Raw genomic sequence first — 242264 nt, 5'->3', positions numbered from 1 at the left:
AGAGGGGCCAATGGGGCCTATGCACCTAGAGGGATGGGGGTGCAGGACCCCTCCCTGCAGAAGAGGAAACTGACATTTTGAACATATGACCTTCTCTCCCCCAGCTAGTAAAGTCATAGAATATCAGGGTTGGAAGGGACCTCAGGATGTTATCTAGTCCAACCCCCTGCTCAAAGCAGGGCCAGTCCCCAATTTTTGCCCCAGATCCCTAAATGGCCCCCTCAAGGATTGAACTCACAACCCTGGGTTTAGCAGGCCAATGCTCAAACCACTGAGCAGCTGATTCCATCCTTTCTCCCTGCACCACAGGGGAGCTCCTTGGAGCTGAGTGCATATCCTCTTTCTATTTTCTAATTCAAACAAAATAATAAGGGAGGAGGGAGAAAGACATGAGCCCAGGGAAAGGACATATGGATAGTAGCTCCCTGTATGATGCCACTCCTGAATGAGAGAAATTGCAAGTCATTTTTCTTTCATTTTTATTGATTTTTAGCACTGTTTATCAAAAGTGTGAAATATTCACAAATACTGTTTTACACTATTGTACACAGAGGGATTAACATATTTAGGTGTACAACAGAAATATCAGTGAGTCTGGTGTGGTTGCATTAGTGAAGACAAGAGATTTATACAAAGTAACCCAAAATAAGAGCAGATAAAATCCTATCCCTGCACACCTTTGCGTGTTCTGTACATGGCCCAGATATACTATTTTAGGAACGTTGTAGTAGTTTGAAAAAGATTAGTGGGACATCATCTTTCTCCTAGCATCTGTGAAAGGAGGCACCTGGTTCTACAGGAGTGCATGTATATAGCAGAAAGGAGGAAAAAATATTATTCCCTTTCTAATAAACTTCTAGACCTAAAATGTCACGTTTTTAAAAGCCAGCATCTGTTGGCAGGAATAGAAGCTTTTACTAGGTTCCACTGGGAATAAGCATTCTCTCTTTCCTAATGGTGTAGAGTTCCTGTCATCGCCCTGCAGGATACTGGAATAGAGTGGAACTTAAACCTAAGACAGTTTTAGATCTGGAGAAGTTACTACTTGCTCAGGCCTGACTATTACTCATCTTTGGCCTCTGGCCTTTCAGAGGCATAGGGATGTATTACTTAAGAGTCAAGATGAAATGAGGTATACACATCTTTAGAAGAATAGTTAAATACCATCAATTGCAAAAGTTGAGTATAACCCACTCTATATTCCCCACTGATTAGAGCCATACAATGACCATGAAAGCTCCACCATACAATCTGGCTACTTAAATGGCTTTCTGTTCATATCCACTAACACATCACTGATCTCTCTACTTTCTCTAAGGCATGTGTGAACACAGGACTGACACTACAATATTGCTGAATAAAATATTTAACTAACTGCAAGGTAAGAATAACTCCAAGGTGTTTAACATCTTGCTACGTGCTTAGTTTGAGATCTCAGGGCACTGTTACATTCAACAGTACAATCCACGCTCTATGACTAGAACGGATATTGGAAGAGCTTTTAATGTATACAGGATATCCAGAATGCCTCCCCCCACAAATAGTTGCAAAACTGAGCCCTCTATTTTAAAGTGTTACTTACAGTGAGTAGTACTTATTCATGTGAGCAGTCCTATAAAAAAAAGTCTACTCATGTAAGTGCTATTCAACATTAGAAGGACTGCAGAATCAGATTCTTTATCAAGAATACTGTACCTGAGAGCAGAACCACTAAGGGACAATGCAAACACCACTTCCATACAATAATATTTAAAGTTACTGGTGTATGTTTATTTTCTAGTGCTTTCTGTAAAGCAATTAGATATTTTAGTAAAGCAACTTTCAATCATAATTCAATATGAAAAATGATGGGTATATTACGGATCTGAGGTGCCGATTTATACAAGGGGCATTAAAGGATGTCTGTTCTTTTTACTAAAGTACCAAGTGACTTCTAAGCAGCCAAGCATTACACTTTTATGTTAGTCGATTACTGTACAGTAAGTAACATATGGGTTAAGATACTAATAAATGACAACTGATTTTGGGTGCCCATCTACACACATCTGAAAGGGGCCTGAGTTTCAGAAAGTGCTCAGCACCTATCCTCTGACAATTAGGTCCTGTGCACCTGTGACCCCCAAGAACTGAGGCAAACCAAAATCACTGGTCACTTTTGAAAAATCTTAGCTGGATTTTTAAAAACGGATTAGATGCTATGAGAGTATATTATTGTGCCTAGGGGTACATCCAGAAATAGTACAAGACACATGGCACATATTTTCAAGAGCAGACCTTAGGAAAACCCCCCACAAGAATTATACTAAGAAGTTATCAAAACTGGTTTTTAAGCAAAAAGGTTTCCTTGGCTGTTGGTAGAAAAAAAAAAATCCCCGCAACATAAAAGTGTAGCATGAGGACTGCATCTGAATTATAGCTATAATCTCACTTAGGTGGACAAAACATGCATACCTTTGCCAGTCATATTCATTAAGGGCATTTTTAAAACCTATGACAAACCTCAATTCAAAATGGGGGAAAAAAATCAAGATGAAAATTAAGCCAACCTTTGAAAATGTTACACTGCACATACTTCTAAAATGAGGAAAAGGAGCCCATAGAAACCAGAAGATTATTTAATCCCCACAGTCAAAGGGTCTTTCACTAGATTCACAGATACATCAATTAAAAAAGTAGCAGAGGTGGCAAAGCTGAAAGGGAATTGCAACTGGCAGCAAACGTGGAGTGGGCTGTGGAATGGCACATGTTCACAAAGAACACTGCTGTTCAATTGCCTCTCTTCAAAGACATTCTGCAGGTGTAATATGCAGCCGTGCAAATGGCTTTCCTGAGCAGGAACGGACCCAGCTCTGCCACTCTCAGATGTAATTTGCCTGACACTATTCATGGCAAAAGACTCCCAAATGAACAAAACCCAGCACACACACTTCGCTAATTTTTTTTGTGAAATAAAGTTCTCAGATTGGTAGCCTCCGAAAACAGAAAGGACCTTTTGGCATTCTCCCACTTGCTGCTTGTCACCAGGCCTATTTTAACAGATTAGGCTCAAACAGGAGGATTAAAAAACAGAGCAGCATTATGCAGTGATGCAGGTCTGAGAAAAAAAAAAAAAAAAAAAAAAAGGACAAGGACAATAGGAGAGGGAGCAGCACCCAGGGGTCAGAGCAGATAACCAGGAGCCCAGAGTTCTAGTATCTGCTCTGCCACTAACTCAGTGTATGACTTTGCCAAGTCATTTCAATTTGGTGCTTCTTCATCTGCAAAATGGGGATACCGCTTATCTGCCTCACAGTGGCATTAACAAGCCTTCATTTGTCAACACGTGGCACAAGCTTTGAGATTCTCAGACATTAAAGTACAGAGTATCACAGAAGCGAGCAATGTCAAATAGATCCCTTCAGTCTTCTCCAGTTGTGTTTTAACCTTCAACCTATTTAATGGCTTTCAGTCCTTGTGTTCATTTCTCTAACAGTCAAGCAAAGCAGTAACTGTTGGTTTTCATTCAGTTCAGAAGTACCTGTGCTCTTCTCTTATAATTTCAGTGCTTATTACTGCTTGGGAAGCAAATGCATTTTCTACATTACCGTTGCTTGCAAAACAAACGGGCAGTTTGGCCTCATAGGGACAGTCTGGCTCTAGTTCCTTTGCTGTTATATTTGTTTAGGATTTATTCCCCTATACCTAGTTCAAGTCACAAATATTTGCACATTTGTTGAATCTCTTGATTTCTGTGCTGGCTTTGGAAATACGAACCAGGTTAATCCTACATCCAACTGACATGTCGAATTCTGCTCTTCCAGGTTCAGCCTTACTCTGCATTTGAGGACACCAAATACATTTTCCAACCATTTTTGAAAGTGTAAATATAATAAAGGCCAAAGACAAAACAATTAAAATTGGTTCTCCCCTTTGGAAAAAGCATTTTAATTATTTTTAAAAGATTTCTGTACAAAAAACTGCAGCAGTGATTGATATTTGCCCTTCCACAGCTTGACAGAGACTTTTTGTTCATTGGCAGTTCCCACAGGATCTCTTACAAACACTATCTTTTTGGCCAGCTGTGCCTGGAGCCCCTGCAAAAACAGTTACAGAAAGAATTTAAAATAGCTTTGGTTCGAAGTTCACTCGCGATTTAAAGCCTATGAAATGTTTGCAAGGCTGTATTGAGATGGTGGTGAAACAACCTCTCGCGCTATCCCCAACTCAACAGAGAATCAAAGTAATGTTGCTCTTCTGCAGCTACAGGGGATTTATGGGCCACAATGCTGCCCCCCTCTGTCCACCTCTCCCAGAAGAGTTATGCCTGGGAACTGCAAACTAAGTATCTTGGGAATTAGCCTCTACGGAATTCTCACGTGAGCCGACACCATTGCTTTCCTTTCTAACTTGCTGGTTAGACGTGTGCTCCCTCCATACAGCCTGACCTTTGGTCCAGGGCTGCATCTCCTATAAGACTACCACTGTGAGCTCAGGATTTCAGACCCTCTACTATGGTTGTCTTTATTCACATTAATCTTGGACTAGATTTCTCCGATGCTGATGTCAATGGACACCTGTAGGTGTTGTGCAGCTCTCATGCTAAGCGTGTCCAGATACTGCTGTGTGGACTAGTATAATAGTGGCTTTGCCTATGACTCCAGGGCACTTGAGTGGGGAACACTCCATCACTTTGCAGAGAACCGTTCAACTACATACCGATCACTTTTCCCAGCCAGGTAGGACATGCTTTTATTTCCAGCTGGGTGTTGAAGTTTGTTGGCTCCGGAGAATTTCTATATGAAAGGAAAAATGACCCAACAAAATATATTTCACGTGATACTTCTACTTGTCTCCAACCCTGTCTTGTCCACCATACCTTCAAGGAACACTTTCTGCTCATTTAAGTTGTGAGTTTTGGAGTACAACATATTCTCTCATTCACCTGAAATGAGTATTCCTGACTAGGAGCTTCTGCTTGACATTTCTGTCTACAGATTCCATTGAGATTAAATTTCTACAATTCAAGAGGTTAGTAGAGAGGGATCCTGAACAGAACCCATCCCCTTTTCTTCTCTCTGATTCATCCCCACCACTGTGCTTCACTTTATTCTGCATCTCATCTCTCTCTGTGGAACGAGTCTGGACTGGCATTGAAGTAGCTGCACAGGAAGCTGCATTTCCCAGTGTCACATGTAAACTGATTACCTGTTAAACTCTACACATAGTTTTAATGATCTGAAAGAGAAGCTTGTGGGTACCATCTGCACATCAGTCAGAGTGGCAGGAGGAGGATGCACATTGGAAGAGGGCTTGTAACAAGCCTTATGGATTAGTGATTGAAAGTCTCATCTCAGCATCAAGTGGCTATTAGGGGAGGTTTGGCATGTCTAGGGCCACCTCATATCACCTTTATTTCTGTTCCTCATTTCCGAGTGTTCCCTTACCTTGCCTGTGTGGGCCTGCTTGGCTGGATCAAACTGGGATGACTGCTTGGATTTGCCGTTTCCTGAGACAGACACGGAGTGGAGAATAATTGCTATTAGAAAGGTTCTTTTAAATGAACAGTAAATTCACACCAATAGTAAGTGCTCTTTGGCTGTAATGAAATATACAGCGCTGTCTTTCCCTCACTATGAAACAGAGTGTACTGCTGAGGAGAGAATAAGCTTTTAAATGGATCCTCATTACACCTGATTCAAGTCTCTCCTATTTTCTACTGCTGCAGGGTTTAATGAAATACATTACTCTATTGTGCAGGAAAAGGAGCCACTGCCTTTGGTATTTCCAAGAACATTTCAACTGGTTTTCTAATTATATGGATGGATGGTGAGCAATCCACTTCACCAGGCTGATTCCTTTAAATCGTTCCCAATTCTTCCATTAGTACAGGGCAAAGACATTACTGTTTGGACATCAGAGCTCTACGAACCCACACAGCCTTTCCATGGCTCAGCCAGGCAATAGTCTCCACAGCCTGCAGCCTCGTAGGTGGGGAGTCCAGTTCTTACCAGCAAACACTTTGAAGTTAGACTTGCTGTAATCAAAGGGGGTGAACTGCTTTGGCATTTCCTGCTCCTCTGGCTGCTGGGAGGCTTTTGGCCGTTTCTTCTCTTGTTTTGGTGTCTCTGTTCCTGGTTCACTGGTGATTCTCTCCCTCTTCTTGCTGGCCTTTTCCTGCTGTAAAAGCAACACACCCCAGGAAGGAAATGCAATAACCTCTCTGCCTGGTCACACTGGGTTCAGATGGCAGCTGCCATGGATACCATAATGGGGATTGAGGGAAACGTTGTTTGTGTTCTGGGATCCAAAGTCTAAGCTGCCTTGCTCCCATAGCAGAGACTTCTCAGATTAGAAATCTGACAATCACAAGAATAGAGGCCTGAAGCTGTTGTTGCTCTATGTACACATTTCAGGGGGAACCGAGAAAGAGGAAGACAGCGATAAGGCAATGGCAAGTATTCTCTAGGATAGAGGAGAGTTGAAACTGGAGTAGGGCGAGGCCCAGCACAGATTCATTGAGGTCTGAAACAAGGCCTGTTGCTGTGTATAAGGTCAGAAGCACAGGAAAGATTCAATCCATAGATTCAGAGGGCCTGAGAGATGTTAAGTGCCCTGGATTGAGGGCAGAGAGTTTATATTTGTGAAGGCTAAAGGGGTAGCTTTAGAGATACTTGTTTTGTCCTACTCTGAAACCTGTTTTGTCCTTCACATTCAAACATTTTTACATACCACAGCTTGCTGACGGACTGAGACAATATTTTCTGCTGTTGCTTTGCACTCCTTCTGCACCTGTTCGCGAGCGGCTGTGAAAAGAACAAAACAGCGCATGAGATTCATCCAAGAGACATGCAAAATCGCTCTCAAGAAAGAATGAGGAGCTTGCTTTGCAATGGCAATCCTCTTACCCCAGATGCCACATATAGACAATCTTCATGACGTGAACCTCATTCATCAGAAAACTCTTGACCTAAAAAGGGGTCATGTCCCCCAGACTATGATAGTACAGGACCATACCATATCTAGATTATGGGGAAGCCATCTGGCCGATTCCTCAGTAGTCTGTTGGGTGGTGGGGAATGGTTTATTTCAACTCTCACTCCACCCTAGCTCTAGCCACCTCTTCCTGAAACACTCCCACCTGCTGAATAATTGAGGGCATCAATCAGCAAACTAAGGCATCTCGCAGGGCTGACTCCCTAGAAAAGGGTTTTGGGTAACCCCAAGACGACCGACTAATCACTGTTCTGACAAAGCCTTATTCCTCAGGTAGAGAAGGTGCTTAACAAAAATGTAAAGAGTTAAGGGTTTTTTGGTAATAGCTGTGCAGATTAATGTGCCAGCCTTTAAAAACTGGATACCTGCATTCTTTGTGGCAGGGGTTACAGAGGAAGTGAATTTAGAGGATTCAGCCTGGAATACACACAATTAAGCACTATTTGCAGTCTCTGGTCAGTGAATGGCTAATACACAAACAAAAGGGATACTGCATGTTCGCACAGAAACACACTGGGAGAGCTCTGTGTGTGGAAGTTTCAAAGCACTAGTCTACAGTGGGCCTTGTTCTACTGACTATATTAGTCCCTCAGTTTCAAACAGCAGTATGTTTTAGCTCATTACAAATATACAAGGATTAGACAGAGGAAAGTGGTGGCCTGCCATGCTGAAAGGAGACTTTCTAGTTAAAAACTATGGGTTATGATGATGGTAGTTTTAATGGAAGTACTCTGAACTACCAAGCAATCAGATCTGCATCTGATTTCCAGTCCTGATCTTTTGCTCCCTGTAAAGGTAAGGAGTCCTATGGGTGTACTGCTGGTAAGGAAGGAAGGGAGAGGTAGACCTCACGTCATTCACTGCAAACCACCCAAAGTCAGCTAAAATTGGTTTGACCGGCTCTGAAAGGACTCTTGCTCAGAGTGTCTTGATTGAAAAGGCTGTAGTTAAGATGCAGGGCCTGGATAGTGGTGTTACAGGGAAAGGGACATTCAGGGGTTTGGAAGATCCACCTTCCTCCCCCAGCCCTCTCCTCAGTCTCAGTCCAAAAAAAGTGGGTGTTACCTCTCTGCTGTACTGCTTTCTTTTTGGCTTCTTCTTTTGCCTCCTTCTGCAGCTGTGCCTGACTCACCAACTTCCACCGATTGCTGATCTACATCAAAAGAAAATCAGCCAGGATCACTCACTCTGAAGTCAGACAGAATGGGGGAGGAGTTTACAGACCTGCACCAGCATTCATTTTGGAGTACAGAACACCAAATTTGACTACACTGGAGATGACTTTTTTATTTTGTAGAGAGTCTTGAGCCACATGAATTAGCACCAAAAGATCCAGGCCAGGTATGGTGTCTCCTTTTAATTCAATGTTTTGCAATGTGGGAGATATGAGTGGGCATTTCCCTTGTTCTTTGGAGGAGAGGAATGCTATAGAAGTCTGAAAATGTCTCCCCTTTTCTGAGATGAAAGGGAAGCAAAACGGAAAAAAATAAATCCAAGTAATCTCATGCCCTCAGAAACTTCCAAAAGAAACCCGGAATTCATTTGTTGTCACCTGGTTCTTTCACAAGGAGCTGAGCAGTTTTCAGAAAATTTGGCCAGTAGACACTCACTTCATAAATTTTTGATGATGGGTCAAACTTTGCTGATTGTGAGATGTGGGCAGGGTTCTGTTCTGAAGGCAGATACTAGAAAAAGGAAAAGAAAAATGTCTTTAAAACACAGCATGCTACAGGGTGCAGACAGCATAAATTACAGTGGAAGTCACAGACAGCTGAGATGCACACTTAATAGGTGCTAACTGAAAAAAAGGTCAAATTTAACATCAATTCTACAGAAAGTTAATGGTTCAAAAGAACGTCAGCTCACCCCTGTCCAAAATTACAAAACTTGAGGCCAATAGAAATATTTCTATTAAAAGTAAATCCAATGGAAACACTTTTTGATAACATTATCCTCCAGTTTGCAAGTCCAAACACACTGATAAAATACATTTTAGGACATGGCAAACCAGAAATGAAATAGATTCAAATCAAGAGCGAACCAACTTGTTTATTTTCATCTTCAAGCTGAGAGATGTAAAATACAGTCAAAGATGAAAAACTAGATTTAAAAAATGGTTTTAATTAAAGGTATCTAACAAAAGTTAAGAATTTTAAAAAATCATGATTTTTTTAACCTGTTGAAGTGCCTCCCTAACATCCATTTCTGTACAAGTTTCAAAACCAAATCCCATGGTTTTCCTTGCAAAATACATCTAGCATATAACCCTGTGATTCCAGTAAATGAGCAGTAGCTGTCATGCTAGGCTCTACTAACCCTGCCTTGTGAAAATTCCTGCTCTTATGGGACCCACTATATTGCTCAGTTTACCAGCTGTCATTACAAAATATATACAGTGCCCTTTACCATTCTGAACGGATTTTCAAAGGACTCCATTATGCGTTGAGCCTTCTGCTGTGCTACTGTTAAGTTCTTCTCATTCCCTTCATCCACATCAGGCTCCTTAAGGAATGCAGAAAAACCATTAGCATATAAAATACATAAGTTACATACAGACTGTATATAGACAATAGGTCCAGCATTGTTTGAAACACATGATGTGTGACCTGAGGCTTTTAAGGGCTAGTAGAGTTAGTAAAAGCCAAAAGACATTTACGACATCCCCTAGTGCCAAAGCTGATACATCATCAACTAGGCTTTGTTTACTTGTGTGTGTGGGGGTGGGGAGGAGAGAGAGGAGAGAGATGGAGGGAAGTGAGATAGGGAACTGAGGCAGTACTGAATTTTACTTCTCTACTTGACAAGCCCAGAAAGTTCTGTTCTGTAATAGTACCCATTTCACACCTGCTGCTTGTTTTAGTAGTAGGTGAATTTTCAGTTGTATTTCTGGGCTCCTCGGGTTATCATCATATCATTTCCTAATTCACCTAAAGGCCCAGTATGGGCAGTGACTCTGGGACTGTAAGAAGAGCTAATGCACTTGCCAGCTTCCTACTTGCTGAACACCTGACAGGGAGCACAGCAGTATCTCCATGAATATCCTATTCCTCTGCAGCTACCCTAAGGCCAACCCCTTCATATTACTGGAGCTTACACTGAATATACTGATGGTTGCAGTAGCAACAAGACATGTGGAATTAGGTAATACCCTTGTGCTGTCCATCTCCCCATCGCTGTCTGAAAAGAGGCTCCCACATTCCAGAACTGGTGCAGGTTCTGCAGAGAAAGGAAAAAGTTTCTGGTTTTGAACACTCCATTCCTACTGGATTTGTGTTCTGCTATGATCTCCCTGGCTCCACAAATGAGCTTCCACTGAAGGTGATATGCTTATTTTAAGGTGTCAAAAAAACCCAAAAAACACTACTTGAATTTTTTCCATATTAGCAGAAGTCAGAGGCTATCTCCCATCCTTCCCAAATTACCTAAGGCTGAGAGGTTCTGAATATCATCCAGAGGAACACGAGAATTGTCATGAGGTCCAAACAAATGATTCTCCAGCCTCTGCAAACAAATTCAAATTACATATGTGATCAATACAGAACCTTGCTCTGAGATGCTTTAGGGGAATTTACAGAGTGGAAAATGACATGCTAATCACAATTAAAATGTATGGGTGATATTCTAAGGCTAAGTATTTCTAATATAGCTCATCTGCAATTGCACAGTGAATCTGACTCCAAAGGGATGGCTGTGCAAATGGCTACTGGCTAGCAAGAATGCTTTGCTTCGTAGACACAAGGTAGATAACTGGGACAGCTGTAGTAATTCATCTGAAATGTTCCTTCTTAAAAATCAGTCAATACAGATTATAACAAACATACACAAAACTTTGTCCAGCAACTGTAGTGTTTACTGATGGAAGACTTATTTACTATAGTCTTGTTTGGAGCTTTTAAAATATTGACTCATGACTGGTACTTTTACAAGCATTATAGCACAAGGATAAAACTGGGTTAACAGAGGGACATGTTTGTCAAATGGAAAAAGAACTAGTTAGTGGACTAGTTAGAATAAAATTACAGTCTTCATGCTTCAAGATACGGACCTCTGCTATGGCAGTTTCTACAAGTTTAGGGTTTAACACATTAGCATGCCAAGCAGATACAGATAGTACCTCTGGGTTGAGCAGAGACCCTTTCTTCTTCACCGTGGTTGCAGTTTCAGACTAAGAGGAGAAAAATAAATAAGAGAATTACTAATGGTTAACTTTGAAGCATCTAGCCCAGCAGACACAAGCTTCCTCTTATCAATATTTTCAATGCAGCTAGCAGAAGAACAGTTCTACATTTCCCTCCCAGGGGTGTGTGTCTGTGTGAGGATAGATAAAATTATGACGCTGTTCACATAGCAAGGCTGTGTTCGTGCTCACGAATGGCTTAATTTCACTGTAGGAGGATGCACTCCACTGTAGTAACAGCAGAAGTGTGCTGACCTATATTAAGCCTCATTCCAAGCCTCTAGGTTGCGTGTATGTTTCTGCTTTGCCCGTTGTGTGGGATTTGTCACTGGTGATTTCTTATGTGCATCCAACAAGCTCTTATTCCCTTTGTAGGTAAATGTGATGTGTGCATAAAGGCAGAATAGAGTTATACCCAGAAACCTCGAAGTTGATTGCTTTGCTCAATAGTGAATATTTCTACCTGGTTACTCCTCAAGTTCCCTTAAGGGCCTGAACTGCTTTGAAGTCTGCAGTGAGATTTCATTACAGGGGTAGGAAGAAATGCCTACAGGAAGTGCTTCTGTCTGTATTATAGCATACTGTACAGTACTCAGGCTTCAAAGTGAGGTTACTGTCTGTCTCACACACAAATGGCAACCCCGGCAGCAGTCTTGTACTATAGCCTTGCATGTAGGCTATTTCTAGATTTTAATACCTATGAGATCAACAGGAACCTCTGGAGGACAAGGTGCAAGAGATATTCCACAATAAGTCCACATCTTTTGGGTTTTGTTATGTGTTGGTAGAAGATCTTTGTACCTTGAGCAGAGGCATCTCTCGGGCCTGTTGGATGAGAAGATGCATTTCGTTGATCTGTTGGCGGACTAGTGGTGGGATCGGGTTGCAACAAGCAATTATGCCCTGGGGTTCTCTAAAGACATAACAAATAAAACCAGTTTGCTGTATTCTCAGCTGATAAATCAAACATCCACATGCAAAGAAGAGTCAACCACATGTAATCAGAGGCCCTCGCTTCACTGAATAAGGCAAATCAGATTAGTCATCACTGTTTATCCAGTACAACTACAAATGTGTCAATACCACATTTGGGCACATAAGGAAAGCCCATTAGCTCAGCACCCCCGTGTTCTTTCTGCATCCAGCTTTAATTTCTCTCCTTATCCAATATATATTTTTCTTATAGCAGGAGTGTAAAGGGTTTTGAAATCACAGATGCAGTTTTATCTCCTTTCAAGCGTGGATGGAAAATACCAAGTCCTCCAAAAAAATCTTGTTTACAGGAGAATGTCGTGGGCGACATGAGAGCGGTCTGGCACCTACACATTTTCCTTTGAAAACTAAATCAATACCTAGGTGTTAGTGAAATTAATCTCCTCCTAGCGTACTGGTGGAGAGCTCAGAAAGAAGGGAGATGCAATGACTGGCAGCAGTGAGACCACGTTTTGCATTAGTAGGCTGTGTATTCCTGACATAAAGACACATGTATAAAGATATCTGGCTTATGCTAGAAGAGCTTAGCATCTTAATTCTTCTGTGCACTGAATTTCTCTGCTTTGAAGAACTAAAGGTAAAAGCAATGCTAATTACTGGGAGTAACAAGCTAACTGCAGAAGTAAGTAAAACACACACGTAAGAGGATAGCCCATCTGACTGATGGACCTGGGATCAACTTGGAGGACAAGGAAATGACATTCAGAGTTGTACAAAAACAGATAAAAAAACAGAAGGCACGAATACATACTTGGGCAGCTCCTCTGCTATCTTCAGTAGCATATGGTTTGGCAGCACATACCTGCAACATAAAGAGCAGGAGCACTGATATCATGGTAATTGTGTTAATGTTAATCAAACCTATTTAAAGAGAAATTTCATGGGGGGACGACGACCCCATGTATCATTCTGCACCGGATCCAAGTTCTTAAGCATTGGGGTCAGTTAAGGAGAAATAAATCAGGACTGATCTAGAAAACCATAGAGGCAAACCCCACACCAATGTGATTTCTGATCTGAGATGTATGGGGTCAGAGGAACAGATGGGAGGAAGTGGTGCCACTGAAGTACTGCGCCTTTCACTGGACAGTGTCTTAGATACACAGGAAGCACCCAAATCAACCACTCTCAGCAGACCTAGTGTTTCTTTCAACGAGCTGTACCGCTCTGCGGAGATCCATTCAACGAGCTGTATTGCTCCACAGAGATCCATTTCAAACTGTGTCTAATGAACGACTTCCTACCCTGTACTCTCATCCTCTTGGCGTGCCATCTTGTCCCTCCAGGCAAATAGCAATTTAAAAGCTGTTAGCTGCTGCGTGTTGAGATGCTTTTTCTGCCTCCTGTAGAGCTCAAGGTAGGAGTCCTCTGAGAAGACAGGTTTGATGTATTTCTGAACAGGAAGAATTTGAGAGATTGGGGATCAATATCAAACAGAGTCATGTACCGATTCCCTTGGGCACTTCCCAGGCTGTGTTCTCTCTGGCACAGAGAATTAAGCACACAAGAGAGGACTGGATGGTTTGCAACAGCGGCTCAGGAATTCAGGACTGAGGAGCCCCTTGAGGGTTTTATCTTAAGCATGAGGGGCTGACAACTGTTTCTGTTTTAGTTCCAGCCACACTCATTTTTTCATTTTAATTTGAATACACGAGGCAAGAAAATTTCCAAGTCCAAGAGCAGCCACAGACATACCAGATCTTTAAGTCTTGGTAGATTAGAAAACCACCCACCTCTTGGTCTCACTATGACAAATATACACTGCCAAGTGAAAACTTAAGTTACAGTGTGCTCCAATATCTCACGCTTTTATTAGCGATATCCAAAGAAATGTGAGTAAATATCAACTCACTTGAAAAGTTTCAGCCTTAACACCTGCAGGTTGATGTGGACCAGCAGCAGCGGTTTTGAAGACAACAAAAAGGTCTAGGATATCTAGAGCAGGGGTTCTCAACCTCTCTTTCTGAGACACCTCCCCTCCCCTCCCCCCCAATATGTGATAAAAACTCCACGGCCCACTTGTCCACGATAACTGGTTTTCTGCACAAAAAAGCCAGGGCTGGCATTAGGGGGTAGCAAGCAGGGCAACTGCCTGGGCCCCCCGGGAAGCTACTTTGCTCAGGCTTTGGCTTCAGCCCCGGATGTTGGTTCTCAGGGCTCCTGGCTTCAACCCATGCTTCGGCTTTCTGCCCTGGACCCTAGCAAGTCTAACGCTGGCCTTGATTGGCGGACCCCCTGAAACCTGCGTGTGGCCCCCCAGGGGGCCCTGGATCCCTGGTTGAGAACCACTGATCTAGAGGTCCCTTAGCTAGTGGAAAAGCCCACACTAGGTGGGAATGGGGAGAGAGTAAGCCTATTTCCAGATATACATACTGAAAATTAGGGATTCTGCCAGAAGGTAGGGAATGCGCCAGGCACACCTTTGGGTGCTTCCCATCCTAGACAGTCTGTATTCTGACTCAGATAATTGGTCCCCAGGTGAAGATTTACCTTCAGGCAGATGTCCCTGCTGCGCTGCCACACCACCTGCACCTGAGTGGGCTGTCTGTTTCCTCTTTCCCACAGTGCCTCTCTCACTTTATCATAAATGTAGAGCAGGTAGTGAGTGTCGTCTCGGGCATACTGGATCATTTCCTCTGGCAAAGGGCTGGAAGCAGAGAACTATCACTGTTGCACAAATGCATTTTAGTAGCCCATCCATCATCCTTGCAGTGCCCTCTGCCACAGCACGTAAAGATAAGCTACATCTGGGTCCACCCCCAAGAACAAATCCAGGATTCCTCTCACCAGAATCTCATTTGTGGGCACCACTACGATGATTTTCTCCATCTGACCTCTTGTCTATATCTGGGAGACCAGGATCCCCAGGGGAGCCACTCAATCAGATGGCAGGGGGTACCTAGTATAGTAATGTGGCTACCACTGTGTGCCTGCACAGCCTACATACCACACCTGGGCTCTTCGTGGGCCGGGGAGATTGCGCTGCAGAGATCGCTCTCAAACTCAGTCCCTGTACTGATTTACACAGCATTTTTGTCTGGGAGTTAGAATTTTTTAATGGTGCATCTGTTACAACAGAACTACACCTTTACAAGGCTAGGCTGAGCAATGCAGAGAAGGTGGCAGCTTTTGTCGTAACATTACCCTGTAGTTATGCTCTGTTCCTATTGTGTTAAGTCAGCTTCCAAATGTCTTTTGTGTCGCTGACTTTAAAAAACCACATATATTACAGCATTTGGAGAGAGCTTAGTGCTCAACAAAATAAGGGGCTGAAATAGACAGCCAAGCACAGCGTACCCGTAGGCAGGTGCTGTGCATACTAATTCCACAAATCTGCTAATGCATTTCAGCTCTGTTTTGAAGCCCGTCCCTTTTATTCCAGTTCACCACCACCACAGTATTAACCAAAAATCCCAGTGAGCTATGTGGTTGCGGGTAGGTTGAGAAGTGAAACGGTCCCCCATTAACATGCAAACAAGTCCCAAATTTGATTCTTAACTCTAACGCCAACATGTCAGGATAAAACTTTTACCGAATCCTCCAGTCAGCCAGCTGATACTGCTTGTCAGTTTCCACATGGCAATAGAGTTTTAGCAAGTGGTCCAGGGAGTGCCTGCCAAGGTTGAGGAGACGGGCAGCCTGGTGAGTATCAAACATGTTCACTAAGTACAGACCAAAATCCTTCTGTAGCCACTCCACATCTGAGTCGGCACCATGAAGGACCTGCAAGGCAACACAATCAAATGCATCAGAAGCAAGAATGTGAGATGGTAGAATAGCACTTGGGACGAGAGGATAACCAATTCCACTTAGGGGCCTGAAGCGCTGAAGAACCAGAATTAGAAAGTTATGTTTCTAAACCAAGACCTCTTTTGCTGGCATTTCTCCTTTCACTGCTAGTGGCATAACAGCAAGTACTTGGTTTCACCCAGACCATGTTTCCCCACTCAGCCCTCTCAAAAGACAACTGGTAGACTAATGAAAATTTATTTCTCCCCTCTCCCAAAATATATTGTAAAACTCAAGAGCTTTGGAGCTGAGAAGATGCCGGCTAACGGTTCAGTCACATTGTTTACGGTGCTCCCCATCCATTCCCTCCTGTGTTTACACATTTTTATCTAGTGGGCAAGGTCTTTGGAGCAGGGACCTTGTCTTCATACTTGTCAGTAAAGCACTTACAATCAAGTACAACCGAAATGGTACCTGGTCTGTGTTCAGCACAGTCTGATGGATACAGTCCTGCCTAATACCTCCTGATGGGTGGTCAGATTCATTTTTGGGCCATTGCCAACTAAGCAGTGCTCACTCTCACAACAGTGACTTAGATGTTACTAGCATCTTATCATGGCCTGAGGTCATACAGGCTGATTCAGTGCTCACTGAAGTCAAGGGGAATCTTTCCAATGATTTCAATGGGTATTGGATCAGGCCCATACCGTGGCTCTCCCAGTTGTCCCAATCCTTCCCCGGAAGCAGGGAGTGGCCAGGGCAGGACGATAAAGCATGCTTTCAGACAGAGTTAAGCCAAAAATAAGTTCTCCAGGTATAATTCTGAATAGGTTGGAAGCGTCTACTGACCTTTACAATAGCAGGGTCCGTGAAGGCCTCATTCAGAATGTACATGTCACTACGTAGCTCCAGGGTGTCAATAATGAAATCTTCCATCCGGGTGGAAATCTGCATCAGACATGTCAAGCCCAGGAAACTCCTGTAGGAATGGTGCTATCAGACAAAGGACATAAGTTAACTCAGAGCCCCTGCAGGAGTGGTACTATGAAACACAGAATAACCAAAGGCAGAGGAAAAGATGACAATAAAAGAAGGAAGGGTTCCTCTAGGCAAAAGTTAATGACATGAACAGATTTCAGGCCTTTGCAATCATTGCTACTGTCTTAATACATCATCCAAATTATTTTTGAAATTGGTCCTTTCCATGGATCTCAACATAACCCAGAGGATCATCGGAAAAATTCAAAACAGACTAAATTCAATATAAATCTTATTACAATAGAATAAAGTTTGAGAAATTAAAATGACAGCCAAAATCCCATGCAGGATAATAAAATGTAGCAGCCTTCCCACATCAGACCTGGGACATATTACCTAACTCAACATAAAAAGGATATGGTACACAAAGCAAAAGATGATGAAAACTAGAAGAAGAATAGTATAATATGACCTGCTGAGTGCTAACTCAACATACGTAATTTAAAACAAAGAGCAACATACTCACCTCCAAATCCACAGCAAATTCTTTACATCTTACAAGCTTTTCATTCAGTTCTACCAACTCATCCAAGGTGGAGATAAAATGGCAGGGTGCGTCCTCAACAGGCCTGTACATCTGACAAAGCAAGTTATTAGATACCCCCTTGTGGGGACATAGTGCTCTCCTCCCACAATATCCAAAAGTTTCTGAATTAAACACTGCGATCACAGCTGTAACTGCTCCCCCCCAAATTGTAACTAGGCTACAAGCAGGGCCTACCACAAACTGATCATCATCTACTTCAACATTTTTTCTAGATTTGATTACTAATTTAATCTGGGCACTAACCTGGAGTTGTGGTTTCTTGAGAGTTTCATCTGGTGGAACAAAATGTTCCAGTTCATATTGGTAAGGGTGAGCAAACCTGCACAAATAACAAAAAAGGAATATGCATCATTCCAATCAACTTCACTGAGCCAAAGGAAGTAGTTACCAAGAGATACCACCGCAATTTGCCTAGTATTGACCAGAAATCCTAGCACAGGGCAGATTTGTTATGCCTAGGTATAAAAAATTATGAACATATATGGAAGCAGCTACAAGTGAAGCAGCATGCATGTGCACAGACACAGAGAAGAACCACATGAGGTGCTGCATGTGACAGGCACATACATAAAGAGACTGCATACAAAATGCATATCAATCTATTGAATTTCCAGCACCCTGTTGCCGATTTAATTTCTTACATGTCTTGTTCAGTCTGCTGAGTTCTCTGTTGATGGAGGAAATCTGCCAGAGCAGCTGGTACATCCAAGTCCTCAGGACGCTCCTTTCGCTCCTGCCTGCTTTTTGCAAGTGCTGAATGACCAAGATGGAAAAATTAGACAAAGCTGTACAAATAATGTGTATTCCTAACTCAAGTTTCTCTCCCCAATGCCCAACCTAAAACCCATTAAGTACTATAAAAACCTGAACGCTCTTGGCCTACTGCTTTTAAATACAAGATTTCTATCCGTGCCTCATTTTATGACTCAGTAGGAGGTATGACAAGGACACATGTCACCCCGCAAAGATGAAGTAAGATGAGCAATACTTTGCCAGACCTCTGCTGAAGAGGTGGTAATAGAACAAGAAATTTTTAAAATTTAATCACATGGCGTGAGCATCCCAAAGATGAATAATTCTGGGTGCCAAACACTGCTCTGCAATGGAAAGGCAACTAGCAGCTCTACCTCCATTATATGTGCTATTAGAAAGTGATGAAATATAACAAAACAAAAGTCAAATCAACTGTTAGTAGCTAGAACTGCAACTGCATTTTAATGGAGAAATGCTGATTCAACAACAACAGAATGACAGATCACAAAGACTTGGGATGTTATCGGGGGTGGGGTTGAGAACTACTGAAGCTTTTGGTTGCCTTGTGTCAACTATTTGGCTAAGGAAGCCAAAGAAAAGAAGCTCACATCTAATCTTTTTTTCACTATACTAATAAAAAATCCCATTATTTCTTCTAAGCTCAACTGCATTTATGCAGGACCTGGTACTTCTTGACATCAGTAAGAGCCTGATCTCTGATTTTAGCGGGAGCAGGATTAGCTGCAAAATACATTCTGTGTTACAGATTGTTACATGTGCATCCACAGCAAGACATTTTATATAGACTTGACTGTAATAAGATTATCATCATCATAATGGCACGCCTACTACTTCCAAAGGGTTTTGGTCTCCTCCTGAGGTACACATTTTTAAGATTCAATGATTTCTTTTGGCTTCTGAGGGTTGGTTTCTGTTTGAATTTCATTATAAAAATAATAAGTAGGGCTGTCGATTAATTGCAGTTAACTCATGCGATTAACTCAAAAAAATTAATCCCGATGAATCGCAGTTTTAATCGCACTGTTAAACAATAGAATACCAATTGAAACGTATTAAATATTTTGGATGTTTTTCTACATTTTCATATATATTGTATTCTGTGTTGTAATTTAAATCAAAGTGTATATTATTATTATTATAATTTTTACTGTGAAAATATTTGTAAACAAAAGAAATAGTATTTTTCAATTCACCACATACAAGTACTGTAGTGCAATCTCTTTGTTGTGAAAGTGCAATTTACAAAAGGTAGATTTTTTGGTACATAACTGCACTCAAAACCAAAATAACGTAACACTTCAATGCCTACAAGTCCACTCAGTCCTACTTCTTGTTCAGCCAGTCACTAAGACAAATAAGCTTGTTTACATTTACAGGAGATAATGCCGCCCTCTTCTTATTTACGTCACCAGAAAGTGAGAACAGGCATTTGCATGGCACTTCTGTAGCCGACACTGCAAGGTATTTACGTGACAGTTATGCTAAACATTCGTATACCCCTTCGTGCTTCGGCCACCATTCCAGAGGACATGCTTCCATGCTGATGACACTCATTAAAAAAAAAAGTGTTAGTTAAATTTGTGACAGGGGAGAATTGTACGTCCCCTGCTCTGTTTTACCCGCATTCTGCCATATATTTCGTGTTATAGCAGTCTCCGATGATGACCCAGCACATGTTCATTTTAAGAACACTTTCACTGCAGATTTGACAAAAACGCAAAGAAAGTATCAATGTGAGATTTCTAAAGATAGCTACAGTACTCGACCCAAGGTTTAAGAATCTGAAGTGCCTTTCAAAATCAGAGGGATGAGGTGTGGAGCATGCTTTCAGAAATTTAAAAGAGCAATACATCGATGCAGAAACTACAGAACCCGAACCACCAAAAAAGAAAATCAGCCTTCTGCTGGTGACATCTGACTCAGAGGATGAAAATGAACATGTGTCGGTCCGCACTGCTTTGTACTGTTATTGAGCAGAACCCGTCATGAGCATGGACGCATGTCCCCTGGAATGGTGTTTGAAGCATGAAGGGACATATGAATCTTTAGCGCATCTGGCACATAAATATCTTGCGACACCGGCTACAGCAGTGTCATGAGAAGGCAATGTCACCTGAAAGTGAGAACAGGCAAACAAGAAGCGGGCAGCATTATCTCCTGCAAATGTAAACAAATTTGTTTATCTGACAGGTTTCAGAGTAGCAGCCGTGTTAGTCTGTATTCGCAAAAAGAAAAGAAGTACTTGTGGCACCTCAGAGACTAACAAATTTATCTGAGCATAAGCTTTCGTGAGCTACAGCTCACTTCATCGGGCATCCTAGTCTCTAAGGTGCCACAAGTACTTCTTTTCTTTTTGTTTATCTGAGTGATTGTTTGAACAAGAAATAGGACTGAATGCACTTGCAGACTCTAAAATTTTAGATTGTTTTATTTTTGAATGCAGTTTTTTTTATATATAATTCTATATTTGTATGTTCCACTTTCATGATAAAGAGACTGCACTATAGTACTTGTATTAAGTGAATTGAAAAATAATATTTCTTTTGTTTTTTTTACAGTGCAAATACTTGTAATCAAAAATAAATGTAAAGTGAGCACTGTACACTTTATATTCTGTTGTAATTGAAATCAATACATTTTAAAATGTAGAAAATGTCCAAAAATATGTAAATAAATGGAATTCTATTATTGTTTAGCAGGGCGATTAATCGTAATTTTTTAAATTGCGGGATTAATCATGATTAATTTTTTAAATCACTTGACAGCCCTAATAATACCACCACCTAGCTCAGATTATTATTATTATATGCTACCCAAAGCAAATGAAGCCCTCTCGCCCTGGCCTTCTTACCTTCAGGCAGTGGTTTCAGAGCGTTGGGTTTGACAGAAAGCTTAGGTACAAAGGGAGTATTGGAATTGTCAATCTTCTCTCGAAATTTGAGCTGTGGTCGAGTGATATTCTTGGCATGTAGCAATCGGAAGGTTTCAGACTTTGTTCTGTGGGATTCTCCACTCTGTTTAAAACACACATTTGAATGGATTTTGAGATAGACTATTAAGACTTTCCCTATATGCATTTGAATATTAAACTCCAGAAACAGTAACGAAAAACTCCCCTGAAATTAAGAGCACAATATCTAAGGTTCATACAACAGCATCTAAATAAGGTGCCCTGAATTCAGGTTAGAGAGAGATCTGTGTGCATGAAGTCTATAGCAGAAACCCAGGGATCCTGAATCTGGAGTAAAGGGAGAAGAAGCACAACCAGAAATCTAAAAGGATTTTGGGTTACTGAACGCCCAACCACCATCACTACAACTCAAGCCTAAGCAAAAAGCTCAAGTTAATTAAAATCAGCTGACTGTAGAAGTCTCACCTTACGGTTCCAGCTGGAAACTATTGTCTTTGGGAGCTGCATCCCTGCAGGGAGGATAGGCTGCTGGTTCTTGTTCACTCCTGCTGCTTCATCCAGTAAAATACCCTGAAATTCGGGAAAAGAAGCTTAAGCAAAACTGTATGAAACATCCTGTACTTGGCAGTCTAGCCTGACTGAAAGGAGAGAAATGTGCAGCTGCTTCCATGCTCATCAACTCTGAATTTTGTAAAGGGAAAGAGTGGCCAAAGGCTAGGTATGAAATTCTAATGTTAAGGATTAGGAGAAGCAATTGCCAAGGAATCAAAGGAGAGTTTCTTCAGAGATATTCATGTGCAGATCATCCTAGTCCCACACTCTCCTCTCACATCTTATCCTCCACTCTGCCCAGTTTTGAGATGGGCCAATACAGAGTTAGTCTTGCGTCTAATTTGCTTGGCACAGCATGATAAGTAACCAAGGCCATAAGAGCATTATGGCACCATCTAGAGGCCCTAACTGAGATCAGGGACATATCATGCTAGGCACAGTACAGGCAAATAGTAAGACAGTCCCTGACCCAAAGAGCTGACAGTCTAACTAGACAAAGGTTTGGAAGGAAAGCTGAAGCCCAGAGAGGTGATGTGATTTGCTCAAGGTCACACCACAGGTCAATGGCTGAGCCAGGAATAGAACCTGGAGCTCCAGATTCTCAACTCCAGATCACATGGCCTTTCTTAGGCATGTTTCACACTCACTTTGCACAATCGTAAATGACTGCATGAAGTTCCAGGCAGTAGAGAATAAAGCTATTGGAGGCTACAGCACCAAAGCCCAATGTGCCATTACTGGGGCCTGGGAAGGACTGATTTAAATGACCGGATTAAGAGACTACTTTTGAATGTGAGTGGTACTGAGATCTCTGCTCTCAGCTGCATGTCAGTTTAATCAGTTGCCAGCTTGTTTTCTTTATGTCTGGGGTAATTATTCCATCTCCCTTGCTCTCCTGGGGTAGTACATGATACATCTGCTCTGGCACCCACACAGGCAGCCTTCTCTTCCTTGTTTGCAATGGAAATGTTTGATTGACTGTCTCTGGTTTTCAGGAACAGTTGGAGCCCTGGTTTCTGCTGTGTGACCTAGGGGAAATCATGTCACCTTTCTGTGTCTTTGCTATCCCTTCCACCTGTTGTCTATTCTATTTAGACTGCAAGCTCTACAGCCAAGGGACAGCTTATGTGTATGTACAGCACCTAATACAATGGGTCCCTATCTCAGTTGGAGTCCTTAGGTGCTGCTGTCATACAAGTAATCATTCTCGTCTTTACAGGCTCAGTTCCAACCTACCGCTGTGACCTGAAATACAGAAAAGTGACAGACACCTCAGAAAAATGGCCTCCCAATGGGCTGTAAATTTTTTTTTTTTAAAAAACAAGAGATACCTAAGAAATAGTGCCCATAAGAGAATAAATGTTTAAAATGAAAGAGGTCTGAGAGTGAGGAACAAAGTGTAATTGCTAAATATGTAGCAATTCCTGTAGAAAGAGTGATCCACTGAATGGTTACAAGCGAAAAAATACAGGGAAAGCTTACTCACCACTCTTTCAAGAATTACATCATTGGAGTCAACCAGCAAATCAAATTTATCTTCCAGCTCTGTTGCTTTGCTGCGATCCTTGATGTGACTGCGACAGCCATGATACTGCATCACCTTGCTCATACTAACAAGAGAATAGTCCAGTTACTCTTTAAATGACATCAAAAGCAGGTATGCTAAAGATTGGACCTATTTATTAAGATCCTTTCTGAGCTCTGGCTACTCTAAGGTTTGCAAAATCAAATACAGACCCTTTAGATACTGTTGTAAGAGCCTTGAACATGAGAAGCTCTGAGAAAGTGCTATTCATTTCCACTGGGTCTATGGAACTTAGATTGGGCCATCTGGTTAGGAAGTCACTTTTCCATCAGCCCTCACCTGCTCAGTTCTTCATCTAAATTGTTACAGCTACTTTACAGTGGTAAATTCAATGACTCAATTTTTATCATTACCATTTAAATTTCATGTATCAGAAAAGCAGCTGACACACATTTATAAAAACAGCTGAAATATACCTAATAAAAAAATGTTCATATATTGTTTTATTTTGAAATTTGCAAAGAAGAGAATTCTCTGCCCCTCACTCTGTTCCCTATCACTAGGTTTTCACCACTGACACAAGGAAGCCAGAATGTCCTTACCAGTGAAGCAGCCTGTCACCTTGCGTTTCACAGTATGCCCGAAATCCAGGAAAACTGCGATAGAAGTCATATTCATCTCCAGGCTGAGGGAGCCCATTAGATGCCTTAGTAGCAGCCACCACAGTGCCAAGCGCATGCTGTTAAAAAGCATCACATCATTAAAATATAATTCCACAATTTATTTTTCTGACACTGCCAGATGAGCACACAGTAATCCCATTCTTTGCATTACATTACTATTCCTAAACCAAGACACAACTAGGCCTTTTTAAACAAGAGAGTTTACAACCATTTCATTCTGAGTTAATGAAACTAATACTAAAAAAAAAAAGAAAAACCTTGAACTGAAGATGTTTTGGTTTAGTGGAAATATTACGGGCATACTAGCTCCAACTTCAGAACTAGGAAATGCTGTCTCTCTAGGGTCACGTCTACACTATAAAATTAAGTCCACCTAACTTACATCAGCATACAGCCACAGCAGTAATTGCATCGTTTATGCGTGTCTACACTTTGCTCCTTGCATCAGTGGTGTGTGTCCTCACCAGGAACACTTGTATTGATTTTACTGTCAGTGTGGGGCATTGTGGGAAGGTTCCTGAAAGCCAGTAACCGTCTATGCAAGTAACGTCATGTCTGAACTGACACTGCGTCGACCTAACTACATTGATTTTGATTCTATGCCGCTCATGGAGATGGAGTCGTTAAGCTGGCAGGAGCGAAATTTTAAGTGTAGACACTTCCATCGTTAGGTCGAAGCAAGGCAGCTTACATCAACCTAACTCTGTAGTGTAGACCAGGCCTACGAAAAGGTCCCTAGGTGAGGGAATGTGTAGGAATTAAGTTTGTAGTGATGGCAATGGCAATACTGTGGTTTGTAAATCAGTCCGCAGAATACTTTGTCATGCTTGGATTAACAGTCCCATATAAACGTCCATCTACATCCAAAAATCAAGACCTAGCTGCTAAACGCATATTGAAAACTCTTCTTGCAGTAGGGAGAGCATTACAAAGGAGGCTGCCTCTCTTGCACCTACCCTGGTGAAAATTTAAGAATAGAGAATCCCACTACTTCAGTTTTCAGAGTAACAGCCGTGTTAGTCTGTATTCGCAAAAAGAAAAGGAGGACTTGTGGCACCCTAGAGACTAACCAATTTATTTGAGCATAAGCTTTCGTGAGCTACAGCTCACTTCATCGGATGCATACTGTGGAAAGTGTAGAAAAGATGGACTACAAGCCGTCAAGAACTCTATCCCCGATAATGTCACGGCTAACCTGGTGGCTGAACTTTGTGACTTTGTCCTTACCCATAACTATTTTACATTTGGGGACAATGTATACCTTCAAATCAGCGGCACTGCTATGGGTACCCGCATGGCCCCACAGTATGCCAACATTTTTATGGCTGACTTAGAACAACGCTTCCTCAGCTCTCGTCCCCTAACGCCTCTACTCTACTTGCGCTATATTGATGACACCATCATCTGGACCCATGGAAAAGAAGCCCTTGAGGAATTCCACCATGATTTCAACAATTTCCATCCCACCATCAACCTCAGCCTGGTCCAGTCTACAAAAGAGATCTACTTCCTGGACACTACAGTGCTAATAAACGATGGTCACATAAACACCACCCTATACCGGAAACCTACTGACCGCTATTCCTACCTACGTGCCTCCAGCTTTCACACTGACCACACCACACGATCCATTGTCTACAGCCAAGCTCTGCGATACAACCGCATTTGCTCCAACCTCTCAGACAGAGACAAACACCTATAAGATCTCTATCAAGCATTCTTACAACTACAATACCCAACTGCGGAAGTGAAGAAACAGATTGATAGAGCCAGAAGAGTTCCCAGAAGTCACCTACTACAGGATAGGCCTAACAAAGAAAATAACAGAACGCCACTAGCCATCACCTTCAGCCCCCAACTAAAACCCCTCCAATGCATTATTAAGGATCTACAATCTATCCTGAAGGATGACCCAACACTCTCACAAATCTTGGGAGACAGGCCAGTCCTTGCCTACAGACAGCCCCCCAACCTGAAGCAAATACTCACCAGCAACCACATACCACACAACAGAACCACTAACCCAGGAACCTATCCTTGCAACACAGCAAACTGTGCCCACATATCTATTCAGGGGACACCATCACAGGGCCTAATAACATCAGCCACACTATCAGACGCTCGTTCACCTGCACATCCACCAATGTGATATATGCCATCATGTGCCAGCAATGCCCCTCTGCCATGTACATTGGTCAAACTAGACAGTCTTTACGTAAAAGAATAAATGGACACAAATCAGACGTCAAGAATTATAACAGTCATAAACCAGTCGGAGAACACTTCAATCTCTCTGGTCACGCGATTACAGACATGAAAGTTGTGATATTACAACAAAAAAAACTTCAAATCCAGACTCCAGCGAGAGACTGCTGAATTGGAATTCATTTGCAAATTGGATACAATTAACTTAGGCTTGAATAGAGACTGGGAGTGGCTAAGTCATTATGCAAGGTAACTTATTTCCCCTTGTTTTTTCCAACCCCCTCCCCCGCCCCAGACGTTCTTGTTAAACCCTGGATTTGTGCTGGAAATGGCCCACCTTGATTATCATACAAATTGTAAGGAGAGTGGTCACTTTAGATAAACTATTACCAGTAGAGTGGGGTGGGGGAGGTATTTTTTTCATGCTTTGTGTGTATAAAAAGATCTTCTACACTTTCCACAGTATGCATCCGATGAAGTGAGCTGTAGCTCACGAAAGCTTATGCTCAAATAAATTGGTTAGTCTCTAAGGTGCCACAAGTACTCCTTTTCTTTTCACCACTTCAGTGTTGCCAAATCTGTGGGTTTCCTCTGAATTTTTTCCCTGTTACGGCACAGATAACTAAATTTAGGGCTGCTTTCGCTACCAGGGCCCCATGCATGAGCTAGTACCAGCTGTTTAGGTTCAATTTATTTCACCACCATGATTCTAGTTCTCCAGACTCCACTGCAGGGAATGCCCTAACTCATTTGAGGGGTTATGCTGACAACTTGCCAGGAATAGGAAGACTGCATGAAATTAGGAAAAAAGGAGAATGCCTCCAGTGCCCATGGAGACAACAGGCCCTAGTTTCAAGGGCGGGGGGGGAGATGAAGGGGGGTAGCCATGTTAGTCTGTATCCACAAAAACAACAAGGAGTCCGGTGACACCTTAAAGACTAACAGATTTATTTGGGCATAAGCTTTCGTGGGTAAAAAAGCCACTTCTTCAGACGCATGGAGTGAAAATTACAGATGCAGGCATTATATAACGACACACGAAGAGAAGGGAGTTACCTCACAAGTGGAGAGCCAGTGTTGACAGGGACAATTTGATCAGGGTGGATGTGGTCCACTCCCAACAATAGATGAGGAGGTGTCAATTCCAGGAGAGGCAAAGCTACTTCTATAACTCTAGTTTCGGGTCCCGTGGCCTACGCCTCTCCATTTAACAGAGCTGAAAAAACTGACACACTTCATGCCAGCAAGATGCAGCTTGTCCCCCCACTCTCCCGGGGCGAGAGGCGTGAAAGCCTGGGCGCCCTGGCGCTGGGAGGCTGCAGTGGCGAGCTCTGGCGTCTCGTGCTGGTCGGGGGGCAGAGAGGGTGCAGGCTGTATGTGGGGGGCAGCATCCCCTCCCCCCAGCTCCAGGCGCTGGAGCAGCTGTGCCGCACCCCCACGCGGTGCCCACGCCGGCTCGCTCAAGCGCCACACATCCCATGGCGACCAGCCCTGTGCAGGAGGAGATAGGCCCAGGGTCACTGCTCCAAGGCCCCGCTTCCCCAGGGCCCTGGGCAACAGGGGCGCGAGGCCCACACTACAACGCCCGGCATGCAACACTCCGCCTCGCTCTCGGCCGCCCAAACGCCACCGCGGCGGGTCCAGAGAATGCTGGGAAATGCAGTCTCGACAGCTTCCCAGCTGAGGCCGAGGCCGCGAGCCAGAACTACAGTCCCCAGCAGGCCCCGCTGCGGGGAGGGTGGGTGCGCCGCAAGGCACGCTGGGAGTCGTAGTCTGCGGCGGCTCCCTCACGTACCTTGACGAAGGAGTCGGCATCCCTGAACCCCGGCAGCACGGTGTCTGAGCAGCCTCCCGGCGGCTCCTCTGTGGCGCCGCTGCCGCCGCTCCCTGTCTCCATTATCTGGCCGGTCTTAACTGCTGCGCTGCGACTCCCCCCTCCGCCAGCAGCCGCCATCTTCGATAGCGTAGTCTCGCGCGATAACGGAATCGCAGGGAAGGCGGAAGTGCTGCAAGACGCATGCGCACGGGTTGAGAGCCGGCGGGCCCGATAACGTTCTGGGTCTTTCCTTCTTTTTACCTCAGAGAGGCCGAGCGAGCGGAGCGGGGGGCTTTGCATGTCTGCCTTACGGGCCCGGAGCTTCCCGCACGGCTGCCGGCGGCGTGCTCTGGGGGCGCTCATCCCAGCCCTGGCCGCCCCCTCGCCCCCAAACCTCCCTTTCAACCTCAGCCCCCCTCTCGCCCTGGGCCACAGCCTACCGCTGTCCCTGGGAGCGGGGCAGTCCTCCTGCCAAGGTCCCGGGCCCCCTAGCTGCAGCCGACGGGCTGTCCCGCCAACCCCCTGCCCTCGCTGCAGTAGGGCAAGGGGCCTGAGCCCACCCGCCTCAGCCCTCCAGCCAGGGCCTTGAGGGCAGGTTGGGAGAGGTTATTCGCTCTCTGCTAGCCCTTGTGCTTGCTGTAGCATTAGATTAAGCCACGTTTGCAAATGGACATTTCCTTGGAAAGCCTCGTCTAATTTTGACTAGACTACAGCCCGAGGTACCAAGGGTCACAGGTGGTAGCTAGCTTTGAGTTTGGGAGTTTGTTCTACGCCCGTTCAGGGATTAGTGGCCTAAATTTCCATTGCCAGCAGATGGAGACGACAGCTCAAGTTTATATACGCAAACCTGTAGGATGGGTAGGCAACCTATGGCACATTTTCAGGGGCCCTCACAGTGCCCGTGTCCTGGCCAGCAGTCCAGGGGGCTCTGCATTTTAAATTTAATTTTAAATGAAGCTTCTTAAACATTTTAAAAACCTTATTTACTTTACATACAACAATAGTTTAGTTATATGTTAAAGACTTATAGAAAGAGACCTTCTAAAAACGTTGATGTATTATTGGCACACAGAACCTTAAATTAGAGTGAATAAATGAAGCCTCCGCACACCACTTCTGAAAGGTTGCCGACCCCTGCTGTAGGAGAACACTTCAACCTCCCTGGACACACAACAGGAGATTTAAAGGTAGCCATCCTGCAGCAAAAAAACGTCAGGACCAGACTTCAAAGAGAAACTGCTGAGCTTCAGTTCATTTGCAAATTTGACACCATCAGCTCAGGATTAAACAAAGACTGAATGGCTCGCCAACTACAAAAGCAGTTTCTCCTCCCTTGGTGTTCACACCTCAGCTGCTAGAAGAGGGCCTCATCCTCCCTGATTGAACTAACCTTGTTATCCCTAGCCTGATTCTTGCTTGCATATTTATACCTGCCTCTGGAAATTTCCACTACATGCATCCGACGAAGTGGGTATTCACCCATGAAAGCTTTTGTTTCAATACATCTGTTAGTCTACAAAGTGCCACAGGACTCTTTGCTGCTATGCCTCCACCAGCATACAATCGTGGGGAGTTGATTATTTCAAAGCAGGAATAATCAAAATCAAAACAGGTAAAACCTTTTTTCCCCTATCCCTGTCCAGGCACTTTGGATTTCCTATATGTTTGAGTGGCAGCTGTGTTAGTCTGTATCAGCAGAAAGAACGAGGAGGACTTGTGGCACCTTAGAGACGAACAAATTTGTTTGAGCATAAGCTTTTGTGGGCTAAAGCCCATTTCATCAGATGCATGCAGTGGAAAATACAGTAGGAATATATATATATATATATATATATATATGCATACACACACAGAGAACATGAAAAAAATGGGGGTTGCCATACCAACTCTTAGAGACCAATCAATTAAGGTGGGCTATTATCAGCAGAAGGAAAAAAAACTTTTGTAGTGATAATCAGGATAATACGTTTCTGTGGCCTGTGGTTATAGAGGAGGCAAAATGATGATAATGGGCCCTTCTAACCTTAACATCTTTGAATCTATATCAATACAAAACATTTGCTAGGAAGAGACATCATCTAAACCATCATCCCGCCACGTACATACCACAGCAATCAGATTAAAATTCTATTTCTTCGGTCTCACACAATCAGTTCTTGTGCTAAGAGAAGAAAAATGCCCCAAAATCTGGAATAAAGAAAGTTCATGTTCTTACCAAATTGCAGCCCACTTAAGGATATAGTTGCAATTGCTGGAAACTAAAAAAGGTTTCAGAGTGGCAGCTGTGTTAGTCTGTATTCGCAAAAAGAAAAGGAGGACTTGTGGCACCTTAGAGACTAACCAATTTATTTGAGCATAAGCTTTCGTGCGATGAAGTGAGCTGTAGCTCACAAAAGCTTATGCTCAAATAAATTGGTTAGTCTCTAAGGTGCCACAAGTACTCCTTTTCTTAAAACAAAAAGGTTTATGAACAGGCAAACTCCTTTGATATAGGTAGTCAATCTTGACTGTTTTTTTCCACTTGCTGTCATGAAGGAGCTATAGCCAACCATCTGGACTGATATAGGAGAAGACAGTCAAATCCATAACAAAAAAACCAAGTTTCTTAGAGATATCCAATCCACTGCCAACAGTGTTTGTGCCTTCTGTGGGTTTCTGCTAGGGGTTCTCAAACTTCATTGCAATGTGATCCTCCTTCTGACAACAAAAGTTACTACACAACCCCAAAGCCAGGTGGGTAGGCTAAAGACAAAGCTCAAGGGCTTCAGCCCCAGACAGGATGCCTGTAACCTGAGCCCTGCCATTCAGGGCTGAAGTCCTTAGGCTTTGGCCCCGGGCAGTGAGGCTTGGGGTTTGGCCCCAGCAAGTCTAACACCAGCTCTGGCAACCACATTAAAAAGGGTTCGTGACCCACTTTGGGGTCCCGACCCATATTTCCACTGTGCTAGTGTAATGCTGCTGTGCCTCAATTCTGCTCTCCATAAGGAATAAATAAATGCTTTGGAATAAATAAGAATCCAGTCAAAATCTTTTTACATTTTGGTGTAATTTATTGGCACAAAAATATTCAAATACAACATGGCATCTAAACATGGCTACACTTTGTATTTTGTGCATTTTGTTTTATTAATAAATCATAACTTTATTTACCTTTACCCTCATGTTTAATATCCATTATTCTCCGTTTCCAGGTATGATCAGTTCTCCTCCCTTCCGCTTTTTGTGCTGAGTATTCAGGTTTCCCTAATTATTTCCCAATACTGCTCTTCAGTCCGCCAGTGTGGGAAGCTTCCAAGTGGTATTCTGAGTTTACCCTGCATCCTCCTTGCCATAGATCAACCCTCTTTGAGACACTCTGCTTTGACTGGCTCAGAGTCTTTGATCCTGGATCTACGCCTATATCTACGCCAGTTACATCTCCACTGGAATCAGACACAAACCTTTCAACTACAATCCCCTCCTTCTGATTTTGGGTGAGTGTACAGAGTTTTGGGACAGGTGAGATACAGGCAGAAAAACTCTGCTTCTTTCTTCTTGCTCTCTACCCTCCAGCTCTGTCCCCACACTTAAATGAGGAGTCTTGCATGAGTGCACTGAGTTCACTGCAGCCATACCAACAGGACTGACCAGGGCAATGATTCATCTGCAGATATTTTAGTATAGTTACATTGTAAGTTATGTCAAAACCCGTATTTTGTTATTTGTAATGGGTCACCAGTTCCCCAAAGACCAAGTGAACCATGTATTTGTGGTCTAGTCAGTCTTCATTGTTCTGGAAACCCAAATCAAGTCTTATGTTTCAGACAACTTGTGTTTTTCAACAGCAGCTATGAATTGGCTTAAACCAACTTTTAATATACAATAACTCTTAATTTACATTTCAAAATATTTGACAGGCTGTATTTCAGTCCAAGATTTCAGTTTGTAGAAGAATATATCTGGAGCGCAAAAGCCTCCAATAAAGGCTGTGGATACTCTGGAATCTTCCGTTACCAAAAAGGACACCTAAAGATGGCAAAAGCAATACTTTAATAGTGCAGTCTTACCATCACTTCATAAAAACAGACTATGTTAAGAAGGACTGAGGTCCCCTAATGTCCAGAAGCCTTTCTATAATCACAAGGATGGGAAAGACCCATGCCTGAGCCTACTTCTTGATCCCTGATCAACACTCCTAATGTCTGAACCCCGCCCCCAAATCTTCTGGTTCCTTGAATACAATCTGCAGTTAAGAAGTCTTAAAAAGATGAAGGCATTATAAAAGTGTGCTTGTTGACAGAGTATGTAATTTCCCTATCATAACTATCAATTAGTGATATACATACAATTGGAGCATCTTATTTCAAATGCGTAAAACCTCTGAGTTGATCCTGATTTAAATAATCCCCTTTTCTAGTTATAACAGATAGGTTACCTTAGGCACTGCCCTGTAAGCAAGCAAACAAAATGGTCACAAAATTACAAGCTTAGACACAATGTCTACTCAGGCATCCTCAGCATGTTTCCTGAGGTAAGAGTAATGATATTTTACTTGACTGTTCTCCATTTGGAAGGCTAGTTTAAAGACAAACTCACCATCCAATGTAGCACTGGCAGAGATTCTCATGGGAAGTAGCTTGCTTAATAAGCAATTCTACTTGTGTGGGTACATCCAAAGTTTCATCATGAGAGAAGTCTCGACCTTTACAATTAAAGTGAAAGAAACATTAAGCAAGGCCGTAAGCCAAATTACATAGCTTGGTTTGGTTGGCAAGTTATGGAGCAATGTGAAGATGACTCTCTCTCCTCTTATAATATATATTTAGCACAGAACTGTTCAAAGAGAAAACCTCAAAAGCCACAGTGAGTCTATTTTGAATCCTTTAGGACACAAGTGTTTTCGATGACCCATCAACATCTTCTCTATCCCCACCCTCTCCTTCAACAACAGACAAAAGTAATGTATTGTTCTCCAGTGTACTTATTAAAAATTCCTAGTAGAAGGAATCCACTGCCTAGCTACATTAAGTACCTAATTTGAGTGGTTCTTATACACATCATTAAGAGTGTAAAATGTCACATCTAAATTTTTCCAGTTGTGAAGCCAGTAAAAAGGAATCCGGTTGCTGGAGATTTGATTTAGAATCATCACCTAAAAGATGAACTGATCAAATCTGATCCACATTAATTAAAATTACCTCTACATTTTCCAAATAAGATTGCCTTCCAGAACACAAATTACAAAGCCCAAATATATTAAATGGCTCTGCCCAATTAAGAAACAGGATAATTTGAAATAAAATTGATGAAGAACTAGCACAAAACTGAAATACGATAGTGCCAGGCAAGCACTTAAACCTGAACATAATTCTAATGTCTGTATTACTTTTACAATATTTTATTTTAGAAAGTATACACTTACCAGTGAGTTTATCTCGAACCCTGTTAATAATTTGAATAGCCTTCTTATTGAGAGCCTCTGGCTTCACTAACCCATCCCCTACTAGAAGACAGAAGTGAAAACAACATTTAGACTTTATTTAGACAACAATGATCGGAACAATTTGTGATGCAGTTACTTTTTTGCCATGAATAGTTGACACACAAGCTGCTGTAAGCTACTGGGTTTAATTAGAGAAGAGAGCAAAGACAGTTAACAAGTTCTTATCTATGCTGACAGAGAACCCTTTTTGCCCCACCTTGCATAGCTCTCATCTGTAGAGCACTGAAGGTGCTGATTGATGAACTAGTTGCCCATAATGTAAAATGTATGAACTTTGCACAGGAACTTACTGAAGGAATGGATGGATTCAGGCACTGTGGTCCCAGTTTTCTTATGGGCTGTCTCACCCAGCTCCACATTATCCAACATTTCTAATGAGAGAGGGGAGAATATCAATACAGTCATCAAATACAAAGAAGATTGACATTTGTTTGCTTTTCAGGAGATTCTCCTGCACAGCACTTGGAACAGTGTAAAAACGTTGATTTTAAAGGAAAATTATGGCAGTATAAATATGAAGCCCAAAGGCAGATAAAGTAACATTTTTTAAGGTTCAGTTTGTAGCACAAAAAACCTTACACTCAAGCTCAAGTATGTTGTGTAAAGCTTCTGGTTTACGTGCAGTTCTTACCACCAGGAAGTTATGTGATGGGCAACTGCACTTTTAAACCTTTTTTTATGCCAGGTCACTGCTACAACAGTTGCAGAAAACAGCACTTCAACTGGTCTAGACTGTACAAAAGAAAGAAGTTCTCCAACAGCATCTAAGATTACAGAAAATAAATTCTTCAATTGCCAACATGCAAGTGAATTTATTTAAAGCACTTGTTGGTGTATGTGTGTTTGAATGAGAGCTAGGAGCATCATGAGATTAAATATAACATGTTGAGCAAAATGCCTTTTTAGGACTATGCTAAAATATTTAAGTTTTCATTAAAACTGACACACAAGGAAATGGAGCATTAAATTGGCCACTGTACTTCAGTATTGCACGAGACTCAGAATATCATACTTTATATAGCATTTACCAATAACCAACCCTCCCTCACAGTCTTATTGGTGACTTGGATTGACTGACTTGTTTTTGAAAAGCTTACTAAATTGGGGCAAAGTGTGCTGAATGCCCCCATTGCTCTGATTAAAGGGATTATAACTCAAACAGGAAAAGTATGTTTCAATCTTATGTGCTGAAAGCTGCAGTTAACCTTAAAGTACCCTTCCGTACATTTTGCTTGTTGAAAGATATTTTAAAAAGACGCACAATTAACTTAAAATAGTAGCCAAGTAACTAAATTATTGAAACCCTACTATTTTAAACATTATAGTAGATGCTTTCCTTTATCATTTCTCCTACAGGTCCATTAGCAACCAGCTGCTAGGATTTTGTGTAACATTTGTACCACTATGTTGCTATGTGAAACTTCACTGAGCTTACTGCAGCATTACTATGCAAAACCAAGTACAGTACATATCACAGGCCATAATTACTCTGTGGGTTGCATCAACTTTTAGGTATTCCACAAAAATCCTGATGCCACATTACAATGTGAATATGACTACAAAGCAGTGGCTGCTATTCAAGCTGAGGTAGCTCAGCAGTAAATTATATACATATGTAATTATGAGATTAAGAGGCCCCAGTCAAAACTAATACTTGGTGCCTTGAAACCTAGTTTCAATAAGCAGTTTTTCCACGGTGCTTTTGGAAAAAAAAAAAAAAAAGAAAAAAAAAAGATGAACTCCAATTAAAAATGATCCAAATGAATTAAATGAAATACAGTAAAACGTTATACACACCTACTGACTGACTAGCTGAATAGGAGTCTGTCCTTGTTCGTGATCGTTTATTGCCTTTTGTATTTGCTGCAAAGAAAATAAAATGCTTAAGAGTTTTTATCTTTGAACTATAGACTTTGGAAAGATCAGCTTCTCAAAGTGAATCAGTCTTTCTCTGAATGACACAGGGTTAAGTGTCCAATTGCTTCAGGCAAACGAACAACTGCAGATAATATCTGTGTGTGGCTTTTCAAAATAAAGATGTTGAAAAATAATTCAAAAGGACTCCAGTAATTTTGCTTTTAATTGAGTTTTAAGGGCAAACGGGATTTCATCTCTGTGTTTCTTTATATTAGGGCTCTTGAACACAGTCCTGTTAACATTACTGTGTGTGCACAGACTGCAGATTTAAACCACCACGGCCTGAGCTTGAACAGACATTTGATTTTGTGCTCCTGAATGTCTTACATTTATACAGTTTACTCTGATTTACTTCTCTCTCCGGTTCTGTTTCCCCAGATAACTTACTGTCCATCAGCCTCCAGTTCAGTAAGGGGTCATACACAAAAGCCTCTAGCACAGCCATGACACTATCTTTATGTTCTCGCAGGACTTCCATCACAGTGTGACATGTGATTCTGTAATTACCATCTAGGCCAGTCACCTTCAGAACAGAAAGAACTGAATCACCAGTGGTGCTCCTTTTACCTTCTGACTCCAGCCCTAATCATTCCCATGGCAGGACATGCCTTTATCTTGACCAGAATCCCCTTACACCATTTTCCATTTATTAAAAGAAGATACAGGTTCATTACAAGTTTAAGAGGCTCCATTATTCTGATTTACTGCCCGCTGGTGACATGGAAATGAGGTCCAGGTGATACTCATCTTGAAGCACTGTGCTACTGGGCTGTGGTTTGGTTCATGGCCAATATTTGGGATGAGGAAATATGGAGAGGCCTGGGAAATTGCAGGACCGTGTTTCCTTTTAATCAAAGAAGAGTTGTTTCCATATTGTAAAGGTCACATGGGAAATTTATTTAAAGGAAAATGCAGCTGAAATATTAGCACCTCGGCTCCTTATGGAACTGGGGAGATTCAACTACAGTAGAACACACATGGATAGCTGGGGAACCGCTGACATCTTCTTAGGAACAGTCCCCTTTCTGTCCTATTAGAAAGGTGGCTGCTAACTCCCACCTACCTCCATAGCATTTGTCAACATCCTTGTAAGTCTAAATGGAATCTTTTCAGGGAACTTCTCTCTTGTCATTGCAACCTGAATATGCAAAAGAAGAGAATCAGTTAACTAATATACTAACTTTGCAGATATTTCCTTCTCCTCCTCCTTGAAAAAGCAGTTTGTTAATAAGTAAGGGACTAGCTTGCCTGCTATAACTCTGAATGTTGTGGTTATAAAAAGGAAAGAAATGTGTGTGGAGGAACCAAAACGATAAAAGGTTTAGAAAACCTGACCTATGAGGAAATGTTAAAAAAACAAAAACTGGCTATGTTTAGTCTTGAGGAAAGACAACTGAGGGGGACCTGATAACAGTCTTCACATATGTTAAGGATTGTTATAAAGATAACTGTGATCCATTGTTCTCCATATCATCTGAAGGTAAGACAAGAAGTTAATGGGCTTAATCTGACACCAGGGAGATTTGGGTTGGATGTTAGGAAAAACTTTCTAGCCAGAAGGGTAGTTAGCACTAGAACAGGCTTCCGAGGAGGTCTGTGGAATCCCAATCTTTGGAGGTTTCTAAGAACAGGTTGGACAAATATGGGTCAGGGCTGGTCTAGGTTTATTTGGTCCTGTCTCTGTGGAGAGGGCTGGACTTGATGACTTCTCAAGGTCTCTTCCAGCCCTACTTTTCTAAGATTCTCTAGTTGTTGGAATTTTTTTGAGGGAAGCTGTAAACATTACTAGATAAAAGAATGTAAGAATCAAACAAAGAGTCTGTGTCTGTGCTGTTGGTATAGAGTAATGTACTCCATATTTCAGTCACAAATTGGTGTAAGGATTTGTGTGAAAACCACCACCGATACTTAGCACTCAATGTCTGTAAAACAATTGTATAACTAATCTCAACATTCTGGTGAGCTAGGTGTGCATTCTCTCCATTTTACTGACAGGTAAAGTGAGGCACAGAGTAGTTAAGTGATGTGCCACAAGACCACGCTGAAAGTCAGTGTCAGAGCTAAACTAAGAACTCAGGAGTTCCTGAATCCTAGTTCTGCCTTTGCTGTACTAGATAACAGGGTCTTTCTGAAATATAAAAATAAACATTTTTTTTAAACACATTTTTAGTACAAAAGCTCACCTCAAAACAGTCCCCAAAGTCAATATGCAGGATCTTTCCACTCAGCCTGTCTAGCATCAGGTTGGAAGGGTGTCTTTGTGAAAGGAACAGGAGAGAAGCCAGAGTGACAGATCATTAGAGAGTTACAGAAAAATGTATCAAAAAATAAATCATGGCTTTGGTCTAGGACGACATTTATCTTTGCAAGTCAGAAGACAGCCAGTGATTGGAGACCTCTGATAGGGAAGCTATCTCATGATAAATAGCTTTCCTGAAGCACTTCCATCATGGTGTGATTAGATTCTGTAATTACAACTCAGGATTTTTCAGCAATCCTCTTGTTTTTGAAGATAAATGTCCTATTAGACCAGACACTATATCACTATATTTTTGGATATGCACATTTTGGTTATATTCCTTTTATATTTAGGGTTGATATTCCACTCATTTTATAACAACTTTACATTTTTACAGCATAGGGAAATTTAACGAGAGTATTGCAAGTAAAGAGAGGCACTCAGGCTGTTATCAGAGGCAATCTTAGACTAGGAAGATGCTGGGTATTATAGTACTGTCTTTTATGCTGTTGTATTCCAGTTTTTATTTTAACCCGCAAGTTTCATAGGTTTATAACTTAATTATCAAAAGTTCTAAGCTCAAGAGCAATTGATTTTATTACAAAAATGTTGCAGAAAGGTTTAGTTGTTACGTTACAGACCTCTAGTATAAAAATACCGGTTTCAGATGGATTTTTAAAGGAGTTATTAGGGCCTACTGGGACAGTAATCCACATACTAAAGAGAAAGTTTAGATTATCTTTGACTGGTTCATTGTAGTCTTCAATTGACATACATATTTAAGTGACACCCCAATATGCGTTTGAACAACAGACTAGGAGCAGTTAGCATGAGGAAAATAATGTATGTTTTAAATATTATCTACATACATATTTAATCATATACTTCCTAGGTAGTATTTATGGACAAGAAAATCAGAATTAAGTGACACAAAGGAAGCTGTATTAAAGACTCGCTAAAAACCCATTAATATGAAGCACCTGTTTTCCCCCAGATAAGATGCCTCAAGGGAAAGAGGCACACTAGATTGATGCTGTGTGAAAGTTGTGATGGCAGCAGTGAGCTACACTTCGTGAGCTACACTTCCTGTAGCAGCTGTGATATAAGATATACTTAGGTTTAAAAAGTATTCCTCTTTAAAAAGGAAATATTGAGTGCTGTCAGTATGAATGCTCACTATCTACCAAGCACTGCACAAACAGTCATTTATCCTCCCGGAGTAACAACACTGGGAGGTTACCTCTTTTTGACAGATAGGGTAACTGGTTAAGTGATTTATTCAAGGCCACTCAGTGAGTGTGTGGTAGGTCTGGAATTAGAACACTCAGCTCCTTAGTTGTGTGCGTATTCCTCTCAACCACACTGCCTCTTGAAAGAGAAGACACTCCTGTCATGCACTCAAGAGACGTACAAACCCTAGGGCCTGATCCTGGAACACTGAAGTTAATGGAAATAGCGGCAGGCCCTGAAAGGTGATATCTTTTGGAGTTTGGAATAGCCAAAATGAAAGTGGTTATCACAAGAGAATATCCAGGGAATGAGCTGATGGGAGCATGACAACTATTTCAGAATGGAATCTATAAATCCTTGTAATCTGCACTTATTTCAAAGAAACTATTCCAATTTCACTTACCTGTCCCCAAGGCCCAAAATGTACCCAACCATTGACATCACAGCTAGCGAGCGGGTGTAATTAGTTCTTCTGTCAAACCACACCTGAAAAATAAGAGATGAAATTAAACAGTTCTGATTGAACTGGGTGTGCCTCAAACAAATTCAGAAAATGCATACCAGGGCACAGTCTCTGAAGCTGGTTAATTATGCGAATTCAGTTTATATTTCACCATTTTAATTTCGCTAACAGTAAATTAAATCTTAGTCTTTCACCCATGAATTTTTTACCATCATATACAAAAAAATATATCAGATGCAACCCTTGGGGATCAAGGGAATAATATGCATTCAGTTGTATACCTATAAACAAAGACATGCATTTACACGCTGCGGGCACTCCGTTCACAGAGAGGGCAACATATTTAGCTGTCTGCAAGAGTCATTAGTCGCGACTGAAGGTGAACGTACCTCGGAGCTGGGACTTTTTAGCCACAGCAGTTTGGCCAGATCATCACCAGCAGTATTATTGACAGCGTGTTCAAACACCTCCACCTTCTGCATCAAAGTCAGATGGTCGTAGTCTGGAGCCATCTAAAATAGAGAAATGTCATTCAGCAGTCACCAAGTTTTTCATAACAATTCTGAAACAACCGCAGTATGAGGAATGTGTCAATCTCTACTAGTTTACAGAGCAAAACGATGAGAAAGTGATTAAATGACCATTAATTGCTCTGCAGCACAAACCAATTCATTTTCAGGAAACTCAGCCAGAAGAAGTCATTTGAAATGCAATACCCCACGGCGTGGCCACAAACATTCCAACAGCTACTTTTATTGTTAAGAAAAGAGCTGAGAGAGAATTTTAGTTCTGGAAAAAGATTAAGTCTTCTGGGTTATGATACCCACTCTGTTTACTGACAGAACCAACAGTACAACCTTCCCTATACCTCCCTCACCAATGTGCAATTTTCAGGCTCTGCCTATGCTCGTAAATATCAGCCGCAGTGGCACTGTTTGTGATACGGACACGTCTGCTGGGAACCAGACTAATCTCTACCAACCTCATTTTAGCTGTAAGAACTTGTGGTCACTATCAACATGGAAAGTGAGAGGCGAATAACTCCAAAGCCTGTCACTAATTTATGCGTGCTTTTGAATATTCTTGCATTTTTATTTTATATTAGTGCATAGTTAGAGTAATTTTAATATGAAAAGGGATCAAAAGACAGGTAAATGAATGGGAACAAGAGAGCTCGTCCCATTACTTTCACTACTCAGAGGGATATTAGCGATCTAACAGAGCAGCTAATTGCGTGCTGTCGCGCCCTTTACCCGCAGCATGATGCGATGTTCGATATTGAGAAGGATCTTTTTCTTTTCCCTGTAGTCTCGGATGAGCGCGTGCAGAGTGTCACAGTGGGGAACCCAGCCAATCAGGCCAGAGTTTGTAGACAGTGGAATAACGGCATATCTCTGGATGCTAGGGGGAGGGGGAGAGAGAAAAAAAAATCACGGCTCAAATTGCTGGACGTTAGGAATTGGTGTATTTTCATGATGTTCAAAATCTACCAGTCTAGAGCAACCCACCACCTAAATCTGGGGAATGTGATGCATCCAATTCATTACTTTATCACCCAGTCTTTTTTCAAATTAACTGGCGAACACTTCTTGATAGAGTCCTACTGTTTATTCTTAAGAATTATTTTAAGCAGTTTATGTTAAGCTCACTGAGAGCTCACTTTCTGAAGCTTTGTGGTAAGTGACCCACAACAATCTATTAATTGCAGATGGCATTCTGCTCGATGTGTGTTCACATGTGAAAAACAAGGGTGCAGAACTACAGTCAGTGGCTACTTAAATTGAGCACCAGTGTGAGTATGCAGTGGGTATTTTAAAATCTTCTTGCCAAGAATCCACCATTTCACAAGATTATATGTACCTCCCAAAGTAGGATTATAAACCACATTACAATATGAACAAAACAGTCACTGGACTCTCCTAAGCGAGCAAGGTTATTAATGCTCTCAGGCTCCAGAGCCAATAACAGAAATGCCTTGAATTGCAATCATCTTGAAGATGATGAAACTCCAATGAAAGGGGTTTATTTAAAACAAAAACAAACATAAAAAAACCCTCCTTTCGACAGACATTATCTCCAGCTATTAGTTACCTAAATGTTGCATTTTGTGTTCTGTGTTACTGGATTTTCCATTTCTTCATCAGCTAGCAGAAAGTGTAGTGGAGTTAGGTGCATCGGCATTAATGAATAAGAAGATCCTACCAAATACCTGAGGTTTTTACGCAGAGATGTCGGGTCATTGGCCAGCAGAGTGTTGACTAGTCCAAAGAGCTGCATCACTCTCTCATCCTGGCGAAGGTCCTCATGGCCCTTCAGAAGGAATACAAACTCATGCCCATTGCTTCCTGCAAGAGAAGATATAGGGGGGTGGTGAGGTGGAGTGCAGTATCTTACATGAACAATCAGATGAAGTCTGAATCACATTTAAATGGACAGAATGACAGCAAGATTCAGAATGTTGGGTAGATATATTTTATAAACTTCCTTCTGCGAGTGGAAATTCACTTGTTAAGGAATAATGCAACAAAACAAGGCCTGATTTCTTGGTATTCATTAAAGAAAGGTCACCAAGACTCCACTCTTTAGAAGGAGATGCAATGCTAAGATAAATAAGACAACAGGACACTGACATGACAAAATGACAAAAACTCTGCTTTCGTGCAGTTGTGAATTTTGCTGTCACCTTTTGCATCTCTCTCCACACTCACACACACTCAAGCTCCACATCACTGTGTTCAGCCCTTCATATACACTGTAAATCGAACCCTAATCCAGTCCTCCACCCGCTTTCTTGGTCTGTATACCCCTCTTCCTTTAGTTCTTTTTGCTCTTCCAAACTGTGGAGCCAAAGGAACTAAACTGGTGGCTTAAACATCAGTCTTATAACAACATTACTCCCTGCAGCCATGGGTTTGACTCCTGTTAAGGTCAATAGAGCCTTTCACTCTGCTTGGTTAAAGGAGTTGAGTACAATGCATTTTACTAAATGTTTTTTCAGAGAGAACATAAAAATCCAAGGGCCTGTTTGTTTTGAACATAAAATCGAAGATATTATGCTGATTATATAATTTCCCTTCCTTTCCACTTTTGCGTAGCTATGGGCCTGTTGGCTGACAGCCTCCATCCCAGAGATGGCTATGGCTCAGTGTTACTTTAGCTACGTAACTGAAGCACTCTGGGATGAAAGACACTCTATAAAAGTATTTCCCTTATCCTCCAGTTCCATGCTTACTTCTTGATGAGGAGCTAGGGAGAGAGCACATATTGATATTTCCAGAAATAGGAAAGTAGGGCAATCTGAGCAGCTGGCTTGTCCTGAAAATCATTTACAGAAAATGAAAAATCCACTTTCTAAAGGGACTTTAGTGAAGACTTTCCTGAAAAGGTATACAGTCTGAGCTAAACTCAACTTGCATTTCTCACCCATTAATGTCAATTTCCTGGGCCTCTGCTTGGACGTGATGACCTGCAGTGATGGTGCAATGGATTGAATGCGGATGATTGGCTGGTTGGGATCATATGTTCCTGGCACCGCTAATTCCAAATCCCGGCACATGAGGAGTTTTGGTGACACATACTGTAGTTCTAAGGAAGTGAGCTGCCAGCAAGAAAAAAAACAAACAAACAAAGCCAAAGTTTTAGATACGTCTATGTGTCTATTTCATACCACTGAAATATAAAAAAAGCTGATGTTAGGGAGGGCATAGAACAGTTCACAGGCAACCATCAATATTTCAGTTACTTGCAAAAAGCACTGCATAAGGTGCAAGCCAGCAGCAGCTATTTCTGGAATACCCTTGTTGAGTATTTTGGATAAACACATACGGGTATTGACAGCTTACACTGTAAAACCCAGAACGGTACCTCCCCCCCACCTGAGGCAGCTGCTTAGAGATCCGCCTGAACACATGGTAATAGAGATCCCAGGCCTGGGTGAGGTCCTTGACATTTCCTGATTTCATGTACTTCCTGCACCATTCCTGAGCCTCCATTAAGTCTCTGCCATATGCCTGGGGAGAAAGAAGAAAAACGAACCCTTACCACAGTCTACAGAGGAACAAATGAAAAGTAAATACTTATCACTTACAAAGAGCTTCATTTATTTAATCTCAAAATCCTGTACAATCATTAACCGTTCCCAAGGTTACAAGGCAAATCAGTGGCAGGACCAAGATTAGAATGCAAGTATTTCTGGCTGTGTTGACTCTATTAGACAATGCTGCCCCACACAGATTTCACCCCCAAAAGAAACCAGAAAAGGCAGAAATACCCTTTAATGGTGGAGCTGGGGGGCTAAAGCAACAGTCACAAATTCAAATAAGCTGCTATGCTGACTAGAGAGGAGTCACCTGCACCGGTGGCAGCATTGATGCGGACGCTGAAGCAGTGTGACTGAGACAGAGGAAAATCACTTCAAAGGAGGAGGCACTTACTCTCATAGATGCCTTTGGCGGGTATATTTTACAAAGCCCACATAACGTCTGTTAGACACTAGACTCCAAGTGCCATTTGTTTGATCAGATTACGCCCAGGTAGAATTAGAGTCCCCAAAGATCAAGAATGCAGAAATAAGTGTCGTGGAGTGAAGCTAGTATAAATTATCTCAAGAGCCTCACCCTTAGCTCAATTGGTGGGATAACCCCCACCTCTGTTTCAGAGTCTAGAACTGGGTTTGAAGCATGTTCACTCCCTGAAGCACTCTTCATTCTCAACATGCTCCTCAATCTGATTGAAAGGATGCAAACAAACAGTGAGACTGTCAAAACTCCTCCCAGGGGCCTAGAACTAGGACTCTTTGGAGGTCGGCTTTACCGTACAGCAGAGCAGTCACTCTGTCAAGCTTCCACAGTGAAAAACTGGAGTTAAAGGAAGCTTGAGAGAGAGAGACACATGCGCCATCCACAGCAGCCTTCCATCCAATAATAAAAAATCCATTGCCTTTTCTACTACCTTGATAAAAGGTACTGGGAATGTTTTTGAGGCAGGGTGTTCTGTTTTTTGGGGCTACAGGAAGCTCAGACTGCACTCTACTAGCAGCTACCTGATTGAAAGACGTTTCCTTGAGAGTCTGGGGCCCACGCTCCATCATAGCATGAAGTGGCTCCAGCACCTCAAACATTCCCTTCACATTCCTCTCTCCAAAGTACAGACGGGATGCCTCTTCCAGCCCTTCATGCCACATCTCATGCCAGAGGATGGCTACACGGATCAGCTCTTCACTCACCTGGATTAGGATAGGGAAGATAATAAATTCCTATGGGGGAAAAAAACTGCATGAACGCAGAGAGGCTTAAAAGTATTAGACTACTTTCACCTTGAGAATGGTTTCACCTACTCCCTGCTGGTGGCTAGAGGAAGCCACACGAATTTTTCCCAATTGTCTACTTGATAAACTTTCTCCTGTGAGTACCCCACTGGACTACTATAAACTGATTTGCTCACCTGCCAATATGTTTTCAATCACATGAAGTTTGCCTCATAATATATTCCTGTCTTTCAGTTATTCATTAAGAATTTAGCAAATCAAGATAAACCGGCCCCTTCCCCCAAAACAAGTCAGACTTGGATGTTCTGTTTCCCTTTCTCATTAAATTAAAGTTTCTCTTTTTGAGGTCAATGATTCCCTTTCCCCATTTTCCTCACCTCCCCAGGTTCATCTGTGACAAACATCACAACCCCACTATTTAAAGGTTATGGTCCCATCACACTAGAAAGTCTCCTTGAGACTGTGTACTCTAACACTATCATTCCTTCCCAACAAATTAATCATACTCAGAATCAACTAATCTAACATTTTTAAAAACTAACATTTTTCTTTGGTTTAATGGGAGAAAATATTGCTACAAGAACAGACCAAAAAACCCCTTAATATGGCTGGTACATCAGTCCATGGAATGATTCTTTATTGACCGTACACAGAGCACTCACCATCATTGCCTGCTGTACCAGAGTGTTACTGTGCTCACACATGTTTTTCAGGATCTTATTGGCAGCATTGTGGCGTGCAGTTGTGGTGGATTTAGAGGCCACAGTCAAGGGGTAGATCAAAGCCTATGACACACATCACACAGTAATAATTTATAACTGCACACACATAACAGGGGCTGCATAGATCAAGAGACTAACAAGACTAAAACAAAACAAGTCCAAGTACATAGAAACCAGGTGACAAGCCTGGTTCAATACCATTCTACTAAGAAATGACAGTTTTGCGCAGAAAAAGTAACTCATTTATTGAAATGGATAACTGAAGGATTAAACATATTTGTTTTTCCATCAGAAAGTAACATTATCTGAAACGCTTGGATTTTCACTGATCAGGTAGCAGGATAATTCTACTGGTGATGAACTGGTGCCAAAAACTTCTAGAGGAACAGAAAATTCTCCTCCCCAGCATGCTAGGACAGATTCTCTACACCAAGGTAGGAAATGCAGCTAGTATGTTAGCAGCAGCTACTGTTCATTAACAGTAATAATTACTTAATGGAGTTAGATTTAAGGAAGCAATTTTCACCATCAGGTGTCCCAACAGACAGAGAGGACTTTAAATTCTGCCTGGTCTCTATGCTGCATGTCTCATCTGCCCCTCATTTCCATCTTTCCTGTGAGGGGGCTGAGGGAATAAATCTTTCAGGGGAATGAGTAAGCTATTCAGGAGAGGAAGCAGTAATAAAGCTCTTTTGATATAAACTATAACCAGTCCTGTGCCAGCATCTGCTCCTCACACCTTCACTCCCTAGTCACTCTCATTATAAACATCTAATAGAATAAGGAAGCTTTACTTGACCAAGACTCTATTGAGAATCTTCCTCAAGGCCACAGCTTACCTGCGGGTGATATCTTCCAATATCTGTGAGGAGCTGGTGAATAAGGCGCCCCACTAAAGGCCGAGGGGTATCGATTCTTGCAATGAGCTGAGGGATCACCTGATAGCAAAGGTGAGAAAATAACAATCCCTGTCACATTCGCATGTATAGTTCACAAGCTGCTCAGTCCAATCAATCTCCTCAGAGACCTCTAAGGCTCTGTTTGTCCACCGCAAAGTAGCCAGAGATCCCAGCACGCATTCTACTAACTAGATACAAAGATCCAAATGGTGATATCAGAGGGACAGAACAGCTATGTGAGATGACGACTATCATGTGCGACCAGTCCCTTGTGGTAGATGTTAATTCTTGCACACAGTGATGGATGATACCCCCGTTCCAAACTGTTGCAGGCTTCTCCCACACCTTGAACAAGGGTAAATGTAAAGCAAATAAAAAGTGGAGCCTCTTGTATGAAGTGCAGTCTATAAAGTCATCCTGAAATGGACTGAGGGTCTGGATTACAGAAGAGTAGCACATAACTGCACGTTATATCTAACTTTAAAATCCCTCATCCTTTCTCTTTCTCTGGCACTAATCAGCTCAGACAGTCATCTGGGAATGCTGCTCCAGTTTCTGTCCAAGGTGCTTATTAAAAGAGTTACAATTCCTGCTGTGAGCACCCTGCTCTCATCAGGTAACGTACAGAGGTTCCTTCGGCAGGGTGCCATTTGGGATATTACAGTCATTGAGATTCCAAAGGGCTAGGTAAGACAAAGTTAGGTCAGAAGTGGAATCTACCCCAGTCCCTCTCACGCCTTACCTGCAGCCAGGTGTCTATTTGGATTGCCTTGACCCCTTCAACCAGAGCTTCATTGACATCAGGCCAGTGACCATAGTCAAACCATAGAGTAAGAACCCTGAAGAAAGAAAAACAGGACATTCCTGTGTCTTGTTTTCAGAACCCACAGCAGTCTCTTCTTCCCCCCAACCAAGAGCATGTGGTTATAAACAAGCTTGGACTGAATATTCAGTCTTCAACTTGTTTAGCTGTACGTGAAGAGAGCAGGAACATGTTACAGGGAGTCCTAAAGTGAGTGAGTTCTGGATATCACTAGCAGCTTGATTTTGTTTGGTATGCGCTTTACTAGGTACCTGAGAGTATCCTGTAGATTGTTGCCTCGAGACAGAGAGATAGAGCGGAAGAAACCCTGGACAGCAGGGACTGTATACAGCAAGAGGGTCTTGGACAAATCCTGTGGGAATGAAAATAGCTGCCTTAGTTCTACAAAAGCATCTGAGGGCGAAGGATGTAGTACCCCATGTTCTTTCCTCACCACCTCCCCTGCAGTGCAACAGCAGCTAGGGTTCTTATTATAGTTGAATTTATGGGCAAAAATTATAAAACACGAAGAAGAACTAAAACTTTCTGCTTCAAATTATACTTCCTATAATGTGTGTCAAAGGTCCTATAAAGTGTGCTTCAAATTATACCTCCTATGATGTGTGTCATTAGAGACTTCCCAGACAGGAAAGTTGCTTGATATGCCTTTGAAACAATGCACCCATCAAGTGGCACCACTCATCCCCAGCAGGCAGGCAGGGAGGGCCGTACCTCCGTGACTTTCTTTTGCACAGGAGATGGAAGGGGACTGTTCTCTGTGCTCTCTGCCTCGCTGTCACTGTTGCTGCCCTCCGTGTTGGCACTGGTGATGCTGGTTCCGCTGACATGACGCAGCTTCTTCTTCTCATCTCTGGCCTGGTTCTGATGCTTGTAGTGAAGCACAGCCTCAAAGTTCATCACTGCCCAAGCGTGCCAGGCCTGACGATGGGAGAGCAGAATATCAATAGGAATCCCCAAAACGATGAAGCCTCTACACAGCCCCCACTTTCTAGTGATTAAAGGATCCCTGCTGCAGCAGAATTAAATCATGCCCCATTCCCCACCTCATCAAAGATCAAACTGAAGAGCTAAAATTCAAGACAAGGGGAAGTACGAGGAAATGAAATATAAGGAGAGGACAATGAGGGAGAGACAGAAGGGTAGGTGCTGAGGAGCAGGCTGCCCAAGGGGCTATCTGGTCTCAAATGTATAGGAACTCCTCAAAGCTCCTCAAAGGAGCTTCCGGCTTCACAGTGGAAATCCTATAGAATTACAACACTTTGTGGAGCAAATTTAAACACTTCCCCATAGATTAATTTCCGTCGTTTACCTAAGGAGCCATAATTAACCCACAAGAGAGAAGATCCCAAATGTGACAGCATGGGTTGAACTGCAGTCCCGTTCCACTGGTCAGCAAACATCAGCAGTTGCATTTTGACCTGAGCTGCAGGGTCACTTACACTGGGGTCAGTGATATACCAGTGTCTAGGCTATTTTAGGAGGGCAGAAGGTTATACGGGCCGCACAATGTTGTATTGCGTTGCGCTGTATTTTGGGATACAGCACTCGTTATACTGCCTCCGCAGTTTAGTAATGAGTTCTCTCCATGGCTACCTTGTACCAGTTGCGGTCGTGCTCGGTTGAGGCACTGTAATACTGCAGGACTTTGGGGATAGTGCTCTCATTGATGCCTTGCAGATTAAGCTGCCACTCTCCCAGTTTCAGGAAACACCTGAAAATCCAGGGAAATGATTAACCCTAAAACAGAACAAGCACTAAGAAATCAGACTGTCGGTTTAAAATGCAGAATTCTAGTCCAAGCTCTGAAAAGAATAATCTGGAAACCCATTCGATAAGCCACCTTTAAACACAGATGGGGAAGAGCTACACTGTTGTTAAAGTAGCTCACAAGGGTCAAGACTCCAAAGGTTCTGTTTCTAAACTCTGCCACTAACTTGCTTTGATTCCGGCCAAGTCACGAACTCTCTGCGCCTTAGTATACCCAGTTATACGATGAAGCTAGTAAGTGTCCACAGGGGCATCAGGAGGCTTAATTAATGTTCATAAAATGTTCTGAAATCCTCATATGAAACTCACAATACAGGGGACACTGTCACCATATGAGGTGCCTGACATAATGTACTGAATGGCCGCAGATACAAGCATCACATAACCCACCCACCACCAGCAGGCCCTGAGGGAAAGCACTATGAAAACCAGTCACTAGGGGGCATGGAGACCAGTCTTGGCCAGAGCCAAGAATCACTGTTTACTCCTGCCCCCAGGACAGGAACTAAAATATATTCATTGCAAAAGGAGGGATGCTCTGAAAGGTTTAATGCTTAGGTCCCTCGGGAAGCTTTAAGTCTCACAGTAATGCAGCCCAGTCCTTTCTACCGCTTTCGATTTTCAGTGAGTGTTACACAGGAAAAATTCAGTGCTGAACTCATCAGCACTTGCCTTTCAAGCTAGATCATGACAGGTGGTCTAGGAAGAGAATGGCTGTTATAGACCTCTCATTCTGGAAAAAAGATACAATTAAGAAAAAATACAGGTCCTTTTTAAAGTTCCCTTCAGCAGTAAAACATCATCATCTTTTGATCATTCAGTTTCTTACTCAAACAGGAAATGATAGAATCTCCAGGCCCCAAGAACTCAGAAGGGAAACTGACATTTTTACTAGATGTATTTTTAATGTAACACTATTTTTTAAGAGGCTACCTCAAGCTGGGCACCCAGTTGTCAGAAGCACAGCTGCACCGAGTGCCTGAGCTGCCAAAACCTTGGATGCGGCCAGGCTGAGCCAGCCATGTGGAAAGTGTTTCTTTACTGCTGACTGGAATCCCCCAAAAACAAAGAATTAGTCATGCTGGGACCTCTGGCTTCTTCAATCAATCAGCCACACTGCAGGAAAAACACAAGCTTGCTTAAATGGTGTCTCAGTGTCATTAACCTCTGTCATTCAGCAGAGCCTCTGAATTCGCAGAAGGTTTAGCTGCTGGAATTACACACTGGACAGGCATGTGACATAACACAACTGGCCTCTATCGGCAAAATGAAGACAACTCTGGCCCTCCCCATTCTAAGTGGAATTGCTGTTCTTGTATTTTCTGCAAGGATTCTGCAACCTCAGAATCTGTGCTGGTGGCAATAACCAGGCACTGGACCTCAAAGGACATGGTACTAACCGTGCCATGAGTTTGTGGAGTTCCTGCTTGTGCTGCTGGTCTTCGGTTGCGATGGCATGCTGTGCTTGTTGCTGCATTGTCTGCACAAAGTGCTGCATATGCTGGAAGGCATCGATCTGCAATCGGATGTCGACAGTATGAATGTATGAGTTAAATACAGCTTCACAAGGGAGAAGGCTATCCATTAGAAATAAAGGTATTAATAGGAGCCAAAGCAGATCTTCATTTTCCCCTCAATGCCCTCTAACCATTTACACCCATATGGAGTAACTTTGCTTTATATGATGGATGTATAAATGGATTTATTCTATGTTCTTTCATGGCACCTATCAGTCTTTAGCATGCATGAACCTTGAATCGCCACCTCACAAATTTGGCAACTGAACTGCTACTCAGGACTTAACTTCAGTGGACTCACCTTCATCTCATACATTCAGTGAAAAGCCTGGCTGTAAAGACATGCCCTAGCACTATGTTGTTAAGGCCAACAAACCCTGACTCTGGCGACCTGAAAAAGTCAACTCTACAAATGAGAACCTTCAACTGAGAAGGGTCTACTGATGGGCCTGGAAAATTTGATTTTAGGAACTGAACAAAAGCCTCTCCACTGATTTGCCATAGGACATTGGGGCAAATCCCAGATTATCCAGGACGTCAATGAATGTAACCAGCACCTTGAAATTCACTTGGAAGCAAAGAGGTGGCTAATGCAGAGCACACATTCTTACGTAATCTGGTGGCCCACCAAATTTAGGAGGGATTTTGTAATCTGTAAATATGTCAGAATGGCAAGCAGATTGATGGTACCGGAGATTACGGGAAGCCCATCTAAAACACACTTTGCTTGAGAAAACTGGTTTGAGGGAAAACTGCCTAAGGAAACTCACAGCTTCTTGGGCTTCCCTGTTCTCCCCTTAGACTCCAGGCCTGGCTCATAGTGCCAGTCCTGAAGTATTGTAGATCTTTAACTAGTTGAAAGGTCCAGACTTGTCTGCAGGTTGTTTTGGAAGCCTCATGGAACAGCATATGGCTCTTTTGCTGAAGGGTTAGAGAGAGTTTAGTGCGGAAGCAGCTCCTGATAGCAAGATTTGGGAAAAAATATTTTCAACTCAATGAAAAAAAATTAAAAGCAGGAAAAATTGAAGTTAAAAGTCAAAAGAGGTATCTGCGCTCCACTGGAAGCAATTAAACCTAAAGCCCTTGAAATCTAAAAGGTCTCTTCAGGTCAGGAACTGCACAGTGGGCTATTAAGAGGCCAATTTGTTTCTCTTCTGTCTATGGGAATGAGCATTTTTCTCATTAACGGAGCTATTTTAGAGGGTGAGACAGGAGCCACCTGAATTGGAATGACTCATCAGCTCAGTGCAAATGTCAACCTTACTTTACAGCATGCTGAATTCAATCAACCATCAGGAAAAAGGGTTTTAACTGAGAGGCAGAACCTGGAAAATTGTCATGCTGCTAATCCAAACGCAGGGATAGCAGAGGGATCTTTATGTGGCTAATAAGATACCCATCCCCATCAAGTATCTGCCAGTAAAATGGTAGTACTCTTCCGCTGAATGTAATTAAGGTTTATCTAAAATGGGTGAAGACATACTTTTAAAAATCTGATGCTCCCACCTCCCATTACTACCCATGCCTGGCAATCTGCTTCCCCTGGTCACCATATAGAATAAAACTCTTCTGTTTCAATTGACATGAATTCTAAGGCAATGTACTTCAGAGTATCAAAGTGGGCAGTTTATTTAAACATGTGGATTTATAAATCCACGTGCAGTTTTGTAGTGGGAGGAATCTCTTTGGCCTGCAGTGGCTGGCAAAAGTCTTTGCTAGGAGAGGTTTTATGGGGTTTATTCTCTCACTACACCCCCTCTCAGAGAAAAGCTAATATTAGTCTATAGGTGCTGAGTGGAAGGTCACCATCTAGACCCCATTTTGTCTTTCAGTGGATTTGGGAGGTGTCAAGTTAGAAGCAGACAGATAACAACAGAGCAAGTTTCAGGCAAGTTATGACTTATTCCAAACCTGAGTGTGGCAGGAGAAAACTCAGCCTTCTACGACTACAGATCTGCACTAAAAGTCATACAGCCACATCGAGGTTACATGCCTGGCCACATAACATTCTACAAACAGCCATATGTCTGCACGTGTTCTATTTTATAGATTCATAATAAAAAAACAACCACCACCATTCGATCAGTTAGTCCATCCCCCAGCAATACAAGAATGTTCCCACATTTTCAGTGTTTTGTCCAGATAAACACAGGCATCCAAATTTTCTAGACTGCAGTCCCTGTCACATTGTAAACTGGCTTCTGCTAGGACAGTGCTGCAGCTCTAGCCTGCATTTCAAAAATCAAGCACTTACATTTAAAAGGTGTGCAAAGAGCCTATTTAATAGTCATGGGTCTATGTCTCCAAACAGAACAGAGCTCACAACCAATGCTGAAACTTACATGCAGTTCGAATACTGTCCTTGGATGGGGTATTGCTTACACAGCACTATAAATATACACAGAGCTTTACAAACTAGAAACAGAGAGGCATAGCCCCTGCACCAAAGAGGCTATATAATGCAATAAAGAGAGAGAACAGTTCAGGTATTGGAGGGGGTGTCTCTGACCCTGTCCTCCCTCTCCTTCGGTCTTCACTGTCTTCTTCTACTGTGTCATACTGAAGCGCCTTGATCTCATGACCCTGCGTAATCTTGTCTCAGCTTCTTCCTGACCGCTCATGCCCTCTTTCATACGCCACACAATCCTTTCTCCAGCTGCTTCTCTTACTCTCTGCACACCTTCTTTCATGCTGCTCTCTACAACTGTCCCTCACACCGTGCCTACCAAGCACCTTCTTTTGCCATCACAGATCAAGTAGAAGACTTGAAAGCATTAATCAGAGGTCCCCTTTCCCTTACATAGGCAGTCAGTGGAGATGAGACATACCTGGAGGTATGACCGAGAATGATACCATGGAGATACCTCATGGCATTTATTGAATAGAGTAGGAGACCGCTCTGGTGCAAAAGTGAGTTGCACTCTGTTCTACACATAGGCAGCTCCTTCTGCTTTTTACATTTAACGGAAGGGTGGTGAGACTAAGTGCTTGCAAATGGCACAGTCCCAGAGCTGCCAAGCCCAAAGACAGAAAAAATGAAAAAGACGTGGTAGAACATTTGAGAATAAACAGAGGCTTTAATGTATATTAAAAAAGATAAGCCATCCAGTCTAGAGCTTACTGGATTTGAGTATGTAAACTCTCTGTGTTGCAACGTTAGAACATTCATCCCAGGCTCCTCACAACCAAGTTATTCTCCTGACAAAGCCCTAGGTACTTTCCAGCTCTCTCTTGGTTGGATGTTTTCATCTGTTGAATGTTTTAATCCATACCCATCACAAAAATCTATTTTGCCTTTTCTTTATTGAGGCTGCAACCATTTTTCTTGTTTTTTTTTTTTTACTGGCCCTCACCATGGGGGTACGTGTGTGACTGACAGACCAAGAGTCCGAGGCCGCTTGTGGTGAGTGGAAAGGATTCTGAGGCTCTAAATAAGAACACGTACCTTGCGGGCACTCTTCCACATGTGTTTCATGTAGGCATACGTCACTTGGGGATGAACAGTTGGCAACGGGTGATCCAGCTGTCGAGATGGGTCTACGCCCAGGAGCAATACAAGCGTCTTGTGGGCCAAAGCCTTGAAAGAATGACAAATCAAAAACCAGGTTACAACAAACTTGCTTTCACCTCTACACGCCCTTGTTCATAACAGTCTCTAATGACAACCACTTAAAGTGACATTGCTTCTCTGTACTAAGGCAGACACAGGCAGGTCACGTCATGCAGAAAGAGCAGCTGTGCCCTGGAACATGTGCAAGGCTACACTTCCACGGTATGCCCATGTGAGTTGCATATATTGTGACAAAGTTCCTGCTCTACCTTCGTGGGTCTTGTGCTTATTGGTGGATTTGCTTGCCTTGGAGCTTCACGGCAGCCCTCAGCTTGGCCGTTTTTCTGAATTCACAGTCCAGGTCGACTCCTCCCGGTGTCTGATGATGCTTGTACACCTCAGTCCTCCAACAGTCCACGTTCTCACTCTCAGCTCCCCACACGCACACCACAAACTGAAGTGAGCTCCTTTTTAAAACCCAGGAGCCCTGATTAGCCTGCCTTAATTGATTCTAGCAGGTTCTTGATTGGCTGCAGGTGTTCTAATCAGCCTGTCTTAATTGTCTCCAGAAGGTTCCTGATTGTTCTGGAACCTTCCCTCTTACCTTACCCAGGGAAAAGGGACCTACTTAGCCTGGGGCTTATATATCTGCCTTCTATTATTCTCCTATACCCATCTGGCCCAACCCTGTCACAATATATAACGTCTGATTTAACAATTCTGCATGGTCACTGTGGAGAAGTATCCCCAGGTCACACAGTCTCTCCCCGTACCTTGTGTTAGTATTTCATCATTTACACCGACATTCTCAGTACAGAACCCAGTTTACAATAACTGTCAAACTAGAGGTTATGGATTGCGGCAGAGAACAGTGGCTCTGAAGCAATTTAGAACAAGCTTCTGTGCTCAAAGGCCACCTGGGACATGGAACAAGTTGTCAGAAAGTAGTAAGCAACTGTATCAATACACAGGGGAGAGGGATGTGGTTTGGTAAAACATAAGAGAGAAATGGTACCGCTGTTATCTGTATTGTGGGTTATGGAGAGATACACACTCCAGCATTCAGATTACTATTTCCTGTATTTACAAGGATAACTGCCCCATCCCCACAACAGACCATATATTTTCTGCTGGCCCTAGATGTTATGTTTTCAAGTCAGTAGCCAATAAAGAGCGGGAATTCTTTGTGGTTTATGTTTCTTTTTGGTAATAAATATTATTGAGGTTACTGCCCAATCTAGGAGCGTAACAAGGATACTAACATAACTATTTAGATATGATTGAAAGTGCAATGTAAGAGCCACGTGTTACTAATACTAACACTATTACATTAAAGTTTTCAGACCCAGCATGGGAACAGAACTTGGCTGTAAGTCTCTCTTAGGATGACTATTTGTCCCCTGATGACAGTGGTTTCCCACAGACTTCCGACTCACCAGTCTCCCACTCTTGCCACATAGGCTGGCATACTTGAGCCAAGTTCTCATGTCCTCGTGAGGGTTGACAACGAGAGACCGGACCATAAGTATTCTCTGCCAGTCCTCTACAATCCGCTGGCAGCCCTAGGAAAAGAAGTGCAGACAGAACCTATTAATGTTCTCTTTTCCACAGGGACCATTCCTCCATAACCAAAGACCTGAAGAGCCTGTCCCCAAGATTAGAATGACTGCTGTACCCATATTTCACAGCAGACAGACACCTGGCACTAACTGGCTGCATTCTTAACTGCTATGTGTGAATGAGGATAAGTCCCTGAGCCTCATACTCAATAGTCAACCTCATTAGATGCCAGCTGGTTGCTCCAAGTCTAATGACATTCTCTAATGGAAAAAGGAGAGACCTTTTACAGCAGAAGCAGATCCAAAAGCAGAGCTGTTACTTCTGCACTGTCAAAACAACAAGGCAAGGATTTCACAACGTTTCCGAACCCAGCTTCAAACTTTATTTTTGGTTTCAACAGTGACTAGTTCCAACATGAGAAGGTACAAAAACAAAAAAATTCTGAAAGCTGCAAAGAATTATTTTTGTTATTGACCTTTTCCTTCCCCTACTTGTTGCTGTTTTTTTTTACAGACGCTGACGTGATTTTGACGACACTCTGCCAGAAATTGCATTGCCAACTGCTAAAGCAGGCGTTGTCTGGTTACTGTCTACCTGTGCTGAGTGCCACAATAGCTTCAAGTCCAACAGAGCAGATAAGACAGGATCTGGCCCTGAAGCTGAAGGGTGCATGGATGCGTCCAGAGAGTTAGGTCTTGTCTACACTACAAAATTAAGGTGACCTAAATTAGGTCCAAGTACAGCCACCACAGTAATTACTGCAGTGGTTCATGTCCATACTTTGTTCCCTCTGTCAGCTCACAGTTGGAGCCTTCTTGCCCTGGGGCTGCCAGGCTCTAGCTGTGAGCCCCAGGGTGGTGAGAAGGGGACCTCTAGCTGAGCCCTGCACGAGGCTGACAGCCACCAGGTGACGTAAGTAACGCACTGGGTTGCACTAACTACATCGACCTACGCACTATGCCCTCTTGCGGCGGTGGAGTTATTAGGTTGGCCTCATGGGCGACTTACATCGGTGGGAGCAATGTTGCACTGTAGACACTTACACCGACCTAACTCTGTAGTGTAGACCAAGCCTCAGATGCAAAATTGCGGGTGGCAGTGCACATATCTGATTGCTACTGGCCACCCATTGGGGCTTGGGCTGACGGGGTTGATCAAGTTCTTAAGGGTGGGATAAATAAGCTTTAAGAGGCCTCTAAGTCTTTATGAGGCCTCTGAAGTTTAGATGGATGCAGGACTGACTTAGACTTAATCCATCCCAGAGATCTATGGTAGACTGTGCCCACTGGAGACAAGCACAAATTTTGTAACAGCAAGGGATTCTATCTGGAAGCAGCAACACAAATCTGCTTCTTTGCAGGCAAGTCAAATGCTCAATCAGCATGTGATCTTGAAGGGAAAATCTCATACCAAGGGAAAAAAGAAAGTCTTCTCATCTCTGATTAAATAGCTAAGTACCCCACTGACTTTTCAAAACTGGGTGCACCCAAATTAGACAGAAAAGCCTGCTCCTTGCAGCCCTCCCTAATGCCCAAATCAACCTTCCACCAAATCATCTAACAGGCATTTTATAATTATTACTAAGACACAATAAAATGTACAAGAACTGTATGTACTGTTTTCAGGACCATAAACAGCTTTACTCATAGACATTACTCTCCCCATCACACTCAGCCTTTCCTCTCCAGAGGAATGTTCTCAGCTTTTCCAGACAAGAATGCAGTTTGGAAGCAAAAAGCATTGTCACAGCTCCCTAAATAGTTGAAATGTTCACAGTAGCAACAGGTAAACACCCTTCGGTGTGGGGGCCCATATAGCAGTGAGAATTCTCCCTCCAGATGGAACACTGAAGTCCAATGCAGTTTATACACTTCATTCTGACTATAATTTTCCCCCCTGAGAGGAACATCTCTCTGGACAATGCCAGAAGGTACTGTATGTGTTACTTCATGTACAGGCCCACCCTCTCACAGAAAAGCTCCCTCCAGAAAGGATACCCACTCAAAATACTTAGGTGGTCTTAAGTCCTGGCACGTGTCTTGGGCTTATGCTCTCTAGGCAAAAGACGCATTAGCTTTCCAGTGGAATTGGTGAAAGTTCCCTTGCTTGGGGCACTTAAAAAGGTGGACAGGACAAATCAGTGGAGAATAATAGAGGAACAATCCTGCACTGCCCAGGTGAGGTGGATAAGGTGACCTAAAATGCTAGGAAATTTCTATTAGCGAGACAAGGTGAGTGAGGTAATATCCCAGCAACGGATATTACCTCACTTCACCTTGTCTATCTAACATACTGGGACCAACACGGCTGCAACACCACTGCATACAGGACATTTCTATGACTCTTTGCACACTGATGCAGCGTCTTGTTTCTCAGTATTACTCATCCCAATCATTCCATCATGTGGCATAAACAGAATATTCATTTATATTTAACATGCAAACATGAAAATGAAAGAAGAGGAGTAGAGAAGTGTAATATTCTAGCACCCGAAAGCTAGACAGAAAGTTTGTACAAGCGGCCCTGCAGGTTTCACTAAAACCTCTACTCCACTCAGATCTCTTTAGAACCTGGTTTGGAGCAGGCAAATTTGAAAGATACTGTGCCAGGCTTTAAAATGAGCACATACACCATGGCGGTGGCCAGAGGCATTAAATACATGCTGAGGACACGTCTGTAAAGAAGAGAGAAAGCAGATTGTTATGCTGTGGGGGGACACAGAGCCTGATTGTCAGAAGTGCTGAGCACTCACAACTCTAACAGACATCAATGGGAGCTGTGGGTGCGCACTGCGTGAGCATCTGTGCCACCGGCAGGAGGTATACAGAGGTTTATAGCAGTCTCTGGTAGATTTACCTGCAGTCTCTCCCACCATATCTGGCGGATGATCTCGCGTCGTTCTGGTACAAGTTTATACTGGATAACCTCTTCCAGCTCTGATAGCATCTGGCAGGATACCATAGCCTGAACGAAACAATCACATTCCATCCCAATCAATGCACAGTGAATCCAGGACTAAAGATCAGCACTTGGCCTAAAAACCTTGGGGTTATCTACTGACCAAGAGGGAAAGAACAGGCAGTTGCCATTCAGGTACCTTGATAATCCACTGTCTTCTAGGTTTCCTCAAACTGCTGCAACAAAACCAATTCTGATTTGTGGGGGGAACTACAGGGAATTTCATCTCCATCGTCACTTGAGCCTGAGCCTCCCCCACAATGCTTCTAAACGTTGACCTTAAGGATGACTTTCCACTGGGGTGTGGAGAAGTGAAAGCTGAGCTTTTCCACACGGAGACAGAACTAACCACAAAACTTGACCAGGGCAGAGGTAAGGGTTGGTAGTGGGGTGCTGAATCCCAGTGTTCAGTCAGTCACATTTTTCTCTCTCTGCTTCTCAGTGGATTCAGACGCTTTTCCAAAAAGCCACAATCCCCACATACAAGAGCCATTTAGTCTGTGGGTCCGTGTGGCCTGCATAGGCCTTTATATTTGATACACAAATACAGTCAGGAAGCTCTGAGCTTATATAAATAGCCTAAACTAACATGAAGGCTGCAGGTCAGATACTCACCCCATAGGCCCGACTGTAACTCTCTCCTGCCATGGCGGTCAGCTCAGCATCTAGCAGGTCTCTGGCCTTGTCAATGCACTGAAACGGAAGCTGAGACTTCAGGGGTGTGCCTTGTCCACAGACAGTAACAGTTCACACTAACACTCAACTGTCCACTCTCTATTTTCCCACAAGGAAGGTTGGAACCACCCCAAACTCCATCAGGCACCAGAAAAGGAGTGTCACCTATAGGGAGAATTAGCTCTAAAACGGAAACTAACAGAAAACTGGAGAATCCAACGGCGAGTATGGGGGAAAAATCGGGACTTGCATTTATAATCTAAACATGTGTCCTGTCTATGGAAGTTTGGATTTGCTAAAGCCCCTCATACATAGACTGCGTCACCAGTGTTTGCCGTGCTTTTGACCCCAGTGTCCTTGCAAAGCCCAACTGTAACATTTATAAGGGAAGGAGGAGTTGGGATTTTGGTAATAAGTGTGAAACAACCAGTTACAGAAAAGCCTCAGGAGCTTTGTTTCTTTGACAGCGTGCAGGTATCTAAGGCCATGTCTACATTTACAAGCTTCCAGCAGCACAGCTGTGCCACTGTAAGAACACTTGTGTAGCTGCATTATGCTGACGGGAGAGAGCTCTCCCATTGACATAACAAAACAGCTCAACAAGTGGCAGGAGAACGTCTCCCGCCGACATAGCACTGTGCACACAAGTGTCTATGCCGGCAAAACTTGTCTCACTCAGGGAGGTGTTTTTTTCACACTCCTGAGCAACAAAAGTTTTGTTGACATAAGTGCCAGTGTAGACCTGGACTTAGATGGACTTCACAGCTCTACACGCCCCAGTAACGTCTTACGAATGTTCTAGACCCTGCAAACCCCACATCTCTCAGTACAAAGAAGACACTCTGAGTGCATGAAACAAGGCCCGGCTCTGGTGCCATTAATTATATAATCTCTCATCCGTAACTTTTCCCTTTCAAAATGTTAAAGGTTAATTACAAACCCTCATCCATTAAACACTAGGCCCATTTTCTTGTGCATAACACTCAAGATATGTACATGTTCTGCCAGGGCAGATTGGACCACTCCTTTATCTCATTCTGCAAGTCAGCACAGAATTCTGAGAAATACTACACAAGTTTCCTTGGAAAGTAATCTACATGCTTCACACCTGCAAAGGGAAGACGTTCCCCGTGAATTATGTCTGTCAAAGATGCACTCAGACCAACATGGCTCTGTTCAGCAGACTCTTTCCTTCCCCTTATGCCAAGTCTCAATCTAAAGGTACAGGTACACGACAATCAAAGTTGCAGCTGCAGAATGTGCAGACATAGCCAAGTTAGCTTTGATCTAGCTAGCTCAAACAACAATAGCAGGGAAGCCACAGCAGCACGGTGGCAGAATGGGTTGTATAACCCCACCCAGAGTTAGGTACTCAAGTGGCTAGCCCACAGGTTCACTGCTATTGTTACTGGAGCTAGCTAGTTCAAAACTAGATTATGTATGTCTCCACTTGCTGCAGTCACACCTCTAATTGCAGTGCAGACGTACCCTCAGGATTACAAAGACTTCTCACTGCTGCAAGGAAGATCGGGTATAGGAGATGCACAAGAAGGTAAAGATGGGCCTTGCACCTAAACCAAAAAGTATGGGGTCCGTTGCAGCATCTGGCATTCGTTAACACTACTCTGAAAAGGCTTGGCAAACACAAGAATGCACAGACTGACAAGGAGATACTGTTGTTCATGTCTCTAGCCATCAGTGCCCTTCACTGAATGCTGTCTTTTGCAGAACAATTTCCCAGACAGGATGTCCCCCATGACTTCCCTCCAGCCGCCAAGAGGACACAATAAAATAGAAACCTGAGTATGACTAAGACAACTCTTGGGCTAACGTGTCTCTACACAACTAGTGCAGTATTCCTGGAAGCACGCAGCAAACTCAGCAGTCAGGGATAAGAGTTTCCACTTGAGAGAAGTTATTAGCAGTTATGGCCAACCGCTTTCAAATCAGCTCTATTGCTGCAAGGAAGGACACACAATCTCAGCATGGGATTTACAGAAGCAAAATCATGAAGGAAGATACTTACTTGTTGAGCCAATGAGAAGAGGTCTTGATGCAGTGCCAGCACGGCCCTGTAGAAGGCACCATCATGGGTGTCCCTTGGGATCATGCAAGTATATTCCTCCATGCTATCCCACTGACCTGAAGAGACATGGACACACTTGCTGATGCCATAGCCCTCTCTGAAACACTGCTAGAACTAGACTCCAGTGTTAAGCACGAGTACAGTGGTTAGATACACAGGGCTATTGGATCCCAGCCAAGAGACTAATTTGGAGTCCAAAAGCACCATGGGAGGTTTCATCTACTGTTCTTTAAAGTAGCTGCCTTGCGATGGCTGAGGGAACTACAGAAAAACCTCACTTATCTGAAATCCCCTATTATCCAGAACTCACTTATATTTCCTCTACCCCCATGTAGCATTTGTATTGAAAAGTTTGAACCAACTTGATGTTCCCCTTTAATATAGATGAAGAGGATTCTATTCCAATGAGTGGCTCAGAGCAGGGCAGGTGGGCACTCATTTACCCTATCCCATAACACAAGAACAAAATAGTTGAAGAAATTAAAAAGGTAACAAATCTAAAAGATTTAAAGGATTTTTTTAATGCACCGTGCAATTAACCCGAGGAACCTGCTACTCCAGGATACTGTTAATCAGCCTAGCAAACTTTTTAATGTATTCATGTATATAAGAATACCATCTATATTAGACTAACAAGGAAAAATTACAAGAGCTATCAGTTCTGCTTCAAGGAATGAACTGATCAGAAGCTATTTCTCCCATTGTGTAATATTACACAAATAGAGATAGATAAGCTGTTGCCAGCGGGGGAGTGAGGTGGGAGGAAGTTTTGTTTCATGGTCTCTGTGTGTATATAATGTCTTCTGCAGTTTCCACGATATGCTATGCATCCGATGAAGTGAGCTGTAGCTCACGAAAGCTCATGCTCAAATAAACTGGTTAGTCTCTAAGGTGCCACAAGTCCTCCTGTTCTTTTTACGAATACAGACTAACACGGCTGTTATTCTGAAACCAGAGATATCACAGGGGTTCTAAGACTTCCTCTGAAGCATCTGGCACCGGTTACAAATAGAGACAGGACACTGGATTAGATGGACCACTAGGCTCTTCCAGGAAGGCAGATTTTTTGTTGAGAGCTAGAGGTGACTGCTTTAGGGGCTCAGCATTAATGAAATGGAGGACCCACTCGTGGCACAATGCTCCATGTGTTTTTCTATACAGGCATCAAGTAGTGCAGTTGCTTCACAGAGATAATTTTTCACTTCTCCCCCAGTGAAAACACCAACATCAAAGCAAGCACTATGGTGATCTGTCTTCAGAAGGGACAACCAACTTCATTTACAGGTTCAGCAAACTGTAATGTGGGTGGTTTTACAAGGCAAGGTTTCATTTTGGTAGGCAAAGTTCTCGTATTCTTTGTGATAAAACAGCTGCAACATAAACATTGGGCTCTTGTGGAGGAAACTTTTTCTGGAAAGTGTGGCTGCACTTTGGTATTTCACAAAAGGGGAAGATTACTCTCATTGGATGGAGCTAGGCAGACAGCAGGCATATGCTATGCAAACTATCCCCACCTCTTTCCACTGACGCATCTCAAACAGGACTTATTTACAGAACTGTTCCACTCAGGGGCTTCTCGTGAGATAACATCCTGTCAAAATAGTTAAGGGATGGATGGCTTTGCAGTTTGTGAACAGAAAAACTAGTAAAATCACATCAAGTTCATTTCATGTACAAATTACATTAGATTTGAAACCTAAGAACATAAGAATGGCCATACTGGGTCAGACCCAGTATCCTGTCTTCTGACAGTGGCCAATGCCAGGTGCCCCAGAGGGAATGAACAGATAATCATCAAGTGATCCATTCCCTGTCACTCATTCCCAGCTTCTGGCAGACAGAGGCTAGGGACACCATCCCTGCCCATCCTGGCTAAGAGCCATTGATGGACCTATCCTCCATGAATTTATCTAGTTCTTTTTTGAACCCTGTTATAGTCAGCAGAGGTCAAACAGTACTATATTAATCCATCTCTTTATTATTATTCGGCCCTCAAAAGGTACCTTTTCATTACCTAAGGGCGCATTGGCAGCTTTTGCATAGAAGGTTACACATTATGGGCTTGAACATTAAATGACCTTTATTATTTCATGTAACCCTATAAATAAGCTTGCTCCCGCTCTATATGTTTTCTCTTATCTTGTGATTCAGACTTCTTAAAAGATGTAAATTACACCCCTGAACTCCCTCCTGAATTGCTGTCTTACACCATCCCCCAAGCACAGCTGGAAGACATACATTACCTAGGCCCCAAGCAGCAGCAGCAGCCATCCTAGCCATCTTGGCTTGAGTTTCGTTATTTACCAGCATCCACTTTTCACAGCATTGCTGATGAAGCTGCCCCCTGGGAGGAATAATTCACAGTTTCAGGTTAGTGAAAACTTCCTCAAAGGGTTTCGCTGTGTCTGACAGCCACCTTCCAAGGTGTCCCTGGTACTGAGGGTTCAAAGAAGTTCTAAATGTCCCTTGTGTTAAGCAGGCGGGTTGTGTTTTCTGGATTTAATCTAATACCCTGTTCTAGGACGGCGCTGCCAGCTCAATTTTTTAAATGTTTAATAGCTTCTAGGGAATAAGAACAATTTCACACCTAGATTTTTTTATTTATTTATTTTTTTTTACAGGCCTAGCCCCATCAATCCTCTTTTACATAGAGGAGAAGAAGTGTGTTTACCACTTCCCTTTTGGCAAGTCCACAGACATAATGTGGTTTGGTCAATGAGGAGTTATTTAGCCTCAGAACAGTTCAAGAACATCTAAACCAAACCAGTGAAAAATTATTTTAAAAACGGAGCTGTCAGTTTCAGCCTAGAACAGGGTATTACATTAAATCCATAATTCATAACCCGCATACTTAAAGCAAGGGACATTTAGCACTTTTTTGGAAACATCAGTAAAAAGGACACCTATGATGAATGGGTTCTGAACAGTTCCTGGCTCCCAGCTTTGTCAAACATTTTGGATACACACACTGTGGGGTCTGCATGCTTCAAAAAGATGAAGCTACACAGTCACAGTTACAGCAAATAAGAATGAGGACTTGTCTCAATGGGTTCTTAAAGGGGACAAGCCAATCTTCACCTCTAGTAGAGAGGACCCTCCAAGATGCTTTCATCAACCTTGAACGTGTTACCTTAGAGACTAACCAATTTATCTGAGCATAAGCTTTTGTGAGCTACGGCTCACTTCATCGGATGCATACTGTGGAAAATACAGAAGATGTTTTTATACTCACAGACCATGAAAAAATGGGTGTTTATCACTACAAAAGGTTTTCTCTCCCCCCACAATAAATAAATTGGTTAGTCTCTAAGGTGCCACAAGTACTTCTTTTCTTTTTGCGAATACAGACTAACACGGCTGTTACTCTGAAACTTGAACGTGGTGTTGATCACATCAATTAATCTGGGTGTTGCAAGTTCAGTATTTCTCAGCCTGGAAAGTCTGTAGCAGCAAAGCAGCTGTTAACTATGAGGGAGACCAACTTGCCTTCTCATTGCTAGTCTCTAGTCCCTGTGAGGAAGATAAATTAGTCAATACAAGAATGGATCAGCTGCCACAGGCAAGACAGTCATACTGACAGCTTAATGGTCCAGGAAAAAACAGCAGCAGCAGTGAATCAGTACCCAATATGAGCTAACACAGAAGCATGGCTCTTGCAGACATAATTATACCAGGAGACAAGTGGCTAGGCCTGCCCTGGCTGCACTTTCAAACGTCCACTGCACAGCATGCTGAGAACAGCAGCATGGTGCAGCACCCATTCCAGAGGAAATGTCAGTTACTGTCAAGCACAAACAAGCAACACAAATAGTTCAACACTACGGCAGAAGACAGACAGCAGGCCAAGTTGACTAAGGCACTAAATTCTCAACCTTGGGATTGACATATTATGGTCAGTGGGAAGGAGGTGGTCACATGACCGTGGCACTATTGGGTTACATGAAATATTTACTTTGTTTGATAGTGACCTAGGTGCGTTTTACCTAGAGAGCGTGCTAACTTCACTCATGGATACGGGAACATTCCTTCTGGGTAACTAGGAGTGCAGTTCTGCAGTGGCATACACGGCCAATCTTATGAAACCAACTCCCTGGATATTCTGCCACAGGAACAAAGTCTGTTTACTTTTTTCTTTGCCATAAGACCATTAACTTCTGCACTGTGACTGCATTCAGATTCAGAACCTCAGTGCTGTCCTGATGCAGGGTTTTGCTTTCGAAGATATAAATGTACAAGCTACAGCTATATTTACATTTCAAATCGTACACAGAGCGAGTCCATTCAATTTCAACATTCCATCTGAGCTCTGGAGTGGGTGTCTATCCTGCAGCAGCTGATTTATCACAAATATCGGACACCAAGAAAGGCGGGAAAATGCTCCCTACTGTGTTTATTTTATTTCAACATCAATAAAAAATAATCAGATTGTTGCTAAGTCCTTAGGCCCCAGCTTGTCCTGCGGATCACCTTGACGTGTATCCCGCAGACAGACGGCTACGATCCCATGTCTAGGTAGGTGATAAGAGGACTATGGAAAGACACGATACATAGTATCCATAGGAAGACTAGCCCTCCAGACTCCTTGGTCTCTTCCCTGCTCCATCTGCTGGAGTCTCTCTAAAGGAAACTGTATCAGGACAAAAAGGATAAAAGCTCCCTCCCTGTTGCAGAAATAGTGTCCTGTTGTTTCCTTCCCAGCAGACCTTGCGAAGTTAAAAGAAATGTAGCTGCAAACTGCATTGTTTAGGAGAAATCTCACTCAGCAGAAGTAGACGTGTATAGCCAGGAAAGAAGATGGGCAATAGGAGCTGTTCTAAATTGTGAACAGGAACACACTATGATTTTATTTACTGTTCTTTAGTAAGGAAATAAAACAAAGCAGTGAGCTATTAATCTCACACAGCCAAATGCAATCACATGATGATGCTGAAATTTCTCTAGACTTTTATCTGACACTAAAAAACTACCAACTGTGGAGGTGTTGCAATTCATAGATATTTAGGTCAGAAGGGACCATTATGATCATCTAGTCTGACCTCCTGCACAACGCAGGCCACAGAATTTCACCCACCACCCCTGCAAAAAACCTCTCACCTATGTCTGTGCTATTGAAGTCCTCAAATTGTGGTTTAAAGACTTCAAGGAGCAGAGAATCTCAAGCAAGTGACCCGTGCCCCATGCTATAGAGGAAGGCGAAAAACCTCCAGGGCCTCTTCCAATCTGCCCTGGAGGAAAATTCCTTCCCAACCCCAAATATGGCGATCAGCTAAACCCTGAGCATTTGGGCAAGATTCATCAGCCATATCTCTGTGCATCTTGCTTCAGGGTAGAAGAGAATCATTTTTGATTCCGGAGAACTAGATCATGGAATGACCTGGCTCTTGCTATTACATCCTCTTCAGGAACACTGTTTCCTCCCACATCTCTCCAGCACTAAAGTCTTCAAATATTGGGTCTCACTTCCCTCCCGCACCCCTCTGCCAAACAGCAACAGTAAGGGGAGAATTACTTAAGCAGCCATGTGAAATGTAACCATAGGACAGAATGGCTGGGATGCCTGCGTATCAATGGGCCGCAGGGCATTTCCTGTGCTGTCAGGACACCCAGTACACATATCGAACATTATCTGGACAGAGGGTTGGTCTCTTGTACATCAGGAAAGGGTTGAATGCAAGTCAGAACACTGGGATTACCTCCCTTCCTGCAGAATATGTCAACAGATACAGGGGTTTATAGCTCCTATAGAAAAACAAAATATTTCAGAAGAAATCTCTCCCAAATGCAGGGAAGCAGATGATTAATCAGAAAGGATGATTTTTACAGGAGGGAGAAATCCCATCAACCCCTGGTGGGAACTGCCTACTCCTTGCAAGGACAAATAAGAGACTGTCCACCAGGAGGCTCCATTCTTCCTGCTGCAAAAACTGAGGACATAGGAGGAGGTAGAAAAATGCTGTTTGGATTTTGGACTTCTCGGCCGCCCAGCACAGTTTCCAGGCAGCTCAGTTTATGCAGCAGTGCAATGACCTCAATGGAGAGGAATCTTCTTCCTGTGTGCCGTCACATGGGTTCCTGTCAGGACTCATCAGCACACAGGCCTAGTGACATGAGAAGCTCAGCAGAGAGGCAGGACGTGCACAGATTTGCTGTGCCTGGAGGCAGAACTGCACACTACAGCGCACAGGGCCTGTCTTCTCTGCTTAGCCTCTTGATTCAAGGTGAGCATGGGGAACACCATAATCTGAAAATTCCAAATCATTAATGGGTCTCTCTCTGGTGGAAACAAACTTCGACGTTGTGATGTATGTGCCAAAGACCTGGACGTAATGTGGTTTCCATCAGCAAATGCCAAAAAAGACAAAAACTAATAAATGCTAAAAACAGTCAAGATAAGAAACTCAGACATCTGCAGCAGACTTGATGAAGTGGGTTTAAAATGAAAGATTTATCTGGCATAATCTCATTCAGATTGTTACCGGGAAGTAGGAAACGTTGTTGACATCTGCATAAAAAGGTCCACACACTCCAGACAGGCATGTGAATAACGTTGAATAGGCGAGTAAAGCTAAATGAGTCATCATGGAAGAGTCACTTTTTGGTGGTAGTTTTGAACCATGCTGCCTAGTTATGTGTTCGCAGAACTCCTCTCTATTAATATTCTTTCTCACTACTACAGGTGGAATAGAACTGATCAGCTGCACGTCCCCTTTCAGGTGGAACTTGGCTAATCAGATGGCTCCATCCGAAAAAAGACTCAGACAGGGATGTCTAACACCTGCAACAAGGTGCTGCCTTGATGTGCAGGGTGAGCAGCAACTTGATATCTTCTAAATGTTAGGAAAGTACAAATAAATGGGAATTCAGGGAAGACATTTTCATCTGACGAGTAGCACGAATGGCATAATTCACCAGGTGAATAGGAAGCAGATTTCAGAAATAACTCGCCATATTTCTGGAGCAAAATGAAACACAGAGAAATAGCAAAACAGGAGGAGGCTGGGTCTGATATCAACTGAAATAGGAAAAGCTGTTTGAGGTCAACAGACTTTTCTGGATGATCCATTCTCAATTCTCTTCTTACCATTCTCCAAGTGCTTCCAGGCAACGCATACGTCCCAGCATCAGCTCAGGATCATCCTTGTTTGTGTCCATCTTCTTGTCATAGGCCACAAGGGCATCCTCCCACTCATGGAGCTTCTCATACCAGGTTGCTTGGATTTCCTGTAGGGTGGCGAAAAATCAGAAGACGCATCAGTGTTTTCTCTCTTTCTCTCTCTCACCTCTCCCCTGCCCTCCCATGACAGCTACCGTAGCTTTTCCTGGAACATGCTATCCACCTGAAATTGAAGAAATCTACACACTGTCTCCCAAAGAGTACTAGCTCTTGTTGATAGTAACCCACAGGCTGTTCAGAAGGTTAGATATTAACCAGTCTTCAGTTTTTAGGTCAACTAATGGGACTCTGGCTGTATGTTAGTCTTTACTCTCTTTACCTGTGCTGTTAGTTTAATAGCATTCAAGGACTTAGATCAGTGATACTCAGACTGTGGCTCGTGAGCTGCAAGTGAGTCTTTAATTTGTTTCCTGTGGCTCTTTGCAGCACATGATATTAGAATACCGTGTGATTTAATTATTAACGAATCTAAGTTACTAAACAATCAGGATGCTTTTACTATGTTATTACCCAATTAAGTTATCAACTTGCATTAAGTTATTAACTTATTTGCTGTGAGAACTAAATATTGCCATCATACTGTTTAAATATGAATAGTACTATAGTAAATGAGACAATGAATTCACATGACTGTGGCTCTTTTGGGTAATGCTGATTGTTAATCTGGCTCCTGAACCACTGAGGTCTGAGTATCACTGACTCAGATGCATGGATATACAGGAGAGTTTCCATGTCCCAGATAGTTGGACTGAACCTATTTTGCATACATAAATTATTGAAATTACATGCCATTATGTTTATTGTGGTTGGTAAATTGAGATCAAATTTCTTACTTGCTGGGCAAAGGGGAAAGGCAAGAAGTGCAGGTATTGAATATATACACATCAGCAGCAGTACCAGGTAACTAAGAATTTTGCATACACAGGAACTCACTATGATGTCTGCACATCCATCATCTCAGCATGGCTAGTTCAGATTTGCTACCAGTTCCAGGAGGAACCGGATACAGGATATTTATCCACAGGGATCTAAATAGGCATGTCTATGGGTGGTTAAAGTGCTTATAGAGAATTCCTAACAAGACCACCAAAGACATTCAGTCTCTGGTTTGCAAGTTCCAACCTAAAATGTTTCCTCTGCCCTTAAAGATTCAAGCTTGCTAATTCTCATGGAAGTTGAATTAGTTGTTTGTCCAGCTCTGCTCGTTACACCCAGCCTTTTGTCCATATTGAATATCAGCACAAACTCTGCTATGACAGATGGAAGCTCACTTTGTGCTAGTGAGAAAGCTGTAATCCTGTATACCTGACAAACCTGCAAGACAGGAGCTAAATGCATTCGGTATGTCAGTGGGATGAATTCCAGATTTTCTTCCCACTGATTTCTACTGAAATACTAATATGAATAGTTTGGGGAGTGGGCAGAGGGGAAGCAGAAATTCCACATGGATGAATTTAAGCAAGAGGAGCAGCACTGTAACCAAGAATGAAGCAGCTAACCACAAAATCTACAACTGTGCAGAATGCAGCTGGGTTGGTGCTGGGCCGTTTCGCAGCAGCGGAAGATTCTTGAGCGATGGTCTGGTCTAACCCCTACCCTTAAGGAGAAAGACTGTGGTTTGCTACACAGGCTGTAGAAACAAACCAACTGCTGAGCGTTATCTACTGCACAAACCTTTCTTCAACCTCTTGTTTCTTTATGGATTTTAATTTTCAGGAAATAAAAGTCTGCTTTGAATTCCTTGAGATTTTTTCCACACCGGATTCCCTGCCAATGTTCTTTTCTGCTCAGCCCTTGGCAGCTCTTGCTCTGGCATACGCCAAAAATGGATTTTTTTTTACATCCATGTGGGCTGTGGGTAGGATAAACTAGACACTGCACTTCAGTGCCCTCCACGTGAGACACTAAGGCCTGTGCCTTGCCCTAGTTCGCTGTGGGTCTCCAGCTCGCAACCAACTGCTTTAAAACCCATTAAAGAGCAAGAGGGAACCTTTTCTCTAGATTTATATGTTTAAAGAGAGCTCATCTGAAATGTCCTCTTCACTTCTTCCCACCCCTAATCTTGAGCACTCAGGCCCACCCATTCTTTCTAGAAATTTAAGTTACAAGGACATAACAGAATGAGGCAACCTGGGGCTCTGCTCCCTCCACAAAGCAGATACTTCAGGAAGCAACAACAGCTGTCGGGACATTCTAAAATCAGTTCTCCTCCAACACTGGGCCCCTTTTCCTATCTAGGGCGAAACTTTACATAGTGCCTCCAAAAGAGTTCGACCTGAATCAATCCCATCACTGCTGTGCTTACACCTGACCTGTATCCCCATTCCCAATGGTCCCCACTAGAGGAGTCTATTTAAAAGGAGAACATTGTCCATTGCATTTCTGCTGCCGCCTCCCCTTTTGTGAAGAAAGTTGCCTTTCAGACTTCTTCCTCTGTACCAGATCAGAATGGGTGGAGGGGAGATTCCTGAATGTAAGTGAAGAGGAGAGAGTGTGTGTGTCAGTCAAACTGACTGACTGATTGAGCTGCCATTTTGAAGGGCCATTACCAAGATGCACCAGCTATTGGGTAAGCTCTTGTGCTCACTTGGGTGAGGGGAGGGTTAGAGGTACAACCCTTATTAAAATCTATCTAGGTACATATGTTGCCCTGTCACTGCAGTAGCTGAGTGCCTACCAAAAATGTAACAACAGGAACAACAATATATCTATCTCCATTCTGTCAAAGGAACAGACATCCAAATAAAATGGCTTGTCACTCAGAGTTCCTGAACACCTACAATTCCCACAGATGTCAATGGCAGCTACAGGAGGTGGGCTCTTCTAAAAGACAGGTCACTTATGTAGGTGCCTAAGTGTGGATTTAAGTGCCTAATTTTAGGCACACAAGTTTGACAACTTTGGCTTTAGCCCCCACCCTGTAGGTTAGCAGTCTTCCATTTAGCCATTAGATCAAGCCCACCTACAGAGACTTGGGGGATTAGTTCAGATGGGGGCTTCCCCTGCTGCCTTTGCCTGGGTAAGTACTTCCATTGGAACCTGGTCAGGCAGCTGAGCCCAAAGCACCTGTACCCACAAGCATCACCTGAATCACCCATACTTCCATAGCTGTGAAAAAACTTGGAACACTGTAAATGCAGCTAGGAGAGTGAATCCCTTCTCTGTGGGATGTGCATACTCCCACCGTTCTCCTTTTTATGAGGAGCATTAAAAACAAACAAACAAACGAGCCAGAATAGGCCAGGATTTCTGTCTAAGAGCTTCACAGTAAGATTGTACTGCACTAATTCAGTACACTAGACAGCAGTTGACTCTCCTTTCCTTTCCCTCTGTGCTGGACAATCATGTCTGCAGTCAACCACAGACCTGGCAGATATCCTCTGTTTTCTACTTCATCACTTCTGGCATTTCATTAAAACGTGTCAGGACAAGCAGAGAGAGAGAGAACCTCAGGCTACTCTTCAGAGGCTTATTATGCTTTAATGCAAAACCCATGAGAGTTCTCCTGCCCACACACCCTCCTCAGCAACTAAAGAGTGAGCGGCATCATTCAGAGTAGTCACGACAGGCGAGACTTTATGTTGGTTACAAAACATGTGAAAAGTGAATGTTATGCTTTTATAATAGCACCCTTCATTCAAACAGTGATTTTCTTACAGGGAAGCAGCCAAGGAAATTCTCCCTGTAAACATTCCCTAGTTCCCAGCTACAAGTAGGTTTCCTGCCTAACCTTCCTGTTTGTTATAATTTTCTGGAGCTTGCCTTATCCTTTGATAATATATTACGATTGTGTTCTTTACCTTGGTCTGGAGCTTTGAGACTTACACATGGCTTCTCTTGCTCCAGGAATTTCACAGATTCATAGAATTTAAGGCCAGCGATCATCTAGTCTGACTTCCTGTATAATACAGGCCATTCAGTTTCACCCAGGTGCCCTTGTACTGAGCCCAATCATTGTCACAAACATACTGCTACAGTTCCAAAGTGCTTGGCACATTATAAGAAGGTTTTAACAGAACGGTATCACTTCACCTGCCACTGAAATATAGCCGCCTTTGGAGCGGAACACAGCAGCTGATTAACAAGGTGTGGCAACACTAGATGAGTATTTAGTACAGGGAGCGACCTGAAATTGCACATTGAAGGAGTCACATTTACAGGGACATGAGCTAAAGGTATTTCACAGTGAAGAGCAGAAATATGACAGAATGGGTATATGCCCACAGGGGAAACACTGAAAACATCGAGACGCTTTGGAACAGGACTATCCAAGCATCTAGACAGAGACTCACCAGCTCCCCAAAGTGCTTCATGGCATACTCAAGGACCCCAGCAGCTGCCTCGGGCTGCTGCAGCTTATTGTTAATGCTAGAAAGGAAAAGGAGAGAAAAAGGACATTTAGCATAGTCACTGATGTTTGGGGACCAGCACAAAATTCTCCCCAACTTTGAGAACAAATTGTGTCAGTTACAACTGCTAATGGAACACCTTCCCCGCCTTTTTTAATTCAAAAGCTTCTTGAGTTGCTGAAAATAACAGGTATTGGACTGTGTAAGAGACACATTAACACCACATACACAAGCCAGACAATAGGTACAGCACAAACAATATACACAGTCTCAAGGTCCCTTACACAAGTGGCAATTGCATAACACTGCTAATTCTAAAAAGCAGCCTACATAGAGGGGAGGAGGACAGTTGGCAACTGTTCATGAGCTAACATTTTCTCTTCTCCTCTTGAAGTACATCCTCTCAAGACACAGAAATCCATATAGCTCCATAGAATTCAGACTCTTTGCTCAGCGCCTAAACCACACAATGGGGCTGCACTGACTGAGAATGGCTGCAATAATTCCATCACTCCCTCCTTTCTCTGCAAAAGTTCCATTCTCTCGCTTCTCCATGCAAGAGGAATCCCACACAAGCTCACAACTCGTAGGCTGAGACCCTATCTCCCACTCCAGCAGCAGGCCTGGAGGAGAGGAGACTAACTGCTCCTCTTCCTCAAGTGAGAATGGAAGCTGAATCATCAACTCATGACCCTAGGACTTCCCCATCACCTAGGAGCTTAAGACTGGTCCTGGATTGCAGAGCTCTGAATTGCACTGATTACATGCAAGGTATTGGCAGTTCTCAGCAGGCCAGATGGCACCTATGAACCCCACTGAATAAGATTGTGACTTGCAGGTTTAAGTCTTCATGGCTGCCTTCACTAGAACCATTTGTGGAACTGTCACACAATTAACAATGAGCCACTGTTTTGGCTTTTAAATGTCAAGAGATTGTAATGAGCAATGTTTTAAAAATTTATTTTGACATTTTTAATGAATTTCTCTGTAATGGATATGAGGCCTGACTAAAATAGGCAAAATTAGCTAAAAACAAATGGACAGGAAATACCTAGAGTGTCATATGGCACAACCTGAAAACATGCTGATGACCTCTGGGATGGCTGGTGTGCACAAGAGCTTACTGTAGGGGGTTTATCAGAGGACATCTCAGTGAGGGCTCTTTTAGCTGTAACTGTGCGTTTGTGGTTGTAACTAACCTTCTGGATTCAGTGTAGGAAAAGAACCAGATCACAGGAACCCCACATTATTGCATACCTTCTTGCATTTTCAAATTACAGTTAGAGACTCCCAGAAGCATGTGTGTTCCCCAGCAGCGTTGGTAATACCAGAGTGTAACTGACTATAACCACATGGCGATTGTGCCATAAAATGTATTGCAATAAAATTGGAGTTAGCAGATTATAGCAACCGCAGGGAGGAGGGAGGGGTGGGGAAGACAGATTTTCCAATATCTGTTGCTGCCTATATTCAGAATCGGGAAGTGTATTTAAAATGACTTGTCCTCCCACATTGTCCAAGATAACTGCTCACATTTTAAATTCTGGTGCTGGTAGCTTTTTAGCTACCGATTGCCCAATTTCCCATGGTAGAGAAAGTTGACTGAAGCGGGAAACAAAAGGAAAGCCTGCAGAGACCGAAAGCCAGTGCTAGTGCTCACAGCTGCCACCTCCATGTGGGACGCTGGACGAAGACACAGCTGCTCAGCTGCAGTGTTTTCACTAATGGCGAAACTCAACCAAACCCCTATTCAATGAGCAAGGGAAGACAGAAGCACAAGGAATATAGTTGTGTGCATTTTTCACATAACAAATGCATTTGCAAATCAATGTGGCCTTGGCTTGGTGTTGCAAGGCTAGGATATCACTGAGTGCATGTGATTACAAATACATCTGTGGAGGAAAAGCCTGCTCCATCTGTAAAGAATCAGTGTTATGAATGCTGGAAAGGACACTTCTGGTTTTTTGCTTCATTTAGTTCCCAGACCACCAGTTTTTCCCTCTGTTGCCACTAGATTTAGGGATTCAAATGAGATTTAGCGTAGTGACCAGCAAGAGACTTAAGCACAACTCATGTTTCTGCTTGCATATTCCATTTCTTCATTTTAATTTCCTCTGATTCACTCTGTCTTAAGCTAGGACTTTCTCTCTGGCCCTTTTCCTCTGATCCTCCTCCACATATGCAAGACCCTTGTGCCATCAAGCACCAGCTGCAGACATTCAGAGCTCCCGAGTGATTGCTGACTTTAAAAAACAAAACAAAACAAAAAAACCCAGGACCACCAACCCCTTTGAAGAACTGGATTAGCAATATGTACCAAAGAATAATCTGCTCCATAGGAACAGAGAAGAAATAATTTTATCATGTATGCACCCTTATGGGTTTTGGAGCTAGCCTGTCAAATAGGCTCGTGCCGTTGCAAATACGCCCACCCTATTTTCAACTCCATGGCTTCTGTAAGCCCTTGTCTGTCTTTTCATTCACAGACTTTCAAAAGTATGAACCAGCCTTCACTAAGGAGGCTGCCACTACAGAGCGCAACGATACTGTAGGAGCAGTATGATTGCACCATATAACAGAGCAGCATCGTGTCTGTATTCTGATGGCCACTGGACCAGGGCAACCAAAGCTGCTCATGAGCCTGGCTCTCCAGCCTAGCATGGTGCCCTTTGAAATGTTTCTATTATGTTGATTTTATAAGCTTGCAGACAGAGGGCTCAGTCAGCGCATGGGCTTTTGGTGCTCACACGGTGTGCGCCTTTGCTTAAACTCCCGTCAGAAGGAATTCATGTTTTATGGAACTCCCGGGATTTTATGAAGCCCATTTTATGAATGGTCTCTGGATCACTACTCTTTTCTTATTAATGTGGGAGATCTTATAAAGTGCAAATCATTCAAAGCAAAGGCCCAACAGCTGAGCGTTTTACAGAACACAACCCAGACCAACATTAATTCCAGCCCATGGTTGGAATGGCAGACGCATAATGTAAGAAAACCATAGAAGCCAAGAGCAAAAGAAAGACAGACCTACTAAAAGGTTCTACACGTTCTTCTCTGTTCAGACACATGGGCAACAGGCAGCATTCAGAAATGCACCCACCACCCATTACCCACAAAACAGAGCCAGGCACCTCTTCCCACTTAAAAGGCTTTCTGAGTCAGTGAGGGGACAGAGAAACTAAGAGACAGGTAATAGGCCCAGCAGTGCGTGAGCAAAGACACCTGCAGAAGAAAAGAGACATGTTTCCAACTAAATGGATTTTTCTTCCACGGAAATGTCTATTTCTGTCCTTCATGAAACAGTAAATTCCCCAAAAGGATGTGATTTAGAACAGCACTGCAGGGCAGAACAGGCATTTATAGGACAGCCTAGTACAAGACAAAAAAAAAAAAAAATCGCTGTCTGTGGAAGATAAAGAAAAATAATCCCATGCAGGGGGACGAGGGCAAGAAGAAATGGAAAGGGACATCCATTTTTCAATGGGTGGGTGTTACATACAGAGAAGTGGAAAAGCCATAATCTGTTTCCAGACACTAGTTCCCATAGCAGTGGTTCTCTTGCAAGCCAACGAAGCTGCAAAGTCTCAGCATTCAGCGAGATCAGGCTTGGGGAGAAGAACATAATACCTACATTGAGCATAATTTACATTCAAGCTTCCTCCAGCCCTCTCACTTAAACACTACAGTAAACAAGCTAGTTAATGCAAAACTGCCTTAGACCTTCCATGTGTGTGGCAAGAACAGCACTGGCCCTAAATAAGCCAAGCCAGTGACCACTTGGAGTCTCTTCTCTTCTGGAGCCCTATTATCCACAGTCTGCAACTCAGGGGCAGTCCTTCCTTCTCTGGCTGTGGGATTAGAAGGAAAAGCAACTCCACTGACATCTGTCTTGAGGATGGACTGGGGCCCTAGGCTTGCCACAAATCATAAATTGTACCGATGGCACATCATCACATCGAACTAAAGGGGAAGAAAAAAAAACAACCCGAGTAGGAGATTCTGGTCATTCAACTGACAGCTAATCCTGGCAGCTAGAATTCTTCATGCTTAAACCTTTACCAGCAAACCCTCATCTCACCAACATGGTCACTGAACTTCCATAATGGAGGTGGTTGGAAATGACTAAAATTGCCAATTCAGAGTAAAGATGGCTCCAAGTAGTACAATGTCATACATATTTATGCAGTGCTTTTAAAGTCAGTGTCTAAGCCCCTTAGAAGCATTAATTCTTACCACGTACCACCAGGAACCGAGGTGGCATGTCTATTTTACAGATCAGGAAATCGAGGTACAGACACAGCACATTTTTAAATGCATCTTTCTAAATAAAGTCCCCATAAATATGCATTTTAGAAGACACGAGTTGTACAGTAACCCGAGCATAATGAAAGTGGGAAGCTACATTTTCTTTTGTCTCTTTTACCAACAGAAGAACTAATTTCAAAGACCAAAGCCATCGCCAGCCTCTCTCAGTGCTCCATGCCTCTCCCACTAATGATTGGTTTTTTTCCCTTCAATTACAACACCCCATAAAATACAGACGTATAATGAGAATACCAAGAGAGCCTTCAGCTGAAGTGGCATTGTTCACACTAGCTGAGCTAAGGAGGCATGGGGTGACAAAAATGTTTCAGTAGCCTTCTTAGTGGTATAATAATTTTATTATTGAAATTTCTTTTGTGGGGAAATTTCTTTTGTGGCTAAACCACCAGGCTCAGAGTCTGGAGGTCTGGGTTCCAGCTCTGCTTTTCCTGGATTCATCTATAATCCTGGACCCTACATAATCTAGCCCTGGTCTTTTTGCCACTGAAATCAAACCAGTGCATCTATTTTGTAGATAAATGCTGCCAGAGAAGTCCACAATCAAAACACAGGTCCCCCTGCAGTCAGATCAGATGAGCTGCTTTCTTGTATATTATTGGAGTCCAGGTGTTCTCAATGGCTCTTCAGTAGTTAATATCCACGTCTTCCCAGGTCTATGTACAATTTAGAGTTTCATGGTCCATGCATGAAGCCTACTTACATCACAACCCTTAATCTGCATCATGTATATCATGTTTCCTACACAATGAGAACTCTGTGCACCATATGGAGCACACAGAACCCATCTACAAGGATACCTTGGACTCTCTACAGCCAGGTCAGACTGTTCATGTCACAGTCTAGCCTTGTAATGCTGACTCAGGAACACTACAAGAGCCGTGAAAAAGACAGGGCCTGGAATGTTTCGTGCCGTTGCATACTTGAGATAGGAAGAACCCCTTTCCTAATCCCCACATTTCCAAAACACCATTAATGGGCACCAGAGAGAAATAGGTGCAAGCTTAATTCATGCTGCTCTACAGAGACCCAGCTCTGTGTCAGAGAGGTAACAAATAGCGGTGCTTTATCCCCTGCCCTAGCACAGGAGAAAACCAGAAAACCAGCAGGCTGGCTCCTGGGTTTTTTTTTTTTTTAAAATCCTCTACAAAGCAATCTCCTGTGGGGCTTCTGGATGCTCAAATGGTCCAAGACCCTCCCTTCCTGCTACAGTGATTTGAAAGGGAAACATTGCAACGTAAAGCACTTGAGACAGACATTTTGGTACCATGAATGAGATTGTCACCCACAACTTGTCCCTTATCAATTTAAGTCAGTGCAAGGCAAGGGACGGGAGATATAATCCTATACTTAAACAATTCAGAGACGCACAAATAGCTGGGAAAGGACTCCTGGGTTCTTTTCTTGACAGTCATCGACTTCCACTATGGCCTAGGGCAAGTCAGAATGTGTCAGTTAAGCTATCTGTAAAAATTGAGATCCTGAGACTTAATCTGCCACACTGTTGTGTCATCAGGCTTATTGAATTAATGGCTGTGATATGCTCTGGGTGCTTTGCAAAAAGACACCAGCAGAACTGTGAAATATTAGTGTAACGTTGTCATGGGCTCCTGATTTAGTTCTCTCACCCTGAACTCTTTCCAGCCTGGTTAAATTAGCCCAAGCTTCCGCAATACATTTCAGATATCTAAGGAGCACACCAGATGGAGTAAAAGGTATGCCGGCCTAGTGAAGATGAGCTCAAAATGCACTGAGCTGAATCAGACACTATTGGGCTCCGTATGCACAGCTGACCACACTTCCCAGAGTTCGTCACCAAGACAGGCCAGGTTAGGCATACACCCACGTCTCAGTAGGGACAATCAAAGAACATACAGCCTCCACACTTCCCAAGCAGGAGCTAGTCAGTGCTGCATCATAAAAGTGATAAATTTCTGCCACATTTCATAGCCTGATGATTTAGAGAGCCATTGGCAGACACATCACTCCCAGCACGTAAGACAGTTAATTACTTCCAACTTTATCTTTCTTGTCAACGCTTGCTGACAAATTGGCCATTATCTTTTATTCTTTAGCAATTAGCATAGCTCCTTCGTTGACAGCGCTTGGTACGTTTTTTTTTTTTTTCTGTGCACGCTTCCCCTTTGCTGTCCACAGTAGAATGAAATGTTCTGCATTCCAGACAAGCCTTAACAAGGCACAATTTGCTCTTAGCTTGAGAGGTGGGGGAGGGAGGGAGGGAGGGAGGAAAGACCTTGTTTTAGAAGTGATAAAAATTCTGGCCCAGGTACTAAACAAGGGCTAAAATGGGTGGTCTTTAAAAACAAAGCTGTCAGTCAACCCAAATTACTCCTTTCTATTCATCCTTCAGGGAGGTTCTGGAATGCACTGTGGAAGGTGCTCAGGCCTGCGAGTCTATATTGGAGGTTCACTTGGCAGGAAGAAATAGAGAGGCAACCCCACGGGTCCTTCTCCCACAACTGCCCAGATGTAGACCATCCCCCCCCCTCCCCAGGTGAGACCTTCCTATGGACACTAGTACAGGATGAAGTTCTAACTGAAAGGGCTTTAAGAGTGAACACTCTCAGTGCAGAATCCAGATTACTGGCATGTGCAGCCCAGGAGCATTAGCAGTGAAATAAAAACACAAAGCCTATTAAAACTAGAGGTTCATACGTGGAGAGTTTCTATGTGCTCTCTCTTTTTGTTATCCAATGCAGAAGAGAGGGGTTTCTTAAATTTAAGAGGTGATCTCTCCTCCTCAGCCTCCAAAAAAGGAAATATTTCATTATTTGTTTGGTTTTTTTAATCAAGCATTTTCTCCTATAAGAATTAGTGCGATGAGAATTCCTTAAATCCAACCTGTGTGCTCAGTTGGCAAAAGCTACTAACCAAAATGTTTTCTTTACTAGAGCAGCAGACGATATTCTCGTTATTTGTAATGACACCTGTTGTCACAGGACCTGGCCATCTTACATTTATTCAAAAACAAAGACAGACCCAATTCTGATTATTTTGGATGAACAAGCAGGAAAATAAGACAGAGGAATGAATGGTTCAGTTTTCAAAAATACCTTCAACTATTAGCCATTTGGGAAGGAAAAAAGTCAAAAATATCTTTTAATTTTATTTTTATTTGAATGATTCACAGGAGAACAAAACAGGAACTCAGAGGTGTACTAAGTACAAATCAATTCTGGGCATTAAATAAAAGAGTCAAATATTACTTTGTAACATGTCCTTGGAATAATCCCAAAAGAGGAGCCTAGCTCAGATGTCATTTATATGACTATATGACTATAGTGCCCAGAAGACCCAACCAGGATTAAAGTTCTGTAGTGCTAGGTGACGTAGATACAGTCCCTACCCCAAAGAGATACTGACAGGCAACAAAAGAGCAGGGGAAAGGGAGGCAGTCAAATAGATATACAATTTTTATATACAAATAAATACGATCGGTATGAAATTACATCCTCTCTCAAAATATCTACTTCCCCATTGGACTCTCGGCCTAGCCAGCATAGGTTTGCTCATATCTTGTAGGAATTAAAACAGAAGTGGGTCTTTGGCAGGGACCCACTTGCCAAGCATGCATTGGTAGGGCCCTAGCAAATTCATGGTTCATTATGGTCAATATCACAGCCATAGGATTTGAAAATTGGTAAATTTCACATTTTCAGACGTTTACATCTGAAATTTCACAGTGTTGTAACCGTGGGGGTCCCGACCCAAAAGGAGATGGGGGAGGGGTGTCGCAAACCTGTTGTAGTGAGGCAATGGGATTGCCACCCTCAGAGCTGGACAGAGTGGGGAAGAAGGGGTGTGGATCTATCTGAAGCCAGGAGAGATACCCAAGAGCAGCCCTGCAGGTAAAGAGCAGTCTTGTCCTGCCCCAGCCCTGCCCAGACTAGCAGCTAGGAGCTCCCTTTGCTGGGGTGCTCCCAGCAGCACAAGGAAGATCGGATCCAACTCCACAAGCCTCCCCCATCTGCAGGAACCGCTGGCGCTGCTGCCCAGTCCCAGAGCATCCTGCAGCAGGGGGAGGCACCCGGAGGTGGGTGTGGTCCCCCGCCCCCAATGGCTGTGCAGGGGATGGACAAGTCCTGTACCTCCCCAGCCCAGCTAGAGGTAGGAGCCCCTTTGCTGAGGGACTCTTAGGGACAAGGGGACATTGGATTTCATGGGGAAGGGCTTATTTCATGGTCCGTGATGAGTTTTTCACAGCCGTGAAATTGGTAGGGCACTGGACAGAACAAATGTCCATAGCCTAGTGGGGAAGCTGGGCTGTATTGCTGGTGATGTGGGCTTCACCCAGAGCTGCAGTCTGGCTCTTTGGATACAGCGTCTCTTGGGAATAAAGTGGCCTCTGCACTGTTGTCTGGCAGTATCACAAAGGGAGGACAATGCTGCACTGAAGGAAAAACAGGAAGAGAACCAGGAGAGGACTGAGTCACAAAACCTAAGGGAGGACAGAATCTTAAAGCAGGTGTCACTGAGCATCAAAAGGAGCAGAGTGCTCAAGAAAGTTGAGCATATAGTAAAGGTCCTGAGACTTACCCAGGAAAAGGTAACTGGGAGAGCTCAGTGAGATAGCAGCTTCGATGGAGCAAAGGGGGCAGAAGCCAGGCTGGAGGGGTTCCAAGATGAACTTGATGGATAGGAACTCGAAGAACAGTTGAAAATGGTATGTCTGATGGATTCAGAGGTGAAGGCACAAAGGAAAAGGGATGGGTAGCTGGCTGGGTTTAAGTGCAGGTTTGCTGAGGACTGGGGAAAGCAGAATATCTTTGTATTTTGAGGGGAACAGCTGTGCCAGGATTGATGGGGCAGGTTTGTAGTAGAAGTGAGGGACAAAAGAGGCATCCAGAGGAGTTGGAGAAATACGCTAGCTATATAAATGTACTGATTATTTTATCACAATAGTGTTGGGAAGCCCAGTCAGGATCAGGACCCCATTGTGGCAGATGCCATATAGACATATGAACACAATGACCACTGTCCCAGAGAGACTACAATTTAAGATGACAAGTGACTCATGAAGGGTAGGATAGAGGGATACAATTTTTATAGAAATAGAGATGCAAAATTTTAATTGTTAGATAAATAAGAGTGCAGCCTGGTCTTGTCCGCCTCCCAACCCATCATCATCAATTTCTTGCAGATAATATGGCCAAGGTGGGTCTTGAGGAGAGAGCTGAAGGGCTAGCTGTTTATGGATAAATGCAGGAAGGATGAACCAAGTTAGTGGGCAGCATGGAAGAAGGTGCAAAGGCATTTGAGAGAGAAGCTGATCAAGCAGACATTCCCCACTGCATGCTTCCACCATTTCTCTTCAGTGGACAGCTCCCAAAAATGCAACACACTTACTGTGTTACTGACTTTCTGTTAAACGTTACCTAAGTATAAATAGAGGTTTTTAACCACAAAAACCTCCAAAGAGGCAGGAAAAACTCACGTTAATGGGGGGAGGGGAGTAGGGGGATCCATGGGGGAGTTTCTGAGCATTGCAAGTTTGCATACTGTTCTCATGTTTGCATGCAATAGGGGATTATATGCACTGGCAGAGAAATGGAGTTGATGATTCCCATTGGTCTTTTTCATCCCTATTATGTATGGTAAAAGTAAAACAAATCCCCATAAATCATCGTGTTCCCTTTGTTAAACTGACAGGTGTAGTTTGAGTGATACATGTTATAGTTCATATTATTCTGCAGAGAATTCAATATGCTATTTCTTAAGAGCAATGAACTCTAAGCACTCTGCTATTAAATCTTACGTAGGTGAGTGGAAAATGCTCTTGTGTGTGTGGGGATAAATGGGATTTGGCCCTATCCTGTTTGAGTCTGAGTTTCTTGTTTATTAGATGGATTTCTGCCTTCTCTCCTCCGTTGGATTCAGCTTTTCACTCACCGATTATTGAAGGCATATTGACAGCTCATGAAATCACCATTACCATAGCTGACTGGAATGTGTTTTCAAAGGGAAACGAGTCATTTAAAAACAGACTTACGCCGCTTTGGAGACTAGCTCTTTTGAGGCTGGGGGGACAGACTGTGCTTTTCCTGGAAGCCACACAGTAACATTAAAAGCAGCAGTGTCAACACCTTCAAAATGTAATTTTAAAATTAATACCAATGGAGTATTTTCTTTCCCCTCAGATTTCAAAGACTTACTGCTCTTACCCCTCTTCAGGCAGGTTCAGAGGGCCTGAGGCACTTGCCATTAATTCATTGCTCAGACACAATCTTCTAAAATTCTATTACATTCTTAAGGAATGACAAGCCTGGTTTCCAGTTATCGCTGCCTGGGACTGGACAGAGAACGAACAGCGCTAAAGCATTCAGGCACACACAGAATCCCAAGGGACTAATGTTCCAGTCAGGCAGAGCCATCAGTAGCTTTTAGTCAGTGTTGTGACTGGGATTCATAGCAATTTACTGGACTAGAATCAGATGGATATTTTCCTCGTAGTTTCCAGAGAAAGATGATCTGCAAATCTTCCAGGATAAAAAGGTGGGGAAACATCCCCGAAGGCAGAAATGGCTTTGCTGGCCAACCTTAGCAGAAAGCAAGTCCCCTATTTAGCCCTCCTCTCAACAGGTCAAATGAAAACATAATACCACTATAGAAATCCATGGTACGCCCACACCGTGAATACTGCGTGCAGTTCTGATTGCCGTATCTCAAAAAAACGATTAGGGGTATGGAATAGCTTCCACAGGAGAGATTAAAAAGTGCGGGACTATGCAGTTTACAGAAGAGGTGATTGGGGGAGGGAGTTTATGATAGAAATCTAAAATCATGAACGGTGTGGAGAAAAAGTGTAGTTTACCCCCTCTACATAACACAAGAACTAGGTCACCCAGATAAATTCATAGGGAGCAGGTTTAAAACAAACATAAGGAAATGTTTCTTCACACAATGCAGACAACCTGTGGAACTTTGTGCCATGGGAGACCGGGAAGGCCAAAAGTATACCTACGTTCAAAAAAAGAATTAAATAACTTTGTGGAGGATAGCTATTAGCCTACATGCCCAGGGATGCAACCCTAGGCTCTGGGTGTCCCTAAACCTCTGACTGCCAGAAGCTGGGACTGGATGATAGCAGATGGATCACTCAATTGCCCTGTTCTGTTCATTCTTTCTGAAGCATCTGGCGCTGGCCAGTGTCAGAAGACAGGATAATGGGCTAGATGGACCATTCGGCTGGCCCAGTATGGCTGCTCTTATGTCTTCACTCTGGGAAAAAAAAAGGTACGCTCTTAATGCAAGATGTCTTCACTAGGATTTCAGCATGAGGTAGATAAGACAGTCTGTAGTTTTCACACCAGTGAGCAGGCAGACCCATCTTTTTTCATAGTGAAGACAAGGCCAAGTCCATGTTAACTTTGCCTATAATCGCAGACTCTGTGATGCATTCAATATCGGCAAAAGATTAGTGCCTTATACTCACTGCTTGTCAAGGTAAAACAGTTTGTAAATAGATCTCTGAAATCAGACTCCACCAGAGTCTTGTGTTGGTTCACGCAAATTACAGAGAAAACTCCATTAGCAACGGCCAGGTTTCTAGTATACATTGTGTTAATCTTCAGCCCGTTGAACTCAACTGAAACCTACTTCTCCTTCCTCCCTAACGCCCTCTGTATTGCAGGAGTTGTTTTGTTTTCAAAGTGCTGATTAATCAGTTAAGTTAATAAATAACATCTGCAATGCATTTTATCAACTTCAAGTTTCCAAATTTAAATTATTTTATTTTCAGAAGAGTTTGGCCACCATTTTACATTTTCTTGAGGTTTTCTTTGAAAAAGGATGCTTCCAAGGTCCAAATTATCTTTTTTATGTGAGGGTTTCAATAGCTTGATCCAAAGTGAAAAGCAAGACAAAATAATTCCTAATGATATTTTTAATCCTATACAATTTTTTTTAAAACTAAGGAGGAGCTGGCTCCATTGTCAGCTGATTACAAGCATCATGAGGGGGAGATCAAAGCTGCAGTCAGACATGGGGAGCAGCAGGAAATTTCTACAGCTCTTTTAAGGTAAATCCTGTATTTTGTTTTAGTGTGAACATCTATGGAATTCTTCTATTTCTTACTTTAAAAGAACTCTGGAAATCTCCCACTGTTCTCTCTCTGGTAGCATTGCTGTCTTCCTGTCTGGATACATATCATTAAAATGGCAGCCCGCAGCAGGAACACAATTTGGCAATTCATAGCAATGGAAGGGATTTGACATATGTTATTTTAAAATAATGCTCTGATTTCTCTAATTTCCACAATCTGATTTCATCTTTTATGTGGCAATCTCAGGCAGCAGTAAATACCACGGCTTTTTAAAATACAGACCAGTCAGGCTGCAACACTGGAACAGTGTTTCGGTCACCACGGTTCAGAACAATTTAGATCCATTTGTGGCACCAGCTATAATCACAGAAAAGAATGAAAACTGAGGCTAAGTGTCATCAGAAGGTGATTTCACCCTATGCGGTCTGCATACATAATCCTTAGCAGCCAGGTAAGAGCAATGAGTTTGGTAAAGATAGTTTGGCAAAGAAAATCATGGATTAGTCATGGCACATTTTGATAAAATCTAGGTTTTAATCCATGTTTCTGATTTGGCCTTGATTGTGACTGTGCAGACTCCTTCCTTCCACCCCAGTCCTGCTTGGCCAGGCATCCCGGAAAGCAATTCCCTTTCTTCACACTTGTGCATAGTAGCCAGGGTGGTTATTACAAGAAGTGACCAGCTAATGTAACAAGACAGAGGTTATGGGGAGGAGGCAGGGGGGCAGAATCAGTAGTCTCAAAAACTGATGCCCAGGACAAACTCACTGTCCCAATGAGCAAGGACTAAATACTCAAGTCTTCAGCAAATTGTTTTTAGTATTCCTTAAAAGATAATGGAACTAATGTTAGGTTATGAATGCATCAAACAGGCACGGTATAAGAAAGCAACTTCTGTATTGTAAAGGCTTTTCAAAAAGAAATCAGACAAGGATTGGGAGTGAAAAAAACAAACCTATCAACAAAGCTGCTTCCACCAGAAGGAAAAGCACTCAAATGCTGGGCTTTCTTCTCCTCTTAGGTTCTCCTGCATACCTAATACTCAATAGAAAGATTCTCTTTCATATGCCCCTGGTAGCTTTCAAGTGCTTCCTGCTCTCTGAAGGTCACCAACAATATTGTCTGTCATTCAAAATTTATAAGACCTTTGAGAACTCAGAAGGTTAAGTGAAAGCAGACTGGATCCCTCCCTTACCTTCTCACAAGAAAACATAAGCTTTGCTTTAACAGAAATCTTTCAGAAGGCCCAAAAATTAATCTCCCTCAGTGAGTGGAGAACACACACTTGCCATCTTGCATCAGCCAGAAAAGGTTTCAAAAGCTTGGTAGGAAAGGCACATTGCTGCATTAATGCAGATGCTCAGAGGCTATGCAAGATTAGGGAGTCATACTGAGGTCAGAGCCCTCTTCTCCTCTCCCCACCCATTGGGCTCCCTTTCCCATTGTTCTGAAAGTTTCACCCATCTAAATCAAGTTTATTTTTCCCTGTGCAGAAATGTGGGGAGCTCTCCTCTGGGATTAGAAGCTGAGGGCTGAGGCTTTGTGGAAGCTTTGTGGAACACATAATCTTCTGACACAGGGAGTTGCCTTTGCTGGCCAGTTTCTCCAATTCTATGGTTTATTTGTGTTCAAGCATCCCCGAATCCCTGATTCAACAAACTTTTGAAAAAAAAAAAACCACCACAAAACATCTCCACCAAGCCACTAAAAATTATTCCCATGCTTGGGAAAAAATGTTTGGGGAAACCAAATGTCAGCAAAGAGTTGTTTTCAATAACCATTGCAGTGATTGACTGTTCAGAGCCCATGCCAATCCCCCTTCATCTTTCCAGTGAAGTCTCACCGCATTGCTTACAGGCCCTGAAGTTGGCTGGATTCCCAGTGTTGATATAAAAGCCTGCACACAGCTTCCTGCTGATGTAGGGAGACGCAGTGGAAAACATAACAGAATTCTCAGCCAACCCTGTTGGATATGCTGCAGAAAGTCTCCATCTCACTATCTCCTGCCCTTTAACAAGTGAGATTTAATAAAGGTAGAGAAGGAAAATAGCAAGGGAAAATATCTAGGGGAAAAAGGCAAGACCAGAGACACAGAGTTCTTAGGCATCAGATATGCAAGGAAAGAACACTGCCAAGGTAGTATAAATATCACATGCCATTCCAGGAGTTATACCAATGATTTTTTAAAAATCAGATCTCCCCTCACATACTTTAGTAATTAAAGCTAATAAAGGCAGTAAGTCTTTCCACATCTTAGTTTTTATTCTTAGGAACTGCATTTCTATTGTGCTGCTTTGTTTTTGCAACCATAATAATGGAATATATTTACTGGCTGAAGCAACAAAGACTGTTGAGGTATCTGTCCTTACTCATCATCAGTAAAATCAGGACGCAGTAATGGGAATAGATTTGTATCTCCCTGAAATAATTCTTCCATCAGTTCTGTGACTCCAGCCTGGAGGTCTGCAGTAGTCTATTCTCTCCTCTATTGGATACATTCTCTATTATGAGTTACGTAACCAAATCACTCGGACAGTCAACAATTCTATTTGACTTTAATAAGAAATCAGTTACTAATTGTGATCTGCTGAGTTAAAAACAATGAACATGAGCATACTACATACAGACTTATTATACATCTGGAGGAAATACACACATCCCTAAGGATCCTTTGCTAGGGATAGATTTCCTGGAATTTGCCAGCAGTGAAGAATCTAATAAGCACCTTGTCAATCACGGTAGGCAATAACAGTGGGTTAGGTCCCTAAAAGCATTTACCAGCTGCATGTTATGTGCTCTGCAGTGACTGACTACCGATTAGGCACGGGGCACTGAGTTTGCCTTCTAGTCTTAGCTTCACCCATTTTGAACTTGTACACCTGCTAGAACAGCTCCCCAGAGGAAGGAGTAGCTTAAGCCCAACACTGATTTAATCTATCCCACCAGGTATAGGAGATAGCTACTTCTAATTAGAAAACACTAATATACTCCTAATTATGTAACACCAGCTAGTGATATAAGCCCTGTTTGCATAGGGAATGGCACCAGGCCAGATATAACCATATTCAGAATCAATTGTGGCTAACAGGATTCCAGTGTTATTTCCCTATCTGGTGTGGAAAGGGATTGGTCATCTGCTGGGCACATGGTACAGCATCATGGTATTGAATACCAGGGAAAGGGGACTGGATGGGTTAATTTACAACATGGTTTGGCTAGCGAAGATCCCTAAAACAAGCAAGTAAGCAATGCAGGGTCTATACATGTCAAGGAAATCATGCAAGAACCATGCTAGCAACAGCTATGTTTAAGCACAGCAGTAGCTAGAACATTTCTGATCACAGTGATCACAGGTGTTCTGGTCCTAGGTAAAAATTCAGGGAAAGCAAGATCAAAGCCTGAGACATGCTAAAAGCCAAATGCTTTTTGCCCATCTGTTCAGATCTCTGCAGAAATTCTGAAGTAATTTTCTTCCTTTCACGGCTCTTTAATCTCCAGGTGATAAGGCACTAAGAACACGAAAAGTCAAGAAAGCAGAAAAAGCCAGTGATGGGAAAATTAACATTTCTGCACAAGAAGGGGATGAATACACACAGTTTGCACCAAGACCACCCTCAGAAAAGTTGTATGTCTGAGAAGAACCCATATATCCCTCTCTCAGTTCTGAGCCTGTGTCACATGCTCTAATTATTAACTGCACTGCAGCACCAGTGAAACATGCCCAAGACCTCACTTTCCCATAGTGGAAGCTAAATGTTTTTAGGAGAAAAAAATATACAGCGATCCTGTTATTCCTAACCACAAAGCACTGCCAGGTAGAACTCTCCTGAGATGGGGCCATCAGCTGGGAGTCTAGTTCTCAAGATCCTGGTTATTCTCATAGTAGGCTCACTGCATCTCCAGACATTTGCCAAAAGCCCCCACCTCTCAAGCACGCAGATCTACATGCCTGACTTGTGCTTTTCTTTCATTCAAAGTACATTCAATCAATGGCTGATTCTGTTATGGGGCTTGTGCATTATCTCCTTCCGTAATCTAACCAATTAAAGGGCCATACACTAGGGCTTCTCTACAAACCAACATTTGCAGTGAAAAGGAATCCTGCTAGGAGTGTTCTTTTATGACCCCTTCTGCTAAGAGGAGGAAAAAAGGGGAAAACCCACAGTTTTAGACAAACAGATTCTCAATTCCAGTGTGAAATCTTTTCATTTTGGAAAAGAGAAAAGAATGCAACAGAACAAAGAAAATAAACCTGGAAACTGCCCAGGAGTTTGGAGAAGAGCTCCCCTCACTCATGAGTTGTACCCAGTACACTCCACACTTCCAATATACAGATCGTCTCCTCTCTGTGGGATTCTCCAATAAGTGATAGTGGTACCAGCCTCTAATATACAGGATATCCCCTTGGCACTGAGCAGCAGCAGCTGCCGCTGCTTTAGAGATTGCTACTCAGTTTTTCAAACTCATCTTTCAAATATTTACTAAGAAAGCACGCCCAAGTAAAGTTAAGAACTGAGCTTCTCCCCTAAAAGCTCACAACTCCTGTCTAAATCTCCCTCAGATGTAATGAAGGCAATTTTCCTCGGATTGCCCTCTTCTCTGTTCTTGTCTACCAAGACTTGTTCCTTATTAGCTCCTGTACAGCATAGACACCAAAGTGCTTTAGCAAACGCAGTATCACCCCCATTTTAAAGACAGGGAAACGGAGTCAAAGAGCGATGAAGTAACTTGCCACAGAGGGGAGAGCCCTGGGGCAGGACCAGAAATAAAACCTAGGTCTCCTGTCTTCTAGTCTAATGCCTTCACACTGGACCAGTTTCTCCTCTGTATTAGAACTCCTGACTAAAGGCAAGAATTTGTCCGAACATTGGGTCCTTTTATTACTTCAATGCTGAAAGCAGGAGGATGTATTTCAGTGTCCCTTGGGGACTGCAAGTGCCCCTGCACTGCCTATACCCTGTCCCCAGTTTTTGAGATACATATACTGTGGTGGCCATAAAGATGTAGTCAGGAGCTAAGAGCATTTGAAAATGAAAATGAGCTTCAGGGAGGCAGAACAGCAGCAAAGGTGGGCCATGTCCCTTTGTCAGAGAGTAGCACACTATTGACAGGCTTCACTTCTATTTTCGGACTGACCACCCCGATCAGCTTTCAAAACTGCTTAGAAAAAATAAAAGGCTGTTAGAATTCCAAAAGAATGCCAAGGGTTTGACCACAGCAGGGACACAAGTGGGAGTGTGCTTTTTTTTTTTTGTGGAGGGAGAGAGAGAGAGAGAAACAAGAACCCAGCTTACTCCACTATTGGTCTCTGCTTTTGACAAAAATGTTTCTCATCACACACAGCCTGACAAGAATTTGCCCCCAGGGAAAGACAGAAGCTCTGGCTAGAAGAGGGCTCAGACAGGATTACATGCAGAACAAAAAGGTCAGGCTTTTGGTCTGCATGTGGGGCACATGCTCATTTGTGGTATACAACACAATTTTGCTATGGAAGGCTCTTGAAATGCCAGCAACAGAAAACAAGCAACAGCCAACACACTCATGAGGAGAGGGAGCTGCTGTACTTTCAAAGAAAAATACCTGTCACTCCCAACTGACAGAGTCTGGTGTCATCTCAGGTCACTGGAAACATTTGGGAGCCTTGCCTGCTGATGCCTCAGATGGCAGGGGTGTGCCCTGAGCACAGCACACAGGAGGGGTCAGCCAGCAAGATACCCATGCTACATGCTCAGAGATCTCTACCCCTGCTCTCGGGCGTCTGCAGCAATGTGTCACCATGCTTCATCTCTGCAAACGCTCTGATGTTTTCATCTTCCCACTTTTCTGAGCCCTGCCAGGACACCACTGCTGCTTTGCTGAAAAGTTACTAGCTGGCTGGGACGTTCATCCATCCCTACAAACAAAACCTCTAGCAGTAAGTTTAACAAGGCTGAGAAGTAAAAGCTGAGTGCTGGAGCAAGTTATGTTTCCATAGGTCCAAGATGCATCAGGGACTAGTAAGGTTTTAATTAGGATAATTGCTTTATCACCATGTATCCTAGCTCTTAGACCAGTGACAGGTTTCAGAGTAGCAGCTGTGTTAGTCTGTCTCCGTAAAAAGAAGAGGAGTACTTGTGGCACCTTAGAGACTAACAGTGAGTGACTTCCACATGGGACAAGATGGCTCAATTGTGTCTTTCACACTTTCTTCCTACCAAGCAAAAGCGAGACTGATTGATATTTTTTAAAAACAGGCATCCATTGGAGCAGCCAGACTGAATCAACCGCGTGCTCCATCTATTCCATTATCCTGCCTCCGACAGCAGCCAGGACAGATGCTTCAGAGGAAGGAGTAACAATCCCTGTGGACGACAATTATGGAATAATCTGTCGTAGGGAAAGTTTCTCCCTAATCCCAACAGCTAATGAGTGGTTTACATCCTGAACTCTGAGGGTTTAATACGATTATTTTTAATCCTATATTATATATAAAACTTTGGATGCTCTACTTCTCCACATAAATGTCTAATTCTTTTTCAAAAACCTGTTCGAATTCTGGCCTCAATATCAGCTCACTGGGTTAATCATATGTTGGGTAAAAAAAGCAATTGCTTTTGTCAGTGTTATATTTGCTGCTTTTCAATGTCTCAGAATGTCCCATGTTCTTGTACTATGAGAAAGGGTAAAAAGAGGCACATGATTTTCCTGCTCTATACAGTCATCATTCTATGCTCCCTCTTAGTCATCTCCTCTCTAAAGTGAACAGTTCCAAACCCTACAAGACACATACTCCAGGAATGACAGATCCTCTGGAGAGAGGAGGATTAGCTGTTTACGGGATAAAATGGCTCAAATGGTCTCTGCACCAAACCAAAACGGAAAAGCACTCAAGAGATACAGCTCATGTGGAATACTTTAAATATGACTGTCAAACCTAGGAGCATTCCCCACGAGAGTCACCTTGTTCAAACTGCTACAAAATCATACCTGCTAGAAAGCCCTCTCATGTCCTGGACCTCCAAGGCTGTTATGTTCTCTGACATGCCAGACTTAATCACCGAAAGGGCTAAAACCCAAATGGAAACTCCCATGAATTCCTAGCCCTCTCTCCCACCCCACAAGGCAGAGGTGAGTGGAGGGAAGTCTCCCCCCCACCCCTTTTTTGGCCTAAGTCTGTGTTGATTTCAGCCGGTAGGCACTTGATACGAACAGATTAGCTGGGAGGGGCTAGAATGCTGTGTACGGCTGCAGGGGGGTGGAGGTACACAGGAGAAAAGATATTTAAGATGCTGAGAGATAGAGACTTCCAGAGTGCACAGACTCCTACAGGAAAGGGCTGCAGAAGTCCCCTTTAGACTCCACCTTCACTGAGAGAGACGGGGAGAGAAACAGAGCTGGGCACCAGCGTGCTGCAGCACTTTCAGAAGAGTTTCATCTGTGCCCCTGCTGCGCTCACAGCCTCTGCAGTGGACTCAGTCAGAGAACTCCAGAATTCTCACTGCAGAGAGGGAAAATGCCAGTGAAAGTCACTATGCAACTGGCATGGCTCTGTGTTATCACCTTGTCCTTGGCCATCTACCCAGCGTGGCTGCAGAAGCCTCCCAAGAGGAGAACGACCAACGGGAACACCCAGCTCAAAATGATGGGCTGCTGCAATGAGATGAAAGAGCTCAAGCTGCAGATAGCCAATCTGAGCACCATGCTGGGGGCGCTGAGCAAGAAGCAGGAAGACGACTGGGTGAATGTGGTTATGCAGGTAATGGAGCTGGAAGGGAGCACCAAGCAGATGGAGTCCCGGCTCATCCATGCCGAGAGCAAGTACTCCGAAATTAACAGCCAGATAGACATCATGCAGCTGCAGGCAGCCCAGATGGTCACACAAACCTCAGCTGGTAAGGATGGAGCCGCTAAGCTCCCAGATGCGCCTCTTAATGCAGAACTCCCACTAACCACCAACTTTTAACCTATGCTAGCATGTCCCATTAACACAGCTGGCGACTGTGCCTACTGACTGCCAATCTACCCAGTGCGCTTCTGCAGACACAGCAGCGCAAAAAGATTCCAGGTTTATTTGGCCAGAAATCCACAGATCCAGTTATCAGTTTGATATCAGATCTGCTCTCTGTCAAGGGTCGGGGGAGCAGAACAGATCCTGCAATTGCAGCGGGATGGACTCATTTAATACATCTCTCCCCCCACCCCCAATCTGAACAGGCAGGCAGTCAGTTTGTGTGGGAAAGCCTCTGCCCATGTCATCCAGAACGCTGGTAGGGGATCAGGGGTTAGTTAAACAACTGGAGGCACTTCTAACCACCCCTGCAGATGCAATACCATCTTTACGCCTGTCTGAGCCAGAAGCAAATAAAAAAAAAAAAAAGACATCTTTTTAATATTAATTCTCAGAAATCCAAGGTTGTAGATTATGCAAAATCCCTAATATAACAAACACATTTCAATGGCTTAAAATTTTCCCTCCTTCCCTGGTATAGCGACGCAGGAAAGTTTCACAGCACATTTGCTTTGGATATGCTGAGGAAAGTCTACTCCAAAGGGAGACCATTCCAACAAGGCTAAACTTCCCTATAAAGACGGCTATTGCCTGGGGTGATCGTATGTGCTAAACACCTTCATTCTGGGTCTGTTTTGCAACGGGAAAAAAAAAAAATCTTAAACCATCAGTGTTTACTAAGTTCTGCTTAAGGAAAAGGTTTAACGTCGTTAGTTTGGAAACACTGCTCACTATTTATATCGTCTTAAATAAACGGAAAGGTTTTACCGTAATGAGTCTCATCAGGGGTATAGTAACGCCGCAATGTGGTTCTGTAAAATAAAGCAGCACACAGAGAAAGCCAGCCAAGTAGGGACTTGAGCAGCCAGATGCAGGGAATTCATGCCATCAGGTGAAAGTCATTCACCCTGCAATACACTGAAAAAACTGTCAGGTGGGATAAAAATCCTTACCCCGGCTAGCTTCTCTCCCCTCCCATAAAAGCAGCTGTGTACACCATCTGCCCTCGATCAGCTCCTATCCAGAGAGGAAGGGGGGCTGGCAAGACTGAGATTCAGATGAGCTAAATGCCACCCCCACCCCCATCGCAAACTGTGATACAGAAACTATTGTGCAATGTGTTTTATTCACAAACTTAGCTAATCTGCCCCATCACATGATCAGAGCAGGCAGCTGGCCTGGCCATTCTGTCAGATAGGGACCTGTGTATGAAGGGGCAACGAATGTACACGCTCATTCCCCAGCATGGAGCTTTTATTCACACACTGGTAATTTTAATAGAAAATAGAAATGGCTGTGAAGGCTGGAGCTTTGTGTACTACAGTAAGAGGTTAGGAGACTATGAAGGTAACAAGCAATGGATACTGTTTTGATTCTGCTAGTTACACATACAAGCCATTAGTTTCCTGTATAGCACAGCATCTCTGTCCTTTACGCTTACCTCTTTCCTCCCCAGATCCATAATAGAGCTCTTCAGAGCTCCCCATTTTAGTCTCCCTCACCCTACCATCATCTGGGCCCCGAGACTGTGGCCACCACACAAGGGCTTCAGGCACAAGGAGCCCCCCTGATTCACTTCAGAGCAGGCCAGAGGGGTCGCTATTGAGCGCCTGACACTTCCTCCCTCTCAAAAGTGCTGCTTTCAAAGCACCCCCACTGCCTGATGGTTGGGAGAAGAAAAAGGCAAGACTGCAAGCTGCAAAGTGTGACCGCTGCCCCCCAGAGCCAAGCACAAAGCCACTTCCTTGTATATTTTATAACCAAGCCAGAGATGACTAAGTTACATTCAGCATTCTTTCCGGTGTGCTAGAATTAATACCGTACCTAGCCCTATACATGGGGCTTTGCAATTTGCTTCAAGGCCTCATAACCACCCATCCAACACCAGCCTGATCATCTCTCTCATTTTTAACAAGTGTGGTCTCATTTCATGGGCTTTCGAGTTCCTATGAGGAGTATTTTCTGTTTGGGGGCTGAAGACAAAAGGCTTAGCAATCCCACAGAAAGCACCTCACGTCCCAACGCTGCCACCTGTCTGTCTCACATGCAAACCTGACCAGCACCAATACTGAGGCCATACAGCTCATCGATAGGTGAGCTGAGCTGTTCCATGCACACATCACACCCCAGGCAGATTCTTCTCCACTCTTTCGCACTTCACTGGAGATGCAACAAAATGGCCCCTTTGAATGTTTATCTCAAGAACTGCATTAAACCTTTGAGGACACACATCTGCAGTAGGTGGTCCTTCTCCTGTTCAGCATCTTACTTCCTGTGTTTGATTCAAGCAGATGCTGTCTATGACTGCTCATCCCTTTACCAGAAGAATTACAGAATCTCTGGGGTTTACAAGCTGCCACCTGATGAATTCTTGGGGAGCCCCGAGCTAGAGGTGAGGATGCCATGCATACAAAGTGCACGCCTTTGGTTCTAGCAGAGCTTCTTCAATACTGTACATTCTGAAAACACTTATACTGAAGTCCAGTTTTTATAGTGTCGGAGGGAGGGAGATGGCACATTATATTTAAAGTCCCTACAGGATCTTATATTGTAGGGATGGAGAGGGTATATTAGAGAGAAAGGTTCAGAGCAAATCAGTTTTTCGGGCCTCTTTGCACAGACCAACAAACTCCCTTGACAGATGGGGTTTGGTGTAGAGAGTGTCCTGCCCCGCTTCGTGATCTTGTATACAGTGAAATTGGAAGTGGGACCCTGTAACCCTTGTGACTGGTTAGCACTGCATCCTCTCTTGCGCCAGGTGCACTGCGACATGGAGACAGACGGTGGTGGCTGGACCATCATCCAGAGGCGCAAAGTTGGCCTGATCTCTTTCAACAGAGATTGGAAACAATACAAGGAAGGATTTGGCAACATCCGGGGAGATTTCTGGCTAGGGAATGAAAATATCTACCGGCTCTCCAGACGCCCGACCATGCTGCGAGTAGAGCTGGAGGTAATTCACAGGTTCTCACTTCCAGCAGTAAAAGCTTCTAGGGCACAGTGGTTCTTTGGTAGAAAGTGCAATCTCCTAACAGCAATGGAGGGCTATAGGATTCGCATATTTAGATTAGAGAGACTAATGAGAGAGAGACCCGACAAAACAGAAGCATACTCCCCAGTGTTTACTATTGGTGTAATAGAAACTTCACGGGGCTACAGATTGGATCTTGGGTAAGCCACAGGCTCTAAAGGATTCTCAGATGAATTTTGCCCATCACTGAGGTGAACAAGGGTCACAGCCCAGGGCACAGGGATTATGCTGCTGACCATTTTATAGGGATGTCCAACTACAGATTGGAGGGACTCAAGCTCACTCCTTTGGGCAGGAGCGCTCCTGAGACGGCACATGGGGAGGAAGAAGTGCTTTGCATTAACCAGCAGCAACTTCTCCTGTCTATTAATGGCTGGTGAGTTATTAATCAGGCCAGGTCATGGCTGGAAGAATGGCAGCTGTAAGTGTAGGGCCTTGGGAGATGGGCATGGGGTAATCGACAAAATGGTGGTTTGTGGGGCTTCCATAGAATCTAAACGCCACTCCCTGAGGGAGGAAAAACCAACTTGAGTTAGCCCACATTTAAGATAAGGCTGTTGGATAGAAGGGAAGCGTATCAGATTTCTGCATATAGAACTTAATGTCAATGCAGACCACCTAGCAAACATGATGCCTTGGTAATTCACCAGCCTGCTATGCTAAGAGAAAATTTGTTTATTCCAGTTTGCCTTAGTCGAGTTCCTGCAGTCTAGTCTGTAGTCTCTATTTTAAAAGAGAAATTACCATTGAAAACTCAGCTAACATTTCTGTCCAGAGAAGAGGCATGCATCCCAGGTAAACACAGCTGCCAAAGTCTGCCTAGCACCCTTGTTTTTTAAAAAACAATCTGTTTCCTCTTCACCCCTCTAATCCCCTGTGGCAGGACTGGGAAGGCAACATCCGCTACGCACAATATAACCACTTCACCCTGAGCAATGAGTTGAATAGCTACCGCCTTTTCCTGGGGAACTACACCGGCAACACAGGGCACGACTCCCTAAGGTACCACAACAACACAGCCTTCAGCACCAAGGACAAGGACAACGACAAGTGCGTGGATCACTGTGCCAAGTTCCGTAAAGGTAAGGCGCAGATTCCTCCTCTACAAGTGTTTGAATGAACCACGCTATGCAACATATGGATGGCGTCATGGTTACAGAGTGAGACTAATCAATTGTTTTAAGTTGTTAACATTCTGATGGCAGATCAGTGAACTGATGACTGTTTCTGGAATATGCACATGTCAGTTACCTGGCCAACTGGAGAACTGACATGGGATCTACTCAGAGCCACAATGTGTGTTATAGACATTAGTGGTCCCATTGCACTTTCCACAGGAATCAGGGTTTGCCCTGGTGTTTTTGGCCAATACTTGATCTACCTACAGAGTTACGTGTACTGTGCATCAATTATCTGCTTGGCTAGCCCAGAGGTGGGTGAAATTACCCCTGTGTATTTTTTCTATTCAGTGACAGATGGAAGGTACTAAATAAATGTAAGATTATATATAAAATATGGGCTGCAGTGACTTGTAGAATTATTTTTATCTGGAGGTTCATGCACCTTGAGCTCTACTCCATTCACGTTGTAATGAGAGTCCCTAGATGGAATATTCTATTCAGCTTTTTATATTGTGCTCATCACCAAGGTAACTGAGTGCTTTTGAACTCACTGCAACTCACTCTTTTATTTTAAATGTCTTAATACAGCCCCAATATGTAGAGGGATAAGCTTCACCTCTGTAGGCTGTATGGTGAAGCAATTATAGCCCCTAAGGGAAACGCTTCTGAATTCAGCTGTTATACTTTACTGTTGCCTTAGTTGCAGAGTAAACCCTCAGACAAATTGCATTCAGAAGCATACCAGAGCCAACCAGCTAAGAACACTGAACAGTGTCCTCTGCTGACCTTTTGTTTTCAAAGAGGGAGAGAGGGAAGAAATGGAGAGGAAACTTTCAAAGGTGCATCAAGTGCCTCAGATAAGAACTTTAACGAAGAGACACTGGGCTTATTTGGCTATGTCACCTTGGTGATTTGCCCTGTTCATTGCATGTCTGAACTCTTCAAAGAAGGGCTCACCAGTCAGTGTGTCTTGAATTTAGCTCCTTTCCGAATGTAATGAGAGCTGCCAAGGGCACAGGCTCCCAGAATGAATTCTGCACCTGGCCCATCTCCCACTCCTTCCCTGCAGAGGGACAATTGTTCACATCATGAACACAGAACACCAGCATTAACTAAATGGTAGACAAAGGCTTTCTCTGTTTGTTTCCTGCAAGGTGGATACTGGTACAACTGCTGCACAGACTCCAACCTGAATGGGGTTTACTACCGCAAAGGGGAAAATACCAAAAACACGGATGGAATCACCTGGTATGGCTGGCACGGCTCAACCTACTCCCTGAAAAGAGTCGAGATGAAGATCCGGCCAGAGGATTTCAAACCCTAGGGGGAACCAACACTCAATTGTAAAGCTACGGTGACACTGCTGCACTGAGGGGAAACAGCCTGGAATCTCAAAACCAGCCACTGAAATGGTTTACTTCATCTAGAAAGTGTGCGAATGCAAGGGCTATATACTCTGACTATGCATCACACATTAGTTCTGAGGCAGACCTGGGAGAGAGGAAAGGCACCAACATTACCATGGCTCAGCCCAGTTCTGTTCTCTTGAGGCACTCTCTCCCCAACAGGATACACGCTATGTTAGAATAGGCACATCCTGCAGTAGCAGCATCTTCAGGAAGGATATGTTGTGGTTACACTAGCACCGGGACTTACAGTGCCTTATTGATTGACCAGTTAGAGTTTAGGGAAAATGCAGCTTTTACCCTCCTTTTTGCCATCTCTGTAGTGTTTAGATTCATTGAGGGTGAATACAAATCTTGCCAAGGAAGATAGTTTCTATTAAGACCCAAGAAACAGAGGAGAGGGGTTTTTATTTCAGACCCTTCAAACAACGTAGAAATATCCACAATGAGATGTTCCTCCAGTGCATGTTAATTGCCCCATTCTCCCCATGCAGGAAAAGCTAGGTTGAAACTTTAGGGAATTGCATGTTGCACCTGCTCTTTCCTGAAGTCTCATCACCACCTTGTGGCCACTAGTCACAGGAAAACACCCATGCAAGACTATACTCCCAAGAAGAGTGCTTTCTAGGAAAGACCTCAAGTCCCATCTGCTCTAGGCTATGTGGAGGTGGGAGATCTACACTAGAAAGCACATGAGGGACTGGGATGCAACTCTCTGAGTTGCAATGAACTGATTTTCAACTTTACTAGTGTTACTCTTGGAACACAGAAGGGCCATTTTGTGCCACCTCATCATACTATCAGCAAGACCAGGAACGAACAGGGAGCAAACATAGCCAGAAGCTTTTTAACATTGACACTGTAGTCCAAAACACAAGGGGGGGGGGGAGGGGAAGGGTCTTTTAATGTTTAATTGGAAAAAGGCATGTTAATGGAAGTGCTAGTAAACAAGGGATCAAATAATATAGAGATTATGCGTGGCTCTAACACAGCAAAGGATCCTGGAGAACATTACGTACTAAGAGAAGCAATCTCGAGTGGTTTGTGTTGTCACTGGAACCCAAGTTGTATTTAAAAGCTTTACTCCATCGAATCTCTATTTTATGATGCTTGATCCTGAACTTCCAGATGCTTTTAACTTTCTGTTCTTACTTAAAGAGAATCCAGATGTGGGAAATATTTAACACTCTGCTTTATGGTTTACAAGCATAGGATTATTCACCTTGGATCAGACCGCTAGTCCATGAAGAACACTGTATTGCCACCAGCTTTGACCAGTATTCGATGCTTTAGAGAAAGGCAAAATTCACCAGAAGAGGCACCTAGTAAAGTTTACAGCGCTGCCCACATGTCAGGGGTGGGGTGGGAGAGAAGGAGCACATTATTCCTTTCATTATTGTATTGAATTACAGTGCGGGGGAGGGATAGCTCAGTGCGGGGGAGGGATAGCTCAGTGGTTTGAGCATTGGCCTGCTAAACCCAGGGTTGTGAGTTAAACCATTGAGGGGGCCATTTAGGGAACTGGGGCAAAAATTGGGGATTGGTCCTGCTTTCAGCAGGGGGTTAGACTAGATGACCTCTAGGTCCCTTCCAACCCTGATATTCTATGATTCTATGAAAGTTCAAAGGAATGCATCTGGGAGCAGAGCTCTAAGGGAAGCCAGAGAATCCTCAAGTGCCAAGGGAAATTAGAAATGTACAAAAACCCTCACTTGCTGGTGGGATGCCATACCCGGGAATTTCCAGGTGTGTTTTGTAGGGTTATTTTTTTGTAAGCACTGCCTAAAAGTTCCACATTGAAAACCAGCACATTCCATTTGCTTACCTAAGAGTGTCTTGAAAAAGATGGTTAAAAAAGGGCAGCCACACCATTGCTTGAATATGTAGAAAAAGACGGTTATAGTTAATATATCTATTTTTATTCACTTTACAAAAACAGAGCTTGAGCCTAATTTAAAATTTTCTGTCTTACGCGGAACAGGAGATAAAGGTTTCCTGGGAAATGCCTTATATATGTTGACTATTCATGCTGCGCATTGGAACAGCATTGTATACAAATATGCAGTCTGTGTAATGGATTTTTTTTATACCAAACTTTTCCATATCTGTAATAGACTCTCATTTTTAAACCTGTTTTCTTCAAGTCTTGCTCCTTAACTTGCTGTTTGATACAAACACTCTTACAGACAGAGGGATTAAGATCAGGAAAGGGGAACGCCATCAAGTTCTGAAGCATCCTAGGGGATGCAAGAGAGGTGAAGGGATGAAAGCAGATTGCAGAGAGGGCAAAAATAGCCCAGCATGATGCATAGAAGCAAATATCTGTAAGGTAAACAAAGGTGAAAGCATAAATCTAAAAGCAAGCATCTTCAGAGAGCTTAAAATTCCACCGTATAAAGACGAAAACAACTTGTTCAAGAGGCTGTGCCCTTCCTCACGCCACAGAGAGTTCTTCATTCAATCTTCACACATTGATTGAAGGGGGGGGGGGGGGGGAATATACCAGTTCAACAGGAAACATTCCTCCTAGTCCAAGCCAATGTGGAATTCTAACATACAGGACTCAAAGCTACAGATTCCTTGCTATCCTTTATCCTTGTGATGACAGTAGCATTCACAATGTGCTATATATTGCTCGCCCATATAGGAAAACAGTAAGTTCCTTTAAATGAATAATTGTTTAATAGCATATTGCAGACTTGTACCCTTCTGTCCCACTGAAAGCCCTACAACAATCCATTTCCCTCATCTCCCCACCCTTGAGTGATCTCTTGAAGGCAGATTTAACAGAGTTCAGTAAGAAACCTGCTCATGCTTGTGTCCTTGTCTCTGATTCTCCCCAGGGAATAAAAGAGCTCAGCTCCTTGTTTCAGACAATGATCCGAACACGGTTGCAAAGGCAGATGCTGCTCTGCACGAGTGCCGGAGCCTTTAAAACCAAGACTCTAGTTTTAGGACGCAGCCTCAGCACAAAAAATAGGAAGCAAGTGAATAAAATTAGTTATCGATTTCAGTGAGGCAGGCAGGGAGGGAACTAGCATTCACTGATTAACAAAGAGTTATGTATCCCCGGGGAAAGATCCTTTCACAGGAATGTCCACATCTCACATTGAAATGATTGTTTGGCTGGCTCGGAGCAGTATACTTGACAAGTTCAGTAATCTGAATCTCTCAACAGCTGAATCAAGCTCTATACAAGCTAGGAAGGAAAAATATGGAAGCTAATAGAGAGAAGGACATGCTGCTAAGTTGTGACTCAAATCCTGGCCGTTCTCTGGGAAGTAACTTACAGCAGAACACACGGCCAGGTGTACACAGCAGGTAGGGAGTCTGGAAGGCTCGCTGTCCCACTACCTCACAGTTGGGAACAGAAGGCTGGTGCAAATGGTTTTGCATTATGCTCTTATTCTACTTTGCCTTCCATTTTGCAGCAAGGCACAAAACCTTCAATTTGCAGCTCGAGCCCGGAGAGTTGCTGCATCGCTCTGCCCACCCCAATCTGCCACAACAGCATTTTCCACCTGGAGGGCAAGACCCCGAAGCTGCACCTCCAAGCCTGGTCCAACTCTGGTTATTTCTTCACCAAAAGAGCCTTGACTCCTGAAATGTTTAGGAAGTCTTCACCCTCCCACTCCCAAAGCAGCACTCAAGGCACTGGACAGAGGGTTCAAATATAATGAACACGTAGAACAGACATATTAGAAGGCCAAGCAAAGTCACATTAACAAACAAACAAGGAGTGGGGTCTGAATGCAGGAGCAGACACCGATCACGCTAACATCTCTAAGAGTGGAGAGGGATAAACTGAGTGGACATGCAAGGGGAACTCTTTGCTGCTTCAGGAATGGTTCTGAAAGGCAAAAAGAAGCTGGGGTTTTTATGTGACCTCCTCTTGGATGTGCCATGACCACCACTGCAGAGCAAGATGGCCACAATGCCTGCAAACCGGGTGTTGCAATGGCATCGACTAATTTGCATTTGAAAGAATTTGTACCAGCTTTTCACCTGTCCCTCTTTTCCCTTACACCTCTACCAGAGCCTGATAGAGATATCTCCAGATATTCACCACTATGGTACAGCTATTTCTTCCATCCTCATCACAAAGGGCCTGCCATTGGCACCTCACCAAACCCTGCTCAAGAGCCATAAATGCTCAAATAAATTGGTTAGTCTCTACAGTGCCACAAGTACTCCTTTTCTTTTTGTGAATACAGACTAACACGGCTGCTACTCTGAAACCTGAAATAAATCCCTAGGTGTTTTATAACCCCCTACAGTTACAGTGCCTTTGAGCCTGAATGCTCCCAAAGTACTTCACAAGCTAGAGTCAAACAGCGCTGCAGAAACACAGCCATCTGTGGAAGGTGGCACCAGCCAGTGGACAGCACATGGCACAGCAATTTTCTGGGAGGTGAGAACAGACAGATTTTGGCCTCCAAGTTATACCTCTTACAACCAGTGCCATGGACTTTTAATATTCCTGCAGTGCAGACAAGAGGTCTGCTTGCAAGATCTTGTTTAAGAGACTCTCCCTTTGCCCAACCCACATTAACTTATCCCCCTCACAAGGTAGATGGACCAAGTTAACCCATCCAGGATCTGAAGCTGTGATTTCAAGGAGTTTCGATTTCAAGCAAGATAGGTCGATCCCTGATCCAGCCTCTTTGGTTATAGAGCCAGGACATGTGCTACAGCAGGCATGGTGGTACACAGGGGAGAGAAGTGGTGCTTATTTGTGGAATTCCAGACATCTCCCCTCTGTATTTATCTAGGGCCCTGCAACTTCAGTTTCAATCTTAAAAAAAAAGCCAAGTTTAACCATGTCAGGACTTTCAGACAGCTCTGGAGGGTGTGCCCTGAGAGTGAACAACACTTCATCTGGCCTCTCTGTACCAGACCTCCGGAGTCAGCCTTTAGAGTCCTAATGGAGAGAGATGTGCCCATGCTATGAGAATGGAAATCACAGACAGTCAAGGCTGCCCATTGCCGGGCCTTCCTGCTACAGCAATAAAAGCTGCAGCCTCTCTGGTTTTGTCACTAGCATTTTAGACGTTTCATTTCTGACAGTTTTCAAGCTGACAATTTGTTGCCAGCTGGCAACGACCGAACTGCAGCCAGTACAAAGCTGGAACCAGAACAGAGAGGGCCAAAAGATTGCACCCCACCCCAATTCCAGCACATAAAGCAAGCCAGGTAGTTATAAATTAGACAACCGATCCTAGGCATAATGGCTAAAATCTACTGAAAAATAAGTCAATCATGAGACACTAATAGGACCTTGCGGAATAAAAGCATTTGACAATATTACCTAGAAATTATTGCTGTCTGGGCGGATATGAAATGAGAAAAATCAGGGAGGTGCTTCCTAGAGCTGCGCATTCTCAAGACAACACTTCAAAGGTAGCCTGGCCCTGCCAAGCTAACATAGTTTAGCCAGAGCTCTCATGAAATTTTACTAGCCTAGACACAAAATCTTTTCTGCCACCCTTGTGATGTGATATTTTATTTGCCCATCCAAAAAACAGAAGTTATTTGTGCTGGACAAGCAGAATTTTGAAAAGCTGAGCCAAGCCCAGCTCTGAACCTTTCCAGGCAGTGAACAGAAATGCAGCCCTGCACAGCTGAGCACACCCCCTGGGGCTGCAGCCTGAAACTGCCCTTTGCAGCCAAAGAGTCAAAAGCCTCTGTAATATTTTTGCTCAATATAATCTAATTCCCCAGTTCAAATCCAACCCAAGTCAGCTATAAACAAAAGCTCCTGGTTCCCAGTCCTCTGCTCACCATGAGAGTACGCATCTCTTTAATAGGCCATCTGTGTTGGCCTCGCATTCGGTTAACTTTACCGCAGCATTTCCTAAATGTAGGACACAAAATACCACAGGAAGGTCAAGTACTTCAGCAGAGCAAAGGTGACTGATAAATGCCCTTTTCATTGGCTGCCTCTAAAACAGCAGAACAAGTGTCATAAACAATGGCTTTTTAAAGTAATGCAGCCGTGGCAGATTCTCCCCCCAAAGAACACGTGCTCTGGAAAATTCCTCACCAACCAACAGTTTAAACAGTACCTCTGATTATTCAAGCTTAAGAGTGCAGAAGAAAAATTCAGCAGGGTATGGGTGTTACATGTTCTGTTACAATAGCAGCTTTGGGTGAGATATGAGCAAAACCAGCAAGTCTGTAGAAAACTTTGGCAAGATCTGTGGAATTTATATTGTACTTGACCTCAGGCATTTCAACAGCAGATGGTATTTTAAGATGCAAGAAGGGTCAATTACAAAGATATTTATTACCTTGTTATACTGAATTGTCTTTTGCGGCTACAACCAGGCCAAGTTATACAGAAAATGTGCTCATCCCAAACACAACACTACTGGAGTTCATGCAGTTCATTAATGGATATGGCCATTTACTTTCCTCCTAATCTGTCTTTTCAAAAACACGAGCAAAGGAATCATGTCTCAGTATAAAGAATATTCTATTAACTGTTTGCAAATATAGCAACATTATTTATGTGGAGCCTTTCTTTCAAGTGAATGGGAGGTTTGGGTAAAGCAGGTACATCTAGTCTGGAGAGAAACTTTTGCATCACGGCATTTTGATGCTTCCACCGTGATGACGCTGCCGTGGCATGTTCCCCCAGCGTGACCCTTACATCATCACAAAACAACAGGATGTCACACATGGACTCCACAAGCTAGGCTTGCAGGGCATGATCCTGTAAAACCAAAGGTGCAGCAACATTACTCCAGCCACACTGCAAAATGCAGTGCTTGGTTATTCCAGTAGGACAATCACAAATGAAACTGTTAATGTTGGCACTTAAGTAACAATAGTAAGAGCACAAAAGGTACCACCCATTGTGATGGCTGGATGAACTGGTGGGAATTCAGACTTTCCTGCGGCGTATTTCACTTTGACTGGCTGCAAACTTGCACAACAGCACTTGATTTCATGATCAAAACCCTTCAGAATCAGAAGGGTTGAAAATCCCTTGTTGTGGGGGAGACACACCATAATTCCTGCCTTTTCCTTAAACCCAGTAATTCCTGCCATCTCACTGATAAACACCAATTTAGCACAATTTGAAATACTCAGCTGCAACAACAGATACGAATAAAGGCCAAGTTCATTTCCCAAAAGCTTTCTGCTCAGCTGCTGAGCTTCAGGTTCACTGACGGTGTTTCCTTTAAGGTGCAGAAACCCTTTTCATCTAAGTTTCAGCCACTCCCTGGGGACTCACACCTAACCAGGGAACATCAGAGGACTCCGACTGATCTGCTTCTGTAACTGTGTCCTGCAAAACTTCAGCAGGTTACAGCTCATTGAGAGAGGGAAATAAGCAACTCCAGGATGCTGGCTCACACCAGAATTTTTACTGCACAGAAAGAGAAATGAACTCGACAGGTGTGAGTGTGCACAGTCTGCAAGCTACAAATGCCCCCTTGAAAGCAAACAATCTGTGAATCTACACATCGGACCCCATGGCTGACACTCTGGATCACCAAAGGGCTCTTTTTGCTGCCTGAGAGTGGAGTGGGTCTACTGTAAATGACAACAGCGGGCAGGGGAAGTTTGGTGGAAGTCAGGCACAACTAGAACTGATGAGAGTCACGCTACCTGATCAGAGACTCCAGAATAGCTGGGGTAGGGCCCTTCTGAAACTCCAGCTCTTTGTAGTGCAGGGCCTTAGCATAGGCACGGCATTTGGCAGCTCGTTCCCCCAACAGGACAATTCCATTATCATCTCTTAATGGCAACGGACCCTGGAGAGGAACAGGTCAGAATCAGAAATCAAGTGGGTGTGCAGGAGAGGAGGACAGCATGTAAGGATAACCACCCCCGCCCCACAACAAGGGGCTCTCTTTTACCTTGTCACTGTGCTCCATGAATTCTGCCAGGTTCAGCAGGGTCTGAGTCACCTCTGCAATATCCTGAGAAGTGAGGGCCAACTCAATGCTTCGGATCAGCTCATCCTGTTGGTCTTCATTCAGCTCAGACCAGCAGGAAACGAAGGCAGCATTGAAGAGATCTCTGAGGATGGAGGGAAAACAGGATTAGAAGTAGGAATTAACCATTCACTGTAAAACCAACTTCTGTTCTCCTGCTGTGGGCTGAGCTCCTGTGTTCAGCTATGCGGAAGCCAACATGACGACAAAACTGAGGTCCTGGCCACTTGTGGTCACTGAAGATGCCCTGGCTTTTTTTAAATAAGAGATTTTAACCCTGCCAAATTCCAAACACAGATAACTGCACTATGCCTCTTTCGATTCCCTTTGAAGTTTGATAGATATGGAATTCTTCACTGCCTTTCCTAAGTCATTGTGTAGTACTGCCATGCACTAAATATCTACTCCGTTCCACCCCAGATGTAATGACATTTCAGTACTACACTCAGTGATTTCCGTACTGTATATAGGCTGAGCGATCTGTCTGTAATGCACCTTCACCTCTGGCAGTTTCTTTCCATGGCCTTGGACAAGTCACCTCTTCCTCAGTCTCCCTTCACAGGAGGGAGTTAGGATGCTCATATGTGCTCTGGAGATATATTTGGAGACAATTATTATTATGAGGGGACCAGAATATTTTAAGTAATTTTACTTTTGTCTTTAGATGAGGAGTGAAAGTGAGGGTGGAGTCCTTTCTAGTCCAGCAGATTGACCCGCAGACCATGGCCCAACAAGAGGTTTTACCAACCCTTTGCACCATCCTAGGATAGAGTTCCACATAAAACTGGCTCTCCAATATGAGGCTTATCACTTGCTGCCTCAGCATTCTGCCTGCTGCTGAAACTATTTCAGAGGTTCTGTAGAGAACCAAAGTATTTCTTGGATCATTATGAAGCTTAACAGCTAGAAGAATCTTGCTGAGGTACTAGAAATCAGAAACCAGACTCACAAGAGAGCAGATGATTAAAGCACTGACAAATGCAACCTCAGCCTTCTTTCTGTAGTTGATTCTAAGTGCGGTTATGTGGGGACACACTACAAAACATATTAAACCTAAAATAAAAGACTATAATGCATAACTGGGGAGGCTCTTGCTTTCGCTGTCTTAGTACCCTTCCCGCAATTAGCTGCTTTATTCATTTTTAATGCAGAGAAAATAGGATATAAAATGAATATAAATAAGTTTATCTTGAAATTCCTGGTATTATCTATATTAAATATTACCTTACATTTACACAGTGCCTTTCAGCACAAAGGTTTCCAACCTGCTCTACGAACCACATGTAGAAAAGTCATTGCAGTTATCACTGGGGGTGGAGGACAGTAACCTGGCAGCCAGCTACTACGCAGCCTGCTGCACAACAATGAGGGGTGGGAGGTTTTTGGCCAAGCAGAGGGATTCCTGATCTTTGAAAAAGCATGACAGGATGTTTGACACAGAACCTCTGCTTTGAAGATCTAACTCAAAAGGCTCACACACAAGTTGCAGAGAACTTAGTTTACCCACCTGAGTGGGACAAGGGGCTGAATAAATGCAGCCAGGATTAAAACATGTGGTTGGCAAGGAGTCTTGTTATTCCAAACACTATGCTTAGACCCCAGAACCACAAGAGATCTTAATGGCTTAAGCACTGGCTTTGAAACACTTTATTTTCCTTCTGTGCAGAGTCCTGCAATTCATGCTGGTATGCACAGGAATGAGAAATTCTTGTGTTTATTTCTTCAGCACAAAATACCCAACAAGATTAAATTTAAAAAATAAAATCTTTTAAAGCAATATGATTATAGTGGACTGGAATAGCAGGGGTGTGTCTATCCTTTCTGCTCTGAATACTGTATCTGGGCTCCAGCCTGAACTAGTGAGGCAGGGAGAATGTCCCTTAGTATTTTTACTGGACATGTGTTGACATCACAAAGTTATCCCATAGGCTGTGCTCACTACAGAATGGAACTGGGGCATAGCAGGGGTTGCTGCAGGGAGGATTAAGTGCACGGGCAGAACTCTGTGTGCACATGGGGTGGGGGGGAAGATGGGGGCACTCTGGGAGTGGGGCTAGAATAGCAGGGAAATACGAAAGGACAGACCTGAGATGCATTTGCAGAGCTGTAAAGGACACTTGCACAACATTTGCCCACACAGCAAGCCCCAAACTTTTGCCATGCTATCAGCCTTTCCATTACATGTGTGCTACAATTCACTTCTATCACAAAAGCAAAACTAGAAACGAGTGGCTCTCTTGTGACAATAGTATCAGGTTCCTGCCCAGTGAAGTGACAATTATGTGCCACAGGGAAGAGACGAACAGGCGGCTGCTCACAAAAACCAAGTCGCCCTAGACCTACTGGTTACAATGCTATTAAATCACAGCAGTTTATTCCACCTTACCTGAGATGCAGGGCTCTACAAACTATTTTCTACTTTCCTGTTTTTCCAGCTTCACTTTTATTTTCCTTCTATTATTCTGGAAAGAGCAGCAGGCAGAATCATATTGAAAATTCTCCTCCCACTCAAGATCGCCCCTCGAGGAGCTGCCAGTCAGGAATGCCTTCCCTTGCAATAGGCAATTCTATGTAAAATTCAGCCACTTTTATGTGAGTTTCCATTTCCTTACCATTTATTTGGCTTGTGCCTGCTGCTGCAAGCACATTAAGGAGAGGCAGGAAATACAGAATGACTGTACCTGGCCATAGGGTTATAGGCCTGAGCCAAGGCCCAGCAAGAGCGCAGGGATGGCGATGAGGAATCTTTCAGTAACTCCAAGCTCAATCGCCGCAGCCATTCCAACCAGTCATCTTTGGAGACTCTTCTTGCTGCTCCCCAGGCCTGAAACACAAAGCAAGACAGCTCAGCTGCTGAGTGCGGTGCCAGGACGTGAGCCCGAAGTAGAGGATAAGAGGCTTCAGCAAGAGAGGTTTCTACTCCATAGCTCTACATCTCATCCGGTACGATCTGTTCTTCCATTCCCTGCTGGGGTTCTCCTTCCACAGGGCCATTTGCAACAATCCAGCCTCACTTCTAAGCAACCCACCCAAAGCATGTTCCCATCGCTCATGATAAATGTTTAACAAGCAAGACCTGCAGCCATTCTCTCTCCTTTGCAAAACACACCCAATGTCACATGTCAATGTGAAGCATCAGCTTTGAAATACCTACTAGCGTGTGTCTAGAATTAGAACAGCAGGGTGAGCTTAGCCCCTCATCCTGCTGGGGAGAGGGAGTGCCACAAATACGCCCTTTTGAATCTAGCCTCATGATCAATCATAAGTGTGCTACTGCCCTCCTAAGAGCAGATGGAGAACACCCAGTGCGAACACCCAGAGGCTGGCCAAAGTGCTCCAATGCCTCCTGTTGGGAAGAGGTGCCAAGGATAAGCACTACAATTAGTGGAGCGGTAGCCAGGAACTTGTCGTAAGTAAAACTCAGTTCCTTCATTGCACTTACTGCTTAAAGCAAAGGGTTACATATCAAAGTCACTATTGTCATTCTTGGCCAATACTTTCCTGCTATTTCCCTCTGAACCAGTCACTATTTATCTGTGGTCTAAATAGTCTCACATGTACAAATACCTAGACATGCATCCAGGCACAGAACTGTAAAGCACCACAGTGAACAAGACTAACTCTAACATGGAACAGAGAGCACTTTACACAGTTGCCTTTAACAATGGGCTATTCCGAAGGACAGTGAGGGTAGAAAAAACATTACAATGGCGCTGAAGTAGTTAAATCCAGAAGTAAATGGTAGACCATTCCAAGGCTCACTCCTTAGAATCAAGGAGTCTTGTGAACACTTCAGAGACAGGGAAAGAGCCCTTAGTATTACTACAAGGCCCCTTTCAATCCAGCATCTGAACTGCTCGCAAGACATCCTCTAAAACCAAGAGAGAACCGCAAAGTTGCTTATAAGCTTAGAATTCTAAAGGAAGCCCCCTGACACCAGACAAGTCTACTCTTGTGGCTGACAGCTGGCAATGGAAGAGAGCCCTGAAAATGTTCAGATGCTCCAGACATAACTCTTTGATCAAGGAACCGACAGCCCCCGACCTTCTGCAGCAAGCTACTGTGGGAAATCCATAACTTACCTTCTGCAGGTTGATGGTGCTGACGTGTAATTTCTTCATAGGTCCTGTTTCCACAGGGCCACTGGTCAGCGTCTCTCCCTGGCTGCTTCTCAGCATTCGGTGCTGATAAATCAGGGGATCCTCCTCTTCATCAGCAAGGGTGTAGCCCTGCAATCAATGGCTCAGAATGAAGGCCAGGTGTGCCACTATTAAGACCTCCTTTAATGTGCACAGCCCTTCCCTCTCCATCTCTCCCCTCCCACTTTCTGCTCAAGGCTACCAGTCTGGGTGAAAGGAAACTCAAGAAGTTCCCAACTGTTAAGCTAGATTTGGGGTAGGGGGATGATCTTTCAGAATAACATATTACATCTTTGGCATCTGTGAGCTCAGGTCATCCCAGTCCCATAAGCACTAGCTGCCAAGAAATCTTGGCTCCCAACACTCGAGGGTGGAGAAGCTAAACTCAGTCATATCACTGTGAAATAATACACCACAAACCAGTCTCTTTTCCCACTGTCTTCCAGTTGTCTCAGTGAGAGCTGCAGAAAGACATTGTGCTAGTGACAGGACAGGACATAATAATGGAATTATGTTGAGAAATATGGAGCAGTTCCTGACTTATGAACCATGGGACCTACTGTAGTAAACTGGGATTGGGCGGGAGAATCCTTCCTTGGTCCTAGGGTGGAAATGGTGAAGAAGATACATGAGAGAGAAGGAAAGACACCAACTACTATTGTAGATCCCTCCTAGACATTTCAGAGACTTTTCTACGGGGAGCCCAAGTTTTACAAGGCAGATAAGTTTTCCAGTTTCAGTCTCAAAATACCCAACGGTATTATGTCTGCTGTACAGAACATGGAAACAGTTACTCTGTATGCAACAGCGAGAAGCCTACACGTGTCTTCTGCTGCAGTAGCTTCAGTACAGAACCTACCTGAATCCAACTCTACACACATGGCTGCATTCATACAAGCCAGCTCACCTTCACAATCCTGCAGATGAGAACATCATACCGCTGGTGGTTTATTCGATGACGCACCAGGACCTTGTTCACCATTGGGATAAAAATCTGGTACTATATGGGAGAAGGAGTCAAAAGCCAGTTAGTCAGTCTCACCAAGACTAAAATATACCCACTGATTTCATCTTCAATTCATTGAGCAGCTAGAAGCAGAATCTGAAAAACACATGCTACCAAAAGCTATTGGTGGGGCAGGAAGGGGAGACACTGTAAGGGGCAAACCCACTGCAATACACAATTGTTGACTGGAAAGACTGCAAAACTGGGCATTGTCTCTCTAAAATCCAGGTTGACTACATGTTAAACACTCCCATTTTAAAGCCATGAAAGAAATTCCCTCCTCTCTGGGAGCTGTCACACTTAAAAAGGAAATTACCTTCTTCCCTAGCTGGAAGACCAGAGAGGATAATGTATCCATGGCAGTTGGCCGTAGCTCAGGGCTTAGATCTAGGGTCCGCACGATGGGGTGAATAATCCGTGAAGCATAATCAGTGAAATCCAGGGATTCTGTCAGGCGGTCCACAGTCTCCAAAGCAGCTCTGAAACCAGAGCAGAAAGAGGGGAGGACTGTTTCATTGATGAGGCAGGATAGGAGGAGAAGGCTGATTATAAAGATACAAGTGATCTATGCACGTATGTCTCAGCCATCAGCAACAATAGAAATAGACATGGCAGTTTAGTGGGCTTTTGGTGACAACAGTTGCAAGACTGCTTGAATATGGCAACGACTAAGACAATGGCAGGTGAAAGCTAGGATTTATCAGTGCACCTGAGAAACAGAGCACTAGCGCTGAGGCATTCAACTAAATAAAGTAACAAGTACTACGTGCATCTGATTATCGAAAACCTAGCCTGTAGAGGGACTAATCAGCAATCTGTGCCATGTAGGACCACAGCAGCTACTGAGGAACACAGATGAATGGAGGCAGAGTGGAGGGGAGAGGACAGAGTTGGCAGATACTTACTTGCGAGCCACCAGTGGGACGTCTGGGGCATCAAACAGCTTTACAATGGGAGGTAGTAACAAATGCAGGTAGTCATCCAAGTTAGCTCCAAACAGCTGGATTGCATTCAACAGCTGGAGGGAAAGATGATCCAATACCACCCAGCTTAATAAAGTCATGAAACAGCAATGTTTTAAAGTAACCCTATCTCCAGTCAGAAGCTGCTCTGGCACAGAGCATTCACCTGAGCACTGACTGAAGCACTTTATCCCATGCTATTACTGCAGTAGGGCTATTCCACCCCTCCTGCTTCAGTGTAGCCAGACGGGGACTATGCTCCTGGACAGGCAGTACCAACATGTCACCTCACAGGCTGGATCACTCACCTTGACAGAGACGTTGCGTCCTGGGCTACTATCATGCATGAAGACCCGTAACATGTGAGGAATGAGCTGAGGCAGATAGAGCTTGAACTCGCCCCCAAGAGCCACCACAATTTGCTCAATAAGTAGGATAATTGTGCTCTGTATAGAATTGTTCATGACCCAGAAGTCCTGGAGGAGAAAGATAAAAAAGGCTCTCTATAGCTGAGCTGCATGCAGTACGGGACCAGGAGACAGCATAAGGCTAATGCTAGATACAGTGAAACTTGCAGAGTGAATTTCTCCTCCATTAGGCAATCCCCTGATTTAAGCAACTTAATAAAAAACAAAACACCCAAGCCACCTATTTAACACTGCTTATTACACCAACTTTAGGGCAACAGGCGAATCATTGGTTACAATCACAATGCTCCAGCTTCCATCCCACGCTTCCATCCCACGCTGTTCAGCAGTAGTTGGCAAAGCCCAGGCTCAATCCTACCAAAGAAGAGGATGGCACGTACCCTCCACTGGAGTAACACCTCTGAGGCTGGATTAGAAGAAGAAACTATTATTGTAATATTAAGTGAGATTTTATTAATCAATATTTTTCTCCCATCATTAATAATTTCCCTGCCTTCCACAGCTGCAAAGGTTCGTTAATCTCCCCCAATCTCTCTTTCTAGGTGGATAGGTACATTGTGACTGTGATATTCCCTCAAGAATGACCCCACCTGCTCAATAAAGGAAAGCAGAATTAACCACCTTCCAGGATACTGGGGTTCAGGCTAAGGGTTGTACTCACTCTCATAAGGGTGACAATTTCATCCATATAGGGTCGAATATGGCTCCTCACAAAAGACACCAACATTCCTAGCTGCTGGAACAGGAACTGAAAGGAAGAGACAGATAAGTGCTCAATGCTGCTATGCAAATGCCCATGCAAATCAGGGCAAATCTGATTTCAAAGGCTAATCGCAAGCACTTTAAAAACTAAACAACATGCACAGCTATGAATGCTGGAAGTCTGGGGCCAAATTCTCTCTCTCAGCCTCAACCCAGAGTTGGTATTTTTATCCACTGCCGTGAGTATTTAAAACTTTGGATACGCATGCACCAAAGAGATTCTATGCACGCAAATTGATTAGGTGTTTAAACAACAGACTCGCAAGTCTGAACCCAGAGTCTGAAATATCACATCGCTTCATACATTCAGATCTGGAGGCTGCTTCCGAAAATGTAGCCCCAATCTCTTGCCCCTGACTACTGGCCAAACTCACCCAGATTTTAAGATACTTTGTTCTATATTCTCTCCCTCTCCCCACCAAGGCATATTGGTGGAATATTACAGGACAGATTGCAGTACTTGCCAGGTTAACAGTTCATTAGAAAGATGGCTAATTGTATCCTGGGAGTATTGTGACCTAGACCATTCTATGGTACGTTTGCTGTGTCTGGTTCATGATTCACTTTGATCAAGCAAAACAAAATCATGCGCAACTATCCGCTGTAGCGATTTTACTTTTGAGTTTGGTGTGAAATAACGTAACAATTTGGGTGAGCACCCCTGGTCCACAAATGCTTATTTAAAACCAAAACAAAAAAAACCAACAACATATGTATCATTTTCTATTACGTTTCGCAATGTAAAACTTGTGGCGTAGATTGTAATTGGTGTTCGTAGCAAATACAGGCCAACGTGCTCCAAATCACAAGTGGAGCTCAGAAGAATAGATTACGGGGTTTAATGAAAATCAGGTAAGTGGACAAGGGATAAAAACCAGCCTCTTTGGCTAGGGCAACACATACATGTTTACTGAAAAATAACCCAGAGGTCTTGTAGAGTTGCAAGAGGATGTTTACATACAGTGCAGGGAACTGCCTTGTTTGTGCTTTGTACCCACCTCAGCTCTTCTCCCCAGTACACTTTCACCATCTTCTTTTACCTGAAAATTTTTAAAGAGAGTGTGCAAAACTGCAGAGCTTTCAAGCAAGTTAGGTCAGTCATGTCTAGGCACTCGGCAACCCCAGAGCGCTAGGGTTTTTCATTCCAATCTGAGCAGTAATTCAGTCTGGTAGAGGACTGCCAGTGGTGACTGTGGTTCTGTAGCAGGAATGGGGGTAATTCTGTTGCTCCCATCCCACATGTAAAACACGGTTCCAGTGTCTCATGCAAGTTCCCCATTACATACACTCTTGAGGAAGAGGTTCTGCTACAGCCAGCCATCTTAGGTCAGATGCAGCTGAGGCCCATTCTTCTGATTCAATGTTACATTTAAGTGAAAATTGCTAGTTCAATGAGAAAGAAGTGAGGTGCTGTGGAATCACTGTCCACTCAGCTGTGAATGTCAACTGACTGCAGCAAGTCAAATTCCCTGCACAGGAGGATGAAAGCACACCGCTTTGCTAGAGGTTTAAGACGCTACATGCAACATGTAAAGACACACTGTGCAGCAGGGCATAAAACTGCAGAGGCCACTGAAAGCTGTGGGACTTGCACAGGATGGCTTAAGAAGGAAGCAGAACTGAGAGCTGGCCATTTTGGGGGGGGGGGGCGGGGGGGAATGTTTGGTAGCAGATGTTTCAATGGAGAGGGAGAATGTTCTGATCAATGCCCAGAGGAGAGAGAAAGCAAAGCTGGTAGCTCACTTTCGAAGCATGCTTGGCAGCAACACTCAGTGCAGGAGCACCCAAAGCCAGTCGCATTCTCTTTACAATGGATTCTTGTTTTGGAAGGGGGAGCAAATTCCTAGCACTCACCTCTCGGATGGCACCATCGCAGACCCGAATTACATTGAGAAACGTTGGCATGACCTGGGGCAGGAACTGCACACACTTCAGCCCGAGGGATTTGAAAATAAAGGTGATGGCTTGGACGACCATAGTGTGATGGTGGGACAAGGATTGGTCTCGGAAGATTCTCATCAGCGCTACCATGGAGACAGCAGGGTAGAACTCATCCAGAGGGAGGTTTCCCATGTTCACTAACATCTCACTGGTGCTGTAATCAGCTGGGAAAAGGTAAGGAAGAGTCACTTACATGTGTACACACAATGCACACCAACGCTGCACTTCAGACACAGCTGGCTAATGCGGGAGAAAGAGGAATTTACATTAACAACATGCTCAGAGGAGATGACCAGTCCGTGGGAACTTAAACCAAAGCCCTGAGACCCTGAAAGTTGTATTCCTAAATTTAGAGGGCAGAAAAAAACTTGGCTGCATGGATATCTCAATATTTCCACCAAAAGAATAAGAGTAGGGGAGGGGCATCTTTAAGACATTGTGCCCCAACCTGCCCACTGCACTTGCTTCTTTGCTGAGACTCTGTTTATAGAAAGAGCCCAGAAGCTTTCAGGGTAGGAACAGGTGGAAGAGGAGAGGTACGATCTCCAGAGTATTGGCCCATACAGAGCCTGGACACTTCTTCCATGCATGGGGTAATGTTGCTAAACAGTCATAGGGGAACCCAGGCAATGGTATTGCAGACGTGCTACTGAGGAAGACAAAACGGTATAGCAACACTGACTTGGCTCACTGCAGAAGAGATCCCCAGGTTTCTGTCAGGTCACCAGGATTTATGGGGTTGGGTAGAGGCACAGCTCCAAGATTAACAGTCCCCTCTCTCCAAAATTTCTTCTGTCACAAGAGGTTGAGGGAAACAGGTGAAATGATCAGAGTTTTCCTGCTCCCCTCCCATGCTCTTTGTGCAGGAGAGGGGAGTCTGCCCCCAGAAAACTAAAAGCTATCACTAACCGTTCAGCTTTAACACTCGTGGTTCTGGCCAAGCTACCGGTCATCTTTCTCAGCTGCAGTTCTTCAACACAACAACAAGAACTAAGACTAGTATCTCAACAATAACACGATCTGCCCTTTGATTGCACGTTACAACACTGCCCATCCCCTGGTGGCCACCTGGGAGGAAAATTCATGATCCCACTCTGCTTTTGTAAAAAAATGAAGGGACAACTCTGCCATTCTGGCCAACATTCCTCTCCTAGGGACACACTTACTCATGCCCAAAGGTGTGAGTGCGCCAGAGCCTAGCACATGTCACCTGAGACGTTTGCCTCCATGGCTGGATGCACTGCAGTGACTGACTGACTGACTTTGTAAATCACTTTTAAATAGCTGGAGCATGACAGACACTGTCTCTCACATCCCATTTATATAATATTCTGCAATACAAACCGCTCCTGGGAATAAGCTACATTTGATTGATTGCCTCTTCCTCTCTCTCTTTAAAGATGAAACATCCCCTTCTTTCTTTTCCCATCTAATCAAGTATTTAAAATGTGGTAAGCAGTATGCTAATTTGTAGCTATCGGGTAAAATTTTCTCAAGTGCCTCAGTCCCATTTTCAAATGTGGCATTAACATTCAGAGGGATTTAGGCTCATAAGTCATTTGGGACTTGTCTACACTTGGAAATTTACCAAGATAACTATTCTGGAATATGAGCGTATCCACACAGAGTTACTCTGCAATAAGTACTTTGGTAAATTTCCAAGTGTAGACAAACCCTAAGGGCCTTTTGAAAATTTACTCAAACTTCTGTATCACCATATATCGCTCTACTACAAAGAAACCACATTCCGTTTGCACTCTCATCCCTCTCTGTTTGTATTAGTATTTGGAAACTAATTTAAATGGTATTTTTTATTCCATACCTAGACTTCATTCACACTAGTGGAAATCCAGCAGAGCGCCACTGAATTCTTTGGATTTCACAAAAGAAAACCTTGCCAGTGGCTGAGTGGACATGTCAGTAGAACTATTTCCATCCCGGGTGTTTATTTTTTACCTGTAACTTACTGTAAAGTCAGTTATAGTGAATTTCACATCTGGAGATGCTCATAATCTGGCTACTTATTTTTGTTCTGTTCTCTTATTTTGTTTATAGTGAAATTCATGCACACATACACAAATCAGTTTCACAGCTGAACCCAGGGGGCTTTTTACTGCCTTACAAGATGCTATATTGAAAGTGCTTAGAAATCTATTTGAATTCAGGGACAGTTTATCACGCTCCATCTGGTATTATACTTTTTATTGTAACAGTTGAAAGTGCCAATAAAAATTCCTACTAAAACCAAAGTACTGTGATGCCAGTTTGATAGTTTCATTTAAGCAAACACCTGGCAAACAGCTGCCTGTCTATGTCCCCACACCATCGCCAAGCAATTCAGCATAATTGCTCTCTGTTCAGGAAATGGGTACACAACATGGGTAACTGCAGACAGGGAGTGAGGGACGTGGGCAGAACTTTGTGCTGAAGCAACCACATGAACTTCTACTTACGTTAGCACCAAAATTCAATGATAAAAGTAAGGGGGTAAAACTACTGATATCCTCAGTGGTAGGAGTTTGACATACTCCATGGACACCTACTTGGAAAGTGTTTTGGTTAGATGGTTTCAGCGTTTTACTTTGATTGCAAGCTCCGCAGGGCAGAGGGCTGTGTAATTTGTCTGTCAGACACCATGCACCCCCAGGGAGTTACAGAAATAAAGGTCTAAAGCACTGAACTGTGCAATGGACAGTAAAGCCTGTGCTCCTGAAACAAAGCTCATTCTAGTGCAAGAATACGTAATGGAACAGGTTAGAAGGTACTTTGAGAGAGAAAAACTAGGTTTAAGCTGGTAATTGTTTAAAAAGTCTTTCTGGTTGATCTTCATTCTCAGAATAAAACCACTGTAGTCTGCATTCCCATGAAAAGGGGAGAAGGGGAACAGGGAAAACTTTCAAAGGAGTCAAACAGTTCTCGGGGAGTGGTGCTGTGACCTTGTAGACAAGCAGTTCTAAGTTAACCCTGTCAACTAAATGTAACATTTTTAAGGAGACACCATCAGCTTAAACAATTCCCCACACATTTGCCTGAAATTTATGGACTATTGCTGCAAGTAGCACCCAAGATCATTACAGATAAAAAATTAGAGGAGATTTTTCTCTATTGGTCATTTTATTGCACATTTGACCACATCATGTGTATTCAGATTTCCCCTATATAGGCAGTCTCCCATTTCCGTTAGCCTTTCACACAGCAACAGGGAAGAGAAAGACATTTTATAAGACAGGAAGGTGCAATTGTAAAACCTCAAAAATTGGCAGGGAGATATGTGACAGGTGAATTTGACTTTCACCTCTAATTCTAGTCAACAGGAACCCTCTAGTATCAACAACAGTTAAAAAAAGGAACTTGGCATGGAACCCTCAAAGTATTTTCCGTTTCGTGCATACTAATGCTAATACTGTGTGCTTTCCATCCATAGATCTCTACGCATGTCACAAATGACGGTCAGTATCATTAGCTCTTTTTTAACAAATGATGAAAGAGGTATTGAGATGTGACTCACCTGAAGTCTCAAAGGCAGAGCTGGGGAAAAAACTAAGGTCTCTTGACACTCTGTCCTATGCCCTGGCTACAGATAATGCTGCCTTTTCGTAGCTTAAGTCATTTCATTTTTGAGTGAAAATCCTGGTTATGTGTAAAGCCCATGGAGTTTCTGGGAAACACTCTTGGTTAGTATCCATCTAGCCCACCTCTCAGTACTGACTGAGGAAACCACCAAGATGCTGTATTACGTCATTTTCATCTTTAGTTCCTGTGCGGGATGTAAAAACCAAGGCCCCTTTCAAACTAAACAGTGCAGGGTGCACACTCTTTCCCCAGTCTCCCTCTGCTTACAAGAATCCTGGCTGGATTTAGACTCCGACAGGCTGACAGCCGAAGCGTCTCGTGACTGGTCAATCATGCCAATATTCACTTTGTGCTTGTAAGGGTCCAAAGCCCCCAACAGTCCCAGCACACGGATAGCCTAGCAAGGGAGAAAAATCAAAAAAGAGAAGGCGTGTCAAGGCATATCACCCATGCTAAGATCAAAACATTAAATGAAGCCTGAACCCAGGGCTCTGGGTAGCTGGAGGAGGGAAGGGGAAGAAGATCGGGTGGTGGGAGAGACAGTCCCATCATATTCCAAATAGAGTGTACTGATTCTTCCCATCCACTGAAGTGAGAAACTTAACTAGCTTCCATTCACAGCCCCTTTAGAGTCCTGCCCATTATGCCAAACTATCCCTCAATCAACCCCAACAACAAATCAGTCATTCGTTCAGAAGGTTAGCATGACTGACCTCGCCCTCTCATGCAAGTATGCAGAAGAAGCTGCCACTGGGAAGTGAGCTTTGAGTTCCTACCTCTCTCCGAGTGCCCTGGTTCTGCTCGGTCTTCAAGAAATTCAGCAGCACATCCAACAAGGTTGGATATTTCCTGTACGGCTCCACCACATAACCCGTGCTGGCCACCAGTTGTCCCAGCGTCCACAGAGCCACCTGGAACAAATATAGCCCCAAATGGTTAGTTATGATCAGGCCAAGCAGCAAGTTACTAGCTGTCCTGTCACACCAGAGTCATTTTTCTTCTTTTAAAACATCTCAACTTCTGATTGCCTTCCATAGGCCTTGACACTGGAAGCCTCCACAAACAGAGTCTCTTTGTTAAGGGAAGGTGAAAAGTCAATTAACACCTGGCAACCTACAAATCTCAGGATTATACAACACACACCACACCACTTGGAGATATGACGTTTTTCTCCATCTCCTTCAGTCAGTGTTGGAAACGTCTCCGCAGCACTGAGCCTGATGCCAGTGTCTTCCACAAAAACTACTGACCTACGCTGGGTTCTCTAGCCACGGGGCAGAACACCCTGATCACGAGACAGAGTGGCACTACAATTTCCATCAAGAACGGACTCAGCGTTCCATGAGAGACTGACATTCTGAGCGAATGGTTTTTAATAGCTCTCATTGCACGCACTGACATTTTACTGTATGCTTCTGGTCACAGAGGACAGCATGGCTTAGGGCAGGTGTCATATACGCACCTGTCTTTTCGCCAGCAAGGAGGAGTCCTGGAGCATGTCCATGATTATGATGAAGAGCTCATCCACCCACTTCCTCATCTCCAGCCCACTGACCTGTAGACAGAGGAAGGAAGGGCTCTCATCTAGAACTGTTACAGGATTAGGCAGCAATGATAATGCCTCCACATAAAGCTGCAATACCCTTACCTGTGCCAGCTCCCCTATGGTAGCCAAAACATTATTAATCACCCCTGGATTTGGATCTGGGTCAGGATCTTTCAGTTTCACAATCAATGCCTGTTTGATGACATACAAAAAGTTAGACTTCTCTGAGAAACTTCTCTCCCCTACCCTGTACTGAGCAATCTCTTCCCTGACTCCTGCACTGGAAATGCCAGTAAGACAAAGCCCCTAACAGATGCTCATGGGTGCCAACGTATGTTTCAAAGATTTACAACATATTTCTATTACACCTTTTGGGTTTCTGCACATCCAATGTCTATCCAGATCAAGCAGCTGCACACACTCAGGGTTGTAGTAGGGACCACACTCCAGTCTGGTTATTATGCCATTACAGAGCAATGAAAATGGTGCAGCTCATGGTCACAGTTATTGTGTGATACACCTGTGTGCCAAAAGATCTCCTCCACCTAAAGTCAGCAGGAATTTGAAGAAGGCCCTACCTTAAGGATGGGCTCCATATACGGACGAATGAGTCGTGGGGCATTGGAAACCAAGTGACCCAACATCCTGGCGCTCTGCTCCTTTATTCTGCCAACACCACTGTGTTCCAGCTCTGTCAGGATCTGCACAAAGGGCAAACCAGATGCATTAAAGCAGAGCGAAGGCTGGAGAGCCAGCGTTTCCACATAAGGCAGCAAACAACGGAAGAGAGCAAAATAACAAGACTGATCCCATCCTCCTCCGCAACTCACAACTCAAGTGTCAAATGAGAAAGCAATCTCAGAAGCTGTATACACGGGATCAGCCAAGGGTGCCCAAATGAGGCCATGGCTAATTTGTATAAAATGGAATGGAGTGCAACCAGACCCAACCCTAATGGGGAGGGAAAGCCTGTGGGATTATACTCTTGGGCATGCGATACTGCACCTCAGTCCGAACAGAAGGCCCCTCCACTCAAGGCAAAAAGCGTTGCCCATGCTGGGACCTGAAGTTACTACTGTCCTCTCCACCCTAACATGGAAGTTGGTGACTGCAAACCGCATAGAATTCTGAGGGCCGCTGGTGCAAATAAATAAAATGAAGATGTCAACACTCACTAGGAAAGCATTGTCTTAGAAGTATCAAGCTGGGTTATCTAGCTCCCTTCCAGAAAGGGAGACCTACACTGCACTGCAGCTGTTCTAGAGCTGGACAGTCTGAATTCTTTAATGCCACCATCCCCACCTCAGTTAATAAGGACTCCATTCCCATCCTTAGCACCCTGTCTCCGTTACCTGTATTAACATCTTGCGCAGGAAAGGCATGACAAAGGCAGGGTTCATGCTGCTCAGCCGGCCCACGGTGCAGATAGCCAGCTCTCGGATTTCAAACACCTGATCGTTCAGGGCCACAAAGAGAGCCTGCAGATTTTCTGCCTGGGCAAGATGGGCATCAAACCTCTCATCCAAGGAGGCCAACACACAGTAACGGATATCGGGGTCTGCAAGAGCATGATCACTTGTCTTCGCTCATGTTCAACTGCTGTTCTGACACAATCTTGACAGACACACTAAATTACATACCACCTTCTTTCACCAGAGAGCTACCGTTAATGAACAATCCTGCCAAAACCTTGGAACAAGTGGACAAGGACCCCAATGAGTGAGACCCCTGAAGAATCTACCCAATGGTGTCTCACTATTGCTCTGTGCTGCCAAACAAGACACCCAGGTTTCACGTCCAAGACAGTCTGTTGCTCCTAAAGCCAGTGTGACTGGAAGCACCGTGGAGAAAGGGCAAACCAGCCCCAGGTGACCACTCAGGTGACCATTCAGCCATTAACAGAATCCACCCAGTAAAAGGGGAAAAAAGAGAGCGAGGTTCAACAAAAGGAGCTGGTCCCTCCTGAGTAATAACAATTGAGACTGTGATGTGGGACAGGCTCATACAACAAGGCAAGAGGCGGGAGTGAAATTCTGAGGCCTCCACCTAGAACAGAGAATCTCTGGGGTTACATCACTCTGCACTTGCTCTCTGCTAATACTCCCAAATCTGGGGATGGATTCAGAGGTCTGGAATCCATTTTATTTAGAAAAAGCGATTGCCTGGGTTATCGGAAAACAAGCCTGAACACTACCACAACCCTCTGTCCAGGCTCAGACAGCTGTATAGTGGCTAACCCAACACATTACCTGGGTCTGTTATCCCAACCACAAGCAGTTTGCTGAGAACGTCTGCCACCACCTGCACTGCAGTCTGGCTGACCACATGGGCATGACCACTGATCAAGTGGATGGAGGGCGTGAGAAGGCGAGAGCAGGTGCGGGCCGCCTCCATCCGGATCTCCTTGTGCTCACTGTTCAGGAAGTGATCCGCACAGTGCCGGACAAACTGGGTCAGAGAATGGCCTGGATAGGAGTGGGGAAAAGAGAGATTGGTTCTCACACAGGTTTACACCTCAGAGATTGGACTTTCCAGGGAGACAAACGTGGAGCTGCAGACTGAGTGTGAGGGACACAGTTACTGTTGGGTTTAAAGTCTCTCCTCCTGTAACAGAAGCAGCTGTGTAGATGGGGTCAGCCAGAGCATGAGCTAGGTCAGCTCTTCTCTTCTGTGCCAGCCAGGGAAAAGGCAAGCCCTTCCTTAGATGCTTTTAAATCCATTTCTGGATTGTAATTCTAATTACACTATTTACATATTTTTGTTACTGTGCACCCTCAACAGGTGATGCTTTCCAGAAGGCTCCCAAAACTCTGCAGTGAATTCAGCTGTGGGAACACACGCAGGCCACGAATATTGTTCTGTAACCTTAATTACAGCGTCCGTAGCCTGCAGCGACAATACTGACATGCACGCTTTCTGGGTGAGCCCTAACGCCTCTCACATCCACCCTGCTGCTTGCTTCACACCTTACCTTCGAACTCGAAGCTGCCCAGTGTGCGCAAGGCGAGGGTGATGCTGCCCACGTCGCTGGCCTCAGGGATGTTGGTGAGGCTGGGAGAAGCCAGCTGATGGGCAAGGCCCTTGGGCATGCCTGGGTGCCGGAGAGGTTTGTGCATTAGAACGAGAGAGAGCATTTTCAGCAGTCCGTCCTGGATGTCCTTCTTCAGCTGGGGGATCTGACGACTCAAGTCATAGAGCACAGCGGTCAGAGCAGGGCTGAGGGTGATAAGCAGGCAGACGCTCATTAGGACAGGAACAAGAATAGTTACTTGTTTTGGCTTCTCATTCATTACTGTAACTTTACCCATGAAAGCATCACCTGGGGTGTTTATAATGTCACAGCAACACCAGCTATCACAGCACAGCTGCCTTCGTGCTAACACCAGAACTAACAAACCAACTGCTTGGATTCTAGCCCACACCTTTGTGTTAGGCGCTACCAGGAATTATCTGCATGGTGAAACTCTAGAGGAGAGTCGTGCAAGGCACTCTGCATCAGGCTACCTTTGAACACTGCTCTGATGTTTCACAGAGAGCAGAATGCAGCTGCAGGTTTATTTTAGTAGCACCTGCTGTGTTGGGTGCCTCATTCCTATACTCTGTAGGCTACCAATTCACGTCCAGGAGTTCACTTTAGTCTATGAAGCACTGTGCAACCTGGGAGCTAGCTGTTTGAAAGACTGCCTTTATCCCGTATCCGCCATCCTGGCTGAGGAGATAAGCTGGGACACTTGTGTTAGGAGTCCCCAGATATGAACTCTGAAGGTGGGGGAAGGCTAGAGGTAGGACAGTCAGACCTCGAATTCACTTCCCCTGTGGGTCTGACACAGCTGGAATGCGTTGGCCTTCAAGGTTTTCCTGTTTGCCCACGTTTTTGCCTAAAAGGAGTGAGTGCTGGGAAGCAGGAGAGTCTGCTCTTGACTTTGCTTGGACTAGTTATTTTATAGAGCAATTCTTTACATGATGACACGTTCTCAGAACCCAAGAGACATCTCACACTGAAGACAAATTGTGGCTTGTTGCCTTCTCAGAGGAGTAACCTCCTCCCAGCAGGATGCATACGCACTGACAGTGTTGGAGGAGTCTAGCTGGCAGCTCCAGGCATGGCATGGGAAGCTCAGCACAGCAATGCACGCACATGCTGAATTTCAAATGCTGGCCCTGACTTCCACACATGGGTAAGTGCTGAGCTTGAATAACCAGAGCAGCAGAAAGGCACGTATATCCATTTTACACACCTAAGCGTAACCATGGTTGGATTTGGTCACGGGATAAAATTACCCGTGTTTGAAAATCGTGTCTTTTCTGGTATGTTTCACTTTTGAGGGGAGTGTGCGAATTAGCTGACTTGAATGCACACCCTCACCCCAGCTGCCATCCCAAGAGCTGAAGGATTCCTCCTCAAGAAAAGGGAATAGCTTCTGGCGTATTTATACTCCATAAGAAGCTGTTTTTTTGGATCCTTGGATCTAAAGATTAGTTCTCATCCCTTATCTCAAAAAGAATTAAATTAGTAACACCATAGTGTTATTTTCATCCTGGTATTTGGCTTCTCAATGGCATGGGTGGAATGTCTTAGGAATTTCCTTAAAGCAGGACGCTCAGGGAACTATTTCCTGCAACTCAGGAAGGCAGACAACAATATAGTGTTTGCTAAGGGAAAGCATTTGACAGGCTTTTCTCTAAGGCTGATTAAGAAATCTGCCTGCTGGAGTTTCATAACTCACTTTATACATACAGTGATCACTGTTGCTCATGGCCAACAATGCCACCCAGTGGCTAATGGAAAAACTTCCTAACATATCTTATATCTACCTCAGTCCCACGGCCAACATGGGTTCCAGAAGCTCTTTGATGTCCTGCTGGATGCAGGGTCCCATAGCTCGTGCCAGCATGCTGATGCAGGTGAAGACTGTGGCATCCACCTGCATGGACTTCTGCCTCCTGAAAACAGACACCATAAGAGCTATTTATCTCAGAGTGCAATCCTGCATATCTCTTCAACCCTCTCACTTATCAAAGTCTCATGGGAACAGCTATCAGTTTAATAAGCTGTCACACCCAAAATGGCATGATCAGCAGGTGTCTATCCAAGATCCTCTCTAACCTTCACACACTCACTTGTGGGCGAAATCTTTTGGTGGGAGTGCTGCTTTGATGATTTCAAGGACCTTGGACAAGTAGGCCTGGAACTCAGACCTCACGGCCACAGAAAGCAGTCCCAAGGCTTGGAAGGCTGCTGTTCGTTCCTTCTCCTTCTTCACACAGCTCAGGATGTGGTTCATTGTGTCCGGAAGGTACTGATCAGCTGATCACAGGAGCAGAACAAGACAATCAATGAGTTCATTTGGCCTCATAGAGGGAAGCAAACTTTGAGATTATGAGAAACCAAATTCCTAGTGGCCTGTGTGGCTAAAAGCTCAGTCATCCCTTTCATACGGTCCCCACTACAGAAACAGTGTAAGAGAGAACCTGGCAATAGTCATTAAAAGACGCTTCCCGTAAGCAAGATTCCAAGGAGTTTATTACTTGTTACTGCAGTGACCGACTGGGATTTGGAGGTGAGGAAAGACACTAATAAAGCTTTAAGGTAAGTCCAGTTAGAGCCATGTTGACAGTGCTCCTCCAACTCCAACTACTTTGGTTGTTCTCAGCACTTTGAGTGATTCAACTTTTGAAAGGCCAGCTGGGATTTTCTGTCATCCACAGACGGGAAATCCAGATTGGACGTGGCTGGTAACTGGGATATAAGTGAAGGGAGGAAGAGGGTACAGATCAGCACGGAACATGGCATGCTGAGGGTGCATGAAAATGAGGTACTGTTTTGATTAAGGCCCTCAACATGGAGTCCAGGCAAGGGCTTTCACTCTGCCAGCTTTACAAAGCAGCAAGCTCCCACTGGATGTCAAGGACTACTATCCAGAGGACAGTAACTCTCACTACTTAAAGTAGGAATCAAAGTGCCTGTCTGTACAATGCCAAACACCAGGATTTCTGCTGCTGCATTACCTGTACATAGGTCAACGGGACCACGTGAGCTAGAACCTCCCCAACTCACCTTCAGCTGCACCCCCAGCCAAAGCCCAGCTGCAAGACCCCTCACCTGTGAAGGCAGAAGGCCGGAAAGCAGCCAGCCGTGGCAGTAAATTGAGGATTGTCATCTGGATCAAAGAGTTCTTGCTGGTTCTGCACTTCAAAACCCAGAGGCACACCTGAAACCAGAGGGGTTGGGCTTTAAAGGGTGCCCTGTCATCCTTGCCATGTGGAGATCGCAAGGTTTTCCACTGTCATTCTGCCGCATCACTCCTCAGGAAGGGTTATAATTATACCTGTGCCACAGAGGGCTACACTGAGGCACAGAGAAGTTAAGTAGATCACTCCAGGACACACAGGAAACCAGCATCAGAGCCAGGAATATAGTTAATGGGTTGTGACCATGAACCAAGTATTGGGCCATATTGCCTCCCAGCAAAGGGAAGGGAAGGAAGTCACACTAAGAGTCTGGCCTCTCTGCAGGGGATTTGGGGAGGCCGCTACAGAAAAGCCCACAGCTCACCTGATCAAACTTCTCCTCCATCAGATCCCGACAACATCGACTCTCGACCAATGTTGACTTTGCTGGGACAGGCGAGGCTCCAAACCCCATGATTCCTTGATGGGGGCTGTACCCCAGGAGCCCCACCAAGGCGTTCGACTGTGGGGGCTGTACAGACTGGAAGCTGGTGAAAGGGGTGATGTGCCGAGGCTTTGTACCGAAGCCCAGCAGGTCTTTGCAGTATTTGTCGTGCACCATCTGCTGCTGCGTGATCTCCTCCATCTCCTCTCTAAGGCGCTGGGCACAGAAAAAAAACACTTTCAAAGGCAGTTAAACAGAAGAGGACACACACAACCAACAAACTCATGGACCCCACACCAAGGGGGCTGTCTGGCACGGACTGAACTGCAAACCAGACGTGACATCCAGGTACCTCACATGAAATAGATTTTCCTGCCAAGTGGCCAGCAGTGAGACAGCACGGGCAAAGAATTCTCTTTTTTGGCTTCAGAGTGGGAAAGAATCAGGGTCATGCAGTGAAAGTCACTGAACAAGGCAGGCTAGGTATGGCAGTGGCCCTAACTCTCGTGGGAAATGCTGTTCCCTTTGGTTGAGGAGACAGTGGATGCAGGGTTGGAAGTGGTGGGGATAGCCTAGATGATGTCTCGAGGTCCCTTCTAGCCCTACAGTTCTGTAATTCTGTGAATTCACAGTCTAGCAGGACTCTTAGAATGTGCTGAGTTTCACATGATAAAACAGTACTGGGCACTAACCTGACCCTCACTTCCAACACATTCAACCACTTCCTATGAACCCACCAGTCCCTACGAAAACACCTTCACTTCAAATTTAATTGGTGCCAAGTTGCTGCTTAAATTAAACACTTCATATAAGGTTAGAACCTATCAGGCGACCATCCTATAGCACACACATAGAACAGACAGTGAGGTATCTGTCCTACCACATACGGTCACAGGGGACAGCATAATGCAAGAAAGATTTGAAGCTACAACTGGGAAAAGATTGTGGAGGAGTAATTGAAACTAAAGAGGGAGAGAGACCTATTCACGCACCTTGTCCATCCCAAGGGACGGAGGCAGAATTGTTCCCTGAAGGACATTCTCTAGTGCTTTTTCTAATCGAATTTTAAAAGTCCCAAGCAATTGGGTTTTCATCCTTTCTTTTCCCTTGGGAGACTGCCCAACCTCTCATTTAATTCACTGCCAGGAAGTGTTCCCACTTTCTCTGGCTATACCCTCCTATAACACCCTGCACAATTCCTCTCCTTCCTTTGTGCTTATATCCCACAAATATCTGTACTTGCTGCCCAACACATCCAGTTGTATCTTAAAGCTATTTAATGTCACTTTCCATCATGAATGAACCCTCCTGTCCCTAAACATTTGTTACTGTTCAACTAATTCCCTTCACTTTGCCACTGTGTTTGTGACAATGAAATGCCCTAGACCCCAGTTGCTCGTGAACTTCTCCAGCTCAATCAACCCATTTCCAACCCAAGTGGATTAGTCACATCTGCCCCACTTTATTAAACTGAACGAGGAGACACCTCCGTTCGGCCAGCCATAGCACCAGACTAGTTGCCATCTTGATAAGTCACTCACCTCGCCCTCCATGCTGCTGATTCTCACTAATTCGTTGAGGATCAGTAAGGCACCATGGATTCGGTCGTCACGATTCATACCCTTCTCCTTGGCCAAAGTCTCATCAAAACCTTTCTCTGCCTCTTCGTATGTGTGCTGAAGATAGATAATAGCAGCCTTAACAGAGACCAAGTCCCCCAATGTAGAACAAGGGAATACAGCAAGTCAGTAGTTACTGGGAGCCCTTAAGTTCCAGGAACGGCTAAAACCTCAGCTGATCAACACTAGAACGGAGCGCTGGACAGTTCTGACCCAGTCTACTCTGGCAACCCACCTGTTTTCAACAGAAAGAGTGGACAAGGAGACCTGCATCTTCCATCCTCTCTTAAGAGCACACCATTACCACAGTGCACATGGGGATTATGTGAAATGTGTGTTGGGGCCTTTCAGTTCTTGGCACCCTGGTCATGTTGCCAGTATAACGTGTGCTCAGGTCTCACTGTGTCAAAGTAGTTTGATCGCATTGTTCAAGCCTCACATGTGGATTTAGAACTCCACACTGTCAAATAAGTACAACCCTGGCTGCAGTGTTGTAACCTTGCCATTGCTGACTGGCTCTTTGATCACTGATGCTGAAGATACTTTGAGGTAGCAGAACCTAGAAAATCTGCATGTGTCCTAACTACTGAGCATTCTGTTCTACTGTTGGCAACAAGTTACAGAAAGTACAGTAGATCCCTGGTGGAATGGAGTGTCTCACATGCTTTTGTAGAGGGTAGTGTAAACAGTTTGGTTCAGCATGCTCTAGAGGCCAAACCATTTTCAAACCTGATTGAGAGAGGCCAACACCTACTGACATATGGGGATCAGTCTCTTGGCTTTTGGTGAGGACGCTGAAGCTTTTCTGAACTCTGGAGGAAAGCTGTTCCAAGATTAAGGGATTATTTCCTTACTCTGTACCACTGTGGCTTCTGCATCTCTTTTGGCTCCCGCTGGGTGGTGAGGATAAGGCAGGCTCGTAAGGCAGACACGGCTCCCTCTCGGATGGCCTGCTTGGGATCCCACACAGCAACAAAGATGTTATCAAAGAACGGCTGCACCTGCTGGAAGAAGAAGGTGGGCACGCTGATCGCCAGCTCACGCAGGACCAGAACCTGGAGAGAGGGAGAGAGATGGTGGCGTTAGGCACAGATTGGAATTCAGAGACTGACCCCTTCCCTGTGTCTGTTTAGACTGTAAGCGTTTTGGGGGCAAGGACTATCTGCTCTGCATTTGTACAATGCCTAGCATAATGGGGCCTCATTCTTGGTTGGTCCCAAAAGACTTTCATAATGAACACGGTTTACGGCAGACCAGCTAGCCAGCATCACAGCTTCTCAGATATACAATTGTAGCCATTCCAGTCCCTGGCAGCTCTCATTCACTGCATCCACCCATCTATATACATCGCTCCCATCACCACTACTCATGAGCAGCCAGCCCTTTCCCAGGAAGGCTGAAGAGGAGTACGTACAGCCGCGTGTCTTCGACCTTCATTCCTATCAGCTCCCAGCCACTCCAGAGCCCGTTTCACCTCGAACTCCACATATTCCGCCGTGAAGGTATCACCTGCCAGAGCAAGGCGCCCGATGGCCTTGGACGCCATCTCCATGACGACAGGGTCATTGGAGGGGAGGAGGTTCCGAAGGTAATTGGCAAACCTGCCGATGCGGGTGGCATTGCCTCCCTCAACGCCGATAAGGCTTGCTGGGGAGAGGGAGAACGGGAATGAAAACTCTGCCACTGAGTCAGCTTGCCCGACAGTAGGGTAGTCCCTGGAGAAGAGTTAGTATTCCCTATCCATTCTTTAGAGACTCCCATTCTCTCTTCCTAAACCAAAAATCCACCAGAGAAAACAAGCAGTAGGAAAGGGTCACCAGCCTTTTAAAGTCAGAATTTGTTTAGTAAACAGGGAAGTTTATCAAGTCCTTTCCACAGGTCACAGCTTTTCCACCCTGGGATCGTGGGCCCATTCCCAATTGACAGGCATCCACATGCAACCACTACAACTGGCCCCCTTCTTGACAGTCTCAGTAGAGGCGCCAAGGACTGAATGGACTAAAGAGACTGAATGCTCCCTCACCCCTAGAGATTGCCCCTCCAGGTCAAAGTTGAGGCACACTGACAGAGGGCAGTGTGGCTGAAGTTTGCACTGCTGGTGCCTGGGTTGTACCTGCTCTGTAGATAAAGAGGCCATCAGTGTCCAGGGTTGTCAATCCGGCACCTTTCAACAGCACTAAATTCACAGAAACAATTTTAAAGTGATACTGTCAGCTTCGAAATCAGATGCGGTCAACAAAGATTTCTTTTCCTAAGTTACTTCCACCACCTCCAGACACCTTGGGGTTGGTTTGGTTATGGCTGGTGAAATCAACCCACAAGCAGCTTCTACGTAGTTAACAAAAGGCAAATGCCAAGGATACGGGGTATTTTGTTGGAAGGGTGTGTTTTTATACAAGTTACCTGCATCCTTGTGTGTCACAGCATTTGGGAAGCTTTGCCATGTAAGAATGAAAGCACAACAGGGCAAATGAGGGAGCCGCTAAACAAAATGAAGGCAAAAGCCATTTAGATCCCTCCACAGGGATGGGGGCTGCTGCCCTTGAGCCAGGTGACTTTAAACAAAAAAGAATGAATGTTCTCAGGCAACAGGGAGTCCAGAGGCTTTGCCTCTTGTGACCACCAATAAAACTGGACACTATGAGAAGTATTTTCAGAAGAGCTCAGGGCCAGATTTTCAAGTGCTCAGCACACACACTGGGGTCAGATTTTCAAGTGCTCAGTTTCCAAGGAGGCACCAAAAGGGCCAGATTTTCAGAAGTGCTCAGCATCCAGCAGCTCCCATTGTGACACCTATGGTCAGAATTTCAAAAGAGCTCTATATTCCATACACACCCAGTGCACTGAACTCTCTTAAATATAGCGGGCATCTCTTGTGAGCATGGAGTTCTCTTGACAATCGGTCCCGATAGAACAGCAATGTGAAGGGGAAGTTCACCAGAGGTGCTGAAGTCCTTCACTCACCTATAGCCAGAATGCCTCCTTTCCTCTCGTTTGCATCAGAGCTAGAGACCAGTTCAAATATGTGGTGATTCAGCTGATCGTAGAAGCGGGTAGATTCCTCCTGGCTCATCTGCACAGGTAACGAATTCAGATCAATTTACCACCTCTCCTCCACTACATATGCCCCAGATAAAGAAGGGCAACAACACTTTTCAGGGCTCCCAAACTCAAAGGCAGTAAATTAACTGTGGGATCCAAATCCAGAGGAAGCAATTACGTCTGCTGTCTGTGCCCCTGCCCGGTTAACCCAGCCCCTGTTCTGGTGCCTGCTTGTGCCCATCCCACTCTAGTACCTACCTCAGCATCCCAAATCTCTACCGCCCCAAGCATCCTAGCGACACACCTCACTCCCTAGCCAAATGGCACAAATGTGTCTCCCCAGCTAAAGGCTGCTGCTCCCACATCTGCAGCACTCACCTCACGGAGCTCCATGGTGACATAATGCTGCAAGTCCTTGGCGGCTTTTGCCCTGATTTCTTCGTTGCGGCTCTTCAGCCCGCTGGCAAATTGCTGAAGGATGGACACGGTGCTCGACATGATGGCGGCGAGCCGGGACTTGGGGCATCAAGTCCAGTGGATCCTTTAGACAGAAAACCCGTTTATTGCTTTTAGCTAGTACAGAAGCCAATCACAGCTCCCTCCACCACACGGCTCCTATTTACTGCTCCCAAATATACATCTCATGAGAAACGGAGGGCTTTCAGATGGCATAGTAGCTACAGAACCCCATCAGATATATGACAGGGGTACAGGCTCCTGGGATTCCACAGACCTAGGCAGCTTTCAAGAGTTCCGGCTCGCACGGTCCTTCAGCGCACCCTAAACAAACCAGCCCCAGCTCAGCCTCCTGACTCCTAGAACAAAGCGTTCATGGGCACATGAGACATGCCCAAATCAAATCCATGCCCAAATACCAAGACGGGCTTGTGCTTCAGAGGCGTTCCCAGTCAAGCAAAGTTACAAGGAGGGTAAGGACCGCCTGGTGTGCATGTCGATGTCGTTACTTCAGTTTGCTCCTCTACAACCCCTTTCATCCAAGAACCTCAAAGTTCTTTACAAACCTCAACGCTCCTAGGGGCTGATAAGCGCTATAACCTCCGATGCGTATTTAAGGGCTGAGAATCTATTTGTGCCAGCAACAGTCATTGTAATGGGATATTTAATGTTGTACATGTGTAGAGACCATCTTGATGGGTGCACTTTTTTTTTAAAGTTTAAAAATAACCATTTTAGAAAGGAGGAAACCGATGCAGGGGTCTTCAAGTACGTTGCTGCAAGGCAAACAGCAGGTGAGTGGCGGAACTAGGCCTAGAACCCTAGGAGTCCTGGGTTCCTAGTCCTCACTTGCCACTACTCCGCCTCATTAAAATCCCGGGGTACAGCAGATGCCCCTGAGGAATCAGGAGATACTGTGGGATCTTTCCTGCTACCAGCATCTCCCCAGAAGCCATGATCAGCTCCCCAGGCTGGAAGAGTAGCCTAAACAGGCCTCTTCTGCCCTGGTGAGGGAACGCGTTCGCAAGGAGCGGGGCAAAGGGGTGATCACAGCCTGTCCATCCCGGGCAAGCAGGGCCTGCGCGCTCCGCCCAGGGCAGAGGCCTTGCCTGCATCAGTGGGGGGCCCAGATCCAACGAGCCGCGCTGGGAAAGCCGGCGCAGACCCAAGGCCAGGGTCCCCGCCACCCACTGCCCGGCCCAGGGCGGGGAGGCCCCGGGGGTTGAGCGGCGGCCGCCGGCCTGGCTGACAGCTCCGGGCACCGCTCCGCCTGGGGCACGGGAAAGGAGGGGGCAGCGGCGGGCGCCAGCCCGAGGGGAGTCGGGCACCTCCCGTGCTGCGGCGGGGGGGGGGGGGACCCGCGGGAGGCCCCCTGCCAGCGCGACTCGGCTCACCGAGCAAGCCCCCAGGGCAGCCCCCATCCCCGCTGCCGGGGCTGCGGCTGCCGGGGGGCCTGGGCCAGCCCGGGCGGCGAAGGGGCGGGGAAGGGGACGCAGCCTCCATAGGCCCCGCACTGGGGAGCCAGGCCGGGGTGTCCCTACTGAGGGGGAGGGGGATCCCTTCCCGGCGCCGGATCGGGGCCCCAACACTCACCGCCTCCGGCCGGCCCAGCCGCGCCGGCCCCCTTACGACCGGCTCCCCAGCTTGGGCCCCGCGTTTCCCCTCCCCCACTGCTGTCGCCGGGCCGGCGAAGACGCGCTAACCAATCGGCGCTGAGGGGAATGTGACCAGCAGGTGGGGCAGCCAATAGCTTTAGGAGTGAGGAGGGGTTCCTAGAGGATCGTGTCCCCACCCCCAAATAACTGCCGGAGGCGAGAGCGGTCGGTATTGGCCAATCAAAGGACATATGGTGACTTACTGACACATAGCTGCGCCAATGAGAAGTTGGGCGCTGTGTGATTGGTTAGAATTCAGAGCTTGCCTCGCCTTTGGAAAGCCACATTGCTTCCGCCCTCTCTGAAGCTGCACGGCATTGTGCGCATGCGGAAATTGATTTTTTTTTTAAACCATTGAGACGGTAGGAATTTTTCGCTGCGTGAACGCTTGGTCCTTCTATCCCCTCCAGCTTCTCGACTGCTCTGGGTGCAGCCTGTCCTGAAGAGCACCAAGGGCAGAAGAAAGGCTCTGTTACCGTAATGGTACGTATAGAAGCTAGCGACTTCTGTGACCCCTAGTTTGCCTAACAGTGGAAAATAGCTATTAGCTATGATAATCGACACAAAACATTTAACGTCTATGATTTACCGCTAATATGAATGGTTAAGGGTTCATATAAGCAGACTTGTTATTGATACTAATGATTAGATGTTAATATTCACTAATAGTTAAATATTAATTGATAATTTAATAACAGTGGCTCAGATTAACTTTCCAGGCTTTCCCTGTGGCACTTCTTACCAGATGATTTGAGTCGCCCCCACATATCAATCCCTGTGGCTTGTTATCCCCATTTTGCAGATTGGGGAAACGGAGGCTCAGAGCGGGTAAGGCTCTGACCTTGCAAGCCGTGGCCGAGATAGACTCGTCCGCCTGCAGGAGTCCATGGGGCGGTGTGTGCATGCAGCATCCCGAGCACCAGGGTCGCAGGGCTGGGGATAGGGGAGTCTATTCTCTGGGGTTAAAGAAGGGGGATGGGGCTCAGGACTCCTGGGTTCAATCCACAGCTCTGCCACGGACTGGCTGAGTGACCCTACGGGAAGGCACCCCCCCCCCGGTATTACTCGTATTCTGGGGCTCTTCCCTATCCCTCCCCCTGGGCCCCACCTGGCTGCTCCCCCGCCCCGGCCCAGGGCTCCCCTCAGCAAGCGGAACCTTGGCGAGCAGCGCCCTTGTTTCCGGAGGGGCCGGCCCTGGCCGGGGCCCACGCGGGGGTGGGGCGGGGGGCGGCGGCGGCCGCGCGGGCTGGCGGCCGGGGTCCCGCGAGAGCCGGCTCGCTCGTGAGCGGAGCCGGAGGGGCCTCCCCGGGACCCGGCTCCGCAGCAGGTGAGGGGGCCCCGGAGCCGCCCCATGCGACGGGAGAGCAGAGTCCGCCCCGCCCGGGGCTGGGAGCCGCCGCCGCCCCCCGCCCGGGGTGCTCCCCCTACCCGGGGGCCTTTCCCTCCCGCAGGGGATGCGGAGGTCGCGGGGGCTGAGGCGCCCCACGGGGAGGAGGAAGGCGGGGAAGGACCCCGCTTCTCCGCCGGTGCCCGGGATGGGAAGGGGCCCGCCCCTCGCTCTCCGCGCCCTGGGGCCCCTTCGCTGGGTGGTCGCCGCTGCAGCGGCTGGCGTCGCGGGTGTCGCCGGCGGCTCTCCCCGGGGCTGGGTGTGTCCCTGGCGAGGCCCCCGGGGCTTTCCCTTTCCTGATGCAAACTCCCCCTCCTTTCCCAGGTCTGCCACCGGCGCCTTCTCCTGAGTCAGCCGCGTGAGGAGCATGGAGTCTGAGGCTCGGAGTGAGAAGATCAGCATCGGCGCTGAGAGCCCCAGAGGCGGTGACGTGGGGGAGCTGGGCATCGGGCTGCCCAGCTCTGCCAAGAGCCGCCCAGGCACCTGGAGGCAGAAATGTGCCGCCTACGTTCTGGCCCTGCGGCCCTGGAGCTTCAGCGCCTCTCTGACCCCAGTAGCCCTGGGCAGTGCCCTAGCCTATCGGTCCCATGGATCCCTAGACCCAGGGCTGCTAGTGGGCAGTGCAGTGGCTGTCCTGGCTGTGCATGGAGCAGGTAACTTGGTTAATACCTACTATGACTTCTCCAAGGGCATTGACCACAAGAAGAGTGATGACCGGACATTGGTGGACCAGATCTTGGAGCCTCAGGATGTGGTCCGGTTTGGGGTCTTCCTCTATACCCTGGGCTGTATCTGTGCTGCCTGCCTCTACTGTCTCTCCACTCTCAAGCTGGAGCACCTGGCCCTGATCTACTTTGGGGGACTTTCCAGCTCCTTTCTTTATACTGGAGGTAAGGACTGTACTTCATACTCTGAGGCAGGAATTGTGCGTGAAATGTATATCTGGTGTATGTCAGCTGCTTTGGTTCATTATCTGTGTTCTCTTCTCCATGGATGGAGCTGAGTTTGTATTATCTGAACAGTTCCTCATTTGCTATTAGCCAGATCTAGTTTAAACTGAAAAGTAAACTAAAGAGGTGTTTTAAGAAATGCACCAAGATTAATGAGTAACACTGATGTAGAGTAGGAACGTGAAATTTTTTTGTGGGACTTATGAAGCTAAAATGTGTTTTGCCTCTTCAGTTCTGCTGCTTGGTGGTTCAAGAAACACCCGGTGTGTTGCTATAGATAAGATTAAGCAATTTCTAGGGCTTGGAGGATATCATTTGAAAGATGTAGCAGCTGATAGTTTAACCTAATGGTTGCATCTGTTCAGGGCCAGATTCTAACATCCATACTCATAGGAACATAAGAATGGGCCTACTGGGTCAGACCAAAGGTCCATCTAGCCCAGTATCCTGTCTTCTGACAGTGGCCAATGCCCGGTGCCCCAGAGGGAATGAACAGAACAGGTAATCATCAAGTGATCCATCCCCTGTCGCTCATTCCCAGCTTCTTGGCAAACAGAGGCTAGGGACACCATTCCTGCCCATCCTGGTTAATAGCCATTGATGGGCCTATCCTCCATGAATTTATCTAGTTCTTTTTTGAACCTTGTTATGGGGTCTTGGCCTTCACAACAGGAGTTCCACAGGTTGACTGTGCATTGTGTGAAGAAATACTTCCTTTTATTTGTTTTAAACCTGCTGCCTATTAATTTCATTTGGTGAACCCTAGTTCTTGTGTTAAGGAAGTATTGTTTACTACTTCTCATATCTACTTTCTGCACACCAGTCATGATTTTCATAGACCTCAATCATATTTCCCTTTAGCTGTTTCTTTTCCAAGCTGAAAAGCCCCAGTTTTATTAATCTCTCCTCAGACGGAAGCCGTTCCATACCCCTAATCATTTTTGTTGCCCTTTTCTGAACCTTTTCTAATTCCAATATATCTTTTTTTGAGATGGGGCGACCACATCTGCATGCAGTATTCAAGATGTGGGCATACCATGGATTTATATAGAGGCAACGTGATATTTTGTTCCTATTATCTATCCCTTTCTTAATTATTCCCAGCATTCTGTTCACTTTTTTGACTGCCGCTGCATATTGAGTGGATGTTTTCAGACAACTATCCAATGATTCCAAGATCTCTCTCTTGAGTGGTAACAGCTAATTTAGACCCCATCGTTTTATATGTATAGTTGGGATTATGCTTTCCAGTGTGCATTACTTTGTATTTATCAACATTAAATTTCAAATTTGTTAGTCTCTAAGGTGCCACAAGTACACCTTTTCTTTTTGTGGATACAGACTAACACGGCTGCTACTCTGAAATCTGCCATTTTGTTGCCCAATCACCCAGTTTTGAGAGATCCTTTTGTAGCTCTTCACAGTCTGCCTGGGTCTTAACTATCTTTAGTAATTTTTTGTCGTCTGCAAATTTTGCCATCTCACTGTTTTTTGCCATTGGGTAGCACTTTACTGCATGCGTAATCCCATGGACTTCAGTGTGACTGCTTGTGGAATAAGGTATTCCAGATGGGTAATGAATCTGCTCCTTAATCTTTGCTCGCTGGTTGAGACTGGAGAATTGCAGACGTTTGCTTTATTATCTTTGGAAAGGGAGAATAATAATCAGTTCTGGGGCAATAAAAGAGCATGTGTGTAGCCCTGCCCTAGCTGTGTTTGTGTTGGCTGTTTTACAGCATTTTTTAGGTGCTGCTGATCTGTTTGAGTAACATCTATTGTCCTCCATGAAGTGAATTTCACTTGGTAACACTTGTTTTCCTCTTGTTTCTTGCCACAGGAATTGGATTTAAATATGTTGCACTTGGCGACTTGGTGATCCTCATCACGTTTGGGCCCCTGGCTGTCATGTTTGCCCATGCAGTGCAGGTTGGCTATCTTTCTGTCTCGCCCCTGCTCTATGCTGTCCCACTAGCCCTCAGCACTGAGGCCATCCTGCACAGCAACAACACACGGGACATGGAGTCTGACCGGCAGGCAGGCATTGTCACCCTGGCTATCCTCATCGGCCCCACGTTTTCCTACATGCTCTACAACACACTGCTCTTCCTGCCCTACCTGATTTTCTGCGTCTTGGCCACACGTTACACCATCAGCATGGCGCTGCCGCTACTCACCATTCCTATGGCCTTTTCGCTGGAGAGGCAGTTCCGGAGCCAGAACTTCAGCAAAATTCCCCAGCGGACAGCCAAGCTCAACCTCCTGCTGGGCCTCTTCTATGTTTTTGGTATTATACTGGCACCAGCAGGCACGCTGCCGAAACTGTAATGGCGAGAGCTGCTGTAGCCCCATGACTTGAGTGTTAGTGCCTGAGCTCGGGGTGCAAGTGGGAGGTTTGTTATGGATGGTGGCCAAAGCAAGAAGGCTGACTCGAGCCAGTGACCCCATGTGAATTTTATGGGCTTTGGTCTTGTTGAGATAAGCGGTTTCTCTTGTACTAGAGACTTCCGATGGTGTCTTAGGAAGCTCTTCTCTGGGAAGAGGGTTGAATTGACCATGTGGCTTTGGTGTTCTCTCGGTGCTTATTGCAATTCATCATGTGAGCAGACAGACATTTCAAGGACTTGATGCTACTGCCATTGAATTCAAAGGGACTTTCGCTATTAACTTCAATAGGAGTAGGGTTGAGCCTTAAATTTGAACTCTCCCTTCCCCTGATCTGTGAATCATCCCCACACAACATGAAGGGGATTCAGCAGCTCCACTCCTATGCTGTGGCACATGCAAGTTACCACTGAATGCTTTATTTTTGTCAGCAGCACAGTAAAACAGATGCTGCTACTTCCCTCCTCTCATATTCAACTTCATCTTCACCACCTGGTCTGGTTCCCCCCCCCCCCCCCCTTGCCAAATCTTGAGTATACACTTCCAGACATCCTGGCTATATGAAATGGGGCATGGGGTGTCCATTAAGAACTGCTGACTTACAGAAGACAGCAGCTTCTGGTGCTCCCACTGCTAGTTCCTCTCTACCTAGGCATTTCTAAAGCACCCATTGCTGTGGTATATAGGTGCTGAAATGGAACACAGCTGGTCCATTGCACTGAGCTTTAAGCCAAAAGCAGTGAACTTCCACTCCTCCCTCTTTAAGTAGCTGGGGGCCAGAACTGCAAGTTGTACAGCTAAGAAGCTCACAAGACTTGGTAGGATGAAAAGTTCTGTTCTTGTTAAAATTTTCTCATGCCCAGACCCGTCTGCCTGAGACGAAAGGGTCTTGGTGTTAAAAGAAGCTGTCAGGCAGGGTGACAAAGCTCTGTAGACAGCTGGATATTGACTAACAGACGCTGTGGTAGCCAAGTCTCTAATAGCGAAGCATTTTCTAATTGTCATCCTCCATATCTGTTGTCTACTTAGTCACTTGTCATCCTATTGTAAGGAAAGCTGGTGGCAGCAAGGGAGAAAGATGGGGGCATTGCAAAAAGGAGTCTGAATTTCTGCCATGACTTTGCACAGACATCAGGATAGTGAATTATTCTTCTCGCTGATAGGTTCCTCTTCCCATTTCCAGTGGGGACCAAGGTTTTGATGACTCCTGTGATGCAGTGGTCAGTTTTGAAGTTCTAGATCACTCCTCAGGATGATGTCCTCATTGATACTGGATATTCTTCCTGCATATCCTTCCACTCCAATCCCTGCTCTCCTGTAAGGATACTAATATAGCCTTCTGGATGAGTGCTATTCCTCACAACAGATAGTGGTGTGAAACACGCAGAGCCAAACACAGCTATGGGGATACTCCATTGACTCCATTAGGGCACAACAGGGTGAATTTGGCTCTTTCATATTTTCCCATGGTCACTGAACCCTGTTCTTCATTGGGAAATATTTTTGTTCCCTGCGTGAAACGGCAATTGTTGATGTAAAAGCTCTTTGCAGGACTCCCTTGAAATGTCCAGATTGAATTGATCTGGACCTTGTTCTGGAACTCCAACTGCCAGGAGCACGGTGTTCCTGAGCCAGAGGGGAGGATATTAACCAGGGCACAACGAGCCTTTTAGTTACGATCAGTAAAGTCCAGCAGGGTGTGCAGTGCTGCATATCCACCTTGGGCGTGTTGTGGCAATGAGAGGTTATTCACCTGAGACTGGTGGCTGCTGTTCAGTGCTGCATGTAATGGAGGGATTATGACAACTATAAAATGGAACTGGCACAGAGATGTTATATAGGTGGCATCAAAGTGTTCAAATGGTTTCTGGTGACTTAGCTGCCCATTGTGATTGCTTCACAGCTGGACTCGGTTACTCAGAAGCAATCTCAGCAGGCAGGTGACAGCTTTAACCAGCCTCAGGTTCAGTTATTAAAATAGGGCGATGCCTGGATTAGACTGTCTCTCCAGACTGCCCAGGGGAAACTACAAGGCAAGACTGGTTTAAGCAGCCAGTCTGCTGCTTTATACAGTAGAGAACTTGGCTTTGGATAGACACCCAGTCAGAAGGGGTTGATCTCTGCTGGAGAGAGAGCAGTATCTAGCAATACTTGGCAATGGTTTTCTGGGTGAATGTACACTTCTTGTTTTCGGTTGCTGGCTTAGAGCTCCAGCGGGCTGGTGATGAGCATTTGTCAAAGAACCAACTCTGTCTTCTGCCAAGCACATGCTGTCTCAGAGACTGAGGAGTGGAAGTGATGGCGAAATCAACCCCAGTGGTAGAGAGAACTATTTCCTAACAGAGCCCATTCTGCAAGATGGGATGGGTTGATCCGGTTAATCCCAGGGTTGTATTGTTTGTAGGTCTCTCAGCAGATACAGCCTGTGCCCTGTTCTTGTTTGTTATATGATAATATGTCTAGCTCTTGCATAGCTATAGTTTAATGGGGGTTGATGTGGCAATTTTTTATGCATGTTTCCTAAGCCATGTTGCTTCTGACAGGCAGAATGTGAATAAGAAATTCGAGAGCTGTAGCTCTTATGGTGAAGGAGGGTGAAGAGTCTAGGAAATGGCCCTCAGTGGAACAGCAACACATAACACTATGGTTGATCTCTTCCTTACAAAAAGGGAAAAGACTCCTGGTTAGAAAGTCTGCCTGCTAGTGGGAAAGACCAGTGCTATTGCTACAGAGCTGGAGTGAGAGGTGACCCGTTTCATGCGTTTGTAGCACCATTTCCTTGGGCGCTCAAAGTGATTTACAGACGCAGGGATTAGAAGAAAAGGTGTCCAGACTGCTTCCATTCATAACCAGCAGCATACACAGCAGACTTTGGAAGTCTTGGGGGTGTGGGGTGCTCTGTGGATGGTAAGGAATCCAGCTGGAAACGCCTGGATTATAATCATAACCATCTCCTTTGTGTCCCCCCAGTGGCCTTGGGCAAGCCACTTAATTTCTCTGTGCCTTGGTTTTTCCACCTGTAAAATGGTGCTTACTGTTGCCTACCTCACCGGGTGTTGTGGGGTTAATGTCATTTGATAAAGAGCTTTGAAAGTAAGAAGTGCTATGCTGTGTATTTTCTCAGGCATTCTGCTTCTCAGGCCTTACTTATATGGGAAGATCTTTTTGGTATAATACAAGTTGTGAATTTAAACCAGTAAAGTTATACCAGTATTGCACCATGTGTATGATCTTATTCTGGTATGAGAGGCCCCTTCTTGGTTTAATTTATGTTGCTTGGGACAGGATCTAAGCTAAACAAAAGCCATGCTTGTGTGTCCAGATGGGGATTTATACTAGCATCACTGGTAAAACTTTCCATATAGACAAACCCTAAGGCAACCTGTCTTGTGTTACAGGGTCTGCGCTGAGGCTATTGGGTGTCCAGCACCTCTTCTGATCATAGGCCTTTTCAGTTTTGATCAGGCCACTTGCAATAAGCTGTATTGCTGCATGCTGAGTCTCTGCTGGGAGCCGAGCAGACCTGTAGCACATCTGGCCATCGTATATATTAAATGGCCTCCTGAGCTCTCCTCTCGCCCAGGTAGTGGTTCAGTGAAGTGTCTATAAACGTTCCATTTTTAACAAGCCATGGTTAATCATTTTTAAATGGCTCCATGTTGTGTTTCTGGGCTTGGATCAGAGTGGTCTTCTGGGAGAACATGTTTCCTATGGACACTCCTCTGCACAGCTTTGGAGTGGAAGCACTGGAAAGCACACACCCTAGGTACGCATGCAGTAGGCTCCTTTGACCGTAAGAGCCCTCTTGTGAACCAGGCAGCCCTGTCCTTGTATGTCGAGAGATAATCTGTTCAATTGAATGGGGAAACGTATGTTTTAGGGCAGATGTTAATAGGTTTTGGTGATCTAATCTATCAACAGAGTCCTCTTTGGAATACACCTTTCTATGCAGGGCACTGTTGAGCCTGAGCATTTGTAATTCTGAGACATACTTCAATTGAACTTTGTCTTTTTAATAAAGATAAACTTGCTTATTAATACGTTGGTGTTCTCCTGCTTTTCCTGTGTCAGAGTCCAGACTCCTGACTTCCTTGCAACTTTTTAGATGGTCACATTTGCGCTGCAGGTCCTTGGCAGCATGCTGCCCCCACCGGTGTTTCATCTGGGCCATAAACCGGGTAAAGGATTATTGGGAAGCTTTCTGGAGTAGCTGTGGTCACTAATGCCTGCCTAGTGCACAGGAAAGTTTGAGCTTCTTCAGTCTTATTCTGCCACTCAAATCATATTTCTCCTGCCTGGTTGCCTTGCTCTCTCGTTCACACAGGGCTGAAGCTATTGGGATGCAGGGCTATGGCCAGAACGGGAGGTCTGTGGGATAGGGGGAATTTGTTCATTTATATTTTATATTTTTTCTTTTGTGGATTTTGGTTTAAAGTGCCTCCGAGTTCCATCCTTTGTTACATGTATCTGCAGCAGAGCCCAGGAGCTATAAACCCTTGTGGCAGGGAAAACTGCCCCAAGGGACTAACATTTTTACCTGTAGCATAATGCTACAGTTTTTAGATGCTTTGGAGTGATTCACAGTCTGGCTTCGCAGCCTATAAATAACTGCTTTAGCAGATTATAAAAGGCGTGGGCTGATCCCTTATTTAGGTCTCAAGAGACAGCATGGTGTAGAAGGAGTTTGGGACAAAGAGTAAGAACTGCCATACTAGTGCTGATTTTCTGTGTAATTCTAGGCACAACTCTTTGCAGTTGCTTCCCTTAGATATGAAAAGGGGCTAATCTGCCTGATGTCTTTCAAAGGGCTGTTTGGAGGCTTGCTCTGTGTACAGCACTAGGAAGATGCAAAGCACTATTAGTGCTAAGCTTTACTATTGCCTCTGTCATTGTGAGGGATCATGAAGTGCTTTGTGGATGCTGGGCCAAATGAAAAGGTGTTTGTAAACAGTGGGGATCAGGGTGTAATTTACCTGCCTGGGGCAGAAGGCAGATTTGTAGCTGGGGTGGAGACTTTTTTCTCCTGTTGGCTACTGTCTCTACTTCACCCCTGATCTCCAGCCCTCTTAGCCTGGTGACAGCCCCATGGTATCACACTCACTTTCGCTAGCTCGGTTAAAGTTTCACCCACATACACTGATTTATCTCTGACGCCATTTAATCTGCCTCTGAATTGTGAATTCACCCCTTTCTGGGTCTTTAATGATCATGTGTGGGCAAACCTAATTTTTTTACAAGAAGGTTGTGGCATCATATCCTTCTCAGCCCATGCTGGGGCCTGCAGCTCAGCTCTGTCCTGGAGGAAATAGTACTCCCTGTGGGCAGGTCTACACTTAAAACGCTGCATCGGTGCAGCTGCACCATCGTAACGCTTAAGTGAAGATGCTCCTATGCCGATGGGAGATTGGTTGGTGTAGTTAATCCACCCTCCAAAAGGCAGTAGCTATGTCGACAGGAAAAGCTCTCCTGTTGACAGAGCACTGTCTATATGGGGGGGTTAGGTTGGTATAACTGTCGCTCAGAGGTGTGGATTTTCACACCTCTAAGCAACTTAGCTAACTGATATAGGTCTGTAGTGTAGGCCTGACCTATGGAGTCACTAAGCAGGTAGAAGAAGGCTCTTCTTCCTAATTCTTTTGTTTTTAATAGCTAGAGTGCTGACTGAGTTCCTCCCCCCGCCTCCCTGCAAGGTTATTTAATCCTCTAATGGCCTTGAAATGAGACTGCTCTGCTCTGTAATAAAGAGCTGTCAGGCACCTTCCTCCATGAGTGGTGGCTTGTCATCGTTTTCGTTAGAAGGTCTTTGTTCCTCAGGCAGATGTGGCCGTGTGCCTGAGGTTGAACTTAGCAAAGTCTCAGCCCGTGACATTACACGCTTCTAAGCATGGGGGGCTAGATTTTTGTCCACGTTGCTCCTAAGACAGCAAAAAATGTGTGCGTACCTTATCTATTAGGCTTGGCAGATTTCTATTTTTTTTAATAATTTTGACTGATATCCATGTTGACTGATATCCAGTTGTGCAACATTATGGGTTTTAAGCACTCTTTAATTTTTACTGATTTAAATGTTCATGGTTGCAGGAAATTATGGGGGGTAAGACAATGGTGGGGAGCGGCACAATAATTATTTAATGATAGCAGCCATTGAAATTCAAAAACCAGTAAAACGCACATTATCAACATCACATGTAAAATATACAAAGCATATACCCTCAAATAACTCTCTAAGAAGTTCTCAAACAGTATTTTTCGTTCTTTGCCTATCTGTAAATTTAGATGATCTATGGAAATACGTATTGTCAGTTTGTGTGTGTATGGTGAAATCGACTTTTACCAACACTTACTGATAAAAATCTAATTCGTCCAAACTTACTTATCTGTCCATCCACCTGCTTGTGAATATGGGCCTGATCCTGCTGTCTTGAAAGTTAATGGGAGTTTTGTCACTGACTAAGGCCTCGTCTACATTAGACTTGCATGGGTTTAGTTAAACTGGGGGCTTGCTACAATTCTACTACTACAGTGGGCTTAAACCCATTCCTAATGGATTTAAGATAAACTGAAAAAATCCTAGTTTAAACTGAAGACTGTCTACACAGCCTCTTGCACAGGGTTTAAGATCCCACCTTAAGTTAAACCAATCTAACTGCATCATACAGATGAGCCCTTTCATTGGGGTCAGGATCGGGACCTTTCTGCTCCTGTCTCTCACCAATGACTTTGCTTTTTTCCAGAGAAGGGTTGGTGAAAGACCAAGTTTAATAGAACTTCTGCTGTAATACCATTTACACAATATCTTTTTACTGTGTATTAATCACTATATGTGCAATACAATAATTCTTATTGGGAGAGGTTTAAATGACTTATAAAACAACCTTACTAGGCCCAAGACTGATGGGAAGCAAGCAGAGAGCATATTTGGTTCCTTTTTCCTTGAACTGTCTAGGTAACTATATGGCCACCATCCCCACAGTAGCTGGATTCCGCACCGGTCATTGCTGTTATGACTAGGTCAGCTACAGAATGCAAGAAGTGAATATGGATGCCAACTAAACTATACAAAGCGAAAGGAATGGAGATAGGAAGCATTTTTAAAAAGCAATATTAGTGGCTTGAATCTTCTCATTAATTTCATGGGCATCTGGAGAAACAGCCCCCATAAAGGCATGACTTAAGTATTGGGAGGGGCCAGAAAAAATCAAATGTGCCACCGGGCAGGCTAACCATGCAGTGGCTGTAAGGAGATGGCTGAAGGGAACAGGAATTCAGGAATAGGGTTTGCACTACTTTTGCCACTAGGGGTTCATTTACACTAAAGTCTTTTTTAAATTGAGTTCACTGATTGCCGGTGAACTCAAGTGAGCTAACACGTTTGTATGTGCTAGGTCTGTGCACTCCACAAATATTTGTTCCCAGACACACACATTTGTGGAGTCCAGATTAGCATGTACAAACCCATTGGCTATCAGTTAACTTGCACTAAAAACCTCTAGCATAGATAAACCCTTTACTTAGAATTTGCTGTGTCCATAAGGTTCAAATGAAGTGTGGATGGACTCTACTTGTGGAGTATTGAGTAGAAGTCAACTCTAATGCAGACCAGCTCTTCACAAGGAGGGTTTGCTGATCTAGCAGTACCGGTGTGCTATACTGGTCAAGAGCTCAGAGTGCAGATGCAGTTAAGCTTTTGGTGGTATAGCTTATTCCAGCCAGCAGAAGGACATCCTTGCTGGTATAACCTCATCTACGCTCACTGTGCCTTTTGCTGATATAGCAGATCATGCCTCATCACACCTGAGTTACATAGCTGTGCCAGCAAATGTTTGCAGTATAGATCTAGTCAAAGTCTAAATCTTTGGGAGCGGTTAGTGGCTGGTGGTTTGAAGAGATGCATCTCTGTGTGTTTGAACAGGTGTCAGATGTTTTCCCCTTTATTTTGAACAGATCACAGAAATCTCAATTCATTTGAAGGGTCTGATGCCTGCGCCCAAACTCTGTGCTAACTGCCCAAGCTGCCAGCTCTACCAGCACTGACTCCTGTTAGCACCTCTGCACTGAGATGGGGGGGATGCTTTTGCACATTGTATGAGCTACACGAGCTAGGCTTATTCCAATGAGTTTAGGGAGGAATTTAAGCCTTAACTCCAAGGCTCTTGCATCTGAAGCTGATGCTTCGTGTCCTTGTAGCAGTGTTTCGGGTAACATGTCTCCAGGACAGGAAAGTACTGAGCTAGTGAAGCATAGGAAATACCTGCCACCCTTTCTGTGATGCGTATCTTAAGTCAAACCCCCCATCTTAGACATTTGAGATTAGTTTGTGTTGTCCTCCAAAATGTACTCAGCAACTCCTGGTCCACTCCAGCTTCTGCCCTGGCAGCTGGAGCAGAGAGAGACACATGGTCCAGCTTTTTCCCCTCCTCTCCAGTATCTTGGGACCCTTCAGCCTCTTTCTAGATTGTGCCATTTGTGTTCAGGTTTTCAGCTGAGTAGGGGCTGCATTTCTGCAAATTGCCTGAAGATGGCAGAGGTGTACTGTCATCACTGGAGTAGGGTGGAATAACTATATTCTATGGCAGGTTTCAGAGTAACAGCCGTGTTAGTCTGTATTCAGTGATACTCAGACCTCAATGGTTCAGGAGCCAAATTGGCAATCAGCATTACCTAAAAGAGTCTCAGTAACGTGAATCCATGGTTTCATTTACTATAGTACTCATATTTATATATAATATAATCATATTTAAGCAGCATGGCAGGGGAAATATTTTGTGTGTATAATAAAAATTCTCACAGCAAAATGACTGACCAACTTATTTTTATCAACTACAATTGGATAATAAAGTAAAAGCACGCTGACTGATTAATAACTTAGAATAGTTAATAATTACATCACCCAGTGTTTTAATATCATGTGTTGCAAAAAGCCACTTGCAGCTTGCGAGCCTCAGTCTGAGTATCACTGTTCTACGGTAATGGGGCCACATAAGCATCTAAGAGATCTAGAAGATACAGTATTATCCTGCCAGCTGCGATCTCCGTGCACAAAATGAACTGGACAGAGTTCCCTCTGAATTACTCGTCACAGCTCTTTCTACAGTAGGCAGAGACAGGGATGTCTGGAGAAGCTGCTCTTCTCCCCAGTGAACTGGTTCCGTTCAGCACCAGAATGGCTGCAATGTCTGATCAGGACTGACCATGCCAGTTCATCACTGCCTAGAGTGGGGTCACTTGAGAGGGCATCCTGGACTCCTAGCCCAACTGAACCTGCTTTTGTCTCCTTAATTGCGAGAATTTCTCTGTAGGTTGGAGAGAGGTGAGAATGCTCAGTGGATCGGACGTACATTGCACTTTGGAAACTCCATTCTTGGATAGCGGTGGTAAAGTTGCCTGTAACTGAAAAGCCTTAATGACATTAGTGTCTTGAGGGAAAACTGCTGGCTCAAGAGTGCCAAGAGCAGAACCCACCCCCTCCTCCATCTGCTCAAGCTCCCTTTGGGAAAAGGAAGTGGATACAGACTAGTGGGGCATCCCCAGTTTACCAGAATGTAGGCCTCCTAGTCTAAAAGCTGGAAGACCAGGCTGGGCTGCTCCTGCACCAGTACAATCAGGGGAGCTGGGATGGAGTGTAGCCTGGTGTTACAGATAGGGGATGAGATGACCCAGACCAAAATAGGAAGGCTGGGAAGGTTCAGAATCCCCCTATATCTTTTTCCCAGGCCGACCCAGAATCCCAGCTCCAAACACCTTGCACAGTTTTGCTGTATGTGAGATCTGGATCCAGATGAGAGCTATGGGGCTTGGGAAACCAACTCTGGATGCAGGGAAGCCGCTTATGTAGAAGCCACTGACTGTAAGGCTTGCTGGGCCTCATTGCTTTCATCCAGAGGTGGAGAGAACATGACAGAGCAGCTAATCCACAACTAAGGCTCCCAGGCTGAACTTGTGCATGGCAGGAGGATCATTTTCAAATCAGCAATGTGGATCTGCAGGTGCAAAGGGACTCCCTGGGTCATGCACCTTGAAGGGGTAAGTGCTCATGGACAGCAGCAGGTCTCTCTTTGTGGAATCCTCCCAATGCATCATTCACACAGTGTTGTCACCTGATTTGCACTTTGCGAACCCCTACAAGGTGAGGTCTTGGCTCCAAGATGTTTACTACAGGATGCCCTGGTCCATATGGGGAGGACCTTGAGTGGCGCCCCACTGGTGTCATTGAGTGTGGTACAACAGGTGAGGATGCACGCATGGACTGTACCTTGTGGAGGATGTAATTGCAAGGACTGTGCCATTGGGAGGATTCATGAAAGGCAAGGCCTTATGTACTCCACCACAAATGCAAGACAAATTCTACAACAAGACTCCTGCATCCGGAGGCAACCCCAGCACAGCAGGGCTGGATATCCTGTTGCAGCGTAGGCTGAATTAACTGATTTTTAATGAAATTAAATATTAGAATGAATAATAGTCAGCACTGTGTACCCTCCCCCCCCGTTTATGATATTCTGTTCAGTTTATCTTAAATGGCCCCATAGCATTTAATTTTCAGTGTGCTCCAGACCTTGGTGTTGGAAATGCAGGGCTGTATCACAGAGGCTGTCCAGGAGAGAGCTGGAGGCTTTGGCCTTTGAGGAGGGGACAGCTAGGGTTGTGGGACCCTGGGAAGGGGTGGAAGGAAGTTTGGGCTTGTGGGACAGGGATATTAGTTGGGTGTTCAATGACCAACAATGTCGTAGTTATCAGTTCTGACACATCAGTCTTCAGACTTAACTTGCTGCTGAGATGATATTTTAATAAGAATACCTAGGTCTTATACAGCACTTTTCATCGATAGATCTCAAAGTGCTTTGCAAAGCTGGTCTGCATCATTGTCAGATGAATGAGGTGATTCACCCCTCTCAGAGCCATTGTTCCAGGCTGTCTGCAGACTCGGCTCAGTGCCTCCGTTAACTCTCCCTTCAGATTGGGAAGATTCTCTTTGCAGCTAGAAAATAAAAGCTTGAATTCTGGAGCACAGTTCTGCAGCTGACAGATTGCAGAGGATGCAGGGCCCTGGTGGATGGAGACACGTGCACGTGCTTTAGCATGGCTGTGCTTTTTGTCTTCAAAGAAATTCAGGCCCTGAAAGTGAGGGGTCAGAAAACAGCTGCTGATTTGAGCCTTGTCTCGATGCAGGAAGCCATGAGTCTCCTCTGGGGTAAACAACTGACACAGCTAAATGGCTGCAGATTAATTTCTAATGTAAGGATTAAGTATTGACAGACTTTTCTTGCCCTGGCAGGTGATGGTGGAAATGTACCTTTGAAGAGAGCCATCCAGCCCCACCCTGCATTCTTAAATCTTTCACCACTGATGGCTTAATAAGCTTATTCTGGTCAGACTCTGAGGAATAAGCTCACAAAGGAGTGTGGGCAAGCAGTGCATCATGTGCAATATCTGCCTGCGTGGAGAAAATTGTGCAGTGTCTGCACAGGTTTTGTGTAGATGCTGTAAAGTGTGTGTGTGTGTTTACAGAGCTGCCTTAACCCTCCAATCTCAAAGCACCCTTCCAAATATTAGTTAACTCTGACAGTGCTCCTGGGAGCTTAGTCTGTGTTGTCCCCATTTCGTGGTTGGGTAAACTGAGCTGCTGTCCCTTCATCATAGGAGCATGTGTGCAATAGGGGATCAAAACACAAGAATCCTACTCTCCAGTCTGTTGTTTTCATCACTACCCTACCCCCTCTCCTGGTAGTTTGCCTTCAGATCGCTTTTAATTCACTCACCTTTGGCTGCTTTGTTCTCCGAGTTTTGCTCCAGCTGGAATTACATATTTAAGGGATGAAATGCTGCTCTGACTTTTTGAGATTTTTCATTTTAAGGTGGAGCTAAATATCCACCCAGGTTAAAATCTATAGCTCCCAGAACTGCTAAAAAATTCATAAGGCTTAATAAAACTCTAGTACAGCTGGCTTATTGCAGCTGTATGTCTGAAGGAAAAATAGAGATCGGCTCTGCCTAGAGTAACAGCCGTGCTTTACTGTCTGAAATAAGCCTTTTGCTCCTGTGTGTAACTGAGTAAGATCCAAAGTGAACCTGTTTATTGGGTTTTCTTTCCAATCTTCCAGTGCAATCTCTAAAAACTGGCGCTGCATCTCCTTTGTCTATACTTGCCCCTTCTGAATCCTATGACTGTCCATGTCCTAATCCAGACATTTCAGCAACCAACGGGGTGCTCCCTGATGGAGGAGTGTCTGGGGTGCGATCCAACACCCCACTGAAGTCCGTTGAAAAGGTCCCATTGTCTTCAAAAGGCATTGGATCAGGTCTTGAGAGGGGGCTAGAGAAGGCTTCTGAGCCTTTGGATACAGAGAGCTTCTGAATCTGAACCTGGAATCCTCTGAGGAAGCATGGCTGGCCTCCAGCACTGAAGGATTGTTAAACAGCAAACACAAAGCCAGTTACAAACCAAGTTCATCTGTTCCCTTGGAAACAGCCCTGCATGTGGCAATCTGTCCCGGATTCCAGGCTGTCGTTGGCCCCTGGGGCAAAAAGTCAGCTGAGGTTTCCAAAGGGAAGTTTGCAGCCTTTGCTCAGACCCAAATGTTTTCACTTTTTAAAAAAAACCCCAAGCCCATCCTGGCACCCGTCTGCTCTATCCAGACTTGTTGTCCTCCCTGCTGAGGCCAAAGTGGTTTGAAAAGTTAAAAATCCACGACACCATTGTGTTGCTTCCCCCTGTGTTGCTTGTTAATCAGATGGACTTGCTGATAATGAATAAAGATGAATGCCCTGGTGGAGCAACGCATCGGGCAGGCAGTTTGTCAAGTAGGAAAGTGAATGCTGAAGCCCTCGCAAAATGCAGAGGCTTTTCTTTAACTTGAGAACTGAAAAAGAGCCGGATACCCTGCATGGGTTTGAACGTGACAAGAGCCTAGCGACTGGCCAGAGCAGCATCAGGTTTGAAGTGACGAGAAGGGTCTGTTGTGAAGTCTGTACTTCCACTGAGGACTCTTCCATTGCCAGGGTAGTGCTGGTGCAGGTCTGCCGGCACAGTAATGCTGAGAGGCACCAGTGTAGACGAGGCCTCTTTCCTATTGAAGTGGAACTTGGCTTGCCATGAAGTTGGTGTGTGAGGGTGAAGTGCTCTCACTGTGGGTCATGCTGCATTTGGATTTGCTGCATGCTAGTTTCCCCATAAGGCAGAACTCCTACCTGAGTCTATAAGACAACCCCCTCCGGCCCCCCCCCCCCCCAAAAAAAAACGCAGTTGTATACTGCGCTCGCTCTTTCTCCCTCCCCGTGTCAATGTGTTTCTATTCCTTCTCTCCAGCATTCCTTGAAACACTTTCCCAGCCTCGCTTCCTTAGACACTTAATGGAACTGACTTTGTCAGGTAGTTTAGGCTGAAAAGCTATGGGTTTGGTTTTGTTCTTTTTATCACAAAAAGGGTCTAAAATCAGATAGTATAGAGGGAATGTTGTCATGAGACTGGAAAAAAAAAAATCAGTGAAAACAGTTTGACTTAAATCTTTCCCTGCAGTGTTTGCAGCCTGATATTGCATCATTGTGCTGGTGCCTGAGAACAAGCGAAGGAAAGTGACTAGTCCCTTTCATGTGAACTTACAAATCAGTTATTCTGTCTTGACGCAGGAATCCATATTTCTCCTAACACAGGCCCTGGCTGAAAGCAAATGAGCAAGCAGCGCCTTTGTTTTGGTGGCAGAAAATGGAGAAGAGAAATAGTACTTCATATAAGTTATAGCCAACAGCACCGATTGCCTGCTTTGTACAGCAAAATGGTGATTCACCGCTTAAATAGCAAAGAAGCTATCACCCGGCATGTGAATTGACCAGGGCACATGACTAAGGAAAATGTTTTTGGCAGGGCTGGCAGAAGAGGGAAGGTTGCAAATCTTCTAGGCACAGGGGCTTAAACAGTTACAGTTCAAAGCAAACTGCCCAAGGGGAGTGAGAGGGTTAACCAGTGTGCAAGTGAAAACCCAGTGGCCACAACCCTATGTAGTAGAGACGGGGAAGTTTGTAGTGGACCATAGCTGATATTATAGGCAATAGTGGCAGCTCGGGACTGCTTAGGTGTCCTGCTTCTTGGCTGGGCTTGGGGAGTGGGAAGAATTCTTTCTCCTCTGTCACCCCAAATGATTGATTCGTGCACAAAGCCCATTTGCTCAGGCTTTTGGGGGAAGGCAGAATTTTACCCTATTTCAGTCTTTTTGCCTCTCTCATAAGATCGGCTGCCATTCATAAATCTGCTAATGCTACTTGCTTTAGACACCAGAGCTCAGTTCTTCTTTAGGCACTAAAAGAGGCTAGCTGTGCAAAAGCACTCCTCGTGCTGGATCCAGAGCTCTTGGGGAAACCTTTTGCTGTGGAGCACTGGGAAATCTGGTCCTTTGTGCATTTGCCAGGAAAAGCCAAATAACCCAGCTGGTTTTGCAATCCTACTGCTGGTAAATCTGCAAAGGCATCTCCCAAGAAAGGGAGAAATCTTCCTGCCAGCAGCTTGATCTGTGCCATGGGTAATGGCCTGTTTCTGAAATAAACTGTATGTGTTTATTTAGGTTTGTACAAGCTACATGTGCCCAAAAACTTGTTAACATATTTGTAAAACAGACAAACTTACTGCCTATTTTGTGGAGCAGGCCAACAGCCAATTAACTGCATGCTCGGTGGTCTCTGTTTGCCAATAAGGCCACGAGGCACCGTCGCGCTCGACACTAATAGGAGGTTTTTCAAATTCAGGCTGATCAGGAAGAGGGTCTAATAAACCATGTCCCTGAGCACGGTTAGCTATTGTCCCTATTGGCTGATGTAGTGACTTCCAGTGGATAATAAATTACCCTCACTATGGCACTTTAGCCATTATATGCCACAGTGAAGTCATATTTCAACCCATGGGCAGTAGATTTCTAATACTGTATAAACTTCAGCTCTATTCAGTATAAATAAAGCAGAGGCTGGGAATGACCCTGCTATAGATTCACTGGCTGTTTTATGTTATGGAGCTCAATAAAGCCCTAAAAAAGCCATACTTTTCTCCAGCTGACCTTTCTCCTCCCTTAAATTAGTTTTTAACTCGGCCGTTAATTACCCACAATGAAAATTAAGGCAAGGCTGAGTTGATTTCTCCCCATGTGATCTGCCCTTGGGTCTCCAAAGGATTAATCACCCCACAGTGCTAGAATCTCCTACCTAGACTGTTTTCTTTGCCCTGCTCCTTTGGAACTTTGCAGGTCAGGGTTACAGGAAGAGGGGGAGCTATTCTGGCAGGAGCAGTGGGAGGAGATATAACAGGGCAGCTGGCCCATTTAATGAACCAGGGCTCAGCTCTCCTGTTCCAGTCCAGGGGTGGCCAGTTGGGCTAATTAAAAGGGTGTGGCCGGACCTGAGGGCTATCACAGGCCTGGTGAGAAGAGGCTGCTGGGGAGTCAGAGCAGACTGGTTTAATCAGGAAGACTGGGAGGTGAGAGCTGTTGCACAGGAAAGATGGTTCCTGGGAGGGGGCTGAAAGCAGCAGAGCAGCAAAGGGTTTGCCGAGGCTGATGAATGCTGGTTTTGAGCCGGAGCCAAGGGCCAGAGAGGGCAGAAGGAAGGAGAGCAGTGGAGGGGCTTGCCCACTCGCGTCTAACTGGCTCCCAGAGGAACCAGCAGAGTGTCTTTGGAAGCTCCCACTGGGAAGAGCAAGGTTGCACCTCAGAAGGAAGGTCTGGAGTGGCCGTCTTGGTAGAAAGACAGAGGACTGAAAGGGTCCAGGTTGGTGAAAGTCCAGGATCGCAAGCGTGGAGCTGGGCTTTTAAAGATTCCTTGCATGGGGTTGATGTGGACTATGTTGTGGGGATTTTTGCACTGGGTTGTTTGCACTGTGCTTTTGTTAATCAACTGTTGACGGAATGGAGAATAAGCTCATATGGACTTACTGGGAACCCGAAAAGGAAATTGAAGTGATGTGCCATGTCCAGGGCTGCCCCGAGGCCAGAAGTGGGTGCCTGGGAGGAGATCAGGAGGATTAAGAGGAAAGATGATGATTGATGAAGAAGGGGGCGGGGGAGGAGAGGTCTGTGCCACTGAACTTCAGAGGCTGGAATTCTGTTTTATTTCTGTCTGAAGATGTGTCCTAGTGTTTCTTTTCATGCAGTGACAAGGCAGGAATCTCAGGTTGCTCCATCAGCAATAAAGGGATCAGTGCTGTACCTCCATGGCTCAGTTCTCTCTTTGGCAGCAACAGACCTGAGCTGGAAAGTTGGAATCAATCTATATCCACATTGCCCCCATTTAAGGGGTCATTGGGCCTTGGTTTGGCTCGGCTCATTCCACTGCAGAGAGGGGAACACTTGGGAAGCTTGGATCCAAAGCTAAACTGCCCCCCAAATTTTGGGGAGGTTCCAGCTTAGCCTTTCTCTGTTGGTTTGGCTCTGTATCGACAAAAAAACCCCAGAAGCGGTAGCTGCGGTTGAGTCCTACTGTTTTAGAGAAGAGTGCTTTTCCCTCTGCAAGGAATATCTCCACTCCCATGGGCATGGGGAGCAGCCAGCATTTCACACAGAGTTGCCTCATCCAGAGATATCAGCATGCTCTACAAAGGAGGCTCAATATCTCCATTTTACAGGTGAAAAATCTCTGGATCAGAGATGGGAAGTGATGTGCACCAGCAAAAGGAATCGAACCCCACCTCTTAACCTGCTCTTTGTACTTGCCCACGGGGCTACCTGGTCTCTGCTTCTGAGCTGTCCGCTGGCAAATTGCTAGGAGGGAAACTGCCATCCTCCTCTTTGCCAAGAGTGAAGGAGCCTGTAGTAAATAAATGAGAGCCCAAGAACTTTGAGGGAGAGCTGGGGCTATTTCTGATCCTGACTTCATCAGCAATGTGGCTGGAGCAGTGTTGCAGGATGGCTTATGTGGAGTCAGCAGGGCTGTATGCCTGGTAACAATAAGTTGCTCCATTTGCATTCATCCTAAAGTTTCACAGAGCTACCGACTTTACAATTTAGAGCTTAAATAACTCTCTAGACCGTAATAATACAATACGAAACCTAGAAACACAGTCTGGGAGCACTGTGTGTCAGTAATGGCCAGCTAGGCCACAATGGTCATCACTGGACCTGCCAACCAGGAGCTCAAACACCCCCTCTCCCCACATTTCTGTTGACTGGTACAGTGGGGAAAGTATGGCCTCCTTTGCCCTGCCATGGTACCTGGCTCACCATGTGCTGGCATGGAAGGTATAGAGGGAAAGCTGTATGCCTCCCTGCCCCAGCCTTGCACACCACACAGGGCTGGGCATAACCAAGCCTCAAACCACTGTCTCCCTTTCTGCTGTCAGCTGGACAGGGGAGAGGTCGGGAGGGATCTGTGGATGGAACCATGTGGCAGTGGCCATTCTCCTCCCTGAGCTAGGGAGTGGGATGCATAAGTATGACTACAAATAGCAAATGATGCGATTTTTCACATCTGTAATTATCCCCATCCCCTTGTTGCCGATTAATGAATCGAGGTAATTATGGGACCCCATTCCCAGGTTATCTGAGTGCTTCCCAATGATTTAAAAATAGACAGACAATAACGATCTCTCTCCCACGCCTACCTGTAAGAAAAGCAGCTGATTATAGGGTTGTTTTGTTTTGTTTGTGTGTATCGCTGAGTGTGACGAGCTTATCAAGGGAAAACATTTAGTTCTCAGCCTAGGGGATCCGTGGTCATTTTGATCTCTTGTGGCAGTAGGGTCCATAGTCTAAGTATAGCCTCTATGAAAGTTCTGTCTCCAGTATGCCTGAACCTCCTTCCGCTACTGGTCAGCAGTTTGTTTTGGTGGAAGGCAGCTGATATAAGAGGCCATGATTGCAGAGGAGAGAGATGCTGTCTCAGGGAGCCAGGGCCAGTTCCATAGAGGGGTTTGACTACCCGGTGATGAGCACATTTGGAAATAGACCAAATATACTCATAGAAGCTGGAAAATAATGTCTTTTATTGAATGTCCCTCCCTTCTGTTTTTCTAATGGAGCACGAAAGCTACTGCATTGTTTATGTGCTAGCAACAGGGGTGATGTCAGCAGGATTGTTCATGGCTGTGCAGAACAAAAAGCCAGCAGGGAGAGCTCACTCATTTTTGGTGTATCCCACCACAGTGGTGTGGTGGCCTTTAGTTTCAGTTTGCATCTCCAAAACAGTGGATTTCAAGGTAAAAATAGAATCTGTAGGCCACGTTTTGATGACTGTTAAGTAAGGCCACATTTTGAGTCTGGGCTAGTCGATGGTGTTTGTCTGAATAGTTTGTCTCAAGCATTAATATGGGGAATTGGACTGGAGTTGATTAGAAGGGGTCATTGAGTTTTCCCAAGGGTCCACAAAATAGGCACATTGCAAATGAAGACTTATCCCCAGGACAACCCCCTACGGCAGGGCATCTGTTCAAGTTCACTATGGTAAGGATTCCCAAAAGGGCACTGGCCAAAGGCAGTCTAGGGTCCTCTTCATCCTTAATGTGGAAGAGCAGCCTGTGGAGACTACAAATCCCAGCACGCAACACTCCATCTTGAGTGGAGTGGAGGCTCACTCGGGTCAAGAAATAGCATCTGAGTGCTGGGACCTGTAGCCTCTACGAGCTGGACCTGTGTATTAAACATCCAGGCAGCTGCACTGTTTGTGTCCCTGCAAGTAACAGGTCTGTCCTGGGGCCTGGATCACTTCAGGGCCCAGCTGGAAGGGGAGTTGTATAGAAAGATGAACGGTGATGTGTAGAGGAGAAGGCTGTGCCTAGCGGGACTGCAGGAAGGTTGCAACGCCTTTCCAGAGCCTTTTCCTGGCTGTACCATTACAAGTGGTAGCTGAATCAGGGATGGAAATGAAACTTTCATTATCCGGTCCTTACACTTCAATCTGCTATAAACTGTACCAATCACTGCCAAGTGAATGACAATAAAGAGAGTCCCCTGGCTCCGTGTCTAGCTCATGAATATAATTTCATTCAGCACTCTCAAGATACCCAAGAGGGGAGCAGTGTGTGTGTGTGCGCGCGCGTGTGGCTGTTGGATGGGAACGAGGTGAACTGGCAGACATGCATATAGCCCCAGACCTGGAATTGCTGCAGGTCAGGTTTAAGATGGATCAGCAGAGACGCATGGGGAGTCCAGGACTAGAGAAGCAGGAGGTTTTTCAGGGCTGGAGGTTCAAGAGGAGTTGCATGGCAGCAATCAGTTGTACCCAACCAGTGTCTGCTGTCTGACCTCATCCCTGCATTGCCTGAGGCTAGGGCCCAGCTCTCTCTGCCCGGTGGGGGCTGCATGGCTGGAGGTGCAGGTTCATTGATAGCATCACCAGTTGTGATTCTACATTTGCCTGAGTTCATGACTGGGCTGTAAAAATCCTCTCAAGCCCGAAGCCTGCTGTAAACCTAGTCACACCCGGCTGAATGTATTTACCAGACTGCAAGGGGAGAATGAGCTCAGCCGTTGAGAAGGGGGAGAGTGTGTTGGTTTCTGACAGATTTTTTTTTGTTATGCTCATAACCTTAAAATACCTTTTCCCCTTGCAGGCTGTTAATCTGTTTGTTTCCTTGCACCGTCGGCAAGGCATGCCCGTCTGCTGTGCAGTGACTTAGGCTTGGGAGAACACACCAAGAAATCGGGGCTGCTGGGTGATATTGGAATACAAATCAATAATAATCTACTGGTGATGCCACTTACCTCATCCTCCCTGGGTGTAGCAGGAGGCTCCTGCTCTGACTGTCATTCCCCCAGGCTCTCATTCTTTCCATTGTCTTCCTGGCTTAAAAAAAAAAAAAAAAAAAAACAGGGTGACCACTGAGGCCAAGTGATACGACCACCTGTCCTAGACAATTAACTACATTGGTGAAGGGCGTGAAACATCCACACGGCTGATTGACATTGTTAAGGTGACCTAAGCCCCTGTGCAGACAGCGATAGATCGACGGAAGAATTCTGACCTAGCTACCACCTCTCGGGGAGGTGGATTACCTACACTGACAGGGGAACGCGTTCCGTTGGTGTAGGTAGCATCTACGCTAAAGTGCTACAGTAGAGCAGCTGTGCTGCTGTAGTGTTTTAAATGTAGACCAGCCCCAAGTCTGCATCCTGGACCCTTTCTGATATTGTTTCTGGCTGAGAACTCGCTGCTAGGCATGTGTGAGGACTCTTGTGCTTGGTGTTCCCTATGTACTTGGTCTCGTGGTGAAGTCTCCGTGTTGCAGATCGCAGGCCACTCCAAGGGTGCAGTTAACATGCTGTCAAGGAAGTTACCCAAGGCTGCAAAATTGTCTGCTCTGTGTAGTAAATCTTCCCCATTTTAACAAGCCCAGTAGGTCTGGCTGATTCATCCCTGTCTATGCTAACAGGATGTGTAGGGGTTGGGTTTCTTTTTTCTTCCTGCTCTTTGCACAACCTCCTCATCCTCAGATGCTTGAAAAGTAACAGGTCAAGAATTCACCTTTTAACTCTGGCTGCTGATGATCCACATTCTTTATTCCCTCCCCAGCTGATATGCTGGTTCATTCCACCTGCACCAGTGTCCACCATCAGCAGTGCCTTCAGAGTCACCCTGAAACGGGCCGTACCTTGAAGACACCTTTTTCAGAGCTGTGTCGTCTCTTCATACTCATTGATAGAGATACAGTCTGTGCTCTGCATGGAAAGTTCACTGGTGTCAGTGGGATCCAGGTAACTAGAGAGAGGGCAGCATTGGACCTAAATATATTTCACTGATCAATGTTTATCTCATGACTGCACTGAAGTTACACCCTCAACACTGAATTTGGGCCCAAATCTTTGCTGTCTAAGAGTGGGTTTAAGCTCTCCGTGTTTTCTGCGCCTGGACAGGGATCTTCGGTTAGGCTTGTTTGCTATGCTTTGTTCCCGCAAGGCGTGAAAGATGATGCACAAGAGCAGGCCGGGTTCCGCTGTATTTACCAGCTTCTTTGTGCTGCCATCAGACGCCTTCACGCTCCTTGAGAGAGACTTTTGTGATTTAATATGGATTTTGTGTAAAATGTTTAAACTGCCATGCTTTTTGCTAATGCTGCAGCCTTTCAGTGCAGTAACCTTGAGAAACGGCAAGCACAGCATGAATGTAACCAAGAGGACCTGCCTTCTGAGCACTTTTAAGGGGAGCACCGGAATTCCGAGGTTCATTCCTCTCCACTTAGATAGGAGCAGGGGGCTGTGAGAAGGGGCTGGCATTCAGGCTCCCTCCAGAGGCTGGCACCTCTCATCCTTTGGGTTTGGAGATGGCATGGGCTCCTGTTCTGAAACTGTTGGGAGAAAGACACATATTCCAGTGCCCCTTCCAAGGACGCATGTGAAGTGCTGAGAGCTGATCCCCCACAGCCATATCTGCGACATCCTTAGTCTCCTGTCCTGTGATGATTTTCGGATGGACTACTTGTTTGTCTCTTGCAGGCTGTGTTTGAATTGTGTGATCTCAAACTAATTGGGCACCTTCCTAATGTCCCATCTGACTAAACTCCGATCATAACCTTAAGGGGATTATGAATCCAATTAGCTGAAGAAACAGCCACCAGATTGAAGTGTCCCTTCTAACCTCTCGTTGCTTAGTATTCCACACCCACGCTGTCTCCCTGCACTGGAACTGCCAAAAGTCACCTAATAAAAGCAGATTAGAATTCCTCTTAAATAGCTTCCATAAAGATTAGTATTATCTAGTGATAATTCCAACTGCAAACCTGCCTTGAATAATGCCTGGATTCCAATGAATAGAAGAGAGCTGATGGCACCAAGAGGAAAATTTATCCTGTCCTTTTGGACAGGAGCAAAAGGGGGGCATTCAGATGAGAAATCAGTGCATTTCAAAAGCCTCAATTGGAAACTTTTTTTTTAACATGCTATGTATGATTGACCTGTGGAACTCACATCAGCAGGATACTATAGGATCACTACCCCAGCAAGATTCAGATAAAGGATAGGAGTAATCATCCTCAGTATGGTGCCATTAGTGAAGATCAAAATAAGGGCTCACATTTCAAGGTTTAAAATGATCACCAAGTGAGGAAGAAATTTCCCTCTATGGTTTTGTGAAGCATTCAGCATTGGGTGTTAGAGAAGAGACCATTAGTCTATTACAGCATGGTTAAATGTGTGAGTGTGAGAGATGGTTTTGGTCATAAGTCCTCTTTTACTACTTGGGCCAAAAGAACAGATGTCCTCAACAAGATAGCCGCAGATGAATGTATTGTCCAAAATAACCTGCTTGTCTCCATTCCCAGAAAGAACGTGGCTCCCTAGATTTCAGAGAGCACTGCAGATAAACTGGATTTGCAGAAAATACAATACAGGGTATGAGACAATCAGAACTGCTAGCAGTAGGAGAATGCAAGTGATGTGAAGGGTGAGGGTTAGAGGGTGATCAGGAAAGGATATCGGCCATACTTACTAGGAATGGACATCGAGGCAGATGACGTCATCTGTGTCAATATTTATGGAGCCCCTCCCCCTCTAGGCTTGTGGAGAGAACTGTGTGTGAGCCAGAGCTTCCTTCTTGCCCCAGGACAGGATGGTCTCTCCAGGACAGGAAAGCTCAAAGATCTATGAACCTAGACACACAATTCCTAGGAGCAGCTGATTCCTCCAGCTCAGAAAGCAGTTTAGCCTGGCAACAGGACAGAGGGGCAGAGCTGCCTCTCCTGCACCCGTGATTCCCACTGTGAGGCTAAAACACGGAAATTGTCTACCCCCTAAGCAAGCTCTTTCCCTTGCTGTCAGCATTATTGCTCCTCACTGGCTGATTCCAAACCTTGCACCAGGAATCTATGCCAAAGAGTTAACAAGCACCTTACTTTATATTTCCTCCTTCTACACTTTGGCCTGGGACACTTCTCCCAGATTCTCATTCTCTCCTCAGCCTGCCCACGCCATTGGAACAGATCATGAGCCCCAACATCCCACCGTGAGTAGTTATTCAGGGGAGGAGACCCATGTATCTATCTAAGGTGCTTACAGAATCATAGAAAAGTAGAGTAGAAAGGGACCTCCAGAGGTCAAGCCCAGCCCCATGCACTGAGGCAGGACCAAGTAAATCTAGACCATCCCTCACAGGTGTTTGTCCAACCTGTTCTTAAAAACCTCCAGTGATGGGGATTCCACAGACTCCCTTGGAAGCCTATTCCAGAGCTTACCTACCCTTAGAGTTAGAAAGTTTTCCCTAATATCTAACCTAAATATCCCTTGCTGCTGATTAAGCCCATTACTTCTTGTCCTACCTTCAGCAGGCACGGAGAACAGCTGATCGCTGTCCTCTTTATAACGGTCCTTAACATGTGTGGAGACTGTTATCAGGTCCCCTCCCTCAAAATTCTTTTCTCAAAACTAAACATACTCAGTTTTTTAAAATCTTCCACGTAGGTCAAGTTTTCTAAACCTTTTATCGTTTTTGTTGCTCTCCTCTGGACTCAGCAATTTATCTACCTCTTTCCTGAAGTGTGGTGCAAAGAATTGGACACAGTATTCCAGTTGAGGCCTCACCAGTGCTAACTAGAGTGGGACAATTATCTCCCATGTGTTAGATACAACACCCCTGTTAATACACCCCAGAATAATTTTTGCTGTTGCATCACATTCAATTTGTGATCCACTATGACCCCCAGATCCTTTTCAGCAGTACTACCACCTAGCCAGTTATTCCCCATTTTGTAGCTGTGCATTTGATTATCTTCCTAAGTGAAGTACTTTGCACTTTATTGAATTTCATCTTATATGCCCCCCCCATCACCTTAGTATCTTAGCACTTCACAATCTTTAATGTATTTATCTATACCTCCCCATGCGGTAGGGCAGCGCTATCGTCCCTATTGCACAGAGGGGGAACTAAGGCACAGAGAGGCTAAGTGACTTGCCCAAGGCCACATACAACATCAGTGACAGAGCAGGGCATTGAACCTGGGTGTCTCAAGCCTTAAGCTAGTGCCCTAACCACTGGGCCATCCTTTCTCTCCAGCAATGGGACTCTTGATGGAGTATGGCCTATTCAGTGAGAGTAAGGGAATCCGAATCCAGGCCTGATCCTGCTGGCTGCCCCAGGCATGGCACTCAGCGCCCTCCACTATCTGGTAAAGCCCTCTGTGAGTGCTGCAGGGTCATTAACCCTTTGGAGAGGCATGCAGACACATGCGCCTGGGTGCCCATTTGGCTGGGCAGTCTGGAAAGTGCCAGAGCCCTGGATGTGATTTCGTGTGGCTGTTTAAGTCTCCACATCATTTGTCCTGCGTTGCTGCGCTGGCAAGCAGGAGAGCATTTCGCACAGAGGGAATTAGGTATGTACTCCCTGTGCTCCTGCTTGCGTTTTGAACACCAAGGTTCCTACACCCATTGTTCTTGATTAGTTTAATATAGGTTGAAGCCTCCAAATAAATGCTGGGGATCAGGTGGAACAGATGAAATGTGACTAAGTTCTTGGATGATTGATAATGAGCAGGGACTGGAAAATCAATTGTGTTAATTCCTGGCCCGTCACTGGGATGGAAAATTAATGAGGAAATCTGTCTAACTTAATGGTATTTACACATTATACCGAGTGTGATAAAATTGTCTTGGGGTGCCACTTGGCAACACAATCACAGGATGATTGCAGATCCAGAGGCAAAGATGCAGATCTAGAAGCACAAAAACTCCCTTAGCAAGCAGCAAGCAAGCAATGTCACTGACCAACAACAAGCCATGAGGGTTGAGAAAAAACAGACAAGCGCCACCCTCCGCTCGCCACACGGCAGGACCTGCTGTTGATTGCAGGGCTGGGAACTTGTGCCCGACATTTCATACCATGTGTGCTGCAGTACCTGCCACCAACGCTACGCCCTCCTGTGTCCATCTCCAAGCATTTCCACAGGCAGCGGTGAGTTCTGTCTCTCACCACAGTGGAGACTGGCTGCCTGCTTAATGGATCTGAGAGGCTCAAGCCGCAGAACTCCCCGGTGAAGCAGGGAGTTGTTAGTAACGATTATTGTTGATGATTAGAAAGCAGAAGCACATCGAGATCAAAAGCCTGATTGATTTTTTTCAGGGGTGCTGAACCTCCCACTGACTTCAGCTGAAGTCATGGGTGCTAAGCAACTCTGACCAGTAGACTGTTTGTGACTTGTCCAAGGTCTGTCTTTGGCTGAGCCAGGAGTTGATTGCATGACCCCGGAATTGTTCTCACGCTGACCTTTCATCGGTCTAACTCCATTGCCTTCCCTGGAGTTGTTCCTGATTTACATCAATGTGAACATCAACATTACATCACAGCTCCTGATTCCTTGTCTTTGTGGAGCCACCCACAAGACTATCCGTCCTCCCCTGCCTAGGTCCAATGGGTTGGGAGGTGAGGACACAGTTGTCCTTAATTTGGGCCAGATCATCAACAGTATTAAAGCCATGCACCAGTGGACTGTGGATTCCTTACCCTAAGCTTGCCAAGAGAAATAAAGGAGCCAGCCCTGTGCTGCTTGACCACCTCCTGCAGAACTGTGAGAGTCTCTTAACCCCTCTGTAGCAGGATCAACACTACGGCCTGCCTTGGCTGAAAGGCTGCTGTTGATCATGACTGATGGGAGACCGATTCCAACGCCCAAACCTTTTCCCGTCCATGAGGAGTTCACACAGCTGAGGCAGTGTCAGTATAATTGATGAAGTGTTACAGTTCAAGTCATTTATAAACCCTCTGTGCTCAGAACACCTGCATCTCCGGTGTGCTTATGGCCATGTCCTGTTCTCCTTTTTGTTGTGAATCATGTTCTTCTAGCATTCCCTCCCACCCCCACCTTTCAGTCTGTGTTTTAATGGGCTGAGCAGTTTAAAGTTAAAGCTGCGGGGAGGGGAGGGGTGAGTGATACTGCAGAAAATTCTGTTTTGGTAGGTTTTTCTCCCCAAAGATTTGGTGCAAATTCTCCTCTCTGCCTTAATTTTTTAAAGAGCTTTTGCCCAAGGACAGAGCGTGGCTGGACAATTGTGAGAGGGAATGATTTAAAGGTGCTGGATGGGAGTTGTTTCAGGCCAGTGATAGGGTTTAGAGTGACAGGATGTAATTAGAGAGATGGGCCAGAACCCAATTGCCCCCACTTTCCTCCCACTTGAAACTGAGCACTGCTGTATTCTGGGAAAAATCTGGATTTATCTGGATTTTATAGCTGAATGGGCCAAATCCACAAATCTGAATTTGGATCTGGGTTTTGCAGCTCAAGAGATCCTCTATGTGGGATGTAAAGTGCTTTGAGATCTGTTGATGGAAAAAGCATTTTTCAAAAAAGCCACATGCCGTTTTGCCCAGGAGAGAGGAAGGAAGGAAGGACCGCACGTCATGTGTGTATCATATCAGAGTTCAATCTTGCGTCCATTTAAATCAATGGCAATGCTCCCATTGACTTCCAGGCTGTGAGAGCGGGCCCCTCCAGCGCTTCTGGATGGCACTCAAGACGGATGCAGTGTAGTAGCCTCAGCAGCACAGGAAGTGCGATGCATTAATCTTAGCCGCTCTTTGCAGAGTGGGAGTTGAGGCTCCCGGAGGTTCAGTGACTTGGCAGGGAGGTGCTAGCTGTGAAATCAAGAGACCTGTCTTCTACTCTCAGGTCTGAGTTTTGAGTGTTTCTTGTCAAGGTGCAGAATGCAGCACGCCGGGCTGTGTACGGAACAGCTAACTCTCTAAGGAACCACGTACCTCTGGCCAGCTGCACAGTGAATGAAGCAGGGCTCTATAGGAGCCTGGGCAGCGATGCTCATTTATTTAATTTGAAATTGTCTCTGTTGCTTACTTAAAATTAATAAACCAATCCAATGTCTTCATTTACCTACACTAGAAAAAATGAACACTACCTCCTTCCCTATGGCCCACCTCTCCCCTCTCACCACCCCAGCCCTCCCAACTCCTGGGAAATTCCCAAACTTTGAGACCAATCAAGGTTGCTAAGTAACAATATCATCCATCATCATTCACCAGAGGGGCAGCGTGATTCATGCTACAGCACTGCACTGGCACCAGAAGACGTGGGGTCTATTCCTGATTCCGCCACTGTCCTGCATGATCTTGGGCAAGTAACTTCCCTGCCCTGTGCCTCCATTTTCCCTCCAGCCCTTTCTCTGTTGGGTCTTTTTCGATGGTGGCTCTTTGGGGGCAGGGTCTGCCTTTCACTAGGTGTTTGTAGAGCACCTAGCACAATGAGACCCGAGCGTTGATTGGGCCCTTTAGATGCTGCTGGAATACAACTAATCCAAGTGCTTGAAAGGAAATGAACAGTTAGGAGCATCATAAATCTGTCACTGTGTGTGGGGGCGGTGATGATGGTGGGGGTCTTCTGAGCTCTCTCAGGGGATCATCTTCTGAGGCTGATACCCCTCTTCTTCCCCACAAGCCATTGTTGCAGCCCTCCAGGAGCAGAGGCCTGCAGACAGCTCCCTCTGGTGCCATTCCTTAGATCAGCCTCAGGATGTCACTAGTGAGTGACATAAGGTGCCCCTTTCTCCTCAATCCTGCTCAGAGGCGAGGGACCTAGAACTGTCAGTGCCTCCAAGCTACCGTGCCAAACCTCACCAGCCTGTCCCCGGTTCTTCCAGCCTTTTGACAGCGCTTGAGTTTCCTGCTGCATCCAGCCCAGCTGTGCTTTTCAGTGCGTCACATCAGGTGTTGGTTGCTTCAGAGACGCAGCATGGAGGGTTGAGTGGGAAGTGGAAATAAAGCGTCCTAGGGAAAAGATGATTAACTCAAGAACAAAGTATGGGGCAAAGCCACAAGTACAATGGCTGCTCTGGCAGCACTGGGTTTAGCAAGGCAAGGGAGATGCATAATGAGATGCACAGGCAGAGGAATGGCTGATGGGAACTAAAAACCCAGTGTAGGAGGGTGGCTCTGTTCTGATAAGAACCTGATCGTCCTGATGCTTAGTCATACACCAGGGGTCTGAGAGACTGGGCTGGATTGTGCTAGGGAATAGACTTTCCAGAGCCTTAAAATGTAGAGGCTGCCATGGAAAGGGAAAATAATCAGCAGGATAAAACGTAGTGAGATGAATTTTTCTGAAGCACAGAAAAGGGTTGGGCTTTGCCAAGATTCAAGGTTTTCATTATTTTATTCCATCCATTTCACCCCTGCCCACTAGTGGCATTCTGGAGTCAGGGCCCTGCCCAGAACGCCACTGGCTTGTGCACAGGAGAGGGAGCTCTCTGGTCTGAGTAGGAGCAGGAGCCGGGAACTCCTGAGGATTCTGCTGGTGCTTCCTTTTGTAGGTTACTTCTCCTCCTGGGTCTGGTGCTCCGGCTGTGAAACTGAGATAATGCTCTGAAAACAATTGGTGGCTACTGACGATTTTAGGGCTGCTGCTGTGTCACACACAAGGGACATTCAGAATTCCTCCGACTGTAGGAATGGAACTCAGTTTTTCCCGCTCCATAAGCCAAGCCTAGCCCAGCTCAGCCCCCCTACTACTTGGGCTCTGTTAGCTTTCACAGGAATGGGGCCTATGAGATGCTGTTGATCGGTTATGATTCTCTCCAGCAGAGGGCAGTGGTTTGTATAAACACTCGTTATACTATTTTCTCCATTTTAAAGATGGGGAAACTGAGGCATGGGGTGATCATTGCCCAGTGAATCAGTGGCAGAGCAGATGTAGAACCCAGGAGGTGAGGCTCTCTCCTGATTGTTTTATTCTTGGGGGATGAGGGGAGGAGTTATCACCGGGGAAGAGGCAGGAGAATGTGTAAGGGATTCCCCTTTCACTCAGATTTCCCAAGAAGCCTCTGAGTTGGGAGAGAGGGAGAAATTTGCCATGACCTTACTCCCTTTCCCTTAGGATCCCCCCACAGAAGAAGTGACTACCCAGAGCTGCTGGGGCTCCGTTCTGTACAGCCAGATTGATAGGATTTTCATACAAAAAGAGCATCCCACCCCCACCCTTGAATATAATCAAGTTCACCCGTGTCAAAGCGGTTGCTGCTATTGCCGGTTGTAATTAAGAACAAAATGCTCCCCGAGTAAAAAGAAAGAGAAATCCCAGGTGTCCCTAATACTCTGGATTTCTGATAGGTTTGTATAAAGTTGGCTCCTTAATCCGCAGGCAGCGGTACAACTGGAATCCCCTCTGTTTCATGGACTCCTACTGCTCCGCTCACTCTCACACAGACATTGAACGGGAAGATCGATGAGCAGACAGTGCTATGCACATACGTCCTAACATGCAGGCAAACCTTCTGCCCCCCACCCTTCCCCGAGAAAGAGAGAGTGGGAGGGCCTCAAGACCCAGAGCCCAGATCTGGATCAAAACTTTCCCATAGTTTGAAGGACGTGGGGTTTTGGGCCCGTCTGTAATAGATGTGCACACAAACGTACGTTTGTATAGGCGCGTGCACACGGACACGCACAACTGGTGCTATTGCCTGAAAACAGGCAGGTGTAACTGACACACACATGGGCATGCTGAGACCCAGCATTGGGCCGTACCTATGTTTAGAGCTGTGCGTATTACTGGTTTTTCGGTTTGCTTCAGTTCCAGTGTTTTGTTTGGGTTTTTGTTTTTTGTTTTTTTAAAAATCATTTTGGGCTGAACGAACCCCGTTGTTCGACCCAAACTGAAATGGTTTGGTTTGGTTTTCAGCTTTTTTTAAATGTTCTAAATTTTTTAAAAGCAAGATTGAAGGAAATTTCAAAATGAAAAGTTGTTTCCAGTTTAAAAAAAATAGAAATGTTTTATTTAGAAAATGTGGAAATGAAACATTTTGATTTCTCTGGAATTTATTTTTAGTTTTTTTTTCTGACCAAAACAATTTGTCAAAATAGACATGAATTTCTGAAGTGTTTCAGTTGACCCAACTGCGTATTTCTCTGAAAAAATTTTTGGCTGAAAAGTTTTGCCCAGCTCTCCTCAGGACAGGGCAGACAAAGCCCTCCCCAAACCCCATAAAAATCACTGTCTACTCTGGCTGGGATGTGATCCTGTTAGTGAGCTGAAAATGCATTGAAGATATCCGTAACTCCCTTGCATTCCAGTATAGGCAGCTTCCTTCTCCCCAGATTCATTCACTCTAAGCAGGTGCCACACTAGTGCAAATGCCTTTGCTCTTTTGCGCCTTCCAGTGAAGCCATCAAATGATTCCCACCTGCTGTGATTTGTGAATGAAAGGGAGACCCCGTCTGGCCACAGGCTGCTCCATTGCAAAACTATCATGTGTGAGCAAGAGGGACCTGTGTACATGGGTATTGCCCCTGGTCTGTCTCTCTCTCTTTTCTGAGCTGTCAGGAAGCAGAGCTGGAGAGATGTGATGGGTTTAGATTAAAGGGAAAGGAATGTCTGTTGGAGGCCACAGGAGCAGCTCCCTGCTACCTGGAAGGAGATGCAATGCTGGAGCTTCCCTAACCGCAGAAGAACATTTCATCCCTCTTTTGTTTAAAGGACAGTTAGTGCTGCAAAAGGTTATGACCTTGTAGGCACCAGAGACTTTTCCAGTAATCCACAGGACAGACAGCTGCCCCTGCCCTGCCTTGCCCAGGACCCTCAAGCTTGCCCTGGAGGGACAGAGAGCTCAGTTTCCTGGGTCTGTTCGCTTGTTGACTTGCTTGCTGAGATTTCCAGGGAAGGTTGGCATAGTACACTGGGCAGTGGGGCTAGAGCCCAAACTCATCCAGATGGGAATGACTGATGGTCACACACCAGCCCAGATCTCAACCAGTGACCTACAATTCTCCAGCTCATTCTCAGGCCTGGGTGCAATTGGGTCCCTGAAAGCAACACCCCACCCCTCCCCCCCTTAGACAGGGAGTGGACTCTTTCCCGAGGTGACTCAGAGGCTGTGGATATGCAGGGACAGGGAAAGTCCCTGTAATGTGACTGTGAGAGTTTTCACACAAAGATGCAAGGCTCGGTGTCCTTCACCGTTGAAACATGACGAGGTTGAGCGGTGGAAGAACTCATGGGATTGCTGCAGAGCCGTTTGCCTCTAGGCTGGCAGCTTGAATCCAAATACCTTTGTGGATCTGGGCCTTAGCCTCTCTGTGCCTCAGTTCTCCATCTGTACAATGGGGATAATAGCACTGCCCTGCCTCACAGGGGTGCTGGAAGATTAAATACACGCAAGGTTGTGAGGTGCTCAGATACTGCAGGTATGGGTGCCATAAGACTACCAGTCCCTATTTCTTTGCCTCCCTGAGTGATTCCCCTGCGAGGAGCCTGTCTCTCAGGAAATGATTGCTGGTTCTGTCAGTTCAGTTCCCATGAAGAAGAGCCAAAAATTTCTCTCCCTTGCTTGGGAAGATTCCGAATCCGCTCTTGTCTACAGGCGAGATTTACCTCCTTCTGTTGTGGGCTTATAGCCTGAAACTCTGCAGTGCACAATAAAACTATGAGCAAAAAAGATTAAAGAATGAAAGGATTAAAATCTAAAGGTCTCATGTGCCCTGTGCTCTGGAGAGTCTGTTCAGACTGAAGCCTCTCAGAGAGGCTGCCTGTGTATCTCTGTATTAGCACTGACAAAGAGAGGGTCTCTTATTACTCAGGCTGAGCAGCTGTATTCCTGGACGGGAAGGGCACCTGCCTGAATCCCCCGTCTCATGCAATTCTTCATCACAGGAAAGTCAGAGCGAAACATCTGGCCGGCAGGGCAAGATGTCAGGATGTGTCTGGGGTGCAGTGAAGTGGCCATTTCACATGAAAGGAGCCCATGCAAGCAGGTGAGTCCTTTGGATTCTCACAGAAATGGGGCTCTTGATGCAGGGCTAACCACAGCAATGTGTTTTGAGCGGGATGGCCAGGTGGATAAGGGACTAGGCCGGGACTTTGGACTTCAGTTTCTGACTCTGCTGCAGACACTCTGTGTGACCTTGGGCAAATGACTTCATCTCTGTGTGCCTCAGTTTCTCATCTGTCAAATGGTGATCATAATGCTCCCTTTGCCTGTCTGCTTTGGTCAGATTGTAAGCTCTTTGGGGCATGGACTGTCTCGATGTGTCTGTACAGCGCCTAGCACAATGGGACCTCAGTTCTACTGTAACACAAATAAAACTAGTACAATAATAATATCTTTGAAGGACTCCTGGCCGCATCAGTTCATGCAGCATGGAGCTGAGCTCATCGGGCTCAGGATGGACTCTGGGTTCTAGGACCCTGCAAGGTGGGAGGGTCCCAACCTTGGTCTGCAGCCCAAGCCCGAACGTCTACACTGCAATTAAACAGCCCCTTAGCCCAAGTCCCCCAAGCCTGAGGCAGCTGGCATGGGCCATCTGTGGGTTTCTAATTGCAGTGTAGACATACAGCTTCCCAGCTGCTTCTAGGTGCAACCGGGTGAGTGGCTTTAATCTCTAAAGCCCTATGTGACTTGGGAGCTTTCCCCTAAGGGTTTGATCTTGGTCCCGCTGAAGTTAATGGTTGCACTCCCATTGCCTTCGTGGGTATTGGATTGAGCCCTGAATGCTTGCCTCTAACTCTGGGCACTTTTGTGCTGGCTGAGATCAGCTCCTTTTGACACTCCTGAGAACTAAATGTTGTTCGTGATGGAGATTTCCCCTAGAGTGGGGCCAACTTTTGCTGTCGGTCCCCCCAGCTTCTTGGCCTTCAGCCCATGGTGCAAAGCTTAGCTCTTGAGCCTGGTATTTGATTAACTGTAGGCTGGGGGTCTGGAGGATATTCCCATCTTGTGGGTTGGGTGGTTATTAGTGCTGTCCAGAGTAACCAGAACTGGTTGATGGTTTGTTTCTGATATTATGTAACATGCTCTGAGGCCCTGGGAATGGGTACGTGATGAACTACAGTAGGGCCTAGGAGTCCAAGGCCCTGGGTGCCGGGTGCTGGACGAACACAGGACAAAAAGACAGTTCCCGTCCTCAAGAGCTGACAATAGAAAACTACATTCAAAATACAAGAATGAACGAGTAGGACTGGGAACCTCCTCCTAGAGGACGCAAAGTCTTTGGGATAGATCAGAGGACCCAGGTTAAGAATGTGGGTTATATTCATGGTTCTGCCACTAACTTTCTTGGTGACCTTAGACAAGTTGCTTAGTTTCTCAGTGCTTAACTTTCTCTCGCTGTGAAACATGAAGAATGATCATTAGAGCTGAGTATTTCGTAATTAGCAGAGAGGAAGAATGGTCAGCATATTAGCCTTGGATTTGGAAGACCTGGGTTCAAGTCTCACTTGTACCACAAGCTTCCTGTGTGACCTTGGGCAACCATAAAGGATTCCTACAGTAGGAGGGCTTTGGCAGTGGAGGTAGACCAGTATCCCCTACTGGCAAAACTCTGCTTTTGGCAGTATAGTTTATTCCAGCTGGCAAATGTGCAGCTTAACTGGTTTAGCTGTGTCCATTCTAGGGGCTTCTGCCGACTTGGCCGTGTTCGTCAGAGATCACACTTCTTTATGCCCCTCACTGACATAGCGATGCTGGCAGAAGTCTGTAATGTAGGCATGGCCTTAGCCTCTCTGGGCCTCATTTCCCCATCTGCACAATGGGATTAAAAAAACTGCCCTGTCTCATTGGTGTGTTGTGAGAACAAATACATTGAAGATTGTGAGGTGTACCTTACATAGATAATAAATAGCTTCTTTTTTTCCCTCTTGCAGAATATCTGTGAGCAGATCTTGATTTCCTCCAATTTGTCATTTGACTAACTCTTTTGCAGATGTGTTAAACTCTGTGCATTGATCACGAGTGGTTCTGGTTACTGATTATACATGGCAGCCTTTTTGCTGTGTTACTCTGCATAGTGAGTAGCATTTGTACTAAGTTTAGCCTCTCGCCTGCGTGTGAGGGTCAGCAGAAGAGAGAACGTGAAGGATGTAGGGCAGCGGTTCTCAAACAGTGCTCTATGGCCCGCTGGCCATCTATACAGACTTTCTTGGTGGCATGTAGGGAACCACGCACTGTCTGTGGAAGAGCCTTCTCTGATGGAGTGGTCCACAGAGCTGGAATGTTGGGATGATCTCTGCTGGTGGAGCGTCAGATTTGGATGGGGCCCCAAAAGTCTTGGAGACTTTCCTTCATCAGAGTTTGACACCGTTAGACATTTCAAAGCCAGACACTGGCAATATTTCACCCTCTCCCTTGTGATGATAATGTTAGCCTTAAATTTGCGTTCAGTGAAATCTGCCTTTGCTCAGTTCTAAGGGTTGTGCATTTCTGGAGACTTATTATCTGGTTCCATCCATTAGATTCCCTCCATCTTACTCTGCTCCTATCTTAACGAGGGATTAATGCGTTGTCTGCCTGGTTTCCAAGTCATAATGGGAGAGTGGAAAATGATTTATTTCATGGGGTAGCAAAACTCGGCGTTAATCTTAGGGAGGCTGTTATTAAAATGGTGCAGCAAAGAGAATCTCTCTATGCTTCAGAAGTCCATAATGGCTGAGGGGCTGATGAGATGTAACAATGGGAAGAAGAGAAGGGTTTATCAATAATATTCAGAGTAGCTCAGTAACTCATAAACCTTTTACTAACTTTCCAAACATGAGGGATGAAGTCCTAAGAGGTTTTTTTTTTTTGTCCTGGGAATGTCCCTATAAATCATTTCGTCTCAAAATTGGGGAAATATAGTGTAGGTTCTTTCTCTACAGTGTGGGAAACTGTTGAACATTTTGTCTTGAGTGTCCAGATCCCCCTCAACAGAAGAGATGGGAAGGAAGAGCATATTAAATGGAAGAATTTACTGTAAAATCATTACCTGAGCGCAGGAGTGGGATAAAGAAGGTAAACAAAATTGCACTCTAGTTTATATGGAACCTGTGTAATTTTAGCTTACAATACATATCCTTATTTGCACCCCTGACTTCCTGCAGATGGCCCAATAAAATGCCACAGGGAAACTAAATATGCCAGTCTCCTTGTGGGGGGTGGGGTAGGGGGAGGAATGGGGCTCATGGGGAGAGCAGCAGCACATTTCTCTCTTTATAGCGGCATTTCCTTCCTCCTGTCTTTCTGAGGGTAAAGGACCTGATCCAGAGCCCACTGAAATGGGCGGAAAGGCTCCCACGGAGCACAACTGCCTTTGGATCAGGCTCAAAGTGAGAGGAGACGATATGTTGCGGATCAGCTGAGAGGAAAGGAAACCCGCCTGCTGAGGGTTTAGATGAGCAAGGCCGTTGGGGGATTTCCAGGCTTACAAGTAGGTTCCTATCTTTTTTTTTCCCAAGTAGCTGCATTTCTTCCCCTGCCAGGACTCTCATCCTCCTTGATCTCTCCGAGCTTTGCCCGTGATTCCAAGAGTGCATCGGCCTCAGTACTAGCTTATTAGCAGCGTGCAGGGGCAAAAGGTAACCAATCAGAGCGCAGTCAGGCGAGGCAATGAATGCCTCCTGCAAAAGCAGCAGGAGAGAAATGTGCTGGGCGCTTCATGGGCCTCATTTCCAGAGGTGCCGAGCACCTGCATTCTCATTGACTTGGGCTGGAGTTGAGGGGAGAAACTCTGGTATAGACCATCCTGGAGTAGACAGTTTCCAGCTGAGGGTGCCTGTGCCTTTAAACAAATAGAAAGTCTGTCGCTGTTCAGATGTAGAGTAGACCCTGCACTGACCCTGGAGGAGAACGGAAAGGTACCCGGCGCAGTATGGGAAAGCTTCCGTCAAATCCTGGTCTCTCTAGAATTTACCTTTTGATCCAAGATGCTCTGCTTCAAACCTCAGTGTGATATGAAGCTACAGAAGCAGTCAGAGACTGGAGATAAGAAGCTGCTTTATTCTGATTGGGCATCTGTTTCTACTGGCAGATGGAAGGTGTGCTGACAGCATGGGAAATCAAATTTCTTGGTGTGCCTACAGAATGAGGGCAGTAGCAATGAAAACTTTCCTGCCACTGTGTTTCATCCTAACATGCAAGGACTTTTCTCTAGAGCTAGGAGCTCACTCCCCAGCAGCCCTTGCACAGACACTGCCAACAAAAGCTTAGCTGGTGCCAAGTATACTAGGAACAGGTCTGAGAGCCGTGTAATGTCTCTCATTGCAGAGAAGAGCCAGGACCTGTCTGTGATCAATATAAGGGGGTTTCTTTATTTTGCGGCTGGACATAGACTGACCCCATGGTTTTTCTCTGGTTTTCTAGCTCCTTGACTGACTTTCAGCCTGTACTGCCTTCCTGAGCTGGACCTGAGCAGCCAGGGCACAAACTGCTGACAGCACGACAACCCTCAGATCTTTTAACACAGGCTACCGAACAGCTATCAAATGCTAACACATGTTAGTTACTAATGACCTGAGAGTAATTGCAGCCAGTGACCTCGTGCAGACTGGCTCTTTATCCCATTACCAACCCCCAGGCCCTCTGTGTCCATCTCAGTATCTTGCAATGTAGCTCTGACCATGCCCAGTAACGAGAGAGGTCAGTTATACCACGAGGGGGAACCAAGCTCACAACGTTAGGATATATTTCTCTGGGCAGACATGAATGTTGTGTTGTCTGGACCGAGCTGTTTGCTTCAGAGGGTGGGTGTAGGGACAGGGTGGCTGGTAACATGCTGGGGCAGAAATTTAATTCAGGGAGAATGTGATAAATTATTCTCATGGGGGCAGGTGTTAAAGACAGGGGTGAAATGAGGGATGCAGGAGATGTAAGAGGGGCTATGGGAGGTATGAGTAGTGCTTAAAATGGTCTGAAAAAAAGTGTGTGTGTGCACGTGTGAGGGGGGGGTCTATCATCATCTAGGAACAGCAGCTTTGGCAGGACAGTGCTTAAAGTGGGCCCCTCAATGACTTAGGTTGATGTGACCTCCCGTAAGCTCCCCACATTAAACACTGGGCATGGTGTGTTTGTTGTCATGGGTGCCGGCAGGGGTGTGGAACCACAGCTCAGACTCCTGGTCAATAAGATGTTTTGCTGTCTATCTAGAATAGGGTGACCAGATGCCTTGATTTTATAGGGACTGTCCTGATTTTTGGGTCTTTTTCTTATATATGCTCCTATTACCCCCCACCTCATGTCCCGATTTTTCACATTTGCTGTCTGGTCACCCTAATCTAGAAGCTTTGGCATCTATGAAGTACAATGGCTTCCTATTGCACGTTTAAATGGAAGGTATCTACAAGATGTATTGATCATGCCCTGAGACTTGCTTGCTGAAGCTGCAGCTGCTAAATGAAATAGCTACTGTTCAAAAAGCATGCGGTAAAGAAGTGGCTAGTAAGGATAGTTACTATCCAGGTTAGCTTCTAAACAAAGCTACATGGTGTGTGCACACACCCGCACGCAAAATAAGACAGTGAGTATTCACCTATTGGTATGAATTTGTTTCAGCCACTCTCACAGCCCTGGTGAGTCGTCCCATTGAAGTCAGTGGGAGGAAGGTACTACTCCACGTGAGCAAGCTTGTGCGAGCTGTCTCTTTGTGTTCACCTTCTATGAACGTTCACACAATCAAATCTTACAGGAGGGAAGAGAGGTTTTAATTTCACTTTCTGTGAGCATTCCCATCAGAATCAATCAGGGAACCAAAACAATACCATACCACAGTTGTAACTAAGCAACCCAGCTCAACTAGCAAGCAATACAGAGAATGAAATTAATGAAGAATTTTGCTGAGTAATTTCAGATAATGCATTGGTTAGAAAAAGTCTCACTCTGCACGCAGATATTTTGCAAAGAGAAGGAGGCAAAACGTGTTGAGTAAATTCTTTGCTGTGAACTACATGGATTATAACCTGTTTGGGGCCAGGGACCTCCTTTTCCTTGTGTTTGTGCAGCACCTAGCACAATGGGAGCCCAACCTCAGTTGAAGCCTCTAGTTGCTGCCACAACGCAAATAAATAATGATTCACACTTAATATTAAGGGTGCACTTATAAAAAGCTCAGGAAAGGCTAACAACTGACCATGAGCTATGCTAAGAATCAGTTGCAGGCCAGAATAGTACATGTTATGTATGATTATACACCAGAGTAGAAGGTGTTAAGATAGTTACAAGCCAGCTGTTGACCTGATTATTAAGAGTTTATTAAAGCTTCTATTAATCATTTATTAGCCATTTTATGAACTATTGATCAATGTATCTTAATATAAAGCATGACTATAATAGTGATAACTGTTAACTCAGCTCTAATACAAATGCACACTTTAAAATGGTGGAGAGAGAGAGGCTGGAAGGGACCATTAGATCAGCTAGTGTGAGCTCCTGTATATCACAGGCCATTAAACCCTTCTATTAAACCCAGAGACTTTAGTAAGGCTATGTCTACACTACAGCTTATGTTGGCAGAGCTTATATCACTCAGAGGTGTGAACACCTCCCCTCCTCCGAGTGATGTAAGTTACACCGACATAAGTGCTGGTGTGGACAGTGCTATGTCAGCAGGAAAGCTTCTCCTGGCAACATGGCTTCTGCCGCTTGCAGAGGTGGTTTTATTATGCTGATGGGAGACAGCATCTTCGCTAGATGTGGTGCAGTGGCGCAGCTGCAGCACTGTATGTGTAGACATGCCCTTAGACTAAAGCATTTCATACCTCAGGAGACTAAACTGTGACCCACAGGCCAGGGACAGGAGAGACCAAGGTGCCACCAAAGACTGAGGCCCCTGCAATGGCAGGGAATTGATTAGGTGAGACATGCCCACGTGATCTCAGCAGGCAAATCACCCCCCATGCTGCAGAAAAAGGCAAAAACCTCCAAGGTCCTCACCAATCTGCCCAGGGGGAAAGTTCCTTCCTGACCACAAATGGGATGATCGCTATGAGCTTGTGAGGACACACCACCAGCCAGGCTCTGAGAAAGAGGGTTCAGGCACAAGTCACTGGTCTGTCCCATCTGGTGACCCATATCCCAGCTGTGGCCGGTCTCTGATGCTTCAGGTGGAGGTGAAAAAAAGCCCCAGAATACATCTAGCCAATTGAGAACCAGGGGAAAAAATTCCTTCCTGTGCTGTGCAGGTGACTGCCTGAAGCATGAGATTTGATTATAATTATTATCTTGATGCAGAGCTGCAAGTGATATGGGCGCGTGGAGGGCAATGCGCGCCAGGCTTTCGATGAGCTCAGTGCTACAGCATTGAACCAAAACGCAAAGTACGGACGGATTCTGCATTCGGCCAGTCTCTGCTACCCGACATAAGGATGGAATGTTCCTGACCCCCCCACCTACAAGTAAACGAATGAACTTTATGGGCCAGATTCATGGCCACATGTGGAGATACACCAGGCATGGATTTGGCCTCCTCTGATCAATCTGAGTCCCAGGTGCTGTAACTCCCCATGAGGAAGGGTTGTCATCTCTAAATGCCCTCACTTCTCTTGGAAGCAGGGTCTCTCCTAAGCCTTGGGTATTAACGTACTCCTCCACTGTCAGCCAGCGACAGCAGCGGCATGTAGTGGCTGCAGTATCATTTGTTAATTTCTTGATAGCACAATATAATGACTAGCTGCGTTCCCATATCACTGACACGGAGCATTACTGATTATGATGATTAATGGGTTTAATTTACTTAGAAAGAATGATGTGCAATAATTCTGTTGTCAAAGCTGACAATCTGGAGTTCCAGTTGGTACCCTGTCAGCACTGTTGTTACCAGCTTTAGAATACGGGCCGCTGTTGGACTTTTCCATCCATTCGCAAAGCTGCCTCACTGCTGGAAGGGCATCTACATCTCCTGGGAGCAACTGGGCTTCACTTCCTCCATTGAAACTATTGGATTTTTTTCCTCTTAATAATATTTTTCTTTAATGGTATTTTCATAAAGGTGTCATTTTAAAACAATACAAACTGTATGTCCTTTTGCAGATGAGACACTGCGAGATCTGCTCTTATTCTCTTTACAGAGAAGAGGCAGCAGTCAGTTATCATGACTATAAAGGGGATTCTTGACTGAGACTGCATGCACAGATGGGCCCTCTGGTTCCCTGGTTCCCAGAGTTCTTAACACAGCCAGTGCTGCGTTTCACCACCCAGGGCCTCGCTGTGACTTGGCCTGGCATAAACAGTCATGGGAGGGCCTGATGACTCACTGCATAGCAGTTCACAGCTACGCCTGTCAGCATGTTGCCTGAGAATTTATTACTCTTGTTTGTAATCAGATTGGCACCCCTGTTGCGCTAGGTGCTGGTGAGACATAATCCCTGTGCTGATCTGCTTGTGCTCCATCCCCTCAGGCCAGCCTGGCTTTTCCCAGAGACTCCCCACTTGCCTCTCTCTCGTCGGCTTTACCTTTTCAGTGTCAGACACTTAATGCGTTCCAGCTCAGATTGATCACCTCTGAGATGTGTTTTATAAGGCATAGTAGAAAAGGTCAGATGTGACACACTCTCGATGGTGGTTCAGGGTCCTTTGTAACTTTAGTCCTTGATTTAATATTTTTCCAGGGAATAAGAAAAGCTGCCCAGCCAGTGCCTTTCTTATGTTACATCTCCATGTCGCAGGCCTGGTCTATGCAGTTAGGTTGACATGACTATGGTGCTTAAGGGTGTGAATTCACACCCTCGAGAGCTTTAGCTATGCCACGCTAACCCCAGGGGTAGATGTGGTTGGGTTGATGGAAGAATTCTTCCTAGCACCTCCACCTGTCGGGGAGGAGGATTAATTGCAGCGACGGGAGACCGCCTGCTGTCGCTGTAGGAAGCATCTACACTACGGTGCTACAATGGCATAGGTACAGTATCCTGTAGTGCCCCTAGTGTAGACATGGCCTCGGGTGCCTTTCCTCTAGACATGAAGTACTCCACAGATCTTCCCAGCTGATGTTCTGAGGTCTAGCCACTCTGGGCTTACCACAAGTATAATACAAGGTAATCAGAACCCAAACAGCTAGCATGATCCAACTGAGTCATTCAGTCTACACAACCTTATTCTGTGTATTCCTTCCTCTAGCTCCTTTTCCTGTTGTTCTCTCTCCAGCATCCTGTCTCATGAACGAATTACTCTTTGAGGGGGAGGGACTGTGTCTATGCTTGCTAAATAAAATCGCATGGACCCCTCTGGCATCTGTAGTGCTGCAGAAATATTAATGATTTAATTAGTCTGTGGGTCAGTGAATATCACCCCTCATTTACAGAAGGGGAAACTGAGGCATGGAAACTTGCATAAGATCGCCAGCAGAGCCAGGAATAGAACTCAGGCCTCCACCTTAATCACTGAACCACACTGCCTCCTTAATCTAAGCCAGCAGTGCCAAACAGCGCAGTTGTGCTGTCCTCTTTCACCAATTAAGTCACTAAGCAGAAGTCACCTACTACAGGACAGGCCTAACAAAGAAAATAACAGAACGCCACTAGCCGTCACCTTCAGCCCCCAACTAAAACCTCTCCAACGCATTATCAAGGGTCTACAACCTATCCTGAAGGACGACCCAACACTCTCACAAATCTTGGGAGACAGGCCAGTCCTTGCCTACAGACAGCCCCCCAACCTGAAGCGAATACTCACCAGCAACCACATACCACACAACAGAACCACTAATCCAGGAACCTATCCTTGCAACAAAGCCCGTTGCCAACTGTGCCCACATATCTATTCAGGGGACACCATCATAGGGCCTAATAACATCAGCCACACTATCAGAGGCTCGTTCACCTGCACATCCACCAATGTGATATTGGATACAATTAACTTAGGTTACTTTTTATAATGAATCAACCATTCCCAGTCTGTATTCAAGCCTATCTCCCCTTGTTTATTCCTTCCCCCTCTCCCCCGGCACTGTTCCTCAGACGTTGTTAAACCCTGGATTTGTGCTGGAAATGGCCCACCTTGATTATCATACACATTGTAAGGAGAGTGATCACTTTAGATAAGCTATTACCAGCAGGAGAGTGGGGTGGGGGGAGAGAAAACCTTTTGTAGTGATAAACATCCATTTTTTCATGGTGTGTGTGTATAAAAACATCTTCTGTATTTTCTACAGTTTGCATCCGATGAAGTGAGCTGTAGCTCACGAAAGCTTATGCTCAAATAAATTGGTTAGTCTCTAAGATGCCACAAGTACTCCTTTTCTTTTTGCGAATACAGACTAACACGGCTGTTACTCTGTAACCAGAGTAGTAATCCCTAGACATTGCTGGGCTGCTGCTTCTTATGGAAAGGACCACTCCTCAGCTACTCTAGATGCACGGAATCTGAGAGCTGTAGATGATTTAGGCAGGAGCTGTGAGGAAGATTAAGATTTTAGGGCCAGATCCCATTCCCATTGAAGCCAATGGAAAGTTGTATTAGGCCCCTACTATGCTGCCAGACACTGGTTGGGTGAGGTGCTAAATGCATTTAAATTGGGTATGTTACTCTTCCCTTCCTGTCTTAACAGACCTAGAAGTATTGCAGGTTCTACAGAGGCAGCAGCTACAAGGTGGCTGCAGGTCAGCAGAGGGGCAAGTGGGGGGTCTGGGCCTTCTGGAAAGGAAGGCTATTGCTCCTGCTGTGACTGATTAATAACTGTACTCCAGGCAGTCCTGACATTGCTCTCCCCAAGCTCTTCACAGCCTGTCTCAGCTGCGTTGCTGCAGTGCTCTAAAAAGTGCTCTTGGCCGCTGTAGAGCAGACTTTGTGTCCCGGACCCCAGGGAGGCAGGAGTGTGGGAGTCTGGCTGTGCCAGGCTATGCTGCTGTCCTGCACTAACCTGCCTTCTCTTACGCTGTTGGCCTCACGTACCCAATGAGATGCAGGTCCGGCTCAGAGCTCAGTTAAATCTTCAGCTGGCTCTGAAGCGGCTTGCTCTCGCCAGGAAACAGGATGCTAAAACCCAGAGCCCCTTGCTCCAGGGAACTTGTCTGTTTGCAGCAGTCCATCTAGCCAGCATGCTGTCTTCTAGGAGCACGTGCATGCCTTCACCCTCCTCTCTCTAGTTTCTCTCCCTGCTTTTGAAAGACCTTATGATTCCTACCCACACAGTAAGAGAGCCAGTTTAAGACTCACTCCAGTGTTTTATTGGACAGTTTAACCCATCACAGCTCCTCCCCTGCCTCCCCTCCAAGTCCAATTCTAACCATTCTGGGGGCCCCCGGCAAGGCTGTTAATTTGGGACCCACATCTTCAAGGCTCAAGATTCAGTGAATTGTTTCCTTCCCCTCCTTCCAGCAGCTCTGATGGGGGAGGAGCAGGCAGATAGGAAATGTGCCCAGAACTAACATGCATGGATTTTTCCCTGGGGGACTAAAATTACCTGTGCCAAGCCCTGCCAGAACAAGCAGCAGGTGGCACTAGGACACGAGTGGCAAGCAGCCTTTCCCTGGTGGGGTGGGGCCCCGCTGTCTGCAGGTTTGGCAGCTGTGGCTGCACTGGCCCTGGGGCCTTTAACACTAGGGATGGCTGGTGTAAGCAGGTGCAGGTCCATCTGAAGTTAATGGCCTCAGGAGAAAGTTTCATCCTCACAGCCTCCTAGCTAATGCTAGCTAAGCTCCTTCCTGCGCTTCCTTCCGCAACCCATATCTGGAGATGCAGCTGTTTTGGGAAGCTTTCCAGCTCTGAAAGTTGACCCCCTGCTTGTGCAAGAACATCCTCCACTCCCATTGACTCCTTGGGGAGATGCAGGTAGTCAACACCTGCTAGGGTGTGCACCCTTTTGGGCAAAGACCCTGGTGTTTGTTCAGCCGATGTTACCCATTGCACAGTGCTCTATGAGTACCTATGGTGCTTTTCTATAACACCGCAAAAAGTTTTCTATTACCGCTTCCCTGCTTTCACACCCTTATTACTTCCTGCAAATGTCACCTTTGGGGTGGAAATTTTCCAGGCTTGGTCTCTGAATGGAGATGAATTGCTGTGGACAGTTTGAGCGAAATGCCTGCAGCTGTGTTTGAGCTGTGGGAGCACAAACAAAGTACACTTTCCTGTTGTAAACTATCGAGAGATTGTAAGTGCTCTGTCTTTGAACAGGGCCACAGCAAAAGCAACCAGCATTTGAAACTGGGCACGGATGCAGTCCACAAGAATTTGTTTAAAGGTGGGCTCTGCGGGTCTGATCCCACTCCCTTTGAAGTCAGCTGAAAAGGTCTCATTGACGTCAAAGCAAGATGTATCATGAGTGGGCAGCTAGTGAACAAAGTGCTCATGTGAGGCAGGCTGGCCTAATGGCAAGAGCACGTCCGTGGAAGTTAGGAGACCTGGGTTCTGGTCTCAGGTCAGTCTGTGACCTTGGGTAAGTCATTTAACCTCTCAGTTCCCCATCTGTAAAACAGGAATAATAATCCTTCCTTTCTCCCGTTCTTTGTCTGTCTGGTCTGTTTTAGACTGTCAGCTCTTTGAGGCAGGGATTGTCTCTTATTATGGGTTTGAACAGCACCAGGCCCGATAGGGCCCTGATCTCCATTGAGATCTCTAGGCACTACCGTAATATAAATAATAATTAAAAAAAACTATTTGAAAAAATGTGATGAAATCGCAACCTGATGGTGAATATTTCCTGGGCAGAAAAAGAAGCTGCATTCGAAGCATATGTGATTTAGCAGGAATTAGTGACTCAGCACTAATGCCGAGCATCCCTTACCTCCCGTACCCCCACCCCGTGGGTGAAACTGAATCCCTGGCATCCACATCCACTTGCTCCATTGAAACAGTTAATAGAGGATACTCTTTTTGCAGGCTTGCCGGAAGATTTTTAATGACCTGTGTACTTTTATTATAGAATGGCTCAACGTTTGTGCCATCAGGCTCTTGGCCTCTTTTCAGGAAACAGACAAACTAACTGGCATCCATCCACTTGACTAATCACAGTGACTTTGTTTACTTTTTGCAGTTTATCTGATGGATAGTGGCATTGGCTCTGCAGCTTGGGCTCTGTGCCTGGATGCCTGACCCAGGCAGTGCGTATCCCTCTGCCCTGTTGGCTTGTGTCTGGATGGAGGGCACTGTGGAAAGAATTTGCAAGGGGGGCAGATGAGCTCTGCTGGCAGCATCTTAGAGAGAGTCTTGAAAACCAAAGGCCAGATTTATCCCAGTGACATTCTCTGCTCCCTTGCCCCTCATGTTGTCCCATATGCCCATGCAGATTGGGTGAGGGATGCTACCAATCAGAATGGAAGCATTTGACATTCACTTGGCACTGGTGGAAGTGGTGAAACAAGGTGCAGAACAGGGGAGAATCAGGCCTGACAAAGTGCAAGAGAAATGCCCCTGCCCCTCAAATACTTGATTTAGAGAATGCAGAGTAATTATATTTTCATAGATTTTAAGGCCAGGAGGGAGCATCAGATCATCTTGTCTGATCTCCTGCGTCTCACAGCCCATCACATTCTACCCAGCTACCCCTCTATTAAGCCCAAGGGTTTTAGTCAGACTAAAGCATTTCAGTGCTCGGGAGGTGAACCTGTGTGCCACAGCGAGAGAACAGGAAAGACCGAGGTGCCGCCAATACCAAGGCCCTTGCAATGGCAGGGAATTGATTTGGTGACCTATGCCCGGATGATCTCAGCAGGTGAATCCACCCCATGCTACAGAGGAAGGTGAAAAACCACGAGGCCCCTGCCAGTCTGCCCTGTGGGAAAATTCTTTTCTGACTCCAGATCTGGTGATCAGCATGACCCTGAGCATGTGGGCAAGACCTACCAGCCAGGCACCTAGTAAGTGGATTCTGTACCCCTTCAGGGCACTGGTCCATGCTGTCCATGTCCTGTCTCCAGCTGTGGTCAATCTCTGACACCTTAGAGGAAGGTGGAAAAAAGCCGCCCCTGAATACATCTGACCAGCTGTACTTTGGAGGAAACAGATCGCTCCCGACCCATGCAGGCAACCAGCTGAAGCCCTGCAATTTTAGTATAGTCATGGTCTTAACGCAGAGCTGCAAGTGTTCTGAGCATGTTGAGGGCAATGGAGGCAATCCTGTTCTGCTCATGGCTGATGAAGGAAGGGAATGAACTGCGGGACTCATGGAGTCTGTGAATCTAAGGCCAGAAGGGACATCCACAACCAGGCAGCCTGGCCTTCTGCACGCACAGGTCCTCGCACGTCTCCTACAAGGTGGATTGAAGCGCATCTTTTAGAAAGAAATCTAATCTCATTGTAAAGACTCCGAGGGGTGGTGAGTCCACCACCTCCCCTGGTGAGCTGTGCTAATGTTTAATTACCCTGGCAGCTAGGAATTTACATCTTATTTCAAGGCTGAATTTATCTAACTTCAACTTCCAGCCTTTGCCTCTTGCTGTGCCTTTGTCAGCAAGGTTGACGAGCACCCTGCTCTCAGCTATCTTTTCTGTTCGCAGTCACCAAGTCCCCTCGCCCCTGGGGAAAGGTGTCCGACAGCCACCTCAGGAGAATGAAGTCATCTATTTTCCCCAGCAGCAGGTGCAGCCTGGGCAGCAGAAGCAAAAGACACCGTCACTGGGTCTGGCAGAGATGAAATCTTGGGGCACATCTACACTGCACTAAAAGACCCATGGCCTTGCCACAGCTGGCTCAGGTCAGCTGACTTGGGCTTGTATGGCTCAGGTGATGGGACACTAACATTGCAATGTAGATCTTTGGGCTCAGGCTGGAGCCCAGGCTCTGAGACCCCATGAGTGTGTGTGTGTGGGGGGGGGGGGTGGGTGGTTTCAGAACGTGGGCTTCAACCTGAGCCTGAATGTCTACACTGCAATGGTATAGCCCTGCCAAGCCCTGTGAGCCTGAGGCCAGGGCAGTGGCTCCCTGAGGGGGAGGGAGGCTGGGGAGGCCAGTGTAGTGTTTCTCTGGGGAGGAGGGGAGGCCGGTGCAGTGGCTCCTAGAGGGGGAGGGAGGAGGGGAGGTCGGCTCAGTGGCTCCCTGAGGGGGAGGGAGGCTGGGGAGGCTTGTGCAGTGGCTCCTGGAGGGGGAGGGAGGAGGGGAGGTCGGCTCAGTGGCTCCCTGAGGGGGAGGAAGGCTGGGGAGGCCTGTGCAGTGGCTCCTGGAGGGGGAGGGAGGAGGGGAGGTCGGCTCAGTGGCTCCCTGAGGGGGAGGGAGGCTGGGGGGAGGCTTGTGCAGTGGCTCCTGGAGGGGGAGGGAGGAGGGGAGGTCGGCTCAGTGGCTCCATGAGGGGGAGGAAGGCTGGGGAGGCCTGTGCAGTGGCTCCTGGAGGGGGAGGGAGGAGGGGAGGTCGGCTCAGTGGCTCCCTGAGGGGGAGGGGGGCTGGGGAGGCCTGTGCAGTGGCTCTGTGAGAAGGGTGGGGGTGGAGGGCAGTGTTGTGACCCCCTAGTATCAAGGTGCAGTAGAGGCTGGTCAGGTGACTCCTTGAGGGTTAGTTAGGTGGATATTTATGTGGGACTCAACAGGAGTAGTGCAGTGTGGGGTGGAGAATAAAGCCGCACACCCTGATCCCCTCCCTCCACCCAACCCATGGGCCGCGGATGCTGGGTGCTTGAGCTGAGCGTGGCCTGTTTGTGCTGATATGCTGTTGATCTGAAAACTGCTGTGTCTTGGAAAGTCAGAGCAAAGGTTGGTAATTGAATCAGGCGGGCGCGGGAGCCCGCCTTGAGGGCTGATTGGTATTCAGTTCTGGTGCAAAGTGCTTAAGAAAAAACTTATTAATTTCCCCTTCTACAAAGAGCAGGAGTGCGACAGTAATCACAGTATCAAGTCATAATAATAAAAAAAGCTCCATTGAAAATAGCTGTTAAGACTCCGGAGGGTTCAGCAGGGAAAGATTGTATTAAGATAAAGTAGATTATAACACCAGCGGACATTAAAGGTTGTCACTGTATGGTAAATCACATCAGGAAGTCACAAAAGCTGCTCTTTACACAGTCAGGGATGAAATGTTCTGATATAGCCCCTGATTTATACTCCGCTCCCAGGCACCTCCTCCTCCCCCCCGCAGACAGGTAGATGTGGGGAGGGGGAAGAAGGAGACTTGATGGCAGGCTGAGTTTCTGAGCTCTGGTTTAAAGGGGTAGGAGCCTGAGAGCAGGGAGGGCAGCACTGGCTCATTCCACTTCTTCAGGGTGCTGGGGCTCTCTGCACATTTACTGCATTGCAGCTGCATGGCTAGAAGCCTCCCCACAGCCCCGCTCTCCTAGACACAGTATAGCAGTGATCTGATCAAGATACGGACAGCCCGAATGCCTTCCACCCTTCCAGCTGCCAGCCATCCTGGACTCTTCCCTCGCCCAGCCACCAAAGCAGAGATGCCCCTTCCCCTACAGAGTGGGCACCCTGCCGCCCCCAAACAGACCCCCGTAGCACCCAACACCTCCCCTCTGCAGCATCCCCTCCCAGGAGAAGCTCCCACAGCGATGAGCACATGTAGGGTGGAAGTGCAGGGGTTACGCCTCCCCAGGCACGATGTAGAGCAGTCATCCATGCCATCTCCTATCATCATTCCAGGATTCTGCTCTGATTCTATTACAGCTAGAAATGCGACCAGACTGGAGCCTTCCATCCAGACATTTCATAGTTGGCTGGTTTCGGATCTGGATCTCCCAATGCCCCTGAGCCCCCCACAGCTCTGCTTCCATGACAGATCCACAGCTGGAAGGAGGCCTGTGTCCTGGGCCCAACGTAGACGAGGCCCAAGATGGCAGAGACTGTGCAATTTTGGTGCAGTTAAATTCACAGTGGAATTCTATGCAGCCTTGAACCTGAACTCTTAACCCTGGCCTGGTTCTCATCTTCTCAGCCCAGCCACTTATAGGAGCCAGGTTTTGGTGCTGGCTGGCTGGTTGTATGCCTGCAGCACCCCCTGCAGCCATGATTAGCTCTTGCGACCTTTGTTTGGGAGCCCGTGGGATGGCCAGCTGCAGCTGGGGGTGGTTAGCCATTTTGGTGGGTTAGCATCTGAATCTGCTGCGGATCACCTACAATCTGCAGGTGTGCTGAGAGGCGTGTATGAAGTCTGAGAGGTCCCTAAGACAAGGCTGTGACAGTTCATTGGGGATGGATTGCCCAAGCTGAGCACAAGGGGCCCGGAGCTTGTCTTTAAAATAGAGGCAATGAAGGGGCTCACAATGGAAACCTGGAAGGCTAGTGTTTTGTGAGGGGAAGGACACGAGCAGGTTCCACCTCTATCCCCCCCATTGAAAAGCCCCCCTAACCAAACCTCCCCTTAGGCCAACACCTCTCCAACACTCAGCATCACATAGCACAGCCTTGCTTCTGGTCTTACTGCTTGATGGCAGCACCCTGACTGACAGCAGCATGGTCTAGTGGACTGAGCAAAGAGCTAGGCGAGAGGACGTTCCGTGTTCCACTCCCCGTTCTGACTTGGGCCCACCACAAGCCTCAGTGCCTCTGTTGAATGGCGATGCTAATGCTGTCTGACTGACCCTCTCGGAGGGAGGGAGGTGAGCTTGTGAAGTTAGGTTAGTCCCTGTTTGGAAAGTCCTATGTAAGAGCTGCCCATGGGCCTGAATCTGACCTTGTGTGTAACTCTACTGCACATGAGCAGGAACTGGTGAAGTTGGGGCCATGTTGGTGTAAAAGCAGCATGAGATGGAGGATCAGCCCCCATCTGTCCAAGTCTCTCTTGGAATCATGACCCCTGCAGAGGGCCTCTTGCCCTGTGCGTGGTGGCCCTCAGAGTGGGCTGGCCATAAAGATCAGGCTGGTTCCAGGCAGTGTAGGGGGATTTCTCTATTGGCTCTAGGGCCTTTTTGATATGTACAAAATCGAGAAGGCTGTCAAACTGCGCTCTCTGCCAGCTCCCGATTTCTTGCTTCTAGACTCTTTTCTGACCTCTTTGGTGTTACACTGGAGATATTCCATGTAGCTCCACTGGAGTCCACCTCATTTATCCTGATGTGTGTGAGATCAGAATCAGGCCCTGTGTGTGTGAGGATCAGCAAGGGGCAGTTTCAGACCAGCAAAGAGTGCGGTGCCCATCCTAGACAATGGCACCTGTACCTACAGGGTAATAAGAGAATGCAGCACTGGTGCCTGGCAGGGAAAATGAGAACTTTGTGGTGATAGAGAATGCAGTGCAATGACATGGGGAACTCCCGAGCTCGATATTTAGCATGCATGTTCCTAAGAGGTCAGTGCAAGCTTGTCTGTGACCTGCACAATTAAAAAGAGAAGTCCTCTGCACAAATGCATATCGGTGCATATTTTCTCTCTGTCAGCTGAGCAGGGAGGGGAGCAGGACTGCTCCAGTTGGATACTGTCTCACCCATCACAAAGTCAGAGCCCCTGTGCCAAATTCACTGATATGACTTGGGGAAAGCTGATTGTCTCACATGTCCTTCTGCATAGATCCAGGATTACTTTGGGAAAGCAGGCCAGAGCCTTGACTCCACTGAAGCTGAGTGAAAAACAAATGTCCTCACCACCGCAGGCAACCAAAATCAGTAGAATCACTTTTCTGGTGTGGTTTCATCTCCCCTCAAATGATCATTTTTTTGTCTTCAATTCCAATTTTCCATCAAGATAAAAGACTGTTTTCACAGTATTCCTTCCAAGAGTTATTGGACCACAAAGAGCCATACAGAAATGGCATCGGGGCTAATGTCACCAAAATGCATTCCTTTGCCAGAGAGGTGCCTTTTTACCATTGGTGCCAGTGAAGAGTGTGCTTGCTTATGGACATGACTGAATGTTGCCCTGGGTAGTGTTCATGGACGCTTGTTGAACCCTCACGCCAACATCCAGCTCTCTTGGTCTTTTGCAAACATCTGCTCTCAAAGCAAAACAGTGTCACTTCTCCCAGTGCTTGACACTCTGAACTCTCTAGCACCAGTGTAAAGAGCCACAGAGCTGGTTTCATTAGTGCCCCTGAATTTTATGAGCCTGAGAAGTGAGGGGAAGGCATACTAAGTGTAATAGACTTTTGTTGAGATGGATGTTAGTGCGTGTGGAATAACTAAGCCAAGCTGTTTCACTGGCTAATATGCACATTTAGGAAACAATTTGAGAGTGTGAAAACATTTTAAAGGAATGCTAATTTCAAGCTGGAGAGAAAAATGTACACACAGAGAATCAAAAAGCAAGGGCTGAGAATTGGGCAGGCAGGAACTCAAACGAGTCATTTCTTCTGTTTAGGGTGCTGTGACATGGGTATGCCCAGGCATGCCCTGGCAAATATATTACATCTGTGTCCGACTACCTTCCGGATATTTCACCAAAGGACATTGTGGGATGTTTGTACAGGAAACATTTCCAGAGTTATGTAATACGTAGAATATTGGTTTCCAAAACTGGTGTAGGTGAAACTTGTCCTTTAAGGCAGAGGAGGTCTCAGAGCTGACTCAGTCAAAATTGAGAAGAATTGACATCTGGCGGCCCAGCCCAGAGTTTACAGTCTGGAGTAGATGCAGACTTGATTTGTTAAAGACAAAGGTCTGGGACTGTATAAGAGAAGGAAAGAGTGCACAGATATTATCCATTATGGAGGCAACATTCTGCCAGCAGGAGTGTCTCATGACAAGTGGGTCCCCCACACTGGACTGGTCAAGCCCTGTAAAGGCTGACGGTTGGGTGAGAAATAAGAGTGTGAACATTTAAAAGGAATGGTAATTGAAAGCTGGAGAGAAAAACGTGTGCGCGGAGAATGGAAAAGCAAGGGCTGAGGCAGAACTCAAACGAGTCATTATTAGATAGGAAAGGAACTTGTTAATAAGTACAGGCTATAGCTTGTGTTTTAAGTTTGTCTTAGACATGTAACCTTATGTTTCCAAATTCTCGTGCTTTGCTTTTATTTGAACCTTTACCTCAAGCTCTGTTAAATGAACTTCAGTTTGGGTTTACTATAGAGATGGCTATAGTGCCTTGTGCTAAGGAGAGTATTAAACTAAGGTGAAACCAGTAAATGAGTGCATTGCTTCCAGAAGAGGCAGCAGATCAGTGTGCATTGTGGATGTCCAGAAGACAACGGACTAGGCACTCGAGTGTAACAAAGTGGGGTGTGTAAAGAGCTAGCCTGCACTGGGAAAGAACAGGGCTTGTGGAGCCTGGAGCAGAGCGCTTGTGTTGCCAGGTAGTTTTGTGTTGCCAGTAGCACAGATGAAGGTCCCTCCTGCTGAAAGCAGGTGGTAGCGATTCACCCTAGACACCTCGGTTAAGCCTGAAAAGTGTCAGAGTTGCACTGTGACCCCTTGTTAAAGCCCTGTAGAATTTTGCCCATGATGCTGCTTGAGGAACTCTTGTGGGGTAGAGGAAGAGGTGAAGTGGATAGCTACAATTCCTAAAGAAAGATGAGTGTGAAACATGTAAATAATAAAACCCAATATGTAATGCAGCCTGGGATGGTAGAAGGAGGAAGTCTGCAGTATGTTGGCCAATATGATTAAACCAGGTACTTGACTTCAGCTAACTTGCTAATGTCCAGATTTTCTAATTCACCCAACGTGCTACAGAGCTCTTTGGAAAACTTGACCCCGGTCCGTAGTGATTGCTGAGCCCACCTGAAAATTCTGGCCAACATGTATCAGCCCCCTCTGCTGGAAATGGACGAATACTGCAAAAATCAAAGTTTATGGACTTCTGAATTTGTAACAATTCACTGCCACCAGGTTCATTCTCCTTTTGTGTTTGCTTTCCACAGACATTCGAGCGATTGCATTTTACCAGCACAGACCTCCTGGAAATCAGGGTCCAAAGTCATGTGCACAAGCACTGATGGAAATCAACGTTTACATTTGCACATGTGAGTATTCATGCTGGGGACTTGCATGCTCATCCAATCAGAAATTGTTCCGTGTGACTTGGCTGGCCAATTGCAAAGAAGCAACTTAGCTCTATCCACGGAAGTTTTATCAAAGGTTTGTGGCCAATCCACAGAATTCAGTGAACAGTTCTGAATAATTAATAATCTTAAGAAAATTCTTCCTCCTTGCAATACCTTGTGAGGTATCCCCATGTACATGTATCTCTCTCTTGCTTCATTCAGCCATGTCCCAGCCAAGAGGAGAGAACTTGGAAATATTATATTCATAAATGCCCACAACTTGGATAATGATAGTTAGAGCTGAGGGAGTAAAATCTGGGCCCCAGTGAAGCCTATGGGAGTTTTGCCATTGACTTCAATGGGGCCAGGATTTTACCCCATGTCTGTTTTACTAGAACGCTGGCTGGGGAGGGGCACTGTTGGGCTTGGTTCGTCCATGTCTCTACGCTCAGTTCATGGTGGGTGCAGTTTCACCTGAATGGCTGCACTGTCTGTCCTGCTCCACGCCTGTCCTGCTGACAGACCCAGACTTTCCTTCGCCAGCAAAGAGTCCGTGGCTGAGGCTGAATCCAGTGAAATTCTGCTTATTACATGGGCCCTTTTATACGAAATAACTCTGGTTCCTGTAACTCTGACCCCTGCAGCAGTTCACTATTAACCTCTCTCCACCCAGTGGAGCAGCTGCTTGCCATGCCTTTTTGTTTCCCATTGCATACCAACGTCTGAGATAACGATGCAGCCTGGGGCCTGAACCTAATCTCAGACAAGTGTAAATCTGGAGGAACTCCACTGAAGCTTCTGGCATCACTTTGGATTTACCCCAGCATTACTAAAATCAGTCTGGCCCCTTGCCCTTGAGAGGCCACGTAAATTATCAGGTCACCTCTATTTACTATTGTATTATGTCCACCAAGCCAGGGAGGGATTCGTTTCCCTTACAACAGCAATGTTGGGCTGACCCGATCACTGTCTCCTTGCCCCAAGTATTGTACAATTCTAGCCTCAATTCCTCTCAAGTGATTTCCTTGGAACCAAGATGAAGTTCACTGGTCTGCAAATCCTGGGAGTTTCCTTAGCTGCTGCTGCTTTTCCCCCCAAACAGCACAACAGATACCTAGTGCAGAAAGGAGCCTTCATAGTGAGGGGCTGGGGGGCATTGATGGGTTTGGTCAGGAGGGAGGAATGAATGGACAATGAGGACATCCAGAGTGCGGGGTCCCAAAGAGATGCTGGGGTTAGGACTGTAGGTAGGTAGGCTCAAGAAGGGACAAAGAGCGGTGTCTCTTGGACAGTGAAGGGCAGAGAGAGCAGGTCTCCCTTGGAGAGCATGGGGCAGTAGAAACTTGAGCTGTGCTAGAGAACAGGAACGATGGGCCATTGTACTCAACCCCTGCCCCTGACTATACATGGGCTCAGGTCATAACGGCTGGATCCAGCTTTCCAGAGCCCTCAAGTTGTGGGGTGTTTGGCTGCATTTCTGTGGTGCTGAGAGAGATGGCAGGGCTTTGTGTACAGCTGCGCCAGGGGCCTAAATTTTCACAGACTCCCCCAAGCCCAAAGACCAGTCTCTAATGTGTCTTCATTGCTGCAGCACAGCGGAACTGAAGCCAAGAACGAAAGAAGGAAATGTCATTGCTCATCTGAGCAATGAACAAAATCACTGTGCCTGGCATTTCCCACCTGAGAATTACTAGATTTCCTCAGGCGGGCAGCTTGCCTCTAGGCCTTTCTCTCCCAGGATGGGCATCCTTGTTGTGCTGGGAAGTTTCTACAGATCCCGCCCGAACCTGCAGAAGTAAATAGACTCACGAGGCTCCTCATTCTGAGGGGCCTTAGTTCCACCATCTCCTATTGTCTGCAGCCTAAGGAGCTGTGTTATTAAATGTCTATACAATGTTACCTTGAGCCTGTGACAAGCATACGAGGCGGGGAGGGAGGAGGTGCACTCCACCAGTGTCTCGAAGTCTCTGACGTTCATGATTGCCTGGGTTCCCTGGGCGATGGATGGATGGGAGCCAGAGTGACAGCCTGGGGTATGTTCCCAGCGCAAAAGAGCGGTGGGAAATAGAAAAGCAGCCACGTCCTATGAGCTGCATGGAAGAAGGGAATTTTGCACTGTATCTGTCCCAGGAAAAAATCAACAGTCCACCTTGTGGACAGAATTCCAGGCCGTGCTGTAGGTGGGAGGATCTTAGGGTTAAGTAGCTCTCCAGACACTCCTGGCTCTTCTCCTGCCTGCACCAATGCTGGAAAATCATTATCCTCTATTACAGTAGCACACAGAGGCCCCAGTCAAGACCTGTGCCTGGCACTGTACAGACACAGTCACTTCCCCCACCCAGGTTATGGTGTAGACAGACAAGATGGATAAAGGGTGGGAAGGGAAACAGAGTCACAAAGTGACTCATTCAAAGGCACCCAGCAGCACAGTGGCAGAGCTAAGACTAGAGCCTGGATCTCCCGAGTCCCAGGGTAGCGCCTTGACCATTAGCCGGCCAGTACTCCGGCTGGGATGTGTTCCATGGCATGTGTTTTAAAGGAGGGTTTAGTTGACGTGATGGCTCAACAAATTCTTTGTCTTGGTGCCATGATATGGGACACCTGAGGCCCATCGTGGTTCAGTGATGAGGAACCTGGAGAAACAGCTGTGTCTAGTGAGGGGAAACATTTGGGGGAATGCGCAGGACTTGTTGTGGTTCAAGAATGGGGGTCCCTAAGGCTTGTTGTGGATTAGTGATGGGGACCACCTGAGGCTTACCATGGTGCAGAGGTAGGGTCACTTTGGACACACCTGAGGCCTCTCACAGCTCTGTGATTAGCACACCTGGAAAACCACAGGGGGCTTATTATGATCCCATGATAGGGACACGTGAAGAAACTCCTGGTGCCTCTCCTCGTCCCATGGTGGGAACAGCAGGGGCTTGTGCAGTTTCAAGGCTCAGGGTATCCAGGGTGATGCCCAGGGCTTGGCTGGCACTAATAAAAGAAGGTTGGGAGAAAGTCTCCCTCATTACTGAGGAGCAGCTATGTGGCAGCCCACGTTCCCATTGGCTCATGGGGGAGGAGGTAAATGCCAGCGTATTTATGTCTCCTAAAGGGCAGCCTCAATTCATTGGGTAGGAACAGAAACTAATAGAGCAATGAGATTCAGGTAATGCAATTCCAGTGATAGGATCTAACCTTTCAGCCCCTCCTGGGCGACTGAATGGGGAGGATTTTTGACTGGGAAGCTGCAGAGCGAACGATGGTCCCTGCCTTCCAGTTTGCCTCCTGCGCCATGTGGCAGGGCACGTTGCAGGGGTGTGGGACACCAGCAAGGGGGTGACAGCGCTGTGGAGGAAATAAATATACCTGTGCAAAGAGCTGTCCCTTGCTATTAATAACCATAATAACATATGCCAGGAAGTGGAGGGAGCATTTTTTGTAAAATGTTGATCATCTGAACTATCTGGGGCAGAAACAAATTGCACAAACAATTTCATTCTTTTATAATGCCCCACAATGTCATTTTCTTTTATTACCATTCACTAGTTTTTAATAGGCCAGGTGCATCGGACTGCAGATCAGCAGATACGTTGTGGGGCTGCATGGAGGAGAATGCACAGTGGCCCCAGACGGCTGGAGCAGGCAGGCCCAGCAAGATTTCCAGACAAAAGCGGAGCTGAAGCCTGGTCTGTCCAGACATGCCACACTTGTCCTGTCCTCCCCCCAACCCCACAGCCACTGGAGTGGAACAGCTGCAATGCAACCCGAATCCCTGCAGAGCAATTGGGATGCAGATGGCAAGGAAGGCTGATTTTCTGTCACCCTCCCACGTCAGACTGGCTGGGAAAGGTGGAAGGAGGAATTGTACCCTGTGGAAAGGGAGAAAGAGGGTGAGAGAGGTAGGAGAGGTTCTTTTAGTTCATGCAATGCCTGGACCAAAGGCCAAAGTCTCACTGAGCTCCCATTGATATCAATGGGGCTTTACCTGAGTCAGTCCTGAATTAACTAGAGTGACCCCACCAGATGGATTTGGCCCCAAGTATGTTAGTCTTTGTTGGACGGAGCTAATAATGGAAAAGAAAACCCGCTGGCCAAGGATCTAGAATGGGTCTGAAGGGGTTAACCTGGGCAACAGCAAAGGCCAGTGGCTCTTCCTCTATTAAACTCCTTTCCTCAGACAGCATTTACACAACCCATTCGGCAAAGCCCTCGGCTACTGAAGTCCTTTATTTTTTCCATTGAAAAGGACGGCTCTGAGCAGAGGTGCATTGGGAAGGGAACTGCAGTGTGCTCCTTTTGCATTGAGATAACGAGAGCCTTTCGTTCTATCCCCCTATGAGAGGAGCTTCTCCGAGTGTAATCCCAGCCCCCAGGACACCGCCTCCAGCAGGGACTTGGCAATCAGCAAAGGACACACTGGCCTCCCTAGAATTCATCCCAGGTTTTACATGGAACCCAGTGCATGCTGGGACAGGACTTCAGGAATTGGGGCCATGCTGCCAGGTTGCCCACGCAGTGCGGCTATGACCCATACAGTTGCTAGCACTGAAGCTCACTCAGTGCCTTGGTTGAAGGAACTCCTGGTCAGCTGGGATGTAACGTTGAGGTCCGGGTATGTGGGGCTTCCTGTCAACCCTGATGGAGAAACTTGAGCCCACACAATGGGGAGGAAGCGAAGGGACCCAGTGCCAGCTGCACCTTTACCACAATTAGCGGGTGACTTGCCTAGAAATCGTAGAGACACTGACCCACCTCTCTCCAGCATCCTTCCCAGCGATGGCCTGACCCTGCCGCGGGTGAGCAATGCCCCAGGAGCATAGTTCTTGTGTAAAATGTCAGAGAATAGGCCTAGCACCTCCTGGGGCTCACTCTGCTCTTATCACCGGCAGCCAGTGAGGTGGTTTTGCTCTTTCCCTCCAGGCTGCTAGAGCCAGGGCATCCAGGGAGAACTAACCAGGCCCCTGCACCTGCGTTATCCATGTGGTCGAGATCATGTTGTTCTGTGGGAGCAGATCTAGGAGACAATCAAGAGGCAGCTTCCTTTGTTACTCTGGGCCCATGACACGAGGCTCTCTGTGTGCATCTTATTTTTAAAACGCAGGGAAAGCAAATGTAATTACAGACCCAAGTCCCGCTCTTCTTTTCGGCCCGGGAAGGGCAGTCCTCTCCCCTTTGATGCAAGATCAAGAATGAACTCAGCTGCCTGAGTTGTTGAAAGATTATTTATTTAAAATGAAAAGAAATTACCTCCAGCACCATGTCAGTTACCAGGCCGGTGAGGGGAACAGCAGGGGGCTGAAAAAAGCAGAGGCAGCAGTGTTTTATTGGGCAGCTGCCCGTACACAATGAACAAAGGAGTCAGGGGGCACCTGCCTCCTGGGGATGAGAAGGATCCACTGAAACCCGATGCCTCGCCACTAGCAGCCGCACAGCTGGTAGGGAGGAAGAATGTCTTGTGCAGCCCTCTAAGCAGCCTGTGCCCCATTGCCTGCCTACGTAGTAAGCTAACACTCCTACCCCCTTTCACTGGCGGATCTCCAAGCCCTTTACAAAGAATTAGAGAAGCTTCACAACACTGCAGTGATGGAGGCATTATTGTCTCCATTTACAGAAGGGGAAACGGGCACAAAGGGGTGAAATTTCTTAAGAACATAAGAATGGCCATACTGAGTCAGACCAATGGTCCATAGCCCATTATCCTGTCTTCTGACAGTGGCCAGTGCCAGGTGCTTCAGAGGGGATGAACAGAACATGGCAATCATCAAGTGATCCATCCCCTGTTCTCTAGTCCCAGCTTCTAGCAGTCAGAAGCTTAGGGACCCCCAGAGCAAGGGATTGCAACCCTGACCATCTTGGCTAACAGCCATTGATAGACCTGTCCTCTATGAATTTACCTAATTCTTTTTTGACCCCTTTATACTTATACTCTTGGCCTTCAAAACATCCGCTGGCAAGGAGTTCCACAGGATGACAGCGAGTTGTGTGAAGAAATACTTCCTTTTATTTGTTTTCAATATGCTGCCTATTAATTTCATTGTGTGATCCCTAGTTCTTGTGTTATGTGGAGGGGTAAATAACACCTTCCTATTTATTTTCTCCACACAATTCATGATTTTATAGACCTCTGTCATATCCCCCCTCAGTCGTCTCTTTTCTAAAATGAACAGTCCCAGTCTTTTAAATCTCTCCTCGTATGGAAGCTGTTCCAGACCCCTCATCATTTTTGTTGCCCTTCTCTGGACCTTTTCCAGTTCCAATATATCTTTTTTTGGGATGGAGTGTCCCATGGATTTATATAGTGGCATTATGACATTTTTTGTCTCGTCCCTTTCCTAATGGTTCCTAACATTCTATTAGGTTTCAGAGTAGCAGCCAGGTTAGTCTGTATCCGCAAAAAGAAAAGAAGTACTTGTGGCACCTTAGAGACTAACAAATTTATTTGAGCATAAGCTTTCGTGAGCTACAGCTCACTTCATCGGATCACATGGTGAGTCAGTGTCAGAGCCAGCTCCCAGTTTCCTGCTGTAAATCACTAGGCTACACATACTCTGCATTGAATAGCATTCTTGGTATCAGTTGGGGTGGGTCTGAAGAAGCTGGATTTGCTCTTTGATGTGGGGCCTGTCCTTGCTGTGTGTCTGTTCAGCGCCTAGCACAACGGGGCCCCGGCCCATGCCTGGGGCTCTGAGATGCTACTGCAATCCAAGTAAATAACTTGCAAAACCCAAGCCAGGTCTGGGTCAGATCGACATTCCTGTTTATCAGAGCTATCCAATGTCCGGGTGGGAGGGGGAAGGCCTGGAGGTTTTGGCTCATCTTTTCCAGAAGCAGCTGGATGCTCTGTGCCCTTGCTGTGTGCATTTAGCAGCGCAGACAAAGCCATCCAGGCTTGAAAGCCATTCTCTCTTGCCTTCTCTCAGTGCCGTGTGTGGCCTGGGGCACCGTCTGAGGCCTTAATGAGGCCCAACTTAAAGGCTGACTTAAAAAATAAAAGATTCCTTTATGCTCCGGGCTGCAGCTGGAGCAACAAATGGCTAATAAAAGGCTGAAGCCTGGAGGAGAATCCTCCCCTGAGATTAAGGGGCATGCAGTCCTTTGGGTGATGTGTAATGTCTGAGGCTTCATTGCCCTTGGTGGGGGAAGCTGGATATGATCCCCTGGCCAGGGAGATAAAAGGATCATAAACCAGAATGGCACCACGTCCTGTCTGTGATGCCGCCGGCCCCAGAGGCTCTGCCCAAGGTGAGACAGACGCAGCCCGGCCCTGCTTCAGGCTGTGAAAGCAGCTCCTGAAAGTTGTCTTGATGTTTTTGCGTCTGGTGGGGGCGGGGGAATAAACGAGGTCAGCATGGAGGCTGCTGAGCTGACTGGGAACGGCTGAGCCCTGGGGGCAAGGCAACACAGGCTGGAGAGAAGCCTGGATCAGAACCCGTCCGAACCTCCTTGTCTCAGCCGCACTGACTCACCACGCCTGCTGTTCTTCTGCATGCACCTACCCTCAGCCCTTACCTCCCGCTCCTTCCACCTGCTCTAGCCCCTCCTGTCCACCCCAGCCCCTAGCGTCCACATGTTCCTAACCCTTGCCCCCTCATGCCCATCCTCTGTCTCCTACTCACCCCATCATGTCCTGCAGCCCTCTGGATCCTGAATCCTTTTGCTCTCTGGATTATTTTTCTTCACCAACTTTGGAGCTGGTTTATCCTCTTCCTACATGTCTCAGTGCATCCTCCATCTTTCCCCAGCTGTGGGAACACACACTTAACCTGTAATCAGCGTGACTCACCGCAACATCAGTATCTGCCCTTGGAGCAAAAAGACATAATGTGCTTTGTTCTGCTGTTTGCTATTGCAAGTGAAATTGCTTTTCTTTCCTCCACATCAGACACTCCTTTCTTTTCCCCATCTCTCTCCCATGTGTCCAGAGCAGGTTCGGAAAGAATCACTGTCTCTTGTTTGCTGATGGAGTCTGGGGTGAAAGGAGCTTTTGTTGCTGGGGAACATTCCACATCTGTCTATGGAATTGTAGAATGGGGCACGCAGTGAGTGTGATTCTGATTGCACAGACCATGGATATGTGTGTGTGTTTGTGTGTGTGTGGGGGGGGTTGGATGGTTGTGTTCCTTTTGTGTGTCCCTTCCTGTGCTTGTAGACGGTGCGCAGACTTACATGTGAGAGCCTGTTGCTGTGAGTTTATGTGTCTCTGGGCCTGTGTGCGTGCCTGCACTGATATGTGTGTTCCTGTGTGTTTAAATGTTTCTTTGTGTGTTTGTGTCTTTGTATCTGCTTGTGCGTGCCTCTCTGTGTGCTTGCTTGTGGTTGGGGCTGTGCATCTTTGCGTGTGTACGTGCTTGCACACACGTGTGCGGGGGGGGGGGGGCTGTGAGGGCCTGTTGAGGAGTCAGCACTGGGTTGGAATACAAAATTCATTGCACATTAAAGGAAGCTGCAGGTTGCTCTGCATTGTTTCTTCAAAGTGCAGGGCATCATCTTTCTCCTCTGCCGTGGACAGCCTGGAAAGAAGGCAGCTAGGGCTGGCTTCCTAGCAATTAAAATGGCCTAACAATCAAAACTGTCCGTTGTTGTACCCAGAGGCAATTAATACCCGCCACAAGGCTCTGTGGCTAGCAGAGGGAGAGAGCTTTGTGATTGCTGCTGGTTCCTCGGACACCAGAAAGCCACGCCCGGCTGTGTGAGACACTGTAATTTGTGTCTTAAAGCTGGTCTACCAGAGTCACTACAAACACCGGAAATGTTGTTCAGTGTCTGTCATCTTGTTTTATTTTTATATCTCGGAAGCACCCAGGCACCGAGAAATCTCAGCTCTCTCCTCTGTTTCTCTTCTGCCTTTGCATGATGAAGCTTTTGATGGATTCCTGGGTGACTCCCACCCAGTGCTGATGGATTGCTACTCCCGCTCGCTGTATGCTCCAGCTGTCTCTGCCGTTCAGTCTGCTGGATTGACAGGGCCCATAAATCACCCTGGAAGGCAAAGTGCTTGGAGCGTGCCAGCCCTGTCTGCACGGCGCTGACGCACCACAAGCCTTGCTGGCAGCAGGGTGTACTGTGGCAGGTTTGGGAGGAGGCAGGGATACTGAATCCAGCTGCTGGTCTCTTATCACCTCACTAATTAAAGGAGGCTGGGGTAGGGGGGATGGGGAGTTCAATGTCTCTTTTATTATTTATCTAGCACAGAGAGCCTTACAGAGCAGGGCCCTGTCTCAAAGAGCTCACAGCCTGACTCATGGGAGAGACGGGATGGCTGTTCCTATGTGAGGATGCTGAGGAGGGGGAGGGAGAGTGTGTGCAATGGGAGAGGCTGTGCCAAACCCGGGATGGGGAAGGGGAGAAACTGGGAAGCGGGCAGGAGAGTGGTAGAAGAAGATGGAGAGAGCAATGGAGGAGCCAGAGGGGCGGGATTGGTAGGCAGGGACAGCGTTCTGCAGAGCCTGGAAGGTGAGGCTGAGGAATGTAAGCCCAATGGGGACAGAAAGGGAAATGGGGCTTTGCTGACTCTGTCCTGATCTTCATTAGCAATGGGCTTGGGCCACAGGGCTCCAAGCCCGCAGTGGATTTCTGGGCCCTACCTCCGGTGGAGAAGGAGACAAAGGATGCAGAGAGGAAGGAGGCTTGCTGGGAGAAGCAAAGGGTGGGAGTGGGGAGCAGAAGGGAGTAAGACTGCTGGGGTGGAGCCATGCTGGACAGAGGAGGCTGAACTTGGGGTGGCAGGGGAAAGGGACGTGCGCTTCTGGCTCTTGGCTGGTCTGGTCCCTAGTTCACCCGGATCAGTGCTATGCCCTGGCTCGCTCAGCCAGTACTGCCAGTTAGGGAGGTTCTTCTTATATCATGTCCCCAGCAGGGCCCGTATCAGGGTTCCTTCCCCACTCTGAACTCTAGGGTACAGATGTGGGGACCTGCATGAAAGACCCCCTAGCTTATTCTTACCAGCTTAGGTTAAAAACTTCCCCGAGGTACAAACTTTGCCTTGTCCTTGAACAGTATGCTGCCACCACCAAGCGTTTTAAACAAAGAACAGGGAAAGAGACCACTTGAAGACGTCTTCCCCCAAAATATCCCCCCAAGCCCTACACCCCCTTTCCTGGGGAAGGCTTGATAATAATCCTCACCAATTTGTACAGGTGAACCCAGACCCAAACCCTTGGATCTTAAGAACAATGAAAAATCAATCAGGTTCTTAAAAGAAGAATTTTAATGAAAGAAAAGGTAAAAGAATCACCTCTGTAAAATCAGGATGGAAAATACTTTACAGGGTGTTCAGATTCAAAACACAGAGGGATCCCCTTCTGGGCAAAACCTTAAAGTTACAGAAAACAGGAATAAACCTCCCTCTTAACACAGGGAAAATTCACATAAAACAAAAGATAAACTAATCCGCCTTGCCTGGCTTACCTCTTCTGGTTGCAATATTGGAGACTTGGATTAGGATGGGTTGGAGAAGATGGATTTCCGTCTGGCCTCTCTCAGTCCCAAGAGAAAACAAACACGTAAACAAAGAGCACAAACAAAAGTCTTTCCCCCCCCCCAAGATTTGAAAGTATCTTGTTCCCTTATTGGTCCTTGGGTCAGGTGCCAGCCGGGTTAGCTGAGCTTCTTAACCCTTTACAGGTAACAGGATTTTGTCTCTGGCCAGGAGGGAATTTATAGCACTGTATACAGAAAGGTGGTTACCCTTCCCTTTATATTTATGACAGCCCGTCTCTGAAATCTGCCTTATGTTAGGAGCCTTTCTGGTGTAAGCCCAGCTGCGTCTTACTTTCGTGGGTGCATCCACAGCCCATCTGCTGGCAGACCCTTCAGGACCCGTGCCTCGGCAGCAAAGAGTCAGTGGGTACGTCTGCACTTGGAGGGGTGATTCCCAGCTTGAGGTGAGATACCTGCTCTGATCAAGCTAGTGCACCAAAACTAGGGTATAGCTGTGGGGGTGGGAGGGGCTAGCCGCCCTGAGGACGATCCTCTCCAAGAGGTTGGGTGCGTATTCGAGGCGGGTGGCCCCTCCTGCTCCCCGTGCCACCGGGGCTGCACTCTCTTTTAGCGTGCCGGCTGGATCAGAGCAAGATGGGGTATGCCTCCTCAAGCTGGGAATCAGCTCCAAGTGCAGATTTACCCTGAGTGCACCCAGGAGAGATGGAGGGAGAGGAAAGAGGTCTGTGATTGGCAGCAGGGTCAGAGTGGGCAATCTCCGAGTGAGCTGAGTAAGGTCGCGTACACCTTCTCGACCCCAGGACATCAGGAGACTTGGCCTTTCTACCCCTTCATTTCAGGGGCTCCTGCCGGGCTTGACCCGAGCTGAGATCTTGTTAGATCACACCTGCTGAGCAATGCTGGGTCAGCTCAGTCCCTGGATGAGAGGAATGGCTGTAGGAGGAGGATGGTTGATTCAGGTTTGGTCTGCTCTGGAGGTTTAACTCCTGAATTATGAGTTTTCTTCGTAACACGCTTCCTGTCCAGCCTCCAGCACCCCTCAGTGGGGCCATCGTTGGGGCCACCAGGAGGCGGCTGGCCCACTCTGGGTGTAGGGCAGAGCACGAGTCAGCTTGTCTTACTTTTTGCAAAGAAAACGCGCAGCCACAGCCAGTCACAACAATCAATAGATCGCGGTCTGTCAATTCCTTTCCATCCACCCCCTGGGCACCTAGCTCACCAACTACCTGTGCTCTGGCCCCTGTCCAGCAGTCACCCACCTTCATGTGCCTCTGCTCAGCCTCTGTGCTCCCACCCTACTGGCAGCACCTTCAGCTTCCCTTCTTGGCACTGTGATTGGGCAGACTGTCCTGCATAACACAGGCCATAGGACTTCCCGGTACTAATTCCTACCTTGAGTCCAATGGCTGTGTTGCACTAGAGCAGTTCGTTTAGGATAACATCCCATCCTGATGTAAAAATTGCCAGGGGTGGAGAATCCACCATGGCCCTTGGTAAGATGTTCCAATGGTTAATTGGATACATAAGAATAGTAAATAGCACCCTGACCAATACTGAGCCAATATCCCAGTATGATGTTAGGAGACACTGTGGTTGTGGAGGTTGCCAGAGGTCCTCCTGACCATCCATCCTGTCTATGCCATAGAGGAGGATTTAATCATAGTGTGCTATGGGGCGCTGTGACTTGTACGCTCATTGGTCATTGACAACAGCAGGCTTTTGTATGCTGCATGTTGTATAATATAGGGTAAAAAAAGAGAGAGGTCAACATTGGGAAAATCAAATAGTTTTTCAGCTTCAAAGAAGAAGAGAAATAATGGGAATTAAAAATAAAGGTTAAAACTATACAAAGTAGCTGTCAGTGACCATTTAACAAGCCATGTAGTATTCTCAGTTCCACACACAAGGATTCTAGACACAAGGATCCTCACACATACATGTCTGAATATACATGTGTAAGTAAGCAAGCATGCATACGGACACATTTCACACATTCACACGAACACCTATGCACATACACACATGTACGCACACCAATTCATGTAACTGTATGTAATCACAGATTCACAAGATACATGTGATTTTCCACACATGCATTCATGCACATGGTACAAATGTCTGAATGCTCATACAAACATGAATGTACGTACACTCCCATGAACGCACATACATATACACATGCAAAGATGTGTGCCTATATACATATATAGAAACGTGTGCGCACACATAAAAACATGGATGCATGTAGACAAGACAAAGAAAGAGCCTGGCTCCTACTGAAGGCATTGACTTAAACAGGAGCAAGAACAGACCCAACACACATGCACACGGACACATGCCCCAACACATATGCAGGCATGCACATAGACACATGCTTCCTGGGGCCAACTGGAGGCTCAGATCGTGAGGATCATTGCTCCCAATAGCCTCATCCCTCTCTTAATAAAACAGAAGCATTCATTTTCTCTGCAACTTCACGATGCGCTGAAAAAGCCGGAACTCCAGCGAAGGCCACCCCATGCGAAGAGTGGAGCTGAGTTAGAGAGCTTGAGACTTGTGTGTCAGATTTGAAAAGGGGGAATAAGCAGGGAGGGAGAGAAATTAGACCCCGTTAGATGGAAATAAGAAACTAAATGATCCTCTTCACAACTGACTCCACACACAAGCAACCACACATCGGAGGGATTGCTCCAACTGGGGAAATGTCAATTGCATGGAAATGTCATCTTTGTCACAGAGCTCTCCTGGGGCTGCTGGAAACTGCAAACTCAACTACATTAATTTTCATCTCTCTTTCTCTCTCTATTATGTTTTTTAATCTTTTAACCTTAAAAAAAAATCAATGTGAAACCAGCCACCCTTTTTGCATTCAGTAAAAATTTGAAGCCGTAATTGTGCGAAAAGGTTAAAGAGCTTCAATTAGAAAGGTCACTTTGGAAATCGTTTTGCAGACAGTTTTGCACATTACCTGCAGTTTAAAGAGAGAAGATGGCGCTAACTAGCCTCCTATGCCAAGAGTGATGGCTCCAGTTCTTCCAAACGTTCCAAAAATAAACTGGTGGTCGTTATTTTTCAAACTGCTCATGGGCTCTGAGCCCGTGGAAGCTTTGCAGCATGGAAATTTGCAACGCGTGTCCAAAGGAGGGAGAAGTTAAGGCCCAGATCAACAGAAGAAAAAGAGACAGCATGTTTAAAAATAATTCCCTGAAGTGGAACCAACTGGATTTTTTTAATACAACAGCAAGAGGGAGAAATAAGCACCTCCAGGCTAAGGAGATTTATGATCCAGAACTCATGGTGTCTCCAAGGCTGATGGGATGAGATAGTTGCAGCCAGTGTATGGAAGCAACATCAAAACCTTGGCCATCTTTTCTACCTAGTATCTTTCATCTCTCTCTTGCTTACATTTCCTAATGGTGTTCTCCATATTCCCCTACCCCTCGCATGGCACTCCGCTAAACCCTCATTAATTCCAAAAAGAAAACAGGGACTGTTCCCCATTGTCAAGACAAGGGGATGCAAGGCAGGGGCGTGGGGAGACGAGCATAGGGTAGCCAGGAGAGGGGAATTACACAAATTACAATTGATTTTCCACCATTAATGAACCATGAAGTGCTTGTGATTGCATCTTGAAAAGATTTATAATTATTCATTGAATCGCAGAAGATAATTAAACTTCATTAAACCCAGTCATGACAAGCTTTCATAGTCAGAACAAATGCTGTGCAGGATCCAGATAGGAGAGGGAGATAGAACACTGGGAGCTGATAAAAAGGGGGGCAGGGGAGAGGGATTTTCTATACAATCATTTTTTTTTGCTTAAATAGGAAACTGATGCCCTAAGTGTTTTTCCCTCCTTTTTTTTTTTTTTTTTGCATTCTCTTTACACTCCCTGCTCACAGTTCCTCCTTTGCCTGGCACTGAAAGCACCTTCTATAATCCAATTACACATTTCACATCAGTGACAGTGTGAAAACATCCAGGGCTTTAGTGCTGGTTGGGGATAGTCTATGTTGCAAGTCCTTGCCAAAGTGGCTGTGATGTGCAAAAAGACAGTGGGGGGGAGGGAGGGGGGGAAGGAGGTTCAAGGGGAGACAGACAAAAATAAGACATTCTGGGTGAGATGCTGCTCACCAGGCCTATGAACTATTTAGGACCAGGTTTTCCAATGAGCTCAGCACATTGGATGCACGTTGGCCGCAGGGCTTTTTTGTAAAATCCAACCTCAATTGTATGTGTGTGTGTGAGAGAGAGAGAGAGAGGTTGAAGCTGCAAAGTGACAGATGAAATCTTTATGATGATGATTTTTATTTTTGTGTCTGGATTTGAATTGGTGGTGAAAGTTCCCAACAAAAATATCTCATGAATATTCAACGAGAGTGCCAGCAACGCTTTACAGTCATGGATTATTTATACGCGATATCACCAAAGCTTCATAAATAATAAAACAGCTGCAATCTCCTCTGTGTTTTATGTTCCTCTCAGCCTGTGCGAGGGTGGGGAAACTGTGCTTCCCTAGCACATTACCAGGCTGTATCTACCCATTGCATGCCAGCAGCCAAGAGGTTGGAAGGAGGGAGGGGATAATGCAAAGTGGTGGGTGAAGGTCTGAGGGGCAATGGGGGAGTGGGAGTGCCTAGCACAATATGTGCATGGGAAATGTGGTATATGCGTGTGTGTGTGTGTGTGTGCATTAAGGTGCACCTGTGTCCTTCGAGTGTACATATGAAGGTGTGCCTACAGGGGTGCACTTGTGCAAAGAGTTTGCCTGTGTCACTACATGTGGCCGTGCCGGTGTATGGAAGTGTGCCCGTGAAGGGATGGGGGATTCCTGTGAGCGTGACCTGTTCTCTGTAGGCAGGATTCCCTGTGTGTGAAAGTGTGTCTGGGCATGGCCTGTGTAATGTCCCACACAGAATCCCACCCAAATCCCAGTAGTAGAAGAGGTTTGGGGGTCAGGAAATCAAGTTTTCACCTTTCCCCTCTCAGGGCAGGACACTAAATGAACCAAGCTTGGTGGTTTCAGTACATCCCTATCACAAGAGCCCCATGGAAGCACAGCTAACAGCCCCAGGATGACCTGAGTGGGCCTGGGTAAAGGTGACATGGAGCAGGACATGCCCAGAGCTACCCCCTCTTGCATTTCCCTCTCTGCCTGAGGGGAGCCCTTTGCTGATATCTCAGTGCAAACCCGTCCAGCTCGCGTTTACCAGCCTCAGCGCTTTTGGCTTGCCTGCATCGCATTGCTTGTTACCCCTGGTGCCCCTGGGACTGATGCAATCTGAATGCATCCGATGAAGTGAGCTGTAGCTCACGAAAGCTTATGCTCAAATACATTTGTTAGTCTCTAAGGTGCCACAAGTACTCCTTTTCTTTTTTCTGAGAAACAAGTTACTGAGTTCCCCTCCTCCAGGCCGGCCCCACCGCTTAATGAATAATAGAATGGGGGAGAGAGGTCACAGCCACCTTCCTATACTCTAGACAGCTTGCAAGTGCAGCTGGCCTTGTTGTAAGGCTCCACCCCGCGCAGCTCCGGGGGTCACCTGTCCAGTGCCATTGCTAGTTACGATCCGGAACTCAGCAACAAGGAAACGCATGGAAATGAGCAAAGAGAGACCAGAGACCTCCACCATCCACACGCTCCCCTCCTTTACCAAAAGAGTAACCTGAGGCCCTCTCCTTGCAGCTCCCGGTGGGAAGCACTAAATTGCAAATCAGTAAAAGTGTCACTGGCTGTGGTCTGACAGCTGAGAGGGATGATTCATAACTCCAGCTTGGTGGCGGTGTATTTGTCCGTGTCGTCCCCCTCCGCAGCCCACCCTGGAAGAGAAAAGCGATAAATTGCTGCCATTTCTTTTTATGGAACATCTAATCAGGTGGTGACACAGAGAGTCGCCTAGTCTCAAAATCATTTATGATGAATAATTCATTGGGTTAAAATGTCTTAAAAGAAGGAGCTTGTCTTCTTGGTTCAATGTCTGGAGCAGGCAGTGCTACAGGGGTTTCTGCTGGCAGCACCGCTCTGGTGTTACAACACAGACAAATCCAGAATGGGACCCAGCATCCCTCTGGTGTGTTCTCTTTGCTGAGATACCCACCCTGCAGCCACTCCTTGGGTGAAGAACACCCCCATGCAGCGGACCAGCACTGAAGCGAGGGAAGCTTTCAAGGTTGGGTGTCTGATAGCCAGTGTTCCTTCTGGGACTATTCTTCCTATCCTCCCAATGCTACTCTTGAAGTTTCTCTTCCCTGGGAGAAGTCACTCCTTCAGAACCTGTCCTCCTCCCCAAAGGAAATAATCCCGCAAGCAAGTCTCTTACTGATGAGCAAGAGGAAGCTGTTGCAACCGTGATTTTCATGGGGCGAAGGTTGAGGTTGCTTGTCCTCCACCAGAGGATGATGGGGGCAGCTGACCTGTCTTCACTGGCCACCACAATACCTCTTTGCTGGAAGAATGGGGAATGCAGCTGTCTTGAGGTTGTCTCCATCCTGTTTGTTAATCAGCCAAAGAGATCTATGCAAATGATAATGGGCTCCGGAAATCCTGGAATCTCACATCCCTGTTTTGGATTCCCCAGTAAAATCTGCATGAATCCCAGGGTATTTTTTCTCAAGCTCCGCTTATTATATGGTAAATGATGAGTGAAGAGCAATAGGCTTGACGTTGAGCCTGGATGAGCATCTAGAAGGTTAGATGCTCGTCTGAATCTCTTGGGTCAGCAGAATGGGCCTGGAGATGGCTCACAGAACAGGCTTTCTCTTGGGGTTTGCCTTTCCCCCAAGCCCCTTTTCTCATGGTTTCCTGTAAATCTGGTTGAAAAGATTTTTTTCTCCACGGAAAAGAGGCCTTTTAAAAAAACATAAAACAAAATTTTCCTGAAAATTGTTAACTCTTTTTAGAAACGTTTCTTTCTTCATGACTTTTTATCAACCCCATTCCCTGCATCGATATTTGGAATGGTGATTGACATTTGCATTTACCCAAACCTAGGCTTTTCAGGTTAAAGCAAGTTTTTGGTTGCTTGTTTCCTGCAAAACTTGGTGTTTGGTAAACGAAAAATGTTGATAAGGGTTTTGCAAAACACTGTGGAAAAAATTAAAGATAGCTTTGCCTTGAACCCTGCAAAGCAGAAACAATTTAGAAATGTTTCATGTAGGTTTTTTTTTCTTTTCATTTTCTGATTGGCTCTGGTATCTGGGCACTTCCCATTCCAGATGCAACAAAGAAGAGTAAAAATACTCTAATAACGACATGTCACTTAAAACAAAACCTTTCACCCTTCCTAGTTATTTTTTTCACCTCAAAGAAGGAAGTCTGGTTTGTCTTTGAATTTGGGGTGATGGTTTGGGGCAGGGGGGGCTGCTCGATCCAAGCAGGCTCCCCACCCCCATCACTGAATGAATGCTGGCGCTTTTCCAGGTGGGTCACGTTAGGAAAGAGATGATGTTGAGAAGGGAGAAGGCTTCTGTTTCCAGACGATCAGCAAGCAAGATGGAAGCAGACGTGCTGAAGGAGCCCTTGACAATCTAATGGGCTGCAGATAGGGGATTCAACGTGCACACCTGCTCTTTCCCCGGCTCCGCGATTCCACAGCTCTTTGTTTTGCAATGTGTGGCAGGGCCTCGAGAAGACATCAGCCACCTGTTCACTGGATTCCTGGCTCCTGATCTGTCTGAGCAGATGCATTGGAAAGCCCTTACTATTGCTCCTGGAGCTGTCCTAGTCAATCTGACCTTCAAATCCACTGTCTCAGGGCTCTGTTTATCATGCTAGTTGAAAAGTCAGTGGCTAGAGATAGCAGCAAGAGGAGGGGTAGGCTGGCTGGTGTGACTTTGGGATGGCTTTCTCGGAAGTTATTAGACCTGAATAGTACATTGCCTACGTTTGGATTCATCAGAGAGCCCTCAAGTCTTCCTCTATGCTGTATCCAGTCATGACTTGCCACCCATAGCTGCATGGGTTACTATGGGTCTACTTCACGCCACCATCTGGAACATTTCTGATGAACACTTTGTCTTCCATAGTGCCTCCTACCTGAGGATCTCAGTGCTGTGTGCAAATTAATCTCCCAGGGAGGTAGGGAGTATTATTATTTTATCCCTGTTTTACCAGTGGATAAACTGAGGCACAAAAGATCACACAGGAAGTTTGTAACAAAGCCAGGAAATAAACCCCGATCTCCAAGCTCTTAGATCTGTGCTTTAAACACAAGCCAGTTCTCCCCACTCCAGAAGCAGCATGTTAGGGGACCAGTTAATGATGAAAGGTCTTTGTTACAGCAGCCACCTCCATTCTCTCTCTCTCTCTCTCTCTTTTTTTTGGTTTGCTTTCCAGTTGTTTATTGTCAGTTTAAATCCAATAACACAGAGAAATTAAATTACTTTGTAAATCTCTGATCCATTCCACTGGGACCTGGCCATGTGTCTATTCCAGAGAATGGCCCAAAGAGGTAATTCAATTTACAGGACATTTGTAAGATGTCCGTGAATGAAGCATGAGCTTGTTATGTCCCTGGACAAATTAGTTCTCTATGGGATACTGCCAAAGGAAGAAAAGGAGGAGAAATAAACAAAAAGAAACGTTATAAACACTCGATGCTGGGCTTCCCTGCCTTAGTGTTTGGAGCTATCTCTGCTATAAATTGTATTGATTAAGGAACCTATTGAAACTAACTACTGCCATTGATTACCGTCCACTTATTTCTTTCTTTGCCTCTTGAGCACTCTGTAGATTAGCAGTGCGGAGGCTCTGAGCCTTCTCATCGCAAGCAGCTTGTGGGCGTTGGAAGCGACGGAAACTGTTGTCTAGTGTGGGCCCGTCTGCTGGAGAGGGAAATCTCTCCCCCCACTGCTCCATGACTAGCGGCAAGCAGAGAGAGGGCTCCTGGAGTTGGGCACCAGGGCTTGGCAAGCCCAGGGAACTGTGCCAGTTGGGTAGCCTCACAAAAAACAGGCCAAGAGCTCCCAGAGTGCAATCAGCTCCTGCCCCACTGTGGGGCTGCAGGTCCCATCCTGTGATACCCTGTATTGTGTGTCATTGTCTGGTGACGGAACAGCCACATAGGAGACAGATACGATGTCCGATCCTCTGAGGTAGGCATGGCCCTCTTGAGCTCCTAACTGGTCCTGCAGAGACCCAGGTAAGCTAGGGGAAAGGCACCTACACAGCTGACTTTGCAGTGACTATGCAGGGCCCTAGGCCCTGTCTATACTAAACAAAAAAGCATGGCAAACGACTGCTGTTTGGAGCACCGTGAGCTTATGACACCCTGCAACAGTCATCCCAGGTGTTTTTCCAGTGTTGTTTGCAACCTGGCCCTTAGCTGGGGCAGTGTCAGCAATGGTGTCTCACCAGTCTGGTTGGAAAGCCACAAGTGTTGGAGCTGCACCAAAAGCCCCTAAAATAGGACATCTGGTCCAATGGTTAGGGTGCTAGCCAGAGATGTGGGTTCAATTCCCTGTTCTGCCACAGACTCCTGGGGCAAATCACTTAGCCTCTTGGTGCCTCAGTTTCCCCATCTGTAAAACAGGGATAATAGAGCTGCTCTTCCACACAACCGGGTTTAGTGTTTCAGATGGAGATCCCAGCCATATCAGCTGATGGCATCCTGCAGGCAAAGGGGCAACCTCAGAGCAAAATCTTAGCAGGGGGGAGTGAAAATGCATGAGTGTTACCTTGCAAGCTCAGCAGGACTGAGGAAAGTCAAGGTTGGGAGGAGGATGTGCTGAGACCTGTCGGGCAGGCAGCATCACTCAGACATTTCTATCACCCTTTCCTGGTCTTCCTTCTTTGGAGCTACTTACAATGCATCTGCAGAGAGCTGACCGGCTGCCTTTAGATGGCTGGGGAAAAGTTAGGCCAGGTCTACACTCAGATTTTGCCCAGATTTAACTATGTCAGATAGGGTGTGATTTCCTATTGAAATAGTTAAATTCAACCTCTGGTGTGGACACAGTTATACTGGTGTAACTGCGCCTTTGTACCAATACAGCGTAGTCCCCTTTCCTTCTTGGAATAGCAATACTGCTATAAGCACTGTTGTCCTGGTACGACTGTGTCCGTTCTAGGGGTTGGCCTGACAGAACTAAGCCAGTGTGATTAAAGCAGTTCAGTGTTTGTGTTTAGACAAGACCTTGGTGAACTGCCTGGTTGGAGAACAGAAAGTCTGCCCCTCCAGGGCTGGAGTCTGTTTGGAACTTGCTTCTGTTCCTTCCCTTGGTCCCTTGGTGTTAAAAGCTGAAAACTCATTGCTTGCCAGGCTCACCTTTATAAAGGGAATAATTATTGTTTTAGCAGATACCTTTTTTTTTTTAAGTCTGATCAAAAAGAATCAAGGGCTAGATTCTCCTCTCGCCAGCACCAGGGAAAGGCAGTGGGGTTATGCTGGAGTAAACTGGGAGTCAGTAAGAGGAGAATCAAGGCCTTGAGGCCAAGGGTTTCAGAACTGCTTTGATGCCAAATTCCCATTAAAGTGAATGGAAAATGAGCACCCAGGTTGCCTCAACAGCTTTGATAATCTCAACCTAAGTCTTTAAAAGTTCATGTACCTTCCCCTCCATGACTTCTGGTCAGTTTCAGCTCTTAACTTTCCTAACTGCTTTAAAACTACTCTAAGTTTCTCACCTCTCTATTCAATGGGGAGCCTTTCTTTTTCCTTTGTCCCTTCTCTTTTCTCTTCCTGCATAACAGCAGCCAGCTGGCTAGTTAGGGCAGGAGCAATGAGGGCATGCTGGGTTCAGAAGAGCGGCCTCCAGCATTCCCTGCAGCCAGATCCCCTCAGGCTGTCATCTTGTCAGATCTTGCAAGCTAAGCAAGGCTAGGACGGGCTGAAAGGCTCCAAAGGAAACCGGTGTGTTGTGGGAAGCAGCGTTGGGAACTAGTTAGCTATGTCTGCAGTGGACATTTTCTCCTCTTCATTTTCACATCTGTTGCTACCCAGTTCCAACTATGGGAGGGGGAGAGTGGAAAGGGCTGCCAGAGAAACCTGTGTTTTTGCCACCAAGTTGAAGCATGGCCAGCTGTCATGATTTTTTCACGAGTTTTGCAATATTTGATGTTATTCTTAAATCCCCAGGGCTTGGAGTCCTGTGATTAAGTGAAAAGCTCCGCTTTTATTTAAAAGAAAAAAATAAATGTCCAACCCACTAGCTTGGAAATGTGACCCAAGTGCAGCCTAAAGGCTGAGAAACCAGAGAATAAAGGAAAAGAGCCCAAAATATATTATTTTAAAAAAACTCAAGATTTTTAAGCCAATCACGTGATTGTTCAGGCCCGAATCAAAGATTTTGGAATGCTGCGGGGCTGGCAATACTGGTGATGCTTAGCCTCACCTAGAGCAGGGCTGAAAACCACAGTGGTAAAAACACCAGAGGCTACTCGGGCCTTGGCTACACTAAGGCCAAGACTTTCAAATATAACCAGTGATTTTGGGGGCCCAGCCAGAGAAACCTTAAAGGGGCCTGATTTCCAGGAAGTGCTGAGGCACCCACCCTCTGGAAACCAGGCCTCTTTATTGTGTCTTCAGCAGGGCCCCTGTGAGTGGGTGGCACTGCCCTCAGTTGGGCTGTAAGAAAGAGCACTTTGGCCCTAGAGAGGAGCCTGGCTTGAGGGTCAGTCAGGAAAAGAGCAGAGAAAGCAGACTTGGGGCTCTTGTTCTGGCTCCCTGGGAATAGGGAGACAGGCTACAAGCTGGGGAGCATGAGCAGCAGGAAGTTCCCTGTGAGAGGAGGCACTGGGAACCTGCTAGAGGAGAAGAGTCTCCAGGAAGAGAATCCTGCCATAGGCCCTGAAGCAGCTGGAATTGAGAGAGGTGAAGGGGATCTATACCCCAGGGTGGGCTGAGGAATTGTTGGGGTGGGGGGGGGGTTTGCCTAGGTTTGAGAGATAAAACTGCCTGACAAAGAGATGCTGGGCGACAGGCGTGGCAGTGGGTCCTTGGTGGGCTGGGGACAAATCACTGCAAATCACTAGTCATGCTTGAAAATTCAGGCCTAGTGCTACCACTTTTGCATGTAGTGGTGAAGCTGCTCTGATTAGGATTGTCAGGTGTCCGGTTTTCGGCTGGAACACCCAGTCGAAAGGGGATCCTGGCGGCTCCGGTCAGCACTGCTGACCGGGCCGTTGAAAGTCCAGTTTGCGGTGTTGCGCAGCGGGGCTGGCAGGCTCCCTGCTAGCCTCTGCGCCGCGCAGCTCCTGGGAAGCAGCCGGCATGTCCGGCTCTTAGGCTAAGGGGCAGCCAGGGGGGTCCGCGTGCTTCCCCCGCCCTCTGCCTGCAGGCGCAGCTCCCCTTGGCCGGGTCAGGGCAGGGGACGGACTAACGTGACTCGTGCATGCTCAGCAGCTGGCGGTTGAGGGGTCCTGGCGTGCGCCTCTCCCCCTGCTGCCGGCCCTCTTCTCCTCCTCATGCTCCTCCTGTGGCTGGGCTCCAGCTGCGGCGTGTGCCCGGCGGCGACCCCGCGGTCTGTCGCCCCATCGCCGGCACCCAGGAGTCTGAGGTGTGTATCCCCGTCTCCGAGGGCTGGGAATGGGGCTGCTGGAGGGGAGGGGAGCAGAACGAGACTATCGGGACTCCTGTGTCGCTTCCCCTGTAGGGCCCCGAGAAAGTGTATGAAAAAGTGTCTCTGTAGGCAAGTGTGTCCATGCATGTCTTACATGTATTTGGGGGTGTGTGCGTGTGTAAGAGACTGTGTGTCTGTGTGTAGGGAGTAGGGTTGCCAGGCGGCAGGTTTTTGACTGGAATGCTCGGGCAGGGCAGGGGGTGGGGCAGAGCCTGGTGTTCCGTTTTGTGCAATTAGAAAGTTGGCAACCCTAGCCCTGATGCTAATGATGGTGGGAAATATGCGGGATGGGGAGAAAGCCAGTACAAACCGTGCTGCTAAGGGGAACATTTTTCTTTGTCAGGGCTGACCCAATGCTCTAGCAAGTGGTTCTCCAACTCTTGTACTGGTGACCCCTTTCACACAGCAAGCCTCTGAATGTGATCCCCCCCCTTATAAATTAAAAACACACTTTTTTAATATTTAACACTATTATAAATGCTGGAGGTGAAGTGGGGTTTGGGGGTGGAGGCTGACAGCTCCCGACCCCCCACGTAATAACCTTGCCACCCCCTAAGGGGACACGACCCCCAGTTTGAGAACCCTTGCATCTAGCACGGTGGTTTTCAACCTTTTTTCCTTTGCGGACCCCTAAAAGGTTCGAATGGAGGTGCGGACCCCTTTGGAAAGCTTGGACATAGTCTGTGGGCCCCATGCACAAGGTATTTATTGAGGATGCAGTAAGATTGGCCTGCTCATTCTAGGATGGTAGGAGCCCACCATGCTACATGGGTCTCCTGGGGTCACTCACTAGATTGGTGCATGAGGAGATGAATTGGATAACATTTGGTGGTGTGTGCGTGCATGTGCACTATTGTTCTATCCTTAGTGATAAACCCACACACAACTGGGACAGTTGTCACTCTGCTGATGCTGATAAAGGAGACTGAATGCAGAACCACCTGCCCTGAAAGGAATCACTCCTCGTACTTGAGCTAATGGAGCATCCCCCTTCCCTGTGAACCATAACAGGGCTAGGACACATAGCTGAGCTGTTCTGAGCCCATCTATTAGAGAGCAGTGGCCCCCCAAATACTTACTTGTCGGTTCATTTGAATATAGTCAGTACTTGTTCCCTGCCAGGTTAAAGCTGTCACGCTCTCTGGAATTACAGTCGGGAGCTGTGGCCCTTTGCCCTGCTCAGCACTCTGTTTTGATTGGCTGCCTCTTCCAATTTAGCCAGGTGGTGGGGTAGTAAATAAAGTCTCTGTAGCTGGCAGGTACAGAAAGGTCAGATTTGCATAAAGTAGCCAGTGCAAATTCCCGTTTGTTGTTGCCTGTTCTCCAGATGGGGATTCCAAGGTGGATAGATATGTCAGATGGAAACAGGCAGTTTCTCTCTTTCTGTTCTTTCCCTGTGGCTGCTTCTCACTGCTCCTTAGCATACAGGCTGCACAGGGGCTTTCTGCAGGCATTCCTGGCCTCTCAGTTCCAGGCCTGTCCACCATCATTCTACCTAGGGCCCTGGCTGTCCTCCCGTGTTTTCTGACTGTAAATGAAATCCTTCCTGTGCACTCCCAATTGCTGAACTGACTAGGGAAACCTGCTTGGTAACAGGCTCAGCTTCATTCCCTGTATGGCTGTGTGTCTGCATATCCTCTGGGCCTTGGCAGGTTGAGAACCACGCGGATTCTCTGAGAGAGACCCGACTGAGGCCCTGGGAACCACGTGTGACCCTCTAGGCTGAGGGCTCAATCCTGCAAAGTGCTGAGCCACTCCTGGAGGTGCTGAGTGCTCTCTACCTCTGATGGGGGTTATGGAGGTCAGCGCCTTAGATTGGGCTTCGCTGTTGCCCAGGCAGTGAGCTCCAATCTCATGGTGGCTGTCCAATTGGTTCCTGTTTCTCGCTCAGGAGACTGCCAGCTCCCACTGATGCCAGGGGGAGGTTGGCCTAAGTAGGGCCTGAGGAGAAACTGAGTCAGAGCTTCAGAACTGGGCCTGGTTTTCCAAACATTTGGGGTTTGATTTTTAGGCTCCCCGTCCCAATTGCCACTTCCTGTTGTCCCCATGAAGGGCGTATGTGGATGATTCCCTCATTCTTTCATCCCATAGTAGCGGAGTGAAGATGCTGGTGGATCGCCCAGTTCCCCCTCCTACCCTGCTGTTGGTGCCCTCTCAGTGGGGAGGGGTAGATAATCACCCTTTCCCTCTGCAGCCTCCCTCATCTCCTGGGGAGGCAGATGTGGGGGGTCCATCCAATGTAGAAACACTCAGCAGCTGAGTGGGGAGGGGAGGTGTGTGCGCAAACCCTCCATGGATAGGAAGGGGACATTTGCTAGTTCCCTCTAGCCAGGATAGTCAATCACAGGCACTAATGACAGTTAACAGGATCTTGTCCCCACACGCCTGGCTCTTATATGCATCTAGAATGATTTCTTTACAGACTAATGCTTCTCGGCTGTGTCCAGGACACGCATTGCTCGGAGGGCCTCTTTGGTGTTATTATTGCATCAAGCAGCGAGGCGGGGAGTAGGGGGAAATCTAGACGTAATTTGGTTCTAAATCACTTCCTCGACTAAGCCGGCGCTGAAGGTCCCCTGTAATGAAGCTGTCAGGCTGGCAAGGTCCCGCAATCAGAAAAGCCCATGGAAAGGCAGGCTGGAGGCCAGGGCTGGTAATTTGGAGGCAATCTCATCGAGCCGCACGTGTTTGGGTGGGCGGCAGGGACGCCAGCGGGAAGAGGCAGGGGTCGGGATCACGGTTTGGAGGCTCCGTGCAGTAGGAGAGCGGCCCTGGATAGCACAGGGCAGTGCTTTAGGGAGAAAGGGGAAGGTGCCTACGCCCAGGCAATGTGAAAACCACCAGGCAGAGCCCTGTGTTTGCTCCACGCTGCCTGGGGAAAGGGAGCGATGGGATTCAATCAAGAGCCCTCTCTGGCATTGTCAGTTCAGAGCGACTCTGGACTCTCCGTGTGCCTGTGTGTTTGTCAAGGCACTGTGGATGGGCCCAAGCCCCAGGGGGTTTGGAGCTGGAACCATGTGGAGGTGTGACGTGGTACTGCAGAGGTGTGAAATCCCACTTCACAGAACAGCCGTAGCGCTGTGAAAACTAGCTGTGCCCCTTGGACTCTGACTGGCTGGGGGATGAACAAATAGGAGAAACTGGCCTCCCCCCCAGAGTTCTGATAAGGTAGGGAGATGGTATGAAATCCTGCCCCGGTTCCCTGGGGCAGGCTCTGTTGGGAGGAAGAGTGTATCTGGGGCAGCAGTGGGGTGGGGAGAGCCATGGCAGGTGCAAAGCAGGCTGAGGCTAGTGCTGGTTGGGAATTCTTCAGTGAAATGTTCTTGTGTCGGATGATGCCGATGTGTCAGAGCCAAAACATTTCATGGGGAAGGGTTGGTGGTCGATCCATTTCCCGTTTCAAACAGTTTCTGGGGGGAAAAAAGTTTCAAAGGCATTGAAAGGTCCCATTTTGATATTTTCAAAACTAAAAGTTCCATTTTTTGGTTCAAAGCGACTTTTCATTGAGAAATTTTCAGATAATTTGTAGGAAAAATGTTTTAAAAAAATTAGAAACGATGAAATCAAAATAAAATGCACTCACTGACCCGATCCCAACTTATTATTTTTATTTTTTGATTGTGAAAATTTTTGAGATTGTGACTTTTTGCCCTGATTTAGGACACCAGCATTTTTTGAAATCTCAGAAATGTTTTTGGGTGGGGAAAACCCTCTCCCACCTATCTGTAGCGGTGAGCCAGCTCTGGGCTGGGGAACCGGTCCAGAGAACAGCCTGGGTGTGTGACCCTGGTGAGCCTGCACAGGAGAATCAGCATGAGCCCAAAGGGAAGGCGGCCCCTGATGGATGACTGAAGGACAAATGGGGGCAGCATGGGATGGACGCACGGTGCCCATTGGGTCCTGTGTTGCGTGCTTGGGTGGCATGTAACTGTACGTTGTGATGGTGCTAGCAGGTAGGGTGACTGGGTGTCCGGTTTTTGACCAGAAAACCTGGTCGAAAAGGGATCCTGGCAGCTCCAGTCAGCACCATTGACCAGACTGTTGATTGTCTGGTTGGCAGTGCTGTGCAGAGGGGCTGGCAGGCTCCCTGCTAGCTGCCACAGCACACGGCTCCCAGGAAGCAGCCGGCATGTCCGGCTCCTAGGCTTAGGGGTGGCCAGGGGGGTCCGCATGCTTCCCGCCCCCGGCCTGCAGGCACAGCTCCCATTGGCCGGAGCAGGGCAGGGGACAAACTAGCGCACCTAGCAGGCACCTCTCCCGCTGCTGCGGGCCCTCTTCTCCTCCTCAGGCTCTTCCTGTGGCTGGGCTCGAGCTGCGGCACGTGTCCTGTGGTGAACCACGGTCTGTCGCCCCATCTCTGGCACCCAGGAGTTGGAGGTATGTATCCCAGTCTCCCAGTGCTGCACCCCTACTCCCCATCACTGCATCCCTCCCTGTCCCAACCGCCCCACACTCCAATCCCCCCTACTGCATCCCTCCCCGTCCTAACCCCCCCAAATCCCCATACCCCTCACTGCATCCGTCTCATCCCATCCTGCCCCCCACACCTACCCATCCCAGCCCTGTACCCCTTACAGCGCTCTCCCACCCATCCTCTCCACATCCCAGAGCCACCACCCCATGTCCCTCACCCCCCCTGCACCCCATTCACCTCCATACACTGCTGCACTCCCATTATGTCCCTAAACATCCCTGTGCCCCACACATCCTCATGCACCTGTAGCCTTCTGCCTCCCCCTGCATCCCCATCCACCCCACATACGCCCCCACAACCCCTCCTCTCTCCTTCACTGCCCCCTCTCACCCCCACCCTGCTCTTGTCCTTGGCCTCTTTCCCTCCCCATCCTCTCCCCTCCACCCCCACCCCATTTTTTCCCCTCCAGCCCACCCACCTCCATTCCTGGCTGGGTGTCTCTGTGTAGGCAAGTGTGTGCATGTATGTACTGTATGTGTGTAAGAGGCTGTGTGTCTTTGTGTAGGGAGGTGCGTGTATTGCCGCATGTGTGTATACCTGTGTGAATAAAATTTGCAGCCTAACTCTTTGACTTTTATTTCTTTTGCTGGCTTGCGCACAAAAAAATTGATGACATAAAATGTGTGTATTCGTTTCATAACAAGTTTTTAAAAGAAAAGGGAACTCTAAAAGAAATGTATTATTTCTTTAAAAGTGAGTGTTGTTGACTAAGAATTGCAGAAGAGCCAATGTATCATACATTTCTCCCCACCTTTGTCTAGCTACATTATAAACTCTTTGTTGCAGACTCTCTCTTTTTATGTGTATGTCCAGCATCTACCACCCTGGAGCCCTGATCTTAGTTGGGGTCTCTAGACACTAAACAACAATTGTAATAATAAATAATGTGGATGTATATGTGTTAGTGCATGTTAGAGGTGTACACATGAATACACGTGTGTATCTGCATGTAGATGTAGGAGTCAGTTTCTACAGATTTATATGTACAGGTATCTGGACAGGTGTGCATTTCTGTGGTTGTGCTCTGTGGATTTGGATTTGGGCTTCAGGAGTGGGCCTTTAATGAACCCAGTGCAGCTGTGATAATGTGTGGTTCTAATTCCACACGTAAAATTACAATAATTTAGTCAACCAAAACCATGGAGCTGGTTACGAAAACTGGGAAGGGGAGGAAAAGAATCGTGAAATCCTTTGTGAAATTTCATTTAAAAAAAATCACCCTTTTTGACTATTTTGCTGCCAGCTCTAGCGTCGTGTAACAAATAAAACCTGAAATTAGCATAATACATCTGTCAAAACAATAAATATGCCTGTTTGGGCCTTGCAGTGAAATAAGCAAGTGAGCAATGTTGGGGAAGAGCAAGCGATGGAGGGAGGGGGAATGGAGTGAGCAGGGGATGGGCGGGGAAGGGGTGGGGCCTCAGGGAAGGGGCAGGGCAGTGGGTGGGGCAATTGTGTTCGGTTCTCTGTAATTAGAAAGTTGGCAACCCTGGCAGCGGGAGTCATGCAGTCTCCTTCCCCCTCGGAGTGGCAGTGTTGTTTGCTGAGTTCGAAGCTGATATCCTCTGGCTTCCGGCTCACACTGGCACCATGTCCCAGATGGGCACCTCAGGCTTTTGTCTCAGTGCAAATCCACTCCCACCGCTGCAATTCAGCTCAGGCCAAAAAAATCTTTATTGGCACAATGAGCTGCACGGGCATTGCCAGCACTTCCCAGAGAAAACACTGAGGAGCTGTCAGGGACTGAGACAACAAGTTAAGTGTCTGCCCTAGACGAGGCTTCATAGGAATCGTTGGGGCTTGAACCCAGCATCCGTTCGTGGTGTGAGAGCAGGCTGTCATATCTGCAGCTAGCCATGCCCTCTCTCCTGCATTGCTTTCCTGCCATGGTCTCTAACGGAAGTCTCAGTAAAGGAGTCTCTCTCTCTCTCTCCTCTCAGGCCGCTTGGTACTTTGGAGAGTGGGAGCATAAACCTCTCTTGGCTCTGATCCCTCCTCTGTCACGTAGGCTGCACCGTCTCTTCTCTCGGTGGCCCACATTTTCCAAACAGCTCAGCACAGCAAGTCCTGAGCGCTTGAAAGGCTGGCCCTGAGCTCTCTAAGTTTCCACGCAGAGCTGTGTTGCCCAGTGGCTGAGTCTAGCTGACCTGTATTTGGTAAGAGTCTGTCTGCCCGTTGGTAACCTGCCAGAGCGAGGGCTCTGTGTGGAGCAGGGATCCCCATTTTGCTGTGGCTGGCATTAGATACTGAGCAGCAGGGCTCCGTCTCTCACTGGACGTTGCCTCCATGTTTGACTCAGTTGCTTTACGGGCCCACTGCCCATATTCTCCAGAGCAATCTTGGGCAGTGGTGCCATGGGAGCCACCCTTACCAACCTGTGTGGGGCGCTGTTGCCATCTCTGTCCTCAGAACAGCTGCTAGCCAGAGCAGTGATGCCACCCTGTGCTCCAGCTCAGCAGTTATTGATGGGGGTGGAGGGTTTGGCCCCCCAGTTCATACAGTGACAAAGAGTCCTGTGGCACCTTATAGACTGACAGACGTATTGGAGCATAAGCTTTTGTGGGTGAATCACCCACAAAAGCTTATGCTCCAATCTGTCTGTTAGTCTATAAGGTGCCACAGGACTCTTTGCCACTTTTACAGATCCAGACTGATAAGGCTACCACTCTGATACCAGTTCATACAGCAAGCAGTGAGCCCCATACACTTACTAAGGAGCTGTGTGCATCCAGGACCGCTTCCCTCTGAGTCCCGAGTGCTCCCTTGGGCACTGATTCTCCCTTGGCTCCCCATCCCTGTTTTCATTCTCATCCACCTGAGTCTTATCCCAGCTCCCAGCAAGGCAGATTGCTCATCGCTGCTGCTTTGATTAAATTTCTAGCCTCCTTTGCAGATCTATTTTCCCTGAGTTTGCCCAGACAAGCTCTGCGGTGGGAAAAAGGGGGAGGAGATTGAAGGAAGTGTTCTCCCTGGAGTTGCAGCCCTCCACATCTGAAGAGATGATCAAGAGTGGGAGAGAGAAGGAAATCGCCTTGGGGTGACCCTCAGGCTTGTCACTGATAATTGCGCACTGGATTCCATGCAGGGGCAAAGATTAATATGACAGTGTTTTCTTTCTTTCTTTCTTTCTTTCTTTCTCTTTCCCAGATCATCAGTGAGCACTTACACCTGGAATGGATTTACCAGCTGACAATGAGAGCTCTTGTTTCCCACAGCTTGTGCTGACAGTTACACTGGGGATGGGAGGAGGAGGGGGTGTTTGTTGGGTTTTCCTCTCCCCTCCATGTCCACCTTCTCTTGAACCTGGTGAGGAAGGACATCAGGGAAGAAAAGCAGGGACCCAACAAACCCCTTTCAGTGCTATGGAAATACTTGGGGCATGGAGAGATCTTCATTGATTTCAATGCCAGAAGGGACTGTTTGAAGGATCCAGTCTGAGCATCTGCATAACACAGGCCATGGAATGATTTATAGAGTGAAATGGGCAGGGGGGAAAGAGCCTACCCTTGATAAATAGATGGGTGGGCATGTCTATGTCTGAGCCTCATCTCTGCACAGACAGGGGCTCTAAGTGCCTGATTGTTGCTCTCCTGCACCTTGTGTCATCACTGACTCTAACGCCATGTAGGTGAAAATGCTGCCAGCCTGGAGCGATAGCATTTGATGCCCATTTGGCACTGGCCTGACTGCAGGAGGGGCAGGTCGGTGGTGAATTGGGCCTAAATGCTTCCCAGGAAACAAAGGCTTCTGTAGTGATGCCTGAAAGCAAAAAGGGGTTTTATTTCTGTGGAATTACCTCTGAAGTCTGAGCCTTGCAAATTGCAAGCCAGACTCCTTGGAGAGCTTATTATCACATCTCCTTCCACAACTGGCATCTCCCGACGGGCTCCGTGTAAATTGAGGAGCTGTTGTTTTCAATCTCAGATTAAAGCCCTCCTGTCTGCCACCCACTGCCTTTTCTTACAGCTGTGGCCAAGTGGCCTTTGCTTGGCTAATGAAGCCGTCTGCGGTTTTGAAAGCACTAGCATGCTGCTGGCGCTCATTAAGCGGTTCCTGTAGGAGGTGCCTCGGCCAGCACCAAAGAGCCATTTAAGCACCTGTGATTCTGTGAGAAGCAAAGGGAACAGCTCAACGGGGAATACCCCAGGGTCTGGAGCCACAAAGACTTTTCATGGGGCAAACTGGGCAGGTAATTATACATGGCTTAGCTTCTGGTAATCACCAGTTGCACCATGGGAGTGGCCTAAAGTAGCAAAATGCAGCTTTGTGCACCTTCCACAGCCACTACGTACATGCACACATCCACCTTCACGTGAATACATCTGTGTACGTGCACGCCCTTGTATGCATATATCTGCGTATACTTGGGAGCACACACAAACGTGTGCAGCACACACTCAACTCATGAAGTTTTGAACACATGCACATTTTCCTTCATTAGCTTGCACGCTCATAGGGATATATACATGCATGAAGATACATAATCACAGACATGAACACATGCCTGCACATATAGAAATGCATGTACACGTGCATGGATATGCACACGCCACAGTAGCTGAAGAATGGTAAAATGATAAATATCGGCATGCTCTGTTTGCATTTAAATATCTGGCATGCTCTGTTTGCATTTTCTGCAGCTGCAAATCAAGCTACACACAAAAATGATGAAGAGTTCAGGTTGCTAAGCGTGTATTTTCCAGCTGTACCGCTTGGTCTCCTTGAGCCTTTGTAGAAGGGCACACTAGTGAATAAGGTGTTTTGACAACATGTTTTGTTTCCTTGCGTGGGCATAACCTTGAGACGGTGGTTAAACCTAATAAAATGATTTAGTCAGCAAAAGATTTATACAGATCTTTCTTAGTGATTTTCTCAGTATCCAAAACGAATTGTACCACAGTGGACAAATAAGCATTTCTCCAAGATCTAAGGCCTGGACTGCACCTAAATATTGGATCAACCTAGCTACATGCTCAGGCCTGTGGAAAATTTTGTGCCCTGTGTGACGTAGTTAGGTCAACCTCCTAACCCCACTGTAGACGCAGAATTCTTCCATCCATCTAGTTACTGCATCTTGGAGAGGTGGATTACAGTAGTGGAAGAAACCCCTTCCATCAATGTAGGAAGCCTCTACACTACCGTGCTAAAGTGGCACGGCTGCAGCTGTGCCAGGGTAGCTGCAGTAGTGTAGACATACCCTAACTCCTATGAATTCAGATAAATGGACCATGCAAGGCTATTTTCTGTGGTGCCATCTGGTGACTCTCGGTAATGTTGCAGTGAAAATGGATCATTTCAAATATTAAAAACCAGCTGAACTTTTTCACACAGAGATTTTGTGATAGAAAATCATCTCCTTGGTTGCAGGCTCGTCCATTAGACAATGCACCTTGACGTCACACATCCTGAGCCAAGCTGAGATCCATCACCTCCCGGTAGAACTCATAATTGGCCCGGGGAGCAATTGTGGGACACAAAACCAACTCTCAATGGAACTGTTTGCAAAGATTTTTCACAGTCAGAGCTGGCCACGTTCCCTTGAGCTGCAAAGATGCTCAAAAAGGGGGTTGGATTTCCATGGCAACAGGCTGCATTCTGCGGACTCCGACAGCTTGTCGTTCTCCGGATGTGTCTGTTGCCTATGGTGCTCAGAGTTTCAGGGCCAAGCAGCGTGAGGGACGAAGATGGCAGGGGCATGTGTGTGTGAGCCAGACACCCAGAGGTCAAGGCTGGAGGACACAATGCACAGTGAAGAGAAGGTTCAGGTTGAGATGATACAGCAGAATGCTCCCAACTCAGACATTGGCTCAGACAGGTTAGAACAGCACCCTGCTAGTTAAGCCATCACCCTGGTTACCAAGAGGCTCAAAGGGATGGTAGAATAATGTGACTGTGCTCTTCACTAGTCCGTTTCAGCCGAGGCTCTTGCATCAGCTCATTCAGCCTCCCAACATCCTCTGTAAGGCAGATCCAGAGGGGGAAACTGAGGCATGGGTCAATGAAGCCACTTAGCCAAAGTCCCACAGGGTGGTAGTGGCAGAGCCCAGGAGTTCTGTGATGGGCTATATACACCTCACTGTCCCACAGCGGCTAAGGGGTAAAGGCACAGAATAGCTCCCTCCCTCCCCAGCTGGGACTAATTGGTTGACCAGCAACAGCTGGGTCAAGAGGCTGCCGCCCAGACAGATGGGGCTGGCTGGCTGCCAGAGAGGCCGAGACCTACCCTGAATCAGCAGCAGAATGACAGTTGCCAAGGAGCAGGACCAGAAACCCCTGAGGGCTGGGGTGAGGGAGTGGATGCCCTAAGCAGGTCCCCCTTCCCTGTATTCCATAAGCTAGAGGAGGACTGGACTGGACTGGACTCTGTAGGGTCTTGCTACCAGGCCTGGGAGGAATATGACATAGCTGGAGTTGAGCTAAAAGGCTAGGCGAGCAAGGTCTTACAGGCCTGGTGTACTTCTAATTTAGCAAGGAGTTAGTTAGGAGTAAAGACATAGCAGCTACTAGCCTGACTGCAAAGACAGTATCACATGTGTTACTTAAATGCCACTTACTTGTCCCATGTTGTGAGCTATTGGAAAGCAGTGAATCTGTTCCCTGGTAACTGTTCCAATGAAGCAGATGGGCCATTTACTAAGGGAACAACCTATGGAGTTTCCCTGAATCTTTGACACCGTAGACGTCTGCAGGTTATCATGCAGCTTTTGGGATCTCCTAATTGCAGAGGGCCAGAGCTGTGCAAAAGGTTTTCAGCAGGCTCGTTGTCCATTGCAAGCTCAAAGCCAGGGCCAGGTGTGTTAGCAGCTTCACTGTGGCTCATCGGTTGTTCAAGGGAGCCCGAGGTGACTTATGGGGATTGAAATCCTTCTGTATTCCTGGCTTGGGCACAAAATTGCGGGGATACCTTTGGGTTCAATGAAGATTTTGAACCCCCAAGCTCACAGTGAAAGTCTACAGGCTGCATGAACCTCGTGAACAAGAGCCAAAGAAAACATTCTGCAAGCAGCTGTGTCTGCTTGTGGTTGGGGTTGGGCATGATGTGAAATGCCAGATCTGCCCCATCCTCTTCCCACTGAGCTCCAAAGAAGTTCAGAGCTGTAAGTGCAGCTTCAGTCCCTTCTATGATAGAGGGTCTGCTAGCGAGGGGGAGTGCGAGATGAGGATCTGAGCAGGGGAAAGGAGCCTTGTGCTGAGAGAGGCTAGTAGCTAAGGCTGGGGAGTGTGTCCTCTTGCTGGGTGGAATTGAGTTACAGGACAGCGAGTCTGGTAATGAGGTGGGAGGTGTCTCTGGTGCAGTGTTGAGGTTAGGACAGACCCATGGTGATGGGAAGGCACAGTGGTTCTCAAACAAATTTTTGCTGTGGTCACATGTGCGGCCACCACAGCAAATTCACAGTGGCCAACATTTTGACAGCTAAAATATACTAGTGACACTCTAATCACGTGGTGTCATAAATATAAAGGGAAGGGTAAACCCCTTTAAAATCCCTCCTGGTCAGAGGAAAAATCCTCTCACCTGTAAAGGGTTAAGAAGCTAAAGGTAATCTCGTTGGCACCTGACCAAAATGACCAATGAGGAGACAAGATACTTTCAAAAGCTGGGAGGAGGGAGAGAAACAAAGGGTCTGTGGCTGTCTGTATGCTGCTTTTGCCAGGGACAGAACAGGAATGGAGTTTTAGAACTTTTAGTAAGTAATCTAGCTAGGTATGTGTTAAATTATGATTTCTTTAAATGGCTGAGAAAAGAACTGTGCTGAATAGAATGACTATCCCTGTCTGTGTGTCTTTTTTGTAACTTAAGGTTTTGCCTAGAGGGATTCTCTATGTTTTGAATCTAATTATCCTGTAAGGTATCTACCATCCTGATTTTACAGAAGTGATTCCTTTACTTCTATTAAAAGTCTTCTTGTAAGAAAACTGAATGATTTTTCATTGTTCTAAGATCCAAGGGTTTGGGTCTGTGGTCACCTATGCAAATTGGTGAGGATTTTTACCAAACCTTCCCCAGGAAGTGGGGTGCAAGAGTTGGGAGGATTTTGGGGGGACAGATGTGTCCAAACTATGTTTCCCAGTAAACCCAGTTAAAGTTTGGTGGTGGTAGTGGAAATTCCAAGGGCAAAGGGTAAAATTAATTTGTACCTTGGGGAAGTTTTAACCTAAGCTGGTAAAAGTAAGCTTAGGAGGTTTTCATGCAGGTCCCCACATCTGTACCCTAGAGTTCAGAGTGGGGAAGGAACCTTGACACGTGGTTATGTCAGTCATATCAATAAAATAGCAAATCTTTTTCTTGTAAAGAATAACCTGTGCCATTAATACCACCACACAACTTACAGTTATTACTGACTATATCATTTTTAAACAAAGTTGGTAAGCAAATTTCTCATACGTTTTTTGTAGCAAAGTATGTTGTAAATATCAGTTAGCTTCTTTTTTAAAAAACAAAACAAAACCAGGAGTACTTGTGTCCCCTTAGAGACTAAGCGCCACAAATACTCCTGTTCTTTTTGCTGATACAGACTAACACGGCTGCTACTCTGAAACCTTCTTTTTATTATTATTATTATTTCAAAAGACTCTTGAAAGGGAATTGTTCAACACTTCTCTCTTCCAGAGCACGGTGGAATGCAGCCTCCAGGTTTTGGTCGGTAAGCTTGTTTCTGAACTGGCTCATCAGAAAGTGAAGCACGTTGAATGCACGCTCACATCTAGCTGTAGTTGGAAACACTGCTAGAGTCACTGTAGCCACACATGCTCGTTCTTTGTAGTGAACTGCATACTCAGGCAGGTCCCACCAAAAGTCACGGTGGCCTCACATGAAGTTGGTGGTGGCCTCATGCAGCTATGGTGGCTGTGCTTGAGACTCGCTAGGCTACCTCAGTCCATCCTCCAGGGGCTGGCACAGGTTTGTTCCTGTGAATGCGTCTGTTATAGCCTATAACAGAGGGGGCCTCCTAGTGAGGGAGTGTTACAGTGGGGAGTGAGGGTTGGGATCAGAAGGGGTGTGTTATGACAGAGACCCTCACAAAGGGGAGGATGTTGTGACAGAAGGAGTTTTGCAAAGGGTCATGGGGATTGTTATTTGTGTGACTGGAGGGAGGGAATCCCGGCTTTCTCATCCAGCGCATGGCTGCAGTAGTACTGAGGCAGTCGTTCGAAAACGGGGGCTCTGGCAGGAGAAGGGGACGAGAGTGGTGGGTGTGTATTGTGCCAGGGTCTGACTAAAGGAGCCTGTGGCTATGTCAGCACTGCATAAAGTATGGGATTGACCTCGACTAGGTACAGCAGCAAGGTAATAACTACCCGGGCCTCCTCTCCAACAGGGTTTTACAGGACATTGTAAAATCAGCCTCATTTGCAATGAAGAACCCGCTCTATGTGTGAGGGGAGGGGGAGGGGGATTGAAAGAGCTTTGTGCAATGGGGGAATGGACTGGCTCTGGGGATGGTTGGGCCCGAGCCGCTGTGCACTGGTGGGGAGCATTTGACTCAGCACAGAGTGACGTGTCTAGTTTTCTCCAGAGATCTCCGCAATGTTTATGGTTGAGCAGGAGCATAAATCTTATGGGCTCTGAGTCCTGGGCAGATAATTCTTCCTGCCTCCTCCCCCGGCCCCGCCTGTCGCCGAGGTGCTGTTTAAAGCCTACAGAGGGGTACAACCAAGTATGCTGAGTGCATAGAGACACTTTGGGGCGAAGCAGGGGCTGAGACGCGACCTCTCTGGCAATCAGTGTGTTGGCTCCGGCTCCCTCCCACTTCGGATCCTGCAGCCTCCTGTCACACCAGTCTGTGGGATGCTCATTGCCTGCCCTTCTAAAGTCCCCTGCATAAAATGCTTCTAAGCCTGCGAGGGCAGGAGTAGGTCTGCTCCATGCTCAGAATCCTGATGGCCCCAACCCTGCCAGGGAAGGGGGCCGGGCATGGAAGGGGAGGCTATGCCTCTGGGATTCCGTCGTGGGCTCTGCTTTGGCTCTTGAGGTTTACGAGGCCATGGAGGTCTCTCAGTTAATTACAGCTGTCACAGTCAGTCTCTCGCCCTCTTCATTAGCCCTCCAGCCAGGGTTGGTGACATTTTCATTCCCAAGGCACTGGGGGAGGTTCTGGCTCACAAGGAACTGGAGCTGGCAAAGGTGGCTGGGGTGGGAGAGGGCTGCGTGATCATTCATCCCATCCCCCCTGCTGCGGGAGGACAGAGGGTAAAGCTCAGGCCCTTGGCTCCCTGGATGGAGAGATGCAGAAAAGGCACCTTGAGTAGGGCTGGTTCTTGCAGCAGCTCTCCCCAGTTGCCGTGGCAGCCAGATAGATGCAGGGCGCCGCTGGTGCACGGATGCTGGTGCACGGATGCTGGTGCACGGACGGGGCCCTTAAGAGGTGGCAGGTGGTTGTTCCAAGGCATTATGCTGGGGCCAAGTGTAATGTATCGAGTCATTATGGCATTATCTCTTCATTACGCTGAGAGCTGCTGCCGGAGCACAGGGAGGAGAGACGGGACCAGAGCCGGTGGGGAGGGGAATTGACTCATTAGCTGCTTGCAGCCCGGCTATCAGGGAATGGTGCTGTCGCTGCATGGGGGGGTCAGGTGCTGCTGCAAAGGGCAGCGTTTGTTAGAAAGTAGAGGTGGGTTCAGAAGTGCACCTGTGTGTGTCAGGGATGTGCCTGTGAGAGCACATGCACAGGATCTCAGCTGCACACACACCGACCCCCTACTCACTCATGCCCTGCAAGAACAAACACACATCCCCAAGCCTCCCCTTCACGCACGCCTACCCTAACCCTACAATCTCCTCCCAACCTACTCTCATCCCAAGAGACACCTCCAGCTCTGCCATCCGATCTGCTGACAACAATGTACAGCACGCAGATACGTCTACACAAGTTCACCACACCTCTGACCTTACTCCCAACAACACACACACGAGTACATCTACGTGCAATTAGTCTCACGATACACCCCAGCTGTACACACACCCTGTGCGCACTCTACCCCACTCTGACATACACCCCTCCCTCCACTCACAAACTTACCCCTGTACGCACACATCTGCATGTATCCATACACTCCCAGCATCAACAAGCTCCTACCCTTGCACCTACAGTGCCTCAAGTGTATCCGAAAGTGTATCCCTTTAACCTGCACACACGGCCCACACCAACTCACACCTTCTTGCACACCCCACCCTGACCGGTCCCCCCTTGCTGCTGAGAACAGACTGCCAGGGTTCCGCAGTTGAGACTGGCTGGGCTGCGCCAGGTCTCAGGACATGCCGCGTGCTCTGTGAGAGAGGGCACCCCCAGCTGGCCCATACAGCTGGAGCAAGGGGGCAGGTAGGTGTGGAGCCCCCTGTCCACACTCTGTGGTGTGAGATTGGCCCTTGGTGGGAGCTCGGTATCTGAGGGGATTGATAAAGGGATAAGAACACTTCCTTTCTAACATGTAGGTCTGAGTCCGGCCAAGGTTGGGGGTGGCTGAGCGTACTTACAGGTTGCAGCTGTTTGGTGGCCTGTAGATCTCAGTCTGGCTCCTCGTGGGCAGGTGACCACATCACAACCTCCCCACGTGTGTACACACACACAGTGACACAAGCTGGCTTCACCAAGACTGCTTGCCCTCCCCACTCCCTCCTGGGGATGGATTCTCCAGTTCCCGACGCAGGCATCTCTGGGGGTGTGAGGACTGGGTGCGGGGAGCTTGCATGGGGCTGCCTGACTTGCAGATGAGCAGAGAGGCCTTCGGTCTCTGGGGCTGCCAATCCAGCACCAAACTGATAAGGCTGCTTCTCCCAGAAGGCCCCAGCACCTCAAAAAGGCAGGAGACTCCCCCCCCCCCTTCCCCTGCGTGTCTCTGCAGAGGGAGCGCTGGAGAGGTCTCTGCAGGGAGCAAAGTCCTGATGCTTCCGGCAGGCCGCTGCTGCCAGGGGGTTGCTGAGTGGGTTTCTTCAGCACACGTGTCATGCTGCCTGTGGGAGCAGTTCAGACCTCCAGAGAGCAGGACCTGGGGGGTTGTTCTGGCCACAGGGGCCTTGCGGTGACTGGCACAGAGAGAAACGCCCACGGAATAATGGTATGTGGAAGCACGTGCCCCACTGTGTCACGTGCTTTCTCCAGTCACGGCCATAAAATGGCCTCCAATATCAGCCAGGACAAATCAAGAGCCCAGGGATCAGGCTGTCCTCTGGGTCTGCACAGCAGTGAGCACTCGCCTCTCAGTACCTTCCCTGGGCCACCGAAGGGCTCAGAAGTGAGGGGAGCGTGGCAGGAGGGCTGAAATTCCGGGCATGGTGTTAGAGGGTCTCTGCACACCCACCGCAACCCCCTGAGAGACGGCCAAACGGGAAGGAAATTCGAGGGCTCTGAGTCCATTTCCCTGGCCAGCCTCCCACTTTGTCATTTCTCCCTCTGGCGATTGGAATAAAACACATTTAACACAAAGGGCCTCCTCCTACCCCAGCATCTGAGGCAGATGCAACCCCCTGAAGCATCAGTGTCATGTTGGGGTGGGGGTGGGAATGTGTTGCCACTGCTGGTGTGTGTGTGTGTGTGTGTCCCCTAGACAGCACATTCCACTAATCCTCTCTTAATGTGTCTGGCAGGGCTTCCTCACAGCAATGTCCTCTTGGTGTCAGCTGGGACTCTAGTGCTGTGAGCTTCCTCTTGGCAGTGCCCTGTCATTGCCCCGCCATGACTCCAGTGCTGTGATCTTCTGCTCAGCAGTGCCGCGTCAGCACCAGCTGTGACTCCTGAGGCAAATGCCGTCCATGGATGAGTCAGCTGTCCACAATGGCACAAAGCCCACCTTTGATGCATAGCCTGGATGCCAAGAAGCAGCTCTGGCACTTGCACGTTGGGTTAAGTGAAGCGCTGGGATCAAACAGCCCTGGCTGCATCACTCACTCCCCAGCTGCTGGTCTTTGGCTGCGGATGCTTCTCTGTCTCACCCCCCCCCCCCCTCGGGCTACTTCCCCTCTTTGGACATGGATCGGCGCCATTAACTTGTTCACTCTGTGCTGGTGTGAGCACCATAGACTTCTTGCTGGACACTATATCAACACAAAGCATTTGCCAAGATTTACAGGGCTCTTGCTGGACCGTGGAAGGTAAAAAATATCCTTTTCGAAGCAATAAAATATAAAACGGGACCCAATTTCTCGCCAGGGTAAGAATCATTATGTTTGACAAGGCTGTAAAACACACAGCGCGGGGGTGAGAGCCAGAGTAAATGCTGCCTTCGGAAAACTCCTTCCTTGCAAGGCTGGGATATGGTTCCCTTACAAAGCAGGGCCCGAGGGTCTTGGGAGGAGGTAGTGTCTAACCGGCACCTCCTCCTGCTCTCAGCAAGGGCTGGGCAGCCCCCTTCCTTCCTGCCCTCCACAAGGCCCAAGGCAAAGGCTTTCTCTAGGGGAACGTCTACACTGCCAATGAAGGTGTGGTTGTAGCATGGGTTGGCATAACCACAATGCTACGTAGCTTCAATTTAGCTAGCAGCACAGGTAAATATAGTACTAGAGACACAGTGGCACAGGCTTCAACACAATCTAGCCATCTACTAACCTGACAGGGAGCCTGGGGGTGTACTCTGGTTGCTAGTCTGTGCCACAACATCTATAGCAGTGTTTCAGAGCAGCAGCCCTGTTAGTCTGAATCCACAAAAAGAAAAGGAGGACTTGTGGCACCTTAGAGACTAACAAATTTATTTGAGCATAAGCTTTCGTGAGCTGTAGCTCAAATAAATTTGTTAGTCTCTAAGGTGCCACATGTGGGTCCTCCTTTTCTTTTTTATAGTAGTGTTATCTGTGCTAGCTCCATAAAACTAGCCTGGGTATGCCTACATGCTACACTCACACCTTCACTTGCACTGTAGACATACCCTCTATGAGACTGGTTTAACTAAACCCACCTTAAATCAATCTAGTTAAACTGGTGCAAACCTCTAATGTAGACACACTTAAAGTGGTGTAACCCTTGCTTAAATCAGTGAAGCTTACTTTGGTGATTTACCAACACAACTGATTCAAGGCAGGGTTAAACTGGGTTAAGTGTGACTCTAGTAGTGGGCTTGCCCGGGTTAAACTAGAGGATATATTTTAAATCAAACCAGGTGGACAAGGCCTGAATTTCAGTTGGTCTGTACCAAGGCCAGGCAGGTCCCAGATGGAGACTTCATCTACATGAGAAAAGGAGTGTCCAGTCTCTGCTGATCCAGTTCTGTCTATTGTTAATCTCATCTGTGCACCAGGATGTGTAAACTTTATGCAGAGCATCTCCCCCTGTGCTTTGTTAGTGAAACCTGGGCTACAGTGCTCTGATTTCAGGTAGATTGGCGGGGACGGGAAGAACGCTACTGCTGCAGCCTCAGGGAGGGAGGAGGAGGAGGAAGAAGAAAGAGGGCAAATGACAGGTACAAATAGAAAACTAAAGTGAGATGAGAGATGTAGCTGTCGGGCTCTGTCAGCCCCTTGCACACGTGGGGTGAGTTGTGCACTCTGGATGTAGCGTGAGCTGCGCCTTCTCATCTGCTGTGTTCTGTAGGCCATGTGCTCTCCGCAAGGACATGGGAGAAGCATCGTCTTTGGGTCTCTCTCTGTTTCCTGCTGACATCTCCAGTGCTTAATAAAATCAAATTGCCCCAGGACTGGAAGGTTTTGAAGTTCAGTTTTAGGAGGGGAATAATAAAAAACTGCTGAGAGTGTGTGTGTGTGTATTGGACTGTTGCTGTTCTGAAATCCCCACTCCCTTCTCTCCAATGCCTTGCTGTATCCTGGACAGACACTTTCATCTTGCTTTGATGGTACCTGCTGCATATACAACTGTCCCCATCCCCCCCCAGCATATTAGAAGTGTATCCCCCTTAGTCAAGGCTGTCAAGCCAGGAATCATGCACAGGGCCAGGCCCCACACTGGTGCTTTTTTTAGGATTCCCTTGGCTCTTCTTACCACAAGGCTCCCCCTGAGCTTTAATAGCTTGGCCTGGTCATAAAGGCCCAGATCCTCAACTGGTGCAAATCACCATAGCATCATTGAGATCAGTGAAGCTATGTCACCTAATACTAGCTGAGGACCTGCCTGAAAAACTCCAAGCAAGAGGTGCAGGGGAGTCTGCACCATAAGGGCTTATCAGATCCAGCTGGGAAGGGGCTATGCCATAACGGGCTGCGAGCACGTAGCTGGAAGGAGGTTGGTTCCTGTGACTGACCCTGGAGCTGAGTACAAGGCTGGTAGGTACCTGCAGCTGGTGTTGGGTAGGGGAATAGATTTGTTTTGTGTTACTCTGTGAGATTCTTTGTATGTGAGAATTAACAAATAGCGCCTCAAGGGAAGGGCCTGACACAGACTTGGGTGTGGTGTGTTAGTCCATCCTGGGCTTGGAGAAACTGGCCTACAGCCCCCAAACTACCTAAGGGCCCGGGGTGGGGATTTAGAGAAAAGTCCTGCAGGATTCAGTAGGGGTGAAACCGAAGGAGTTCTTGAGGCAAGGTAACAGTGTTTGAGAGCAATAACTATGAAACCCCACAGCACGGATCGGAGAATGACCTGCTTTCAAGTTTGGAACCACCTTATAGAATCCTTTAGCAGAGAGAGAATTGTCAGGTGTGCTCTACAAGTGGTCCAGAAGCATCCAGATAATCATTTTCTATGAAATTCTTAGGTTTTTTTCTGTGAAGTTCTGACTGGCTTGATCCTTTGGTCCCACTATCAGGGGTGGAGATGAGTTGGCTTCCCTTCTGGTCCTGCTGCTCCTGAGGGAAAAACTGGGCCCTGTTTGCTTTCTGTTTCTGTCCCAGTACAAAGTGGTTGGGATAGGGCTGGTGAAAGCTGGATTGTGCATTTCTGAGCCCTTGCAGAGTTCCTTAGGACACAGAGACCCAATAGTCTCATGGCTGGCTTGGGTTAAGGCTGACTGCATGCCTATATTGTATTGTAGAGACCAGTCAGGCAATCTTTGCAAATAGAGTAGGAGTTACTACAAAAGAGGCCTGTCAGTTGCACTGCATCCCCTGGGAATTCAGTTCAAACAGAAAAGGACACTGAGGATCATCATAAATGTAGATGGTAAAGGCCTTTTTAGGTTACCAAGCCTGTCTGCCGGCCAGGGCATGAGGTAGGGCTCTATCTTGGAACCCGTGTCCCGGTGAGTTGCTCCATTGACTGCAATTGGACTGTCTGTGTGAGTAAAGACTACTTGCCTGAGTCAGGTTTTGGAGAATTACATGTCTAGTGCTCCTGAGAGAACCTTCAGACTCTTCTCTCGTGCGCCCTGGTGTGTGGAAACATATATGTGCCTTGTGAATCGGTGTGTGCATACAGTTCTGTGAAATTGTGTGACTGTGAACGTGTGTGTGTGTGTGTGTGTGTGTGTGTGAAGGCATAGGTATGTGTGCATGGTGGTTTAAATGAATACAAGGCTGCTCCCACATATACATGTTAGTGTTATCAATTCCAGACACTAACTTGCTTGTTAAAAGTTCACTGACAGCTATTTTGTATAGCTTTAACATTTTTATTCTTAATTCCCATTATTTCTCCTTTTATTTGAAGCTGAAAAGCAACTCTTCTCCAATGGTGTCCTGCTGTCTTTTTGGCCCATATTATCCCCCCCATCCCGTGTTTCCTGTGAAGAGGAAATAAACAGGGCTCCTTTTCTTCACTTGTGCGGATTCCAGCATCGCTGCTGCTGTCAGAAATGAATGCACAGATTTGTGGTGAGCTCGGTGCTGCCGAGCAGCGAGCAGAGGGAGCTCCAACATTGGTTTCTGTGGGTCAGTGAAAAATGGTGGCCTCTATTTATTTCTTAGAAAGGATGGAATTAAAAAAATAAAAATAGAAACTGGAAAATATCTCAGCAGGGGCCAAATTCTGGTTTGAGTTAATCTTGTATAGGAACTCCACACTGGAGATCCAGACGTGGCCCTAGGCTTTCTTGCTTGTGAGAGCAGAAAATGTTTTTGGTGCCCCTCTAGCAGAATGGGGTCTGGGAGACTGGATAGGGGAGGAGGGGAATCATCAGAGCAAAACTGGCCAGCCAATCAGCAAGCAAAAGGGAGGGGAGCTGAGCAGTCTGGCACTCCTGGGAAGATGGTGACTGCCCTGCTCGCCTGCACTCAGAACTGGCCCTGACTGGATCAGATCCCTAGGTCCAGCTAGCACAGGACCTTGTCCCAAATAACAGCCTGCACCAGATGCTTCAGAAGAAGGTGTAGGAGCCCCACTGTGATCAAATGTGGAATAGTCTGCCTTCCACATAGGTCTGATCCTGATCTTGAATAGAGATTGTGGTGGCAGGAGGTTTAATATCCCTTCTGGAATTGATGTTAATAAGTAGGATAATGCTGGCTGTTCTTGTTGGCCTGATAAGTGTCCAATCCAGTTTTGAATCTCATGAATTTCTGGCCTTAATAACATCCTGTGGCAAAAAGTTCCCGGTCTTATTCTGTAGGGTGTCAAAAGACATTTCCTTCGAGCCAGTTTGAATCTGCCCCTTTTAACTTCATTGAATGTCCCTTCGGTCTCGTGCCACCAGACAGGGAGACGAGAAGCTGAAGTAAAGCGTCGGCAGGGAGCCTTTTGAAGTGCACAGCTCCATGGCTTTCTGGAGCTGCAGACCCATGCATGGGCTTCCAGCATCCTGCACATCAGCCCTGCCCTGGCTCCTATTCAATTATTCCTCTTCAGTAAATATGTTGCTGCAGTAATCAATTGCCATGTAATTAGCACATAATAACTATCTTATTAAATCTAAATGAAATGCAAATACAATCCGTATTCATTTAGTTCCCCTGTCAGGAGCTCCTTCCCCTCCCCTCCAAGCAGGGCTATGGCTGTTGCTAAGCAGTAGCTGGCACCCTGCCCTCCGGGTCGCTGCTGCACTAGTGTCCCAGCTATGCGATGGGCTGAGGCAGATTGGCTCCCAGCAAGGGGCTACGGAGAGAGCTGGGTCAAGCCAGTGAGCATCCATTGGCCATGCAGCTTTGTGTGAGCCTTGCTTTTTTTTAAAAAAAAAAAACCCTTTGGTCCTGATGCGTCCCTTTGGGGCGCTTCACACAGCCCAGAGAGCAGTGGCTTGCAACCTTTTCTTTTCTGAGCTGGCCCCTTGTAGCTCGTTCTGCTGCTCCTTCCAACACCTGCCTCCTTTGCTCCCCTGTGTCTTGCTAACCAGCACTTGGTTGTGTCTGTGCACAGACAGCATGCAGCTGCAGTTCCTCCCCTAGGCTGGAAGCCACAGCTGTTAAATGTGTGCTAGCTGGCCGGTGCTGTCCTGCCAGCCTCTTCAAGCTGGACTTTCCCCCAAGTGTGGGGCTTGGTTCATACAGCCCTGGCTGGGGCTGCTGTATTGCGGAGGTGTTAATCCAATTGTCCTGGCCAAACACAAATTCAAGTGCTTAGCAGACGTTCTGCTGACTTAAATTCCCGTGTAGTGTGAACTGGAGAAAGCATCTTGGACAGGGAATTTACTTCCTGTCTTAAATTGTGACTTAGTGTTGCTGTGTGCTGTTAGCTACTTATTCTGTTCCACCCCAGAGGGGCTGCGTTTCATTGACAAGTGAGCCAATTCTTCTGTATAACACAGTCTCTAGCTTGTATTGCACTTTAGGAGTCCTTCAAGATATAAGGTGTTATCTAAAAAGATGATGATTAGATGCAAGTTATATAGGAGCAAAGGACACAGCCTGTTACAAGTAAGTGACCCAGGAAAACAGTCCCTGAAGACTTTAAACATCATGGACAAATTTCTGTCTGCAAGTTAAGCCTTAAATCTTCTCCTTAGCAAGCCTTTGTATTTCACCCACATTTATTTTGTGGGCGTTCAGAAGGCTAATGAAGAACTTTAATTTATTTAGGAATGTAGCTGAAGATGGGGCTGTGAGACTGGGTTGATAACTGAGCTCCAATTCTATAGAATAAGCAAGAAGACTTTGACAAGTGTAATTCCCTGTATCTTGTGTAGGGAGTTTGACTCTCTGTGTTCCCTTGGAAATAGACTAGTGATATGAGGGAAAGAGCAATGTTTCCCTTTGGGAGGGACCCAAGGGAACGCTCAAAGCCTTTACCACAAAATTAGTGTCAGGAATGGGGGATGGGTTGTACAACTTTTGGCTCTCAAGGAACATTCAAATAGCTTTGAATTCATTGCTGATTAAATTCCTGGTGGGTCCCAGGTGCAAACTGAATGCAGTGGGGTTACAGGCAGAAGGGCCCAGATTGTCACAGGTATTTAGGCACCTAACTCCTTTTGCAGATCTGGGCCAAAGCTCCAGTCCAGCAGCACACGTTAGAAGTTTACACTGATCCTCCCCCTAGAGGCATTTAATGGGGGCATTGCCAATTACTTCAATGGGAGCAGGATCAAACTCTTTGAAGAGCAAGAATCTAGTTACTGAGCAGACTTGGAGGAGGAGGAGGGATAGAACTGCACAGAGTAGCAGAGACTGGGGTAAGATTCAGTCAGAGAGCATCTGTTTGGAATAACAACGCTATTAGAGGGGATGGTGCTAAGGCTTATTATCTAATATTGGCATTGTGGTCGTGCCTTGAGCCCCCAGTCAGGGATTGTGCTCCATTGTGCTAGGTGCTGCATAGTGAAAAGACAGCCCCTTCTCCAAGGAGTTTACAGTCTAACTTGTGCAATCTACACTACACCCTGCTGGCAGGCAGTGAATACCCTGAAACAAACAATTTCTACAGTCGTAGACCCAACCAGTGCACCTCACACAGAGGGCTATTACTGCTCTCAGCACTTCTCTACTATGGGCTAGATTCTCCTCACCTGCCGTAAGCTGGCATCACACCATTGCTCTTGATGGAGCTGTGCTGTGTGTAACAGCGGAGAACTGGCCCTGTGCTGACAAGCACTATAAAAAATGTAGGGCAGATAGATACTGTGCTTTTATTTTTATAAGGCACTCCGTCATTGTGGAAAGGCTGGCGACAGCCAAATCTCAGCTGTGGCATCACCTACAGCTGAGAATACGTATGGAAAAAATGAGGGAGCGATTCTATACTCGGCCCCCCGTGGCTGTGATCTGGCCACGTTACTGAGCAAAATCAAAGGTCATGTTCACTAAGCATTTCATGTATACAAAGTATCTTGTATACTTTTTAATCCCGACACCTTAATACATGTAAGGCTGACGTGGCAGATGAGACTGGGGGGAAAGCTGCAGGGTAAGTCAGTGGGAAAACAGCTGGTTCATTCATTTTGAAACACAAACATGCCAATTTTAAAATTAAAGGGCTGGATCCTGGGGTGTGGCTAAGCTTGTGAGCAGGGCTGTGGTTCAGAACACAAGGGTGGGCATTGTGGATGCCCTCTGCACTCCCCTGTTGAGGGGGCTGGTCTGTGCTGGGCTGTTAGGGTAAGTGAGGAAAAACTCTGGAGGCTTCTCTGACTTGTGCTGTTGCCAGTGAGGAGGTGCCCTGCCCATGCCCCTTTCCTCAGGCTGTGCCAGCAGCAGGGATGAGGTTGGCACTGAGGTCTACACAGGCTCTTCCCCAGCAGAGGATTGCCCTTGCAGTAGGTGATCCTCCCCGGGGCCAGCAAGGCTGGTTTTATTTCCATTCTGCACTGGTGTAAATGGTGACACAAGCTGCAGGGCAACCAAGAATCAGGCCCCCAGTATCTGCTGGGGAGAGTTTATCCCTGTGACCTTAAAGCCTCCTGCGCTTGTGGGTCCTGCCCCCCCCGCCTTTCTGCAGCGAGGTGAATGTGTTAAACAGTGAAGCCACTGGCTGGGAATCGTCTGTTATAGAGCCATTAGATAGATGTCCCTGAAACAGCAGCAGATCAATCGATTCATAAGTAATTAAAGCATTCCCCTTCCCTAGGGCAGCTCAGGATCTATAGCTCAGGAAGGAGATAAAACGGCTCCTCTCTACAACAAGGGGGGACTTCAGCACTCGCATTTCCCGAGGGGCTGAGGGAGGGTTGGGTGCCTGCATCGCTGGGGGTTACTCTCTTCTGTTACCTCTTTGGCTGGAGAGATCTTCTCTTCCCATGCCATGGGCCTTACTCCCCGTCTCTGGCAGGGAGTGTGGTTGCTCATCCCCTATCTTATTCGATGTTTTGTTTAATGGATCTTGCCCCCAGTGCCCTAGGCATTCTGTGTTTGTCCTGTTCAGCCCCACAGGCCAGGCCACACCTCTCCACTCAGCAGCGTGAAATGACCAGTGTTGCTCCTGATTCACACCAGTGTAATTGAGATCTGAATCGGGCCCTTAGCAATGATATGGTGCCTCTCACCCAAGAGCCCCGCTTTGACAAAGGGGGACAAGTTCTGTCATTCCCATTTAACAGAAAGGGAATCGGAGGTGCAGAGAGGCTGGGCCAAGTCCTCGGTGTAAATCAGCATAGCTGATCTGGTCCTACATTTACCCGGAGTCAGGAGCTGGAGCCAGGTCTGCAGATGCTCAGTCCCCTTCTATAACTACGAGGTGACGCTGTGTCTCTGTAAAGCATTGTGACCCAAGAAACCTGCCTCTCTTCCTCATGCCCCCAGCCAGGCTCTGTATGTCTGTCCCTGGACACAGCCTGTCTCTGAGTTGGCTGACTTCAGAGCAGAGAGGAATTGAGGCTTTTGCTGGACTCTTCCTCAAAAACAGTCACTTCCCAGGGGCGGGTCCCTTGGTGACACTCAGTGAGCTGGTGGAAAACGAGCAGAAACACAGCACGGGCTAGTTGAATGCCCCAGTTCCATGCAACTCCAGGGGAAGCTTGCTGTGCTTGAGAGGAAACCCCAGGGAGGGGTGAGTCGGATAAAGTGAGCTGTAGCTCACGAAAGCTTATGCTCAAATAAATGGGTTAGTCTCTAAGGTGCCACAAGTCCTCCTGTTCTTTTTGCGGATACAGACTAACACGGCTGCTACTCTGAAACCAGGCAACACCGCTTATTGAAAGGTGTAAGGTCAAGCTGGTCGCCTGCTTGTGGTACCTCAGGCTCTTAGCTGCTCTTCCTCCTGCAACTCGCCCTCCTGCCATCCACTGAATGCCCCTGAAGGCTCCATTCAACTTCATCACTCAGCCCTGACCAGACCCACATGCACCATGGGCTGCTGGCAGCGCTGAAGGGGGCCCAGAGGCACCCCAGCTTCTGCCAGGCTGCATGTGGCCCCTGGGGGGCAGTTCCTGGCAGAAGCCCCCAGCGGATCTCTCCCAGGGCTGGGATGCGCCAAGATGTTTATTGGAATTGGTGTTTGATGTCAAGGCGAAGGTTGTTCAAAGCCTCCCAGGGGATTTAGACGCCCAGTTCCCATTAAAGTGGATGGGGAATGGGGCCTCCAATCCCTTCAATTGATTCATGGCTTTTGAAAATCTCTTCCTGACTTGCTCTGGGTTCTTGCCCTTCTCCACCACCCTGACGTGGGCCCTGCTAGAATACACAGATGGGAGGCATGTCCTTGGGGGCAGGCTCCAGGTCGCTGTTCTGAAACTGACGGCTCCTTCTCGGCGCTTTGCAGTCACTGCCGGTGCCCAATTAGCATCCTCCCCAGGGAAGGCGCCGGCTGCGTGTATCGCTGGGCTAGAAATCTCTGGCATTAATTTTGTATTTAAGTTGATGTTTTAATTAAACTGGCCCCCAATTATCTTAACTAGCTTTTAAATAATAACTTTCTGCTGAACCATTCACATCAGCCACTAATTGGCTCCCTTCTGTTTACATAGATCCGACTGGCTCAGACAAACATGGTGACGGGAGAGGGGAGTGCGCACAAGCACCTCTGCTGTGTTTGCCTGTGTGGTAATGCATCAGATCCCCGGGCGAGGTGGAGACAGATGCCCCGGTGGGCGCTGCACCGCTTATGTCACTTGAGGTGGATATGCACACAAGTTATTTAGTCTTCGGGACATCAGGTTGCTGGCCCGAGGGCAAATTATTCCATAGCTGTGTTCTCTTAGCTCTGGGCTCTCATGCTGACTCTGGCCTATGCAGAGAAAGCATGTGCTATGGCCACTGAGAGTTCAGGGGTTCACTGCCTGGCTTGGTCTCCCACTGGGCTAGCAAGGCTGGAAGGAGAAGGAGCACAGGGCCTGACCTCTTGCTGCCCCTTGGCAACATGGAGTCCCGCCTTCAGTAAAGCCAGACCTGCTCTGGACAGATCCTCTCTCTGTCACTGTGGACAGTGTTTCTCATCCTGGGAGGAGATCGGTGGGGTGGGTGTGGACAGTGGTCCTCAGCTCTCCAAGCTGTTTCTCAGTAGCTGGATAGTGGGCACAAGGAGAACAATCCACCTGCTGAGTGCTCCTGTGTGGTGAGGGAGATCTGCTAGCCAGCCTCTGTCCGGGTCTGGAATGGTTCTAACCATCATAGAATCATAGAATATCAGGGTTGGAAGGGACCTCAGGAGGTCATCTAGTCCAGCCCCCTGCTCAAAGCAGGACCAATCCCCAACTAAATCATCCCAGCCAGGGATTGTCAAGCCTGACCTTAAAAATATCTAAGGAAGGAGATTCCACCACCTCCCTAGGTAACCCATTCCAG

General features: G+C 46.2%; 4 protein-coding genes and 1 long non-coding RNA gene across 22 annotated transcripts; 3 read left to right on the top strand and 2 right to left on the bottom strand.

Moving 5' to 3' along the window:
* Positions 1-3890: 3890 nt before the first annotated feature.
* EXOSC10 (exosome component 10) lies at positions 3891-28288 on the bottom strand. 4 transcript variants are annotated; one of them, XM_027826723.3, is made up of 25 exons: positions 27902-28288; positions 23821-23957; positions 23180-23303; positions 21607-21711; positions 21082-21244; positions 18098-18209; positions 17700-17775; positions 17376-17486; positions 16721-16864; positions 15675-15865; positions 14633-14789; positions 13387-13535; positions 12894-12944; positions 11951-12062; positions 11087-11137; positions 10395-10473; positions 10121-10188; positions 9379-9474; positions 8583-8657; positions 8038-8125; positions 6709-6782; positions 5988-6156; positions 5424-5485; positions 4696-4772; positions 3891-4073 (listed from the first exon to the last, which is right to left on the bottom strand). In XM_027826723.3, exons 1-25 carry the CDS (start codon positions 28283-28285, stop codon positions 4043-4045), a joined length of 2886 nt encoding a protein of 961 aa, XP_027682524.3. In that variant the 5' UTR covers positions 28286-28288; the 3' UTR covers positions 3891-4042. The 4 variants fall into 4 exon arrangements, with proteins under 4 accessions (XP_027682524.3, XP_007053767.4, XP_037737284.1 ...); XM_007053705.4 differs by having other exon boundaries at positions 10067-10188; positions 27902-28258; XM_037881356.2 differs by lacking the exon at positions 27902-28288 and adding an exon at positions 27163-27580 and having other exon boundaries at positions 10067-10188.
* Positions 28289-30951: 2663 nt separating this feature from the next.
* Positions 30952-134302, bottom strand: MTOR (mechanistic target of rapamycin kinase). Of its 5 annotated transcripts, XM_037881194.2 has the most exons (60): positions 134156-134299; positions 132485-132647; positions 132029-132137; positions 131178-131240; positions 130479-130711; positions 129919-130119; positions 128987-129121; positions 127386-127661; positions 126933-127041; positions 125951-126137; positions 125645-125773; positions 123801-124045; positions 123079-123294; positions 122182-122387; positions 121408-121530; positions 120932-121021; positions 120746-120838; positions 120060-120194; positions 119551-119680; positions 115624-115874; positions 114768-114809; positions 113669-113755; positions 112888-113055; positions 112523-112635; positions 111934-112096; positions 111519-111611; positions 110555-110701; positions 109154-109296; positions 106395-106557; positions 106144-106289; positions 72543-72618; positions 68158-68297; positions 63320-63420; positions 61017-61132; positions 58931-59008; positions 58214-58321; positions 55234-55359; positions 53693-53824; positions 50131-50246; positions 48557-48674; positions 47675-47881; positions 47215-47315; positions 46883-46979; positions 46081-46179; positions 45182-45304; positions 44295-44477; positions 43129-43263; positions 42677-42851; positions 41463-41598; positions 40507-40654; positions 39643-39765; positions 39194-39276; positions 37505-37577; positions 36385-36459; positions 35709-35844; positions 35202-35267; positions 33695-33775; positions 33324-33404; positions 32498-32603; positions 30952-31927 (listed from the first exon to the last, which is right to left on the bottom strand). In XM_037881194.2, the coding sequence occupies exons 2-60, from the start codon at positions 132602-132604 to the stop codon at positions 31912-31914; spliced, it is 7671 nt and encodes a 2556-aa protein (XP_037737122.1). In that variant the 5' UTR covers positions 132605-132647; positions 134156-134299; the 3' UTR covers positions 30952-31911. The 5 variants fall into 5 exon arrangements, with proteins under 5 accessions (XP_037737122.1, XP_043387604.1, XP_037737123.1 ...); XM_043531669.1 differs by lacking the exon at positions 35202-35267; XM_037881195.2 differs by lacking the exon at positions 114768-114809.
* On the top strand, positions 92244-99389 carry ANGPTL7 (angiopoietin like 7). The gene is made up of 5 exons (XM_043531671.1): positions 92244-92852; positions 95260-95360; positions 95727-95921; positions 96883-97081; positions 98275-99389. The coding sequence occupies exons 1-5, from the start codon at positions 92474-92476 to the stop codon at positions 98442-98444; spliced, it is 1044 nt and encodes a 347-aa protein (XP_043387606.1). The 5' UTR covers positions 92244-92473; the 3' UTR covers positions 98445-99389.
* A 158-nt stretch (positions 134303-134460) lies between the features above and the next one.
* UBIAD1 (UbiA prenyltransferase domain containing 1) lies at positions 134461-235345 on the top strand. Of its 11 annotated transcripts, none has more exons than XR_006286431.1 (5): positions 134502-134700; positions 135929-136494; positions 191221-191322; positions 231387-231890; positions 235330-235345. XR_006286431.1 is itself a non-coding variant. In XM_043531674.1 (5 exons), exons 2-4 carry the CDS (start codon positions 135972-135974, stop codon positions 218659-218661), a joined length of 672 nt encoding a protein of 223 aa, XP_043387609.1. In that variant the 5' UTR covers positions 134502-134700; positions 135929-135971; the 3' UTR covers positions 218662-218703; positions 231387-231932. The 11 variants fall into 11 exon arrangements, 10 of the variants coding, with proteins under 10 accessions (XP_007053765.1, XP_043387607.1, XP_043387608.1 ...); XM_043531674.1 differs by lacking the exon at positions 235330-235345 and adding an exon at positions 218615-218703 and having other exon boundaries at positions 231387-231932; XM_043531672.1 differs by lacking the exons at positions 231387-231890; positions 235330-235345 and adding an exon at positions 194875-195520 and having other exon boundaries at positions 134500-134700.
* On the top strand, positions 167058-178571 carry LOC119563946. Its single transcript, XR_005222732.2, has 3 exons — positions 167058-173588; positions 173822-174003; positions 174936-178571. It is a non-coding gene; the product is annotated as an uncharacterized LOC119563946 (long non-coding RNA).
* Positions 235346-242264: the final 6919 nt, after the last annotated feature.

This window comes from Chelonia mydas, chromosome 18 (assembly GCF_015237465.2).
Source record: "Chelonia mydas isolate rCheMyd1 chromosome 18, rCheMyd1.pri.v2, whole genome shotgun sequence".
In the NCBI taxonomy this organism is placed as follows: domain Eukaryota; kingdom Metazoa; phylum Chordata; order Testudines; family Cheloniidae; genus Chelonia; species Chelonia mydas.
The sequence above is the reverse complement of the archived record's forward strand: the minus strand, read 5'-3'. Positions and strand labels throughout refer to the sequence as shown.

Coding starts and splice junctions, on each gene's coding strand:
- UBIAD1 (XM_007053703.4), top strand. CDS start 135,972: ATGGAGTCTGAGGCTCGGAGTGAGAAGATCAGCATCGGCGCTGAGAGC. Junction 136,495..138,391: donor CTCCTTTCTTTATACTGGAG/GTAAGGACTGTA, acceptor TTCTTGCCACAG/GAATTGGATTTAAATATGTT.
- EXOSC10 (XM_027826723.3), bottom strand. CDS start 28,285: ATGAGCGCCCCCAGAGCACGCCGCCGGCAGCCGTGCGGGAAGCTCCGG. Junction 17,487..17,699: donor TCAAGAAACCACAACTCCAG/GTTAGTGCCCAG, acceptor TTGCTTTGTCAG/ATGTACAGGCCTGTTGAGGA. Junction 12,063..12,893: donor ATAGCAGAGGAGCTGCCCAA/GTATGTATTCGT, acceptor TTATGTCTTTAG/AGAACCCCAGGGCATAATTG.
- MTOR (XM_037881194.2), bottom strand. CDS start 132,604: ATGTCGAGCACCGTGTCCATCCTTCAGCAATTTGCCAGCGGGCTGAAG. Junction 130,120..130,478: donor AAGGTCGAAGACACGCGGCT/GTACGTACTCCT, acceptor CCCTCTCTCCAG/GTTCTGGTCCTGCGTGAGCT. Junction 59,009..61,016: donor TCTTCTCATTGGCTCAACAA/GTAAGTATCTTC, acceptor CTTCCGTTTCAG/TGCATTGACAAGGCCAGAGA.
- ANGPTL7 (XM_043531671.1), top strand. CDS start 92,474: ATGCCAGTGAAAGTCACTATGCAACTGGCATGGCTCTGTGTTATCACC. Junction 95,922..96,882: donor TGCTGCGAGTAGAGCTGGAG/GTAATTCACAGG, acceptor CCCCTGTGGCAG/GACTGGGAAGGCAACATCCG. Junction 97,082..98,274: donor CTGTGCCAAGTTCCGTAAAG/GTAAGGCGCAGA, acceptor GTTTCCTGCAAG/GTGGATACTGGTACAACTGC.